This window comes from Narcine bancroftii, chromosome 8, assembly GCF_036971445.1.
Source record: "Narcine bancroftii isolate sNarBan1 chromosome 8, sNarBan1.hap1, whole genome shotgun sequence".
Taxonomy (NCBI): domain Eukaryota; kingdom Metazoa; phylum Chordata; class Chondrichthyes; order Torpediniformes; family Narcinidae; genus Narcine; species Narcine bancroftii.
In genome coordinates this window covers 162,550,489-162,838,846 of record NC_091476.1, presented here as the reverse complement: position 1 = coordinate 162,838,846, position 288,358 = coordinate 162,550,489, and the positions used below count along the sequence as shown (strand labels likewise).

General features: G+C 40.2%; 3 protein-coding genes and 1 long non-coding RNA gene across 9 annotated transcripts; 1 reads left to right on the top strand and 3 right to left on the bottom strand.

Annotated features, from left to right (window-relative positions):
• Positions 1-159,158: 159,158 nt before the first annotated feature.
• rragca (Ras-related GTP binding Ca) lies at positions 159,159-198,555 on the bottom strand. Its single transcript, XM_069895759.1, has 6 exons — positions 198,072-198,555; positions 176,309-176,508; positions 171,865-171,979; positions 165,622-165,764; positions 162,858-163,006; positions 159,159-161,726 (listed from the first exon to the last, which is right to left on the bottom strand). The coding sequence occupies exons 1-6, from the start codon at positions 198,459-198,461 to the stop codon at positions 161,575-161,577; spliced, it is 1,149 nt and encodes a 382-aa protein (XP_069751860.1). The 5' UTR covers positions 198,462-198,555; the 3' UTR covers positions 159,159-161,574.
• Positions 198,556-198,687: 132 nt separating this feature from the next.
• Positions 198,688-243,470, top strand: LOC138741532 (uncharacterized). 4 transcript variants are annotated; one of them, XR_011343558.1, is made up of 6 exons: positions 198,688-198,842; positions 202,788-202,915; positions 205,516-205,641; positions 218,951-219,084; positions 236,922-238,497; positions 242,868-243,470. It is a non-coding gene; the product is annotated as an uncharacterized lncRNA (long non-coding RNA). The 4 variants fall into 4 exon arrangements; XR_011343560.1 differs by having other exon boundaries at positions 198,691-198,842; positions 236,922-237,093; positions 238,410-243,470; XR_011343557.1 differs by having other exon boundaries at positions 198,695-198,842; positions 236,922-243,470.
• On the bottom strand, positions 222,461-224,193 carry gja9a (gap junction protein alpha 9a). The gene has a single exon (XM_069895753.1). The coding sequence runs from the start codon at positions 224,191-224,193 to the stop codon at positions 222,646-222,648; it is 1,548 nt and encodes a 515-aa protein (XP_069751854.1). The 3' UTR covers positions 222,461-222,645.
• Positions 243,471-244,215: 745 nt separating the features above from the next.
• rhbdl2 (rhomboid, veinlet-like 2 (Drosophila)) lies at positions 244,216-287,788 on the bottom strand. Of its 3 annotated transcripts, none has more exons than XM_069895756.1 (8): positions 284,285-287,788; positions 265,988-266,204; positions 264,387-264,535; positions 263,654-263,766; positions 259,211-259,311; positions 253,363-253,423; positions 250,196-250,257; positions 244,216-247,575 (listed from the first exon to the last, which is right to left on the bottom strand). In XM_069895756.1, the coding sequence occupies exons 2-8, from the start codon at positions 266,192-266,194 to the stop codon at positions 247,396-247,398; spliced, it is 873 nt and encodes a 290-aa protein (XP_069751857.1). In that variant the 5' UTR covers positions 266,195-266,204; positions 284,285-287,788; the 3' UTR covers positions 244,216-247,395. The 3 variants fall into 3 exon arrangements, with proteins under 3 accessions (XP_069751857.1, XP_069751856.1, XP_069751858.1); XM_069895755.1 differs by lacking the exon at positions 284,285-287,788 and adding an exon at positions 278,271-278,570; XM_069895757.1 differs by lacking the exons at positions 253,363-253,423; positions 259,211-259,311; positions 284,285-287,788 and adding an exon at positions 278,271-278,570.
• Between the last annotated feature and the right edge of the window lie 570 nt (positions 287,789-288,358).

The window sequence follows — 288,358 nt, the reverse complement described above, 5'->3', positions numbered from 1 at the left end:
AACTAGGATATGATGCAGAGGGTGTGGGCAGCAACCAGGAATCAAACCAGGATAAACTTAGAACAAAGGAATGTTTGACCTGACCCTAACTCTGGCAAGTATTTTAGAAGATCTATGAACACTTGTTACTTTCCCATTTGATTTGATTCAAAGAAGATCGCAAAAGATGTAAAATTTATTCTGAACACCTCTAAATTAACAGCTGTGTTGAATCTTACACCATTTAAATTGATGGGAGTGATTACTCCGATCCTGTTTTAGGCGTAATGATCTAATCCTTCCATCCAAAACCCAGTAAGAAAAGTGAGGCTTGTGTTGTGGCAAACTCAGCACTCTCTCCCATTTGCCCCCCTCATTACTCCATCACACCACCATCACCTCAAACTTAATCTATTTAAAATTCAGTATTAGAACCATTGAAATGTTACGCTGATTTTCCTTTCTCGAGAAGATCATTTTCAGTGATCGAATCACTACTAACAATTGCATCAAGGTTTGGGTGGGGAGGGGGAATGATGGTGGTAAGAATGCTACTGCTTTAATACTCCAAAGAGTCAGGAGAATGCTAATCTTGTTATTTGAAATTGGTGGTGATAAATCGATTCAACACCACACATCTTTCAACCTCCTATCTAACCGCTCCAAACATTACACTATATTCTTAAACACTTATTTTATTCCGACACGGCAGTATCTGACAGAAACAAACGCAAGTCAGTCTGTGAAGAAGGAAAGAGCTTTTGTTCACCATCAGAACATTTGAAAGGTGAAGGGATAGGGTAAATGCCTTTATGAAGGGTAAATTGCATTTGACATGATATGCTTTGAACTCTGGCACACCATAAAATGTTGCATTAATACAATGATTAGTTAAAACCTCAGCAGAATCAACATCATTTTATTTGCATGACTTAGCTAAGTTCAATAATGAAAGGAACTGAGCACTTGTATATGTAATACATAATTTAATATTCAAATTTAGCATTTATCTTGATTTGTAGAGTTTAGTTCAGTGGATACTTCAAATAGACGTAGTTCTTAAAAAAAAAATTAGCCCTCATTGTTACTAGTTAAAGACAGAGCAAACGTACGTTTGGAGAAGTCTTTCTGCATACTGTCTTTTTCAGAATGAAAGGTCTTTCCTGTAACCATTTAATAAATTCAATAGAACAATTAGTCCATTTTTCGGAGCAATTAATGCAGCGTTAAATCATCAAAAAACTAATATTTCAACATATGAAAAGACATGGAAAAAGAATGCATCCATGCTATCGTGGAGCCCAGTGCAGGTAGATGGTTCTATTTCCTAAAAGCTACAGCATCCTAAAGTGGATGAAAAACGGGTGAGATCTGAAACAAATAGCCGCACTGGGAGTAATCTGGCATTGGCTTAAACAGAGCCATAAATCATTGACCTGACACAGTGTGTGAATGCACTTGCAGTGGCTGCCAGGGCTAGCACAGCTCCAGGCAAACTCTGGGCAGGCCATTTATCTTTAATGAAACAACTCAGGACCCAGCCCACACAATGTACAGTGGTGTACAATTTTCTGCACAGAGGCTCTCACCTACAATGACATTACAATGCAGTGCATTTCAAATAAAAAAATGCTAATATGTTATGTATATAATAGATGTGGTTCTATCTCTAGTTGATGGACTGTTGAGATATTATCAGAATTTATGTCTTATAAAAATTCTGGCTGAGAAACAAATGCAAAAGACAAAAGCCAATAAAAACATTTACATTCATATAGCACCTGGTGTGACTTGTGGTTTTCACAAAAGAGCTTCTCAGGCAATAAACTAGTTTCAACTGAGATCACTGAAGTATATACGGGAAACCCTGCAAGAAATTTGCATGCAGTAACCTTCCACATACCCTAATACAATAATAACCAGATGATGGTTTTTGGGTGATGGTGTTCAAAGGAAGATTGCAGCCAGAGCATTCAAATAATTCCTCCTTTTCAAGATAATGCCATTGAATATTTTACATCTGCCTGTGAGAGCATAAAAACATAAGAAATAGGAGCAGGAGAGGGCCACCCGGCCCGTCGAGTCTGTTCCACCATTCATTGAGATCATGGTTGATCCGATGATAGGCTCATCTCCACCTACTTGTCTTTTCCCCCACTATCCATTAATTCCCCAACTGATAAAACACATAATAAGTGCAGATGGGGATTTGAAAGTATCTAACAGTGCAACATTTCCTCAAAACTACCCAAGAGTCTACTCTCCAATTCAGGGTTTCTTCCGGTACAGAAGTGTAAGTCTATCACCCCATTCATTCACATGTTGAGATGTTTTAGGTATATGATTTTCATTTCTACATGAGAAATATTCACAATTCCTTAGAATTTTTTTTTGAAATGAACTAACTGCTGTAAATTTGGATAGTATTCTTCCTTGGCTATTTTGTGATTAATCATCTATTATGATGAAGGATTCCCCCATCCCCACCCCAACTTTTTCAGGCTGGACAAGACTCTGAAGATGGAGAAAAATAACTCATTAGAGGGATTTAAAATCAAGGTGGTGAGTTTAAAAATAAACCATGTTTAATGGTTGATCATTCCAAAGCAGTGAAAACAGGCATGGTGATTGATGGGGACTTGATGAACAATAAGATAATGCTGTAGAGTTGTGCATGACCGAACAGGAAAGTAGGATTGTTGGCAGAGAGTACATTGAAGTAGTCAGATGCAGAGGTAAACAAGCCCTGGTTGAAGGTTTCATCATTAGTGTTAGATCAACTTGGTGAAAGACACCGTTTGTTCTGCTCGAAACCTGTTGATCTTTCAGTATACAGAGATGTCAGACCAGGAATGATGCCAACTGGCACCTTGTAGGCTGCAGGGTGCGTACTGAGGGGCGCTCTGAAGCTTGGGAACTGTAGGAAAGGACCACAGTCTAGAGTCCTCCCATTACTCGGCATTCAGGGGCTAAGGCAGAGGAGAAGTCCCTCAACCAACAGAAGGGGGAGAAACAACAAAGGGCCACCGTGATAGTAATGGTTTACTTAAAGAATAAATGTAACAGTGTACATTGATGGAAATGTATAGACATGACTGACATTAGGGTGTGAAAAGACTCTGAATTGTTTTCCTTTTTGTAAATAATTTATTGCGAATAAAGTCTATTTTTGGTTTAAAAAATGTTCGATGAAGCACAATACCATTGGGCCAATATACATAAAACGGTGAATCTAGGCAGCAAACAAAAAAAATCTGCAGATGCTTGCGTGTCGTGCAGCACACAAAAATACTGAAGAAACTCAACAGGTCACGTAGCATCCATTGGAAGTAAAAGGCAATTGACGTTTTGGCCTGAGTCCTTCCTCAGAAGTGCCAAAAATCAAGCAGAGGCCTGAAATAAAAAGGTGGGAGTTGGGAGGGGGAAGGGGAAGCAGGAGGGGCACAAGCTAACGGGGAAGAGGTAATAAGTAAGAAGTAGCATTGGTGACACTACGAGACTGAAGGGTTGAATACAGCAGCAATGAAGCAGTCTCCTTTGGTTTCATATAGATTCCAGGAGAAAGATGGAGTAAGTCGTTAGGGTCAGGATGGAGAAACCTCTTTAATCATGAAACATTTATGTTAATCTAGCACTGGATTCTGGTCAAGTGGCCTGGCATTTCAGAGATATTGAGAGGCCGATAGAAGTGATGGTGAAATAGAGCAAGGTGGTGGAAGATCACTGGTGCTTCCGTGATGATGTGAGGGCTAATTTACAGAGAGCAATACATAAGAGGGCTGGAGAAACTCAGGTGGTCACACAGCATCCACAGGAAGCAAAGGGTTACCAGGCGTGCGCCCTTTGTCAGGCATAAGAAAAAGCAGGCAGATGTCTGAATAAAAAGGTGAGGGGTTGGGGGGAAGACAAGAGAGAGAGAGGAAGGAGTTGGGGGGTGGGGGTGTGAAGCACAGGCTAACAGGTAGGAGATCATAGGTGGATACAAGTGGGAGGGTAGAAAATTAAAAATCAGAAGGGATTAAGGGAGGGAGTAGATCCCTGAATCGAGAGGAAAAGGAAAGGGGTGGGGAGCTGGAGGAAAGGAGACAAAGGGATAGGGAAAGAGAGAGACATGGGATTGTGGGGGGGGGGTAACAGAAATTGGAGAAGATGATGGCTGGAGAGTTCCCAGATTGAATATTCTTACAATTTGCGATTAGACTTGGTTTGGCCGTGCATGGGGCCATGGACAGATGTGTCATTGGAGGAATTTTGTGTGTGTGTGTGTGTGTGTGTGTGTGTGTGTGTGTGTGTGTGTGTGTGTGTGTGTGTGTGTGAGATTGAAATAGTTGGCCACTGGGAAATCCTTGCTGTTGCAAATAGGAAATAGTTTTTACCAACCCCATTTCAAATCCACTGCTCTTTACACGGAGTTTCTACATTCTCTCCATGTCTGTGTAGGTTTTCTCTGGATGCTCCATTTCCTCCCACCCTCCAAAACATATCTGGGCAGTTCAGGCTTGTTCTCCAGAAGGGCCTGTTGCCACACTGTAGTTCTAACATCAACAAAAAAAAAATTAAAATATCAGACCTAACAGCACAACTGCAGGAAAGAAGCCAATGCTGTTCATTTCTGGTCAGGATTGCCTAAGTAAGAATGGAACCAGGTAAATGCACCCAGCTTGAACTGTCACTGGGGAGGACAGAGTGATCAGCTGACTATGAACAAGGTCAAGCTTCCATTTGTTCAGATCTATTTTGATCAGCCAAAGGTTGTGGCTATTATTGCACATTTCCCAGCCAGAGTGTGACAAATGATAAATGGACAGAATTCAGTTTCAAATGTTTCAAGGCCGCTTGCAAGTGTTTGCTGGGCCAACACTGAATCCTGCAATTTTCTAATCTTTTCAAATTATTTTAAAAATTACCTTTTTTACTCCTATATCTTTTTCAACTTGCTTTCTTTCTTTTTCTATAGGTTCTAATTTTACTGATGAGGCCAAGGTGTATAATCCCGCCCCAATGAACAGGAGAGTCAGTAGATTAAGAGATTAAGAGATGGTTCGAACTTGCTGACGTTTGCGTTGGGTGCTTTTGTGACTGAACTTGGGGCTCTAATACCATGCTTAACCCTCTTTTCTGCATTGAGCAATCATGGACAGGTTATTCACAGGAGTTGGCAGGGATGAGATGTTTTATCAAGGTGACTTTCAACACACCCATGGATCTTTGTTCACACGATAGAATAAAGTGTCCGTTTTGGGAAGGCACACAAATAATGAAACCTGCCCAATGGAATCAATTTTTTAATTTAGCATACTCAACATAACTGGATCTTCCATCTCACAAGCCTGTGCCACCCAATTACACCCCATGTACATTTTGAATGGTGGGGCAAAACTGGAGCACCCAGCTGAAACTCATGCAGACACGGGGAGAACGTACAAACTCCTTACAGACAGCACCGGATTCGAATCCAGGTTGCTGTTGTACTAATCAGGCCTCATTGTTGGGGATTTTGACCTGGGAGAGGGCATTTCCAGTGGATTTCAAGAATTTTGTGGAGGCGATGCTGTTATCTCCAGTACCTAACAGACCATGAGATTTTGTGGTTAGTTTGATGACTTGATCTTCAAACAGACTTTTCGTCAATCAGCCCTCTAGTCTGTGCCGACCATCATCTCTCTAGTCCCACTGACCTGCTCCCATTCATAACCCTTCAGACGTCTCCCCTCCATGTATCTATCCAATTTATTCTTAAAACACAGTCGAGCCCCCATTCACCACACTCACACTACTCTCTGAGATCCCCCTAATGTTCCCCCAAACCTTTCCCCTTTCAGCTTAAAACTACGACCCCTCGTATTTATCTCCTCCAATCTAAATGGAAGAAGCCTACTCACATCCATCCTCTATCAAATCTCCCCTCATTCTTCTTCATTCCAAGGAATAAATTCTTGACCTGTTTAACTCAATAACTCAACTCCTGAAGACCCAGCAACATCCTGGTAAATCTTCCCTGTACTCTTTCAATCTTATTGATATCCTCCTATAGTTATGCACCCAGAACTGCACACAATATTCCAAATGCTCTTTCTCGGGTATGATAAAGGATCCCTCATCTGAAAGTTTCTTTTCACAGATACTTTTTCAGCATTTTCTATTTGATGATTTCCTATCAATGTTGACTCGGTTTTTCTTAACCTATTCATATTAGTCTAATCTGTCAACCAGGTCTCCTTGCCTTTCTTTAGAAATGTGCCTTGCAAATTGTCTGCATGTGAAATACCATCCAGCAAATTTACTGTGGCACATCTTCCAAGCAATATATTTGCTGTAAACTCTTACATATGCAGATAAAGATCTCCAACCTGCTCTGAGCAAGGGCTCTTGTTTGTGGCATCAGACCCATTTAATCCGTGCTGAACGCAAACAGTATAACTGGGAACACTCACTGTGGATACAATGTTAATGCTGCTAATATTCAAATCTGCATTTAAGCTGCGATTGATTCCTTATTTCTTATTCTTGTTCAGCATTGACATATTCTGTTAATGCTTACTTATGTCACAGTAATCTTTCCTTTATTCCATTGCAATTAATCCAATAAGCTGCAAATAATATTCATGCACACGTGTATGTGTATTACAGCATTCATCTGTTCTTAAAGATTCAGAGAATGCACATGATACTATAAATCCATGTGAATTTTACACAGTGCAAAACGTGTTTGACACAGACAAAATACTATGTCTTCTCACACTCTGAGAATTGCACTGATATAATTTTGATTATTATGATATTAACAGAATGATGAGCATTTACAAAACAATGCAAGAAAGAGGCATCGGATGTCCAGTTCTGCCATTCATTAAGATCGTGGTTCATTGTTATCCTTGGCACCGTTTTCCTGCATTTCATCATCATCTGATTTCTTCAACACCTTAACATGATGTTGGAAAATGGATTAATTACCCTAAAGATTCACTTCTTCCATCACCAAAACATCATAAAATGAACTGCAGCTTCACTTCAAAGCTCTTTCAAAATCACCTTCTCAATCGCCTTTTACACAGACAAATGAAGCTAGGGATTATCCGCCTTTTGAGCACTTCATCTAGCCGTGTGAACTCATCAAAGGGAGATTGGGGGTGGGGGGGGGTGGGGAGGTCAGAACTTACCTGGCTTTAATCCACCAAGGTAGGTGGAATGGGCCTGGACTATATGTCCTGCCTCTTTTGCTTCGGGAAGCCAGCTTGCTGTGTAAAAGGGCTCACTGACCTGGCTTTTCTTCTGTCTGTGTGAACAAGCAAGCCGACTTCCAGAGATAGGTCGTGTATACGGCAATAATGCAACTTTTCAGTGTAAAAAGGGCTAAAGCTTCTATCAGCGAGGTGACAGAGAAACAAGTGTTCAGGAACACCGCTGCAAGCTCTATGCAAACTGGAATAATAATCAAAGCATAAAATATGAGTGAAGGGTCTTTGTCCTGAAACCTTAACTCTGTTTATCTTCCCATAGATGCAACTTGACCTGTTGAGAATTTTAAGCAAATTCAGTGTTTTTATTTTGTCTCTGCACATTGACCAGAATTGGTTATGTATCACAGTGTGTTCATTGCCACTACATCAAAATCCTAGGACTTGGCTAGAGCAGCACAGGCAAAGTCAGTCACCCAAAGAGCTGCAGCAGTTCAAGAAGATGTGTCCATTACATGCCTGCCTGGGTTGAAGTGGGTATTTAGTCACAGCAGAAGCTGCCAGCTGCAGGAAAATAATGAACTGATGTTTATGAAGGAACACAGCAATTGGTTGCCGTGCAGTACATGTAGAGCATTATTGGATTATTTTGTAATAGATACATGCCTCTCAAATATTTACAACCACTGGATGCTTTTGAATAAATATTAGACCTTATGGACTGGACTGCCAAGCAAGGGTTAGTGCAAAGCCTTTACAGTGCCAGCGATCAGGACCGGACTGGGGTTTGAATCCTGCGCTGTCTGTAAGGAACTTGTACATTCTCCCTGTGTCTAATTCCAATCCCCGTGTCTGCGTGGGTTTTCTCCAGGAGCTCCAGTTTCCTCCCACTGAATTTGGCGGCATGAACTCATGCTTTGAAATGGCTTGTTACTGTGTTGCATGTCTACATTTTTTTTAAATGCATAGGAGGCATCTATTCCTTCAGACTATAGGGTTTCAGAGGTGTACACCATAGAAAAAAGCCCTTTGGCCTAATATGGCTTTACCAATCATCATGCCCATCTCCACTAAGCTCCCTTGCATTACTTCCATATCCTACCACACCTTGCTCATTTAAGTAGTCTAGATCCCTCTTAAATGCTATTAATATTTCTGGCATCTCATTCCAGATACCAACTACCCTTGTATTAAAAAATTGCCCATCAGCTCCTCCTTAAACCACTTTTGGACATTCCTACCTTGTGATGCACATTCTGCATGTCTACTCGATCCATCATTTTATATACCCCTATCGTGTCACCTCTAAGCCTACTTTCCTCAGGAGAAACAGACCCAACCTATCCAATCTCTCCTTATAACTCAAATCCCCCAATTCATGAAACATCCTTGTGAAGCTTTGCTCTACCTTCGACAGTTTAATCTCATCTTTCCTTTTGTGCAGCCTCCAGAACTGCGCACAATTCTCTAAGTGCAGCCTAACCAGGGTCTTCCACAACTATAACATGATGTCCCAACTTTTGTACTTAGAGCCTTGGCTGATGAAGGCAAAAATGTCACGTGTTTTCTTCACCACCCTGTGGTGCCACTTTCAGGAAACATTTGTGGTTCATAATTGTAAAATGCTTCATTCAGTAAAGCCTTCACAAATCTATAAAAAAGTACTGAAAATGTCCCTGAATCGCTAAAACTGTCTGACTAAATTTAAAGACCTGACCTGTTTTGTCCCTAAAGCTGATTAATAAAAGTATTTGGTAATAGTATTCACGTTGGCAATCTTCAAATTGCATTGACTAGGCTAGCGATTGTTTATCAAAAACCATCATAGTTATAAATACATAATGATAATCAGGAAGGTTAAATGATTATAACTGTATCCTTTTCCTCAATCTAGGCCAGAGGGCATTTGCTATGTTGAAGTGAGGCGAGCATCATAAACAGACCAGGCAGAACGCGGACCCCGATCAACCTTCCTGAAGAACTGCAGGGAAGCAGTTTGGTTGAGCTAGTGGAGTCGTTCTAGTGAACCGGTGCGGACTCGAAAGGTCGACATGGCCTGTTTCCGCTCCGTAAATGGTTATATGGTTAATAACCATAATTGACATTCTTAAGATTGGCATTCACCTTAATTAAGCAAAAAAAAAATGGATTTGCCATAAAATAACCGTTTTAAGATGTTCCCAGTCCTTCACCTGTGAATAACCTGACTTATGATATCACCTACAACCCTGAGATTCTTTTTCCCTGTGGGCGAGGCAGAATCACCACTTGTTGGTAGTGCAAAAAAAACTGCGCACAACGTACATGTGTAAACAAATAATGAACAGAAAAGTAAGATTTCTTTACTCAAACTTAGAGAATGTTTCAATATTTATTAGTATATCCCAGTCTACATCCAAGTATATCATAAAATATTAAGTGTTCATTAGAAAATGAAAGCAGTGTATCAATGCAATCTCGAAAACCAGTTGAACTTGTTTCTTTCTTTCACGGTTCTGTTAAAAGGTCTTTGATCTGAAACATTAGTTGTTTCCATGTGCTCAGATATTGTCTAACCTGCGGAGTGTTATCAGCATTTTCTATCTTTATTTTAGTTTTTTTGCATCAACTGCAGCTTTTTGGATTTTCAGTGCAACCGCTGACAAGTTTGGAAGCCAGATTGGAGAGAGTCATGGAGTTTTACAGCACAGAAATAAGTCCTTTGGCCCAACAAATCCATGCCAATGCAAGCAAGTCTCATTTGCCTGCATTCAGTCATATCCCTCTGAGCCTTTTTTATTCGTGTAGTGGTCTAACTACCTTTTAAATATTACAATTGTACCCGCCTCTAGCATTGTTTCTGATCATTTAGCCGCCATGTCTTTGGGGCAGATAATTCCAAAGATTCACAATCCTATGAGAGAAGAAATTATCTCCATCGTCATTTTAAATGGCCATCCCCTTCTTCTGACAGAATGGGCCCTTGTTCTCGATTTTCCCATTTAGAACATACCAGCAGAGATGATGGAACTGACTGCCATGGAATCTTTTCCTATGCAAGGATCTCACCCATTATATGGAAAGGTCTGGGTTAATGGCAGGTGGCTGCAAATGGGTCAATAGTGTAAAGGCAGCATAAAGGAGCAGCATGTGGTCCTGCAGCTTATCAGCTCCAGGGACACGTTCATTCCTGATCTTGGGGACTGTATGCACTTTCTCTCCATGACCATGTCGTTGCCACCCAGTTGCTTCATTTACATCCCATGTCTCAAAGGAAAGTTGCAAAGTTAACTGGCTACTGTAAATTGCCCCTTATTAAGGTTCAGGTTCAATTTCAACTTTATTATTATCATCCCATTGTATAAATAGAACTGGGAAAAACAACATTCTTCAGTCCTCGGTGTAAAAACATGTAAACACATATTTACAAACGATTTATATGCAGTACATATATAAAAAGAAATGAATATTATTAAATAAATAGTAGAGTCCCAGAGGGATTGTATGAGCAGTTCATTAGTTATTCAGGAGTCTCATTGCCTGTGGGAAGTAGCTGTTTCTCAGCCTGGTGGTTTTGGCTCTGATACTTCTGCATCTCTTTCTTGACAGGAGTAGCTGGAAGATGCTCTGTGTGAGTTAGTAGGGCTCCTTAATGATACAATCCCAGTACATCACTTCGATGTGGGGGAGGTGGTTAGGGAGACCTCAGAGGTCCTCTCTGCCACTCTTATAGTCTTGTGGATTGACCTCCAATCCAATGCTCTATGCACCAACTGTACCACGCAGTGATGCAACCAACCAGGACACTCTTGATAGAGCTCCTGTAGAAAGTTGAGAGGATGGTAGCCAGTAGCCTTGCCCGCTTTAGTCTTCTCAGGAAATGCAGTCATTGTTGCACCTTCCTGACAAGTGAAGGTTAATGTCGAGAATCTATTGGATTCATGATTAAGAATAAATTGTAAGAATACATGGAAACAATGAGAGAAGGAAATGGGATTGCTATCCTAAGACCTGGCCCAGACCCAATGAGGCAAGTGGCATCATGTGTCATTATCATGTGAACCTACCTTTAACATTATGATCATTAAAAACTAAGAATGCTGCAGGTAAAACAAGTCAAGTAGAATCTGCAGAGAGACCAACAGAATCAATCTGGAAAGGATTTGTGGCACAACATGTCTAAAAATTCCCAAGATTTTACTGTTGATCTTCTTCAGATTTGTGGCACTGTCACAAGCCCAAAGGACCCCAAGACCCAGCAGCAATAGATATTCACCACGACAACTGGTTACTTAAACAAAAGCTGTTTTTAATTATCTTTAAACATGAAAACAGAATCAAACTTTAACTTATCTCTATTAACTTAATTAACCCCCTTCTAATTCTAAGTGCATGTGTATGATGCGTGTGTAAATTTAAGAAAAGTTATTTGGTTCACAGATCAATCTCACTTCTCATTCTTCCAAGTTCACTGGTTCCAAGCAATTCTTATACTGTGCACAGAATTTAGCATTGATGCTCGAAAGGTAAATGGTTACCGCGCAGGAGGTTCTCGAAGGGTTTGCAGATAGTGATTTGTTGTTCCAAGTTTTCTACAACTGAGGTACCACCATTAGTCACCTCAATGTCTTGCTGATGAAACTTGCCCCGTCAGGGTTCTCCAGATGATAACCTCTTTCTTTCAGGCTATCACAGAGTTCTTTTCTGTCTGACTTATTCCAAGAGAAACATCAGACAGATTGCACTTCCAGCCATCTGCCACTCTAGAGCTTTCTATTTCAGTTCCAACAAGCATTTCCTGCTTTCTTCAGCTGTGTCTACTCAGTTTCTCTCCCTCTTCATCTTCCAACTGCTAGAAAGCCCATGTGATTTTCTCACTTGCAAACCCCCACCACCACCACCTTCTCCAGCAAACAATAGGAGTTAGTCTTTTGCTCCAATCTGTTGTCTTGGGTAAACAAACTTCTCAGGAGTGACTTTTCTGTGGACTTTGCAGAAAGGTCAGAAGCCTTGTAAAAATGTTCAACACAGATGACCTGTCTCCAGTCGATTCATTTGATGACATCATTTCAATTAGCAGCTACTTGTGAAATGTGCATTACATTCTCCATAGTTTCTGTAAAGTTCACTGAATATAAATTCTTCAGTATTTCAAATAAGATCTGTTTTAAAATGTGTGTATGTATGTAACTTACTCTAATTTTACCAAATTATCCCAATATTTATCTACATAACAGCTCAAACACAGGGATAGTGTTTTCCACAAATTAGAAATAGGTATCCTGTGTTTTTCACAAATTAGAAATTTCTCTCAACACAGGTTTCCCTTTATGGGAAAAGTCCATCCCTAATATCTTTGTATCTTCAGCTTTTCAGTTAGTAGACAGTGGAGTTCATTTCTTCCCATCCCATGCCATGAAATGGGTTACAAATCATTCCTCCATTCTATGCTCAACATGTTCAAGTCGTCAGAATAAAATTCAGAAACAGAATCTAACCCTCATTTGATACTTCAGCCTGCTTTGTCTATATAATATGAAACAACTTTCTAAGACATTTGTTTATTTTATGTCCAATTAGCTAAAGCAAACAGTGAGGGAGATAGTGGACATCCCTGCCAAGTTGACCTTGGTTCGCTTATATATCCATTTACTGTCACCTTCACCAATGGTCCCTTATATAATGCTTTAATCCAATTAATATATTTCTCTTGTAGGTTGAACCGCTGTAGTACTTTAAATAAATAATTCCATTCTACCCTGTGAACGGCTTTCTCTGCGTCAAAAGCAACCGCCACCATTGGAGTCTTCTTTCCTTGTACTGCATGGATTAAGTTAATGAACTTAGAGATATTGTCCATTGTTTGTCTCTTCTTAATAAATCCAGTTTCGTCAAGTTTTACTATTTTTGGTACACAGACAGCCAATCTGTTTGCCTATAATTTTGCTATTATCTGATTTCACCTGCATTGAATTCGCCCATCGTTATTGAATGAAGATCTACCGGGACCAATGCCTGAAGAGGGCGCACAAAATCAGTGAACCGGTGCGGACTCGAAAGGCCAACATGGCCTGTTTCTGCTCCGAAAATGGTTATATGGTTATGGTTACACGGAATCAGACAAATTCTGAATCATATTTTAGTCCAGGTCTCCACAGCATTGGAAGGGATCAGTAAGTCATATATTTAAAGTGATATATTTAAGGTTTTCATGCAGTTCTACAGAGTGGGAGTGGGATGGAGAAATAAATTCCACTCTGACCTATCAGCCTGTGACCTCCAGTAATGCAGCATTGATTTGCAGTGCAAGTTTGAGGATCAGCACCTCCACTTTTGTATGGGCACGTTGCAGCTTTCAGGGTGCAAAATTGAAATTTACAGCTGTGGTGATATGTAATTACACCACTAGGTCACCAGGGGTCATCCCTGTGATCTTGTCTATTAAGCAGTCCAGAGCTACAGACTAGCCTTCCAGGTTCTTCTTGCAGAAAGACAAGACCTCTTAGTGTACATATTAGTTTATTAAAACTGTCTTATACACACACTGCTGGTGTGGTTATTGTCAGTACAATTTAATAAACTAATATCATAGTTACTATGATGGAAGCTGCTTCTGCTCCAACGCGCGTTCCTGACTACCTGGAGACTCTTCCTGAGGAATGGAATCCAGGGACGACCAGCACACACGTGCATCCAAGGACAGAGATGGAGAGGGACTGCTGTATTGGAATCGTGGTGGAATGCGGGGAAGACCACAGAAGTATGATAGGGCAGGTAAGAAACATCCAAGACCCCTGCCTGCCCGTGGGTTCGCCGGTACAGGTGCCGCCGACCCTAAACCCAGGTCTGATCAGAAAGGGGCCACTACAAACGCGGGTGGAAGAATCTCTACAAGTCGTGCTCCCGATCGCCATGTATGTGCAGAATTCCCAACTACTCCAGAGCCAGGGAAAGTAGACACCTCTACCGTCACTCCCCCAGCAGCAGTTCCCCAGTACCACGGAGACCTGACGCTACCACTGGGATCCCCCCTAAGCCCACTACAAATGTCCCAAAGCCAGAGACTCAGCCAATAGCTACAAGCACCCAGGTTACTCCTCCAGCAAACACAAGCCCCACAGAGGCTCTACCAGCAGCTCCTAGTACCCCATGATCCGCTCTTGCTACACCTAAGGGACCAGAGACTGCGGATTAGCCATGTGCTGCGACCAGACAGGCTGGAGCTCGATCCCAGAAATCCCGGAGCCGGCACGCACTCTGGCCGCTGGCAGAGATGCTTTCTGAATTACGTGGAGGGTGCTGAGGCATCAGATAAAGAGCTATTAATGCTGCTGTTAGCCCAGCTGGGAGACCATCCTTACTCCATTATACAGGATGCCAGGTCCCTACCAAAAGGCAATGAGCATTTTACAGAGGCATTACAGTGAGGGGCATAATGAACTCCACACCCAGTACAGGCTCAAGACCAGGTCACAACAAGTAGGGAGTCCGCCAGACTTTATATCCTCTGAAAGACCTGGTGAGAGGCTGCAACTTATTTTTTTAAACTTTATTTAAAATTTTATGACATGAATAAAATAAAAATTACATTTAAAGAAATAATAAAAAATAAGATAATAAAAATTAGAATACTACATCATTAAACTACACAAATTAACCCACCCAATAATTATAACACAACATTAATCATCTAATTTAAAATTAGTCCAACCCTCCCCCCAAAATAAAGAGTGAAGAATTAATTAACAATATTGTAAATAAAATAGAAAAAACCCCACTTACAAAAAAAGGATAAAACTTAACAACAAAAAAATTACTAACAACAAAAAAATATCAATACTAAAATAATACCCTTAAACATATATTTAAATCAAACATAATACTTTTCTTCAGCGCTTGACGTCCTGCTTTGCGGAAACTGCCAAAATGTTTGGCCTGGAAGTCAGCCTGAAGAAAACTGAGGTCCTCCATCAGCCAGCTCCCCACCATGACTACCAGCACCCCCACATCTCCATCGGGCACACAAAACTCAAAACGGTCAACCAGTTTACCTATCTCGGCTGCACCATTTCATCAGATGCAAGGATCGACAATGAGATAGACAACAGACTCGCCAAGGCAAATAGCGCCTTTGGAAGACTACACAAAAGAGTCTGGAAAAACAACCAACTGAAAAACCTCACAAAGATAAGCGTATACAGAGCCGTTGTCATACCCACACTCCTGTTGGCTCCGAATCATGGGTCCTCTACCGGCACCACCTACGGCTCCTAGAACGCTTCCACCAGCGTTGTCTCCGCTCCATCCTCAACATCCATTGGAGCGCTTTCATCCCTAACATCGAAGTACTCGAGATGGCAGAGGTCGACAGCATCGAGTCCACGCTGCTGAAGATCCAGCTGCGCTGGATGGGTCACGTCTCCAGAATGGAGGACCATCGCCTTCCCAAGATCGTGTCATATGGCGAGCTCTCCACTGGCCACCGTGACAGAGGTGCACCAAAGAAAAGGTACAAGGACTGCCTAAAGAAATCTCTTGGTGCCTGCCACATTGACCACCGCCAGTGGGCTGATAACGCCTCAAACCGTGCATCTTGGCGCCTCACAGTTTGGCGGGCAGCAACCTCCTTTGAAGAAGACCGCAGAGCCCACCTCACTGACAAAAGGCAAAGGAGGAAAAACCCAACACCCAACCCCAACCAACCAATTTTCCCCTGCAACCGCTGCAACCGTGTCTGCCTGTCCCGCATCGGACTTGTCAGCCACAAACGAGCCTGCAGCTGACGTGGACTTTTTACCCCCTCCATAAATCTTCGTCCGCGAAGCCAAGCCAAAGAAAAAGAAGAATACATGTATTTAACAAATGAAATCCACTTTAAAACTAAGTTCAAATATTAAAATCATATATCAACCACATATCTGTTTTTCAAAAAATCATAATTAATTATACATAAATACAGAATTTCCATTAATACCAAGTTTCCTTTATAATTCATCGAGAGAACAAAAACATCCCTTAGAAAAACAATCAGATAAACTTTTTATTCCTTCCCCTCCCCTTTTATAAAAAAAGAAAAAAAAAGAAAAAAAAGAAAAAAGTTCAAACTCTTATAAAATTCTCCATATTCTTCATTTATAACATCCTCAAAATTCTCTATCGAAATTAACTTCATTTTATTAAACTCTTCTCCCTCAATGTATTTGTACTTAATTTTCTTCTTTTTCTTCTTATCACCTTTCCCCTCATCTTCCTCTTCATCTAATTCAACATCCTCAATTTTTGACTTATTATCTTCTGTGACATCATCCTCTTAAAAAAGAAAAAAGAGAAAAACCCCCCCCAAAAAAAAAGAAAAAAAAGGAGAGAAAAAAAACCTCCTAATTTCCTCTCAATTACAATCAGAAAACAGAAAGAGTTTAAAAAATTATTTATTTTAAAAAAAAATAATAAAAAAACCTTCACTTCTTAACCCAAAAATTAAAAAGAAAAAAACAGGTCGGAGGTCACAACTACCTCCTCCTGTTTAAACCGCCCAAAGCAGTAACTCCCCCAAAATATTGGGTGTGAGATAACTCACAGGTAGCTGATGACTTCTGGAAACTAGTGCCCACCCAGTTCCGTCTCCCAACTCCCATTTCATTAAACTATCATCATTATTTAAACTATTTAAACTCTTCTCAAAAAAAAGATAAAAGATTTATTTTTTTAAATCAACATTACCACTTCGGTCACCATTGCTTCCATTTCTTTTAAAAATCTGGATCCCACCTTACATCTCTACTCTCTTTGGAGACCTTGAAGGACTACATCGTTCCTGAAACTGCATGATTGGTAGAGACTGAGCAAAGTCCATAACCTCTTTAGGATTGTCAAAGAACTTTGGCTAATTTCCATCCTAAAAAATCTTCACTACTGCAGAATACCTGAATGTTCCCTTATGTCTTTTTTTCCACAACCGTTCTTTCACAGAATTAAATTCGCGTCGTTGAAACATAATTTCTTGACTCAAATCTTGATAGAAGAAAACAGGATTATTCTGAACCATCAAAGGAGATCTATTTTGCTGGGCATTTCTAATAGCCGTACGTAAAATTGTCTCTCTGTCACAATAGTTTAAACAACGGATCAAAACAGATCTTGGATTCTGTCCTGAAAAAGATTTTCTTCTTAAAACTCTATAAGCACGTTCCAGTATTAAACCTTCAGGGAATTTATCCTGTCCTAACACTCGTGGAATCCATTCAGTAAAAAATTTTCTTGGATCTGGTCCTTCTATGCCTTCTGGCAAACCAACAATTTTCACGTTGTTCCGTCTAGATTGATTCTCCAAATAATCAACCTTTTTTGCTAAATTTTTATTTTGGATCTGCAATGTTTCAATTATTCTATTTTCATCTTGCAGTTGATCCTGTGCATCGACTAAACCTTGATCACACATTTCAAATCTTTCAATGGTTTCAAGCTTAAAAGCTCCATTAATGACTTCCACCATCGCATTAATCTTGGAAATAAACAGGTTCACAAAATTAGCTAAGTGACTCGATACAGAATATATCTTATCTTCAAGATCCTTAACAGACATTTCAACAGAAGTAGATTCAGGCATAATGGGGTCTTGCTGTTCCTTAGAGACCACGGGATCTTCTATCCCTTCCCTTAATTTAGTATCTTTTCTAGCAGTTTGACTTCGTATAAAAATCCCTCTCAAAGTCCCCCCAGCAATGCCAGGAGACTGAAGATCAGGGTTATCTTTAAGCCAAATCTCTTTAATCATCTTCACTGAATCGATGACTGGAAAAACCGTTGTAATTGAAGATGCATTTTGCAGCGCCACCACTGTAGCAGTCGAATGACAGCTCTTTAACTCTCCAGCTGGTGGCGCCCTAGCTGATTCAACTGTCAAAGCCTCAGCAACAGCACCCACAGTGGCCACCGTGCGAAACCATTTCCATTGGTCCGAAAGCTGTTGAGTGCGACCTTCAGAGAGCCTCACCGACTTAAAACGGAGCTTCAATGCCGAACTCTGCACGTCCTCCTCTGGATCCATTCTACGCTGAGTCCTGGCTTCTTGTAAACAAGTAGGCTCAGACAATTTCGGAAAATGTAGTTTTTTAACAGTCTGTTGATATTTTCTTTTACCTTTTTTTTTACATATAAACCATTAGGCACTAATCCAACACCTCCTATTATTTATAAACTTTTAAAAGAACTTTAACGGGCACTTAAAGACAAAACAATAAATCAGAGTCAGGAGAGGTCTGGAAGGCACGTCTGTTCCCTACGCCATCTTGCCACGCTCCCCCGAGGCTGCAACTTTAAAGCAGTATCCGCTCAGGAGAATGCGGAGGACCTTATTAGGGACAGAATTGTTGCGGGCATACGGTCCACTGAGACGAGACATCGATTGCTGGAGAAAGGAATGGTGGGTCTAGCTGAGGCAGAGATTATTGCAGAAGCTTTAGAAAGCACCAGGAAAGAATTGGAGGAGTACTCACAGGACCCTGGGGCTGGGACAAACGTCACACTGCTGGACTCTCTAGCCCCACGAAAATAAAAGAATGCTGCTTCACAGGAATTCACAGCAGCAGCACACCTTGAGGGTCCCAAGTGCTTTTTCGGTGGACAAAGAAAGCACCCCAGAGCCCTCTGCCCTGCCAGAGAAAATGTCTGTTCCAACTGTGGAAAACGTGGACATTATGCAAAAGTCTGCAGAAGCCCCAAGGCCACAGCCAAGGCCCATTCTCATGCTAATGAGAGGCGGGAAAGCTCTTCTTTCTCCACAGACAACGAGAAGAAGAAGAATGCCATGTGCAGCCGGCCTTCTTGGACAAATGCTACAGAGCAGAGGACACAGTCTTCAGGAGATGAATATGACGTAGAGTACTATCGGATGGAAGGACATGAAGGACACGCCAGACTTGCTTCCCTACGCATGAATCAGGCGAGTCCACACAATTTATCTGATGCCACTGTGTGCATCAAAATTAATGATGTGAGGGTAAATTGCTTAATAGATAGTGGAAGCACTGAAAGTTTTATTGACCAGGGGTTAGTCAACCGCCTTGGCCTCCCTACATGACCAAGTGAGAACCGGATCCTGTTAGCAGCCAGCAGCCTTGCGGCTGAGGTAAAACAGTTTTGCAGGGTTACTCTAGAAATCCAGGGCACAAAATACGAAGGGTTCAAATTACTAGTACTCCCTCACCTCTGTGCCCTGGTACTATTGGGGTTAGATTTTCAGTGCCATTTAGAAAGCATTACAATAGTGTACAACGGGCCTCACCCCCCCACTACGCCTTACGAAGAAACAACACTGCAGCCTGTCTGTCCTGAACATAGAACCCCCTCCGCTGTTCACACACCTGACCCCAGAATGCACACCAATAGCCACAAAGAGCAGGAGGTACAGCCCGAGGGACAGAGCCTTCATTAGGACAGAGGTCCGCAGGCTACTACAGGAGGGCATCATAGAGCAGAGCACCAGCCCCTGGAGAGCCCAGGTGGCTGTAGTAAAGTCAGAAGAAAAAATGCGCATGGTAGTGGATTACAGCCAGACAATCAACAAATTTGCACAACTAGATGCCTACCCCCTGCCACGCATAGCAGACATGGTCAACAACATTGTTCTCCACCACAGACCTGAAGGCAACATACCACCAACTGCCCATTAGAAACAGCGATCGCATTTACACAGTATTTAAGGCAGAAAGCAGGCTGTATCAATTTCTGCAACTCCCCTTCAGTGTCACCATTGGAGTGTCCCTGTTTCAGAGAGAAATGGACCGAATAGTAGATGAGTTCCAACTGAAAGTGGTGTTCCCCTACTTAGACAACGTGACAATCTGTGGCAACACTAAGGAGGATCATGACACAAATTTAAAATGCTTCTTCCAGGCAGCCGAGGAAAGGAACCTAACATACAACAGGGACAAATGCTTCTTTAGGACCAGGAAGTTGACAACCCTGGGCTACATAGTGCGGAATGGGGAAATCAGCCCAGACCCAGCCTGTATGCATCCTCTCCTAGACCTCCCAGTGCCACACATGCTGAAAGCACTAAAAAGATGTTTTGGACTGTTCGCTTACTACACCCAATGGGTCCCCAACTATGCCGACATGGCCCGCCCACTTATAAAAGCCTCAGTTTTCCCACTGTGCCCAGCAGCCACCAGAGTATTCAGGGACATTAGGGACCATATCGCTAAAGCTACCATGTGGTCCATAGATGAGTCGATCCCATTTCAAGTAGAAACGGATGCATCCGATGTGGCTCTGGCAGCCACCCTAAACCAAGACAGACGACCGGTGGCCTTTTCCTCGCGAACCCTACAGGAGTCAGAGGTAAGACACTCAGCAGTGTAGAAGGAGGCCCTAGCCATTGTGGAAGCAGTAAGGCACTAGCGACATTATCTGATGTGCAAACACTTCACCCTCGTCACGTACCAATGGTCTGTGGCTTTTATGTTCGATAACCAGAACAGGGGGAGAATTAAGAATGACAAAATCCTGCGCTGGCGGATAGAATTGTCTACATTTAACTACATTCTATACCGCCCCGGAAACTCAATGATCCCCCGGACGCGCTGTCCAGAGGCACTTGTGCCATCCTTAACCACACGTCCCATTTGAAGAGCTTACACAATGAGCTGGGCCACCCGGGGGTCGCTAGACTGTTTCACTTCATTAAAACCCAAAACCTCCCATTTTCTATAGAGGAAATGAGGTCAGTGAACAAGAGCTGCCCCATATGTGCGGAATGCAAACCACAATTTTAACGGCCAGACAAAGCCACCCTGATAAAAGCTACCAAACCTTTTTGAATGCCTCAGCCTCGATTTTAAAGGCCCGCTCCCGTCCAATAATAGAAATATCTATTTCCTAAAAGTAATAGATGAATATTCCCGTTTCCCCTTCACAATCCCGTGTTCTTATGTATCAACAGCCACTGTTATAAAATGCCTTCAACCCATCTTCAGCATATTTGGGTACCAGAACTACATACATACAGACGGGGGGGCTGCATTCATGAGCACAGAAGTACAGCAGTACCTGCATGAAAGAGGGACTTCTACCAGCGGCACTACAAGTTACAATCCCAGGGGGATTGGACAAGTCGAAAGGGAAAATGCCACTATCTGGAAAATGGTCCTCTTGACCTTAAAAATAAAAGACTTGCCTGTTACTAGATGGCAAGAAGTGTTGCCAGAGGCCCTACACTCTATATGTTCTTTGTTGTGTTCTGCCACTAACATGACCCCACTGTGGAGCTCGTCGAAAGAATCAAAGACTTGTTGATCCAAACCAAGGCTTTTATTAGCAAAAGACAGGAGCTCTTCACAGGTGGCCGACCAGTCCGGAATGATCAGACCTGGCTAGGGACACAACCCTTTAAGGCCCAGACAATAGGCGTGGCTTAGCTCTCAGCCAATCGCTGTAAGCACAGTCTAGATAAAGTAACTTTATACACTATATACATTGGTGATAGATCTGTACTATCACACCCACACGACCGTATCTTTAAAAGCAAAAGACCTGCCTGTTACTAGATGGCAAGGAGTATTGCCAGAAGCCCTACACTCTATATGTTCTTTGTTGTGTACTGCCAGTAACATGACCCCATATGACCGTATCTTTTCTTTCACAAGGAAAGCCACGACGGGCACAGTGCTGTCTAAATGGATGATGACACCAGGACCTGTTCTCCTCCGGAAACACTGCAGATCCCACAAAGCGGACCTGCTGGTGGATCAAGTGGAGTTGAGGCATGCAAACCCTCAGTACACCTTCGTCACATTCCCAGATGGAAGAAAAGACTCGGTGGCCACCAGGGATCTCACGCCAGCCGGATGTGTGAACAACGCAGAGGAAACACAGATGTCTACGGATCAACAAGGACCGCAGCAGCAGTCACTAGAACAGTCGTCCATCGAGTCACCCCAGAGGACTAGACCACCCACCCTGGAAATCAGGACCCTAGGTATACCCGCCCCACAAAATATCACCACCCTAGACTTGATGGCAGGACCTAATCCCATACAAGAGGATCCCCAGCCCACATGGCCATCTAGTACTTCCCACTCCCACACCTCCACCAAGAAAGGCCAAAAGGCAGATTGCACTCCCCCACCTCTATACTGAGGAGGTCCAGAAGGTAATGGAAGCCACGAAAAATTTTGGACTTATGAACTTACAAACAAAGGAAGGAGGGCGGGGGGGGTGGGGGGATAACAATTTTTTAAGGGGGCGGTGAATGTGGTGATATGTAATTACACCACTAGGTCACCAGGGGTCATTCCGGTGACCTTGTATATAAAGCAGTCCAGAGCTACACTCTAGCCTTCCAGGTTCATTTTGCAGAGAGGCAAGACCTCTTAGCTTATTAAAGCTGTCTTATACTCACACTGCTGGTGTGGTTATTGTCAGTACAACAGCTTTAAGCAATTTAACTTCTCAGTCTGAATTAGTTTTCCATCTCTAGAAAGGAAGGGCATTCCCAATCTGACCTACCAGGCATGACTTCTGCACTGGATTTTACAGCTCATACATTTTTCTTTGTTTTCACTCTCTATCCACTCTCATCCACACACTGACCAAATAACTTTGATTATAGCTTATCCCCATGGTCAGCCTAGTTTTACCCAATCAGAGACATCTCCCCCACCCACCCTGCATCTTTTTGACCTGCCTTACTCTCTTTCTTAGATCTGATGAAGACTCTTCAACCTTAAATATTAAGTACTTTTCTCTTCCCACTGATACAGTCTGACATGGTGAGCAATTTTAGCATTTTCTATGTCTCGTTCTTCTCTGTCTCAAATTTTACGTCAAAGTTCTGCTGGGACTACTCACAAGTGAACTTATCTTCATGCTAAACAGGGGGATATTTCTTTGATTCATTCAATTCCAATAGTGACTATTTACAAATGATAAAATATGCACTTAGGCATTTCAAGATGAAAAGGAGTTTCAAGCAGGCAGTGCCACCCACAGGCCAATTCATTTCAAGAACAAAATACAAAGAGAATATTAAAGCCTATATATTCATTTTTATTTGAATCCAACTGGATATCTAAGGGTTAAGAGCAAGTGTTTTGGGGGTTGATCTGACTTTATTTTATTCCTGTACACTTTCATTTTTATAGCTGAAGTGCATGCTGGAATGTATATGCCCCATTGCTCACAAAATATCTAAACATGAAGATGGTTTTTTCTGTTCAATTTGACATAAAAGTGATACCAGGAAAATTTTAGAAAATATACGGAAGCAGGAGAATATAGCTAACAAAATACAAAGATGTTACTAACACCCAGTGAATGCAATAACAATAATTAACCTACGTTAAAACAATTATGTTTAAGAGTAGAAGAGGCAATTACAAAGTCGAAATTGGTTTTGAAAGAAGTTTGGTCTGTTTCCACATGCAACCAAATGAATGTGGATCGGGTTTGGCAAACCGAAGCATCTGAATGTTTTTGGTACGGGGCGAGTGATCAACTAAAAGCCACAAAAAGCTACAGTGGTTCGCATTATTCTATTTTGGTATGACAAGGAAGGTGAAAATTGTTCACTGTTGGCAGCTATCTCGTTTCAAGACAGGCAGATCAATCTTTGATGAGATTTTCTCAACTTAAATAGAGGTCTACTCCGGATGGATTCGTTAACTTGTCCCTGATGAACCAAAGGCTAATTACTTTATCCTGGAATGTTTAACGGAATCCAACCTCTGGTAATCTAATGCCAATATATCTATAATATATTAAAAGTCATGAGTCTGTATTCCCTATCTTTTTGGCCAGATGCTTATGTCTGTTATTCCATTGTTAATTCCTTCAATCTGTACTTGGAAGAGGAAAGATGTCATTCGAAAATGTACTGTTTCTTACCAATGTGGCACTTCAGTTTGTATTTCTTAACTTGTTCTCCTGAAGTGCCCAAAAAGTCCTCTTCAATCACGTGCGCCACCCAGATAACTACAACATGATATCTTTTCTTTGGCTTGGCTTCGCGGACGAAGATTTATGGAGGGGGTAAAAAAGTCCACGTCAGCTGCAGGCTCGTTTGTGGCTGACCAGTCCGATGCGGGACAGGCAGACACGATTGCAGCGGTTGCAAGGGAAAATTGGTTGGTTGGGGTTGGGTGTTGGGTTTTTCCTCCTTTGCCTTTTGTCAGTGAGGTGGGCTCTGCGGTCTTCTTCAAAGGAGGCTGCTGCCCGCCAAACTGTGAGGCGCCAAGATGCACGGTTTGAGGCGTTATCAGCCCACTGGCGGTGGTCAATGTGGCATGCACCAAGAGATTTCTTTAGGCAGTCCTTGTACCTTTTCTAATGATAAATTGCATTCCTATGGCATGTTTGATACCTTCAGCTCCTTCACAGCCAAATAAATACTTCTGACATGGAGTCACTTTAGTAATGAAAGAAACATGGCAGCAAGAGCGCTGAGGCTAAAATAAACATTTAGCAATGAAATAATAATCACATCAATTGATTTAGTTACATTGGTTTGAGGGAAAATATTAAACCATTTACGAGGAAGAAACTGTTTTGTTTTAAACTCTCCCAAGAAATTTTTCCCATCCACCAGAAAAGGGAAGCAAGGCTCTTCTGATTGAAGGTGTTCCTGAAATCCAATGCACTTGACACGATGGATTATTCTGTTGTTTGACAGCATTTTAAAATGTTATAATTATGTTTTCAAGGTTTAGCTTGGCATATTAAGGTAACTATATTCATTGTAATGAATACAGCTGAGAAAGCTTTAATAACATTAAAGGTTTAATCACAAAATATAGCAACATTTTAATCACGGTGTAAATTAATGATTTTCTAAGATGTACAGAAACATTGCTCTTGCCATTTATATTTGAATCAGTCACTGATCATGTTAACAAATATGATTATTCAAAAGCTTTTAAAGAATTATAATTAGTTCCTGCAACTAAACTACCCAGGCATTTTTGTGGGGTGGGTGGTGGGGGTGGTTCGTCAACAAGGGGCTGCATGGGAGCAGAGTTAGTAGAAACCTACCATGGTGACTAATTTATTCTGCAGTCCGTTGGCAGGACCAGCTGGTTGCGTAATAGTTTTTAACGTAGCCTAAAAGTATCTTTGAAACCTAGGATAGTTGCCTTCAAGGTAGTTGTCTCGGTGAGGAGCCTTCTGACTGATTGCATCACTCTGTGATTTGGAGGCGCCAATGCACAGGTCAAGAAAAAAACTCAGAGAATTGTGACCTCAGCCAGCGCCATCAATCTCCTTTCCATCGAGGACAGGTACAAGAGCCGGCGTCTTAAGAAGCCAGCTTCTAGCCTCAAGGACCTAATCTCCAAGGCCAAACCCTCTTCTTCACTCTGCTTCCATCGGGAAGGACAATCAACCACAGACACTTCCTCACTTTCTCTTATTTTCTTGCACTAATTTATTAATTTTTAACGGTAATTTTATAACAGTATTTGCTGCCACAAAACAACAAATTTCATGACAATAAATTCTGATTCTGATTTCTGTGCTAGCTTCTTTGCCAATAAAATTACATCCCAGTAACTGTTATAAAACAGTTGCTGAAAATATTGCTGAGTGTTTATTTCCCACAATAGTTTGGAGAATGAGAAAATGTACTTTCCTGCCCTCATTTGTCTTTCTTCTTTGCTCTGGTGGCAGCTTTGGGGCCAATCGCCTGCAGCCTATCAGTGCTTATTGTTCTCCCTTTGATGTTACTCCATTGCTTGACACCATGTACCTTAAACACTTCTATGTGTATGGTCATCTTGCCAATCCTTTACAAAAATAGTTGCCCTCCTCTCCAGGGTCCTCCCATACAAACACAAACTGTCCAAAAAGCTTTAAAAACAAGTTCTGACAGAATCTTTAACACACAAATTCAATGAACATAATAAATTAATTTCATAACCAGAATATTTAATCTAATATAGTCAAGCAACCAGCCTAAAAAAATTGAGGAAAATAAATTGTAAAAATTAAAATAAATAAGAATAAAATAATAGGAAAAAATACAGAAGTTTAAAACTGTAAATGTTCTCTGAAGCAACACATAAACCTTTGGTGAAGATGGGAGCAAACATTCAGCCAGCAGAGAGCCTTGGTCATGCTTTGCTCACAGCAGCTGTGTTGAAAAATGTTGTGTGAAACAGCAGTGGCGTCGTCTCGGTTGATGTGGCGTCTCTCTTAAAGTGTTTCCTTATCCCTGCTTAGTAAGAGTAGCCCCATTCAGAGGCTTTATCTGTAAACATGGGGGGGGGGGTCAATTATCTATAATGTTATTGTCCTGGCGGCTGAATGGAGGGGAGGAACCTTCAGATGCAGCAATATACATGCATACGCCCACACACACACACACACACACACACACACACACACACACACACGACTTTATGTTGTACTGGTCTATAAATTCACACATAGCAAAGTTACTTTATTAATGAATCATCAATTCTAGATATGAAGGGGTAATATATTCCCTTGCAATTCACAGCAGGAAATAAATTCATCTCGACACCAAACTTGATCCTGAGGTGCTCTACAATTCAGTTTAAGCTTTCAGCCATTTTCACTATTTCAGAATTTGTATCTTTCCATTGCTGTTAATCAAACATTTCTGCAGTACCTTTAGTGGCAGAAATAGATGCAGATAGAGGCTTAAACATATATCTCACCAAACTGGGGCTTTAATCAGCATAGAATATATGGTAGCAGTCGAACACTACTTGTTGAGGAGGACTTATTATGAACATTAATATTTCATTTGGCACAGGAAATAAGCAGTGAAAAAAGACCAAAACAAATTGCACTGTCGATTCTGGGGGAAAATAAGGCAGGAAATTAGTTGAAAATGAAAAGTGGAGCATTTTGGATAAGGGAATGCAAGAACAAAAAAAATGAAGTTATAAAGAAAAAGGGGAGTTAGTTGAAAGCTAACGAATGGTTCTGCTATTCAACTAATCACCACCAGAGAGCTGAAATTAAAAGACAATTGTTTCAGTATGGCAGGTCAGTGATTCACCAGCCAACATATTCAGTACCAGGAGTGTGTGCTTCTCTGCATTGGAACATGATTTGGAGGGGGGGGGGGGGGTGGGGTGAGGGGAATGTAAATAGATCGATGAAATGTACTGATTCCTGAGCTACTGGAAATTACAATCAAAATCTCAATGTGTGTGTATTCTATCAATGACATTGAAATATAAAAGTGCATCATGGCCAAGACCTCAAAACCCCAGAATAGTTCAGGTAGTTTGTAAGTGTTTTGGGCACAAATTAAGCCATTTTCATATTATAACAATGACTATATTTCTAAATCACCATGAAACATCTTTAGTAAAAACACAATTCTGGAGAAACTCAGCAGGTTAATAAATAGTGGACTTTGTAGAGCAAAGGTAACGACACATAAGCAACATTTCAGGCTTGAGCCTTCATCAAGGCATGACAAAAATGTCGGTAGACACCTGCCTACACTTTATCATGTCTTGATGAAAGGCTCAAGCCTGAAACATTGGTTAGGTCTCATTATCATTGCTCTACAAAGTTCACAGCTTAACCTGCTGAGTTTCTCCAGAATTGTGTTTTTACTTCAACCCCGGTGTCTGTAGACTTTTGTGTTTGATTCATGAAACTTCTTGGGTTTAGGAACACGAACAGAAAAATTTCAATCCTTCAAAGCAGAGCAATCCAACTTTTGGAAAGCAGTACAATAGCCTTGAGCAATTCTCTTGAGAAATAAATTATAAGACCTTCTTTCTTTGGCTTGGCTTCGCGGACGAAGATTTATGGAGGGGGTAAAAAGTCCACGTCAGCTGCAGACTCGTTTGTGGCTGACAAGTCCGATGCGGGACAGGCAGACACGATTGCAGCGGTTGCAGGGGAAAATTGGTTGGTTGGGGATGGGTGTTGGGTTTTTCCTCCTTTGCCTTTTGTCAGTGAGGTAGGCTCTGCGGTCTTCTTCAAGGGAGGTTGCTGCCCGCCAAACTGTGAGGCGCCAAGATGCACGGTTTGAGGCGATATCAGCCCACTGGCGGTGGTCAATGTGGCAGGCACCAAGAGATTTCTTTAGGCAGTCCTTGTACCTTTTCTTTGGTGCACCTCTGTCACGGTGGCCAGTGGAGAGCTCGCCATATAACACGATCTTGGGAAGGCGATGGTCCTCCATTCTGGAGACGTGACCCATCCAGCGCAGGCGGTGGTCAATGTGGCAGGCACCAAGAGATTTCTTTAGGCAGTCCTTGTACCTTTTCTTTGGTGCACCTCTGTCACGGTGGCCAGTGGAGAGCTCGCCATATAACACGATCTTGGGAAGGCGATGGTCCTCCATTCTGGAGACGTGACCCATCCAGCGCAGCTGGATCTTCAGCAGCGTGGACTCGATGCTGTCGACCTCTGCCATCTCGAGTACTTCGACGTTAGGGATGTAAGCGCTCCAATGGATGTTGAGGATGGAGCGGAGACAACGCTGGTGGAAGCGTTCTAGGAGCCGTAGGTGGTGCCGGTAGAGGACCCATGATTCGGAGCCGAACAGGAGTGTGGGTATGACAATGGCTCTGTATACGCTTATCTTTGTGAGGTTTTTCAGTTGGTTGTTTTTCCAGACTCTTTTGTGTAGTCTTCCAAAGGCGCTATTTGCCTTGGCGAGTCTGTTGTCTATCTCATTGTCGATCCTTGCATCTGATGAAATGGTGCAGCCGAGATAGGTAAACTGGTTGACCGTTTTGAGTTTTGTGTGCCCGATGGAGATGTGGGGGGGCTGGTAATCATGGTGGGGAGCTGGCTGATGGAGTTTTCTTCAGGCTGACTTCCAGGCCAAACATTTTGGCAGTTTCCGCAAAGCAGGACGTCAAGCGCTGAAGAGCTGGCTCTGAATGGGCAACTAAAGCGGCATCGTCTGCAAAGAGTAGTTCACGGACAAGTTTCTCTTGTGTCTTGGTGTGAGCTTGCAGGCGCCTCAGATTGAAGAGACTGCCATCCGTGCGGTACCGGATGTAAACAGCGTCTTCATTGTTGGGGTCTTTCATGGCTTGGTTCAGCATCATGCTGAAGAAGATTGAAAAGAGGGTTGGTGCCAGAACACAGCCTTGCTTCACGCCATTGTTAATGGAGAAGGGTTCAGAGAGCTCATTGCTGTATCTGACCCGACCTTGTTGGTTTTCGTGCAGTTGGATAATCATGTTGAGGAACTTTGGGGGACATCCGATGCGCTCTAGTATTTGCCAAAGCCCTTTCCTGCTCACGGTGTCGAAGGCTTTGGTGAGGTCAACAAAGGTGATGTAGAGTCCTTTGTTTTGTTCTCTGCATTTTTCTTGGAGCTGTCTGAGGGCAAAGACCATGTCAGTAGTTCCTCTGTTTGCGCGAAAGCCGCACTGTGATTCTGGGAGAATATTCTCGGCGACACTTGGTATTATTCTATTTAGTAGAATCCTAGCGAAGATTTTGCCTGCAATGGAGAGCAACGTGATTCCCCTGTAGTTTGAGCAGTCTGATTTCTCGCCTTTGTTTTTGTACAGGTACCTACAAAATAACTATTGCCAGTTAAAATTCAAAAGGTGCCATTTTGTGACAATGGTATACTTAAATGATGAGCTGCCCATGCTCAACTCTGAACCGTCACAAAGTCCATTCTTTTCTGGTGTGGCTATTCCAATGAAAACTTCCAGGTGAAGAAGGCGCCATCTTGAGCTGCAGACTTATACCTTCCCTTCTATACACAGATCTCACTCTGAGCTGAGAGAGCAGAATTAGCACCAATTCTAAAAAAAATTTGGATAGCTCACAGCTTAGCCAGCTATCAAACCTGTCAAAACACTAAATGTTCCTGACATTCCAAAACATTCAAAAACCACTGTTAAATTAAAACTTTAATTTTTTTTTAATCAGAAATTTTGAGAGCTGAAATGCATGACTTAGCCATCAAAATTTTTTAATTGCTTTTTTTTAGGTCATGCTAGTTTTATTCTCCCAGCAATAAAACACAGAAATCTGCACCCACCATAACTAAAGTGAAACCACAATGCTGGAGAAATTCAGCATGGCAAACTGCACTTTATAGGCAAAGATAAAGATACATAACCAACATTTCAGGCTTGAACCCTGGTATGGATCTTTATCTTTGCCCTGTAAAGTGCACTCTTTAATCTGCTGAGTTTCTCCAGAATTGTGGTTTCACTTTTATTCTCCCAGCTCATGGTGAGATTTATGTTGGAATGTTAAAAATTCAAAAAGAACACTTAAAATACACAAATATATTTTAGTATTAATATGTCAAACCATTCAAAATTCTTAAGACTCTGCCATTTATCTCTCACCAATGCCTCACCTTTAAAATCAATGGGCAGTGAAATGTGAGCGGGAGAGAGAGATTACTACGCTGAGGAAGTGAGAGACAGCTCTTCTCCAAATCTGACTGAATGAAGATTCCACAAACAGATTCTACTGTTTTACTCCAACTAGCTCCTTTTGGGTTTTCTTTGCTAATTTAAAGATTGAAAATAATAATGAGCTTATTGTCATATTTATTTTACAATGTATATATGCACCAAAACTTTTACTTGCTGCAGTTGAATGTATACTTTGTTTTTAAAAAATGACCACAAAAACAATGAAAAAAACTTCAATAGTATACTTAATTGAATTAAAAAGAAGCAATAAATACAAAAACTAAATAGATAATAAATACACACAGTTATCCTAGTGCAAGGGAAGCAGTAAGTGCAGTCAATCCTTTGTGACGAGGGGTGATTCAAGAAACTGTTCTTGAACCTAGAGGTGCTGATTTTATGAGGCTTGCATTACTCTGCCCAAAAGCAACAGTGAGAAGAGGTTGTGACCATGGTGATGAAGGTCCATTAGAAGATGGCTGCCTTCTTGAAGCAATGCTTCACATGGATGCATTCATTGTTTGGGAGGTTGGGGCCTATGAGGAACCTGGCTACGCTTGTTACACTTCTAGTGCCTTCTGCATACAAATTTCCAAACAGTATACTTTCCACAGGGCACTTGCAGAAGTTTGATAGACATGTCAGATCTCCTCAATCTCCTTAGAAAGTTGAGGAATGGGTGTACCTTCTTCACAGTTGCTTCAGTGTGTTGAGGTCTTCTGATGGCCAGGAACATGAAGGTTCTGAGCCTCTCCACCTCCTTCCCATCAATGAGATTTAAAATTTTTGATTTCTAAGCCAAAAGCAAATCAAGTAAATGAATTTCTTATTAGCATACTCTATGCTTGGCCCCACAAGAAATCAATAAAAGTCTATAAAATTGCCACTTAACAGTTATCAAGAACTCTGAAATCATGTATGTATGGAACTTTCAAATCGCATGCTGCTTGTCTAGTTGTGTGTAAACCTGTCAGTAGTTCCCTAAAGAATGTTACCTCATCTAAATGGTTGCTGGATGCATTTGGCTATCAAGGAAATCTTCATAACCTGGCTGCAGCTTGTAATTCATTTGAGTTTTGAAACTCTCAAGAAAGAGCAGCTTTCCAAGGTAACGTATTCTCTACCATAATTGATTATTTTTTAAAAATTTACTTACAAAGTAATAAAAAACTATGGATATCATCTCCTGTTTCAATCATGTGACAATTCACCTTTCTTTGGGCCACAACAGGTGATAACTTGCACATAAGTGAGGTTAAAACAGTAAAAACCCCAGTATCCAGCACTTATGGGGATTGGTAGATGCCGGATAAGTGTATTTGCTGGTTGCTTGAGAATGTGTGTTGCATGATTAGCGACAACCACTAGGGGCACCCATTTTAAATGTTTGTCTTTTTACCTATTTATTTTCCACGATTTTTTTGCCGATTGCTTGAAATCTAGATAACAGGGATTCTACTATACACAAGGTTCCGAACCTATCAAAATAGCAATACATCTCCTGAAAACCAAAACTGCTGGAAGAACTCTATGGGCTAAGCAGCGTCTATGGAAGAGGAAGAAGGTGTTAGTGCTTTGGAAAAAGACTGATAATGGAGAGGGAAGTTTGCAGTACAAAGTGAGGAGGGGTGAAGCTGGGAGATGGAGGCAGGTGAGCAATAAGTGTATGGAGTCAAAAAGCAAAACAGAAAGCAGATGAGCCGGGTTTGGGGAGGGGAAGGCGGAGATGGAAACACCTGCTGGATGGTGAATCTCGTTTTCCACTGATTGCAGCAGTACCACCAAAAGTATGGAAAATTCAACAAGAAAACCCACAACACTGTGAAATGTGTACAAGAGTCAACAGCTTAATTCTCTGTTCATCCTTCCTGATTTTATATCCACAAACCAACACTGAGCAGATAGAAAATAAAACAAAGAAAATCATTTATTGTGAAGGTTGCAAATGGTTGAATTCTGAGTCAATAGTAAATCAAGTAAATAAATTTCTTACCAGCATATACTCTACCACGTGAAGGAACAATGCTCTGAGGCTGTTTCGTTATTTAGTATTCAGATTGCAAAGTCCATCATCCATAAGGAGAGCTATAATAAGAAAATTATTCATAAAATCAACTGAAAGGTTAAGAAAGGTTAAAGAATTGTTTAGTAAGGTTAGGGAATTGTGATAGAAACCAGTTCCTTTCTAATTAGTGTAAAAGCTGGTAATTTATTCATGCAGCTCAGTAAGGGTTTCCGTATGCCTCGAGGTCAGCTTCTGAATGAAGGTGCTGTTAAGTGGTCAAGAAGCCTACATAAAGATCAATGGGCTAGATTTCAGGGCTGTTGTGACAGCAAAAACATCGCTGTCAAAACACTGAAAGTAAGAGAAAGTTTGGGTTTCACCATGTGTGGTTTAATGAAGAAAATCCCATTTATTTTGCAAGCGATCCAGTGCTTCTGTGCTAGCTGCCTTTTCAAATGAAGCGGGGGAGGAACCGACACATGGGTAAAATACCTGAAAACATTACACTTTTTTGATTAAGACCCAAGTGAATTTTTAATAGTGCACCAAGCCATGATTATTGTCCATCCAATTCTCTGCCGGATAAAATCTGAGCTTATTTTTGTGGATTGTAATTTTGCTAAATTTGTATTGGGAGCACACAGAAAGCCTTGGGCAAGCAGCGAAAGGAGTGGTCATCCTCCCAAATGCCCAAACCTCCAGATCCATCTTGTATCCCATCTGTGGACAAAACAATAGTTTTGGTTTATTTTCAAGGCGGAAAACTTAAACCATTGATAAGTTGGGACCAGAAGTTCCTGCATATTGTTAGAAAGTTGCCACATCACATAATTCTCCTGTCCAATAAGATCATCACATACACCTAATAGCATGTCCATGTTTGAAAATACCGTTCTGTTATCGATGAATGACACCTGTTTGGTCGTCAGCAAAAATATATCTGTGTTTGATGAAAAGAGGAGTAACTTTGTCAAAGTCATAGCCACCCAGTGCAATTTTAGTGGAACAACTTAATATCTATTTGAGATTTAAATACTGTCACGTTATTTTCTACAGTGAAAACAAGCTGTAACACCCAGCACAGAAGCAACTATGTGACAATCATGTCCACCTGGCTCTTTTCTAAAGGAAATGTTAAGCATGAGCAGAGAATAAAACTGAATAGAATAAAAGCTAGGAATGACTTGGAAACAAACAAGTGCCAGCGAGGGTGTTGAATGAGATTGCCAAGAAACTGAATACCGGGGGGGGGGGGGGAAACAATTAACTACCATCACCCCCTCATGCCAACAAAATGGGTGACTTCTGCCAATATGGTTTTAGGATAGCAACGTTCAATATTAACTGGTCAATAATCAGGCCGTAGGCTGCAATTAATTAGCCATAAAATGTTATGCTGTTTAAATTAAAATTCTACGACAGTATTGAGCTCTTTTGAGAAGCCATTCATTTTAGAAATTGTGGTCTTGATCTTAAAATGAGATGTGTAGCTCGCTGCTCTTTCGGCTGTTCCTGATCTTGTGTTTTTGGTGACCTATCAGGCCCACCATGCAGGGATCTTAGGATTGTGGGAAAAGATCAGACAAACCTCAAAAATCAGCCAAATGCTTAATTTAATTAAAATATAGTTTTTGACTATTTATGGTCAATTTCAAGCCATATCAGTGCAATGAAATTAAAATAATGAGCGCTGAGTAATTCACATCCATTTTGCAAACATCAAATGGTTGACCAAGCCTTCAAAATGGTAGGCTTTAAGGGATATATGTTACCCCTCTCTCCACATCTGATCACAATCCATTCTTCACCACCATTCCGCCAGCCCCCACCCCCAGAAGGTCTTGTATTAGATATGTTAAGGCCACCCGCAGCCTTCCATTGCTGGAATTTTAATGGCAGAGAATGGTTAATAAATACTTCAGTCAACAGTGTGGTGATTCCTTTTTTTATGGTCTTGTGGTCTGACCAGGCAGTACAAACAAACTTAACTTCTTTATGCCAATCAACCAAAAAAATTGTCTGGAAGTTGTACTCATCCCCAACACTGATAACAACCAAGATTTTATAGGGCTCCACGCAACTTTTAAAGGTGAAGAATGAATCAACAACAGATGTGGATTATACATGAGTTTGATAGTCTCTTGGTTCCACCCTGTTCTCTCAACAAGAATCAAACAATTCAAACTCTTAGTCTCCCCTAGCTTCATTCTATATTCCCAGTGCTGCAAGGGCAACAGACCTACTAATCATAAAGTGGCACGGCCATTCTTTATGTCATTCATTCTGCTGAAGCCCTGGATAATGCTTCCAGACACAGAACCATTCTCCAGTGTTATTCTCGAGTAATGCCAGGGGTGGCCACAGCATCTGCTATCTGATATCATACCGGTTAAAATGTACCGTAATTAACTCCATCCTCCTTAATTCACACCTATTCAATACCCAAAAACATGTCATGCAAATCTAGTTTCCAGATAATCACATACGTATAAATAGCTCATATTATTTTAGGATCAATATTTTTTGGCAAGCAAATATTTTTTCTTCTATTTGGTTATGCTATCTTATGGTTAACGACCTCTCAAAGGTGCATCAAAGGATTGAGTCACTCCCAGCTTTCTGTTTTTGTCTGATAGCTTACACCTTGGATACCAGTCTGTTATTTAACAAGTGTAAGGTGCAATTCCATCAAACTCACACTTTAATTGTCACACTGGGTTAATTATTCAGTCGTTGAATGAGAAGACTATTTAAATGATCTTTCCCCTCTTCAGTTATTTTGAAGGTTAGTCACACTCACATTTGGTTTATTTAGTCTTTGCTTTTTTATCAGCATCACTGAGCTGCAACTTACAGTCTGCAAGCAGAAGATCTTTTATTCATCAGACCACAATATAAAACAGTGGCTTCTGCGTCAAGTTGCTTTCTTATTGGAATCCTTTATTGAGTAACACAGGCCTTGGCTTCCAACTGCTGAGGCAAAATGAACATTATCTCATTGTAATAATGCAATTCTGTCACCTTCTTATTATCAGCATGACAAAAGATGAAATATTCACAGATGCTGCCCTTCTAACCTGATCTCAGCTTGATATTGCAGGCTGAAAATGAGTTTTATAAGCTTTAATATACTCCTCTACTGAGTGACCTCTGAAATTAAACATTATTACAGAGCGGATATTTAAAAAGCAGGGCTCAAATTACATCAAAATGAAAATATTAAGGAATATTAAGAATATATTGAGTGGCGCTCATTGCTTTTGGAAGAGTATGTGGTATATTTCTAACAGTGGCATAGACATCGCAAGTAAACAGCAAATAATCAACATGGAAATTCCTATATAATTATTACCCCTTTAACCTGTTGGGATGAATATTTTTTTGCCTATTAAAAGAAATCAAGTAATCATATCCTGATCAAAAGCAAAGGGTTGTTTGGTTTTTAAAAAAAATATACCATTGTAAGCTGAGCAAAATTTTATATATGCATGAGCTGGGAATAGCAGAATATGTATTTTAACAGTCAGGACGTTAGGTTGAGTTCACAATTGCAGGGAATGGTATAGCTGATTTTGTACCTATGTTTTTTTATGTAATTTGGATCATGGAAGTTGATTTTCATTATTTAAAATCCAAATAATAGAATTTTACACCTTTTGAAAAATAATAACCTATAAAGTATTCTCAAATCATGTGTTCATCACAAAATAATCTTCTACAGTCTTTCTGTTGGCATCAAATCATTCAGAGTAAATGGGAAATACTAATTAGAGCTGAGTGGTCTGAGCTTTACTAATTTATATATTTAGCTGTTTATTAAATTTTATAAAATGAAAAGTCATGTCTCAAAAGTATCACTGATTGAACAGCTTAAGTAGATTGGAAGGTACAGAGGGTTAATTGTATATGACTAACACATGGGACAAATTCCATTTTATAATTGGTGCTTATTTTGGACATCTTCAATAAATTTTAATACATACTAATGCAGAAAAGCATCAGCCTCCCAAACACGTCAAAACTCTGCCCACCAGCTTTTGTTTAAATAATTCAGTAGCAATCTTTCATTTTGTTAAGAATTTGCCATATGAAGTTTGTGTAGAATCATTCTTTTAACTATTCCATAAAATAATTAATGGAGCATTCTTAATGTATTGCATTTATATACAGCATTGGAGAATAAAAATCTGGATCTTCAATTATACAGATAATAAAATGTTACTATTTCCATTATACAAACACCTCAATTAATTTAAATATTTATTCTCTAATCATTTCAATAAAATGGTAAAAATATTTTCTGCTTGATCCTTTCATTCCAACAGTGAATAACAGTTGATCTCATCATTTACCCACTTTTGCTTCTTGTCACTTGAAACATTTATCCAAGAAAAATCTATCAATCTCAGCCTCAAAACAATCAATTGACCCTACTCCCTTTGGACATCTGAATTCCAAGATTCTATTTATCTGTATATGATAAAGTACTTCTTGATTTTGCTCCTAAGGTGCCTTGATCTGATTTTAAAATTATGATCCTTTTATTCTGAATTGCCACACCCAAACAATCAGATTTTCTGCACACCACCCCTGGAATTTATTCACCTCTGTTGATTGCTGTCATATTCAAGTGCTGTATTGACCCAAGACTGGACTGTTATATGCATCTACAGTACAGCTCTGCTCTCATTGTTGCAGGTTTTTCCCAGTGATAATGTTCCCTTTAGGAAATTATCTTTTAGGTATTAAAATAATTAATTAATATTTTCCAACTATTTTTGCAAAGCAAAACAACATTTTGAAATCCCTTTAAATGTGACAGGTAAAGAAAGGTTAACAGAGAATTACCTACGCAGAATGTGAAGCGTTTGTGCGCAATTTTACAACTGACTATTGAGCCATTTCAAGCCTTTGTCATTGATTTGTTTGTTCTCTATTTGACAGGTTTCATTATTACCTCTTCATTAGCGTGATCTGGAGAATGACACCTGGGGGCAAACTATTCCAGTCTGCCTCTTAAAGTGTTGTATGCATTGATTCCCGAAAAGAGAAATAAATATTTTATTTCTTCAAATATTTCAGCTACTGCTCATTGCAGAGGAATCCCTTGAATTCCACATCAGTCTGCTTTGGAACAGAGTTAGGCAAAAGTTTTAATAGTCCGATACCGAAGTCAATTTTTATCTTGCTGCAAATGCTCAGCAAGTCAGAGCAGCATCTATAGAGGATGTTAAATTTCAGGTCAGTAAGTGTGACCCTTGTTCTCTCTCCACAGCAGTTGCCTGATAAGCTGAGTACTTCCCGCATTTTCAGTTTTTATATCAAATTTTCAGTGTCCAATTTCTTTCAAGTTCTCAACACGATTCTTGAACATTTGTAATTATTTTTAATTGGAAATTAAAAATTTGCAGCACAATTCAATGCAACACAGCACCAGCAACTTGGGTTGGAATACATCCATGTCGGTAAGGAGTTTGTATGTTGTCCCCAAGTCTGCATGGGTTTCCTCCAGATGTTCCAGTTTCCTCCCATCCTTCAAAGATGTGAAGGGTTTGTATGTTAATTGGTGTATTTGGGTGGCATGGGCTGGTGGGTCATTACTGTATCACTAATTTTTTTAAATTAAATTTTTATTGCATCATTCCTGCATTCTAAGGTATTGCACAGGGGAGAACATTAAGGGGCGGCAGGAATGGAAAATTTTAACAAGAATTCCAAAAATCACAAATAATTTCCTCAGTAGTTAAATAAATCAACTGAAAAAAGCCTCAAACAGCAATTCTTACTGATCCACTCTCATCCAAAATACATCAGTGATATCATTGTTCAGTGTAAACCTTGGAATCTGTCAAGATGTTAACAAACTCTAGTGAAATTTGTAATGAGAGGTGGCAAAGAGGCCATGCAAAATCATTGAGGACCCCTTCTACCCTGCACACAGCATCTTTCAGCTGTTCCCGTTGGGAAAGAGTATCAGAACAAGCCCCACCAGGCTGAGAAACTGCTTTTCCCCCTTGGGCAGTGAGAATGCTGAACAAACAAAGGAACTGCTCACGTTAACCATCTGAGATTCTCATATTCATGAAACAATATTTTTAATTGTATTTGTAAATATGAATACTTGACCAGCATGTGCATTGTTTATATGTATGTGTGTTTCTGTCTGGTCGTGTGATTGTGTATTTTGCACTGAGGACCGGAGAGCGCTGTTTAGTTGGGTGCAATCAGATAACAATAAACTTTACTTGACTTGACAAAGCTCAATCTAGCAACATAGAAGGTCTTTGCTGCCTTAGATGCTTGGTGCTCAATTTTTCTCCCAGTATTTAGGAAAAAAAGACAACAGGTGCACTACAAAACTGATCCCCACTGAGATGATCACTCATCCTGACGTGCATCATTCCAGATAAAGATCGATGACACTGTGAAAAGAAACTTGGATGCACGGGAATATTGGGGACAGCAGTTAATTGACTTTATATTGACTGATTGAATTGAGCCATTTTTAATGAAAGCATTGAATTGTTTATTGTCCACATACTACGATACAGTAAAATGCATTGTTTTACATGCTATCCAGGCAAATCAACTCATACAGAAGGTAATGTAAGTGTAACAAATAAATAAATAAGCACAGGGAGTCATTTTACAATGACACAGTATGGAGGAAAGTACAAAAGGTCCTGCAGATCTAGACCCGGGATGGGCAACCTACGACCCACTGGCAAGATCTGGCCTACGATCCAAATTTATCTAGCCTGCAATCCAATGCAAAAGTACCGTTTGCACCCAGCCCATTGACACAAACAGTACAAAAAAAAAGTCAAATTCACTTTGCATTGATCCAAATTTGAGTCGCATCAAATTCGCGTCTCAGTCGCATCATATTTGCATTGCATCAAGTCAGAGCTGCGTCCGAGTCACGTCGAGTCAATGTCACATTGCATCAAAATTATGTCGAGTTGGCGTTTTTTTCCATTTTAAAATTTGGTTGTTTTTAATCGAGGCCTGGAGTGGCAGCCGCCTTTGGTGAATTTTTTTTAAAAAAAGAATTATGTCGAGTTACATAAAATTCACATCCTGTCAAATTCGGGTCCTGTCAAGTCAGAGCCTGTTTGGCAGTACATACATGTGTGAGCAACTGTTCTCAAAAATGAAGTACACCAAGAAGCACTCGAGAACAAATATGACCAAAGGCTATTTAGATGATGTCTTGCTATTGGCATCAACAACTATGTCACCCAATATCAAATGCTTTCCAACAACAAACAAAATCAAGTTACCCACTGATTGTGATTAGTTATTTTGTTTTCATTGCGACTGATTTTTCTTCTTTTTATGGGTTTTTGATTGTGTTATTTTAATGATTTTTGATGCATTTCCAGATTTGAAGATGTCTTCCCTGATCTGAAATGCATCACCATAGTTTTTTGGAAGGAATACAGTTGATCTCATTGCTTGAACTTTTTCTGCGGAATGTTTATTGATAAATTATCATCAATTATGTTCATACATTGTACATTAGATACTTCTCGAAGTAACAATCGTAAACTTAAATCACATAATGTCTGTGCTTCAGTATTTAATTCATTTATGGTCGCATCAGAGTGGACCACTGATCAACAACTGACACACATCCGGCTCACACATTGTAAAAGGTACCCGGCCCTGGTCTAGATAATGGTATAGTTATAAAATCATTGCAATTGCATATTTTGCAAGTGAGGGATCTATTTAAATTTTAAAGTCAAACATACAGCAAGCACAGTATCAGCCTATGTGTCCATGTTGCCCAATTTACACCCTGTTGACCTACACCCCCAGAACAGTGGGAGGAAACCGGAGCACCCTGGGAAAACCCCCGGAGACACGGGGAAAATGGACAAACTCCTTAGAGACAGCACAGGATTCAAAGGCCGGTCCTGGTCATTGGCACTGTAAAGGCATTGCGCTAACTGCGACGCCAACGGTGCCATCTCAAGATTTAAGAGTCTGATAATGGTAGGAAAAAAACTGTTCTTGAATCAGGAAGTTCATATTTTCATTTAATCTTCTGTCTGATAGACGGAGGGAGAAGAGAGTTTGAATGGGGTGGGATGAGTCTAGACGGAGTTGAGCAAGGGGTGATGGGTTTGCGTAATGGCTTGTGCTGCGTTTACAGCTCTCTGCAGCTTATTTTGCGATTTCTGCGCATCAAGCAGAATGTAAAATGCCTCCTTATTATTGCACAGTTCTTCCCATCTCCCCAGCCTAAGTCTAACATAGAACTTCGAAATCTACGGCGGGTACAAGCCCTTTGGCCTACAGTGTGGGGCTGACATGCTGCTATTTTTAGCATGACATCTTACTAAAAGTTGAAAATGACAGAATTTCTCAATAAGTTACACAAGAGTCATGAGGAAAATAGTCTGTCATGAGCTAAAGATTTACAGACCAAGAGGCATTCTGATCACAACTATCTCTGCCCAGCCATATTACAAGATATTTCTCTTTCTCTCTCTCTTCAAAATGACTGCCAAAGGCCTTTTCAAGTAATTTCTTATTAGCTTGTCTCTTTGGCTTGGCTTCGCGGACGAAGATTTATGGAGGGGGTAAAAAGTCCACGTCAGCTGCAGGCTCGTTTGTGGCTGACAAGTCCGATGCGGGACAGGCAGACACGGTTGCAGCGGTTGCAGGGGAAAATTGGTTGGTTGGGGTTGGGTGTTGGGTTTTTCCTCCTTTGCCTTTTGTCAGTGAGGTGGGCTCTGCAGTCTTCTTCAAAGGAGGTTGCTGCTCGCCAAACTGTGAGGCGCCAAGATGCACGGTTTGAGGCGTTATCAGCCCACTGGCGGTGGTCAATGTGGCAGGCACCAAGAGATTTCTTTAGGCAGTCCTTGTACCTTTTCTTTGGTGCACCTCTGTCACGGTGGCCAGTGGAGAGCTCGCCATATAACACGATCTTGGGAAGGCGATGGTCTGCCATATAACACGATCTTGGGAAGGCGATGGTCCTCCATTCTGGAGACGTGACCCATCCAGCGCAGCTGGATCTTCAGCAGCGTGGACTCAATGCTGTCGACCTCTGCCATCTCGAGTACTTCGACGTTAGGGATAAAAGCGCTCCAATGGATGTTGAGGATGGAGCGGAGACAACGCTGGTGGAAGCGTTCTAGGAGCCGTAGGTGGTGCCGGTAGAGGACCCATGATTCGGAGCCGAACAGGAGTGTGGGTATGACAACGGCTCTGTATACGCTAGAAAATGGCATTGATGTACTAAAGAAGGAGGGGTTGTAAATTTATAGCTCACTGAGTGGAAACACAAGCTGTGACAGAGTACATAGATGTTTTTGGGAGATAAATTGGGAAAGATTTGTTAGAGTAGGTCACATACAAACACTTTAAAACAGATCTTATTTGAAATACTGGCGCTCTGCCCCATGCTAGACATATTGGGGCCTCAGAGCTTTGGCAAGAGCTTTGAAGAGTGCTCAAGAGATTTCTCCATGGGTTTTCCCTGGGGGCTTCAGTTTCCTCCCACTGTTCTGGGGTTGTAGGCCAACAGGGTGTAAATTGGGCAACGTGGACACATGGGCTTAAATAGCCTGATACTGTGCTGTATGTTTGACTTTAAATTTTAAATAGATCCCTCACTTGCAAAATATGCCATTGCAATGATTTTATAATTATACCATTATCTAGACCAGGGGCAGGTACCTTTTACAAGGTGTGAGGCGGATGTGTGTCAGTTGTTGATCAGTGGTCCACTCTGATGCGACCATAAATGAATTAAATACTGAAGCACAGGCATTATGTTGTTTACAAAAGGCAAAGATATTGCTGGAGCTGCAGATTGTCTGGAAAAGAACTTGTTGTTCCTGGAGGGTCATGTGGTTTTGCAAGCAGAGAGAGTCAAACAGGCTTTTCTCTGTGTGTGTGTGTGTGTGTGTGTGTGTGTGTGTGTGTGTGTGTGTGTGTGTGTGAGAGAGTGAGAGTGTGCGCGCGCGAGAGAGAGAGAGAGAGAGAGAGGGAAAGCGAGACTGAAATCATTTGTACAGTTTTACAGCCAGCAGAAGTAGCTGGGCCTGAAACAGGGCATGCTGGCAAACTTGTGGAAAGCCATTTGGAAGATGGCATGCTTAAAACCCTTGTGGTTCATGCAAGAGGAGAGGACTGGCTGTCTAACATTTCACTTGGAATAAGAGAAACAAAAAGGAATTCTCTGGAGACCTGAAAGAAAGAGGTTATCATCTGGAGATCCCTGAAGGGGCAAGTTTTGTCAGCAAGACACTGGAGTGACTAATGGAAGTACATCAGTTGTGGATGTCCTGGAATATCAAATCTCTCTCTGAAAATTGACAAGAACCTTCCTGAAAGGTAACCATTTATCTTTCAAGCACCAAAGCCTAGTGAATTTTATACATGTTAAATTCTGTGCATAGTATAAGAATTGCCTGTAACCGGTGAACTTTAAGGAATGAGAAGTGAAATTGGACTGTGAATCAAAGAACTTTTCTGAACTTGCACACACATTACATACAGGTCTGCTTAGAATTAGAAGGGGGTTAGTTTAATGATAAGTTAAAGTTTGATTCTATTTTCATGTTTAAAGATAATTAAAAGCAACTTTTGTTTATGTAATCATTTGTCTTGGTGAATATCTGTTGCAGCTCGGTTTTGGGGTCCTCTGGGCTTGTAACAAAGCACAAATGGTGTTATAGTGATCCTCCTGACCACTAGAGGGAGGCAGAGACTAGTTTTTGGCAGCTTCAGTTGGATTCAAGATGGATGCCTCCACATGGTCCTGAGTGAGTTCTTTAGCTAATAAAGTATAGTAGTTTTAAAAGAACCCACATTTCTTTATTATAATAAAATAAATATCACATGGTACCAAGAGTGTGCAGGGTATCAGGAGTGGAAGAAACACTAGGAGTGTGCAGAGTGAGAATCAGTCATTATCAGCAGAATAATGGAGAGTGTAAAGACTCTTGATGCTGTAAATTGGGCTGGAAATGTCGACCACGAATGGAGGTTGTTCAAAGATTCATGCTGTACCTGCAAGCCATTGGACTCAAAAGCAAACCTGATGCACAGAGGATTGCACTGTTATGCACTGTGGTGGGACCTCAAGAACTAGAGATTTGCAATATATTTGTCTTTGTCGAGGCAGAAGACCAGGGAAAGTTCGACAAGGTTATCAAGATGTTTGTTGAACACTGTTCATCATAGAAAAATGAAAGATTCAAGTGGTACGTGTTTTGTTCGCCCACGGAGCTGCTGGGAGAGAGCTTTGATACTTACTTAACAAACTTGGAATTAAAAGCAAAGACATGCAATTTTGGATCACTGCAAGGTTCAATGATCCGTGATCAAATTATGTTCAGGATTATTGATAAGAAAGTGAGAGAGAGGTTGCTGCTAGAGCTGTGAAGGTATGCCACGCCAGTGAAATAGCTCTGCAGCATATGAAAAAGTTCAGTAAGGGAGCAATAGCCAGTGAAAATGAAGGCATAGTCATAGCCTCAATGTGTTTCCACACACATAAGGAAATATAAGGCACAGGAAACAACAAAAGGGAGAGACATTCATTTGTAAACAATGTGGCACTCAACATGCACCAAAACAAAGCCCCACCTATGAAAAAGTCTGTAATAAATGCAAAGGGCCAAATTACTACGCAAATCAAATGACATGAAAGGGAAACAAAACAGAAGTGAAAGTGTGCACACTATAAAACACACTATCAAAGAAACTGCTCTCAGTGATGCACTTTTCATGGGCATGGTGGTGCAGGAAGATTCTAAACAAACACTGAACAGCCAAGCGTGAACAGAGTCAAGCAGGACAAGTAGATTGTGTCATTACATACAAATGGAACTAATAATGCCTTTCAAGCTGGACACAGGAGCAAAGGTCAATTGGATCTGCAAGTTCTGGTTGCTAACTATAGGAAGGGTGTGGAGGGTGCAGAAAAGGTTCACCAGGACTGGAGTGTATTAGCATAAGAGATTGGACTGTTTTCTCTGAAGTGTCTGAGGTTCAGGAAAGACTGGATGGAAAGTGTATAACGTTAGGAGAGTCATAGATAGGGTTGTTTTCCCAGCATAGAAGTGTCAAATTCCAGAAGTCATAGGTTTAAGGTGAGAGGTGGAAAGTTTGAAGGAGATTTGAAAGGCAAGTATTTTCTCCCCCCCCCCCCCCCCCCCCCCACATAGAGGTGTCTGGAATGCAATGCCAGTGGCCAATGCTAGAAGCAGTTACAATAGTAATATCTAAAAGGCAATTAGATACATGAATAAACAGGGAAGTGAGGGATAAAGACCATATGGAAGCAGAAGAAATTAGCTTAATCTGGCATCATGATCAGCACAGGCCTCAATATCTATGATGCAGTGGTTCTGACATTCACTATCATGAAGAGCTTTGAGAGGTTGGTCATGGTCACATTAACTCATGTCTACCAGCTACTCTCAACCCACTCTGTGCACCTACTGCTGCCACAGGTCCATGTTAGTTGACGTCTTTCTGGCCCTAACTCAGCCTTGGAACACTTGGATAGCAAGGACACCTACAACAGACTACTTATTCATTAACGATAGCTCAGCCTTCAACATAATAGTACCAAATAAACTCGCCCCCAAACTCCATGACCCATCCACCAACCCCCATCCTTCGACCGGTAATTGGATGAACAACTTCCAGTTCTCAAGCAGCATTCAATGAGGATTGGTGACAGCACCTCCTCCATGATCATCCTCAATAGTCAGCCCCCTGCTATTCTCCCTGGACACAAAGTTGGTCAAACACCACTCCATCCCCATCTATAAATTCGTGGATGGCACCAAAGTCATAGACAGGATCTCAAAGTGTGAGAGTAGGGAGATAGAGGGGCAAGCAGTTTTTGACTAGGACAACAACCTCTCCCTGAGCGATAACAGCTGGCTGAAGACCCATCACATCCCTAAAATCATGTTGGAGGCATTTCAACTTAATCAATGAACCAAAGACACTGCCTTACTTTTCATGCACTTTTTTTGTTAATGTTGTTGTTGTAAGGTGGTTTATATTGAATGTTTGCTCCATGACGCTGCCGCAAAACAACAAATTTCCTGACGTTCATGACAATAAATTCTGATTCTAAACTGTCTGCCCAGTTCTTCACCCTAGCTTATGTTGCTATGTGGTAATGCAGTATCTTGAAAATTATTATCATCATGTTGGATAATAATTTTCTTTCTCTCTCTCTGGCACTGGAATGTCATTCAAGCATTTATCCAATAAAATCATTGCTAGATTTATTTTTCTTGAGATTTATATTCTGTACATTTACCGAACAAGCTCTTCACTTTTATTATCTCTTTAGTTTATATCCTGGGATTGAGTTCCATCAAGGGAACTTTATTTGTGACAGAGTGAAGAAAATGATAAAATTTATAGATTTTCATTTTTGCCTAATTTTGTTTAGGTAAGGGATTGATTCTCGGCCAATATCCCCTCTTTATCTGGCCTATAATTTGATCAGACATCATACAGTACAAAACAAGGAAGGTATTTGATGCATATTGCAACTGGGCTCCTAAATGAATTCATTATCCAAGATCTGAGCTGACTTTTTATGCACCAGCCCCACTGCTCCGCCTCACCACTTCTGGTATCTTGATGTGGGTGCTGTACTCCATCCGAGTCTTAGTCATGCTTTAATTAAATAATCTTTCTCTCTCTCTCACACACACACACACTCTCTCTCTGTTAATTATCAGAGTGATCCAAAGCCATTCTCGTCACAGTTGTTCTCAGTGTAATGTATTTGTCTTCATTTACAATGATTAAAAATTCTTCTGGCCTGTACTTTATTAGTGCACTTAAGGTAACATAGAATGCATGTGGATTGCCCTGGATTTTTTATAGCTAATCATAAATAGTCAAATTAAAGTTGGCAGTATGAAGAGAAATGGTTGATGCATGCTAATAACATTGCTCTCTGCTGTTTTAACAGACACAGTAAAGCATTTAAAATAAATGGCCACAACCTGGTTTACGTTAGTTTGCATTGAGTTGAGGTAAAAAAGCTATTTTCTCTTGAGCTGATCACTTGATTCTTCATTATCCACCCTGACAGAATTTATTCTTTCTTAGGCCAATCTTTAGTTGCCATAGTTACTAAAAGATAAAGGTGGAAAAGTCAAAACACTTTACAATAGGCCATAACCAATAATTGTCTCAGGAAACTGCTCTAAGAGAAGGTTTGTTAAAAGGTTTAACCCTCTGTGTACTGAGCTATTGTGTTGGATTCCAATTTACTAAGCAGCCTTTAAACTTTTACAACCTCTAGTTAGCCATGTTTAAACAAAAAAAAGAATTCCAAGCTGTAACTCTGGGCCGATGTGTATTGGTCGGCACTTTAGCAAATTAATAGCAATCATGGATTGAAAAATATGAAAGAGAAACTTTCTGCAAAGCCATTATTTCACTCTTCCCAATCTACCTCATTTATCCTGTGAAGGAGAATTCTTTTCCTGTGGCATTTCCCTGTTCTCTTTGTTGTGGGATCCCCGGGAGTCCTTGCTAAGCCCCTTCCATCAGATTCCAAACTGCAACGAATTCTCCCCCATCCCCATTTCCTCTCCCTCATGTGGATCAGTCAGTAATCTGGCTTCCGGGTCGGTGATCCCTATCTTGTGAATTTCACTGTGCTCCCAAAGCAGCAAGCCATTTTCAGGGCATTTGGACAGGGCTAGGGCAGAAGTTCCTGAGTCCCTGGCTTCTGATGGGAGAGGGTTTTGATGAAGGGTTCCGACCCAAAGCGTCGCCCGTCCTTGCTCTCCCATTAATGCTGCTTGTCGTTCTGTGTGCTTCCAGTAGATAGTTTTTGTTACCAGGGCAGTAACACACACACACACACACACACACACACACACACACACACACACACACACACACACACACACACACACACACACACGCATGCAAAGGCTTGGTGGGGGTGGGGGGGAGGAAGGAGGGGAGGATGACTGACAACATTGCCTCTCCCTCCTACTTTACATTTTGCCTTCACAGCTCTTGATTCCCGCCCTAAGATAAAATCAGAGGGCTGACCTCATTACTTGACAGGATACAATAGTTTTATCAATAACTAACTGCCCCAATTAGCAAAGGAATATGGGGATTTTATATTCAATGTTTTTGTTGTTGTCTTGGGCTTGAATGTTCATGAACAGCATATCAAGCAGTATACTCAAGCAGCAACATTTTCATATTCACAACAACATCCAAGCTTTCCATGTATAGATGGGTGGTTATCATTCATTCAGACCTTCCATTTCTGCTTGATAAATGACACCCTGGGGGCTCAGGCCTGCATCAAGTGCTGCATATTACTTCTCAGTTAAGAGGGAAGTGATTGGGCTTAAATAGGTTGTTCCAAAGGGCTCAGACATGATGCTGCAGCCACGATGTTATTCAGGCTGCAAATAACCAGGGATTAATTGAATGTCACCTACTAGAGACATTTGTCAAGGGTACCATAATTAGTGGGTAAATCAACTAATAGCCTGATAGCGTGCTAATATCATTAAAATGCACTGTTTCTGTTTCGGTCCAGCCATTTCAACACCATTTTTATTCAAGAACTTTGTGCCTAATTTAAAGTATTAAAAGACAAATATGTCTGGACAATATCTTTACTTGTCAATGAAACCCCATCTGATCAAAAATTCACCCTTCCAATGTCACTAATGTGATCTGGCGCTCTTACAGACGAAGCGATAGTTGAAGAGTGAAGGATCGCGATCTTACTGTTAACCCCACAGGCTCAAGCTCAGCACCATGTCAGCTCTGTTCATTATAGACAAGTACGAGCAGCAACGTTCACATTGCTCAGAGAATGGTTACAAGTCCAAACGCGCGTTGAAGTAAGTATCTTAACTGTAAACTTCTATTGGTGTGTTTAATCGATATGCGTCACTTATCTATTTTGGGCCTTATTCATCTAACTGTTTTATATTTTGTGTAATAGAAGGATTTCTCAAGATGGCAGCTACCTGCTAGGAATTATATCTGAAAAGTGATGGCAGGATATTTGTAAGCCCTGATAGGAAGGCTTGCTTCGGACCTTTTGACTGGACTGTTGGGAATTTCACAATTCAAAGAATGCATTTTATATGGATGCTGATTCTGTTTGTCCTGGTGTCAGGGTTTTCAATAAATCTGCATCAGGTGCAAAGAACTTTTCAAAGCTCATGCCAAGATTCTTGCAAGTTCTGTCCCTTACAGGTTTCTAGTTTGATATAATAATATTGTTAGATTTATTTTATCAGATTATAGGCAAGCTTTTTTTTAAATGGAGGAATAATCATCTTGATCTTGTTGGTAAATTGGGAAATGAGAGTTGTGTTTTTAAATTAAAAAATTTAGATATACAGCACAGTAACAGGCCATTTCAGCCCATGAGCCCTTGCCGCCCAACTACATCCAATTGATCTACAACCCCCAGTAGGTTTTGAACGACGGGAGGAAACCCACACAGACACGAGGAGAATGTACGAACTCCCTACAGACAGCGCCGGATTCGAAGCTCGATAGCTGGTGCTGTAATAGCATTGCGCTAACCATGGAGTTAACCAAACATTGAAATGAAGGAAAAGACTATTTAGAAGTCAAAAATCTGAGATATTAGTATACTGATCAACGCATCACAATTTACAGATCAATGTTTTAAGAAATATCAATGGACATTCAAACGCGAAGTTGCATTGATGGAGTCACAAAGAAACAGTTTGTATGACTTGGAGTAAAGCTGACTAGAAATTATCTTGAGCATACAAAGAATTGCTGGAGGAACTCAACAAATCAGACAGTGTCCATGGGTGGAAATAGTCCGTCAACTTTTCAAGTCAAACCCCTTTAAAAGCTGCATCATTCAACCAAAACCCTTTAATAACAGTACCAATCAACCTCACCAACAGAGATGATCATTTTAATTCACTTAGGCCTTAGCACACTCCCTATTCAAAGTAAAATTGGTAAATATTTGAAATAGAATACAAGGCATTTATTTTGCAAACTGTCTTTGTACAAAGGAATGATGTACCATCTGAGTATCAGTGTTATTCATCAATTGCACAATGTGTCCTGCGGTTTAGCAGACATTTAATGATAGATAATTGCATTTTAACTGAAAGGAACTGGATTGTTTTCCTCAACAATTACTTCTATTTGATCTCAAAGAGTTATAAAGTACTGATCATTAGTGGCAGTATCAAGCTTTAGGCAATTTGTTAAGCTCAGGGAATACCATTAGCATATAAATAGCCTGAAGTGACTGCAAGGAGCCAGTATATTTTGATTGTTTTTTTTTGTTTCACACCATAGTCAGAATCCAATTAGCATTTTTGAATTTGTTTTTATATAGCAGAATAGTGTCTTATTTTTCTTTATAATGTGTAACGTGCAGTGGAATATGAGGATTATGCTGGTATCTGTTCGAGTTTGATTGCAACTCATGTCTGAGAGGGGAACATTTCACAGTTTTACAGGAATACTTACTGGGCTGCCATACAACTGGCTTTATGAAGGTGTTTCGACTGACACATCTTTAACTTCTCGGCTCGCAATTCTGCTGTCAGGGTAGGAGAGCCAGTTTTAGCTAATTAATGACAGAGCACAGGCACAAGGTTTGCTGTTGCCTTTGCACTCCAAACTAAACAGGAATGAATGTAAAAGCAACATTACAAATCAAGCAAAATGTGGCTCAAGCGTCAACCTCGAAGGCCAATGTTGCACTAAATGGACTTTATTAGATTTTTCATGCCACCATTGTAATGACCTTACATACTAGATAAATACGATTAGTTCATTTACACGTCCAACCGGGAATTGAAAGTTTAAAAATAAAAGGCAGTTGTTCACATCTTCTGTTCGGGAACATTTTCTGCTTCATTGTTCCCAATGTCTGCCGGGGCATATATCAGCAATTTGCACATCCATGGTCTATGATTTTCAGACCATTAATTTTATTAGTCATAAAATCATGAGCTGGGTGTGAGAAGAATACGCTCCTGGCATGTGCCATGAGCACTAAAATGGAAAATCTATCTGTTTTGTCCATGAGGTGTCCAAGATTTTTAATAATCTTTTTTAGAACCAGTAAAACCATACTGTCACTCAAACCACAATCCCTTACCCTGTTTTTCCTGGCCCATCTTGAAATAGCTCTCTGATTTACAATTTTGGGGAACACAATCGATCTCAGCTCTCTAGACACTGGCAGCTTTAAAAGGTACCAAATACATTGGGTCTGGTTGCCAATTGTCCAGGCGTGAGCTGGAATTAAAAGATGAATCTCTAAACTACTTGGGCAAAAAAGACAGAAGTAAATTATTAAAGACCTTTTGAAAATGCATGTTTATTCTCATTTATTGGCAGTTTTATTCTATTAGACTAGTGAGTGTTGTGTAAACCTTCAAGAACACTGTGTACCACGTGCAATTACTTTTGACAATTGTGTCAGCCATTGTGTTGGTTATTTGCTTTCAGTAATGCGTTCTCCAGTCATGGTTCCATCCTGCTTGTCACTTTACTAAATAATAAGAAAGAACGTATGGATGGCATAAGGAGAACAAATGGAACTGAGTAAAATGATGAATTGCATGGCGGATGGTAGAGCTAAGAAAGTAAATGCTGCACTTTTTAACTAATTTATCCACGTCTTTCAGAACACTGCCAAATCTAAAGTAAAAATAAGCTTATTAGTTGTTTCTGAAAAAAAAGGACAACATATTATTTTCTTAGAAACTCAATTAAATTAATGTGATCGAATAGAGGTTGGTTATTACTAAACAATGAGCTGATGGAGGAACTCAGTGGGCCAGACAGCATCCATGGGTAGTAATGGTCAATGTTTCAGGAAAGGTCCCTTTATTGAGACCAAAGTGGGAAAGGGAGATATTATCTATATTAAGGGGTGGAAGAAGCTGGAGAGGGGCAAAGAGGTGATTGGACAAAGCAGGGAAATTGGAGGGAAAAGAACAGGTGGAAACATAAGAAATCAAAGATTCCCTCTTTAACAACGGAGCATCTGCAGAGCTAATAGAGAACTGCATAGATTTTGTTGTGGATAACCCTTTATCAATAAAATGGGGAGAAAAGGCTTGCCAAGATTGGAACACGGCCCAAAAACTGTGCAGATACACATTTAAACTTTCTCTTACTGACCCTGTAGCACTTTAATTTCTTTCCCAGGCTGAGTAATTTTTCGCAGTCTTATCAGTATTTTATGGAATTACATTTTAGCCATATCTTTACAATATCAACATGTCATTACTTTCAGACTTTGGGCCAGTGACCCAACATTAAATGTGTTCAAGGACTCTGCAGGCACAATCCTCAGCAGCCTTCTAAATAAAGAAATTTCTCAGTCCAAAGTGGCATACCCTTGAACTTGAGGTCAGGTCCGCTTGTTCTTTACTGTCTCTCAGCACCAACTCTGTCAACCCTTATCAGGTCATCACCTATCCTTTAAACTCAGTGAACAAAGGCCTGAAATTCTCCTTGTAAGACAACCCTCTTATACTATATCAATCATTCATGCAAATTTGCGATACATTGATACAGAAACCCAACTTGCAACCAGGAATAATTTCACAAGGACAGATTCACCAAACCCTCTATACAATTACAGCAGGGTTTCGAGCCCAGAAATTGAGTCCCAGCAATACAGATTAACGCATTATTTATCTTCTAATTTGATTACACTCATTGCATGTTAATTCTCCATGTTTCATATTCTGGGTGCACACAGATTTTACAATTTACCAACATCTACTGGATTCTCACTTTAAAATATTGTTTTTTTTTTACTATTGCTACCACTAAACACCTTGCATTTTTGAACTGTCAATCTCTCAATCACTTATTTACCTCATATATCCTTTCACAACTTCTGGGCAAAAATATGTGGATGCTGGAAATTGAAATTAAAAACAGAAAGGGTCAATGGTTCAGCTCAATGACTTATATTGGTGATGGGTCCTTGACTCCAATAACCAATTCTGCTTCTCTCCCCACCAATGCTGCCTGATCTGCCATTTTTCATTAATTTTTTTCCATACGTAATCATAGCCGAATGTGAAATACAATAATCAAAATTAATATCGAGTCCATTATACATGATTGTTTTAAACCCCTCCCCCTTAACAAAACCCCCAAGAAGAAAAAGCATAGAAAAAGAGAGAAGGAAAAGTAAGAAAAACAAGGATAGAAACCTGGTTGCCAGAGGACACCCCTCACCACTCAGCTCTCACCACTTTTATCTTTTAATACTTCCAAGGAGGTTAATGAGGCTTCAAAGTTTAGGAAAAACATCTATAAACTAATTCCCGCAATTTTTAAATACAGGTGCCAAATTTTCAAAAATACATCATAGTTATTTTTCAGATTAGAAGTAATCTTCTCAAGAAGAACACAGCTATGCATTTCTGTGTTCCATCGCTCCAAGCTTAAATGGGTGTCCGATTTCCATGTTACTGCTATACATTTTCTTGCTATTGCCAACTCAATCTTCACAAATTCCTTTTGATATATAATTTCAATTTTGGTCTTATCCCTTCAATGTTACCTAATAAAAGTAACATTGGGTTTTGTGGGAATTTGATTCCTGTAATCTATTTTTAAAAAAGATGCCAAATTTATCCAACAGGATCTCACTTTAGCGCAGGACCAAGAAGAATATAAAAAAGTACTTATTGGGGCGTGGCAAGATGGTGTAGAACCAAGACATGGGTTCTGTCTCTCCTTGGAAGGACTAATTAATACCAGAGTTATATAAACTGTTTAAAAGTTTCAAAGTTCATTAGATGCATTATTACGTGCTGGGGCTGCAAGAAATGAAGGAAAAGGTCAGAAGCAGAAGAAATTAGTTATTAAAGTTGTTGGAAAAAGTGAAAAATCTGGGCCTACCGAGCAGAAGAAGCACCAGGATCAATTAAGCATGGAACCCAAGCCATAGAGGATGTCTCTGGATCAACTTGAAAGAAGATCGACATCTCCGGGGATCCAACCGATCAAAGATGGTGCCGACATCAGCCAGGATGCCTGTGGAAGCAGCACCGTCAGCATGGCCGGGTGGAGGGGTGAGGTGTGCAAGGTCGCGCAAGGGAGCGGGTGGGATAGCGCTGTAGCCAGTGCTTCATTCCATGCCGACGTGCCTGCGAGCGCCCGCTACTGTGCAATGGGCCCAATGAGCATGCGCCCGACATCACGTTTCCATGAGGTCCTCGATCGATTTCGGACTGCGGGGGGACTTGCTCCACATCGAGCTGATGATGTCGGCCCAACGTTGGATAGGGTTCAAATGCGCAGCAAAGTGACTAGAGAGGATATTCTTGTACCTGAAGATGATGAAGAAGAACAAATTGAATATTTGGACGAAGAAGATTAAGGGTTATTGTTAATGACAGCTGAAGCAATGGAAGGTAGGCCCAGAACTACAAAAATGCCTTCTCCTTTTAAATCTGTTATTTCACCTACTTCTAATCCTTTACCTGGACCTGATGTGGTTACAATGTTTGAGAAGTTAACAAAACAGAATGAAAATATTATGACTTATATAACTACTGGCTTTCATAATGTTGATGAACAATTTGTGGGTGTGAAAAGTAAAATATCAGATGTGCATGGAGAAATTGCAGCTATGAAAGAAGAGCTTAATAAATGTTTGATTGCAATGGATGAAGTACAGGAAAGATGCAAGAATGTGGAAGATGGAATGGATCAAGTGGAAGAATCAGTATCAGGATGGGATATGCAAAATAATTTGTTTATGCAAAAATTGATTCTTTGGAAAATCAAAGTCGAGGGAATAATGTAAAGATAGTTGGACTTCTGGAGGACTTTGAAGGTCAAGAACCTACAATTTTTTTTGTAAATGGGTTCCAGAAATATTAGGGGTGGAAGTGTTTCCTGATGGATTGGAATTGGACAGGGCTCATCGAGCGTTAAAAAGAAAACCTTTTCCAGGACAACCTCCAGGAGCAGTTTTAATTAGTTGTTTAAGATATCAAGATCGGGACACGATTTTGCATCTTGCGGTGCAGAAAGCTCGAATTGATGAGAATCCAATAATGGTTCAAGGTAGTAGAGTTTTCTTTTACATGTATTTAAGTCAAAAGGTTATACAGTGGCATAAGGAGTTTAATCAAGCTAAGACGGTGTTGTAGAAGAAGGGTTACAGGTCAACATTTAGATATCCAGCTGTTCTGAAAGTGTTCTATGGGCCATTTCAATTTCAATTTTTTGAGAAAGCTCAAGATGTTTTAACCTTTGCTAATTCTTTACCAGATAACTAGTTGAGTTTTGATCTTTCCAAGAAGCCAGCAGTTAATGTTTCTAAAGCCAAGAATGGAAATGGGAGTGAATTGCAGAAGGTGGAGATGTTGCAGCTGATTGAGCTGGCGGAAGATATTATAAAAGAGTCTGGACAATAAGTTTATGATTTTTTTTTTCTGTTTTCTTTTAGAAGTCCTGCCGGGGAGAGGTAATCTGCCACTAGTGGTATCGACCACACCCGGTCAACAAGGGGGTACTGCTTAGCAGTTTGGGGGGGGGGAGGAGGGGAATTTTGGTGTTTGTATTTTTGGTTGTTGGGTGAATAAGTGGGGGGGGAGTTTTTGTTGGTTTTTTTTCCCTTTCTTTTTGGGATTTTTATTAGTTTAGAGGGGGAGCTGGTTTAATTGTAAGAGTAAATTTTGTTAAGTGCCGCTCTATAGGTGATAATGAACAATTTGAATTTTGTGACGTTTAATGTTAAGGGGTTAAATCACCCGATAAAATGGCAACATGTATTGGATTATATCAAAAAGTTGAAGGTGGATATAGTATTTTAGCAAGAAACTCATTTAACTGAGAAGGAACATTTGAAATTAAAAAGAAATTGGGTAGGACATGTGACTGCTTCATCTTTTAATTCTAAGGCCAGAGGAGAAGCTATTTTGGTAAATAAGAAAGTACCATTTATTTTGGATTTTTTTTTGTTAAAGCTGGTAGGATTTTGGTGGTGAATTGCAAAATTTTTTCAGAACCTTGGACCTTGATGAATGTTCATGCGCCAAATGAGGATGAAGTATTTTTTACAGATACTTTTTTAAATTTGAACCAATCAAATGGAAATATTAGTGGGAGGGGACTTTAATTGTTGTTTAGATCCTTTGTTGGATAAATCTTCAAAGACTTTAAAGAGAACTAAAATATCAGAGAATTATTGAGGTAATGAAGGATTTAAATTTGGTAGAAATATGGAGAAAATTGAAAGCAATTGAAAAAGATTACTCCTTTTATTCGGCACGGCATAATTAATTTTCTAGAATTGATTTATTTTTAGTTTCAGCTCAATTGCAAGGTAGATTTATATAGAGTATAAAAGTAGAATTTTGTCTGATAACTCATTGTTATTGGCTTCTCGTTTAGCTACTGAGAAGGTAGCAAATACTTATCATTGGAAATTTAATGAGAGGTTATTAAAAGACCTGAGTTTATTAAATAGATTAGGAAACAAATTATTTTTTATTTACAAATGAATCAGGATTCAGTACAAAGTAAATTTGTTTTATGGGATGCTTTAAAAGCATATTTGAGAGGTCAGATCATTAGTTATACAGCTAGAATTAAAAAACAATATTTGATTGAGAGTCAGAATTTGGAAAAAGAAATTGAAAGATTAGAAAAAGAATTTCAGAAGAATTCTACTGAAGATAGTAAGATACATTTATCTAAGTTAAAATTATGATATAATATTTTGCAATCATATAAATATGAAAAAATGATTCAAAGATCGAAACAGCGTGTTTATGAGTTAGGTGAAAGAGCACAAGGTTTTGGTTTGGCAATTAAAAATGGAACAAGCATCAAGAACAATTAATGCAATTAGGAAAGATTCAGAGATTACTTATAAACCTCAGGAAATTAATGAGGAATTTTTTAGATTTTATAATGAACTTTACACATCCAAAATTAGACAAAATACTGAGCAAATTGATTTGTTTTTGGCTAATTTAAATTTGCCATAATTGATTGAAAAGAATATTAATGAGTTAGATAGTCCTTTTATGGAATTGGAATTAAAGGAAACACTGCAATCAATACTGGGAGGAAAGTCCCTGGGTGAAGATGGGTTTACAGCAGAATTTTATAAGAATTTAATTACTTGTTGTTTCTGGTTTATATGGAAGTTTAGAAACAGACAACTGAGATAGGTTCATTTCCAGAATCGTTTTCAAGGGTGTTGATTACTGTTACTCCAAAGAAAGATAGAGATCCATTAAAAGTGTTTTCTTACTGACCCATATCGTTATTAAATATAGATTATAAAATTGTTGCAAAAGTATTAGCTAATAGATTGGCTAATTATTTGCCAAAATTAGTATATGTTGACCAAGCTGGATTTATAAAAGGTTGATATTCAGTTGATAATGTCACTAAATTGATTTCTATAATTAATGTTGCTAGACAACAAGCTAATCAACCAATGATAGTGATGTTGGATGTGGAAAAGGCTTTTGATAGGGTTGAGTGGAAATTTTTATTTAAGGTTTTTGAAACATTTCAATTTGGACCACTCTTTATTACCTGGGTTAAAGCTTTATATACTAATCCTACACCACAAATAATGATGAATTGTCTGATTTCATTGGCTTTTACATTATCTCAACTAGACAAGGTTGTCCTCTTTCACCAGCATTGTTTGCTTTGGTAATAGAACCTTTAGCTCAAGCTATTAGGAAACATTTGGATATTAAAGGTATCATAGTAGGCAAACAAGAGTATAAGATTAATTTGTCTGCTGATAATGTTTTAATATATTTAACATATCCTAAAGAATCTTTGAGGGAGCTGCAAAATTTATTAAATCAGTATGGTATATTGTCAGGTTATAAGGTTAACTGGGAAAAGAGTGAAATATTGCCAATAACAGGTGAGGATTATTTAGATTGTAGACAGATTACTAAATTTAAATGGTCCAATAAGATTAAATATTTAGGAGTTATAGCTAATAAAGGATATCAGGACTTATATATTTTGAATTATATATCTTTGTTGAATAAGATTAAAATTGATATACATAAATGTAAATATTTGTCATTAACTTTAATTGGGAGAGTAAATTGTATAAAAATGAATATTTATCCTAGTATACAATATCTTTTTCAATCTATTCCATGTAGAATTCCGAAGAAATTTTTTAAAGAATCAAATAAAGCAATTCAAATATTTTGATGGAAGGGTTTAATTTATTTTAAATGTGTAATTTTTTGTAAGGCTCCGAGGGGTGGGGAGAGAGTTAAGATAGTGTAGCCAGTAGAGGGAGGGAGGGGTGTGGGGGGGATATTACCATTATTTTTCATATTTTGTATTTTTTCTTTTCTTTTTTTATATATCTGTATGTTTGTATCTTTGTATTTTCTTTCTTTGTAATATTTTATTAAATTCATAAATAAAAATTTAAAAAAAACTTATCTCCTGGCCACATCTAAAACACTGGTCTGATAAATCTGATTTCAATCTATTTAACTTCTGTGGCATGAGATATAATTAATGTAAAAATGTAAAAAATGTTAAAAAAAATATTAAACAACTCTGTAGCTAACATTTATAGTGTTTGTCATACTACAGCATAACTCTGACCAATTTTGTTCATCAATGTTAATATTTAAATCCATCTCCCATCGCTGTCTTGGCTTACGTATCCCCTTTTTAGGGAGTCCCTTTCTGCAATAAAATATACATAGCTGAGATTAATGTCTTTATATGTATATGGAGAATCAACATTTCCACATCACCACATTTCAGCAATAACATTGTTAGAACTAGTTAATCTCTCAAATAAGCCCTTAATTGATAATAACAAAAAAGTGTATATTTTTACATCCCATTTATTTTTTAAATGTTCAAATGACATTAAATTTCTTCCTTCATAACAATCTTCTATATATCTAATTTCTTTCTGAGACCAAATATTTAAAAATTGATTATCCATTTAGAATGGATGAAGTCAATTTTGTGTCACAGGCATTTTAGGCAGGACAGCCTCACCTTGTTCAAATTTCATAATTTACATTATTCCAGATATTAAATGTTTCAACAAAGGTGCTCCCCTCTTCCCAGATATTAATTTTGATTCCCATTTATATATAAAATCTTTCAATATTCTCTCTCCTATTTTATCAATTTCTACTTTAATCCATGCAGGCCTTTCACCCTCATTGAAAAATAAAAGAAGAAACCTCATTTGAGCTGCCTTATAATAGCTTTTAAAATTTGGTAACCGTAAACCTCCTAACTCAAACTTCCATATCAGTTTATCTAAAGAAATTCTTGGCATCGTACCCTTAGCAATGAAAGCTTCTTATATATTTATTTAACTTTTGAAAAAAACTTTTGTCATAACATTATTGGCAATGTTTGAAATGGGTATTGTACTCTAGGGAATATATTCATTTTAACAAAATTTACCCGACCCAATAATGTTATTGGCAGTATCATCCACTTAGACAAATCTTCTCCAATTTTCTTAAGATAAATAATTCAATTTATATAAATTGTTTAATTTATTATCTTCCATTTAAATTGGGTATCTTGTTGGCACTGTATAATCCCCTATAGTAAAGGGCATAATTTCACTTTTATCCCAATTTACTTTATAATCCAATATTTTTCCATATTCCTCCAATCTTATGTATAATTTACATAATGAACCTATTGTTTCTGTCAAACAAATCAAAACATCATCAACAAATAAATTAATTTTATATTCCTCTTGATTAACTTTAAATCCTTTACAATCAGGATCAGACTGAATCCGTTCTGTAAGCGGTTCTATCACTAAAATAAATAGAGCAGGTGATAGTGGACATACTTGTCTACTAGATCTAGTTAATAAAATGATGCTGTAACACCCATTTGTTACAACTTTAGGTTTAGGTTCACTATATGAGGCTCTATCCCAAATTTCAAATACCTTCAACAAAAAGTCTCATTCTAATCTATCAAACACTTTTTCTGCATCCAAAACCATGGCCACACTTAGATCTTCCCTACTAAGCAAACTAGTTTCATTGTCCACAGATTGTCTCTTTTTTACAAACCCTGTCTGATCCATATTTATCAACTTTGGTAAAAATTTCATCAATCTTTAGCTAAAACTTTTGCAATTAGCTTATAATCTACATTTTACAATGCAATATGTCTATAAGGTGATGGTTTTGAAAGATCTCTGTTGTTTTTTGGAATTACTATTATTATCGCAGTAGAAAAGGATTCCGGGAGAGTGTGTGTTATCGCTGCCTGATCTAATACTTCCATAATAGAAAGAATCAAAAATTTTTAAAATATTCTTATAAAATTCAGGCAGGAAACCATCTTCTCCCAGAGATTTATTAATCTGTAATGAGCTCAATGCTTCCCTCTTCTCCATTGGGATGAAGGGGGCAACCAGCTCCACTTCCTCTTGTAAACTTATCCTTGGTAGGCTTATTTGTGTCAAAAAGTCTTCTATTTTGCTATAGTTTCTCTTTGATTCTGATTTATACAACTTAGAATAGAATTGCTGAAAAGCTTCATTGATTTCTTGAGGTTTATAGGTAGTCGCATTCGACTCCAACTTAATTGCATTAATCATGCTTTCAACTGCCAAGCAAGAACCTTATGGACTTCTCACCTAACCCATAACATCTCTGCTTAATTTTCATTATTGCTTTGTCTGTTCTATATTGTTTGTAATGTATTATACTGAAGTTTCTTATTTATGTCTTCTATATTTTTCCTTGGAAGTCCGTCTTTGCAGGTCTTTTTTGAAACATGTTATCTCTTTCTTGAGTTAGTCTATCTCTTTCATATAATCCTTCTTAATTGAAATATAACTTATAATTTATCCTCTTAAATATGCTTTTATTCCTCCCCATAAAATAAATTTATTATTAACCAAATTAGAATTAGTCTGGAGAAAATTTTGCATTTTCCTTTTGATAAAAATCACAAAAATCTGGCCTTTTTAATAACATTGAAATCCATCTACATTAGATTATCTATCTAAACCTGGGTCTAAACAAAAGTTAAAATCCCCAACTATTAAAATATTCTGATGTGCTCCTGCTAAATTAAGAAATGTTTCTTGTAAAAAAATTTTATCATCCACATTTGGTGCATATATATTCATAAGGGTCCAAAGTTCCCCAGCAGGGTCTTTTTTTTAATCAAGATTGCCACTCCCCTTGCTTTTGAATTAAATGAGGAAGCTGTGAAATATCCCACCCAATCTTTTTTTTAATTTCTGATGTTCTGTTGCAATTAAATGAGACTCTAGTTAAAAAAAAGCTATGCCTACTCTTGTATTTTTAAATAAATTTGAGTATTTCCCCTCCCAGTATTTTCTGTTTATGTTTCCTTTTCATAACCTGCTCATTTGCTTCTGTGTTAGTACCAAACTGGATGCATTATTCCCTCCATATCACAATTAGAGATGATAAATATCTGTGGTTCCAGTATTGATCCCAGAAGCATTCCACAATAAAAGTCTAAGAGCTTGAGAAGTCCAACTCTCTGCCCATTCCCAACTCACTATCCCTACCAATATGCTACCATTTTTATGATACCTAATCGCAACTCCTTTAGTTATATTTATGAAACCCAATGGCTCCCCTTATTCACCATGCCTGTTACGACCTCAACATATACTGACAAACAATACACATGCAAACAAGTATTTCATCTGCATAAATAAATAAAAGCTGTTTAATGAATATGAGAGTCTCTGATGGTGAGGTTAAACCATTCCTTTGTTTTATCTCTCAGCCATTTCCTTATTCCAGAAGATTATTTTTTTCTGCTTCTGCCCCTATTTACTTTGCTGTTTTCTTGCTTGTTGCACAGTTGTAGTAGCTCTTATGTTCTTTTGATTAAGTGCCTTGGTCACCCGCAAATTGGCTTCTCCAATTTCCCTTGTCCCTTCCCTGAGTATCTCATTTATCCTATACCTCTGGATCCTATCATTCAGTTTCCCACCCCTTCCCTTCCTGCATGTCAGAGCTCCCCTCTGCGCAGTCTCCCCATCACCTCTGTTTCTTTCCCCAACTCTACCCCTCCATCCGTACCCACCTCTTGTTCGCCTGTGTTCTATCCCCTGCCCCTTGGTCTCTCCTCGCCTATCCCTCTCCCCACACCCAACCTTTCTATTCAGGCACCTACCTGTTTTTGCTGATATGAAGTGCCTAGGTCCCCAAAAGTTGTTCACCCTATTTCATGTTGATGCTGTGTGACTTGCTGAATTTCTCAAGCACATTTCTGTATTGCTTACAACCTAATGCCTGTATGGCATTCTAAGCTTCTGGTTGGTACCAGCAGGGAGCTGAGCCAAAGACATCAACACACCCTGCTAGCATGGTGGCCTTATTCTGCCCTTGTGGATTCTTCACAACCCTCTGCAGACTTCCCAGCTTGTAGCCCTCTGAAGTGCAATTCTGCAGCTGCATTTAAATGAATGGGAGAAATCAACTTGATACCGAAATGTTGATTAAACTTTTTTCTCAGTTAAATTGGTTTCTCTGCACCTTATTGTTTCTAAATGTTTTGTTGGGTTTAACATTTCTTTTAAAAGTTAATAATTATTATTTAAATGCATTTTTAATTTGGGGCAGATTCCAATTGTTTTTGATTATTCATGAATGTAAAATATTTAATGAGAGTTACAGCTTTAACAGCGAGCCAGCCTGGGGCAAGCCATCATAGGCTGTCAAAGCCCTTATGTGGGTGTCAGAGGTTTCCTTCCTAAAATAGTATCTATTTCACACTCCCATCTTCTAATCTTTGACCAGTCCACTCCCACATACACTTTACCAGTGTAAAGCATCATCTACAGCAGGGGCAGTCAACCTTTTACCATGTGTGGGCTGGAATGGTTTGTCAATAGGCCATTTCAGATAGCCCAAAAGTTGAGATGTAAAGACGGAGAAACTCCGCCAAGACGCACAATCACCTACCTTTCTGAATGTGTGGAGGTGGTCTCCGAGCCACATATTCCAACCCCTCCCCGAGAGGGATAATCTCGGCAGCTCAATTAATTAATCTAAAGGTACAGCCGCGCTAAGCGGCTGGTTAGCGGTGGCTGATGATGCCGTCAGCCCATGACCCATCTCCCCACTCACCCCTCCTTCCAAGTCAGGGGCAGCAGGGAGCCTTCGGGGCCGACGGGCCAGCAGGTGCTGTCAGCAGGGGTAGTCGGGGCAGCAGGGACCATCAGGGATTGGGCCGCTTCAGCCTTCGGGGCCGCTCTCTGAGGCTCAAAACGTGTCAGACCAATGGCTGTCTTCACTACCCATAATCCCCCATGCAGCTGGAACTGTTCTGGGAACCATAGCCGTGTATTGATGATGGGTGGCGCTAAGGCTCCAGTGCCCCACCTCCGTCAGATTGGGAGGGCGCCATGAGGCACCTCTGGATACAAATGGGACACTGGAGCAGCCTTTTAGGGCTGCTGTCTGAAAGGTAAGTTCCCATTTTTCTATTCTCTCTGTAGCCAGTCTCAAGGCAGAGGCCCAAAAAACTGTTACTTTTCACAATTATGAACAGGATTTTAATTTGCTTTAAGGAATTCCTCAACTATGGTATTCTTTCCTTGGTGGTAGTAAAACTTTGCCATATTAATAAAACAACTGATTTATTAACCATTTTCTTACAGTTCATTCTTTGTAAAGATCTCAATCACTGAACTATTATCGCATCAAATAACCTTAAACCAGTGGTTCTCGACCTTTTCGTTTCCTACTCACATACCACCTTATGTATCCCTTACTAGCCTTATAGCACCAATGGCATAGGATGCCATAGGAGCTCTGTGGTTAATAAGGGATTTTTTAAGGTGGTATGTGAGTGGTAAAAAAGGCTGAGAACCACTCCCTTAAAGGATAGGTTTGTGATAAAGGGACATCTTTAAAATCTTCATGCTACAATATAATTACCTGTGCACCAGGTAAAGACTGCTAGTTCATTCAGATTTCCCATTGTTTGCTGCGTGAATTTAAATCAATGTTTCCATTTCCATTTAAATTAAGTTTCCACTGCAATAGAAGAGCTGATATTTGCAAGATGTAGAAATATCGAAATAGATTATTGACACAGAAATATTAACACCGAAATGAACAGTAATCTTTTAAGGATTCTGTGAATTACAATATAATAAGCCAACAGAAATATCACCAACTTGTGATTGATTGTTTTTGTACAAGCTCCACATTGTAGCTTGCAGAATCTATTATTTTACCTTTGGATTATTTTCACAATACTGTGAGGTCTCGTGACACCATGTTTTTAATAGTTCAGTTGATTTTAAAAATGGAAAAAAATACTTCCAGGTTCTTAAAACAACTGTTTTGTAAAATATTCACATTATTTGAAGAACATTTTATGCAAATGTTTTATTATATAAACATTTCAAGGACAGAAGAAATTCTCATGGAAATGTCTGTTCTTAATTATGGACACAAAATAATTCTTAATCAGTGTCTGAAAAGGTTTTGGGTGAAAGATCTATTGTTATTTTGGATCAAATGGCAAAGTGATTCCATTTATAAGTTGTGTATGTATATTTACACACATAGATTAAGCACATTTGAGTGTTTAAACTTTACATGCAGAGATTATGTTTATGGCATGAAAAATTATTTTTTCTAATGCATGTTATTTATTAGCCTGACAATTATTTTAAATTATATCCACTTGATGCTGAAATATTGAGGTCAGTGACCTTCAACTACAGATCAAAAGTCAATTATTATTTGCACTTTTAGCAGTTAATTTAAATATAGAAAATGTTTTATCACATGATAGTTGCAAAACCAAGTGTGCTCTTCAGGTGAAGGAGGAGGAGAGGGCAGGGAATAATTGGACTTGGACAACCTGTCTAATCAGTTTCATTTTGTATGACACTGATTTCCTGTTACAGCTAATCTTAAGTAATAGAGGCAGCAGAGACTTAGAGCATCATTTAAAACATTTGCAGGATATCAAAACAAGCAATATTGGTTGGGTTAATAAGAATGGAATTTAAATAAGCATTTCACAAGGAACACAATTTAAGTAAAAAAACAGGGGATTGTATAAATGATTTGATGTATCCAGTTTTACTGCGGCTGATGTAAGATTCTTTTTGCACCAATATCTCTGAAGTTCGGATTGCAAAGCTGGGTACGACTGTGTGAGCACTAATGAAAATGTACAAATGCAGCAAAATTTACAGTTTCCATTATACATTTTGGTATGGAAATTTATGAGAAATAAACTTCTAGACAGAATTGGAAATATTTGGAAGTGTCACAAACCCAGAGGACCCCAAAACCCAGCAGCAATAGATATTCACCACAACAAATGGTTACTTAAACAAAAGTTGTTTTTAATCATCTTTAAACATGAAAACAGAATCAAACTTTAACTTATCACTATTAACTTAACTAACCCAACTTAACCCCCTTCTAATTCTAAGCGCATATGTAGATGTATGTGTAAATTTAAGAAAAGTTTGCAGTTCAATCTCACTTCTCATTCTTCTAAGTTCACTGGGGCAGGCAATTCTTATACTGTGTACAGAATTTAACATGTATAAAATTCACCAGGCTTTAGTGTTTGAAAGGTAAATGTTTACCGCTCAGGAAGGTTCTTGTAGGTTTGCAGGGAGAGATGTGTTGTTCCAGGATTTCCACCATTAGTCACCTCAATTTCTTCCTGATGAAACTTGCCCCATCAGGGTTCTCCAGATGATAACCTCTTTCTTTCAGGCTACCACAGAGTTCCTTTCTATTCCTTTTATTTAAGAGAAACATCAGACAGATAGCACTTCCAGCCATCTGCCACTCTGGAGCTTCTGTTACAGTTCCAACAAGCTTCTCCTGGCTTGTTACAGCTATCTCTCTCTCTCCATCTAAGATTTAAACTGCCAGCAGCATGTCCTCTCTCTCACTTGAAAAACCCCTTCCTTTTCCAGCAAACAATAGGAGTTAGTCTTCTGCTCCCCTCTGTTGCTTTAGGCAAACAAACCTCTCAATGACCTCTGAGTGAGTACTGTGCAGAGAGGTCAAACGCCTTGCAAAAAGGTCCAAAACAGACAACCTGACTCTTCCAAGTCAATAGCCTATTCATTTCATTACATCATTTCAATTAGCACCTACTTGTGAAATGTGCATAGCATTCTCCGTAGTTTCTGTAAAGTCACTGGATATGAATTCTTCAGTATTGCAAATAAGATCTGTTTTCAAATGTGTGTTATGTATGTAACTTACTCTAATTTTACCAAAAACATTCTCAAATATTCCATCACAGAAGTCACATCACCTGTCAGTCAAGGTTGGACTCTGGGTACTAATTAGTGCACACCTCGCCATTGGCTAATTTACATCATCTAGGGTCAGAGAACATTCACTCTCTCTGCCTCGTGGTCCAAGCCCTGGACACCAATCCATGCCAGGTCATTACTGTGGATGTCGCTGGAAAGGTCACAGGTAAGGTGTGCACTACACTGAAACTGAGCTGTAGTATTGTGATAGATCAATACTTGCAGCAGAATTGCACCCCTGTTGATTGGTGAACCGGGAGTGTATGTAAGACTCCCTGTTTATAATGCGTGAGCGGGGTCAAATATAAGTTTACTGTTGTCAGAGTCTGATGTCTGAGGTGAATGACTGTATCATCACTTGGGTGAATTAGTAATTGTGTACTGTTTAACATTCTCCTGTTTCTTTCCTGTGTGTTATTAAAAGTTATATGTGATTGTAACACTTGTGCCCAGACTCATCTCTCTGTGAACCCTGCCGTGCACGAGCTGCATTGTACACACCTTCTGAATTTCAGTAGCATCTTTTGTTGGTTGACCTTATTTTAATTTTCAAACAGATGCATCAAGATATGGGAGCCTTACATTAAATACATTAGCGAAAACCTACCGGGGACAAACATTACCTAAGTTGATGGAAGGAGAAGGAAAGAAAAGAATGGACTCTGTAGAATTTCTGGTGTATTTTTGTTGAATGACAACATTGTCTGACTGAATTATTGCAACCTAGATTGTATACCTAAAATGGATGAGAGGGGGGGGGGGGGTGGCTTGGGAGGAGGGAGGGGGGGAGGGAGAAAAAGTCACTGTAAATGTGTGAAAAAGAAAAAGTGTATTTCATGGCTATTGTGATTTATGGTGTGAAAAATAAAAAAATTTTAAAAAAAAGATTGGAAAACAGCACCTTTGTTCCTGTAACTAGCACCTTGGCAATCCAAGCAGGTGCTGCTCCAAATGGACTCAAATTCAAGCTTCTGCTCCAAATGGACTCAAATTCAAGCTTCTGCTCCAAATGGACTCAAATTCTTCTACGTTTGTGCAGTAGTGATGCTCATCTCTTCCACATCCTTCAGAACAATCTACCAAAGTGGGGAACTGCAAACTCCTTGTCAAAATTTGCACAACCCAGTGACCAGCTAGTCTCTCGGAGCAAGTTTTTGGTTCATCGGCAACCAGTTCAGCATCCAGGCAAAGCCTGCAGCCAACATGCAGCACTGTCAACCATCGGCTTCCAGGACAAGGATGTGTAAACATTGGGAGAATGCAGCCAACCTCAGATTTGCCTGTCGTGCAACTTTGTCACCAAAAGAAATCAATGAACATCAACTGTCCGTCCAACTAAAAATCTGAGAGGGAAACCATCCAGAGGGCAAAAGCTCTGTAGAAAGCCTCTTCATTAACAACACGTGATTGGTAGAGGATTTTTGTACTCCCAGACTTACCAAAGCTGATGTTTAAATAGGATCATCACAAATAGTTAGATAATAAAGATAATAGAGCTTATTATAAGAAGCTTTAATAAGAGATTGCAGAAAAAAATTACTGGAAATAAATACCAGCAGTGATTGTAACCAGAGTTCCTGATGAATGTAAACTCGCACTCAGAACATTGAGGTTTTCTTCTTCTCATAATATGTCTTCAGCGTACTTTTCAAAGCTAGTTATAAACAAGGCTTTGACAATTTTGACGAAAATCCAATTTCACCTTAAGTACAAACTGTTTTTCTTCACAGCAATATTGAACCTCAAAGACTTTAAAGTTTAGTTGATGATACTAAATTCCAAAGCTTTATTAAATGAATCCGTTAAGTCTTATTACTTGAACCCCTCTGAGTATTTCTGCTGTTGACTTCCAAATTATAACAAGATTAGTCCTTTTCATCTCACTCATAAAATCCTAATACATTATTATAAAAACGTTCCTACTACAGGATTTTTTATTATTTTTTTCATTACTTCTAACCATAATTTCCCATAATATTATTTTCAGAATGAGAAGCCAATACCAAATTGACCTAATGTTTTACGAGGAAGTTTCTTTTTGTATATATTATGCAGAAAAATATAGAAATATCCAGTGTTTCTGTGGCCCGAGGCTGATGCACTTGACACAGATACTGTAGTCTTTGCTTTATCTGCAGTCCACAAAGATGTCCTGTAAGCATCTTGCCTAAACAAGGAATGAGAGCTGACCCTCAACTTGCCTGACTTCAGCCTCCCGCAATAAACCTTTCAGCCTTCCCTGCAGATGTCCGTGGTACTTAGGGATAATGGTCCTCTTATCTGACCAAACACCAAGAATAAACTATTGCATCCAGAGCTACCGTTGTGGCCTTCTCTACAATGGAGAGACTGGACACGGACTGGGAGATCACTTCATTGAGCACCTTCAGGATCAATGACAGGGATCCCCAGTGGCCAACCATTTCAACACTGTCATGTCTGCCCATGGTCTTGTGCACTGCCAAACCAAGGCCACTCGTAAATCGGAGGAGAAACACCTAATATTCCATTTGGCCACTCTCCAACTGGGTGGCACTAACAACGACTTCTCCGGTTTTGCTAGCCTTCTCCCCATTCTCCATCTCTTTCACATCTCTCTGTCTTATTCCCTCCAGCTCCCCACCTCCTTCCCACTCCTTTCAAGACCCAACCCCCTACATCTGTTTGCTGGAGTGCCCTTCCTCCTTATCCATTTATTCCCTCCTGCCTGTGGGCCTGTGCTCCTCCCCCTCCCCACCATATGCCTGCATTGACTTCATACCTTGATGAAGGGTTCAAGCCTGAAACATTGATTGTGATCTTTATTTTTGCCATATAAAGTACACTATTTGACCCGCTGAGTTTTCCAGCATTGTGTTTTTTTTTAAACCAAGAAGAAACACTCACATTCAGAGCTTAAAATCTGACAGCAGCTATTTAGGGGGAGGTAGGGCAGCACTTTGTATAGGAAGATATCTTCTCCAAATAAATGTTGGACAAATGGAGCATTCTCAAGTGAAAAGAATGGGTTTTTGTTAGTTATGGGTATCAACAGATTGGACATTGTTAGAACCATAGAACATTACAGCTTAGAAATAGTCCTCTTCAGCCCTTCTAGTCTGTGCCGAACCTTTTTTTTTGCCTAGTCCCACTGACCTGCACACAGTCTGTTGCCCTCCATACCTCTCCCATCCATGTACCTGCCCACATTCTTCTGAAATGTTAAAATTGAGCCCGTATTCACCTCTTCAGCTGGCAGCTTGTTCCACACTCCCACCTCTCTCTGTGTGAAGAAATACCCCCTCAAGTTCCCCTAAACTTTTCCCCTTTCACTTTTAACCCATGTTCTCTGGTTTTATTCTCACCTACCCTCAGTGGAAAAAGCCTATCTACATTTACTCTGTCCATTCCTCTCATCATTTTAAATACCTTTGTCAAATCTCCCCTCATTCTTCTACAATCCAGGGAATAAAGTCCTAACTTGTTTAACCTTTCCTCATAACTCCATTCCTGAAATCCAGGCAACATCCTAGTAAATCTTCTCTGCACTCTTTCTCTTTCCTGTTGTTAGGTGACCAAAACTACACACAATACTCCCAATTTGGCCTCACCGATATCTTATACAACTTTACCTTAACTCAGTACTTTGATTTATGAAGGCCAATATGCCAAAAGATCTCATTACAACCCTATACAACTGTGATGTCACTTACATGGAATTATGTACAATATCTGTATTCCTAGGTCTCTCTGTTCTACTGCAATCCTCAGTGCCCTACCATTCATCGCGCATGTCCTTTTTTGGTTTGTCTTTCCAAAATGCAACACCTCACACTTGTCTTCCTTAAATTCCATCTGCCATTTTTCATCCCATTTTTTTCAGCTGGTCCAGATCCCTCTGCAAGCTTTGAAAGCCTTCTTCGCTGTCCACAACATCTTCAATCTTGGTGTCATCTGCAAACTTGCTGATCCAATTTACCACATTATCATGCAGATTGTTGATATAAATGACAAACAAATGGTCCCACCACTAGTCACAGGCCTCCAGTCTGAGAAGCAGTCATCCATCACTAAACTTTGGTTTCTCTCTTCCCAGCCATTTTCAAATCCAGTTCACCACTTCACCATGAATACCTAGCGTCTAAACCTTCCTGACTAACCTCCCATGTGGAACCTTGTCAAAGGCCTTACTAAAGTCCATATAGACCAGTGGTTCTCAACCTTTTTCTTTCCATTCCCATACCACTAAGTATTCCCTATGCCATAAGTGCTCTGTGATTAGTAAGGGATTACTTAAGGTGGTATGTTGGTGGAAAAACATTTTGAAAACAACCATTTTAATTGCACCTAATTGACTTGTTATGTGCACAGTTTCATAACTCCAAAGGAAATGGGCCAATGACAATTTTTTTTCAAGCAAAATATTTCAATAACAATTAGGTCTAGAGCAGTGTTTCTCAACCTTCCCTTCCCACTCACATACCACCTTAAGCAATCCCTTACTAATCACAGAGCACCTATGGCATAGGGATTACTTAAGGTGTTATGTGAGTGGAAAGAAAAAGGTTGAGAACCACTGATGTAGACAGCATCCACAGCCTTTTATTCATTGTTTTCTGGGAACCTCCTCAAAAAACTCTATAAAATTGGTTAAACATGACTTACCATGCACAAATCTATGTTGACTATCCCTAACCAGTCCCTGGCTATCCAAATACTTGTATATCCAATCTCTTAGAACACCTTCCAATAATTTACCTACAACTGACGTCAGGCTCACTGGCCTACAATTTCCAGGGTTACTTTTGGAGCCGTTTTTAAACAGCGGAACAACATGACCCCCCTTCCAATCCTCCGGCACCACACCCACGGCTAAGGACATTTTAAATATTTCTGTCAGAGTCCCTGCAGTTTCTACACTAGTCTCCCTCAAGGTCCAAGGGAATATCTTGACAGGGCCGGGGGATTTATCCACCTTTATTTGCTCTAAGGCAGCAAGCACTTCCTCTTCTTTGATTTGTATAGGTTCCATGACCCCACTGCTTGTTTTTCTTTTAAGTTTCTCACAACTCTGTGCCAGTTTCCAGAATGAATACTGATGGGAAAAAAAATCATTGAAGATCTGCACCATCTCTTTTAGCTCCATACAAAGCCGACCACTCTGATCTTCAAGGGGATCAATTTTGTCCCTTTCTATCCTTCTGCTCTCAATTAACCTGTAGAATCCCTTAGGATATTTCCTCACATTCTCTGCCAAAGCAACCTCATGTCTTTGTTTAGCCTCCTGATTTTTTTCTTGAGTTGTTTCTTGCATTTTTTATACTTTAGTGAGGTGCAGGGCAGCAATACTCTAACTGAATGGTGGGGCAGCTTGAATAGCTTCTCTCACTATGATCTTGCGATACTTTTCTGTTGGATCTTCTGCCACTACACATCATTTGGGCTTGGGATCACATGGTATGAATGGAAAAAGATAGTCAAAATATTAAGACAGGATAGTGCCTGGCACATTGAACCAGGAGAGGTTTATGCACAATTACCCAGAAATTGGATTTATTAACATCTGTGTTTTAGGTCCAACATTACCTCCACATCTAATTTTGCGTCTATTTGCACAATAGACTCTTCTGTTCTTGGCGACATTAAGTGAAGCTTTTGGTTGCAACGCACAGCTGTCATTGAACAGTCACAGTACAATAGGAAGCATTATTTAAAAAGACTTTCCTCTGTCATCTAGTTCATTGCAGACTGCTTAAACATATTGCAAAGTCCATAGGTAATCCTACAACTAACATTGAGTATCATCCAGTATTTAGCTACTGACTTGATGGATGCCTCAGTAATAGCATTACTGAAGGTGCCATAATGACACAGACCGGCCACGTTAAGTGGGTTGGGAACCTTGGAGCAGGAACAAGAGCATACCCCGTTAGTGAACAGCCTACTGCCATATCCCACCTGAACCTTTCTGAATAGCAATGATTTTCCATGCCATCATCCCCTAGATATGGAGCGATCTGTCCATTCTGTCTCTCTTGGTCTTCTTTCATTACAGGCATTCCCTTTGTTCTCTTCAGCTTCATTACAGACATTCCCTTTGTTCTCTTCAGCTTCATTACAGACATTCCCTTTGTTCTCTTCAGCTTCTTCCCTTGCTCTGGGTGTTTGATTTCCTACTTTTCACACGCAAGAAAGATCTATTTCTCCTTAAATGCTGACCTTACTGAACTGCTGACACTAACCATCTGAGACTTTGATATTTATGGAACAACATTTATTTATTTATTTGTATCTATAAATAGTTGTCCTGCATATACATATATGGTTTGTCTGTACGTGTTTTATGTCTGGCTACGTGTCTGCATGTTTTGCACCAAGGACCGGAGAACACTGTTTCGTCGAGTTGTACTTGCTCAATATTTCAGAGATTTTCTGTTTTAATCTCAGTTTTAACCATTTCTAAGCCTTCTGGTCTTCAGAACTATTCACAATAAAGTATGCTGAGTGTACATTGCCGCCACAGATAACTTCAATGCATCATTCACATCCTGTCTTGCAACTGTCGCTTCATCATACGGTCTTTGTAATTGCGAATACATTGCCTCTCACCTAATTGTTCACCTGCGACCAGAATAATAATCTGAAAGTGCTGTTCCATTAGATTTTGCATTTTAATTCTTTGCATTACAAATCTAATCTCGACCTTGAGTTGGATCCAGAGACAGCTCTGTAATTGACACCATCTACCCGAGCATACTTCTGGTTGATCCACACCACAGTGAAACAGACCAGTGGGTACCCCTAACAGCAAACACCTGAATGATGGAATCACAGACATCTGAAGAATACCTCCAGTATTCTCTTCATGTCTTGGAAGTAACATCCTCTCACTCACACTCATTGTGAACCCACTCTTGAGGATGGGATATCACATTCCTATTCACCAATCATGGAGCCTTGACAGTAATCTTTCTTCATTCTCGTTTGCATGCTAATTCTCCTTGCTTCAACTAACTGTGGCCTCATCTCCTCCGGGAAGGTCTCACACTTAACTGTTTACCTCTCCTTGTAGTCCAAGCTTCAAATTAACCCCATTGTCGCATTCCATCTTCAATTGCTCTGTTACATTGCTGCCCACCCTTGTGCACCTGGAGAGACCTTCACACATTCACTGCATTCTCATCCAGGGCTTCTCCCATTGTGCGAGGAGGAGATTTGGTAACCATCGAACTATAATTTCCCACCAATCTTTTATGGGAGTTGAAGCCCGTAATCCCAACCAGTAATTTGTTTGTGCAGTGTCCTTGCGCCTAAAACCTTGATTGGCTTCACTATCCAAATCTATAATCCTTTCCAAATTAAATCCAATCTGTGCCATCATTATTGCTCACCCATGCCCTTTAACTGCCATTCCACCCAGGTACCCAACATGTTCTTGTTCACCTCAATGGAAAGTGGTCGAGATACTTCCAATAGATGTCAAACAGGAAAGTCTGTAAACACTGTGGTTGAACAACACCTCCTCCCTCACCACTATTCAGGGCCCTCAACAGACCTACCAAGTCAAGCAACACTTCACTTGTGTAACCACGGGAGTCTTCAACTAAATCCGGTGTTCCCGGTGTGGCCTTCTCTACATCAGAGGGACTGGACACAGATTGGGAGATCGCTCTTCGCTGAGCACCTTCGCTCTGTCCACATCAGTGACAGAGATATCCCAGTGGCCAACCATTTCAATTCTGTGCCCCTCTCCCTTGCCGTGGCACCATATACTCTCAAACCAAGTCTACCCGTAAGTTTAAAGAGCAACATCTAATTTTCATCCTGGCACTCTCCAGCTGAATGGTATTAATGTCAATCTCTCTGGTTTCTGCTAGCCCACTCCTTGTTCTTCCTCTCTCTTCTCAATGCCCCCGTCTTCTTTCCTCCAGCTCTCCAACTCTTCCCTCTCTATTCACAACATCATTCCCCCTCTCTTTGTTTCTGGTGTGCCTTCCTGCCCTTATCCACCTATTACCTCTGCCATGAGGGACAGTGCTCCTCCCACCCCCACCATTTTGTCCATACATTGATGAAGGGCTTAAGCTTGAAACGTTGGTTATATATCTTTATCTTTGCTCTATAAAGGACACTGTTTGAGCTGCTGCATTTCTTCAGCGTCGTGTTTTTACTTCCAATAGATGTTCCGATCTAAAGCAGGTTGACTTGCTACAATATAAATGAATCTATGAGGATGCTTCCTCTATCATTGTTCCTTTGTTCATATTTATTTTAAACCACCCTCTTTAACATATCAACAGAAATAAACCAAATAACTTTACCTACATTTTATTCCCATGGCAATCAAATATTTCTTTCTGTCCTGTGCATTTCCATCCTGCACACACCTTCACTGCAACGTAAAACTAACGAGCATAATTGTGGAAGAACCCAAGTGGATCAATCAGTATCTGTGGAGGCAAAAGGTCTAGCTCAGAGTTTCAGGTTCAGACTCTATTTTGCCTTGCACCTTTTGCTGCCACGATGCTGTTGAGTTCATCTAGATTTCTGTTTTTCTTCTAGATACAAGCATCTGCAGTTTCTGTTGTCTTAAAACTCATTAGTTTGTTTCTTTTCTTTCCCAGTTATGTTCCCATTCGTGACAAGCAGCAAGTTTGGGTAGAACAAAACAAAATAAAAATTCGTACCACATGATACATTCAGTTCTTAAAAATACAGTTTTATAAACAACAGCATGTCCATGTGAGTGATGAATTAGGGACCTAGACAGGTATTGTAACAGTGAATAGGATTTGGGGCTCGTACACAGTAGTCATTGACAAGTACGGTATCTCAGAAGTAAAGGAAGAGACTCAGGTGGCTTGTCAGCATGGACATGCTTGACATAACCAGTCTTACCCTGGAGATATCACAGCAGAAACTGCTACCCACATATGGCACAAGAGTCTCAGGTTACCAAGAAGGCTAATGCTAAAGTGTTGTTCGAGCCATGAACACCGGGAGAGATAATCAATCACCAGATAGTGCCTAGTGTCTAAAGATTCCAGCATTTTCATGGAAGCAACAGGGATTCACAAAAATCAGAAAATGGTCTTGTTTTTGAAACCTAATGCTTTATCTTTTATACACTGAAGAAAATGATTGCCTACAAATACATTTGTTTTCAGTGTGTTTATGCTTGCTGCTGTTAACACTTTCTCCATGTGATCTGTGTTATTATTTCTGAACCCTTCCTCAGATAGGAAGCAGCACTGATAAATAATAGGCAGCCAGAAAGCTACATAAAATATAAACCATTAGCTACTAGCGTCTCATCCTGGATCCATCCTTGTCGGTGTTATGGCCTCCTCTGTTAGGGATTCATTTATTTCAGAGCCACTACCTCCAATTCTTGCAGGACAATTGATGAGGGTAAAGCTACTCCATCTGTGCTGCTTGGTACCCTATGCTCCTGGAGGCCATTACTCAGGGTATCCGATGATCGGTGGATACATAATATAACGTGGCATAGAGGCTTCAGAATTCTTCGCCAATTGCTGGAGCCAGTTAGCAGTTATTCATGCACTGCTGTCTGCTTCTGCATGTTGCCCAAGGACGTGTGGAACTTCTGCATGCACAAAACCGGAGAAATTCTACTGCATCAGCCATCTCACTAACTCCCTGTTGCAGTCACAGGATAACAATGGTGGAACTCAATGGGTCAGGCAGCATCCATGGAGAGAAATGGACAATTATTGTTTGGGTTGGGATTTTTTTTGGCATCTAAGCTGGAAAGGGAAGACAGCAAGCACAACAAAAAAGATGGGAGTGGGAAGGGCCAGAGGCAATATGAAAATGGACATATGAAGGTGGAAGAGGAGGAGGTGTGAGACTACAGAAGGGGTGAAGTTGAATGAAAAGCAGTCTTGGAATAGGCTGGGAGAATGGCAACAGGGGAAGGACAGACGGAAACACAGAACCAGATCGGGTGGGGATTTACTGAAATTTAAAATTCAATGTTCACACAGAGGGATTGGAGACTACCCTGGCAGGGTAAATTGTAGTAAATTATGCACTTTTACACTGGGCAATGAAGCTATTGATCTGTCTCTATGTTTATTGCATGTCATTCCAAGTAGAAACATGAGCAAAATAGGCTATTCCTGGAATCAACTGGTCATTAATCATCAAGTAAATATTCTATACATTGACTGCTCCCTGGTTGCTGTCCATAAAGTGCCATAGTCTAAATTAGAAACAGTGTGAGATAATTGAATTTATTTTAGATAAATAGTTTTTAAATTTCAAAATAGCATCACACCCCAGACCCAAATCGTCACTCCCTAATCAATCAACTTTATTACATAGAGGATTCTCCATCTAAGTTGCAGCAAACATGAGCCTCAGTTGTTCCTTTTAAAGTACAAGCAAGACAATGCAATTGGACCTGCAGCAATACCCTCATTCACTTTATCATTCTGGCATAAATAATTGACATAATTCTTGTTCATTTAGCATCCATTCCATCCTTGATATTTCTTCATGTGGCTCCATTGTCTTTCAGTGTCCTTAACAAATGGTATTTGCCTTCAAGTCCACCAAGGTCTTTGTCCTGCTGTACAAAACCAGTCAATTGTCTGTGACAAATTATCCAGTTGGTCATCTCATTGATCTATCAGTGGTGATTTCCTATATTCAAAATTCAGATAATATTTCATTACTTTAGTTACCAACACAGAATGGGAATGGTAGTTATAGTCAACATCTATGCTGATAGAAGTATCTTGTGACTGTGCAATTATGCTATGTCATTACCCTCATTGTTTTATGCTAATTAGTACTGTTATGAGCCCAGAGGACCCCAAAACCCAGCAACAGAAATTCACCAAGACAAATGGTCACTAAACAAAAGTTGCTTTTAATTATCTTTAAACATGAAAATGGGATCAAACTCTAACTTATTACTATTAAGTTACTTAACCTAACTTAACCCTTTTCTAATTCTGAGCACACGTGCACGTAATGTGTGTGTAAGTTTAGAAAGGTTCTTTGATTCACAGTCCAATCTTACTTCTCATTCCTCCAAGTTCACTCGATGCAGGAAATTCTTATACTATGCAAAGAACTTAACATTTGTGAAGTTCACCAGCCTTTGGTTCTTGTCGGTTTTCAGAGAGAGATTGGTTGTTCACTGAACAGAAACTGATTCTTTCTAATCAGCCACGTCAGTGTCTTGTCAAAGAAACTTGCCCCATCAGGGTTTCCAGATGATAACCTCTTTCTTTTAGGTCACCACAGAGTTCCTTTTTTTGTGTCTTTTATTTCAAGTGAATCATTATGCAGCCAATCCTCTCCTCTTGTATTGTCCACAAGGGTTTTGACCAGGCTGAACTAAGAACTCACAACCCATCTTCAAAATGGGGTTTTTCCACAAGCTTGCCAGCTTGTCCTGTTCCAGTCCCAGCTGCTACTGCTGAACTGAATTCATTCTTTCTCTCCCTCTCGAAGAAAAGCCCTGTTTGATCTCTCTGCTTCCAAAACCACATGACCTTAAAACAGCAAACTGTATTCAGACAGCCTGAGGCTCTGAACCTACTTCTCTGAGTTCTTTCATCTGTTGCTTTTCAAAACAACAATCCATTAGTGATGTCTTTATAGGCCCTCCCCAAAGCTTTTGCAAAGGCACTCACACCCGACCTGTCTGGCTTGAGCAGAGCTATTTTAAATGAGATCTATTTTGAAGTGTTTGTATGTGACCTACACTAAAAACCTGCCACAATTTATCTCCTTTAAAACATATCTATATATAATACAAAATACAACATAATCTGTCACAGTACCCAAGGAATGTCCACTATAACCATGTATGATAAAATGTAAGCTCTGTAAAGCTGATTGAATCACCTTGGAATGTGACCTGACCATCACTTGGTCCATGTGAATAAACCACGAGTTTTAGATCTCAGTCTATCAAGTCATGTGTGCCTTGCCCCTGTTGTTTTGACTATGTACATTAACTACTGGAACTTCAAACTATACTCAGTTTCCCCAGTGCACAAAATTGGCATCAAGGACAATTTTCAGTAAATTGACAGTTTTCGGTAATGTTGGTGTTTTTGAGGAGACTGGAGTCTTTTTGAGGACTATGCTGACCGCACAAATAACTTTTTCAATGCCAATACCATTGCTGAGGGCAAGAAAACAAGTTGATTTCTTGCAAGTGTGGGACCGCACTGAAAAATCTGTGCAGTCCAGTTTAGCCCAGCAGAACGGAATATGCAGACTGGAAGAAGCTGCTTACTGAACATTTTAAGCCGACACCTATCGTCATTGAAGAGAGGCATAAATTTTGGATGGCGCAAGAGGGAGATAGAGAGTCCATGGCAGACTTTGCCATCTGACTGAAATAGTTGGCTACAACTTGTTCCTTTGGCTCCTTTTTGAAGGAGGCACTCCAAAACAGACTTGTTTCAGGACTACATCCCAAAATGTCCTGTACTCAGTGACATCTTTTGGTTCGTGATTTGACATTCGATGACTCAAGGGCTAAAGGTATTGCTGATGAGCTGGCGGGGGCAGCAAATCAGGACTATGTGGGGGAAAGTGGTCAGCAACGGAGAAGCACATTCGCTAGGCCATGGAAGAAAGAAGCAGATGTCAACATTTCTTTCTAACTCATTCAACAAGGGGCTGCAGTGCAAGTGCTGTGGAGGAAAACATTAGCTGACACCTGCAGATTCAAAAACACTGCGTGTCACAGATGCAAGAAGCGAGGACATATTGGCTTGGTGTGTTTCTCCTCAAAGCGTGGCCATGAGAAGACAAAATTTGTTGAAACTGATTCTGACAGATATGGCATTTGGTTTATTTCATCCTGAGGGTGAGTGCTACCATACATTTTTACCATAAAAGGTTAATGTAGATGTAGGAAATGCATAAATTGAAATGGAGCTTCCCGGATGACCCTGTCGGACTCAGTGTACTATGAAAAATTGTCAGAACTTTCATTACAGGAAACAAATATCATCCTTAGGAGCTACTGTGGGGAGATGGTACCACTCCTTGGTAAGATAATTGTCCCAATATGGAATGGAAATTGTGAAACATTCATGCTGGAATTATTGATTATGGAAGGAAACCATCCAGCTCTCTTTGGGAAAGACTGGCTGACCAAAATCAGATCGAATTGGGAGAACATTTTGGTGGTTAGGGATCGGGGTAATGAGACCAAATCTCAGCCCAAGCCAACCTCTAAGTCACACCGTAAATGGGTTGCCACATTTTCTGCCCAGTCAGTGTTCAGTTCTAAGAAGGCATGAGAAATTGTTCAGGATTGAAGGATCGGGCATAAAAGGGTTTACCACTTCAATTAAATGCAAGCCAGGTGCAAAACTGATGTTTCAGAAAGCACAACCCATGCCCTATGCTCTGGTGGAAACTATAAGTAAAGAGTATGAGTAGCTTGTAAATGATGACATACTGACCCCTGTCGCACACAGTGAGTGGGCCTCGCGCACAGCTCACATTCCCAAGTCATATTCACATGTTCGCCGACTACAGGTGTGTGAATGATGTCATCGAGGATGATGGCTACAAGCTGCCCAATGTGTAAGATTTGTTGGCGAAACTCACACAAGATGGTACTACACTGAAAGTGTATTTGATTATTGACCTAGTTGGTGCAATTAGCCAGCTCTTTCTCAATGAGGAGTCAGCTGAACTCCTCGTGCTCAACATTCACAAAGGCTTGCTTGCATCCATATGCTTGTGCTTTGAAGTGAAAACCACACTAGCTTTGTTCCAAGTGACTATGGACAAGATCTTGTCAGGCATGGAGCATGTTTTTTGCTACATCGATGACTTTTTGATTGTGACCAATACCTACGACCAGCACATGAAGGTGCTAACAGAGCTGTTTGCCCGTCAGGACAAACACAATGTGTGACTCAATTGTGAGAAATGCCAATTTCTGATGCCAACTATCAGTTACCTTGGACACATTCTCACTGCTGATGGCATTAAGCCACTGCAGGACAAAGTAGATGCGATCAAAAATGTGCGAAGAGCAGAGAATGTCTCTGAACTGAAATCTTTCCTCGAGATGATAAATTACTATGGGAAATTCGTTCTGAATCAGAGCTCAAAAGTACACCCACTCTGTGCTCTGGCAACGCTCTGCAAAGTGGAAATGGTGCACAAAATGTGAAGAAGCCTTTGTTTATGCAAAAAGCGCGCGAGCTAGTGACCACGTTCTAGTCTATTATGATCCATTGCAACCATTAGTTTTGAATGTGGATGCAAATCTCCATGGACTAAGGGTGGTCCTAAGTCACAAACTGGATGAGAACTCTCCGGAAAAAACTACGCGCAAGTAGACAAGGAAAGCTTGGCGATTGTTTAGCCTATGGAAGTTTCTCCTCTGCCTTTATGTAGAAATTTCACTCTCATTACAGACCATCAGCCTCTTACAAGCATATTTGGTCTGAAGTCAGGGATCCCCCCTCTGGCTGTTGCCTTTGCGTGTAGAGACGTGCTTTGCTCCTCTCTTGTTATTGATATCAGATTGAACATCGATCTTCATTTATCAATGCAAATGCAGGTCTCTTGAGTAGGTTACCCCTGCCTATTGCTACTCCTCATCCAGATAAGGTGTGCACATACCAAAATACTGTAGATCATGTACAATGTTCAACTGTGCAACAAAGTGCAGATCGAATGAGAAAAGATCAGGTGCTTTCCAAGGTGTACAAACACACCTTGTCAGGATGAGCAAATCATAGCAAGAATGCATCAGGGCAACTATATTTCAGGCATCAACACAAGATTGTCCTAGGAAGATGGATGCATTCTATGGGGTAGACGAATTGTCATCCCAGGGGTGCAACGCCAACACATTTTCAATGAGTTACGTGAATTTCATTCTGGCATGAGTTGAATGAAGGCTCCCACAGGATTATTCATTTGGTGGCCTGGTATCAACCAGGATATCGAAGACACAGTGCGCACTCGTTCTACCTATGTTGAAGCTCAAAACACAGTTAAACAAGTTCCATTGCTACTCTGGCCTTGGGCCATGGATCCATGGCAGGGAGGTCACATGGACTTTTCCAAAGTCGAAGGTCGGCAATTTCTATTTGTGGCTGGAAGGATTTCTGATGAATAGCACCACATCAGCTGCTACCATCACTCCTCTGCGATCCCTATTGACCCGTATTGGATTGCCCATAAGCGATAATGGTCCACTGTTTACATCTAAGGTGTTTGCATCATTCCTCAAGAGTGATGGCATCAAGCAGACCCTTTGCCCACTGCCCCACCCAGCCAGCAATGGTTTAGCCAAAAGGCATGTTCAGACTTTCAAGTGGCTACTTGAAAAATCTGACAAGAAGCTACCCATCGAACATAAGTTGCAAATGTGTTGTTTCATTACAGAAATACACCGCACACAACCACTGGAAAAACTCCAGCGGAGTTATTCCTTAAGCACGCTCTGCAAACTCAACTTTCTTTAGTGAACTCAGTCTCAAACAGAAAGTAGAGGAGAAACAAATCACAACAAAGGTCAAAAAGATGGGGCGCATCCCAAAATGTGATCATTTGATCCTTATCAATCAGTTAGAGTCAGAAACATGAGGAGAGGGAAGGAAAGATGGCTACTGGTGACTATTGTATCGATAAAGGGGCCGCTCACATGTTTGCTGTTTTTTTGTCCAGTGTCTTGAGTCATATGGCTGTTTGAACAATACTGATTCAGTTTCATTTCTCAAAAGCCTGAGTTATCTAGCAAATGGTTTTTTGTTTTCCTGAGTAAACATTCCAATGTTTCAGTATTTCAATTGAAGAATAAACAACTGGTTACAGCTCTGAACGTAGGTGCCATGGCATCCGCTAATCAAATTGTTATCTATGGGTCTTTCCCTGATCCAACCTACCACAGTAACTTTATTAAAATATAATATGTTTACTGGAGCAAGAGTCAGATCACCCTTCACCTGCCTGCACTTCACATCTGCCCAAATATTGTCATTACACTGTCTTTTGTATCTGTGAAGTTCTTAACAGTCAAATGGATGGAGAGAGTTACAAGTGCCTGTAGAAGCTATTGGACCATCCTGATGGCTTTCTAACAACATCAAGTAGATTTAAGTATGTAAAGGTTTCACATTAGCAAAAACAAGGAAATTAAAAATGATTAAAGAGATGAAAACATTTAAAAAATCTTATAAACACAATCTTACCTAAATTAATAAATGATACCATTTACATTGAAGGAAAACATTTATTTTTATGTTAAAACACAATGAAAATGCTGGAGGAACTCAGCCGGTCTTTTAATGTCCATAGAAAACAAAGATATATTGCCGACATTTCAGGCCTGAGCCCTTCTTCAAGGCTAAAAGTGCAGAAGGGAGCAGTAAGGGAGAGCTTCACAGAACTCCCATGGGAGGGAGGAGGAAACCTGTCTCTTCCAAGTTGTCACACCTCAAGAATTCACCGTGTAGTAGAATACCAGAGAAACAGAAAATGCTTGATTCTTTAGCAAACAATGAGCAGCTGGGCAGAATCAATAGGTCAGGCAGCATCCGGTCAATGGTTTGGGTCGGGACCTTTTGTTGAGGCAATGGTTAGTGTAACGATGAGGAGCAGGCTCCTCAGCTCAGTACGATTTGGAAATCATCCCTAGATTTGCTTGATTTTAAGGTTGGAGCAGGAGATAGGTGCTACCTTACCTATCTGGAGCACCTTCAGAGCATGTGTACTGCAAAACAAAGGGTCAGAAGTCTGCCACACTGACTGGTGCAGCGTAGCCAACTGGCTTTTCTGAATGGAACCACCAGTTTCCTGCCAGTGCAATTCCACCTACAAGTTCTCTCAATTTTTTTTTTGAAGAATGTTTATCCTGTGACAGAAAACTCCATTTCACACAAGACACAACTTTAACAAAAGTCTAGCCAGGAGGTTATTTACAGAGATTGGATTCATCACTTCTGTATAGCCAGCATGTAGTATGGGTTGTCGGGAGAGTTTCCGGCATCTCCAACATTTACTTTCTATATTATTTTACCGAATTAGTCATCTGGAAGCTTCAACTCTTTGTCAGTTGTCTTATTCGTGAGGCGAATGAATAGTTGGATGGAAAGGAAATTTGAAACAAGATCTGTGTAGTTTTGTTGTAGATAAGTGTTTGATGACTGGTACAGACATGATGGGCTGAAGGACCAGTATCCTTACTGATGACCTCCAGGCCAAACACGAAAAGAGCTTACGTGTCATGCCCAGGCTTGGCTGTCTAAAAGTCAACTCATTGTGTGCACGTGAAAAGAAAAAATGTGGGCAACCTGCTTCAGATCAGTCTCCTGTCACAGAGCTGCCGCCAATACACAAAAGTGCCTGTAGAAACTCAGCAGGTCCCACAGAGTCCATATGAGGGAAATATATATAACTAAGAGTTCTGGTCTGAGCCCCTCTTCACAGTACCTTGACCTGGACCTGCTGTTTCTTCTGCATTTTTGTGCATTTACTACAATCACTGCAACGGCAGACTTTGCTTTACCATAGAGATTGTAGCCCACTTGATTAGAACATTACATTTTGCCAACTGCCCTCAACATATTCGCAGCCCCTGGCAGCATGGCCATTGGCTCTTTCCCATCTGCCCAAAGGACATTGGCTACCTCCAAAGTATATCATATAATCATATATAATCATATAACAATTACAGTACAGAAACAGACCATCTCGACCCCTCTAGTCCGCACCGATTTAAGTGATCTCCTCTAGTCCCACCTACCTGCTCCCTGCCCATAACCCTCCAACCCCCTCACATCCATGCACTTATCCAACCTTCTCTTAAATGACAAAAATGACCCTACTGCAACCAGTAGGGTCATTCCACTCAGCCACCACTGACAATAAAATCTCAACATCATTCTCATCACCAGAGTTAAACAGTTCATATTTTCCCATTGAACTCAACTGTTAATGTGACAGAGCTGGAAAAATTACAGTCAACATGGGGTTGCATAAATGTGGCTGATGGCTATGACACCAACCAGCAGCTTCTGGGATGCCGTGTTCAGTGAGTTCAAAGAGAATCAAGGATGGACATGTGTTATCAACAAAGAGAAGTCTTTATTTACACCTAGGGAAATTCACAAAAGGGCACAGACTAACTCAGAATAAGACACAAATAACTACTCTTTGGGTGCAAATAAATCTCGACTAAACATTCTGAACTCCCGATTGGAAGTGCAAGGGTTAACCGCACAATGTCCACCCACCCACAGGTACAGCACACCACGTCAATGAACAGTAAATGAATTACAACTAACAAGTATGTCCAATGAACCTGGTTTGCAGCATCGATCATGTGACAGGCCCATTCTTGGCCTTCATCCTGGGTTTCAGTGCTGGTCTCAAGGCAGCAGCAAAAAAAAAGGGGGCAATAGGCTCCAAGCATGGCTTTTCAATGGCGAGCCCCCTCACATGACCTGCTCAGACCAATCACACGTCAGCCTCACCTGTGGGCAGATCTAACAATTGATTGATACCAGAGGACCAATCGCACATCAGCTGCAAGAACCAATCACACATCAATCTCACAGGTGGGCAGATCTAACCCTTGAATAGCAGGTGAGGTCACTTCCCATTTCAGGCCCACTGGAGAGGTCAAGTGACCCTCCACATGAGAACAGGTAAAGTTCTGTGAATGTCCAAGCCACCATGAGGAAAGGCTCATATAAATCTGTGCAAAGTATAGAGACAGCTGTTAGCATTCATTCCTTCTGCAATAACACAAGACAACAATTTTTTTCAAAAGGCTTACTTCTTGAAAAATATTGGAGTTATGATATACAACTTCAGGCTGAACACAAAGATAATTTTAGATTTGGCATTTTATGTAGGATGTTGTGAAATCATTACATTAGCTTTTATTGTATTTAGCATTAAGTGTATAATCGCCACAGATGTAACAGAATGTATCACAGCTGTGTGACCGTCATGAAACATTTCTGCTGTATAGAATCTTCCTGAAAACAATAAATGAGTTGTTAAGTACACTCATTATGCTATTACCTGAAGAACATGTGAATCAACATGTGTCCAATCTACATCAATTTAATGCACGGTATTTGCATATGTGAACTGCTTTTATAGCCTGCCTGTATCTATCCTGACAAAGTATGCCCAGGCCTAAGACAATAGTTGCATAGCACCTGCACTCAGATGAGAAGGGCTCTCCGTGACCTGCTTTCTCCCCTCGCGTAAAATATTTCACAGGGCCTACCTAGCTGCATTAATACTTCTCATTATATCCTCCATCATTCTATTAATCAAAAAATTGGTGAACATTACATCAATAGCCACCTTCCAACCTGTGAACTTGACCTGATGCAAAAAGTGCTGCAAAACTGCACTGCAGTCTGAGTTAGCACATTGCTATTCAGGAGATAAATTTCATTCCAACAACAACATTGTCTTCCGATCAGTTCTTTTCCAAGGATCAACCTTTCGGGCTTTCATTTTAAGAGTTTCCTCAGTAAAAGGTGGACCCTTTCACCTCCACATAAGAAGGCTGCAGATATCGGCATAGTAGGGCACTTGACCTAATAAACATCCGCCTGTAGTCTGATGCATTTCAGCTTCACCTGGGATGTTTCTTCCATTGAGTCTTATTCATTTAAGCAGAGTGCCTCACCCCCAGCTTCACTATCTATCCCACACAGAACAAGTCCTTGGGAGGGAGGAAGAACATGATGCTACAACATCTTCAGAAGGACCATTCCCCCTTTCTGGCCTGTTCTTCAGCTACAGCTTGAAGTTAAGAATGATTGTGAGGAGAGAGAAAAAATGGACACGAATTACAATGGCACTGACCATGGCCATGGCTGCCTACATAATATATATAGGTATTTGATAAGTACTTGAAACAACACTCAGCTGTGACAATCTACTAAGTCACAATGTGAGGCTAGACGAGATTTCTATGTTCCTGGGCTTTGGATTTTATTTGGAGGTGATTCAAAAACTGGGTAGCTCTCTCCTGAACATGTCCTCTCCATAATTTCATGCTGTGCTGTTCTGTAGAAAGTATAATGTGGATGAGTAGGGAATGTGAATACAATGGACAAGCTCAAAGAAAGGAAAACAGAAGGAAGGTGTCCAATGTAAGTTGAGATGGAAAGTAACGCTGGGATGAAGTGCTGGTGTTGACAATATGCCATCGTGTGAAGAGGAAAATAGAAAGAAGTAATTGTGTATGAAAAGAGGAGATGTTCCACTTCTATTTTAAGCCTAACCCTTGGAAGGTGTGATGGAGAGGACAGAATTGGTAAGGCTGCTGCAGGTCAAAGGACTGTGAATAAAAGGAATTCACCATTGATGTCCCAGTAGGGTCTTGGAATCCTTTGGTCTTGCAGTTCTTCTGATGGCACTGAATCTGTCAACTGTCTCTGTTCTACTCCATATACTATTGCTCTCCATGCCTTAACCTCTTTCAGGTGGGTCTTGAGAAGAACTTCACAACAGTTGTTTGATGATTCATAACCCCCACCACAATTGTTTTCACAGTGCCTTATCAAAATAAGAACAGGAAATATTTTCAGAGGTCTTGGGAGGGCATGTATTTTAAATAAGTACGGTTTTCTTTATCAATGCACATCCCATCGATCTCACTGGAATAAAACCCAGTAATTTCAAATTCACTGCATCTGACACTCACCCAGGTTACAAATACAACACCATTACAATTCAGTTCAGATTTAATGGTCCAATAGTACTTTCTTTATCCTTTGATTGTTGGATAAGTAGCATTTTCCAAATAGGATCCATGTTATACATAGGGATACGTTTCCTGATCAGTGGAACCCTTGCGAAATATTTTGCACAAAAGAACTGGTATCAGTCATTAACAACACTAACAGTAAAATCAACTTGGATGAGTTCTTCTGGTGCTTGGCAAGATTGTGAAGACTACATATCTTCATGGTAACAAAATTTAGGATTTCTTTTAGTGGTTATTCAGGGAAAGTTGTTAGTGAAGCAGAAAGAGCAATTTCACTTCAGGGACCCAAGTTTGAATCTTGACAGAACAAGAGCTTTCTCTGCCTGCTGGCTCCAGTGATCATAGATGAAATAAATTTGTTTAGTCTCAGTCCATTTCCTACAGGACACTTGGTTCACAGCCTAGAACTACATTAGTGCCAGTTGTCAGTCTCATTCAAAGAGACTATAGATGACTACGGTGGGAAATTAATGCAGGTGCACCAGAGCCAGCTCTTCTGAGAGTGGAGGCCACTAATGTGTGTTACATAAAGCTACAAAGTATGACAAACTATTTCCAGCAGACAAAGGAGCCAACAGGCCCGTGCTGGAGTTCATCTTCCACGCAAGCTTCTTCTCATCCTGTCAATTGTTGTTGCACTCTATTCCCCCCTCCCCATGGGCTTATCTCATGTACAAGAGCTGATACCCAATGTGGAAGACCTTAAATTCCTCATTCTCAGGATCCCTCAAATTCCTCGTTCTCAGGATCCCTCAAATTCCTCATTCTCAGGATCCCTCAAATTCCTCATTCTCAGGATCCCTCAAATTCCTCATTCTCAGGATCCCTCAAATTCCTCGTTCTCAGGATCCCTCAAATTCCTCATTCTCAGGATCCCTCAAATTCCTCATTCTCAGGATCCCTCAAATTCCTCGTTCTCAGGATCCCTCATCTCAATGGGTACTAAAAATTCACCAATACGGCAGTCAGTTATTCAGTGGCGGCAACCAAGTTATTTGTTGAACAGAATTGTTGACCACTACATTTCTTATAATTCCAAGAAGGGTCCTGCACCTTCTGCTACACCCAGACAGGAGGAGAAAACAAAACTAAATATCTCTTTCTACATACACGATGTTATCAGCAGAAAAGTTTGTAGGTTAAATATTTTTCTACCTTCCAGCTTAATCTGTCTTTCACTGAGATAACAGAATTTATTCCTATTTATACTCCTGATTAGTAAACCATCTTCTGCAGCAAACATCATGTGACTGAGGTCAGTAGTTCAGTAGTCACGGGTAAGAACTATCAGCCCTACATTGGTGTCACAGTGGAGGCTGCAGATTCTGGAATCTGAAGTCGAATGCATTCAGGTGGAGGATGTTCGCATCGAAACATTGGCCGTTCTTTTTCTCCCCCCGAAAGCCTATAATCTGGAGAAGATCCATTTGGAGGTTTCAAAGCAACGTGGACAGAGATGGGTACATATCTGGCTGCCTTTTCCATGAGAAACCTGGCTGCAAACAAGGAGATTCAAAGAGGAGAGCATTAAAAGAAGCATTGCAATATTTGGACGAAATAAGTACCTGCTAAATTCTAGAAATACTATAATGTCAGTGCCTATCTGGCTACTCAGAAGTCTTTTCAAACTATACTTCTAAAAGCATGAAGCCAATCAGAATGGTTAAAACACTGTTGGTTCATTTAAGTTCCATCAGCTCTCCTCCTTTTTTTTTTATCACCTTACTATTAAATGTCACTGATCCTCAATTGCCCAGATCACCCTTCCTGAACTTGTTAAATTCACTATCCTCAGCATGGCTGTCAAAAGAATATGTAAATATTATGTCACAAGATCTGTGAGCGTGTGAGGTAATGTAATGACCTGACCAGAAGATAAATGACACAGAAATGTGATGAATGTCAAGCGATCTAATTCCAGGAAAGTTATTAAAATTATGAAAGAAATGCCCCAGGCCTTCTTTGGAAATCATATTGCCAGTAAGATATTGTTTTGGGGGCAAAATGCTCTTGTAATGTAAAGCTGTCCACTCTGTAGAGTGCAGTCATGGTTTGTAAGTGGATTAGGTAGAGAGGAAGTGTTGAAGCTGAAAACAGAGTTTAGAAAAAATATTTTGTCATAGATGTCCTGGTATCTGTTTAATCTAAGTTTAAAATGGTGCAACCTCTGTTTTAAAACAGATGAATAAATATTTTGATTTTATCTGGATGAAAAATATTTATCTTAAGAAATATTTATTATAATGTCACCTTATTTTCCTGTCATATTTATTTAGGAAATTTTAGTTTGCCATATTATGCTCATTAAAACTTTCCAATTTTACAGCCAAGCTCAGAAGGATATCTCACATCAACATGGTTGGCATGGTGGTTAGCGCAATGCCTTTACAGCGCCAGCAAATGGGACTGGACCTGGGTTCAAATCCCGCACTGTCTGTAAGGGTTTTCTCTGGGGACTCTGGATTCCTCTCACTGTTTAAGAAATATCGGGGGTGTAGGTTAATGGGATGTAAATTCACCACCACGGACTCATGGGTCAAAATGGCCTGTTACCGTGCTGTATGTCTAAATTTAAATTTATCAGCTTACAAATAATGATCATCACATTGTTAACAGTTAAGGTAAATTATAAAAATACTTAATGTTTTTCTAAGCCATTAATGCTCTGTTAAGTTGGATTTCAATATTCTTAATCTTGAGTTTAAATTCCAATTGAAAAAAAACTGCTATTAAGCTCCCACACATAAGCACCTTCATTAAATTATAATTGACCAGGAGATACTTCCTTTTGAGTTAAACCAAAACTGCAGCTGTTAGACTCGAGTTAACAGACGTGTTTTCAATTCAAAACCAATGATCTCAATATGATTCCCATAGGGTGAGTCAATAGTTAATTGATGTTCGCACGCACTCTTTAGAAAAGATCTGAGAAGAGGCATTGAAGTCCTCTAAATTATTAGGGCACCAACATAAAAAAGATGGAAAATGTTCATTAGAATTTCAAAGAAATAAATAAATGTAGATTTGATACTTTTGAATTTGGTAAATAGCAGTGATATTGCTTTATGAAGCAGAGATTCCTAGTATCTAATTCAAGACCCTTCGTCCTCCAAATAACTTAGCATTATATTCCCCTGGGGGCTACAAAATGAAGAAAGTATGTCAGCTCATTAAGTTCCTGGTTAAATAAATATTTTGACCTGAGCAGCAAATTGGGAGAAAATGAAAAGACATCCCCAAAAAACAATTACAAATGAAAGCCACACAAAAGGTAGTGGGAAAATCCTTCAACTAGTTCCAGTGCTGAATGTGGGCATTAGGAAGCTTTCAATTTCTCCTATTATGTGACGGTCTGCATGGAAATGTAAAATAAAAAAACACGAAATGCTGGAGAAGCTCAGCAGGTCAGTGTCCATTATGCAGGAAAGGTGGAAACACACAACCAATGTTTAGGGCTTGAGCCCTTCATCAAGGCATGAGAGAATGCTGGCAGATGTCTGAACAAAAGTTGTGGGGGGGGGGGGAGGAGGTGGAGTGACAAAGGCAGGAGATGATAGGTGGATGAGGGGAGGGAAGGGACAGCAGCAATGAGGAGGGATGACTGGCTGGGTGAAGGGGAAGGCTATGGAGAACTGGAAGGACAGGAAGGGGGGAGGGGGGAAGAAAAGGCAAGCAAGTTTAGCAGAAACCAGAGAAAGCAGTGTTAATGTCATCTGGATGAAAGAGTGCCCAGATGGAAGATATAGGTGCTGTTCCTCTAATCAGGTGGGGTCAGGTGGTCAGGATGTGACAATCTGGGAGTGGGACTCAGAATTGAAATGGTGGGCTACTGGGAGATCGCTGTGGATGCAGACAGAGAGGGGGTGCTCAGTGAAGCTATTCCCCCAACCTGTGATTCAGCGAAGCAATTCCCCAATCTGCATTTGAGCACTCTGTCCTGCGTCTGGCGCCATCTCGAGCCGGATATTACTTTGACCTCCATTTGGGGGGTTTGGGCTCTTCACCCATAAAGGAGGACAAATTAAGGGGCAGAATCTGCAGAAGGGGCAAGCGAGGTGGGCAAGGATGCACTACTTGTGTCCCAATGTGCGTCCCAGAGTCCATAGTCCGTGCAAGGCCATGTTTATCCTTACGCCAATGAACGGTGGGTTATTTTTACTGGGGCCAATTGGTCTGTGCGTGTGTGGGGAGAGGGATTGGGCTGGTTTTGGGCTAGCTTTCGCACCCAGTTGGGCTTTAAATTTTTTGGGCATCTGGCAATATTGCTCAGGCCCAAAACGTTGATTATGTATTTCTACCTTTGCTACATTAAGAAAACTGTTTGACTTGCTGAACTTCTCCAGCATTTTGTATTGCCTGCTACTATTAAACAAAATTTGGTACAGAGCCACATAAAGGATACAAGGCAGCTGCCTTGCAGCTTGGTAAGAAAAGTAAGGTTTAGTGAATATTTTTAAAATGGGAAAGGAATTAAAGAATTGAAGAAAATTTTCAAGCACTTAGGATCCAGACAGTTGAAGCCAGTCACAGATAGCGAGACAACAAAGCAAGGGTTGGAGCGAACCAGGACAAAGGCAACAGCCTTAAGGATACCTTAAGGAAGACTGACCTGGACCAGAATGGAATAGTTAAAAATAAAGGCAATGTAGAGATTGTTAATGAATCAGCAGGCAGATAAACAGAGGCAGGGCCAGAGTAAGGCAGTGTTACAGAAGTGAAAATAACAGTTTGAGCAACGGCACAGCTATGTCATCACAATCTCACCTTCTGCTCAAACAGTTTGCCACAGTCTGAGTCATTTTGAGGGGTTTGCAGGAGAGATGGGGGGTGGGGGGGAGGTGGGGGGTCAATGGCCAGGATGTAGAGTTTGTGCAAGGCTTGTCAGTAGAAATTTCTGCTCATCCCATTCCGGAGTTCAGACAAAAGCAGTCTGACAACTCAGGGAAGATAAAGTGGCAACCCTGGACGTCACCAGAATTCATGTAGAATTATTCTGATTACATTACTGTAGAGTAGGACATAAATGAGAATTTAAGGATGAAAAACCAATTTTTATTTATAGTCATTATGCCTTTACTCCAAATGGTAATCCCTGGCAGGGATAAAATCCAGAGGCTCACAACCACCGTGATTCATTATGAATCACCATTCTTCATGTAAAAGCCCAGACAGGGAAACATCAGCAGGCTATGGGCAACACAGATTGTTGTCACTCAACTCCATTTCTTTGATCCAAGATCTGCCAATGAGCAGAGTTAACTCCTCATGCAAATCTACCTCTTCTGTTCTGCTACAGGATAGATCAGCTTATAATTTTAGCACAATGTCCTAAAAACTCATTTATCTTATTACAAATGCAACCAATCACTTTAAAATAGAATACAACTGTGTAGATGTTCCTTATATTAAACATATTAATCTTCATACTTAAGAGCATAAAATGTCAAGACAACTGAAAGCAGATTTAAATCATAAAATGTGAGTACTTGTGAGTAACCTTTAATTTAAACATGATTGACTAATATAATAGGTACTGAACATTCCAGGTTTTAATTGCATAATTTCACTTCATTCTTCCTTAATCGTACATTTGTTAATTTTAAATATTGTAAAACATTCCCAAACAAAAGCAAGAGCATCACTCAGTCAAAAGTAGATGCTATCAGCCAATACTCTGTCATTAATTCTATATCCAGTTTTGTGGGTGGGGTCAGCTCAGGTAACCTTCCTTTAAAATTACCCACTCATTTGCACTAACCTCGGTCAACTTCAACCAAATTATACTGATAAAACTAATGCATCGAACAAAAAATCAAAAGAGGGTCAGGCGAGACTGCCGAGTGTGGAATCTTGAGCAAAAAAAAAATCAATCTGCCAGAGGAACTTAGCAGGTTGAAAACTATCAATGGGAGAAAAGGAATGGTCAACGTTTCAGACAAAACCCCTTTATCAACACTGACAGATAAAGTCTTGATGAAGAGTTTTTTTTTAGCCCCAAATCTTTCAAATATTTTATTTATATTTTCACACAAGTTTGTACAGCCCATATACAATGTCATGCCCAATGATGGCTGTTCACATTAAAATATACATTTATTAATTTTCTTTATGACTATATATACAAGCTTGTGTCTCTATCAATCCCCCTCCCTACACACACATAAAACAAGATGACTCACTCAAACTTCAACCAACAACAACAAAACTTTAACACCAGGAAAAAATAAATAATAAGGGAGAGGGATTGTCCGCAGCTCAGTGGGCGGCCTCAGGGCCGATGTCCATTCCTGACTTTCCTTAGCCCAAAATGTTGACTAGCCCCTTTCACACTTGCCAGTGATCCTAGGAAACGAACATCAATTGGCCTTTAAAGTGGCAAATGTGAAAGCAAAATCTGCTCAGATGAAGTCATCTCACATCAGGGATTGCTGGCCTCGACCCCTAGTAAAATCCCCGGCATCTGCAGACACCGCCGTTGAGATCAGGCAAGTGTGAAATGGGCAATTGCATTGCAGTCACTTCCTATTAAAAGTAGAACAGACCAAGTGCAGGGGATACACCCTTGCAAGTGTGAAAGCGTTCAGGAGTGGTCTCGTGTGAAAGGCCAAACCCCCATTCCTATCCCGGGACACTGAACGGCCGATTTACTGGGATGCAATAGTGTTAAAGGGGCTTTTGTCTCCCACTGATGCTGCTCAACCCAACCAATTCCTCCAGCGGATTGTTTTTCAAATCAAAGAAACAGGATTTTTTTGAGCCCCTTTCATCCTCTTAATTAGGATGACCACAAACCAAATGATTGCAGGTGAATTATTCCTTGCTCAGCTCTGCCTAATTAGCAAAGAACAAAATGCAGACTTTTGAAATAAAGCTGAGAAAAAAGCACCAGTGTTAACATCTATCGGCCGTCCCTACTTCAAAGGGACACGGGGCTGCTTTGTGCAATTACGAAGTGCAAAAAAGTGACACAGGTACTCCGGTCACAGCACGCTGCTCATCAAGGGCGGAGAAGACAAACAATGTACCTTTGCGCCCATTAATGAGACCGTTTTCCTGTTAGGAAAGGCCAACAACCTTTGATGTGCTCCATTTGATGCTTTGTTCGCTTAAAGGGTTGCTGCTGTGGAGGGGAGGGGAGCTTTCATCTCCATGTAAACACACGCACACACACACAAAGCTAATATCTCCATCAGATGCAAGAATAGCCCGTTTATTTTTAATAAATTATCTTTTATCAGCTGCCCTCCACCGAGAAAAAAGACTTTTTAAATTTGTTTTTGGTGTATTGTGATCAAACAAAATGTGCTTTTCGGAAAAGAAATCTGGGGCTTGTAAGGGCCAAGATGCAAATAACATTTACCTGTAATTGAAAACTCTTAATTGGCCAGACAAAGGAACAAATGCATCAGCTTCAAACATAAATACATTATGCAAGTTATTAATTAATTATGCATGCAATCGGTAGAGTAACTCATCTTCTCCTCTCTATGGAAAAGGGTTTAACCAAATATAATGAAATGAAAGTTATAATCTTTCTTTAGGTCTTATCCAAAATTAACATTGTGAAAAGGATTCTTTTGGCGGGTTATGGTCTACATCTAATTCTGCTCTTTCTGTAGGATGCCATATATGAACCAATCATGGGATGTGATAGTAAAAGAGGATGCAATAATTAGCATCAATGTCCCTGAACAAGTACCAGAAAACAAATTGTTACATGTTTTAAATTGCTTATGAGCAGGCTGGGTATTGTTCATTTTAACTTTTTGAATTGTTATTGATTTTTAATAACTTCTGAGTTATTTTCAAATATCAGCGAGTACTGCATTAACCTGGGGTTGGGAGTTAGCCACGTTTTTCGAGCTACTTTACAGGCACAGTTTCTTCTCCCTCCCTGAACATATACAGCAGAATCATTTAAGATTGGAAAAGTTTGAGGGACCAGATTCACAAACAAAAGTCCTCTCCATGCAGACACATGAGAAAGGTGGGCAGCTTGCCACTAGTAATGCATTCTGGTCCAGACTCGTGTCATGATGGGTCTGGGTTTGTGTCAGGATTGAATCTAGTTTGTGCCAGAATAGAACTGGGAATGAGGCCAAACTGCATCAGATTAGTGCAAAAATAGAATTGTGATTTTTGCAAGAAAGACTAGGGATTGTGCCAACACAAGGCTGGGATCATTCCAGAATTCATTCCGTACGAAATTCCATTTCAATCTAGTTACTTCAATTTTACTGCAAAAGTTGCCGCAGTAAGACCACCATTATCTCTCAGTAAATGTTCAAATGGATCAGACTCCAGGGATTATTCGCACTTTCAAGATTGTTCTCAATTCTTCAGGATGTTAAAGTATATAAACCTCAAAGATGTCTAAATTTTCCTCTGAAATGTAAGCAAAAATACGTGTTTAATGGTCATATTTAGGCTGTAAGTGTAAATAGTTCCTTTCTCCTACCTCCATGTAATTCTCTCAACGGGGTGAAAGCAACTCAGAAAACAATCCTCTTGATTTCCCAAACTCCAGTTATCCTCCTGAACATTGGCCTTACATTCCGTGAGATGGACACATGCTGCATTTGTAGGGTTTGCGAATTGCTGTCGGATCAATAGCCATGGTTGGCAGCCGGGAATACCTAGTGACATGGACAAAAATGGACTTCCTTGGCTGCTGGCAATGGAAAATGTATAGTTCTTACTACAATTGCTGTCAGCTGTACAAGACATTGTTGGGATGCAGCAGCATCAACTCCAATATGTAAATGCTGGGTTACTTTAAGTGCAGCTCACTGATTTAGGAGAATTGAGATAAAAGAGCCCATGAATAATCACTGGTGTGGCAGCCAGCCTTGCTGACTGTTTTCCTCATTCATTTTAAGTTTTGGCAAGAGCCTGACCTTGATGAATATGCAAACAAGATGCACTGTGAGAACTTGCCAGGGCTCCTTTGACAGCACCATTCAAATCCACATTCCGAACCACCTCAATGTTTTAGGGCAGCAGGTGCGTGGGAACACCGTCACTTTCAAGTTCCCCTCTGATTCACACACCATCTTGACATAGCGATTTAAAAAAAAATCTTGAAATGTAAAGCTTCCTACCTAATGGTGCTATGGGAGAACCTTGTTTACCTGGGATGCCATGCTTTAGGCCTGAGTGTTAATTGTTCACCTCATCCACATCCCATGAATAAGTTAACAAAATTTCATTAATATGAGGTTGAATTGAAAGCACAATTTCCAGTATGAAAAATGACAAAGCAATTCAATGGCACCTCTTCACTCATCAGCTGATGAAGTACTTTCACCTCCTTAAGACGAGCTTCAATCGAAAGAGCAAATTTTGTGCTGCACGTAATTCCATTGTCTTATATTTGTATAACATTTTCTGTCTTTGTTGTGCTCCATTTGTAATTTCTCCTGTAAGATTCTTGTTATTGTAACATTTGAGGGAAATTTCTTCTTTCCCACCATCAGTACATTTTACAAATGTTTACACATTTACCCAAAGAGTTGGCAAAAATCAAGGTATTGTAGATGGTGGGAATCAGAACTAAAACAGGAAAATACTAAAAATTCTCAGCAGTTCAGATAGAATTGAGAAACCATATTCAGGTTTTAGGTCAGATTTTTCCTCATAGCAAACAAACTGAACATTAATTCTCATTTTCTCTCTCTCTCGCTCTCTCTCTCTCTCTCTCTCTCTCTCTCTCTCGCTCGCTCCCTCCCCAAAGGCCTGCAGCCTTTTCCCTTATTTTATTAAATTTGCCAGGTTACACAGTACAATTTCACTGGATTTTCACACCCATCTATTCTAACAGGGCAAAGGGCAAATCACGATTGTTATAAATCTTCCAAATTTGATCTTTTGCCAAATGCATTACCTATTAATCAAATGGAGCTTTCTTGCCCGTGGGTTGCAAGGATATGGATTCATCCCCATTCCACAACAACCTAGGCTGATGCTCCACTAATCTCCTCGGAAAGCTGTTGGAGCTGTCAAAGGGACTCCATCTACTCTGCCAGGTGCATGTCTGTAAAAGATCCAATGACACTGTGTTGAAAAAGACTGAGGACGCTATCTTAAGAAACTTGGTCAATATCTGTTATTTAATTGACGTATTTAAGACAGATTACTGTATTTGATTATGATCACTTTGTTCTTTGCGGGACCTTAGTTACATATGTTGCCCACCTCCTTTCTAACATTACATCTCCTGTTTGTAAATGTACCCAAGCCATTGCTCTGCATTAGTTAATTGGAACACTGCTCACATGTCGGGATAAATGCTGGACAATCATTTCAATAGGTAGGAAAAAGACACAAATGCCCATTCAAAATAGTTAAATGCATTTAAATACCTCAGAAAATAACTGTTCTGCTGTTCTAGGCAGATGATCTTCCATTTCTTTCTCTCTCTCCACGGATGCTATCTGACATCCTCAGTGTTAGCAGAATATTCTGCTTTTATTTCAAATCTCCAGTGTATGTTATTTTTTATAATCCTTGGCAAAATAAAATAATGTGCTTTTCATTAAAAGTCAAATACATGCTTTCTTTTTCAATCTGTTTATATCGAACATATATAAAAGAGGAGAGTTACATTAAATTCATGTATTTACAAGTGTAGAGAAAAAGAACATATTAGTATTTAACAAAATATATATTACTTCAAATTTCTTCTCCTCTTGTAAAACAAACAAAAAGAGAAAAAAAATAATTTATTACAAAATCCCCTCCAACTAATCTAAAAATAAGTCCCTGCTGAGAGTGTGATGTAGGAAAACAAAGGGTTTCCTGGTTAAAACCAAATTTCCCATAAGGAACTAGGAGAAAATCTAGTAGAAAATATTATTGAAATATTGAATAAATGGTCACCAAACTTCTTCAAATTTAAAATATGTATCAAATGTCTGACTCCTAATTTTCTCCAAACTTAAACATGACCTGACAGCAGAGAGCCATTGAAGTCGAGTAGGTGGGCTGAGATCCTTCCATTTAAGTAATATGGCTTTTCTAGCCAATAATATTGAAAAGGCAATTATTTGCTGTGCAGAAACAGGCATATGCTCCGTCTCTACTGATACGATTTCCTGGTTAATAGATTTGGTTGTAATTCTTTGTTAGGGTTTCAAAGACACCTTTCCAGAAATTATCTAGTTTTAAACATGACCAGAACATACAAGTTAAAGTGGCTACTTCAACTTTGTCCCTAGGACAATTAGGGTTTACACTGGGAAAAATGCCAACTTAGACACATGTGCCTAATGTTCAACCTTGAAATGAATCAAGGAATGACGGTCACAAATTGATGAAGTACTTGCTTGTTGAAAAATATGATCCCATTGATTGTTCAGAAGCAAATCTTGGAATTTCAATTCCCAAGCACCTTTTATTTTATCGTTGGATACCGGTTGCAAGTTAAGTAACCGATTATATACTGTAGCTATTATCCTTTTTCAAGTGGATACGCCTGAAAAAGAGTGTCTATCATGTTAGATGGGTAAGCAGAAGGATAGTTTGGAAGTACGCAGAAAGTCCCTGGTTTGCAAATACCTAAAAAAATCTGCCTTGCTCAAATCATATTTATCTGCTACTGATTGAAAGACATTAATCAGTCTCCTGCAAATAGGTCTGAAAAGGTTATTACTCCTTTGGTTTTCCGTATTGAAAATGACTGAATAATCAATGATGCTTTAAAAAAGAAATTAAGATGTGTTTTACTAGATAAAACAAAATTATTAAACCCAAAATATTTACGAAACTGGAGCCAAATCCATATTGTCTGCTTAAGAACTGGGTTAAGATCTCGTTTATTAATTTTGGATAATGCAAAGGGTAGAGATCTCAGCCAACAAGTACCCCTAACTGAATTCCTTTCCAAATCTACCCGTAAAGGACATTTATATATGTCTGAATAATAAATCCAATAGGTAATATATCAGATATTAATAGCCCAATAATAAAATCTAAAATTAGGGAGAGCCCTTCCTCCTTCTTTATTTTGTTTCTGCAATAAAGGTTTACTCAATCTAGGATTTTTATTATTCTAAATGTGAGAAAATAATTTAGAGTCTGTCTTATCAAAAAATATTTTAGGGATGAAGGAAGGTACTGCTTGAAAAGTATATAAAAACTTTGATAAAATTATAATGTTAATTGCATTAATATGACCAACTAAATGATAGTGCCATCGGAGACCACCTGGAAAGCATTTGTTTTGTACATTCTATCAAGGGGAGATAATTATTTTTATACAGATCCTTAACATTTTTAAAATTTTAATACCCAAATAAGTAAATTGGTTCTTAACAACTTTAAAGGGTATTTGATCGTATAAGTACTCCTGATTATTTATAGGAAAAAATTCATTCTTATAAAGATTTAATTTGTATCCTGAAAAAAACAACCGAATTCAGAACGTAAGGACAGCATGAAAGACAAATATATGCTGAGTAAAATTTCAAGCTGCTTTCTACTGCACGTTTATATTGCTGCTTCAGAGTCAATTCAAACAACCCTTCAAGGTTCCTTGTCCTTGTGTGTGCAGATTAAATAACTTGTTCAGAAACAACTACTGTACAGAGCATTCATGAGATCTGGTAGAACTTATGGATATATTATAAACCCTCTGCAGAAATGCGAGAAGCAATTAGAGAAGTCCACTACCTATACCTTGCAAACCCACACTCATGAATTCCAAAATAAAATCAGAAAATACTAGAAGAGCTCAGTGCCTGTGGATAGAGCAGAATGTTTGGGGTCGTTAATGAACTTGAGACATCATTGCTTCTCCCTCCACTGACATGGGTTGAACCGAAATGTGATCTCCTTTCCACAGAATGCAATCGAGCTGAACAGCTAACATTCCATAAACTCATACTCATCTCCAAAGAATGTTTCACTGTCATATGTAATTGGCAGAATTTTTTTTAAAGATTATGTCAAAGGAATGACTTTAAAATGAAAGATGTGTTACAAATGAAGATGTTAGAACATAGAATATTTCATCAAACTATAAGCCCTTCATCCCACAATGTTGTTTCAACCTGGATAAACCTACTCAACAAACTAAACCTTCCCTACCTCACATTCATAACCCTCTATTTTTCTTGCATCCATGTGCTTGTCTAAGAATCTTTTAAATATTAAGGAGGAAATTGCCATGATTGAACTTGTTAAAAATCAGATATAATCAGATTTGTTACAGGAAATTATTTCCTCTTGGTCCTTTTAAGTTGATGTTATATTAGTAATGTACAGATTTTGAGAGCTGGTTGATTATGAACAGCTGTTTCTTCCATTTATGCTACTTAGGGGAGGCACAGTTCGTGCACCGATCTGGACTGTGGTTGGAATCCTGCACTGTTCTCCCCATGTTTGTGTGGGTTTTACCCAGGTGTTCTAGTTTCCTCCCACTGTTCAAAACATATACCAGGGATTTCTAGGTCAATTAGGCATCAATGCACGGCATGTGCTCTTGGGCCGAAAGGGTCTGTTACCATGCTGTTACTGTAATTTTAAAAAAAGTTAAAATTTAATTCCTTCTCCATTAGCCCAAGTGGTAGTCTCATGGATTCTGGTTAAACAGCTTTCAACGGTGAAACCTAATAGGGAGACACAGCAAAATGACTTCCTTGTGGCGGCACACCGCTTGGCAGGTGAACCAGCCCCCCTTATAATCCACGCAGCAGGGTTGCCGGCCAAAATGGCGCCGTCGGGGGTTTCCCCTTCTTCCCAGCACAGGGCTCCAAAGCCTGTGTTGGAGGACCACGTGACACCCGGGTGACGTCAGCACCCTCCAGCGCGGTTCTCAGCCAGGTCAGGCTGGGAGTATAAGTCCAGCCTAGCAGCTAGCAATAAACCAGTTCTGCTCACTGAGCTCAACCCGTCTGGTTGTGTGTTCTTTCAGTAGTAGTGTAGCTGCCACTACAATTGGTGACCCCGACTGGTTCAAACGTCTTTGAACCCATCATGAGCGAGCCTGGGATCAGTGCTATTGCCGTCAAGCTGCCTGACTTCTGGGTTCGGGAGCTGGAGACCTGGTTTAGCCACACGGAGCCTCAGTTTCACCTCCGCCAGATTTCATCTGACAAGACAAAATTCTTCCATGTGGTCGCCGCCCTGGACCAGGCCACTGCCAAACACATGATGCACCTCATTCAGCACCCACCTGCCAAAGACAAATACGAGACCATCAAGTGAGTGCTCACCGGATCCCTCGGACTATCCAGGCGACAGCATGCCACTCAGATGCTGCACCTCGACACCTTGGGGGACAGGTCCCCGATGGAGCTGATGCACTCATGGGTGATCGCACCAACTACCCACTCTTCGAGCGCATTTTCCTGGACCATCTGCCCAAGGACCTCTGGCCCGAGAGAGCTTTACCGAGGAAGGTCGCTCAGAAGGCCCAAGAGCTAAGCCTTGAGTGATTCCCGGAGGGCTCGGTGGTCCAGCAGGTCACGAGGCACAGACATGACCACGCCAAGCCCACCCCTAGTGCTGTGGTAGAGCACCGGCCCCTGCATGGGCCACCAAGAGCATAACCAGGGGCACGGCATCTGCTCCAGGTCTCTGCTTCTACCACCAGTGCTGGGGAGCCAAGGCTCCCCAGGGAAACGGCCAATGACAAAGCCTCCTCTACCTGCGGGACTCAGTCAGCGGCCAGCGGTTCCTCGTCGACACTGGGGCTCAGATCAGCGTCATCCCGGCCACGGCCATCGAGTCCAGAAACCAATCTCAAGGACCTCTCCTCCGTGTGGCCAATACAACAGAGATCCGGACGTAAGGAAACAAGACAGTCCACTCCAGCTCGGCTGATGAAAGTTCTCATGGAGCTTCACCGTCTCGTCCCTTCCGACCACCATCCTGGGTGCCGACTTCCTCCTCACCCACGGGCTTCTGGTGGACATTCAGGGTAGGTGCCTGGTAGACACCCATACTTTCCAGGCCATTCGCCTCGATGCCTCCTGCACAGAGCAGCCGCAGATGGCCACAATCAGCATGCCCAGAGATGAGTTCCAGTGAATCCTGGATGAGTTTCCGACCCTTCTCAAGCCACAGTTCTCCATTGCCTCGCCGCGTAACAGGGTGTTCCACCACATCCCCACCCAGGGCCCACCAGTTCACACCAAGGTACACCACCTCTCACCTGACAAGCTCCAGGTGGTGAAGGAGGAGTTTTCGCATCTGTTGGAGATGGGGATCATTTGGCGGTCCGACAGCCTGTGGGCCTCGCTGCTCCACCTGGTCCCGAAAGCCTCCGGTGGCTGGCGCCCCTGCAGAGACAATCCACGGCTCAATGAGGCAACAATTCCTGACTGTTACCCCATCCGTCACATCCAGGACTTTACGTTCAACCTCCATGGTGCAAGGGTTTTCTCCAAGGTTGACCTGGTGCGCGGGTATCACCAAATCCCAGTGCACCCTGAGGACATAGCCAAGACGGCCATCATCACCCCCTTCAGCTTGTTCGAATTCCTTCGCATGCCATTTGGGCTCAAGAATGCCACTCAGACTTTCCAGCGCCTCATGGACTCAGTGGGCAGGGACCTGGATTTTGTCTTCATTTACTTAGATGACATCTTCGTGGCCAGCAGGGATCAGGCGCAATACAAGGCCCACCTGCACACCCTCTTCTCCTTCGGCCTCACCATCAACCCAGCCAAGTGCCAGTTTGGGAAAGAGTCCATGCAGTTCCTGGGCCATCCCATCAGAGCCGAAGGAGCCATGACCGCTGCTACGAAGGTCACCACTATCAAGGAGTTCCCACGTCCGGACAATCTCAAGGGTCTGCAGAAGTTCGCGGGTATGGTCAACTTCTACAATCGATTAATCCTGGGAGCTGCATGCATCATGCAGCCGCTATTTGCTCTCATCGCAGCCAAGCACAAATGCTCACCTGGACCTCAGAGGCCTGCAGTGCATTCAAGGCCACAAAGGATGCCCTCGCGAAGGCTACCATGCTGGCCCACCTGCACACCGACCTGCATATGGTGCTCTCTGTCGATGCCTCTGCCACAGCCATTGGCACTGTCATGGTGCAGCAGGTGAACGGACAATAGAAGCCACTGGCATTCTTCAGCTGGCTTCTCCGCCCACCAGGGTGCAAGTATAGCACTTTTGACCGTGAGTTACTGGGCATGTACCTGGCGGTGCGGCATTTCCGCTATTTCTTAGAGGGGAGGACTTTTATCATCTTCACTGACCACAAACCCCTCACCCAAGCCCTGGCGATGACAAAGGACTTCTGGTCGGCTCGCCAGCAGCGTCACCTCTCCTTTGTGGTCACCGATGCACTCTCATGACTGGCCATCTGTGCGCTGACACCCAGCCTCGACTTCGACCAGCTCACCCGGGACCAGAAGTCCAATGAGGAGATGTGAGCCTCTGGACTGCCATCATGGGCCTGCGGTTCCGAGACCACCCGACTCCGAGTGGCGGAAGCACCGTCCTGTGCGATGTCTCAATGGGCACCCACGGCCAGTGGTTCCCCAGCAGTGGCACAGGCAAGTCTTCCAACACATCCACGACCTTTTGCACCTGTCCATCTGGTCCACGGTCAGGATGGTGGCTGAACGGTTCATATGGCATGGGCTGCGGAAGCAGATCGCAGGCTGGGCCAGAACATTCATCCATTGCCAGATGTCCAAGGTACACAGGCACACCAGGGCGGCCGTGGAAGTGTTTGAGCACGTCCGAGAACGGTTCAGCCACATTCACGTGGACATAGTCAGGCCCTTACCTGTTTCCTGGGGCAACCATTACCTGCTCACAGTAGTGGACCGCACCACTTGTTGGCCCAAGGCGATCCCGATGCTAGACGCCTCCACAGACTCCTGCTCCCGAGTGCTGTGGCATGGTTGGGTCGCCCAGTTCGGCATTTCAAATCACCTCACCAGTGATCAGGGTGCCCAGTTCACCTCTGCGCTCTGGGCACAACTCGCCAACAGGTTGAGGATCGAACTACACCGCACCATGGCCTATCACCCACAGGCCAATGGGCTGGTTGAGCGTCTGCACTGCCACCTTTAGTCGGCACTTATGGCCCACCTCACTGGTCCCAACTGGGTGAACGAACTGCCTTGGGTGCTCCTGGGCATCCGCTCCACACCCAAGGAGGATATGCTAGCGTCATCAGCTGAGCAGGTCTACAGCGCACCACTGGCACTTACTGGTGAGTTCATCAACGCGCCTCACAACCCCCAGTGGTCGCCGTACGAGCTGCTTCCCCACCTCCGGGCCTGCTTGGACTCCTTCGCACCCCCACCGCCACCCAGACATGGCACACGGCCATCTCACATCCCCAGCGAACTGCTTTCCGCAGAGTACGTTTTTATTCAGCAGGGCCCACCCGCGGCACCTCCGCAGAGACCTCATGAGGGGCCATACAAGCTTATCCAGTGTTCAGGGTCTACGTTCACACTGGACATTGACTGCAAGTGGGAACTGTTTACTGTGGACAGGCTGAAGCCAGCGCACCTCGACCGAACCAGTGATTGTGGCCCAACCCAAGAAGCGAGGCCACCCAGCTAAAAAGGACATTGGGGGGTGCTGTATGGCGGCACACCACGAGGCAGGCGAACTGGCCCGGCTCGTAATCCACGCGGCGGGGCAGCCGGCCAAAATGGCGCCTTCAGGGTTTTCCCTTCTTTCCAGCACAGGGCTCAGAAGCCCGTGTTGGAGGACCACGTGACGCCCGGGTGACATCAGCACCCTCCAGTGCGGTTCTCAGCCAGGTCAGGCTGGGAGTATAAGTCCAGCCCAGCAGCCAGCAATAAACCAGTTCTGCTCACTGAGCTCAACCCGTCTGGTTGTGTGTTCTTTCAGTAGTAGTGTAGCTGCCGCTACATCCTCTTGATGAAAGCTAAACACTTCTTTCATTAAAACACAATCCCGGGGCCCCTGGATTTTGCAAGACAATGGGGCATGGCAGTGGAAATTGGTAGCAGCTGTTCACGATACTTATCGCACAAATTGACTCATTTTATAATATAGTCACTAAGTGAGCTTACAATGTTAATGATACCCTTTAATAATCACAAAGAATGATAAACCTGTGACAATATCTCAAAGCCTTCTACAGGTGTAGCGTGGAGAGCATTCTGACTGGTTGCATCACTGCCTGGTATGGAGGCGCCAACGCTCATGACAGGAAAAACTCCAGAGGGTTGGTAACTCAGCCTGTGACATCACGGGCTCCAGATTTCACTCCATCGAGGACATCTACAAGAGACAGTGTCTTAAGAAAGCAGCCTCTATCCTCAAGGACCCCACCACCCAGGCCAAGCCCTCTTCACTCTACTACCATCAGGAAAATGGCACAGGAGTCTAAAGACGAGCAACTCAACGGCACAAGGACAGGTTCTCTCCCGCTGCCATCAGATTCATGAATAATCAATGAACTAAAGTCACTGCCTTACTTTGACTTTTCATGCATTTTTATTTACTTTTTAAGGTGGTTTATATGAACATTTGCTTTGTGAAGCTGCTGCAAAACAACAAATTTCATGACATTAAATTCTGATTCTGATATCTAAAGAAAATAGCATGGAATACAAAATATACAAAAACACTGCAATGGAAAAATAATCGTTTCAGATAATTGCAACGGAGGGATAAATAGAGTGGGACACACTGATGATGAATGTAAAAAAAAAGACTGCAATTTACATTAAGAAAGGAAACCCGAATTTTACAGAAGTGGAGAGTCTGGCAATTGACCCTTGGAAAGAAATGGGTCTGTGTTATAAATGAAGACAATCAGTATACACCAGCAGTTGCTCTCTCCACACAAGTCATTTTCAAATAAATTTATTTAGTTGAACTGGAAAGATACAAACCCAGATTACAGGAGGGTTGTGCCCCTAGAAAACAACCTACATCCCAATTTAGCAGTGTAAAGTCGCCTCAAATGAAAATGGGTCAAAAAGCAAGTTTAAAATAAAAGGGTCAAGAAAAGCAAGTTAGAAAAAAAAAAGTTACTCCAAGAGACTAAATTTTATTCCATATCTCAGATTTGTTTTGTGAGTTATTTGTGATTTCTGTTATGGAGAATTTCTGTGACTCAAGCAGTCAAAATGTGGAGGTCAACTGTAACTATTTATTCTGTACATTTTTTATAAAATAATATTAAGTTGAGCAAATCGTTATCATTCGTTCACAATAATCTGTGACCTGCGTAAATTGAAGTGACTGCTTCTACGATTTGGTTTTCTCAGGGGATATTTCTGCAAATTAACGAGATGGGTTCTAAATAAGGAGAAGCTCTATAAGTAGCAGTAGTGTTGATGAGCAGGTGATGATCTCTTCGTGTTCCATGCTTTCTAATGAGAAGTATAGGGTACCTGCTCATCTACTGACTATAATTGAGAGTGGCAAAAGTGCAGATGATAAATTGGAAACTAGAACATTTTGATTAAATGAGTGTGGAAACTGATAAAAAAAACTTTTTCAAAATAAAGAGGGGGGAAAAAACAATCTCTTGAACTTCTTGAACCTCTGACAATGGCTCAGCTCTAAGAGCAAAGGGTTCTGGGAGTAGAAGTTCATTAATCTTTGAAAATGATTGTGAACGTTAACAGAGCAGTATATGGGATCTTGAGATTCATGAAGGGAAACAATAGCTGACCAAAGTAGGGACATAACCTACAGAACCTGTAAAAATATACAGATTGAAAACTTGGCAGATTAGCAGACCAACAACAACCTCGCACTCAATATCACCATAACCAAGGAGCTGATTGTTGAATTCAGGAAGGGAAAGCCAGAGGTAGACAATCCAGTGATCATTGGAAGATCAGAGGTGGAGAGGGTGAGCAAATGTATGTTCTTGGGAGTCACTAACTCAGAGGATCTTTCCTGGACCCAATACACTAATGGTATCGTAAAGAAAGAACGTCAGCGCCTCTGCTTCCTCAGGAGTTTGCGGAGGTTTGGTATGACATCAGAAACCCTGGCAAATTCCTATAAATACATGGTGGAAAGTATGCCGACTGACTGCATCTAGTATGGGGACATCAATACCCCCTGAGCAGAAAGCCTTCCAAAAGGTAATGGATATAGCCCAGGACATCATAGGCGAATCACTCCCCACCATTGAGAACATCTGCAGGGAATGTTGCCGTCAGAGAGCAGCAGCAATCATCAAGGATCCACACCACTCAGCACATCTTGCTGCTACCATCAGGAAAGAGGTATAGGTGCCACAAGACTCGCACCACCACATTCAAGAATAGCTGCTACCCCTGTATCATCAGACATCTCAACAAAAAAATTCAAAGATCAATTTAAAGACTCTTATATTTGCATCTTATTAATTTTTTCCCCTCTCTGTATTGCACAGTCAGGCTGTTTACATGTGTACTTATCTTCTTGAGTACAGTTTTTTATGTTCGATCAATAAATGGTAATTCTGCCTCACCGGCAGGGAAAAGTATCTCAGTGTTGTATTTGGGTTAGGGTTAGGGTTAGGGTTAAGAGTTAGGGTTAGGGTTAGAGTTAGGGTTAGGGTTAGTGTTAAGGGTTAGGGTTAGGGTTAGGGGTTAGGGTTAAGGGTTAGGATTAGGGTTAGGGTTAGGGTTAGGGTTAAGGGTTAGGGTTAGGGTTAGGGTTAAGGGTTAGTGTTAGGGTTAGGGTTAGGTTTAGGGTTAGGGTTAGAGGTAGGGTTAAGGGTTAGGCTTAAGGGTTAGGGTTAGGGTTAGGGTTAGGGTTAGGGTTAGTGTTATCATATATGTACTCTGACAATAAATCTGAACTTTGAAAATACTGATGAGGCCATAACTGGAATGTTACAACCCAATTCAAATAGTAACTGAAGATTTTAGCAAAGGAGACAAAGAGGATGTGAAGATAAACTCCTTTTCCAGAGCATAGTTGAGATCTGGAACTCACTGCCTTGTGGAGGTGTGGAAACAGAACCCATGAGGGCATTCAAACGGGAGATGAATATGCATTCTGAAAAAAGTTAACTTGCGAACTAGAGGAAAGGGGAAATAAAATCAGATTGACTGGATTGCAGTACAATGAATCAAGATAAAGTTGATGGGTAGAATGGTCTCTTTTTGAACCATAATGATTGGCCTCACTGACAATAAATTAATGGGCAAATTATTTATATAATGCTAAAGATGAATCAAGAACCAAAGGGATAATTGAACTGAAAACTTCAGAGAATGGAACCAAATAAAAATCAAAATTATGATCTTGAGAGTTTATTGTATATACATAATTCTCACTTGCTGCAGCCAAACAGGAATGCAAGATACACCAACTGCAATAATATTAATTAAATTACCAAGTATGCCAAGTCAGAACAGTACATAAATACAAAAGGATTAACAAATAAATATCACAGTTGCAGTTCGTGAAATGTAACCAATTTAAATTCAAGAGTGCAAATAGATCTTTTGGTGGTCCCAGAGAAGTTTATAGTTAGGGTTAGGGTAGAATGGGCAGGCTTAAGAGCCTGGTAACTGTTGGATTAATTTTTGATAAGTTAGTGATGAGCGTAAATAACTACTGTTCTTCGAGAGAATGATCACAATTACTCCAGCCTCCCAACCACCCTTGACCAATTCCACTTCATGTATTGCCACAGCAGGTTTATGGCAGACACCATTCCCTGGCCTTCAGAATCAGAATCTCTTGTCATGAACATGTCACAAAATTTGTTGTTTTGTTGTGGCTTCATCACAGTCCAAATATTGCTATAAAATTATATTTTAAAATAAATAAATTTGTGGGGAAAAAAAGAGAAAGTGAGGTAGTGTCTGTGGTTCATTGTCCATCCAGAAATCTGATGTCAGAGGGGAAGAAACTGGGTGTTCATTCTCAGATTCCTGTTCCTCCTTCCTGATGGTAGCAGTGTGAAGAGGGCATGTCCTGAGCCGTGAGGGTCCTTGATGATAGAACTGATTTCTTAAAACACCACTTCTTGTAGTTGTCCTTACAGAGTGGAGACTGATGCCTGTGATGGCACTGGCCAAGTTTACAACTCTCTGTGGTTTTTTCTGTTGATATTATATTTACATATTTGGTGGATAGCACCACCAATATAGGCAGGATCACTAAGAGTTGGAATATAGAAGGGCTGGCAGCTTGGTGCCAGGACAACAACCTCTACCTCAACGTCAGCAAGGCCGAGACTTCTGAACGAAAGGCAGAATTCACATCCCTGTCTGCATCAATGGTGTTGAGGTGGAAGTCGTAGACAACTTTATGTTCCTATGAGTGACCTGCCCGGGTCCAAGGAAATACACCAACATCTCTGCTTCCTCAGATAAATTTGGCAATGTTGTCTGCATCCCTTAATAACCTCAAGAGATGCACCACTGAAAGTATCCTGTCAGAGTAGCATTACAGGATGGTACGGGAACTGCACTGCTCAAGACCACAAGAAACTGCAGAGAACTGTGAATTCAGCTCAGACCATCACACAAACCATTCCCTTCCCCTCCATCAACACCATCTACAGTTTTTGCTGCCTAAAGATTCATCCTACCCGGCCATCCTCTTTGCTGTCGGGAAGAAGGTTCACGAATGTGAGATCACGCACCATCAGGTACAAGGTCAGCACTCCTGAATGAACCTCAACCATAGTTTGCTCTGTACTCGCCGATCTCCCCCTGTAATGCCACACTTCTGTGTTTTACTTGCTGTGCAATGAATGGGATGTCCAGCGGGACCTGCTCATTAAACAAACTTTCTCACTGCATCTTGGTACTTGTGACAATGGACAAGAATTTTTGAACTTGAAGTTAAAAATCAGGAAGGCAAATAGAAATTGTTTAAAAATGTAACTATGAAGGAATCTACAAAGAAATGATAAAGTGTTCAATTAAAACAAAAATCACAACGTGAGATTTCAAGTAGAGATAAGGTCGCTAAAGGAAAGCAAGATAAACTCGCAAGTAATGACAGTGAAATGACAGCATTGAACAATTACCTAGACTCAGATTTTACTAAAGAAGATAACAGATACATCAATCCAGGATATTAATATTTAAAATATATTAATAGGATTTTGTGATAGAAAGAGAGAAAATAATTGGCAAAGTTGCAAAGGTAAAAGAGAATGAAACCCCAGATCTGGTTGGTGTTTAATGTTATAGATCTTAGGCAACTGGAGCCGAGATAGCAGGGTCACAAGTTCAATCCCCTCAGAAGGAGAAAAGGCTGGTGTATAGCTTGTATTTCTAAAACCATAAAGGGTATAAAACAAAACATGGGAAATATTGACCACCAATAAAGGCATCTTTATGTTAGCCTGATAAATAAATACAGAAATCCATGGTAAAATTACAGAAAAGGATTTATTGGCATAAATGAAATCCAAAGATTTTTGTTTCTGAAATATTGTTAAATTTAAATTTTTTAAGCTTAACTTAAATGTTTTAAAATTTAGAGGTACAGCACGGTAGCAGGCCCTTTTGGCCCACAAGTCCGTGCTGCCCAATTATACACAATTTACCTACACCTACAGTACATTTGAACCGTGATTGGAAACCGGAGTGCCCAGAGGAAACCCACGCAGACAGGGGGAAGCTCCTTACAGACAGCGTGCTATATTGTAGTTTGTTACAACAAGTTTTTTATCCTACAAAATCTGGCCCAGTAATTCAACCGCTTATTGTTGAAGTCTGCCCAAGGAAAATCAGTGAATTTCTATCTCACATAATTAATATCAGAGCATTTTTTTTGTACCATGCACATGGATTTGCACGGTAGGAGAATCCACTGCGTTGGAATTGTACTGTTGGTACTGATTAATAGTGAATTTAATTTTATCTCTCATAACAATAAGCGTATAAACCAAATTGGTGATGTCCTCGGTGGCACACATCCTCATTTCTCTAAAAGTATTTATAATCCTCCATTGAAATTATTTTTTAAAAATTAGACCATCTGGTGGAAAAGATGTTCTGTTTTTTATTCAAAAGTGAGAAGAAAATATTTATTGATCTTCACAGAGAGTTTTTAAGTGTTTTTTATTGTACAGTAGAACCCCTGGTATCTGGCACTGATGAGAATTGGTAGATGCCGGATAAGTGACATTTTCAGTTGCTTGAGATTACATGCTACGTGATTTAACCTTCCCTATTTTTTGCCTATTTATTTCCCGCCATTTTTTAAAAAGTTGCTTGAGGGAGGCCAATTGCTTGAATTACGGATAACAGGGATTTACTCTATTTAAATTTAATCATATTATAGCCATTTCTTGCAGAAGTGACAGTAACAAACAAATGAAGGACATTTCTTGTCCTTAAATATCATGTGCATTAGGATTTTTCAAATACAGTATTAAAGCATAGAATCTTAAGAAGATTCGTGCTCTCACTCTCTGCTAAAGATATTAGCAGATATAGGTTCAAATGTACTGTAGATATAGGTTCTGACACCATAGGTGCAATGCTTCTCTCATGAGTGAAGTGACTGAGCTAATGAAGCTCGTCATTGGGCTTTTTTATTTGGAGAGAACCAAATTTCTGGTGAGAACACTCCAGCTAGGATCTAAGAACGGCCAGACCAGGAGGTTTTTCAGACCATTTATTGCACTCTCTTTAGGGTGGCACGGTTGCCGTAGCGGTTAGTGCAATGCATTTACAGCGCCAGCAATCAGGACCATGGTTCGAATCCCACGCTGTCTGTAAGGAGTTTGTAAGTTCTCCTATGTCTGCGAGGGTTTTCCCCAGAGGTTCCATTTTCCTCCCACCATTCAAAACAGTATCTGTAGGTCAAAAAGGTGTAAATTGAGCGGTACGGTCTCCTGGGCCAAAAGGGCCTGTTACAGTGCTGTTGTCCATATTTTAAAAAATTTACAATTTAAATTTATGCCCCATCCTTTCATTAGCTCAGGGTCCTGATGCTAATCATAACATTAATTGTATTCCAAACTGAGCTGACTACAACATGAAATCAAATGGCCCCAGTCCAAAAGAATGTCATATACATCAGTACATGTACAGATATACCAAAATTCTGACTTGCTGCAGGTACACATGTAAGGTACACCAAATTGCCACAATGTGCCGCAAGATTTAAAAAAGGATGATAAATATAAAATGATAAGTAAATAATATTTCCATACAGAGCAAAAAAGTTTCAATTATACAAACAGATATAAATAACATTTTGAACAACTTGGACACTTTAGTATAATTGGTTGTGTATCTGAACTTTTATACAGGCATCTTCTTGTACTCAAGAATGGAATTGTTGAATGATGTTTGTCAAACGTCAAGAAGGGCATTTGATCCTGTCAAGGGATGTAAGTAGAGGCTTGGATTTCCAGTATGGTCGTGCGTCCATATTGATGAACAGTAGCTCAGGTACGGTGTAGGATGCAGGTATCCGTGTGTGTATGTTGTGGGAGCATGGATCAAAGATAAATTAGAAAGGTGCACTGCCTTGTATTAAACCTCCTTCCCAAGCCTTCATCTAAATTGACCCAAGCTGATGGATAGAAGCATACGTGCTCGAATGATCGCGTCTGTCTCATCCTGTTATAGTGTGTCACTTTGGACAGCTTAGATGAAATGTTCGGAGGTGAGGTGCAGTCTGACTCCTGATGTCTAGGATATATCATGTACATTGAAGTTATCGCATACTCTTTCTGCAAGGCATGCCGCTGCTTGTACTTGTCAGCTTAGTTTGACAGAAGCACTGTTCAAAGACTGATGAAGCACTCCCAGACTCCCAGTGTGCTTGCAACCAGAAACTTAACAAGACTTTGCTTCCAGTGCTAACAGACATGAGTATATATTTACGTACGGCAATATCAACTGGAATACTTCCAAAAAAAGATCTTCAATGTAATTCAAAGTTATGGAATTTCAAACAAAAATATAAAATTAAGAATCTTTTTATACTATGACCAGTGAACTCGAAATAAATCTAAAATTTATAGAAATCAAAGCAGCAGTTTCTTTAAATCTTTTCTTTTTAAAATATTTTATTGAGTTTAACATACAAGCATAAATACAGAATTGACAATTACATAATTCATTTGTTTACAAGACACACAAACAAGCCAATGGAAAAAGTAGATAAAACTACACCAATAATTGCTCATAATATCTCAAAAGCATTTAATTGCAATGATCTATGCAACCATATTAAATCCATTTGTTGAAATAAGTTGTATAACATAAAGTTTGAAAAAAAACGAAAAACTAAAACTAATATAACCCTTCCCTCAAATCAAGGTTACCTCATAAATTAATAAAATATAAATCTGTAATGTGGAACCACTGGTGACCCCTGGAGAATGGGCAACAAACCACTGGAACATACAATAATTGTCAATTCATCCCATTATAAAACAAATTCTAAGAATGGGCCCCACAATTTCATAAATTTATACTTTCTATCTTTAATATTATATCTAATTTTCTCTAAACTTAAATAGGATATTACATCATGTAACCACTGTGTACGAGTAGGGGATGAATTATCTTTCCATTTCAATAAAATTTGCTCGTCTGGCTATCAATGTGGTAAAAGCTAACGCAGCAAAGTTTTAAAAGATACAGGAATGCACCATTCTTAGCTTCCTGGGTTATATTAGCTTGAATTGATTTTATTTTTCTTCCTTCAACTGTAATAAAACACACCAATCGTGAAAGCAGGTTTTGAGTGAATTAAATGTTATACACAAATTTCCATGATTTCCAATGGGGAGTTTGAGGGTGGAATTTAAATACTAAAGTCATAAGGATGGTGTGGGTGCTGTTATTGTATCTTTGGACAGGTGCATGATATCATATGTTGATAGCCTGTTTCATGCTATAATACAGTGTGCTCACTTGTTATAGTACTCTTCCTTCTCAAGTCCAAGCACTCACAGGAACATACCCGCAGGTACTTTTTACAAAAAAGGCATTGACTCAGAAATGTTAGAACCTTAGTTGCTGCGTACTTCTGAGAATCCTGGCCACTCACTGAGAGGTCCTAGCTCATTCAACACTAGCCTTCAGGGCATCCCTGAGTGGCCAGGATTCTCAGGCCTCTCAGTGTTGAGATGCGAGTCTCAGGACAGCATGCTGGCTGAAGTGTAAGTGTGGGTCATTGCTGAGAACTAGCAGTACCTGCTTCATGAGATATGATGAAAGCTGTCATCTCACTCTATATAACCATATAACAATTACAGCACAGAAACAGGCCAGTAAAGCCCTTCTAGTCCATGCCGAACACCTTCTCCCATTGTCCTGCACCTAGCCCATAACCCTCCACACCTCTCTCGTCCATATACCTATCCAACTTTTCCTTAAATATTAAAATCGAACTCACATCTACCACTTTGGCTGGAAGCTCATTCCACACTCCCACCACCCTCTGACAAGCAACACGACCCCTCCACCTTTTATCCCCCCCCCCTGCTCTATCCCGCCTAAAACAATAGAATCCTGGAATATTTAGCTGCCAATCATGCCCCTCCTGCAACCAAGTTTCACTGATGGCTACAATATCATATATCCATGCTCTAAGCTCATCCACCTTTCTTACAATGCTCCTTGCATTGAAATATATGCAATTGAGAGAATGTCCCCCCCATACACTCCTTTGATTACCATCTACATTTACCACCACCACTCCTTCATTAACTTCAACATTCTGGGTCCTCTCTCCCTTCAAATCTAGGAGTTCTTCTACCTTAATCTCCACACTTTCATTCTGATTTCCACCCACCCCCCCCACCACCACCTAACCGGTTTAAACCCTCCCCGACAACTCCAGCAAACCTGCCCACCAGGATATTGGCCGCCCTCCAGCTCAAGTGCAGCCCGTTCCTTTGTACAGGTCAGACCTTCCCCAGAAAAGATCCCAATGATCCACAAATGTGAACCCCTCCCCTCAGCACCAACTCTTTAGCCACACATTCATCCACCTCATCTTCCTATTCCTCCCCTCTCTAGCGCATGGCATAGGCAGCAATATTGAGATTACCACCCTTGAGGTCCTGCTTTTTAACTTCTTTCCTAACTCCATATATTCTTTCTTCAGGACCTCATTCCCACTTCTGTCTATGTCACTGGTCCCCACATGGACCACGACATCTGGCTGCTTGCCCTCCCCCTCCAGAATGCTGTGGTCTTGATCAGAGACATCCCCGACCCTGGCACGTTGGAGGCAACATACCAACCGGGAGCCCCGATCTTGTCCAGCAAACCTTCTATCTGCTTCCTTAACCAGCGAATTCCCATTTACAAGAGCTCCCCTTTTTCCCACCTTCCCTTCTGAGCTGAGGGGCTAGCCTTGTGCCAGAGACCTGACCACCACCACTTGTCCCTGGTAATTCATCCCCCCCCCCCAACAGTATCCTTATTATTGAGGGGAATGGACGCAAGTGTACTTTGCACTGTCTGTCTCCCCCCCATTCCCTTTCCTCACAGTCATCCAGTTAGCTGACTCCTGTCTGTTTGGGATGACTATCTCCCTATAACTTATATCTATTGTTGCTTCTACCTCCCTTGTGATCTGAAGCTCATCCAGCTGCAGCACCAGTTCCCTAACATGTCTCCCAGGAGTTGCATCTGGATGCATCTTTTGCAGGTGTAGTCATCAGGAACATTTGTACTGTCCCTACAATTGGAGCCTAATGGACCCAACTGCCTCCATTAACTACTCAATTTAAATTCGATTAATTAAAATAAACTTACCAACTTTACTTCACTGGGAGCACTTCCTCAGCCTCTGCTCACCGAACCTTCCCAAGCCAAAGCCTCGAAGTCCCACTCACTCACTGGGCCACTTCCCAGTGGCCACTCCATTTACCTAATTGACCCTTGCCAAGTAACTCAATTGCCCAATTACTGAATTGGAAAGGCCAAAGTCCTGACCCCGGACCCTCTTTAAACTCCCCTTAAATCTACTTACCAACACAACACACTCGACCCACCTCTGACTTCGTCTCTCCTCCGACTGGAGGAGCACAGCTATCCCCAGTACAGATTTCCCAATGGAAACAAACTCCACAGAGGATGCCAGCCATTAAGCTTTTTACCTGGAGCAAGGGAAGGACAGTTTCACAGCAGATTCCCTAACTCGTCTCCTATACAATCTTATAATATCCCAGAATCTGTCAGTGGTCTTGTTCCTGGAAATGCTTCCTGAGAACTCTGTGAGATACTTGGGTAATATTCGATTTTCATAACAGGTTTTTTGACTCTAAAACTCTCGAATCAGTTATTCAATGTTTGACTTATCAAGAATCTAGAAATTGAGCATACAAGAAAGTGAATGAATGGCGATCAGTCCAATTCTCTACAGAGCACCTCCCATCCTCATTTACATATGAACAGGCCTGCAGCCTGTTCTGCTTTAATGAAGCCATGGATGATCAGTGGCATAACTCCAAGTATTTGCTTTGACCCTCCATTCATTCATATCTTCTCCAAACTTTAAAATTATAACTTTTAACTCAAATTTTAAAGTAGCAATGATCATTATGGAAGGGAGCACCACATTTCTATCACCCTCTACTTGTGGAGGCAATTCCTAGTTCCGAGACCCTCTCTCATAATTTAACCCATTGATGCGCCATCAATAACTTCAAAGACTAGATGTTGTAGAGAAACTGATAGGCTTTAATTCACAACAGAATGGAGGTACGTCCATGCTGAATGATCTGTCCTGGACTGAGGAGGGGGCCGTGGCACAGTTAATAAGGGGGCATCCAAACATATATACAGTGGTTTACCACACCCAAGCAGATTAGGAGTATTCAGCTAATTCTATGCAGCATATTCTACAAATTCAGTGAAAAACAGGACAGGGTCGTACAGAAAGCCGTGGATTCAAACGTTCTCCCAGTGACTGTGTGGATTTCTCCCAGGGCCTCTCATTTCCCACTCAAGACTGGGCTAACTAAAATGTTGCCTGGATTGCAGTATCTAGAATACGGAGAAAGATTGAGTAGATTTGGTCTTTATTCATTAGAGCGTAGAAGGTTGAGGGGGGATTTGATAGAGGTATATAAAATTACAAGGGGAATAGATAGAGTAGATGTGAATAGGCTCTTCCCATTGAGGGTAGGAGATATTGGAATGAGGGAGTCATAAGTTAAGGGTTAGTGGGCAAAACCTTAGAAGTATCATGAGAGGAAGCTTCTTCACTCAGAGAGTGGTGGCTGAGTGGAATGACCTTCCAGAAGAGGTGGTTGCAGCAGGTTCAATTTTGTCATTTAAGAGGAGGTTGGAAGAATACATGAATGTGAGGGGGTTGGAGGGTTATGGACAGGGAGCAGGTAGATGAAACTAGTGGAGTTTCACTAAAATCAATACGGACTTGAAGGGCCGATTATGGTCTGTTTCCGTACTGTAATTGTTATATGTTTATATAAGGTGATATTCATTAAAGAGGTGCATGGTTTTGTTAATTGGAGGCAGAAAGTGAAAGTTTCACATATATAACAAAAAGCTTTGGTAATGCAAATTTCCCATGGTTTAGACTAATGAGGAGAGCTCTGGATCTCTTTGCACACTGGTCCAGGATCCCTCCTGCTTGGGGATGGAGCATTCATCAGGATCATTTGGGACACTGCAACAGGGAGATGACCTATAGTCGCTATAAAATATTAACAAGGCAGCTGAATTTTAATTTTGGTTAAATTCTTTTAACTTCAGGTTGTTAACTTCTATCAACTTGACTGGGCCAACATTTCAGCTTGGTTGCACAAGAGCAGAAGCAAGTGGAGAAAAATATTTCCAGTTCTCAACAGCAGTATTGATAGATGGTGAGTGTGGTTATTGCCTTACGGATAGCCCGAACGTTGATGGTAATTCATTCTGTTGGATGAGTAGTCAACTCTGCATATTGTCTGTAGACACACACACGCACACGCACGCACGCACGCACGCACGCACACACACATATCAACACAGACTGACCCCACATATTCAGAAACACACACAACATATCAACACAGACTGACCCCACATATACAGAAACACACACACACAAACATATCAGCACAGACTGACCCCACATAGACAGAAACACACATGCACACACGCACAAACACACACAAACATATCAACACAGACTGACCCCATATATACAGAAACACACATATACACACACTTTCACACACAAGCATACAGACACAAACAGCAATACACACTGAGACCTGCACCTTCACCCTATACCAATGGTTCTCACTCTTTTACTTTCCACTCCCATCCCACTTTGAATAATCCCTATGCCATTGGTGCTCTGTGATTAGTAAGGGGCTGGTTCAGGTGGTTTGTGAGTGGGAAGGGAAGGTTGAGAACCACTGCTCTAGACCTTAATTTCAAGTACAAGTAAATGTCATCCCCACATTTACCCTTCAGCTGTCCTGCTGCCATTGCTTAAATCAGAATCTGAACAAATGGATTAAAATGAAAACAAGACAAGGGAGGAGTGGATGAATATCTGTGAAATGAAGGTACTGGGAACATATACCCTCCATATAACTGTGGCAGTGGGCTAATATGTTTATCAGTGTGGTTAAATTAGATAGAGAGAGTTTTGCAATCTGGCTCGGTATCAGAAATATCTAATATTTTCATGTAATAGATTAGTCGGGTACTGTGGGGTAATCAGGGCATTATAAACTCAACATCCAGCATTTCAGTTCAACAGGAAAGAGTGGAATATCTTCACTATACATTCACCATATGCCCAAATCTGGTTTATAGAACAGAAGAGTGGAATATATTCACAATGTCTTGCAGTCTGGTTCCATGAGTGAAAGCAGAGGAATATACATGCAACCCACCAGGTTAACAACTAGGGTATTAACAGAATTGAAATGGCCTCTTCCCCTGTCCCACATTGCCAAGTACAGCACTCACTGTCCTCTCTCTTCACAGTCAGAACCTTGGGGTGGAGGATAACTTGCCCGAACCATAGGGAAGAATGGAAGAATACGTGTGAATTCTTTTGCAGCGTGGCTGTTGCACACCAGCAATAACACAGACTTGACAGAGTGGCATCTCGATCAGTGACAGATTTATCACACACACTATGTGGGCACACACTGACAGACCACATGTACACCACACTTTACAACCAATGAACAGCATCACATGCATTTACCCACAGCCTCTCCTTCATCTCCCTGTCCACTCCTTGTTTCCCCTCCTAATCACTACTTCTCCCTCCCTTCTCTTGATCAACGTCCTGCACTCCACGTCTGACTCTTCTTCAGTCACATTCCAACAGGTCTCCTTCTTGCATCATCCCTTCTCTACTTCACCTCCAATGCTCCAGCCGCCATCCAGGTCAGGGTTCCTTTTGTACTCAATCACTACCGCATGCACGCTTCAAGGTGCCCCACAACCCGATGCAGCCTTCCTGCCAAAGCAGTGCAGAAGGCTGGAGGGATCTCAGCATCAGCTTTGCCAGTAACTGCAGGTGAATTGATCCAGTGATGGGACCAATTCCTCACTCTGCTGCCACCTCCTGCTCAGACCAGTCCAGTCCCTCTAGATTATTTTCAAATCTCATAACACCTGATGCCAGTTCATCCATCCGAAGGTACGAGAAGTACTGGTGACTTATTAGCATCCTGATGCAGGTCTCGACCCAAAACATCAACAACTCCTATCCCTCCACAGATGCTGTTTGACCCGCTGAGTTCCTCCAGAATTTTCTCTCTTTGGCCAGTGCTTGCAACAACAGTTGTTCAAGGCCAGCTCCTGATCAGCCTTCATTCTGTAGCATCACGTTCTCTGCCACTGAAGGGAATGTGTAAGCGAGTGGCAATTTTTAAGCACATATTTTTCCCTCTTTCAGACTTTGCATTAAAGCCTCAGGCACAGCAACAGGAAACAATGGAGTTCAATCGTCTTTAGACCCATTTACTATAGAAATGAATGATTTATATCAAAACACCCTCCAGCTGCTCTCCTCTGCCCCTTTAAGAGGTACTGCCAGACTTTAATTGGTAAGTGCTCCCACTCATATGTGCAGCCAAGGAACACTGGGGTCAGCACCAGAAACATTGGAGACATTATGATCATACCCAGCAATCACCCTGACTGTTTTGAAGGACTGTCAGCTTTATCAAACAATCGCTAGGTCCAGCATAGTACAATGGGCTGAAAGGCCATTTTTTTTGTCACCAGAAAAGAAATGTAGCTGAAAGATGCTAAACAGTGTTTGCAGTTAAGGAGCACCATAGCTATCGTAGCGGTTAGCGCAACGCCATTACAGTGCCAACGACCGGGGTTCAAATCCAGCGCTGTCTGTAAGGAGTTTGTACATTCTCCCCATGTCTGCCTGAGTTTCCTCCAGGCACTCTGGCTTCCTCCCACTGTACCGGGCTGTCAGTTAATTGGGAGGCATGGGCTCATGGACTGAAAGGGCCTGCCACCGTGTAAATGTCTACATTTTTTTAATTAAAATTTTTAAACCACATTCCATACCCCACCATTCACATCACTCATATTGATAAATAACATAAATAAATAAAGTTACCACATATTATTGTAGTGCATTAGAAATATTTTGTGAAAATAATGGAGAATACAAACTGGAGTCCTCCTGTTGTCACAAAAGTTCTGGAAGCAACACTAGAAGGCAGGCAGAGCTCTGTGATCTGCTGCCAAAGCTAATTTATCGATCCTGACATGACATTATTCAGCGAGTCAAGAGTGCGTACCATCACTGCCAAATTGCCAAGACCACTGAGAGTGTTCTGAAATTCTTATAATGGAAGTCAAATTCCTGGGAGCTGACATCTATCAGTACCCATAATCTAGCACAAGGTTTTCATAGTATTCAAGGTGAAAGGAAAGGGAGTATGTTGATAATAAAATTGCATTCAGTCTCTCTCTCAAAGCTTATAGCCTGAGGATGAATGATGCTGTATGTGTCTGTCATAGTCCAGGAGTTCCAATAAGTGGTAATGTTATTTCCTATCAGCACCAGGCTATTTTAATGTACTATGTATTCTAATCATTAACAAAATTAACAAGATAACCTTGCTTCACAGTGATAATAAGTCTCCCCAAAACATGGACATCTTTTTTTAAGAATTATTCAACTTGTGATTAACCAAGTTTAATTTGTCAATGGTGGAGCAGAGTTTATGCTGTTTTGTTTTTGATATTCGAATGATCAAAACTAAATAAATGAAAAATATCACGGACACTGAAATCCAAATGAGTTGAAACTATATTTCAGAACATTAAGAAAATATCATTATTTCTGGAAATTTGTTTTAAATACAAATTCCATGAATGAAGGATCCATACATCATGTATATGGCCCATGAATTTTCAATCACAAATATATTGACATTTCTTCCAGTACTTTCTCTTTTTGTACCTTAAGTAAAAATCAGCTTCTGTATTCCGGTTCAGATTTCTACTTAAGTAAACCTTTCTCATAAGGATAAAATGAAAGGATGATCTCTCTGCAAAGAAAATAATGAACTCTTCGACAATTATCATAAGTATGGGAATAAATATTCTATTAATCTCTTCAAGAAATAATTCTGTGTGATATGCTTAAAGATTTACACAAAATCACTTGCTATTATTACTGTGAGAAAATATAAAGTACCAAAATCTAACTAAAATTTGAAATTATTTTCCAATAATTAAATAACATTTTTAATGAGCTTTGTTAATCAATTCATATTTTGTTCTAATGGAATTCCAATTTACCGCAGTAACTTGTGCATCTGGTTGAGCTTATCATCTTAAATGTAGTGTATTGAGTCCATATATACCTCTAAGAATCATCTGTATGATTTTTGATAGATTGCTGGTACAATTAGTTGAGTATTGTTCGCCATCAATAGAGAGCATAGAGATGATGTTGGGTATTTGTTGTGTGGTAATGGGGGTCATGTGACCTCTCCGTCTGGAACCTGGTGGGAATGTGCATTGCGGAGGGTCACCTGACCTCTCTGTCTGGAACCTAGTCGAATGTTGCATCACCTGCCAGTCAAGGTTGGAGTCTGCCCACCCATTGGTGCACACCTGACAATTGGCCCGAATAAGCACCTAGTGATTACTTGGGCCGGACCCTCTAGCTACTGTACTATAAAGGCCACCAGGTAGAGTAGATTTTTTCTTTTGCTCTTCAGACCTGAGACAAATCATGCTTCACTCCAAGTCGTGAACTGTGGACATTGCTAGAGTCGTTGGTATGGTGTGCACTACACAGGAATCGGGGCTGTTGTACATTAGTGTTGTAGACAGCATTGGAGCCATGCCCACATTAGACAAGAAATGGCAAGTAGCGAATTGTAATCCTTGGTTGTTATAAGTATGCATACTGTTGCTAGTATCGGTAGTGTTAAATCCAAGGTGATTGAATTGTACTGTGCTTGTATGAGTGTAAGCGGTTGCTTGTATCAGTAGTGTTAAATCTGATGTGACAGGTTATATTGTGTTGTGTGATTGAGAGTACTAGTATGCGTTACCCCTGTTGCAAATCCCCTTGCATGTGTTTTAAAAAAGATTCTTCTTGTATTCAGCCTGTGTCCAGATTCGTTGCTCTTTGAACCCACCGAATGTATTTCCTTTCCCACTCAACAGCAACATATTGGCAGCTTCCTTGTGAACCAAATGATCAGTTAACAGTAAAGGGTAATGTGTCCTTGAATTATTTGAAGGTTCAAAGTTCCTTTTATTGTCACGTAATTATACATTAAGAACTTTACATTTTACCTGCCGTAAGGCAAAGAGTCACCTTTTTTTATTGCCTGGCCCCCATTACGGTACAAAAGAGAAGCAAACGAGAGTCCCTTCAAAGTGTCTGTGGCTTCGCCTCCAGCTCTTTTTGTTGAGGCAGAACACACTGATGTTAGCCACCTGCCCAGCTTATGAGAGAGATAAATTGTTGGGTTGCCAATGGACATTGATGGATCCAATTATGTGATGACGATGGATCAGAGTGGTGTACCCTCAATAATGTCCTTCAGTTGGATCGAGACACTGAAGTTGAGGGACTGTGTTTAAGTAATAGAGCATTGAGTGGTGACAAGATCCTGCACTCACTGACCCCACTCCACTCCCCCCAAGAAATTCAATCATCAGATGGAATCACAAGGCTATCACAAAATCCAGAATCAGTTTTCTAGAAGCACCAGCTGCAACTCTCAGAGGATAACCATAGGGAGTTGGAAAACAATAATCACTGTTCTATTATCCAGGAATGTGAGAGAGCTGCCCTGGGGAGAAGGAATGGTGAATGATGGAAGAGAAGAGATAGTGGAGCAGTTAACAATCATCATAGAAGCCTTTCAGCATCTGAGCCCCTTTCAGACCCCTTCTTGCCTTCACCACAGTCTCGAATCCCAGCTCCAATACCCGAATCCCATAAGCCTGCATCCATTCAGGTCCCTCAACCACAAGTCACCAACAGCCCTCAGCCTTTATGGGTCTCTCAGCCGCTGAGACCCTTGCTGATACCATATTCACCTTCCCTTTATGGTCCTCCTCTTCTGCCTCTCCTTCTCAACAGAAGGTGTCCTTCCCGGTTCTGGTGCCCTGTGTTGGTCTGCTGCTCTCCGGAGTCCGCCACCCCTTGTGGCTGCTACCGAGCAAGGGTGCCACTATGTTGGGCACAGATTCCACATTGGCACCATTTTAGTTACAAACACCATCAGCTCCTTGAGCAGGCAATGTCAAGACAGTGTGGAACTGCCAGCATTAGGACTGGGCAGGTGGAAACCTTAGGAGCAGTGCTGAGACTTCACTCCCTGCTCCCCTGGGCCTGCACCCGAGGCAGCACTGCTGTGGCAGCTGCTTTGGCAGCACCGTCATTTATTTTTCCCAGCATGATGAACAACTCTGAAGAGAAGTTTAAGTTGAGGGGTTAATGGAGACAGAGGTGTGACTTTTAGTGAATGAATGAAATATCCACAATCCTCAGGAGTGAAGCCTTTGAATAAGATTGCTACTTGTTCACATGACACAAGGCAACAATTTCACTTGAGTATTAGGATAATGATGTGGTGAATCATTTTCAATTATTTTACATTTCATTTAAGGATTTAAATGATGCAACGATTTAACATATGCTCTTACATATTTATGGGTTTGTTGCTTTCGCTAAAAGGGAAACAATTCTGTATGGGCACATATACCACTAATAACTAGGCGTTAGTGCCATGTGGTGTGACTTTTGAACTCCAATACGCAAACCCAATGCACATGTGCCAACTGAAGACTCGCGCATGCACACAGGAATCAAGATGGCCACGCCCAGCCTATGGACCCCAGGATGCCCACTAATAAGCTAAGTACGCACACTTTGGCTTTTACACGTCCAGAATCCCTGTCATAGTTTGTCAAATGCAACATAAACTGCGTAAATTTTATATTTTAAAAAATATATAGTCGTACGTGCGGATGGACGCAATTCGTGGTGTGCCTGTACTGTTCTATCAGCGATGCATTGGTTGTTTGTCATCAATAAAGAATAGAGAAATAAAAACACTTCAGATGCTGGAATCTTAAGGCACTCAGTAGGCCAGACAGCATCCATGGGTAGTCAATGCTTTGAGACAGAACCTTTTATCAAGACTAAGATAAAAAGGTAAAAATACATTTATAAAAGGAGAGAGGAGAGAGTAATTGAGAACATAAGATGGTAAATAAGAGATGGAAACAGTGGCAGGGGGGTTCATGCAATTAGATTTAAGGCATTTTTAGGAATATGATGTGTTCCTCATTTAAATTTAGCTTCACCTTGGCAATGGATGAAACTGAGGGCAGACATTGTAGGAATGGTTGGGGGAGATGGAATGGTAGCTGAAGAATAATAGCTTTTGCTTTGCTAGTTTGAAATAAGGAAAATGCTTCTGCATCCAAGACTTGAAGCCATCCAAGTCATCAAAGAGTAAATTGGGGGAGAAAGTGGGAGCAGGAAGGGAGCAAAACAGAATATTGTGAGATTGAGCATACCCATTCCAAGTGGATCAACCAAAAAATAAAACGTCCAATCGAGGCAGATCACCCAGGCAGCAACCAGAGGACTGCCTTGGTGATGAAAATGTTAGGAGATTCATAGTGTTGATCACAGATGGCTCGACTGAAGGCTGAGAATTCCAGATACTAAGTTTTACAATGCATTATTCCATACTTTCCCCACTTGGTAATCTGGATCCAAACTACAGAAACTTTTGTATGTTCTTCAAGGGGATTCATTAGGGGCTGCAGTGCAAGCTACTCAGATTATCCGGTATCATTCTCTATTTGCATGCCATTGTTGTGACATCGTAATGCAATGGCATACAAGGAAACAGCTGGATTTCTTAGGATTTCCATTGCTATGACACCATAGTGCACTGGGATAGAGGCAAACATCTCGATGGAGTGGGAACACTGACTTAGCTGGGCCAAGCAGGGGGTGCAATGGAAAGATTCCTAGCCATCACAGCTCAAATGACCTGGTATCACAACTCATAGTTGATTTATCAGGTTCCTTATTGCAGGACACTTATTTCCAGGTAATACCAAAACATGCACAATGTTATCAACAATGAATCATGATGGGATTTACATTGAGTTCTAAATGTTGGAGGCTGAGTACAATGCGCTGTCCCCATTGTGCACCATGTTCAGCATGCCTGACAAGCGAAAAGGTAGCCATCGGCACCAGGCTGAGTTACCAGCTGCGGAGTAGAAGAGTGCTTTCTAAAGTGAGTTGTGGATACCTTTACTCTTCCTTTGCAAAGAATTGAATAACACAGTGAACAAGAGGATGTCAAGAAGAACTTGTCGAAAATAATTTCTGACAAAATGTTAAGAAGTATTTTTAACTTATGCCCTTCAAAACCTCAAGTGTAAGAAACTGTCTTTTCAGTGTAGAGAAAATTATTCGAATTGCTCTGGTATTTTTAACTATGGAATTAGAAAACATATATATATATATATATATATATATAATCCCAAGAGGTTAATTATATAGTTCCACTTAGTAATATTATTCTTTTACCAGCTCTGCAGTGATTTGTTGTATTTGGGTAATAAAGTATCAGCCAAGAGTCATCAGACTGCAAGTTAATTTAACAAGCTCAATTTCTCCTGAAAGTCCATCTTATTTCCAGCAATATATGGACTTTTACAAAAAAGCTTTACCTAGAATTATGAAGATGGAGAATATTTGACATGCTGAGGAAATTAAATACATTTCTTCTATTATTTCAAGCTAATGCTTGTTGAATTCTATAAATGATCCATCAGTGTTTAGGGAATACTGCTTGGATCTACAGATGATTTTTTTATTAATCTTTCTTTACATATTTAGTGTTCATTCTTTTGTATTCCACAGTGGGTGCTTGTTAAATGCTTTAGTTGAAGGACTGGGTGATGAGAGAGTTATGGAGCATGGGGATGAATGCTCTCACTGATTTGGTGGCATGTTTTGTTTCCAGAATGACACACGATGTGACATCTCCATCTCAGTTCTTTGTCTAATTTCCCTGTGCAGGAATGTAGCACCCTATTTGATCCAATTAATTAACCTCTTCAGAATTAATGATTTTGTAAAGATACAGAATCATATGAAATTGTGAACAAAAGTTCAGATGGAAGTACGAAATGTCATACTTGTCCTTAAAGATTTGAAACAATTAATGTCTCTAAAAGCTAAAATAACTGAAAAGGGGTTTACCAAAGAAGTTACATTAGCCACACCATCAAGGTGAATGATATCAAGGTGTCACAATTGCTAAAGAACTCTCTGAGTTTGTGGACAACAGCTATTTCAGTAAATGTGCCAGAGGACATCGTATCTGATATGCCATCACCTCCCCTTTAATATATACAGGGTACATTTGCAAAGCAGTGCTTAAAAAATACAGTATCTCCAAAAATGTAGAAAAATCAAGGAGTTTTATATCTATCCAAATAATTAAAACTTTCATGTTGTACTATAACTGCGCATCACTGTTTTTGGAAAATGTTACCTCATGTTCTACTTAGGAGCAAAAAAGTAATTATAATCACCCAGTGAGATCGGGGTGCTGACCTCCTGGAGTGCAGTGTGTGGCACACAGTAAAACGATCACGTATCCATTTCTGTGGCAGCTTATAACATCAAATCGCCAAGGATCAGGGGAAAATACATTGCGATCTGGTAAGTGGCAGAAGTTAATCATTAGTGAAAATGATTGACAGATATGTTCCATCTGCTGCACTGCAGCCGGAGAGCACACATCCCGCAACTGTCTTGAGGCAAAATTAATTCCTCTGGGAAAGGGGGAGACTATGATTGACAGCTACCTTGGAGACAGATCGAGCCACAATGTCGTTGCCAGTAATGACTTTTGCCTGTAAACATCTGAGCAGGAGAATGCATGTTCAGATTAGTAGGTTAGCCACCAATTAATATTTTAAAAAAATAGTTTTTCTCCTAAAGTCCTTAATTTGCCATTCGCAAAGTTTTAATTTGCTTTTAAACTTTTGTTTCTGAAGCCTTCTCCATTTCATTATGAAGCAGAATATTTCAAAATCTGAATAACGAGAAAATCTGTAAAAATAGCCCGATGGTTTGCATCGAATTCACTTTTACTGTACCACTGACTTGAGAATCCAACCTCCACAAAATGAACCCATTTGCAGATTGATTTAAAGCAGCTAAATTGTTGGTCAATGTGCACAACAAATTCTCACATACAACTGCTATTAAAGTTAAAAGGATGAAGTACACTGCAAAATGCATTTCAGTTGTTCGGTCCATTATAAAATAAAAACACAGAAATGCTGGAAGAACTCCCATTCCTCTGCTGGCATGTCTGTCCATGGCCTCATGCACTGCCAGACTGAGACCACTGCAAAATGGAGGAATAATACCTCATTTTCCATCTGGCCACTCTCCAACGAATGGCATTAACATTGACCTCCAGTTTCCATTGAAAATCACCCTCCTTCTTCCCTGTCTCCTTCCCTCCCATTCTCTCTCTCCCCTATTCCCTCAATCTCCTTTAACAGAGCCAAAATCAATTCTGTCTTTCATCTTATCATATCCAATTGATACCTTTATCCTGGACTCATTCCCCTTCCCATTCTTTCCCCCTTTCTCCCCACTCTTTAATTCAAATGCCTGTCCAGCATTTCTGTGTTTTTACTACATTCACAGTGTCGGCGGACTTTCATGTTTCATTTCAATATGAAGATCATGTTGCCGGCAATAATAGCCAAATACACATCACAGTTGGATGGAAGCATTTGACAAGCAAAAATATGCTCCTTGGTGTTGATATGACTGCCTGGTGCATCTATCTCAATTGATTTAGGTCATGATTTAGTAACTGCAGACTTACTTTTCCAGTACATTTCCTTCATGAACCAAGAGAGGTGCCTATATGAATTATCCCATTTCAACAGATCTCAAAGAGTCAATTCCTCTCATATTGTCTCAAGGGTAAAATGTTTAGATCACACCTACTGTTAGAAATTCCAGGCTTGGAAACATTGGAAGGATATTTTGACCTTGAAGTATATAGTACATTCACCTAGGCAAGAGCTAAGAGGGAAGTAATGAAAGATTAAACGTATATCCAAACTAGGATTGTGTGTATCTTTTACAAATGAATAGATTAATCTCATCATCAGAAAAGGGTAGAGATAAACACGCTCACCAAATGCTTGTATCTCAATATTCAACATTTTCATTTCACTTGCATCACCTGATGGCTGATAAACAAATACACACAAGGATACCTATCCTTTGGGCCGAGATCCTTCCTGTTAATGGAAAGAAATGATGTGCCTCACCACTAAGAAATCTTCCCATTTCAAGCATTCACAAAATTTCACTGTAAGCTTCTTTTGTTCTTCTCTATTCATTTTCATTGATTTGTATTTAACCTTCTTGGCTAATAATACAGGTTGGTGAAAGGATTTGAGTTTCTGCCTGACCAATTTACCAAAGCTTATCAAGGTAAGGGAGCTGAAGCTAAATGTTGAAAAGTATCTTTAGCTTAAATTTTTAAAATGCAAATGGAAGTTTGACTGCAGGCCATCAGGTTTCATAACTCCAGCATGCCACTCCTCTCCCACATTATCACAATATTATCTCTAAGTAAGAGATACAGACCCAATGTTCAAGTAGATCACCATTTTTTAAGACATTTTTCATCATAAATTTCTCATGGAACTTATCGAACTGTGCATCCAGGCAGAGTGCCACAAAAGGATCGTAGTTGTGCAGTGGACCTTGGTCATTTCAGGCATAACTTTCTAATGGAGAGAATGTGTTGAGATGGGTCCAACCTCTGACATTGGAAACATTCTATTTGGTCCATAGGCACCATGGGGAAAGATAATGGTTATGGGGCCTGAAGCTTCCAACCAATCAATTGCAAATTCAGAGCACTCATGTCATATGAAGCACACGCTAGATTGCCCTTGAGAATTTTGGAACAATACCATCCAAATTATATAAAGTAAATGTTACTTATTTATTTATTAACAAAACTAAAATCTTGTAATTCAGCTCGAGTCATTTTTAATAGTCCCATCCTTGGTAAGATCCTCAAAACCATGTTGCAGCAAATAAATCTGCTTTGTGCAAGCATGTGTCACCTCAGCACATTGGTTGCAGTGATGACACAAACGATAGGATTTTGAAGGGAGACTTCATTTCATTCAACATATTGAGCATGGTGACTGAGTGTGCCAGAAGCTGAGTCATGCCCCATCCATTATAAGGGGGAAGATGATGAGGCAGAGTCAAGACCCATTGATAGCAGATGCAGCTCTCTTTTTCCAAATCTCCCACCCCGTGCTTCCCAGTGAAATTTCATGATGTTTTATGCTTCTGAATTCAAGTGCTGTCATAGTGGGGAGTGGCTTCTGGAGCTGCTTCTGACACAAGCAACCACAGAGCTCTGCTGAAGCTGAATCAAACGATAACCTTTGAAAATACCACTCCCTTGCAAAGATGGCTGCACAGTGATCTATGCCATTGTGCTTATTAGCATAAATTTTCCATAAAAGACACATGTGCCTTAAAGTCCGCTTTGGTTTCAACCACTTCCAAAACACGGTGGGTTCTCAACTCGGAGTGGGCTCATCCATGCTCCTCAGCATTTTAAATTAATCGTCTTTGGCTAGAAATAAATCATCCCACTAGCACTCCCAAACCCCCAAGACAAAATAATTTCAAAATCACTGTCTAATGCATTTACAGAGAGAAGCTATACCTGATCCTTTAGTTCTGCTGTGAAACTTTAATTCACAAAAGCAGCTTTGTAAAGCACCAGTGTGTTTCCTGATTCATTCTTTGAACATAATGTTCCAATATAATGGTTTTACATTTCAAAAGATAAGTGCTGGTTATTTATTATCAGTCTGAATACTTCGATTATTTGAATCTTCAAAATAAGTGTCCATTTCTTTCATTCATCTTCAACAATGGATCAATTTCTAAAGCTGATTATTATCAGGAGTTGGAGACAGCAGTGAATTAAACAATTCAAAGTGCTCTTGGCATGAAATAAAACTTTTTGTTTGATTTCAATGCAAAAGTGCTCTTCCAGTCCTCAAGGGTTAGGGGGAATGCACCATGTGAATTGAAGATCATTTTAATCCAGCACTATTAAGTAAATATTCATCTTATTTATTCAAATATTTGAGTTGAATAGTTCCTAAATTACAGTTCATTATCCATATACATTGTTGTATTTGCCTGATAGGAAATATTAGATTAAGAGCACATTCTGTTTATGACATGATATTGCTCACTAACCTCATTTAGCAATATACACAAAATAAAATGCTTTTTTAACAAAATTAATTAATGATTCTTTTTTTTCCAGAGTACATTTAAGGCCTCAGTAGTGTGGTCTTTACCTTCATTATCTTCCAGTGTGATTTGGATAAATTGAGGGACTGGGCAGATACATGGCAAATGCACTACAATGTGGATAAATGTGAGGTTATCCACTTTGGTAATACAAACCGGAGGGCAGATTACTATTTGAATGGCAATAGATTAAGAGATGGGGAAGTGCAGAGAGACCTAGGGGTACTTGTACACCAGTCTCTGAAGGCAAGCATGCAGGTACAGCAGGCGGTTAAAAAGGCAAATGGTATGTTGGCCTTCATATCAAGAGTGTTTGAGTCTAGGAACAAGGATACCTTACTGCAGCTGTACAGGGCCTTGGTGAGACCCCACCTGGAGTATTGTGTACAGTTTTGGTCACCTTATCTAAGGAAGGATGTTCTTGCAATGGAGGGAGTGCAGAGGCGATTCACCAGGCTGATAGCTGGAATGGCAGGAATGACTTATGAGGAAAGATTGCGCAAATTGGGATTCTACTCGCTGGAGTTTAGAAGATTGAGAGGGGATCTCATAGAGACAGATAAAATTCTGGCAGGACTGGACAGAATGGATGCAGATGGGATGTTCCCAATGATGGGAAAATCCAGAACCCGGGGCCATGGTTTGAGGATAATAGGCAAACCATTTAGGACCGAGATGAGGAGGAATTTCTTTACCCAGAGGGTGGTGAATCTGTGGAATTCATTGCCACAGAGAGCAGTAGAGGCAGGTTCATTAAATATATTTAAGAGGGAATTAGATCTATTTCTTCAGTATAAGGGTATTAAAGGTTACGGAGAGAAGGCGGGGACGGGGTACTGAACTTTAAGATCAGCCATGATCTCGTTGAATGGCGGAGCAGGCTCGAAGGGTCGAATGACCTACTCCTGCTCCTATCTTCTATGTTTCTATGTTTCTATGAGCCTGTCTAGAAGTCCCCATAGCTCATTATCTGGACAATCCTGCCTCTGCCCAATCCTAATGGTAGTTCTCTCCAGAATCACAACAGGATGCGCAAAATGGCCCACACATTTTCAATCTCATCATGACCTTTTACATATCTGCATAATCCTGCAAAGAGTTTGCATCTTTGTAATATGGACTTCAATTTTCACAGGAGTTCTGTCCATTATTAATCCCCTAATTAATACCACTAAATTAGATTATCTAGTCAAAATTACACCACTCTTTCTGGGAACTTGCCTTGTGCTAATTGGCTGTCATGTTTATCCAACAAAATGCAGTATATTCACTTCAAAAAAGGATTTGATTAGCTGTGAAACACTTTGGCACAGCCCGGGATCATGAAAGCACCATGTGTATCAATTCAGACCTTTTCTTGGATTCTGTGCAGAATGTCATCAAGGCCACCAAGAACCTAAAACAAAATAGAAACCTTGAAAATGGATGGATTAGAAGACACCTTTCATGCACAAATTGCATTAAAAAAATCTATTTAACCCAGCATAGATCACATTTGCAATAATTTCTGGGTGAAACATTGGACTATGAGCAGAAACTGCTGGAAGTATGCACCAGATCAGACAACATCTATAGAAAGATGTCTTATAGACGGTAAGTTTTTATTTGAGTATTTTCTGCTGTTGGTTAGAAACATAGCAGCCAATTTGCACACAATAGGCTCCATGTTTCGGGTCTGCATCCTTTCATCAGGGTTCCAGCATCTGCAGCTGTTGTTTTATTGAATTTTATTTTCCGTAGTGGCACCAGCTATTTTCCCAACAATAGGCATCAAGTACATTGTGATTCACACATTTCCCATTTTTACCCTTGCTGACATAAACTAGAGCAATGGCTCAAGCTGCAATCACTCTAAACTAGTCACGTAGGCATTACATGCACATTATGCCACGTTATCATTTTTCTCATTATTTAAATATAGTCCTCTGCTGGCATGAGGAGACATGATTGCTGGTTGCTCAAACCTTTCCAAGATCCACAGCTAACAGGGCGCACTTTCTCCAGCATTAAAATTGTATCATACATAGTCAATGGGATCCACTGGTGACACTGCCAGCAGGATTCCGTCAGTAACCTTTACAGGTGAAATGTAGAGGAACTTGTGCCAGTGCCAACACTTCCCACATGAGCATCACTTATACCTGCACACTGAAGTATGCTACGTTCACTAAACGAGGATATAATTCAACAGACTAACACAAAAAAAATCCAAAAATGCCAATATCATTTTAGATTTGTACTTTCATGACCAAATACTTTTCTCAGTTTACAACTTTATGTGGATTTCAATCTCCTGCAGAATTAGCAAATTCTGGAGGAGATTGACCTTGACCTTCATAGATTAGGCACCAACTGCTGCTTGGGATCAAACTGAAGGAGCAAATCAGAGGGGGTTGGTTTGCTTGAGCATTGTGGTGAATCATGGCCTTCTGAGGCCCGGGTGGGTGGCTGGGAGCATCTTCCCTTACCCCTCCCTTCCGCGCTCCATTTCTCCCACTCTCCCTCCCTTTCGTTATCTCTCCTCTCTCCTTTATTCTCACTCTCCCTCTCTTTCACCTCTCTCACTCTTACCTTCACTCACCCTCCCTCTTGCACCTTGTCACCTACCCTACTCTTTCTCAGCAACCAGAGCATTTGTTCTGTGTGTGACAGCCATGAAGAGTGTGTTATTCCTATACAAGTGCAACAAGGTGACAGCAACCTTTCATTGAAGTTGAGCCTGGACCTTTTGGGAACTGTACAGATCCTGTTCTAGCAAGTGTGAAAACTGGGCATAAAACACCCAATCACTGTGTCAAATGGCCCATTTGGTCAATTTCAGGAATTCTTCCATGCGATCCAAAATTGGCGCTGAGGAAAGAAGTATTGTGCTTGGAATCCAGGCAGCTGAAATGGAAAGGCTGCAATTTTGGAATATTACAATTAACCTTCGAGAAGGTAAAGTTGGAAGCATGAGAATATAATGAAGGGCTGTGGGTCTGGTGAAGGCTGTGGAAGGTGATGGTAGAGGCCACAGAGAGAATTATATTTAAAGATGATAATTTTAACAACGTGATGGCAGAGATGTACAATAATGTAAATATCTTCAAAGAATATACCATATATACTCATGTAATAGCTACGTTTTGGAGACCAATTTTTGGGTCAAATTTGGGGGGGGCGGGGTGGTCAACTTTTACATGGGCCATACTTTTGACTGCAATAAGTATTTGCGTTGTACAAGGCATCGGGATATCAGATGGCTGAGACCAGGTGGTAAGTCCAGGGTTGGGGCTTCAGGAGCTCAGATGGGCAGGCGGCTGAGGCGAGAGCTCAAGGTCGGGGCGTCGGGAGCTCAGATGGGCGGGCAGCTGAGGTCAGGATCCACGATCAGGCCATCAGGAGCTCCAGTGGGCGGGTGGCTGGGGCGAGGATCTGCGGTGGGGTGTTGGGAGCTCAGATGGATGTGAGGTCAGGGCCAAAAATAGGAAGGGAGGGGGCGACTTTTACATGGGATCGACTATTTCACAAGTATATGATACAAGTACATGTTCATTAAACTACCCTGTGACCCATATATTTCTCATCCTTTCTGAGCATGTATCCTGCAAACTATCTGCACCTTTCATTAACACAATGTAAATATTTCTCACCATTTCCACAAATGTTGGGTCTCATTCTCTAATTATCTCCTGCTCACACATCACATAACAACAGCAACACTCGCAGAATGGAGACAGTAACCTGGTGGGAGGAAATCAATAGGTTTCAAAGGAAATGGTGTCTTATATTTAATTTCTGATTGGAATTTTGTCAACTATTAATTAAGATTAACCCAATGAAACCAGTTTATGAAGTTTTTAATTTGTTAACATTATTGAAGCAGCTCTGAATAAGTGTCTCCCTGTCAAATTGTTCAGGGACTTCCCCAACCAGAAGTCCTAGATAAACAATGAAATGTAGAGCTTGCTGAGAGCCAGACAGATCACAGACATTTCTTTCCAGAGATCCAGAACACTACACAAGGAGTAGGTATGACATATGGAAGGTCAAGCGAAGTCAAAACTCTTGACAAGAATGGAAACAAAAGAACATCAGACACTTATGTTGGGGCTAAACGATATAGTCTACTACAAACCAAATTTGGAGTAATAGGAGAGAGCAAAGCTTCATTCCCAGATGAGCTCAATGCCTTCTATGCCCAATTTGACCACCAGAACAAGGAAGAACTTCTGGGCACCCCAACATCGCCTGATGATCCTCTACTGTCAGGATCCAAAGATAACCTGTGGGTTGCCTTCAGGAGAGAGAATCCAAAGAAACATCCAGTCCGTATGGAGTACCCCGCCAAGTACTGAAAATCTGGCTGACCAACTGACTAGTGTATGCACAGACATCTTCAACATCTCACACGTGGCATGGCACCCACCTGTTTAAACAGGCTTCAATTGTACTAGTGCTCAAAAAGAATGTGGTAACCTGCCAAAATGTCCAGTGACACACATCCACAATGATAAAGTGTTTTGAGGGGCAGGTGTTGAAGCATATCAGCTCCTTTCTGAGCGGTGACATGGATCAGTTTCAATTTTCCTACTGCACCAACAGTGCTATGGCAGATGCCACCTTATCAAGCTACTCTTTACTGACTACAGTTTGGCATTCAACACCACCATCCCCTTAAAATTAAGCAACAAACTCTAAAACCTGGGTCTCAATTCCCCACTGTGTAATTTGATCCTAGATTTCCTCACCTCCAGGGCCCAATCAGTCCAGCTGGAATGAACATCTCCTCCACAATCTCCATCAGTACTGGAGCACCACAGGGCTGTGTTCTTAGCCCCCTGCTCTACTTGCTTTACACCTTTGACTCTGTGGCTTGGTATGACAATACCACAGTAGTGGGTTGTATAAAGAAAAGTGATGAGTCAGTCTACAGGAGGGAGATTGAAAACTTGGCTAAATGGTGCATTAACAACAATCTCTCATTCATTGTCACCAAGATAAATGACTGATTGTAGTCTTTAGGAAAGGAAATCCAGAGGTGTATAATCCGGTGATAATTGGAGGATCAGAGGTGGAGGCGGTAAACAAATATAAATTCCTGAGAGTCTACATCTCATGGACCTTCAGCATCTCACTCATTTCCCATACCTGATGCCAAGGTGCAAGCCCATTTGCACTTCCCTCTATGAATGCAGAGGACCATACGATCTGCTCCTTTGCAACCAAGAGATGTATCACAAAGTGAGTGGGCCCCAAGGCCTAGGTAGGCCATGACAGCTGTTAATTGCTTTTGAACCATTTTTGAACCTCTGGACTCAACTGTGTGTCCAGCTTTTGATTGGAAGGTCAGGCTGCTTCGGACTTCCCCTTGGAACTAATTCAGACCATTGCATGTCTGCTTATATATGAACGTGTCGAACAAATATTACTCCAGGTTCAAAGATGATACTGTAGCCATCTGCTACGAAAAAACACACAGAGTGTGGGAGGTTAAGTTCTGACTTTATTGAGGCTGTAAATGCTCCTTTTATACAGTTGGAGTTCCCGCCGTTTGGTTGATTGGCTGACATCAGTCACATGAATAACAAAAATGGGATTCCCTCCCGCGGGAAGATTCTTGCATATGAATACCTTTCTTCCCCAGCCTGGTGTTGCTCTGTTAGCTGGGCAGCCTGACCAGGGCCATTTTAGGGCTGCTGGTCTTGAACTGCCCCAGCTTCCAACCGCGCCAGTTCGCTATGCTAGGCATCACGTTAGTGAGTTATGCTGCAGTTTATTACCGCGCGTTGTGTCAGGCCGATCTCCACAGTTGTGGGCTGCCACAATACCCAGTTAAAAGTAGAAGTTTCAGATTTCGGTTTTCAGATTTATTGTCAAAGTAAATACATGACATCACATACAACCCTGAGATTCCTTTTTCCTGTAGGAGAGGCAGAATTACCACTAATTGGTAGTGCAAAAAATAAACTGTACACAGTGTAAACATGTAAACATACAAAGAACTGCAAACAGATTATGAATGTAAACAAAATGACTGTGCAATACAGAGAGAATAGAAGGAAAATCAATAAAGTCCACAAGTAAGAGCCCTTAAATGAATTTTTGACTGAATTTGTCATTGGTGGAAGGGTAGCAGCTATTCCTGAACCTGGTGGTGCAAGTCTTGAGGCACTAATACCTCTTTCCTGATGGCAGCTGCGAGAGCAGAATATGTGCTGGGTGGTGAGGGTCTTTGATAGTTGCTGCTGCTCTCTGACGGCAGTATTCCCTGTAGATATACTCGATTGTGGGGAGAGTTTTGTCTGTTTTGGAGGGCTTTATGCTCAGGAGTATTGGTGTGCCCATACCAGACCACGATGCAGCCAGTCAGCACATTTTCCACCACACATCTGCAGAAATTTGCCAGGGTTTCTAGTGTTATACCAAACCGCAAACTCCTGAGGAAGTAGAGGCGCTGATGTGCTTTCTTCAAAGTTTATAATATTAAACTAGCAGATTTTAAGTGAATACTGCATTATTCATAACACTGGGCAGGTATATATTTAAATTAGAGATAAAGCATGGTAAGAGACCCTTTCAGACACACGAGCTCGTGCCACCTAAATAAATCCATGTGACCAATTAACCTACCAACCCTGTACCTCGTTGGAATGTGGGAGGAAACCAGAGCACCTGGAGGAAGCCCACGCAGACATGGAGAGAACATACAAACTCCTCAGACAGTACTGGATTCAAACCTGGGTTGCTGGAGTTTTATTAGCATTACACTAACCACAACCCTAAACTGTACTGGCCCCACAGTATACATGTTTATATCCAAGTGAAATTATGTTAAACACTAATGGAAAATCTTCCTCAGACAAGCATTGGATCCACCACATCAGTCGACCAATAATAGTATAAAATGACACTATGCCATTTTTTAAGAAGCTGTGAAAAGGATTAATGTACAATTCTTTACAAGAAATTAGTGACCTAATGAAGTGGCTAAGAATACTGTCATGGACTTTTTTTATTAGATCTAAATTATGTAGCACAGGAGTTAAGTGCCTAACACATAATGACATAATGAATAATGACTGGGGTTAGGCTGCTAATTTGTCCCAAATCGAGTCAAGGCTGAGGGTTAACTTGCCAGAAAATGTTATATTTTCACACCATTTAAAGCCTTCTGATACAAGTACAGCAAACCTCTGTCACTATACCTTTGTGCAAAACTTGAATGTCCTGTCATCTCCACAGTTGGATTTCTCTTCAATCTAGTCAAACTTAACAGTTCAGTAACTGCAATCATTCATCTTCTGCAATTGCAACTCTAGATTTTTTTTAAATTTAGACATACAGCACAGTAATGGGCCCTTCTGGCCCACAAGCCCTTGCCACCCAATCACCCTACATTTTTTTTTGAAAGATGGGAGGAAACTGGAGCACCTGGAGGAAACAGATACAGGGAGAATGTACAAACTCCTTACAGACAGTGCCGGATTCGACCCGGGGTCATTGGTGCCATAACAGCATTGCTTTAATTATGCTGCACTAGAGGTGAATAGAAAATCTGATTTTACACCATGTACATGATATGGCATTGGAAGAATCACAAAGGAGGAAGATGAACACACGGAATCAATTTACTTTGTACATCTTGGATCAGCAAATTTGCACTAATGTATTATTTCCAGTTCCAATGCCGAAGTAATTGAAAAATTCAATAAAATCTTATATTTCAGAATCATGCATTTCACTCACTTTGATTTTCCTGTTTCAATACCTACAAGCCCCACCACTGAGTTAAGTGCATAGAGTTGGAGTACACGAGACCCACTGGATGAGAAATAGTCGTGGCTAGTTAGCCACCAGTTTAAAAGTCTTTCAATTTCACTTTCCATTCAGTTCAATGGAAGCTGGTGCAAGCCCAGTAATGTGATCTCTGGTGTGCCCTTGGATGCTACTTGTTTTTTGTCAGAACTGTGTGAATACAATAAGATTAAAAATCAAGGGACTCCCTTCCATCAACCAAGGCACACAGTTACATAGCAACAAAGCATAGTTCAGAATTGACTGACTCAGTCAAAATTGAAATATGCTCCTCTGACATCTGCGTGTTCTGACAAGACTAGGATAGCTTATGGATCACCAAAAATGCACATGATATCAGGCAGCACATACTCCTCTCAGTGGAACTGATGGTGCAGCGGCAAATGTTCAGCGGGTAGAGCAGAGGGGGTGAGGAGAGGGGCCAGGGGGGGGGGTGGGATTGGAGGGGAAGGTGACTAGGATGGCCCCACAAAAGCTATGCTTTCCCATATCATCAGGTAAAATCCAGGCAAGGAAAGATCCTCCCAATTACCACCTATTATGTCAGCTAATAAATCAGCTTTAAATTTAAATGTAGGCAAATCACGGTAACAGGCTTTTCCGGCCCACGAGCCCAAATTGCCCAAATACCCCAATGAACCTACAATCCCGTAAATGTTTGAAAGGTGGGAGGAAACAGGAGCCCCGCCTAGACACAGGGAGAATGTACAAACTCCATTCAGACAGCGCCAGATTCGAATAGGGGTCAATGCCGTAGTAAGCGTTCCGCTAACCATTTATTCTCCACTTTATTAGCAGCATTTGGAAGAAGCATTGAGGATTGCAGGACACAAAGTGTTACGGTTTAAGGACTGAGAATGATCAGAAATGCTGCTTCTGAGCCGATCAGTCAGAATCCTGGATAGACCTGCCTTGATGAAATTGTATCAACTTAGGGTAATAAAAACTTTACCTCTTCCTCCACAATTTATCTTTTTCACACACTGAGCATTCAAATGCAAATTAAAGATCTACAGAACTAACTTTCAGACAAGAATAATGATGGACAATCAGATGTTCCTGAAACCTCTCCATCCTGACTAATGGCAGAACACAATAGACAAGTACAAATCACAATGATCAGCTACTTCCAACCACCTTCCGCCAGATGTCTCTCACAAAACATCCAGCTGGCATATGTACTACATCTTGGTGTATTTGCTTTAAAAAGACAAATCAATGGCATATGTTAAATTACATAATCTCAAGCAATTATTCACAATCCACACAAAAACAGCATGGAAACAGACCCTTTGGCCCAAATCATTGATCTAGTGGTCTTCCTGAGCTAGTCCTGTTTGTTGGTGCTAGGGTCATCTCCATCCAAATCTTTCCAATGGACAGGTACTCCCAGACTTCAGACTGATGCAACTTATGTCCATTCGCACATATGAACAAATTTTTAAATAAAATATATTAAAAAAATGTATGTAGTTTATGTTGTATTTGACAAACTATAACAGGGATACAGAAAATATAAGAGCCAAAATGTGCGTTCTTACTTTGTTAGTCGGCGACCTGGGGTCCATGGGGATGGTGTCGCCATCTTGATTCCTGTGCACATGCACGAGTCTTTGGTTGATGCATGTACGGTTGGTTCATGTATTGGAGTTCGGTTGGCACATGCACGAGAGATAAGGGTATGAACTCAATATCATCAGGTCACACGGGAATCAAGATGGTCGCACTAAGCCTATTGGCCGTTCGACTCTGACTAACAAAGTAAGTGCACACACTTACATGCCCTTTACCCCTGTTATCGTTGTCAAATGCAACACTTGATTAAAAAGTTTGGTTTGAGACTTCGGTACTCCACACACATGGGAAAAATTCTGACTTGCGTCCATTTTGAGATACAACCAGTCCTTCGGTCCCAATTATAGTCGTAAGCTGGAGAGTACCTGTATTTCAAAATTTGCAATTGTACCTGCCTCAACAGTTTCCTCTGGCAGCTTGATCCATATATCCATCAACCTCGGTATGAAAGGGTTGTCTCTCAACTCTCTTTTAAATATTTCTCAATACATGTACTCTCCAGTTTTAGACTCTTGTATCCTGGGAAAAAGGCTGTCATTGTTCACCTTGTCTATGCCCTTCAAGATTTTATAGATCTCTCTCACCCCTCATGCTCCTATTCAGTGAAAAAAATCTCAGCTTATCTCTTTACAACTCAAGCCCTCCAGCCCCAGTAACAATATCACAAATCTTTTCTCCTTTTTCCAGTGTAATGACATCCCTTCTATAAATGAATGACCAGAATTGTGCACAATACTCCAAGTGCCATCTCACTAGAGTTGTAATGTGACATTCCAACTTCTGTACTCAGTGGCCTGATCAATGAAGGTGTGTCAAACACCTTCATCACTACCCTGTCTGCCTGTGTCACTACATTCAAGCAACTACTTATCTGTAGCATAGGTCTCTCTGCCCTACAACATTTTCCAGGCCCCTGCCATTTACAATTTACTAAAATTCATGACTTTTCTCTTGTTCTAATTTAAATTCTATTTGCCATTCACTGGCCCACTTTCCCACTAGATCGAGATCCAAATGAGATCATAGCTACAATGTAGACTGCCTTTGGGATACACTCCAACACATCCATCCAGGACCAACCTGGGGGGCCACATCTCATTTAAATAAAAGCATTCTTTTTCTTTTCTCATGGAGCTAAATACATATTTAAATATACGTATAAAAAATAAGTACAGCCTAAATGCAGTAACCTGCTAGAAAACCTAATCCAGTGAGTAGCAGATGGTAAAGCTTCACTCCCAAAGGAACTCAATTACTTCTATGCCCAATTAGACGACAGTAACCCCTCCTCCCTCCCTTGTCTCCTGAAGATCCTATGTTGTATGTACTCTGTTCTCACTGAAATCAGGAAGGAGGTATATAGGTTCTACAAGACTCAGACCACCAGCTGCTACCCCTCCACCATCAGACTCCTCAACGACAAACTCAATCAGAGGCTCATTTAAAGGACTCTGTGCACTTTATTGATATTTTTTCTTGTTGTCTCTGTATTGCAGTCAGTTTTACATTTGTAATCTGTTTACAGTTCTTTATTTGTTTTTATATATATATATGCTGAGTACAGTTTTTTTGCACTAACATTAAGTGGTAATTGAGCCTCACTCGCAGGAAAAAGAATCTCAGGGTTGTACGTGATGTCTTGTATGTACTCTGACAATAAATCTGAAATCTGTTGAAAATAACTTGCTTTAGTTGCACTTGTGAGATAAAGCAGCAGATGGCAGGCTTACTCAACGAAGATAGCACATCATACCTCAGCTTCCTCAGGAGTTTGCGAAGGTTTGGCATGACAGCAAAAAGCCTGGCAAATTTCTACAGATATTCGACAAACTCAGAGATTCATTTGAAGTCTCTTACTTGTGCACTTTATTGATTGCTTTTCTTATTCTCCCTGTATTGCAGTTTGTTTACATTAATTACCTGTTCACAATTCTTACCGTGTATACAGGTTTGTTTTGCACTATCAGTAAGTGCCTCACCTGCAGAAATAAAATCTCAGGGTTATGTGATGTCATCTATGTGACAAAAAATCTAAACAATTTTTTCCATGTCTTCCATGTAGTCAGTAGGAAAGTACAGAAGAAAACTAGAGTTCTTCAGAGAGAAGGGAGCCCAGAACCTTCAAGCAGTCCTATGGGGGCCATAGTCCAAAGAAGGTTTAGAATGGTTGCTGTAACCAAGTAACTCCAAGTGGCCTGTAAATAGTTCCCTGGGACCAGTTTTAATGCTTGATCCATGAAACATACTACAGTACCTGAAGACAAAGGCATATTTTAGAAGATTATCTTGTTATAGACAATGCAGATTGTTCAGTTTTTTTCTTGTTGATAATTTCAATTGTATTGCTGAATGGACAATTGAATCTGGTATCTCCTATCTGTGCCACAACTAAATGTGTTAATTGTTGAAAAACTAAAGAACACACTTAGCAGAGATGCAAACGCTTTATTACAGGGCTGTGTAAGATTGCCTCAGGTGAAGTTACTAGCTCTTTGACAAATTATTTAATGTCTTTTACAAAACTGCTTTTGCAAATATTTTACAAGTACAATAATTAAAATGAACAGAAATAGGGTTTGTGTCCCTTAAGTGTCTCAGATGTTTCTAATTTGTTTTTGGCTATTTTCTAACCGTGCTCTGCTTTCCTTAAAGATTTAAATACGTTTTTCAGGCAATCATTATTCCCTCAGTCCTTTACTATTTCTCACTATTGATCCGAAGCAATGATTATCAACCACTGTACTCCAACATAGACTAATCAGAGCAGAGACTGACTGGCCAATGGTGGGACATTCATGTGTATGCTATTGTCAAAACCTGCGGGTCATTACCCATCTGTGAATTCCCTCAAGGACACAGCAGCAAAATGTTGCTGTCCTTACCATGAATGCATTTCTACAATAATGTTCGGCAGGGAATTCCCTGATATTAACCCAGCAATGAATCAGGTGATATACCTTTAGAAATCAGCACAAGCAGATTCTATGCTGTGTCCAAACCGCTACTACCTTTGTTTAAGTGGTAGAAGACACAGCTTTCCCCAACCAACCAATTTTCCCCTGCAACCGCTGCAACCGGGTCTGCCTGTCCCGCATCGGACTTGTCAGCCACAAACGAGCCTGCAGCTGACGTGGACTTTTACCCCCTCCATAAATCTTCGTCCGCGAAGCCAAGCCAAAGAAGAAGAAAGAAAGAGACATACAGACAGACAGGCAGCATGATAACAGGCCCTTCAGGCCCATGAGCCTGTGCTGCCCAATGGCACTCAATTAACCTACAATCCCTGTACATTTTGAAGGGTGGAAACACAAACATAGAGAGAAGCTACGAACTCCTTACAGCAGTACTGGATTAGAACCCAGGCCCCTGACACTGTAACAGCTACATTAACTAGGTGAGGTGTTCAAATGCACATTAATGATGGTACATACTCTAGTCTCATTGTTCTCCATGGTGAAACATGGAAAGAGTCAAGCTAGTAAATGAGGCAACAATTGAGTATTTGTTTTATCTTATGTTGCCAAGTTTCCCACATGGACATTATTCTTTCTTGTGTATTGTGAGTAGTACAAAGTTGAGAGTAAGGAATGAGTCATTCAACCCACACCTCATTATGTGTGTGCTAATTCAGCTAAATTCCTGAATATGTTCACACTTCCCAACTGTAAAATGTTGAAATGTAATCTGGGGCAGGTTTCTCCTCTTCTCCATCAAAAGGTACTGAAAGCAAAATGACCTATAGGAAGGCATCAGTTGGCATCTTGTTAACTTGGTGCACGAAACGCTATCCGACAGCTAAGTTATTCACTGACACAGGAAGCTCCGAATATGAGAATCAACATGGCAATTGAGGAAACGGTCTTCTGCATTTTGTTCACAAATAAAGAAACCTTCCTGAGATGAAAGAGGAATGTGGGATTAGGGAAGTACTTGAGATCTTTCTGACTTTCTCATATAGGTTGAAATTATAAACTTAGTTGACAAATTTTTCTATTATAAATCTCCCCAATATTCCTGCATTAACCACTCATCCACGCCACATCCAGTGCCGCAGTTGTGGTCTCTTCTACATCCATGCCACATCCAGTGCCGCAGTTGTGGTCTCTTCTACATCCAAGGGTTTGAGCACAAACTGGGAGATCGCTTTGTTGAGCGCCTCGGATCTGTGTGCCACAATAGCGTGAATCTCCCGGTGGCCGCCCATTTCAGTTCCCCATCCCATTCCCTTGCTGACATATCTGTCCGTGGTCTTATGCACTGCTAGATTAAGACCACCACATATTGGAAGAACAACACCTTACCATCTGGGTACCCTCCAACCAGATGGCACTGACAGCAAATTATCTGGCTTCTGTTAAACACCCCCCCCCCTTCTTCTTACCCCTGTCTCCTTCCAGAGCCAAAATGGATTCTCACGTCTCCTTTTATATCTAATTAACACCTTTTCTTGGTATGGACTCCTCCTGCAGCCAGTTTTCAGTCTTTGCTTTTTGCTTTTCCTTGAAGGCTCAGTCCCGAAGCATTGGTAATATCTTTAAATACTAATTTTAATACCTTTTTTTGATTGAGAATGAAGTTTTTAATCTGCTGTTTACCCTCTATATTTTTCACTTGCCCCAGTGCCAGGGGTGTAGCTGGGGGGAGAGGCAAAGGAGTGGGGGAGGGGTGAAGGTATGGGGGAGGGGGAAGAAGAGAGCAAGGAAAGCAGTTGCTTCCCCTGTCTTTTCAGCTCAACAGTGTCCTTGACCCCAAAGCATATTTGTGAACTGTGCTGTTTTTCTTTGGCTTGGCTTCGCGGACGAAGATTTATGGAGGGGGTAAAAGTCCACGTCAGCTGCAGGCTCGTTGGTGGCTGACAAGTCCGATGCGGGACAGGCAGACGCGGTTGCAGTGGCTGCAGGGGAAAAATGGTGGGTTGGGGTTGGGTGTTGGGTTTTTCCTCCTTTGCCTTTTGTCAGTGAGGTATTTTTAATCTGCTGTTTACCCTCTATATTTTTCACTTGCCCCAGTGCCAGGGGTGTAGCTGGGGGGAGAGGCAAAGGAGTGGGGGAGGGGTGAAGGTATGGGGGAGGTATTTAAGGCCATGGCATCTGCCACAGATACCGTGGTCTCACAGTTCAAATCAGGCATTACTGAATCCCTTGGCCTACACCAGAGCTCCCACAGTATGTGTGTATGGAGCTCTGGTGCAGGCCGAGGGGAGGGTTCGAACTCTGAGTCAGGCGTTGGGAGCTCCAGTCAGATTTAATGTCAAGGGGAGTGAGAGCTAAGATGCATGACATTTCCTAAGAGGTTATAATACCTTTTTGCATTTTTTTTTAATGATGAAAAATGCAAACCTACCATTTTGTTTTGAATTAAGGTAACATTGTTGTTTGTTCTATCAATGTGCCCAGACCTTCAGGAGTATAAACAGGAGGCAGCGAATTTGCAAAAAGGAATATAATGAAATGCACAAAGGGATTTCCTTGCAAAGCCTGTTTCATTTTATTATTTCAACTTCAGTTTAAGAAGCTGACCGAGCCGAGTCATGTTATCAGGTTGGTTATTTCCATCCCCTCACTTTCCTAGCCAATTTTGACTTGTAGGAGATTCTCCATCTGCAGTTAGTTGTGTTCCTGCAATCTACTCTTCTATCTGTTATTGGTGCGTTTTCAGTGGGAAATTCCTGTTTTTGTTTTAAAAATCAAATAAAATGAAGGAGCATTTAAAAGAAATCTTCATTCCTAACTCTGTTTTGTGAACTTAGTTTTAATATTGTATTTGGAGTTGGGGTTCTCTGTCTGAGGAAGTATTCCCTGACTTCACTCCAGAAAACCCTGTCTTGAAATGCTGGATATTGTCTGCTAATCTCTACACTTGGACCAGGGACTTGTTGATTTTTTTTTTAACCTTTAGTATCTAGAAATCTTTCTATTTTAAGTTGTCGCATTCCTAAACTGGACCAATTAGTGCTGAAGCAAGAAAATTTGTGTAGAACTGTTTTCGAGTTGGCTGCAGTAAAACTGCAATGCTATTTAGTGTTATCTTCTGAAGATTTGGATGCAGCTTTTCTCCTTGTTAAGTGCCTAATCATGGAGCCAGCTTGTAAATAGAATAAACACTATGGATGATCTTGTGTTATTTGGATTCTCATTGGGAGTATGTGTGAGAGCGAAAGCATGTGCACTGATTGCAAAACGTGTGCGCATACGCAGCCATGGTCATGGCGCTTTTTAAAAAATGTGCTCTCACTCCCCTTGACATTAAAACCTGGCTACATCCCTGCCCACTAGTGCCTCACTTTTCTGATCCTATTAGTATGCTTCTATCACCTATTCTGCTTTTAAGAATTCAAATCCATATCATAATTCAACTGCTCTCCACAACACACACCGACTGACTTGTTGTGGGCTTCCACCCATTTCAAACATTCTCAGACCATCTTGTAAATGTTAAGCTTGTATCGATTTGGAAAGTATTTATAGGCCTAGGGACTGCATTCCTTGAGAAATCTGAAGTGTCATTTCTCACACTGGCTTTTCATATGCCAACTGCTCAAGATGACACTTTTACTCTGTCAAGAAATGCTGCTGCTGGGTATTTAAATGCCAAACAAAAGAAATAAAATGTTTAATGGATCAGCAAATGAACTTGACCTTTTCAGAATTGCTTTGCGTGATGGCCCTCAGACTGCCCACATCATATCAAAGCAATTAGAACAAATTAGCATCAACGATGGAAAAACAGCTCCTACAAACCAAGGTGTACCCAGTCCAAAGTAGCTTCCTGCAGATCAGCTACAAAAGAGCTGCTTGAACATCACTTATGGATGCTGCCTTCTCATGTCATGTCACCGGTTTAATGAGACCGGAGGGACTGACTAATATTTTTTTGGCATAAATTGTTTTTTTTTTAAATCTTTATGAAGTATTGCAGTAATAGGCTGAGTAGAATGTCGACGTCTGTCAGAATGTGGTTAGATTTCAGTAGAAAAATGATGCCTTGTGCAAATTATGAAAAATTATTGAGTTAATCAACATTCTTTGCTTTGCTTTCTTGCTAATTAGATTGTTTATGATTCAAGGGCCATTAATTTATTTTCATAGAGAAAGACTCAGATTCTGTAAAACGCTCAAGATTTTTAGTGTTGTTTTAATGTGCTATTTTACTTCCTTATTGGACAATTATAATGAATGGTTAGTCTTATTACTGAGAATATTAAAATCCACATAGTTAACATAAAGAATATTTCAAATTAATATTTAGTTTTGAATTTTTAGCCAATAAATTCATTTTGCACTAAATTGCAACAATTATACAAAATTTCTGCAAGAACATTGGAATATTTGTTGAGACGTAGAATAAAAGAGTTAACTTGAGCATAATAAATATTAATTTACCTCCAGTTATTAGCCGGCATGTTTGAGAATACATTGAGTAAGCCTGCCACCTGCTGCCTTATCCCACAAGTGCAACTAAAGCAAGTTATAAAAAAGATTTCAGATTCATCACATACAACCCTGAGATTCTTTTTTCCTGTGGGTGAGCCAGAATTACCTCTTATTGTTAGTGCAAAAAATGATACAGCATAAACATGTAAAGTAAACTAAACAGATTAGAAATGTAAACAAACTGACTGCAATACAGAGAGAACAACAGAAAATCAATAAAGTGCACAAGTAAGAGTCCTTAAACAAGTCCCTGATTGAGTTTGTTATTGAGGAGTCAGATGGTGGTGGGGTAGCAGCTGTTCCTGAACCTAGTGGTGTAAGTCTTGTGGAACCTATATACCTCCTTCCTGATTTCAATGAGAAGAAAGCACGTGCTGGGTGGTGCAGATCCTTGATGATTGCTGCTGCTCTTCACCAACAGCAGAGTTCCCCAAAGATTTTTGAACAAAAGCAAACACACAAAACAAAGTCTGTTCAACAGGGTTTATTTGACAAACTTCCAGAGTTGGCTGTGAAGTATGCTGTTGCAAGCTTGGAGACTGTCTTCAAAGGGCCGGCTCTGGCTTATATGCCGGCGGGTGATTGACAGCCAACCAGGTGGGGCTTGGTCCATTCAGGTCAGCTTATTGACAGCCAGCCAGATGTTGTCTTGTCCCCATGCTCTTCTGCAGGTACAGAGGTCACCCCCTGCAGTAGGCTGGTGGTGTACCACCATAGGGGGAGGGTTTTGCCTGTGATATCCTGGGCTGTGTCCACTACTTTTGGAAGGATTTACGCTAAGGGATGTTGGTGCCCCCATACCAGAGCATGATGCAAATGATCAGCACACTTTCCACTGCACATCTATAGAAATTCTCCAGGGTTTTTGCCGTCATACTAAACCTCCACAAACTCCTGAGGAAGTAGAGGCTCTGATATGCTTTCTTCACAATGCCAATAGTGAGTTGGGTTCAGGAAAGATCCTCCAAGATAGTGACTCCCAAGAACTTACCCTCTCCATCTCTGATCCCCCAATGATCGCTGGATTGTATACTTCTGGCTTTCCCTTCCTGAAGTCAACAATCAACTCCTTAATTTTGGTGATATTGAGTGCAAGGTTGTTGTTGTTGGTGGACCATTCAACCAAGTTTTCAGTCTCCCTCCTGTACACTGACTCATCCCCTTCCTTTATACAACCCACTACTGTGGTATCGTCAGCAAATTTGTACATGGTGTTTTGTCATACCAAGTCACATGGTCATAGGTGTAAAGTGAGTAGAGCAGGGGGCTAAGGACGCACCCCTGTTGTACTTGGGGGCTGACGGAGATTGTGGAGGAGATGATCTTACCAATCCTCACTGATTATGGTCTGGAGGTGAGGAAATCCATGATTCAATTACACATTAGGGTGTTGAGTCCCAGGTCTTTGAATGTGCTGGATCAGTTTTGATGGCATGACAGTCTTAAATGCCAAACTGTAGTTGAAAAAGAGCTTCCTGATGAATCCATCTTTAAGCTCCTTAAACTACCAAGTACACGTGGGTTAAACTGGCCAAATCATCAGGTAATTAAGCAGTGTTAAAGGCTCCAACCAGGCTCTGACTCTTGCTGGGGGCAAGTGTCAGAGCCTAGCCAAGTTAACTTGTTTATCACTGTGGCAGTGCGAATGGTCTACTCAAATTACCGGGTACTGTTAGTGTTCGCGCACTTCCATCAGTCTGTCAGAGCATTGCTGGCGGCGCAGTGAAAGGCAACTCTGCAGTTGGCGGGGCTGTCAGAGTGCGACCACCAGGGCTTTAATACGTTCCTGTGCTTTAAATCGTCACAAGGTCACTTTAAATACCTAATACAATGTAATACTATGCAAATTATTGTTATATTGTTTAGGGAAATAATGACAAGATGGTCTGTGGGTTTGTCATAATTTTGAACAGTCTTAAGTCCACTGCGGTAGATTTTCCCCACAGTCTTTTATACATTAAGTGCATTTTATTAAACCAGGCACATTTCTTTCCCCCCCCCCCCGCCCCCCGGTCTTTTAAAGATGAGCACATAGGTGCTTTATTCCTGCTACTATTTCACGGCCATGAGAGTACATATACGTCGCTCGTGACATCACCACTGGAGGCAGGACCACCCCCCTTAAAATTCCAGGTTCCTGACGAACCCAGTAAATCATGGTGCAGTATGCCCAGCAAGTCCTCATTGATTATTAACACAGGGACTCCCCAAGGATGTGTCTTTAGCCCACTGCTCTACTCATTATACTCTCACAATTGTGTGGCCAGCCACAATTCCAATGCCATCTACAAGTTTGCTGATGACATTACAGTTGTCGGCAGAATAACTAAACGGCAAAAACGTACAGGAGGGAGATAGATCAGTGCATTGAATGATGCAACGACAACAACCTTGCACTCAACAAGATGATTGTGGACTTCAGGAGGAAGTCAGGGGAACACAACCTAGTTCTCATTGAGGGCTCAGTAGTGGAGAGGATCAAGAACTTCAAATTGCTGGGGGGGGGAGGGGGCTTAACATCTCCGAGGATCTGACCTGGAGCCTCCACGTTGATGCAATGACAAAAGTGGATCTCTAGCAGCTTCTTGGTGAGATGTCTGAGGAGATTCGGTTCGTCACCAAAGACTCTCGTAAATTTCTGCAGGCGTACCCTGGAGAGTATTCTGGCTAGTTGCATCGCTGCCTGATATGGAGACTCCAACTCTCAGGACAAGAATAAGCTCCAGAGGGTTGTTAGCTCAGTCTGCAACATCACAGGCACCAGACTTCACTCCATTGAGAACATCTACATGAGGTGGTGTCTTTAAAAAAAAAGCAGTCTATCCTCAAAGACCCCACCACCCAGGCCATGTCCTCTTCATTCTGCTGCCATTTGGGAAAAGATACAGGAGCCCAAAGGCGAGCCCTCAATGGCACAAGGACAGCTTCTTCCCCGCTGCCATCAGATTCCTGAATAATCAATGAACCAAAGACACTGTCCTACTTTTCGTGCACAATTATTTTTAATAGTCATGTCATAAGATGGTTATAATATGAAGGTTTCCTCTAGGACACTGCTGAAAAACAACATTTCATGACTTGCTCATGACAATGAATTCTGATTCCTAGGAGTATTGGTGGTGAAAGGGGCTTTGGTGTCATGAAAATGAAAAGACTGCAAGTTCAACTCAACTCCTGAGACAGTTTAGGTAACAAGCTTGGCCCTCATTACAGGTATCACTGATTGTACCCATTGTTATTTCACTAACCTTCATTCTCCTTCAAACCACAACTTTTTGGATTCAAATCAAAATGTACATGTTAAATACACAATTCCACAATGGCAGGGGAAATCTACTGGTGTTTAAAATTAAATTTAAATACTGCAGATCCTGAAATTTTGAAATAAAAATAACAAATTCTGACAGCGTTCATGTAGAGCACACATGTCAAACTCTGGCCCATATAATTATATTTGGCCCGCAAGATCATATCAAAAATGTATTAGAGGTGGCCCGCTGGCCGCCGCGCCAGTATAGCGCATGCACAGTAACCGCTGTGTCCCAGGGTGAGAGAGAGAGAGAAAAATTCTGGTCCTTGAAAAGTAGTGGTGGGTGGTTTTATAAACACGCTGTCGTGTCCCCCCCCGCCCACCCCCCACCGCAGCGCGGCCTGGCCGGTGTCAGGGGAAGCCAAGGCCGCTTCCCAGCACCCGGAATCCCAGTGGCACAGCGTTTCTTGGAGCTGCAGATGGAGTCGGGATGCCGGAGGGAAGATTGGGGCTCCCCGCTGGGCGATGGGGGCGCCGGCCGCCCTGCGCCTTCCCACCGGCAGGTGCTCGGAGTACACATGGAGAGCGAGGCTGGTCGGGCAGGTAGGGTGGAACCCCCCGCCAATCTCGGGAGTGGCGTGGGCTGGATCGGGATTAGCCGCGCTCACCTGCTCCTCCACCACTAACTGGGATCCCTGAGCGCAGAGACTGCCCTGGAAAGGTCCTGGGACATCGGCATGGAAAGAAAAGGGGGTCCGGGAGAAACTCAGCAGGTCAAGGGGGGGTCCGGGAGAAACTCAGCAGGTCAAGGGAGGTCCGGGAGAAACTCAGCAGGTCAAGGGAGGTCCGGGAGAAACTCAGCAGGTCAAGGGAGGTCCGGGAGAAACTCAGCAGGTCAAGGGAGGTCCGGGAGAAACTCAGCAGGTCAAGGGAGGTCCGGGAGAAACTCAGCAGGTCAAGGGAGGTCCGGGAGAAACTCAGCAGGTCAAGGGAGGTCCGGGAGAAACTCAGCAGGTCAAGGGAGGTCCGGGAGAAACTCAGCAGGTCAAGGGGGGTCCGGGAGAAACTCAGCAGGTCAAGGGGGGTCCGGGAGAAACTCAGGGGGGGCCTGACCTCGCCAGGACCGTTGCCCACTCCCCCTCCCTGCTGCAGGTCGACCCGCAACTCACGGTGACGGGGCCGCTGATCCACCGAGATGCCGCCCTGCAGCGAGAGCCGATGCCCCCGCACTGTCGTTGTCCAACCCGATTGCCCGCAAACCCCAACTTCCCGCACACAGGCCTGAGTAAGTATTATGAACTTTAATCTCAGGATAAAACGATCTTCCAATAGTTTCATGTCACAGTGATAAATATATTCCTGGTTAAAAATGGTCCTGCACCTGGATACAAGCTCATTAGGCATAAAACTTGAAAAGTGTGTAAATCAAAGGATATCTGTACCAATGGAAAAAGGGCATGGCAAATAACCCTGCTAGAGTTCACGCCCACAATCAGTCACCCATTTGATTGTTTCAGGAATCATGTTATTCTCCCACATTCTCAATAGCCCTCAGATTTTACTATTCGACAGCACACTAGCAACATTTGACAAATCCTCTATAGAGAAATATTATTTATTGAATATTTTATTTCTCATTTGTTAATGCTTCTGGAAAGAGTTTATCCAAAACTATTATTAAACATTTATTTTAATAAGAAAAAGTTTAACATTATATATGTTGAAAGAAGAGAAAACATGCAGATGTTGTTGAAAATTTTCAATAAATATTTAGTTCGGCCCTCGACTTAGTCCAAGTTTTTAATTTTGGCCCTCCGTGAATTTGAGTTTGACACCCCTGATGTAGAGAGAAAAATTAAATGTTTCAGATCAGCTACCTTTCTGAGATGAATAATTCAAATCTGACTAATTAACTTGGTTATTAGCCATTTCTGTGGAAATAAATCCAAATTCCTAAATTTCTCTGTTCATGTACAGAAATCAGAAACATTTCAATCTGCAAAGTGCCTCTGACGGGCTTAGATGATGTTGTGCATAATAATCTTTAAAGACAAAAAGCAAAAATTGAGAGCTTAGAACAAAAGTCCAAAAGAACAGTTTTTTTTGGTTCGCCTTAGTTCAAGCCTCAAGTCTCATCATTAAGACTTTGTCTTTTGTTAGTAGGAATTAGTAACAGCAGTAGAATTAGAAAGAACCTGGGAGGATGCAAATACTTGAAGCATGATGTGCTGGAAAGGAAATTTCCCACACTGAAATGGAGCATTTCAAAGCTCATCTTAATTCAGTTATTCTTCACATCGTATCTTTCAAAGCCCAAAATAATTACAACTCTATTGCTCAAATTCATTTATTAATCCAAAATCATTAAAGATCAGTGTTTTAGATAGGATAAAGGAGGTAAATGAAGGGTGAAGCATACCATTGCTAATCAGGGAAGAATCACAGCTAAACTCAAGTGAGGACATAATGGAAGCCTCAACTGCTGAGGCAATGTGGGCAGAGATTAGAAATTAAAAAAGATACAATCACTCTGATGGGGCTTTACCATGGGCCTCCCAATAGCCAGCAGGAGGTGGAGGAATAGATAGATAGATAAACAGATTGTGAAATGTTGCAAGAGCAACAGGGCTGTCATAGTGGGAGATTTTAATTTCCCCAATATTGACTGGGATGTCCTTAATGCCAAAGACATGGATGGGGCAGAATTTGTTAAATGCATCCAGGTGTTTCTTGACCTTCCAGGTGTAACATCTCATTCTATTCTGCATTAAACTCCATCTGCCATTTCTCTGACCATATCTGTAACTGACCTATATTCTATCATATTTTTGATAACCCTTTCCACTCTCTACATTGTCACCAATCTTTGCATCATCTACCACATTGCTAACTTGCCCAACATTTTTTTTCATCTATCTTGAGCCATTTATTATAATCATGAACAGGAATCCCACAAAGATCACTGTGATGTAAATCACCCAATCAGGAAGAGAGCCAGACCAGACCTTAAAAAGGCAAATGAGCCAGGCCAGGTGATTGGAGCTTTAGTGGGGGTACATTTTGAGAGTAATGCCAATTTTTCCTTACCTTTCAAGAGCGTGAAGGATAAAGTCAAACCCTTGAGGAAGGGCCAATTAGGACATAATTAAACAGGAGCTGGGGGGAAATAAACTGGGAGCAGCTGTTATCAGGCAAGCCAACAACTGACATGTGAGAGTTGTTTGTGGACCAACATTGAAATCCAGGACCAATATGTTCCAGTTTAAAATGATGGCAAGGTAAAAGAACCTTGAATGATGAGAGAGGAATGTGCAAGCTCTGAAGGAATACAAAGGTTGCAGGAAGGCAATGGGAAGTCCTTGACGAGCAGAATTAAAGAAAATTCCAAAACATATGCTATTATTAAAACACTAGGGAGAGGATAGGACAACAGGGACAAAGGAGGGAATTTATGCCTGGAGTCAGAAGAAGTGGGCAAAGTTCAAAATTAGTACTTTGCACGAGTGTTTACCTCAAAGGGCATGGACAGTTTGAGATTAATAAAGAAGTGAGGTTGGGTTTTTTCAGGAACATTTAGGTGGACTGATAGGATACAACTCAAGTTATTGAAAAAGGCAAGTCTAATGATTGCTGGTGCCTGGACCATGATCTTTGCATCCTCCACAGCAACAGGAGAGGTTAAAGAAAACTGGAGAGTGGTTGATACACCTTTGTTCAAGAGAAAAAAAAGCACAATTCAGGAAATTAGGGGATGGTAAGCCTCACATTCGTGGTAGGAAAGTATTGACAAGGATTTATGGGCAGAATTTATGCACATCATGGTCAGGTGAGGGATAATGCACATCACTATCTGTGAAGCAGGTTAAATCTTGCCAATGAGGTGCTTTTTTTAAAGAGATGACAACCAGTAGATAAGGGTAGGGCTGTGTATGTCATATATGAAAACACTAGGGAGAGGATAGGACAACAGGGACAAAGGAGGGAATTTATGCCTGAAGTTCATGTATACAGTATAACAATGGTTGGTTGATTAAGATGGTGCAGATGCATTGGATCCATGTCGAGTTGATGACTTCGATGCAAAATTGCCTGGTCCATAAATGACAGAGGATAGTGGTGGGTATTATTCAGCCTGGAGGCCTGTGACAAGTGATATTCCACAGTGATCTTTGTGGGATTCCTGTTCATGATTATAATAAATGGCTCAAGATAGATGAAAAAAAAGTTGGGCAAGTTAGCAATGTGGTAGATGATGCAAAGATTGGTGACAATGTAGAGAGTGGAAAGGGTTATCAAAAATATGATAGAATATAGGTCAGTTACAGATATGGTCAGAGAAATGGCAGATGGAGTTTAATGCAGAATAGAACGAGATGTTACACCTGGAAGGTCAAACATATACAATTAATGGCAGGGCTGAAAAGGTTTTGATCTGCAGAGGGAATTGGGGGGGGGGGGGGGGTGGGTGGTTGGTGGTTTGCAGTGCCAGGTCCACAGCCCATTGAAAGTGGCCACATAAGTGGTTAAGTTGGTAAGAGTGCATGTTATACTTGCTGTCATTAGGCAGGGCATCAAATAGCAAAGTATCACATTGCAGCTATATAAAACTTTGGTTAGGCCACATTTGGAATACGACATGCAGTTCTGGTTGCTCCCATTCAGGAAGGCTGTGGAGGTTTTGGAAATGATGCAAATGAAATTTACCCAGGGTGCTGCCTGGTTTAGAGGCTACGAGTTATGGGGGAAAAACTGGACAAACTTGAAGGTAGGAGGCAAAGGAGTGATCCAAGAGAGGTCATAGAATGAGACGCAGTGATAGGGTGGACAGTTAGAATGATTTTCCACAGGGCATTCTCGACAGACATTTGAGAACATGCATTTAAGACAAGGGGAAGAAGTTTAAGGGAGATGTGCAAGGCAATTTTTTAAATTATATAAACATACATTGGTGGATACCTGGAACAGGCTCCCAGGTGGAGCAGCAGAAGCAGATAAAATTGTAGCATTTTAAAAAGGCTTCTAGATAGACACATGTGCATTGGAGGGATATCTATCATGTGCAAAAACCAAAGTTTTAGTTCGAATTGCACATTGTTTCACTGCAGACACGCAAACAGAAGGGCATGTTCCTGTGCTGTTCTGTATTCTAATAAAGGAGCAAGTCCCACAATGCTTCACAGCAAAGTTAACATTTGGCACACAACGCCAAAGAAACTAAAGTCAGTTTTTTTTTAAATATAAAAAGCATCATTAAGAAGAGGCAGAAGGGTTAGTGAACGGAATTCCACACCTTTCGGCTTTGGGCATGTTTGCTAATGGTTAAAAAGATATAAATTCAGAATGAACAAGATATATATCAAAAGGTTGAAGTCAAATGGAAATGAGGATTGCAAAGGCTACAAAAAGATAAAATTCAACTTTAATGCCACATATACCAGGGTTTGTTTTGCGAGCAGACCAACTCGTCAACCCATACGTAGATTTCAGAAACAAGGATCAGAATTTTAAAATGGAGGCATTGTTTACACTGAGTGGAACTCAATACACAAACACCCAAGAGCCAAATATTTAATGATCTCAATTTTATAGAGACAAGGTAAAAGGGGTCAAATTTTCACTGTAATAGTGAATAATTTAGGTTTTGTAAGCATGAGATTTACAGCAGTAGTGGACTGATGCAGAGTTAGATGCTGGTACAGACATGGAAGCAGACAATGTTAGCCACAACAATTTCCTCATGAGGAAATCAAATGCAAATTAATATTACCAAGTCCGATTCCGTTTCATACCATTGTCAGGGAACATTTTGAGATTGGTGGCTAGAGAATAATGTTTAAAAAGAACGAGAGAGAATTCTCTTATTTTCTCAGAAAAATAAACTGCAGGTCTTGAAGAAATTAAACTTTTTATACAAGAGACTAGGTCACAATTTTCCCAAATCTACAAGACATACAACGTTGCAGATCATTTCTGCATTCACCTCCATTGGTGGCAAGAGGAGAGTGGGCAGCGAAAACAATGATAAAGATTCTCTGATCTCTCTCTCTCTCTCTCTCTCTGTATACATTTATTGAACATACATTTTCACATACAGAGTAAAAAGGGAATAATTAAACAATCTAGTACCTAGTATTATACAACCCTTCTAGTCTGTGTCGAACTATTATTCTGGTTAACCTGCACCCAGTCCATAACCCTCATACCCCTCCAAGCCATGTACCTGTCTAAATTCTTCTTAAATGTTAAAATTGAGCCTGCATTGACCACTTCACCTGGCAGCTCATTCCATACTCCCTCCACTGTGTAAAGAACTTCCCCCTAAACTTTTCCCCTTTCACCCTTAACCTATGGTTTGTATCTCACCTACCCTCAGTGGAAAAAAAACCAACCAACATTTACCATTTATACCCCTCATAACAGCAAAACATCCTAACCTGTAACCTTCTGTGATCTAACAAAAATTTATTCCCTCCATTACAAAAAGCAGAATGGACCATTCAGGGGAGGGGCAGAGCAGATATGAGAAACTAAAGAAATTAATCTGCTAGAATATTATAGAATGCACATGTCCCTAATACATGTATAAAAAGCCATGAGGAACAACAAATTTCACAAAAGATGCTGTGGACCCATTTATATTAAAGATTGAAAATGGTTTTCCTAACAATCAGAACACAAAAATGGCCTCAGTTGGTGGGTATTTGCTGGGGATTTTGATTGCTTAAAGATCCAAATTAAAATAAAGTGAAAGATGTGATCTTTCAAAGAACTAATGAAAAATGAATCTCATCATATTGCTTTAGCCAACCATTCTCAACTTTGGGCTACGACTCTTCTCCCCACCCCTTAGGATTCTGGTCAAAGTTTATGGGGCCCCCTTCCCCAAGGAGCAGTCAAATTTAGTTGGGTTTCTTCCATATTTTTTCCCAATCCCCTGTACATCTTGCACCCCCCCCTTAAGGACTTTGGTCTCCCTCTTCTTCTCCCCCCCCCCCACTTAAATATACTGCATCCCCCAGAGAGTCCCCATTAGGAATGGATGCTTTGAACTGTTTAGCAAATCAAGCTACTTGGCTACTAGGTCTGTTTTGGAGTCTTCAGTTGGGGTGAAACTAAAGGTGAAAGATTAATTTTGTATTCAAAACCTTATGTAATTAGATTATATCAAAATCATCTTTTAATTGTTATGAATGATACGAACAATTTTTTTTAACCTTTAAGATGCCCAAAAGCAAAACACTACAAAAATGGATGACAAGGCAGATTAAGATTTTGGCTCAGTAGGTTTTTGAAAGATGTCCTCACCAGATGCAAGACAGGTACTTTTTGCTCAATACCAATAATGAAGACAAAACATGAAACTCTATCCCAGAACTAACCTCTTCTCTGATTAAAGCCATCCATTGCTTCATGTTCTCAATAAAACCTCACTCATTTATATTTGTGTATATCCTGCCATCTGCCTGATGCAGGTTCAAAACAAAGAGAGATTACTGCACCCTTATTTATATCCCAGATCATTTATAACATTTTACAAGTCCAGTTCAAAAGATAATTTAATAATTATATTTTGTAAAACAAGAAAGTGAAATTGCATATCCATAAATCACCTAAATTACAAATATCCTAAAAATAATATTGCAGTTTGTCGACAGGTCTATCATCATTTCGAGCAAATGCCTACCTTCATCGGCTCTACACCATACAAAATATGCAGCATTAACTTCAGAGTTACAAACTCAGAACAAATTTCTTGCTGAGGTTGATAGACAAATTGCAAATTAAATAAAAGGGGGGTCTGGATCAATGGAGGAACAGCACGTTTCAGTTCTACATTTCAAGCTCCATGTTCGTGCTGTAAACGGTTATATGGTTACTGTGTACCTTGCAAGAGAGCACCAAGACCCACATAATTTTAGCATATTCTTCATATGTATTTAAAAAAGGGACCAAAATGCTCTACATGCAGCAATAGCCAAATCCAGGAGAAGTGAGCATGGGCCAAAATGTACACTTGGTAAAAATTCTGGGGTTGGAGAAAATATTTTTAGCTTTTTTTGGAACTCTGCAGCAATCTTTTCAAAGATTGCTGAACTGGAAAACCTAGTCTGAGCTTGCACGGCATATTGTTTATTCTGCACTTTGGAGGCCTATTGTGGAAACAGGGTTGGGGCAGACTGGTTCTTATATTTATAATGCATGCCTAAAAATTGTAAATGACAGCACAAAAATACAGAACTTTCATCCAGAAGCTTGTACAACATACACAAAATTTCTTTTGGTTGTGGTAAACAAAACAAATTCTCTGATATTGCAAAGTTTACCAAGGTTTGTGGATTTAATCAGGCCAATTCCATCCGCACAAGGCTAATCATACATAAAACTCTAAACTGGAAGAGAACTCTACTTTTAATCAACATTCCCCATCAAAATACAACACATTTTAAGACTAATCAAAGACTTGTAACCATAAAATATTTTAAGGTGGCAACCAGTAAATGAGTTTCATTCAGAGCTTAATTACAGTAGCTACCAGTACTGATGAAGGTTAACAGGATCTGAAAGCCTTGATAGGATTGTCTTCTAATTTCAATGACAGGCATCAGATGTATGCTTTCCCTAAAACTTTTAATAATTTAAACATGTTACTATAAAAAAAATTTAAAAATTTAAGATTAGGGACAACAGACTGCTTCAGAGGGGAAGGGGAAAGAAAACAATGAAACACTGCAGATGAAAAAAATTACAGATTTATTCTGGTTCACATTCTGACATCAGAATGTGCAATTCCTTTTTGTAGACAATACAAGGATTCAATAGGCCAGGTGTACATAGAGCTTCATTACACAATAATGAACCTGGGGGGCTGGGGGGGAATTACAATGGCCATAACAGCAGCTTTGCAATAAACAATCAGCTTGGTGAAGGATTAGAACAGGGCATTTCAAAGAAGCTGACAGTGGGCAAGCAGGCTCAATTTTGGTATTGGATGCCAATGGAAAAAAAGCTCCATCTCTGGAGTCCTTTTTTTAAAAAAAAGTCATTCACTTTAGAACAGGGGCAGCAGGTGATCAAGGGCAATTCCAAAGCATCTGAACATTGGCTGTACGCTGCTAGTTAAGGTTGGCCATGTCTTCCAATATTATTTACTCTAAGTAAAATACCTGCAAGTCCTCAATCTAACCATTACTAGATCAAATTACAATGAAATTAAACTACTTTAGATTATCTTGGTCTAATTTCTTGATACAATGGATGGGCTTTAGCCCACACCAGACAAGGCGTTGGAATTTAACATTTTATCAAAGTGAAACTTCTGGGCAGTTTTAATTACAATCAAGAAATGCGGAGTAATAAATCTATACTTTTGTTCCCTGGTGCTTCACTTGCTACTATCCAAAATATCTTAATACAAATCTGCTTATCCAACAGATTTTATTTAGCATAAAGGGCCAAGGATATTTGATACAACTCAGTTTTAGATGTGGAATATTCAAATACACAAACTTTTACAAAAGCTTGTAATCAACCACTGAAATGCGCTGTCTTTCTAATGAAAAATTAGAAGTACTTCCAAACTTGATCCCTGTGAAGTAAAACAAAAACTGAGTTGTACAGATTCTTATATCTCATTTACTCAAAATATTAGGATGGTATCATCAAGATCCAGAATTTCACGAAGAGTAAAAACATCCAACGCCAGTTACAGATTTATTGACAATCCAAATTTAAAACAGTTTCGTGAAAGAATGCTATAAATATAAAGGCATCAAATTATCATATGAAGAATATGGAGAGTTTAAGTGAAGCAAGTCAACATCACAGTACACTCAAAAATCACCTGCAGTATGTTGGTATCAGATCTATTCACACAATGAATGCACACAATCATACAGTGGTATTATTAGGGAATGTAAACACTAGTACGAACAAGGGGATGTGCATTAGGATATGCAATAGAGTTGTACATCTGCCATAGATCATCTTTTAAACATGCTGGTTATTGATTGCACTATTTGCCCCTTTCACAATTATTTGACTGTCCATATTTTCATGTGACCTCTTATTTTCTTTTTCTGAAAGCAAAATCTAAATTCATTTTGTAACCCAATCATGACCATTAATGAAGGAGGTACTTATTGGTGCCATTTTAAATGAAACATTATTCAATAAAGCAAGGATAGGTTTCACACTCAATTCACCTCCTTACAGGTAGGTATGTGAATGTTCTGCATCACTTGTAAACAGAATTGGATCAAAATTAAATAAGTTTGTGACAAGTTTCCTACACAAAATCCAGGTAGCTGCAATACAATTTGCAGAATGTGGACAATTACTACACAAAAACCACACAGCAGGTTCAGCTTTTCCATTTTATTACACTCAAGCCCACCAACCTTTTTAATGAAATCTAAATTTCTTTAGACTTCAATGGTGCACTTTTGGCATTTGCAGTGAAAGTGGAATTAAACTGAAATAGTGGGGGGTGGGGGAACTGCAATCTGCATTATACTGAAGGAATGATGGAAGTGCCAGCACATACATTTGGAATCATTCTAAGCAGTTAGCAATGCAGACAGTATCCTCTTTTGTGACCCTGTATAAATCCCTCACAAAACTATAACTGGTCTTTTCACAAAGGTCAGGTGACTGTACTTTAACATTGCAAGTAGCAGCACATATACTACTACAGTTCATTCAACTGAGGTCCACAAATCAAAGCCTTCAAAGTGGGGGCAGTGGGAGAAAATACAAAAATTGTGGTGGGGTGGAGAAGTGCAGGGAGTATTTGTAACAGGAATTCAAGAGTCATAAGTATTTTGGCCATGAGAAGGACGTTATCTTATTCTATTTGTACAATAGTACAAATCAGATCAAAATGCTAAACCAATGAAATATTATTCTGGCATGATTGTGGGTTTTGTACTTTGCAAAGCCACCACTGTACTGACACAGCTAGACCTCCCAGCTTACAGAATCGCTTAGCGTTAATCCACAAAAGATCAGTACACAATGTTCATCTCATTGAGAGAGGGCACCATCCTGGTCCCTATTGCAAGTCCTGATGTGCTCGGCTTCATTTTTCTGTCCACTGCTGCATCAGGAGATATGGTTAACAGGAAGATTGGCACAGTTATACTTTGGTTGGGCTACACAGCACCTCGAGGTGTGCCATTGTGAGTTACAGTCTTCATGTTCTGCATATTCACTTGGTGGCTGCTTGGTCTATGAGCGCTCACTCCAACCTCAAATACCTCATGGATGGCTTTACGGAAACAATGGAAATTGTAGTCTATCAAACCTGTAAAAGAAAGCACCAAATAAGAAACAATTCTCCCTTTTATCCATCTTTGCCAAGATCAGGGACAACAGAAAAAGGATGTTATCCTGCTTGGTGTTGTAAATGACATTCAGCTTCAGGCAGGCAAGAATGAAGATACAACAATATCCTTCAAATACTCCAAATAGAAAATTAAATCATTTGCAGCATTATTTAACAATGAAATTCTCACAATTTTAAGGCTGCATATTTCATAATGTTACAGAAGTTAATTGAATCCTGCAATATTTTGTAGTGAGACTGGTAAATCCTCATTTTCATGGCAAGGGACATGCAGTTTACTGCAATCATTTCCTGAAACAACTCATGGCATGTTCACATTTACATTCCTGCCATTGCTAGGAATAAATGGCCCTTCAACGTCACCTCATTAGATCCCCCCCCCTCAGAAAATACATAATAGAATCATTAACTTCACATTAATCTATTATGTAGGTTGAAATAAGTGAATGGAGCAGTGTTCAAAAGCAACATTGAAGGCAAAATCTCCAGGCAAGGAGTCTGCAATACTAAATCCAAAATGCTTTGAACTTCATGCAAACTTCATTGTGAAGTTTGGTATAGCAATTAATATTCATGGTATAATACTGGCAAAAAAGTTGTACTTTTCATCTACATTTCCCTTAGTCCATCTCAGCAACAAAAATTGCCCAGGTACAATAAAGACACCCACCCCTTCCCAACCAATAGCTCTCACAAACCCTACAATCTCTTCATGGCATGGTTTCAGGACTGGATGAGCAGCAAAATCTATATGAAATTTTGGGAAAACAGTTGCCTCTACCAGACTCTACTTCCCTGCTCCTCCTATCTAGCCCCTCTATCCCAAGAGAGCACTTAATCTTGGGATCAGAGTTTAAACATAAATTTACTTTAAAAAAAACCAAACTGATTCAAATTAGCAAAGAATTAACTTGACAAAAGCTAAAGGCCATTAAAATTAATTATGAAATACAAATATAGGCCTGAAACTAGAACTCAGTCTAAATAAGTATGCTCCCCAAAATCAAGTGGAACAAAGTGACCTACACAAATCCAAATGAGAAAATTTAGTGCATTTACGATGCCAGTCCATTTCTTTTTTAACATTACCTTTTCTTTCAAAGCTTTCTTCTCTCAGAATGCATACAAGAGCAAGAAACCTTGTTACTTCTTTAAGGTAGAGAACTGTTGTGTTGTTCAGTTTAATAATTGCCATAGACTCTTTATCATATGCACTTCCTGTACCATCTTCTTTAAGTCTGCAACCAAGATAATATGTCAAATTTTACTTTCGTGGGATACCGATCACAAAATCCCAGCACTAAAGACAGAAATTCGGCAGCATGAATCTCACTTTAAAAAGCTCAATTTACAAGAAACATTACATCATTGGAATATTACTGAAACGAGGAGACTGGAAGTCGTCATGTAATTTCTTTTAAATGTGATAGCCATTGCACATCTACATCTTTACAAACTTCAAATCCAGTGGAAAGGGGGTCCAAGATGGCAATGGTCCAGGCTCTGCTGAGAAACCTCAGAGTGCCAGCATAGTATTTGGCTATCTCAAGTGTTTGAAGTGCCAAATTGCAAAACTAGAACAAAACTCATGGCCTACCAGACAGATTCCAGGACATCGACTATCTATAGCAGGCCTTTCAAAGCACTAGAGAGGTACTATCAATATTATCAGCACAAAATCCCCAACAGGAAAAGTGAACCAATGTCAACATCCTCCTCCAGGCTAACATCCCTGGTTTTGAGATCTTAATTATATGTTCCAATGGGGAGGCTATATCACTCACATGCCCAAACCCAAACTTCCAAAAAGACACAAGTTAGAAGAAAGGAGTCTAGGATGTCAAAGGCCTCCAAAAAAAAGTATCATATCCTAATTAACATGTTGGACTCCCTGGTTCAAAATGGAACAGCAATATTTTGGAGATCATTAAGATACACAAATCTTTGCAGTACAAGGAAACTAGACACCAACACTGGCAGTTGCCTTAGATGCAGAGAAAGCCTTTGACAGAGTAGAATGGAATTATTTATTCAAAGTACTACAGAGGTTCAACCTACCAGAGAAATATATTAATTGGATTAAAGCATTATATAAGGGACCATTGGCGAAGGTGACAGTATATGGATATACATCAAGCCAATTTAAATTAAGCAGATCAACTAGGCAGGGATGTCCACTATCTCCCTCATTGTTCATGTTAGCTATAAAACCACTGGCAGAACTGATAAGAACAGAAAATAAAATAAGAGGGATAAAAATAAAAGAGAAGGAATATAAAATCAGTCTATTTGCAGATTACATCATAGTATACTTAACAGAACCAGAAATATCAATAAAAGAATTACATAAGAAATTGAAGATACACAAATCCATTTTGTGGGAGCACAATGGTACAATCTACAAAACTGTCCCCATCAAACACCTCCTGTAACTGGAGTTCCTACTTTGGCCTCCCTAGGTACCCATTTGGCCAGAAAACTTGACCACAAAGCACCTTAAAGTCCAAAAAAATTCCAAAGATGATGATACAGTTGTGTTCAGTTTCAGTCACCAGGTGGCAGAATATGCACCGCTTCCCACAAACCCAAAATTTTACTTTTTAAAGATAATGGCAAATGTATACACCACATTACTAATTAGAAAACAGACCACATTCTTGTATACAAAAAAATTATAGCGGTGTGCCATTTTTAATTGGAAAAAGTGGGGGAAAAAGGATAAAAATCAAGGATCAACAGACAAAATTAAAGTTGAAAAGGTTACTTCTCAAAAAATAGTATTCCTAACATTATCAGATTAAGGAATACCAAAAGATAAATCAAATAATTTTTATTTATTGCTGGGAATGTCCTCAAAATGGTGGTTCTTGAATCACTTAAGGCTTCATTACAGAGGTCTGATATAATCAAATATTCCACTAGCTCATTTCAGTCATCCACAATACAGTATCAATCCAACCACACTACCAATCTCAACCCGTCCTTTTCCAATAGCATACAAGTTACCCTTTTAATGATAACCCACTTCCCTTTGAATAATAACTCACTTCCCTTTTAAACATGTGCTCACTTTCCTCTTTTTTTTTTGCACTGAAATATAGATCACAAGTTTGCAGCTTTAAAAATAAAAACTTTTTACCTCTCCTATGGTTCACTTACTGGAGCAAAAGATTTCCATTCCTGTGACTAATTCTGTAGTTTTATGGTCATCTTTATAGATGAAGTTTGTACCTTTTAGATGAACTAATTAACAATTTAATTTAACAGGTTGCCATGGCAGGCTATGCTGGAAATCTCATTATTCCTTATTTTTGTTCACTTCCTGCAATTATAATTAGCAGAAAGGTTATAGAAATGCATACCAAAATGTTAGCATGAATGCTCAACCTTGGTTACATAGAAAGACTAGAGAAACTGGAGTTGGTTGCTTTAGAGTGGATACAAATAGAAAAATAAAGGCATTTCTAATTTTGAACATTTCAGTTACTGAATGTGTTTTTTTTAATGCGGTAGAGCAAGTAACCACAGCAAAGGAGAAAAGTTTAAAAAAATAGGAAATGGTTATAATCATCTCCAATGCACTGCAATGAAGCAAACATTAAAAACATTTTCAAAAGTGGATGATCATTAAAAGGGAAATGTACAGTGGGCTATTGGAAGAGGACAGGGAATCAAGTTTGAAGTTCTGTGGGAGTCAGAACAGACAAAATGCATTATGATGTGATGGTGATGACAGCAGACATTTTCAAATTACATACAAATTCCAAATCACCTGCAATCAGTTTGCCTGGATTCATCCTACAAATATTGATCAAGATCTGTAAATGGTCATGAATGCTCGCTTCTTGCTTACCCATATATGCAGGAGACATCAATCACCACATCTATCATATCACAGCACAACTCGTATGACTGCATATCTACAGGTGAACTGTCTGTGGCAATATAGATTTTACTGACTACATCAAAAAGAAAGGCCTTTTCAATTCCTGAATTCTGCAAAAGAAAAAAAAATCATACTTTCATAAACATTGCTATTAAATGATAATCATCAACATAAAACTTTAATGTTTTATATATATATATATATATATTTTTAAATGCTTTTGAATTGTCACAGCAGTCAATGCACAAAAAGATTCTAAAGCTGCTTAAACAATGGTGCAAACAGAAGAGACACCAAGGACAGCAACAGCTCATCTCTTGGATTCCATGTTTCCCATTAATAAATACATGAATGTGGCTGCTACAATATAATAATTCTTTCAACACCACGCTCCTACTTTGTTGAGATATTGACAATGCTTAACTATTCTAAATTATTGAGGCAGGCAGACAGTCAGGCAAGTATTATTGAGCTATAAAAATAATTTAAATAACTTTGATAAGTATCATTTGCCAATCTAAAGAAAACTTGGGCTGGAAGGTCAAAGCAAAGACTATAAATTTGCAAACACCAATTAATTTTGGAATATTATATACGGATGCCCAACTTTATATTTTGTTGAAAATGTGTGGGAAGAGACAAGGACACCAACTATAACACACTCACAGAAATGTTTTTTTTAAAAAACCAAAAGTTAGCCAAAAGCAGTTTGCATTCTTCCAAAATCATGTGAAAGTGGAACTATTTCTCAGGTAAGGAGCAAGACTTTTCTGGCACTACAATGTTGTGATAGGTAGGCTTTCTAATCCAGGCAACTCAACTCAATTACTGAGCCAGTCCCTGTCTGATAAGATCTTAAATAGTATTAGAAGACCTTGTAATGCTAAAAAGTAAACACTGAAAAATCACAAGTCAACCAGTTGTCTCCTGGGACCGTCATTGATTTACAACTCAGAACTGTAGTTTCAGAAGCATTTCTCCCATAATCTTGTTGCTAAGTGAACACCAACTTAAAAACCTGATAATGAGACACAGCAGATGAACTGACTCTGTTTCCAAAAATATTTTAACTGCTATGTGTAATCTAGTTCCTCCATCATGAAAACTTGGTGGCTAATCTTGGCTCCTTTTTTAAAAAAAAAACTCACCCTCATTTATAAATCTGTCCCAGGTGTAGACTCTATAATCTTCCACTAGGCCTGTAACATTGTAAAATATCTGCACTTTAGTTCAGCCTTCATCTTCAAATCTGATCATTCTTCCAGCTGCTGAAGCCCCCACGTTCTGGAATTTTCCCATTAAACCTATCCTTTAAGGCATTTCTTTACACTGGTTGATGTAACCAAGATTTTCACCATCTGTACTATCCTCTCAAAGTTCAGATTTATTGTCAGAGTACATACGTGACATTGCATACAACCCTGAGATTCTTTCTCCTGCAGGCCAGACAGAATTTCTACGAGTAGTGCAAAATAAAACTGAACTCAAGATGTGCATACAAGAGAGAAATGTAAGCAAAGTGCAAACAAGCTGCATAAATTAGAAAACAAATTTTCAACGACTCGAAAGGCCAACATGGCCTGTTTCCACTCCGTAAATGGTTATATGGTTATGGCTATATAACAAATAATGTGCAAAGTAAAACAAAACATGAAATGAGTGTTTGATTGAGCTTTTTGTTCACAGGAGTCTGATGGTGGAGGGTTGATGGTCCTGAACCTGGTGGGAACAAGTCCTGTGACGCCTATATGGGAACACAGCCTGTGCTGGGTGATGTGGATCATTGCCACTCTCCATCAACATGTTCCATGGTGGGGAGAGTTTTGCCCTTGATCTACTGGATTTTGCAGGGCTTTCTGTTCAGAGGCGTTGGTGCTCCCATACCAGTACACAATGTAGCCATTCAGCACACTTTCCACGACACATCTGTAGAACCTCAGCAAACTACAGCACAGAAATCAGCCCCTTCTGCCTTCTCGTCTGTGCCAAACCATTTTTTGCCTAGTCCCTCTGGCCTAAACCCAGACCATAGCCCTCCATACCTCTCACATCCATGTACCTGTCCAAATTTTTCTTAAATGTTAAATTATTCATGTTACCGTACCAGAGTATATTTTTGACTCATGTTTTTATTTTTTTTCTTAAACTCTCCCCCCACTGGGGCTTTTTCTTTTCAAAATTATCTTTAGATAAATTATGAAGATGTGTTAACTGTTAATCCAATCCAAGATTTAATGTTATGGATACAATTAAGAATTATGGCTATGTTTTTCATTTACAATTTATGTACATTATGCACGATATAGTTTGTCATTTACTAGATTATTATGTGTATAGGTATTTTAATTAAAGTCAAAAATATTTTTAAAAGAAAATGTTAAAATTGAGCCCACATTCACCACCTCAGCTGGCAGTTCATTCCACATTCCCATCACTGTGTGAAGAAGTTTCACCTCATATTCCCCCAAATTTTTCCCCATTCATTCTTAACCCATGTCCTCTGGTTTGTATCTCACCTGCCCTCAGTGGAAAAAAGCCTATCTACATTTACTCTGCCTATCTTCCTCAATTTTTAAATACTTCTATCAAATTTCCCCTCATTCTTCCACACTCCAGGGAATAAAATCCTAACTCAGTGGTTCTCAACCTTTTTCTTTCCACTCACATACCACTTCAAGTATTCCCTATGTCGTAGGTGCTTTGTCTGTGCCAAAGGGATTGCTTAAGGTAGGATGTGGGTGGGAAGAAAAAGGTTGAGAATCACTGTTTTAATTGTACCTAATTGTCTCATTATGTGAACAGTTTCATAACTTCAAAGGAAATGGGCCAACGACAATTTTTCTCAAGCAAAATATTTCAGTAACAAATGGGTCAAGAGCAGTGATTCTTAACCTTCCCTTCCCACTCACATATTGCCTTAAGCAATCCCTTACTAACCACAGAGCACCGATGATATAGGGATTACTTAAAGTAGGATGGGAGTGGAAAGGAAAAGGTTGAGAACCACTGTCCTAACCTGTTTAATCTATCCCTGTAACTCAGTTCCTGAAGTCCAGGCAACATCCTAGTAAATCTTCTCTGCATTCTTTCCATCTTATTGATACCTTTCCTATAGTTAGGTGACCAAAACTTCACATAATACTCCAAATTTGGCTTCACTAATGTCTTCTACAACTTTACCATAACATCCCAGCCCATATACTCAATTCTTTGATTTAGGATGGCCAATATGTCAAAAATTCTCTTTACAACACTATCCATCTGTGACAACACTTTCAGGGAATTATGTACAGTATCTATTCCAGAGCCCTTTGCTCCATCGCACTCCTCAGTGCCCTACTATTTACCTTTCTTGGCTTGTCCTTCAAAAATGCAACACCCTCACACTTGTCTCCTTAAATGCCATCTGCCATTTTTCAGCTGGTCCAGATCCCTCTGAAAGCTTTGAAAACTTTTTTTTTTAAAATATATGTATATATAGATAGTGATGGCAAACAACAATGGTCCCAGCTCCAATCCCTGTGGGACATCACTAGACACAGGCCTCCAGTCTGAGAAGCAATCATCCACCACTACTCTTTGGCTTCTGCCATCCACCCATTGTCAAATCCAGTTCACTACTTCACCATGAATACTGTGACAGAGTATAGAGATATGTTTCTGGGAGATAAATTGGGAAAGGTTTGTTAGAGAGGTCACATGCAAACACTTTAAAAACAGATCTTTAAAATACTGGAGACAGTGGCTTCTCACACCTTTTTGCAAAAGCTTTGAAGAGTGCTCAAGAGACATCACTAATGCACTATTGTTTATCAAAGGCGACAAATGAAAGAGCAGGCTGGAGCCACTACTGTCTAAAAAGAGAATTTGCTGTTGTAAGAGGGTCACATGGTTTTGTAAGCAGAGAGAGTCAAACAGGCTCTCAGTCACAGTCTGAGAGTGTGTGTGTGGACAAGCTGGCAAGCTTTTGGAAGACAGGCTGGTCGAAGCCCTTGTGGTTCATGCAAGAGGAGAGGACCAGTTGTCTAATGTTTCACTTGGAATAAAAGAAACTCTGTGGTGACCTGAAATAAAGAGGTCATCATCTGGGAAAACCCTGATGGGGGCAAGTTTTGTCAGCAAGACACTGAGGTGACTGATGGAAGTACATCAGTTGTGGATGTCCTGGAACAACACATCTCTCTGAAAATCAACAAGAACTTTCCTTAGCGGTAACCATTTACCCTTTGAGCACCAAAGCCTGGTGAACTTTATACATGTTAAATTCTGTGCACAGTACAAGAAATGCCTGCAAACAGTGAACTTGGTGGAATGAGAAGTGAGATTGGACTGTGAACCAAAGAATTTTTCTGAACTTGCACACACATTACTTACACATGCACTTAGAATTAGAAGGGGCTAAAGTTAGGTTAAGCTAAGTTAATAATAGATAAGTTAAAGTTTGATTCTATTTTCATGTTCAAAGATCATTAAAAGCAACTTTTGTTTCGGTAACCATTTGTCTTGGTGAATATCTACTGCTGTTAGGTTTATGGGTCCTCTGGGCACCTAACAATACCTAGCAACTGAACCTCCCAGACTAACCTCCCATGTGGGGCCTTGTCAAAGGGCCTTCCTAAAGTCCACATAGACAACATCCACAGCCTTTCCTTTGTCAACGTTCCTGGTAACCGCCTTGAAAATTCTAAAAGATTGTTAAACATGACCTACCACACATAAAGCCATGTTGTTTATCAGTGGTCAGTTTCTGGCTATCCAAAGAATTGTACATCTGGTCTCTTAGAACACCTTCCAATAATTTTCCTACTATTGGCATCAGGCTCACCAGTCTATAATTTTCAGGGTTATTTTTGGAGTTTTTATTTAAATCAATGAAACAATGCGAGCTACCCTCCAATCCTTTGGCACCATACCCGTGGCGAAGGACATTTTAAATATTTCTGCAATTTCTACACTAGCCTCCCTCAAGGACTGTGGGAATATCCTGTCATGCCCTGGGGATTTATCCACCCTTATTTGCTTTAAGACAGCAAGAACTTCCTCCTCTAATCTGAATAGTTTCCATGACCTTATTGCTTCCCACGACTGTTCCCATTTCTTGAGAGAATACTGATTAACAAAAAAAAACATTTAAGATCTCCCCCATCTTTTGGCTCTATACAAAGCCGACCACTCTGATCTTCAAGGGGACCAATTTTGTCCCTTGCTATCTTTTTGCTCTTAATATACCTGTAGAAACCCTTAGAATTTTCCTTCCTAATTTCTTTGAGGTTTTTCTCTCACACACACACACACACACACACACACACACACACACACACACACACACACACACACACACACACACACACACACACACACACACACACTCTCAGACTGTGACTGAGAGCCTGTTTGACTCTCTGCTTACAAAACCACGTGTCCCTCTTACAACAGCAAATTCTTCTTTTAGACACTATACCTGCTATACACCTCTTCTCTTCTGAACCAGATTCCAATATCCCTCGAAAACCAAAGTTCCGTATGCCTGTTAACCTTGCCTTTAATCTCAACAGGAACAAACTCAAATTTTACCTTTGAAGATCCTCCATTTACCTCAAAGTTTTCAATATCATACTAAAGCTCCACCAAATCCTGAGGAAGTAGATGCTGATGAGCTTTCTTCACAATGACATTTGCATGTTGGATCCAGGAAAGGTCTTCTGAGAGAGCAACTCCCAGGAATTTTCCTCTCCCCCAATGATCACTGGATCATGCACCTCTGGTTTTCCTTCCCTCAACTCTACAATCAACACCATGGTCTTGGTGACATTGAATGCAAGGTTGTTAGTGCACTCTTAGTCAAGTTTTTAATCTCCTTCCTGTAAGTTGACATATTGGCCTCTTTTATACAACCCATTAGCATGGTACTATGAACAAACTTGTAGATGGAGTTATTGTCATACCAAGCCACCTGGTCATAGATGTAGTACTTGTGTAGGTTAAAAAAAACTTGTCTGAAAACTTAGGAAATATCCTGTTATGTCAAGATGCAACATTAATGGAAACACGCTGTATTCTGTATTGTTGAGACAGATCAAAACCACAGAAGCATGGTAAAACTATCTGTTTTATGATGAATGGCTTTAAACTGTACAGGTGCATTTTTCATTTTTTTTTATATTAAAATCTTCAATTCTGCAATGAAATGGTCAAAACCTGGATACTTACCGATATAAAGATGTTAAGTAAATTTTCCAGTGTTGGTAGCTGTGGGATAAGTTTCTGTACTACTTTACTAAAAGCTTCAAATATTGAGTGATCATAGATGCTGGTTAAGTAAAAGCTGATAAAGGAAAGGAATATCGTCAACAACAATGAACAAGTCCTAAATCCATCAAGTCAAAAACACTGGTCTTAACCAAAGGAATTGAAATATTCTTGAAAAAAAATAGTGTGGTCTCTCAGCTAAGCCACCTGCTACCAACCATAAAATAACTGGTGAAACAGCTTACTTGCCATACAAGTCGTACAACTTAGAAAATTGACAATATTAAGCCAAGGTTTTAATTCTATAGCCAATAGCATATTCTTGCTTGATTTTCAAAGCATTCGATAAAGCCTCTACCTTTATCAGACAAATCAAGCAGAGTAGCCTGTATATGTGATTACATTTTCCTGAAATGGCACTAACGTCATAAGATAACATCGTAACCACACAGAATGGGATAGCTTTTATTGCCAATTAATCATGCAGTATTTTCATAGTTGGTTATTTTCACCAACACTTGCAGTTACAATTGTTTGGATCTTTTATGGCCACAAAAAGATCTGAACAACAAACTGCTTCACCAGATGTAATTTGATCAGGCAGCAGCTCATCTATTTAAGAAACAACACCATCCACTTTGATAGTTTCTCAAAACTTTTGATTTCCAATGCTTCTATTTATATCATGTAAAGTTTATATCAATGATGGTCAAAGATGATGAATGTACTGAAAGCTGTAATGTAATAATTGTGCCCAGGTTATGAGCACTGAAGCTCATGGTTAGTAGATTTTTATGTAGAGCTCTTCATATGACGACCTTATCTTGTGCACTCATGGAGAGATTGAGAAAAAACAATGAGAAACATAGAGTCATCTAATTACTCAGGTAAAAGTTCAAAAGAAATCTAATGCTGTTGCAATACAGAACATTTTAAAGTCTCTTTCTAATTTTACAAACATTGTTGTATACAAGATTTTCTTGAGTCCAAACAAGAAAACATTGGAAGAATACATGCTGTAATAAGTAGGAACAGGTAGTTTTAAAGTTAAACTGAAAATTTATTTTTGAAGCCAGAGGTTCTTCCAAAAAACCACAAGTTGAGTGATAGTTTTCCAAACATTGCAGTTATTGCAGTTCAGCCTGCAAGGGTGCCCTAAGCTTCAGCCACTTCAATTCTCAGTCTAAATCTGAGCTACATTGTTCTAACAAAACTTGAGAAACAGCACTTAATCTTGCATCTGGCATTTTGCAATTTTCAGGAATGATTGCCGAATGCAGGTCACCAAACCTTATTCTCTCCATAGATGTGGTTGTATCTGTGTTTTAATTCACTTTTTTCTCATCTCTTCCAGTTTTTAAAACCATAATTTCTGCCTTGATAATGATGATCTGTACCCCATTAAATTTTCCAGGTTCCAGGTTCCACCCCTATTTAAATGTTTTCTCACTTTTCCAATTCTGGTGAATTAGCAAGCAGGTTACGTTTCCAACACCGTTGATGGTCCTTTGCACCTCAGACCCCCATACATACAAGATCTATTCAAAACATACAGGGGTTGTAGGTCAATTGGGGCAGCACAGGCTCATGGACAAGTAGGGCCTGTTTCTATGCTGTATGTCTAAATTTAAAAAGTTTACATCATGTTGAAAACGAGTGCCATACAACTGAAAGCAGTGCATCTCAGTATGAACATGGATCTTCTATGCAAGGACTGCAATGGGAATAGATGCTGAAGACCCAATCTGCAGCTATCTCTTTCAAGACCTGGTCAGCTGTGCAGTTACCAAAGAACTGATGTTCCCCAACAAATGCAAAATGCATTTCAATATGGAAATGTACCATTTCATCAACTGACGGATGATAGTAGCTAATAATCAGGAGATTTCCTTGTGTACTTTTGATTACAGACCCCAAAAAGCTCAATTTTGAGGACTTCTATTCCCATTTCCTTCTGCCTGGATATCACCGTACCTACCCTTCTGAGAAAGTAAAGCCTGATGGCACCGTATCTATATTGTATGATGGTTCTATGAGCATCACTGACAAATCCAAGGAACAGCTTGTGCATTTTAGACATCAGATCCCAGATGCTTGGAATTCGGAATTTCCAAGGATGAATTATCCTGGAGCTGTAGTTTGGACAATATAGGAAAAGCCACACTTGTCCAAAAGTTAAAGAATCAGTACTTGTAAACAATTTCAAGGTAATCTGAAATTCAAATGATGACTGAAGGAGAAAGATGGCAATATTAGAATGCATTCAAAATATTTGAGCATCAATAACACCATAGAGTCAAAAAAACCAACATTGAAAATAAATGTTGATAATCTAAAAGCAAAATTTAAAAAGTATCAAGTAAATAAGCCAGGTAAGAGAGTATTTAAATTAAAGGAGATAGGAAAGTATTCAAAAGTTTTCTTTCTGCTGAATAGGAAGTGAATATTTCTAACTGCTTGAGCAATAGGTCAGAGACATCACCCAATAAGGGGATCAAAATGATCTCACAATGAGACTCAAGGTCATTATTTTTAATCCAAAGAGCTGAAAGGATGACAGTCAAATTAGATACAGCAAGGTTGAACATTTGATTGAGACAAATTAAAAAGGAAATAGATTTAAAAATCATCTTGCCTGAGAAATGAGACTTGATTAATTCCCACTCCTGACTTTATGGAGTCTGCACTAACAACCATCTCCTTGCTTAAAAAGGTCATCAGGTCTGACATTCTCTCCACCCACCTCCCCCCCACCAACCCTCCCCACCATCAGTTAAAGCTTTGTGGAATTTAATTAACAATGAATGTACAAATCCAAAGGTTTTGTAAAGATAATAAGGCAGCTAAGGGTAAAATGTTTGTGCAAAGCAAATGGTGGAATATGATAATTGGCCATCAACCTTTGGAAAATTACTATTTCTCTTGTATCACTTGTAACATTAACATTAGCATTCATCATAGAACATTACAGCAATGGGACCCTTTGGCCCTTCTACTCTGTGCCAAACCATTATGTTTTGTTTAGTCCCACCAAACTTGTACCCAGCCCACAGCTCTCCATACCTCTCCCATCCATGTACCTGTCCAAATTCTTGTTAAATGTTAAAATTGAGTCGACATTCAGCACTTCTGCTGGCAGCTCATTCCATACTCCCATTCTCTGTGTGATGAAGCTTCCCTCCCCTCATATTCCCCCAAAACCTTTCCCCTTTCACCCTATGTCTTTGGGCTTTTTCCACCAAGGATAGAGGAAATACAAACAAATCTGCATTTACTCTGTCTAGACCCCTCAATTTTAAATACCCCTATCAGATCTCCCCACATTCTTCTATACTCTAGGAAATAAAATTCTAACCTGTTTAACCTTTCCCTGTAACTCAATTCCTGAAGACCAGGCAACATCCTGGTAAATCTCTGCACTATCTTATTGATATCTTTCCTGGGTGACCAAAACTGCACACAATACTCAAAATTTGGCCTCACTAATGTCTTATACAACTTTACCCTAACGTCCCAGCTCTTATACTCAATTCTTTGATTTATGAAGGCCAATATGCTAAAAGCTCTCTTTACAACCCTCTTCATCCATGACATTCAGTATCTGTATTCCCAAATTCCTCTGTTCTACCGCACTCCTCAGTGCCCTACTATTTACCGTGCATGTCCTTTCTTGGTTTGTCCTTCAAAAAAAAAAGCACAACACCTCACACTCATCTTCATTAAATGCCATCTGTCATTTTTCAGTCCATTTTTCCAGCTGGTTCAGATCCCTTTGCAAACTTAGAAAACCTTTGCTGTCCATAACACCTCCAATTTTTGTGTTACCTGCAAGCTTGCTGATCTAATTTACCACATTATTATCCAAATGATTGATATAGATGGAAAACAACAATGGTCTCAGCTCCAATCCCTGAGGCACACCACTAGTCACAGGCCTCCAGTCTGAGAAGCAATCACCCACCACTACTCTCTGGCTTCACCCCTCCAGCTATTGTCGAATCCAGTTCACTACTTCACCATGAATACCTAGCGTCTGAAACTTCCTGACAAATCTCCTTGTGGGACCTTGTAAAAGGCCATGTAGTCAACATTCACATCCTTTCCCTCAACTTTCCAGGTAACCTCTAAAAACAAAGATTGGTTAAACACTACCTACCATGCACAAAGACATGTTAATTATCCCGAATTGATTCCTGGTTATCCAAATAATTTATGTCCAATCTCTTAGAACACCTTCCTATTCACGTAGAGGATTATAAAAATGCTTTAGGGTTCAGAACAAACAGTTGAACACAGTAAATAACAAGGCTCGTTACCTCAGATGCCGCATTCAAAAAATAATATGCCATATTTCTTAAAAAAGTTGCATTTTGCAAATGAGATGTCTAATATCAATATTGCTTACCTTAGGTGGAGTTTCTCTAAACCAGCATCAGCGAGGTCATCATTCGCCCGCTGGTGAATGTCTCTTTGGGTTTCTATCTTGTGATCATCTGACAAGCCATCTACTTTGTGGATGAATACTTCAAAATTAATTTCAGGATTGACTTTGTATGCTCTGGATACTGTCAGGTGAAGTCTTGCTAGAGCTTCCATGTAATCATCCTGTTAAGGACAATATTTATCAGTAAACTACAATTTGAATGGAGGCCAACACAAAAAGCATCAACAATATAGTGTACCACACAAATGAACCAAACAGTTTTGTAAGCCAGTGACAACTGTGCTCTTCAATTTATTTTTCTGTCAGCCAACAATCACTATTGGGCTAATTAAATAATGAAAAAGGTTTTTGGATTGTGGGAAAGCTCAAGAAAAAGCATCTTACATTTCAGTTAACTTTAATTACTTAAAACATCTTGTATAACATTGTCCTAGTAGAAACCAAATTCTTCCCCAGAGAGGAATAGTAATTCACATTTAATGTTATTTTGGGGAACAACCGACTTCTGCATCAGTTGCTATACATTTTTTCCCCTCGTTGAAAAGTAAACTCCATACCCTCAACTGAGTTTTAGATTTTATATCACACACACAAAAAAGGCCATACCTTTAACCAAGTTTGAGATTAAAAAGATTTTCATCTCAAAGCAGCAATTTACAGGCACCCACATTTAATGTTATTTTGGGAAACAACTGACTTCTGCATCAGTTGCTATACATTTTATTCCCCTCGTTGAAAAGTAAACTCCATACTCTCAACTGACACACACACACACACACACACACACACACACACACACACACACACACACACACACACACACACACACACACACACACACACACACACACACACACACACACACACACACACACACGGCGATTAGCAAGTTAACTTGCCCCCACCAAGTGTCAGTCTCTGGTTGAATTAACTTCTTCCTACCAGACATTTCACACCGCGTGATTACCAATTAAAGACCTAGTAAATTACTCAATTAAACCCACATGTAATCAGCAATGTGAAATTTCACTTCTACAGTGAAATATCTTTCTACAAGTCATCACTCCTGATAAATAGCCAAAACTGCAGGTGATAGAATTTTGTCAAAACTTGTAAAAGTGGCTGAGAAAATTTAGGGGTGGGGGGAGATGGAATGGAAGGAGAAGGGTGATTAAAAAAAAAATGTAAGAGTGAAACTGCAATGACACCAATGGTGGTAGTACCAGTTGAGAACGGATGGTAAAGCATCACCTGGAGCAGCCACATTGAGCAAATGATTAACATAATCTGAAGTTCCAGAGAAGGGGTGACAAAACTTCTAGTCTATCTTTCAGCTAGCACTACCACCATTTGTGTAATTGGTTTCTAACTTATCACAAACATTCACTTTTCTTATCACCCCACCACATATTCTATGCAATTTAGAACACTTAATTTCTATTTTTTCCCCTTTATTATGATGAAAGACTCATTTTGAAGTGTTAACTCAGCTTGACTCTCTACAGATTCTGTCGGAATTGCTGTGTATTTCCAAAATTTTCTGCTTTTATCACTTCTGAGCTGAGACAAAGTGTGCCTCTGAAGAATTGTACTCCGGAGAAATATTATAAATCCTGAATTTATCTCACGTCCATAACCAAACATGCAAGAAGAGGGCAAGAATCCAGGAGGAGGGGAGTCATCACAAATAGACAGAAGTGAGGGAAGTGTGCAAGGAGGAATGAAGGGGGCAATGTGAAGAATCAGAAGGGTGGGACATCATCCTTTCAGCCACAGTCCATCTTTTAGCAAGGTCACGGCTGTTGTTTAAGCTCAACACTATTTTCTTGCAATAATATCATCCCTCCATCTCTCAATACACTCAGCAACCATACTGCCACAATCTTTGGAAACTTTATTTGTCTTTCCCCTCATTCACCCCTTGGGATTGAGGAGGCCCTTCTTCCATTCCGTGAGTTCTGTATGCAACTTCATTTAACTTGAGTTTGTCTAATCAACACGTCTTTACGCATTAGAATGAAAGAACCATTAATATCACTTTTCATATGTTGATCTCTAGCACAGAAATGATATGACCAAGTGTTATGTTTAAGTAAAACTGGGTGGTTAATTAAACCAAGGCACTGATACTTCAGTCCTTTTAAAGTCAATTCTCATATCTACATTAATAGCTGCTTTCAACCCCACACCTATCAAGATGTTGATGCAGGGACAGGTGAGTGAGCTAGATTGGAAATTTATTATGTGCATCATGGAAACTACCCTTCCAGTCTTCATTTCTGTCCAATGATAGCTGATAAATTTACTCAATTTCAATTACTATGAGAGAACAGGAATTTATAATGGAAAAATGTGACAAAAAGTCAAACCAGGTAGAACACTTAAAATGAATCAGACCTGCTTTATATGGCACCTTGCCACCACACCCAATAAAACCTTAACTGGACAATATTTAATTTTTAATGTTTTTAATTTTTTTTAAATTTAAATGTGCAGCACTGAAACAGGCTAATTTGTGAGAGTCCATGCCACCCAATTTACACCCCATTAGCCTACATCCTAGCAAGTTTTTGAAAGATGGGAGGAAACCGGAGCCCCCGGAGACACTGGGAGAACGTACAAACTCCTTACAGACAGCACAGAATTAAACCCAGGTCCAGTCCTAATCGCTGACATTGTAAAGATATTACACTAGAATAACAATATTCTCAGACATTATAAAATGTAGTTGACACTATCTAGGAGAATCTTTCCTGAACTCATATCTACATTAATAGCACCTACACCAATGGCATGATGAAGAAAGCATGTCAATGTCTCTGGTTCCTCGGGATTGGCAGAGGTTTGGTATGACATCAGAAACCCTGGCAAATTTCTACAGATATGTGATGGAAAGTGTGCTAACCAAATGCATCCCCATCTGGCATGGGGACACCAATACCCGAGAGTAAAGCCCTCCTCCAAAGAGCCCAGAATGTGACAGGCAAAACCCTCACCACTATCAAGAACATCTTCAGGGAACGCTGCCGTCAGAGAGCAGCAGCAATCATCAAGGATCCACACTACCCAGCACATGCTCTGTTCTCACTGCTACCATCAGGAAAGTATAGGTGCCACAAGACTCGCACCACCAGGTTCAGGAACAGCTGTTACCACCTCCACAATCAGACTCCACATCAAACTCAACAAGGGTCTCATTTGAAGAATTACTTTTGCACTTTGTTTTTTTTTAAATTATCTCTGTACTGCACAATTTGTTTACGGATACAATTTTTTTTGCATTACCAATTAGTGATGATTCTGCCTTGCCCGCAAGAAAAAGAATCTCAGGGTTGTATGTGACATCATGCACATACTCTGACAATAAATATAAAACTCAGCACTTGATATGTTCAATTATCAAGTTTATTGTTATCCAATTGCACAAGTACAAGCCAACAAAACAGCATTCTCCAGTTCTCAATGCCAAACGTGCACACATATTTACACAATAAATAAATAGATATTGCTTTATGATTATAAGAATCTCAGATAGTTCAAATGAGCTGTTCCTTTGGCGAGTCAGCATTCTCATTGCCTGTGGAAAGAAGCTGTTCCTCAGCCTGGTGGTACTGGCTCTGATACTCTTGCATCTCTTCCCTGATGGGAGCAGCCGAAAGATGCCGTACGCAGGGTGGAAGGGGTCCTCAATGATTTGGCATACTCTTTTATAAGAACTATCTTGAATTGATCATGAGACATTTTATTCAAATAATCAAATCAAAGCTCATTTCAGGTGGTCCAAGTCCAAAGTAAAGATACAATATTTTAAAGTGATACTTTTCATGCATTGAAAACAGACACTTCACAGGAATGTTATAAAGCATAATCTGACAGTCAAAACAACAGACGAGATGATCAATGGTTGTTCAAAAAGGCAAGTTTTAAATGAACATCTGAAAAAGAGATTGAGAAAGTGAATTAGGCAGAGTTCAACAGAATGATAGGATTCATACGCCAGGCTGCTGTTCATTGACTTCAGCATGGTGTTTAATATAATCACACCCCAGATACCGGTGCAGAAGCTCTCCTCACTGGGACTCACACCCCTCCAACAACTGGATTCTGGACTTCCTAATGGAAAGATCACAGCCAGTTCAGGTTACCAGCAGAATGTCAGGCACCATCATATGGAGCTCCTCAGTGCTGGGTGCTCAGCCAACTCCTGTTCATGCCAGTGAACAAGGACTGCAAAGCCCAGATCCTGCTTCAGAGTCATCAAGTTTGCAGATGACATGACAGTAGTTTGCCTCATCAAAAACAATGATGGGTTACACGACAAGAGAAGTGCAAAATCTCATGAAATGGTGCAAGAATAACAACCCAAGTATCAACGTGGACAAAACAAAGGAGATGACTGTGGACTTCAGGAAGACAAGGGACTACCACCCTCCATAACGTTAATAGCTCAGTTGTGGAGAGAATAGAGAGCACCAAAGTTCCTCTTAGTCTTCTTAAGAAGCGAACAATCATAGATGCATATCTCCTCACTTGTCAGGAAGTCACAACAGCAACTACACATCCTTAGAATGCTGTGGGTGGGGAGGGGGGGGGGTGGTTGCAAGGCCACCATTCTTTCAATTTTCTACAGGAGCTCTCTCCGTAGTCCAACCATTCGCAACCATTTTTGGCTGTGGCCGCCTTACGACTCTGCTCAAAGTTTATGAGCCCCCTTCCCTATAAAGTTTTGGTTTCTTTTGTAGTTTTATTAACTACATAAAAACCAAAAAAACTTGTGTTACACGAAGTGGAAAAAAAAAGCAAGGGTTTTAAGTGCTGTGGCGCCCAGAGGGCCATCAGGTCCCTGTTGGGAATGGCTGCTGTAGAGCATTGAATCAGAGGACAATCCATAGAACCATAAAAGCAGCAGAGAGGACCACTGGAGTCTACCCCCCCCCCCCACCACCACCACCAATCAATGTGATTTTCCAGGAACACTATTTAAAGAGGGCTTGTAAAAATCAGTGAGGATCCTCATCACCCCAACACAGCATCTTCCAGTTGCTCTTGTCAGGAAAGAGGCATAGAAGTATTAGAGCCAGAACAACCAGGCTGAGGAACATCTTCTCATGTGCATTGAGAATGATGAACAGCTGAGTCTCCACTATTTATCAATACAAGTTGAGTACCCCTTATCCAAAATTCATGGGTCCAGAAGTGTTTCAGATTTTGGAATAATGTGCTTAGAGTAACTAAGCAGGACAGAGGCATTAGCAGAATACCTGTCAGCTGATAAACAACAACAAATAATGGCAGGCTTTCAGTCTCCACCTACGATGCTGTGTTAATAACCATATAACCGTTTACAGCACGTAAACATGCCATGTCGGCCCTTCAAGTCCGTACCGGTTCACTTGAACAACTCCACTAGCTCCTCCGCAAACTCCTGAGTGTGTGTTCAAAACTACATTTAAAAAAATGCAATAATGTTCCTGGTCATGTTACACTCAAACATGGCATTTTAGGTGGAAAGGAATTTCAGATTTCACATGTTTTGTATTTGCCACAAAAAAAAGCTTGATCTCTGCTTACAAAAAGATAAACGCAGCACCAAATACTAGAAATTCTGCTGGATGGCAAAAAAGTGAGTTATGCACATAGGTCTGACAACGATGATGGTTGGTACCACTTGCGCCATCATGTCAGTGCTCAAAAAGTTTTGGATTTTGGAACTTCAGACAAGGGGTACTCTACCTGCAATATTTTTTTTTTAAATATACACACACAGAACTTGTCTCTATGTGTGTTTTAAATGTGAAATGTAGAATCCTGTTTCATCAGGTTGCACTGATAAATGAATTTGAGAAATGAGAATATGCAGCATGTCTGAATTTTGTATCTGAGCAAATTTTAGGTTTGGAACAAATTATATAACTGGGAGGTAGCAAAAACAGAGGAATTTGAAAATTGACAATTTAACTCAACAAGAAGCCAATAAAGGTTAGAAAGCACAGGGACGATGACAGGGAACAAAACTTGGAATGAATTTATGGAAAGATGAAAAATGGGAGGTTAACTAGTCTATTACTTAAAGTTTAGAACATTAGAAGTTTCAGATAAACTGCAGAGAGAAATTCTGACAAAATGTATAGCAAAATGCAATTTTTTCTTGTTTTCTTCAGTCTAATAAACTGTATTTCTACAAGCAAAGCATATGCTGGGATGATCTGTATTCTGTTATCTCCTACAAGTGTAAACCTTAAAGATTCTGTTTCCTTTTATTGCCATGTAATAGGGCATTCAAAATGTTACATGCATTATATTCTTCAACTTTTGTCTGCCATAAGGCAAAGAGTTGATCTGCACATTTCCCAGCACCCCAAACAGAAGCAAAGAGAATCTTTCAGTCACCGAGTGCCCATCGATTTGCCTTCAGTGCTCCCACAGCCTCTACAGCCACAAAGATTCCAGTTCAAACCATCAGCAGCTCAAGTTCCAGGTTCAAACCTCCAATATGATCAGGAAGCTTTCAGCACTCTCTCGAATCCAGTTTCCCACAAGACTCTCTCCAGCAGTCCACAGCCTGTCTGCATTCTTCAGGTGCTGAGCCCCACGTTACCATACTGCAGTCGTTACCATACTGCAGTCGTTACCATACTGCAGTCGTTACCATACTGCAGTCGTTACCATACTGCAGTCGTTACCATACTGCAGTCGTTACCATACTGCAGTCGTTACCATACTGCAGTCGTTACCATACTGCAGTCGTTACCATACTGCAGTCGTTACCATACTGCAGTCGTTACCATACTGCAGTCGTTACCATACTGCAGTCGTTACCATACTGCAGTCGTTACCATACTGCAGTCGTTACCATACTGCAGTCGTTACCATACTGCAGTCGTTACCATACTGCAGTCGTTACCATACTGCAGTCGTTACCATACTGCAGTCGTTACCATACTGCAGTCGTTACCATACTGCAGTCGTTACCATACTGCAGTCGTTACCATACTGCAGTCGTTACCATACTGCAGTCGTTACCATACTGCAGTCGTTACCATACTGCAGTCGTTACCATACTGCAGTCGTTACCATACTGCAGTCGTTACCATACTGCAGTCGTTACCATACTGCAGTCGTTACCATACTGCAGTCGTTACCATACTGCAGTCGTTACCATACTGCAGTCGTTACCATACTGCAGTCGTTACCATACTGCAGTCGTTACCATACTGCAGTCGTTACCATACTGCAGTCGTTACCATACTGCAGTCGTTACCATACTGCAGTCGTTACCATACTGCAGTCGTTACCATACTGCAGTCGTTACCATACTGCAGTCGTTACCATACTGCAGTCGTTACCATACTGCAGTCGTTACCATACTGCAGTCGTTACCATACTGCAGTCGTTACCATACTGCAGTCGTTACCATACTGCAGTCGTTACCATACTGCAGTCGTTACCATACTGCAGTCGTTACCATACTGCAGTCGTTACCATACTGCAGTCGTTACCATACTGCAGTCGTTACCATACTGCAGTCGTTACCATACTGCAGTCGTTACCATACTGCAGTCGTTACCATACTGCAGTCGTTACCATACTGCAGTCGTTACCATACTGCAGTCGTTACCATACTGCAGTCGTTACCATACTGCAGTCGTTACCATACTGCAGTCGTTACCATACTGCAGTCGTTACCATACTGCAGTCGTTACCATACTGCAGTCGTTACCATACTGCAGTCGTTACCATACTGCAGTCGTTACCATACTGCAGTCGTTACCATACTGCAGTCGTTACCATACTGCAGTCGTTACCATACTGCAGTCGTTACCATACTGCAGTCGTTACCATACTGCAGTCGTTACCATACTGCAGTCGTTACCATACTGCAGTCGTTACCATACTGCAGTCGTTACCATACTGCAGTCGTTACCATACTGCAGTCGTTACCATACTGCAGTCGTTACCATACTGCAGTCGTTACCATACTGCAGTCGTTACCATACTGCAGTCGTTACCATACTGCAGTCGTTACCATACTGCAGTCGTTACCATACTGCAGTCGTTACCATACTGCAGTCGTTACCATACTGCAGTCGTTACCATACTGCAGTCGTTACCATACTGCAGTCGTTACCATACTGCAGTCGTTACCATACTGCAAGGATGTCTACTCTGCTTTTCATTCACAGGGGGTGCTTTCCCAATTTCTGGTCTGTTGCTCCCCTGGAGCTTGCAATCCCCTCATGGTACATTGCCTAGCACAGGCAGTGCCATCCTGGGCACAGACCAGATGGATGCGCGATTTTAAAAAAAGCTTCAATTCCCAACACTGCAGAACAATACAATGAAATAGAGGCATAGAAAGGGCCACATAACATACAATAGCAAATAATCCAAGAGATTGTGATAATTCGTGACAAATTAAATCTTACATTATTCCAAAGTTGGGAAAGGTCTGGGAGTCTTTGTACTGTAAAATAGATAATGAATGAAATACTCAAAATAAATAGGATATTAGATTGACAAAGTATTCCCTTCAAAATGTTTTGCCAATTGTTTCTTGGACAAGGGGAGGCAAATCTAAAAGTAGACAATATACATTTAAAGTGTGTGGGGGGGGGGGGGGGAACATGCTAGAGGAATTGGTAGAAGTACAAATGTAACAAGATATTTGGACAAGTACATGGATAGAAAAGGTTTAGAGGAATATGGGTCAAAATGGTTCTAGCAGATAGCAGTTCGGTAAAATCGTTGGATAGAAGGGCCCTGTTCCCATGCTGTAAAATTTTATAGCATTTTCCTCGTCATTGCAGCTGTACAAGTTCATGCTTTGTAATCAGTGGGTTCAATAAGCATATTGCACAAAAAACTGACGCATTGACCATCAATTCAATCATTTCCATTTATCTCAAAAATGTTTGCAAATCACATGAAGCCAATAATTTAAAAAACAACCAAAAACTATCAGATGATGATTTATGCAAAAGTGTTTGAAGGGCCAAATTTAAAAATATTAGAAAAAGCTACAACTTGTTTGAGAAGCCTCCTTCACTAGTTCAATGTTTCAAATGCAATGGGTATTATAGAAATTCCAACAATCACAACACTAAATTGTAAAAGATACTAATACAGAATTCTGCAATAACTGCTACAATGCAGTTTGAATGTCACAATCTCAGAATAAAGCAAAATAGTTACAAGGACTCCATTTTTCTCAAGGAAGATGTACAGAATTTTATATGGTAACAATACCCCTGCTTCCTGCTTGTGATATATTAAATGCGACAACTAAACAAAAAAGTTTTTTTCTTCAAATGAAAGTTTAATTCAAAAGATAACTCCTTTCCAGAATGCTTTCACCTTGTCGAGTAAAATAAAGAGTTTAAGGTACTTCCAAACTCCTCAAGTTCACTCCTTGCAACAGTGGATAATAGCAACTGAATGACAAGATTTCAGAATAAAGCAGAGATTTGTTACAGTTTACAATGTAATTCATCCAAAAGATCACAAAATGCAACGTCAACATGTCCAGCTAGCTAAATCTTTCAAATCAGTGATCTTATTTCTACAGTAAGAAATGAAAATCTCACATAAATCTGTTTACGTTCAACAATGAACAGCAATCCATTCCACTTTAAGCACAAAGTATTTCTAGTGACAAAATAGATATTTTCTTGCATCTCAAGGTGACATTTAGAACCCAGATACCACAAAGCAGCCTGGTTATTGATGGCACTACAAGGGACAGATATGCAAGTTAGTTGTCAAGATGCTGTCAATCAATGAATGAGTACTGGTATATACTGCATTTTGGTATTTTTGTGCTAAAATAGATATGAAGTGCCAGTTTGCACCACCCATCAAATCAAATCAGTTCACAGCTGTAGTCATGGTTCTTCAAGCAAGTGGATTTCAGAATTCTCAATGCTGAATAAAATGAATGCCTCATGCAGGAAGCCAGTATCCTACATTTATGTAACTTAATTGAATTGCAATATTCATCTTTCTCAGACTCACATCGGAGAAAGAGTAACAACCCCAGCAAGTTGTCATTGTAACATATGAGTGGTAAACCACACATTTCACACAAAACTACTTTCAATGAAGAGCTGACCACATTTAATCAGGTATGCATGTTTGAGATAAAGCTCCAGCTGTTTGAAAGCCAGCTGGTTAACAGCAAACAATTAGACTTCCCTCCAGGTGCTGTCACCACTCTTTCAGCATTGAAAAATGTACATTTGCAAGTATAAGCAACAACAGGTATGAGCAGGTGCACCATGTTCAATGAAGCACACAAAAAAAGTGATGTATTGCTACCATCATACTCTCTCCCTCCCCCTCCCTCCCTCCTCTCTACCCTGACTCCCCTCCCTGACATTCTCCAACCCTAACCACCCCCTCTGAGAGGCTTTACCTTTGACTCCCTTCCCCCTTTGTTCCACACACCCCATGATGTTGAACTCTTCTTCTGTTGGCTCCATCTCCATGCTTAATACCACAACCACCACCCCGCCCAACTACAGATCCCTTCTACCGCTTCAAAATGTCTTCCTCCTCTTGGACACCTTGTTCCAGTCTTCTACCTGCTCGGACCTTTATATTTCCAACTGCCACTGTGATATCAATAGTATCGACTTCACGACTCGCCTCACTCATTCCAATCTCACCCCCTCGGAACGTCTGGCCTACTACTCTCTCTGCACCAATCCAAACCTCACCAACAAACCTGTAGACAAGGGTGGTGCTGCTGTGGTCTGGCACACTGACCTCTATCTGGCCAAAGCCAGACTACAACTCTCAGATCTCCTCTTACCCTCCAACATGCCCCCCACCAAAACTCACCAAACCACTGTATGTATCATGCACTCTCTCTGAACTAGTCACTTCCAAACATCTCTCTGGCATAGGTTTCCCTACCCTGTGCTACCAGTTTCTACCTCCTACCCAAGATCCACAAATCCAATCGACCCAACATGTCCGTGTGCTCCTGTCCCACTGAACTGGTCTCCACTTACTTAGACTCTGTTTTGTTTCTCCCCCGCCCCCCCCCCCCCACCCTAGTCCCTCCCCACCTACATCCAGGACACTTCACACTCCCACTATCACTTCTACATCATCCAGTTCCCTGAACTCAATGGCCGAATATTTTCCATGGACATCCAATCCCTACATACCTCCATTCCCCATAATGAAGGCCTTAAAGCCCTTCATTTCTTTCTGGACAATGGAACCAACCAGGCCCCCTCCACCACCACTCTCCTCTGGCTGGAAAAGCACATCCTCACCATCAATTTCTCCTTTGACTCATCCCACTTTCTCCAGGTTAAAGTGGCCATGGGTATCCTTATGGGCCCCAGATATACCTGCCTTTTTTTGGCGACATGGAGCAACTCTCACAGGCAAGGTCCCTCAACTCTTCCTCTGCGACATAACCTCTTTGGTGCTACCTCATTAACCCAAGATGAGCTTATAGATTTCATCCACTTTGCTGCCAACTTCCACCCTGACCTCAAATTCACTTCACCCATTTCTAGCAACCCTCTCCCTTTCCTCGATCTCTGTCTCAATCTCAGGAGACAAAACTCCTGACAGAACATCTATAAACACACCAACTCCCACAGCTACCTCGACTACACCTCTTCCCGCCCTGTCCAGTCTCACAATTCCTCGGTCTTTCCCATCTGCACCCAGGATGAGGATTTCCAGAGATGTCCTCCTGCAAACAACATGGGTTTCCCTCTACCACCATCAACTCGGCACTCCCCTGCATATCCTCCATTGCCCACATATCTGCCCTGTCCCTCTCTGGCCCCACACGACAGGATTCCTATTGTCCTCATCTACCACCCCACCAGCCTCCACATCGTCCTTCGCCATTTCCAGCACCTACTTTGTGATCCCACCACTAGACACAGTCCCCTTTGCACCTTTCACAGGAATCGCTCCCTCCATGACACCCTTGTCCACTCCTCCTTCCCCACCAATCGTTCCTTTGGGAACTAGGCCTGTGACTGCAGGAGAAGCTCTACATGTGCACACATTTCCTCCCACTGCACCATTTGGGGCCCCAAACAATCCTTCCAAGTGAAGCAACATTTCACTTGTGATTCTGCAGGGGTCATCTCCTGCATCTGGTCTCCTCTACATAGGAGGGTATGGACGCAGTCTGGGAGATTGCTTTGTTGAGCCCCCAATCTCTGTCCACTGCAGTAGCATGGATCTCCCAGTGGCCACCCATTTCAAATCTCCATCCCATTCCCTTGCCAACATAGCTGTCCATGGTCTCATGTATTGCCAGACTGAGACCACTTGTAAATTGGAGGAACAACATCATCTGACTGGGCACACTTCAACCAGATGGCATTAATGGCAATTTCTCTGTCTTTCATTAAACCCCATCCCATTCTTCCCCATTCTCTCCATTCCTAGTCTCCTTTCACACAGACTTAAATTCTACCTAGTCCCTTATCACATCCAATAAACACCTTTTGTTGGTCTGGATTCCTCCCCCATTGTTTGAATTCTGATTTTTCCTTGAAGGGCTCAGGACCAAAATGTCAGCAATATATCTATCGCTGAAAAGACCATCCGAGTTCCTCCAGCATTCTGGTGTATTTAACATTTTCATATAACCACAACAATTACAGCACAGAAACAGGCCACTTCGGCCCTTCTAGTCCGAACACCTAGTCCCATTCACCTCCACTCAGCCCATAACCCTCCAAACCTCTCATCATTATACTTATTCAACTTTTACTTAATTTAAAATCAAACCCATATCTACCACTACAGCAGGAAGCTCATTCCACACTCCTACCACCCTCTAAGTGAAGAGATTCCCGCCTCATGTTTCCCCTAAACTTTTCCCTCTTCAATTTCAATCCATGTCCTCTTGTTTGAATCTCCCCCACTCTCAATGAGAAAAGCCTGCCCATAATGACTATCTGTCTCCCTCAATTTTAAATACCTGTGTCAAATCACCCCTTAATCTTCTATGGTCCAGGGAATAAAGTCCCAGCCTGCTTAACCTTTCCCCGAAACTCAAACCCTAAAACTCAGGCAACATTCTTGTAAATCTCCTCTGCACTCTCTCTCTATTCTATTTATATCCTTCCTATAATTCAGTGACCAAAACTGCGAACAATATTCCAAATTTGACCTCACCAATGCCTTATACAACTTTAACATGACATTCCAACTCTTGTATTCTATACTCTGATATACGAAGGCCAACATACCAAATGCTTTCTTCAGATTAGTGACAGATTATAGATAGGTTTTTGGGAGATAAATAGGGGCAGGTTTTTTTTTTTTAGTGTAGGTGAGATACAAACACTTTAAAACAGATCTTATTTAAAATAGAGCTCTGCTCATACCAGACAGGCCTGTGCCAAGTGCCTTTGCAAAAGCTTTGGAGAATACCCAAGAGACGTCACTAAAGAATGTTTACAAAAAGACAACAGATGAAAGAACTCTCGGAGCTGCAGGCTGTCTGGAGAACTTGCTGTTCTAAGAGGGTCATGTGGTTTTATAAGCAGAGAATGATATGCAGTTTGACAGACAGCAGCAACAGCTGGGACTGGAACAGAACAAGCTGGCAAGCTTGTCAAAAAACTCCATTTGGAAGACAGGTGTGAGTGCTTAGTTCAGCCTGGTCAAAGTTCATACGAGAGGAGAGGACTGGCTGTCTAATGTTTCATTTGAAATAAAAGAAACAAAAAGGAACTCTGTGGTGACCTGAAAGAAAGAGGTCATCATCTGGAAAACCCTGATGGGGCAAGTTTCTTGGGCAAGATACTGAAGTGGCTGGTTATAAGGCATCAGTTGTGGGTGTCCAGCGAACAATCTCTCTAAAAACTGACAAGAACCTTCCTAAGTGGTAAATATTTACCTTTCAAGCACCAAAGCCTAGTGAACGTTATAAATATTAAATTCTGTGCACAGTATAAGAATTGCCTGCAACCAGTGAACTTGGAGGAATGAGAAGTGAGATTGGACTGTGAATCAAAGAACTTTTCTGAACTTATACACACATTTCACACATGTGCACTTAGAATTAGAAGGGGGTTAAGTTAGGTTAGTTAAGTCAATAGTGATAAGCTAAAGTGTGATTCTGTTTTCATGTTTAAAGATAATTAAAAGCAACTTTGGTTTAAGTAACCTTTGTCTTGGTGAATATCTATTGTTGTTGGGTTTATGGGTTCGTAACAGTAGCGAAATGCGACTCAACTTTCCGAGAATTGTGTACCAGAATTCCTAAATACCTTTGCTCTTCTCAATTGTCACCATTAACATGCCTACCATTAACATTAACCTTTGCTGAATAGTCCTACCAAAATATAGCACCTCATTTATCAGTTTTAAACTCCATCTGCCATCTTTCAACCCACTCTTCTAACTGTCCTATATCCCACTGCAAGCTTTGATAACCTTCTTCACAGTCCACAACACCAATCTTCATATCATCTGCATACATACTAATTTAATTTACCACTCTATCATCTAGATTATTAATATAAAATGACAAACAATCATGGGCCCTGAAGAACTCCACTTGTCACCGGCCTCCAATTTGACAAACAATTTTCCACCACTACTCTCTGGCATCTCCCATCCAACCATTGTTGAATCCATTTCACTACTTCAACATTAACACACAATGCTTGAACCTCCCTAACTAATCTCTTATGTAGAGCCTTGTCAAAGTCCATAGAGACAACATCCACAGCTTTCCCCTCATCAACCTTCTTAGTAACCTCCTCGAGAAGCTAAGAATTGTTAAACATGACCTACCATGTACAAAACAGTGTTGACTACTCCTAATAATCCCGGTCTTTCCAAATAATTGTATATACCATCTCCAAGAACACTTTCCATTAATTTTACCCACATTAGATTCACAGGCCTATAATTACCAGGTTTACTTTTGGAGTTTTTTATAAAAAAAACAGCAGAACAGGAGCTATCCTCCAACACTTCCCCCGTAGCCAGTGACATTGTAAATATTTCTGTCAGAGCCCCCACTATTTGTAGACTAACCTCCCTCAGGATCCAAGGGAATATCTTGTCAGGACCTGAAGATTTATCCACCTTTATTCTCTTTAAAATAGCCAATATTACCTCCTCATACATCTTTATTTTATCCATGACCTCACTATCATATTTCCTTACTTCACTTGGTTCAATTGCTCTCAGGGAAAAGATCATTTTGTTTTGTATGCCAATGTTAGCCAACTAATTGTACGTCAGGCAAAGCAGCAACAAGCTCAATTTTTAAAAAAAGTGACAGAACAATTCAGTAAATAGTTGTAATTAATGCAATAGACTTGCAGGCAAAACTGACATGTTGGTATGAGCAATATTTTAAAAAATAAATTCCATTTGACATAACGTCATTCCTCACTTGCTACTCGCTAATAAACTCTGCCTTTGAAAGTTTGCTTCCTTTCTCCAAGAAATTGATCCACCCCAGCATACAGGCTAAATTTTTTAAAAATTGACTCATAACTTTTTATGCCTTTCAATGACTGATCGACTTTATACCAAGGTTAGCAGGCATTACAGAACAAATATTTTGAGATTCTTGATGTAAAATGAAAAGAATCTTTCTTTTGCCTAAAGTTAAATTAAATGAACAAACTTTGTGCAAAGCAGTTTCTTAGATTGATTTTCAATATCTTTCCAAGGCATGCCTCACATTGTATATATCCACAATGCATATTCAAGATGCATAGTCTATTGTCGTGGAGAAAAATAATGTTTGATCATGAGAAACCTTTTTCCTTATTAAGCACAAATTAAAAGCTTCAAGATGAAACCTAAATTAGCAGTCATAAAAATTCCTTCAATATTTAATCATGTGACATCACAGTACTTCCAGGATGAGAAATAAATTTAGACATAATTCAGTAACAGGCCCTTCGGCGACACAAGCCATGCTGCCCAAATAGCCAAATTAACCTGCAATCCCCATACGCTTAAAGGTGGATGATTCCAGAACATCCAAAGGAAATCCATGAGAATGTACAAATGTACTGACACCATCAGATTTGAACCCATTCTCATTTACATGTAATGTATTATGCTGTGAATGTCAAATACTTAAAAGCTGAAGGCGTAGTATAAAGTTAAATAAATTAAACTTTAGAATTTGTCTTTCTCATTTGTGCTTCATCAACTTTTCTGATTTTTCCTTTTGTGAAAACTGGAACTTTATGTACATAGAAGGATAATTCAATTCACTACATGGGTCACATTATATATATATATATATATATATATAAAAAAAAAATATATATATATATAAAATATATATATATAAAAATAAATATATATGTGTGTAAATATATATGTGTGTAAATATATATATATAAATATATATATATAAATATATATATATATATATAAATATATATATAAATATATATATAAATATATATATAAATATATATATATATATATATATAAATATATATATAAATAAATATAAATATATATATATATAAATATATATATACATATATATACATATATATAAATATATATATATATAAATATATACATATATATAAATATATACATATATATAAATATATACATATATATAAATATATATATATATAAATATATACATATATATTTATATAAATATATATATATAAATATATACATATATATATATTTATATAAATATATATATATATAAATATATACATATATATATAAATATATACATATATATATATATAAAACCATATAACCGTTTAGTTTTCAGTTTAAGCTAAAGTTAGTAGTAAAATGTTCAAAAACAATCCCCATCCAAAACAAACAATCCCTTTTCTTTCCAACTATCAAGTGTCAAACATTAACTGATATTAAGGCATGTGTGAATATTTGACAAGCTGAAATGAAAAGAACATTTCCTTGAATAAGAATGGAGTAAAAAAAAACTCAAGCTATTAAAACTATCCATAATTGATCAACATCCAACAAACCAGTCTCTGTAGGTAGCAGGACACATCTACACTGTACTGAGGAATACCAACTATTTTTTAAATGTTTAGAGAACCGTGACCACAAAGAGAAACCACCATTTAAATGAAAATGTGCAAAGAAAAATTCATCTTTTTTCATATGGGAAATGTTTCTGTAACTGACTTAATGCCAAAGTGCAGCAGCTGCTTGGATATTGAACTACTAGATCCAAATAATTTGTTCAAAAAGTCTATACTTTACTTGGAAACTAATTCAGCACTTTCCAATACATAATATTTATTTTTTAATTAATGAACTGATCTTTCTGCACTTTCAGATATGGAGGAAAAAGTACCAATTAAACTATTGTGGGAAATGGACAAAGAGGGAGTACAACCATTAAATCTGCACACTGGATTCTTGTTGCTAGTTTTCAGGTGAACAGTAACTGTTGGAGACCTGTATAATCTATTAAAATACTGACATGTGCAACACTGAGATGTCATATTTCCACGAGACCCTGCCTGTTCTGTTTGATACCAGTTCTCTAAACACATTTAAGAGGAAATTAGTCATAGGTTGGGGCCAATACACATCCATCTACCCTTCTTGTTATTTATCTATTGATTATGAGAGTTTTCTGAGTGTAAATTAGCTGAGGAGCTTTTGACCCCCGTAACTACTCCGAAAGTACATAATTGGCAGTAAAAGGTCTCTGAATATGCTGAAGGACATGAAAGATTCAACATCAAGTAAACCTTTATAGATGAAATGCAAGTAAACATTTTAAATGTATTTTTCTAAATAATATCCCATGGGAATTTAGTATGGAAAATGTTTTGATTCAAAAATTACCCTGCTCTCAGCTTCAAACCAGAACTGTGCTACTGCAAGATAACATTGCTATTGCCTTTGGGTTAATGTGTCAGAAAATATTCCAAGCTAAAAGGTGTAGACGACAATCCCTTCCATCTGATCTCACATTATAACTCATCCTCTTTGGAAAGCAGCAATCACACCACGAGTGTCATTAGAACAAAAGACAAAAGGAATAAATGTTAAAGATCCATTTCCCTTCAGATTCAGGGGCAATTAGAATTGAGAGACAAAATATTTTCACTCAGAAGTTGGCAAGGGTCAGGAATTCTCTACCTGAATGGATGCTAGAGTTAGAAAACTTTAGCAGACAAATCTTTTTTCTATGCTCCCTCCCTTATCCTCTTATTAGCTCCTGCCTGTGAGCCTGTGCTCCTCCTATGCCCTCTCTCTGCCCCCCCCATTTTATTTTGCTCATACAAAGAAGGGATCAAGCCCAAAACATTGATTGTGTATCTTTATTTTTGCTATATAAATATTGTTTGACCTGCTGAGTTTCTCCAGCAGTGCTTTTACTTCATTTACTGTGCATGCAGATTGTTTCACTCCAGTGATCATGCTGTTATTTAACTGTCTACAGATGCCTACGGTGTTGACAGATTTTTTTTTGAGTTTTACTTCCTTACCTTAACGGTCACCTAGTCGCAGTCAAAAATGAATAGAATAGTGGCACTAGAAAACTCAAAACCAGATAGAAACCCTCAAGAGAAATATTATCTTCTCTAGTAAGAAGCTTCCTTTAAGATCATAGTTACCTAATCACCATCTTGATTCAACTATTATTTTGGTACCATTTATATTGTAAACCCCTTTAATTCAATCTGAGTTTTAAAAGGATAAAAAATAAAATTATAAAAGTACAAGGAATTGAACAACACAGTAAAACCCCTGGAATCCAGCACCTATGGGGATTGGTAGATACCGGAAGTGCATTTTCCAGTTTCTTGAGACTTATTCTTACAATGCCTGCATTAAAAATAAACAAATTAAAAGACAAGTATACTACACTGTACTTACATGGAATAAACTTCACTTGCTTAAAAATGTAAACCTTAAAGCATTTTATTTTATTTTCAGTAATTCTTTGAAAACATTTAACCATCACTGCATCCGCAGGTTCCCGCCTCCTTTACAGAGCCGCTCAAAAGATGAACATTAACATAGGTAATTAACCCACCCTCCTTCAAGTTTACAGATAAAGCCTCTGACCAAGATAACTTTTACTAAGCAGGGATAAGGAGACACTAAGAGATCACCCCACAAATTGCAACCACCAGCTTTTCATCCTGAGCGACACCATTGCTGTTTCACACAGCTCTATTCAAGCAGCTGCTTCACACAATTCTATTCAAGCAGCTGCTACGAGCAAAGCACGACCAAGGCTCTCTGCTGGCTGAATGTTTGCTCCCATCTTCAAAGGTCTACATATTACTTCAGAGAACATTTACTTTTGCAATTTCACACTTACATTTTTTAATCCATTAATCTATTCTTATTAATTTTTAAAATTTTTTATTTTCCTCCATTTCTTTTGCCAGTTACTTGAAACCAAGGGTTTTATTGTACTTCACTTAGCTATAACAGGCATGCTGGAAATCTAGTTAAACACATCAGAATGTCACTGAAACATCCAGCTCAATAGAATCAAGGAATCCTCGATCATCAATAAAATCTGTCAATTCAACCAAGAGTACAACACAAAACAGACAGACCAACAAATACCAAAAGCAAATACTACAAAAGCAGAAAATGTTGGAAATGCTCAGTAGCCCAAACAGCATTAATGATGAGAGAAAGAGTAACATTTCAAATTGAAGACCTCTCATTAGATCAATAGCACTCCAAACAGAAATGGAAATGTTTAATTATCATATCTGCATGTATCAGCATTTTTCCCTAAGTGTAATCAATGACTCCCTCTCCCTTTCCCTTCCCCCACCCCCCCCAAGCTCTCAGTTAACATGACTTCAAACACCAGAGGATCTGAAAGTGACAAGTGAATTCCTCTACCAGCACAGTTGCACGCAGAGCAGTGGACATTCGATGCATCATCCAGCCAGTCATAAACAAAGTTTCAATTGAAGTGCAATAATGATTTGTGGGAGTGGAAACAGAAGGGACTACTAAAGGAGTGTCTGAACCTCAAACTTAACTTATAGGCTCTTTCAGCTGGCCAGAACACCCCGATGTAAAGCCGCATATTCTACCTCTATGCAGCTCTCGGGGTACCCAGCTGAAAGAGCAGGAGGAACCTCTGAGGCACACTTTCTAACCATCCTCCAGTGGGGATAATCGCTGGAAAATTGAAGTCCCCCTAGGCACCTGAATGCAGCTGCCTGAAAGCTTCAGTGTACAGGAGCTGGAGTGTGCTCTGAGGCACCTCCTGTTCAGCTGTCCCTTTCAGGTGGACAGTGCAGCACTTTCAGGGCTGCCACCTGAACGACGATTTCAAAACTCTGCATCCGCTTCTGCAGGCGCATTCTTGGCAGAGAATGCACCTGAAAGCGGCTTATGAGGTGCAGAACGTCATTGGTAAATTTTATCCCCAACAATAACAAGGTGCTAAAAATCTGAGACATCAAAGCAATATGCTATTCAAACTAAGATCACCATTCTCCTTTTTTTGATATTTTAAGCCTCCTATGGGAAGAAAGAATTCTTAGGCTTTGAAGTTCACGCAAAATTTAATCCCAAAGTTCAGCAAAAGTGTACGTGCCTGAACAACAAAGAAATATCCAAACCAATATACAATAGCATAACCCTTTTTGTAAACTTGTCACCCACCATCTTTAACATCCATGCTACAGTCATAAATCCAAATTCATTGATTTGTGCTCAATTTTGATTGTGCAGGATTGAAGAAATGCAAATACCCAATTTGATATCTATTTTGTACACTATACCAAGAATTATGAAAGGGGATATTTAAAAAGTACAAGGAAATTAATAATGATCTGGGGTATCAACTAACATTTTATAGAGAAAAAGATTTACCCTTTTCGTCAGGAAAGCACGAGGCATGTTAAAAATCTAAGAGGATTGATTGCTCATCTTAATTATTGGCACGTTTTCAAAAAAGTGGGAATGTACAATATTACATTTGTACCAAGATGTCAAATTGCAGCAGAGTTCTGTATCTTTACCTGATCTCTGGTCCATTCTTAAACAGTGGTACCCCAAACACCAACTGTGTATTAACATGGTAGTTTATTATTTTAGAGTCAATCCAAAATGTACACTCCTGAAGCTTTCATTGTAAAAGTTGTACTTGTTTCTCATACACAAAAAAATGTCAAGTACCCAGTTCACTGCTTCATCTCTAATAGTGTATTTCAAAATGCATAGGACATTAAAGCCCTCGATGAAGGTGTCATTGTGAGCGACAAAACAAATGCATTACACTTGCAGAAAGAACAAGTGCAGAACAACAAATATACTTGATCTAGCCATTTATCCTCTATTAATTTGGAACAATACCTTGACCCAAAACATTGGTTAGGTATCTTTGCCTCCCATGGAGACTACAGGTCCAGCACTTTTGTGTATTAACCGACTTAATGCTTGCCTTGGCCGAAGCTCCTTAATCACCTTCAGATAATCCCAAGGCACTTCAATATATGGTTGGCAGTTGAATGCAACAATACAAATCAGTGTTTAGGCAAGGGTTTCCTTTCACAGAAACCACACAATTTCAAAACATTGAAGGAATTTTCTGCAAAATTGCCACTCAGAAAGAAAAAGGCGGGGGGGGGGGGGGAAAGAAGAAAGAGATGCAATTGGAGCCATCAGCTCCCTCCCCTGCACCCAAAACCGATTACATCATAGGTGTGAGGTTGTCAGGATCGCAAACCCTTGCGAAGATGCGGCTGGGCTTTACCTGCGCGTCTATCACGAAGATGAGAGCCCCGGTGCCCCTGAAGATCATCTCATAGTCAAAGGTGGGGTCGAAGAAGTCCACCTGCCCGGGGAAATCCCAGATCTGGAAGTTGACGAAGGAGCTATTGGAGATGTCGTCCTTGTAGATCTTGTTGGTGCTCTCCAAGAAGAGAGTCTCGTTGGGGGACATCTTGTGGAAGACCACCTTCTGGATGGACGACTTGCCGCTCCGCCTGAGGCCCATCAGCAGGATGCGGGGCTTGCTGTCCGACTGCGACTCGTTCCCCTCCATGTCAGCCTCTTCCACCCCGTAGCCGAAGTCCTTGGGGAAGGAGTCCACGCCCCCATAACTGCCGGCCAGCGCCTCCTCGTCTCCGTACTGGATGGACATGTCGCGACCCCGCGACGCTGCCACCCCGGCCGGATCACAGCTCCTCGAGCTTCCCCTGCCCGCGCAATCGAACTCGCTTGACCTTGCGCCCGGCTTCCGCTGGCCTCGCTTCTCGCCGCCGATTGGCTGCGTCAAACGGCGAGCTGCGCCTGATTGGCGGCCGTGGACGTCCATCATCGCTCGGCCCCCACGAAGTTTGGTTGCACCTGTCATGTGTTAAAATCACCTGACTCGTCGCTGGTGCCTTCTGACTTCCTGCCGCCCCAGACGGTCGGGGGCGGGGCGGAGGAAGGGAGGAGGGGTGACGGCGCCGTGGAAGCAGAGCCGCGTTGGAAGGCCGCGGGGTGAAAGTAGCGTCGAGGGAAGCGATCTGCCACTAAGGTGGGTGCTGTCCCAGCCAGTGAACGACCATCCCTGCCGCCAGATTCATAAGGGATTGCTTCTAAAGGAAAAGGGTTGAAAAGCCACTGTTGTGCTCGTACCCAATCGACTCGTTATGTGCACGGTTTCACAACTCCAAGGGAAATGGGCCAATGACAATTTTTCTCAAGCAAACTATTTCAGTCACAGTTGGGTCTAGTGCAAAGATTCGCAACCTTCCCTTCCCACTCCTTAGATAATACCTTGCCAATCACAGAGCACTTATGGCATAGGGAATACTTAAGGTGTAATGTGAGTTTCAAAACAAAAGTTTCCCACCCCCCACCCGGTTAAGGACCTGGAAAGGTGCATTAAGGACTCTGTCCGGTCGCATTTTCTTTTCAAGAACAAGGCTGACTATGTTCATTTTTTTCCTCTTGTACTTACTCAAACATTGATAAATGATGTTTGGCGCTTCTAGTTCCTGGAATAAAAGATGTGGTATGTAGGACTTGTGAGCAGGCAAGAAAAGGGGTGAGGTAAAGAATGGTTAAGGTTAAGAATGGTTAATTGGAACTTCTCAGATCAAGTCAGACCTTTAGTACAATGTGTTGCTCAGGGAGGAATTGATTGGGAATTAATTCAGGTATGCACTCAAGAGGACAGGGGTATGTGGGTGGGGGGGTTGTGCATATGCATGTGCAAGATTTGATTTTACTTAATATGTTGGACATCATGGGCTGCAACCAGCTAAGATAGTTCTGCTTCAACTTACACAAAATCATTTCTCAAGATCTTGCAACATCTAGCATCTGCCTGAGCAATGGGCAAACACCAATGAAATTTTGTGGAGATGACATCTGAACATTCATTCGAATCCATTTGCAACATTCTGAAATCTAGGCTTCTCCATTTCACACCATTTCAAAAGTAATTCTGACTGAGAGAAATCCTCCAATGTGTTGTGTATAAACACAAGGCTGTGCAATGGAATTTCTAAGACTGTCAAGATTCCTTTATTGTCATGTAATAAAACAGGTGTTACATTGCACAAAATTTGCTTTAGACTACTGTAAAGGAAACAACAGAAATTGCCTGGGATAATTTCTTCCCCCCCCCCCCCCCCCCACAACCGAATGTCCGTGGATTCACCTCCAGCAGAAGTCTCCAGTCCAAACCATTGGCATTCCGAGTTCCATATCTGACATGCTCAGGAACCTTCTACCACCTTTGGTACCCTCTTACATCACAGCTCCAATCCTGGTACCCCTTCAGCCAATCGCAATCCAGTCTGGCTGCAGCCTGGTGTGAGCCTTTTGACTACAGTTGCCTGCAGCCAGCCTGGGTTCTTCTCCTTGAGTCGCCAATAGCCTGCCTGTGTGTGTTCTTAACACCTCACTGATTCACTGGCATGGTCACTGTCCCATGAGTCACTTCCTCTGCTTCTCTCTTCTGAAACAGGAGGGTGGCTTCCCTGATTTCTGGTGCCCTCTGCTTCCCCAGAGACTGTAACCCCTTGAGGCTGCCAATGGCGCCACCATCTAGGGGCCAGATCTCACAGTCACAGGATTTTAAAATAAACCATCATTTGCTTTTATAACAGAGCATTTAAAGCCTGTATGGAGCTGTCAGTAGTTGGACTGGGAGGTAGAACCCCAAGGAGGAGTGCTTCATCTCCTCCCTGCTCTCCGCAGGTCCACACCAGTGTCAGAGCTGTCATTGCCTTTATTTTCCAATGTCCTGTATATTAGCATCTCCAACACAAAAGGTAGTTCAGAGTCAATAATTAGAAATACATGGAATAGTCAAGCTAGAGCAAGTTATGAAGTGAACTAACAAACTATTAAGGAAGTAAAATTGAGGAATAGTCTTAAAGGTGAGAAGAGAATTCCAAATGTCAGCTACGGCTATCATTGATCATGATTCGGTTTTGATCAATGGATCAGAAAATTGGGGTTAAACTCAATCAATTTGGGAGAATCAACCTTGTTTCTGTATCAAGCTGCTTGTTCTGTTTTTCAGCTATTTCCTTTTTTTATTAAAGAGGATGTGTTCACCTTTACCGACAGGAAACATTAAATTGCATACTTCTCATTGGAGAAATGAGGCTTCATGGGGAAGGAGGCAGCAAATCCTTCTGCAATGCACAGATAGGACAGTTGAACCATTATAAAAACTGTCTAATTTTTCCTCTCAAGAATTAAGGGGATTCAATCCATTGATTTCTGATTATGAAAATTCATTGTTGTAATTTTATACATATAACAACACAGAAGAAGGCCATTTTGACTCATTGGATGAAATCCAATTTGTTCCATTCCCCCCCCCCCCCTTATTTCCCTGTACCCCACAACTTAATTTCTCTCATGTAAGTCCATCAACTCCCCTTTTTTTTCTTTTATTCCTTTAACTTGCACAATATGTGGCATAATATTCAAGTGACTTTCAAGCCCATCTTTGGAGTATCAGAGTAAACTGGAGTACATCGAGTTCATCAAGAGAATATACAAAATCTGCTTTGACTGCATTGAAGGTCAGGATTGAAAATATCCCCATGGAGCTGTGAGACAGTAGCAATAACTGAGCCCCACTGTGCCTCCTATTTATTTAACGGTCTACATTTGTTCACAATATAACAAAAACTTTATTGAAAAAAAATCAGAATAATTATGCACATGAATGCTACTATTGTGTGATGTGATCAAATTATGCTCTTCATGGCAGCTGCCCACTCTTGACAAAACAAACGAGAAAAGCTCGTATCTCATTCTGTATTGTTTTCACATTTTGTTTACATTTTTATTCCAGCAAAACTTTAAGAAGCACAAATTAATAGAAAAGTTATTAACAAGGTTTTAGTGCTGTTCATCCCACTCTGTCTGTAAGGAGTTTGTACGTTCTCCCCGTGTCTGAATGGGTTTCCTCCTAGTGCTCAAATTTCCTCCCACCGTTCAAAAACGTATGGGGGTTGTAGGTTAATTGGGTGGCACGGGCTCATGGACCAAAAGAGCTTGTACCTATAAAAAAATTAACCCAAGTTACCAGTAGAATCCCCTGATCTTTGAATCACATTATGTGATCTTTGAACTGGGAGGCAGGCCCTGAATTTGGTATGAAATCCAAATAGGTCTAACAATACAATAGTGCACAGAAATCTAGGGTTGGGTCATTTTTAGGAATGAGCTTGGTATTGAAGTATCAACGTTGCAACCTTTGAGAATCTGTCAGTGATTGTAGAAAAGATTGAACTTCTCTCTCAACCAGTCTTACTTGAGTCATCCAGGATTGTGAATCTTTGATAGAATAAACCCTGATTTCCTATTCCATCATCATCTTCCCACTCCTGGTTAAAGCGCAGCTAAGTCATACAGCATGAACACATTCATCTTGGGTTCTATTACGTTGCTAGGATCCAAAGCTTTTTCTTATCGTTTACTGGGCAAAGAATCAAAGAACCTATTGACAATAGAATGGAGGCTCCAAAAGAAACACAAAGTAATAATTTACATGGGGATGTGTGGAGCAGCATATACAGTAAAATCCCTGGAATCCAGAATTCATGCAACCAGCAGCCTCAAGCAACTGGCAAAAAAATCAAGGAAAATAAATTTTAAAAATGAAAATAAGTAAGAATAAAACAATAGGTAAAAATACATACATTTAAAATTGTAAAAGTAAATGTTCTCTGAAGTAACACATAAATCTTTGGTGAAGATTGGAGCAAATATTCAGCCAGTGGAGAGCCCTGGTCAGGCTTTGCTCACAGCAGCTGCTAGAATAAAGTTGTGTGAAACAGCAATGGCGTCGCTCAAGATGAAGAGCTGGTTAATGCTGCTCATTGTTGGGGTGACTTTCCTGAAGTGTCTCCTTATCCCTGCTTAGCAAGAGTCGCCCCCGTCAGAGGCTTTATCTATAAACTTGGGGTGGGGGCCTTAATTATCTATAATATTATTGTTCGTCTTTCAGGTGGCCTTGGTTTTATTTCAGGAGGAACTGCAGTTGCAACAACGGTTAAATGTTTTCAAAGAATGTGACTGAAAATAAAGTAAAATGCTTTAAGGTTTAAATATTCAAGCAAGTGAAGTTTGATCAGTGTAAGTACAGTATTTTTGTCTTTTAAACTCTTTATTGTTAATGCAGGTACATTAATTAGAGTAAGTCTCAAACAATCAGAAAATATACTGATTCAATATCTACCAATCCACCATAGGTGCCGGTTTCCAGGGGGTTTGCTGCCCTTGGTTTAACATGATGTTTACCAGAGGTGTAACATTAAACTAAATTGGAGCCAGTAAAAATGTTGGCAATCACATCGCATGGAAATTAAAATATGCAATTTAAAGAAACTTGTAGAACATACAGTATAATCTATGAAAAGCTTTCCTACTTTTGGTGCTCTTTCAATCATTTATTTGTTTTTTTTTCCTCTGTGACTGATATAGATTCCATTTTTATAATGAAAATGTCAATTAACATGCACAAGGTAATGACATATTTCTAGAATAACAGTAAATACTGGAAATACTCAACAGGTTTAGCCTCATCTGTGAGAAGAGTTGTTCCTTTTTAGAAATTGTTTGGTCTTCATTTGCTTAATCACATGATGGAAGACAAAAGTATAAATGTCTCAAATGAGATGACATCATTTCAAAATAAAATTCATCCCTGTCAAATGAATTAAATTTTAAAATATAAATGTAGACACATAGCATGGTAACAGGCCACTTCAGCCCATGAGTTCAATTTCAGCCCAATTTACAGCCAATTAACTTACGAATGGTGGGAGGAAACTGGAGCTCCTGGGGAAAATTCACACAGATATGGGAAGAACATACAAACTGCTTACAAACAGCGCAGTGTTCAAACCCCGATCCTGATCACTGGCTCTGTAAAGGAGATGCACTAATTGCTACGCCAACTGTGTCACCCCAAATTGTTAACACAAGAAATTGAAATTCACTCTTTTATTGCTTTAATATTGTGGAATTACCATTCTTTGAACCTCACAGATATCTGCAATAGATGGGAGGTTAAAGCGAGTGTGTTCCTACTAAGACCATCTGAATGCATCCAAATCAGAATCCATAAATGAACCAAAGGATCTGCAAACAGCTGAAGACCAGATCTGTGATGTTTCAGATTGGAGATTCAGAAACATGCTTTAAGGCTATATGGCACACAGCAAAGTATTAATGAGTACTCCTGCTATTTCAGCTGCTCAGACTTCTTAACCAATACCATTAAAACTGAATAAACAAACCATTCATCTTATTATATGTGGGATCTTGGTTTGTGTACCTTGTTTTAAGAAAAGCTTTATATTTTATAGGTGCAAAATGTTTTGAAGGTAAATAACATAATGAGTTTTGTTTCAAGCTCAAGTTGCATCAGTGTGATAATTTAACTTATCTACCGATGTTACAATGCTTTTCTTCAAGTATGGCTCCTTTATTTATTGATTCTACTTCCTGTTGAGTATTTCAGAGCAATGTATGTTTAAGAACTGATACCCTTCCCTGTTTTTTGAGCAGAAATGTGTGGAAGATGTGGTCTTATTATTATGGACTAAACATTTTTTGCTGTTTCTTATCTACTATTATTGTCAGGATATATAACCTCTGTACAGGTCTGAATCTGGAATACCATTTTGAGCAGTGAGGTGTGCCATTTCAAGATCCATTACCATTGTGACGTATTTCCAAAGTACATTTCTGCAACAAAATGTTTATTGTCTTTTACAAAGTAATTGGTGATACCTTTCTCTTTGAGTACGATAGATATTTCCCCTACTTAACTCACATGTTTAAGATGGCAATGCAAAGAAGCTGCTATTTGTTACTGCTTGAGAATATTACAGATTCTATAAAAATTGAAATGACCCTCACCGAACTGATTAATGGGACCTTTTTTGTTGATCCTTTACAGAGGCAGTCTCATTAAATACCGTAATCCAAACATTCATGAGATTTATTTCACATAACTGCAGCATTCCAAGTTTGAATATTGTTGCTAAACATGAAAATGGTAATGATAATGAGTTTATTGTTATACAGATTGACCAAATGCCTAAAATTTTTACTTGCTGCAGCCAAACTGGTCTTTTATTTATATATATATATATATATATATATACACACAATAGTAAACTAATTGAATTAACTAGAAGAGGCAATAAGTACGTAAGACAGATAATAAATATTCACAGTAATCCTAGCGCAAAAAAAGTGACATCCAATAGTGCTGACGGTCCAAGAAGAGGTTGAAAATTCTGATACCTATTGGAAAGAAACTGCTCTTGAACCTAAAGATATTAGCTTTTAGGCTTCTGTGGCATTAAGAAGAGGTGATGGGGATGCCTTCTTGAGGCAAAGCCTCACAGATATCTGCAATAGATGGGAGGTTAAAGCGAGTGTGTTCCTACTAAGGCCATCTGAATGCATCCAAATCGGAATCCATAAATGAACCAAAGGATCTGCAAACACCTGAAGGCCAGATCTGTGATGTTTCAGATTGGAGATTCAGAAACATGCAGGAAGTTCAACTACAACATCCAGAAAGCCATCCCCAATGCAAAACACAATTCTGGACCAACCTGGAGTCTCAGACAGATACCCAACAGCTGTGGCTTGCGCACTATTAAGTTTGATAAAAGTGAAACAAGGCGGTATCATTAATTGCGATGTTTCTCTTTCAGACGAGCTCAATACCTTCTATGCTCACTTCAAAAGAAAAACTGATCAAGATCCCTTGCGAGCCCCCACAGCCCCCAGTGACTTTGCTCCCCGTTTCTAAGGCTGAGGTAAACAGAACCTTCAGGAAGGTGAGTCCTTGGAAAACGCCTGCCCTTGATGGTGGTGTAGTTGTGGTCAACAGTGGTCCATCCTTCTGCCTTTGCAACAATGGAAAGTAGCAAGTTCATCTCAGCAACTCTCCCTTCCAGAGTTCCAGTAATTTGGGGTAACTTCTTTAAGCTGGTCTGGTTGAAGCCCACAGCAATGACAACATGCTAATGTTTCTGTTATAATAGTGAATGGAATTCAAAAGTCCTTCATTGAAAGGCATTGCAGTTTTTTTTTGTTTAATAGCCTGAGCCCCTTCAATTTCTATTTATATTGCTTTGAACCGTTGGTTTTATGGTCCACAATCAGTTTTGTACCACAAATCAGTCGCTATTGACATCCAATGTGATAACCGTATTCTTCATGAAACTAGTAGTTTTTAATCCCAATACCATTATATGGTAAATATTCCCAAGGATGTGTCCTTGCATCCTTTATTTATTTAAAAAAATAAACTTCAGCTCTCAATCTCATTCATCCATCACTGTGGTGGTAGTTGAGTGCACCTAACTAAACAATACCTTGATTTTTAAATTGCCTTTTGGTTTTCAAATATCTGATTGTTCTCTGCATCTACCAAGTGTAAAAACCTCCCAGTTATCTACATCCCTCTGATTCTGCCTATTGATTGTACTTGAAGTTAATTATGTACTTTTCACAGCTGTTTCTTTAGCCCCCAATATCTAAGTCCTTAAATTCTCTCAATAGAGCCTTCTGCTTTGTCTTTCTTTCACTTTCAGGCCCCCTTATCTCTGTGGCCTCGTGTTGGCAACTGCTGTACTATCTTCTGAAGTGCTTGGTGTCAAATTTTATTAACTCTCCTGTGAGTTGCCTTTGCATATTTTACTACATTTAAAAGAACTGAAATTATAAAACTGAAGGGTATTGCATATAAATCTTCCTTCTGCCTTTGCAACCATGGTAAGTAGCAAGTTCATCTCAGCAACTCTCCCTTCCAGAGTTCCAGATCTCAGAGGTGTCGTCATACACAAGAATAATTGGAAGAAAATTAATTCCAGTGTGCACCACTGCAGCTCCAAACGAGGAGTCCCTGACCATTCAGTCAGGGAGTGGCACACAGAAAAGAGAGAAAAATATTTTTATATGGGAGGAATGGGAAATAATTGGGTAGGTCACGTCTCCAGAATGGAGGACCATTGCCTTCCCAAGATCGTGCTATATGGCGAGCTCTCCACTGGCCACCGTGACAGAGGTGCACCAAAGAAGAGGTTCAAGGACTGCCTAAAGAAATCTCTTGGTGCCTGCCACATTGACCACCGCCAGTGGGCTGATATCGCCTCAAACCGCGCATCTTGGCGCCTCACAGTTCGGCGGGCAGCAACCTCCTTTGAAGAAGACCGCAGAGCCCACCTCACTGACAAAAGACAAAGGAGGAAAAACCCAACACCCAACCCACCAATTTTCCCTTGCAACCGCTGCAACCGTGTCTGCCTGTCCCGCATCGGACTTGTCAGCCACAAACAAGCCTGCAGCTGACGTGGACATTTACCCCTCCATAAATCTTCGTCCGCGAAGCCAAGCCAAAGAAAAGAAGAAGAAACCTCTCAGATTCAATTGCAGAAATTATTTGTTTTCTAAATAAATTGCAATGTTAATGTGCAGCTTTCAGAGAATCTGAATTTTTTAAATAACAATACTCAATGTAAAATGCTCCCCAGGCATAAGGCACTTGTCTTCCTTCCATGCTGGTTTTCTCTCTGCTTTTTCTCTGTCCTTGGCTCCCTCAGTGGTGATAAAGAAGGCAATTCCAAACTTCAGTTGCAATTAATTCCTGAACTTGATTTTGAAATTGCTCCTGGCTTCAAAAGTACCAGTATTCAAAAGGGCAGTTTTCATCCCAACTAATGAGAAATCGCCTGAAATCCTGCTCATTATAATAGCACAGTCAGCAAATTCCTGCCTTATCACTAAATTCTCAGCACTATGAATTCATTGACATAATTAATTCATTGTAGCAGTGGCTAAACAGAGTTGGGAAGAACGAGACCAGTAGCCAGTGGGCTTGTTTGCACTCCGGTTGTTTGTCGAAACTTCCTGCACTGCACCTTATAAGGCCACGGGTAAGTCCCGCCCTCGCGCTGGAAATGATGTCATGACATTACTGCGTGCATGTGGACCTGATCGGGCCAGTGCAAAACATGACCCCGGCGGTGCCATCTTGACGTGGCTGCTCTGCTGCCGTGACTGTAACATGCGGAGCATGTTAGTGATGTGTACATCACCTCCCACCACCTCAGAACCGGCAATAGTGTCCTGTGCCCCCAAGTCCTGTATTGATTTTGCCTTCAGGGGCCTGCCCCTATGCTTAGCTGGCTGTAGGGCAACTGGCTGGCTGAGGTTGAGATGTGCAGGCTTCATGTGGTAGGCTAACAGTTCCTCCCTGCCCCCAATATCTAATGTGAACGTGCTGCCGCTATTGCAGACCACCTTGTAGGGACCTTCACGGGGTTGTGGGGTCAGTGTGCACCTCGGCAAACAAACACAGAGTCAGTTGTCTTTAAGTCTGCAGGTACCGAGGTGGGGTGGTGTCTGTGGTGTGAGGGAGTCTGTGGTGCAAGGGAGCTTAACCTGTCCCTCAGTTTTTGCAGTGTTGCCCCTCCTGTATCTGTGCCCTTGGTGGCGGGAAGCAATTCTCCAGGGAGGGTTAAGGGGGCTCCATATACCAACTTGGCCAAAGAGACCTAGAGGTCCTCCTTGGGTGCTGTCCAGATGCCAAGGATCACCCAGGGGAGCTCGTCCACCCAGTTGACTTTAGGTGGTAGTGGAAACGTTCTGCTAGGCCATTGGACTGTGGATGGTAGGCGGTGATGTGGTGGATTTTCGTGCCGAGGATGGAGGTGAGTTGTGTCCATAAGGCTGAGGTGAATTGTGCCCCCCTCTCCGTAGTGATATGGCCTGGTGTCCCAAACAGGGATATCCAATGTGTGAGCACTGCCCTGGCACAGGAGTCTGCAGATGTATCATTGAGGGGATGGCCTCGGGCCATTTGGTGGTGGGGTCGACCAGTGTAAGGAGATATCAGGCTTCTCGTGAAACGGACAGGGGACCGACAATATCGACGTGGATGTGGTTGAATCATTGTCTGGGTGGTTTGATCTGCTGGATGGGAACTTTAGTATGTCTGTGGACTTTGGAAGCTTGGCAATGTATGCAAGTGCAGGTCCACTCAGTGACCTGTTTGCGTAGGCCTTGCCATACAAACCATACAGCGACCAGTGGTCTTGATGGACAGGTGCAAGAGGTCATGGATGGAATGGAAAACCTGTCATCTCCACTGACCCAGGATGACAGGTCGGGGCTGGCTGATGGACACATAGCAGAGCAGGGTGCGGTCACTGTCTGGCAGGAGGATGTCTTTGAAATGGAGGCCGGTGATGGCTGTGTGAAAAGCCTGGGTCTCCGCATTGTCTTCTTGTGCCCGTGCAAGCTTGGAATAGACTAGGCCTGGTGTCAACGACTGGATGGTAGGCCTTGAGAGGGCTTCAGCGACAAACATTCTCCTTGCTGGAGAGGTGTTGAATGTTGGTGGTGAATTCTGAGACATATGCTGAGTGGTGTTGCTGGCGGGCCAACCAGGGGTCGGAAACCTTTGAAAAGGCTTAGGTGAAGGGTTTGCTGTCGGTAAACACAATGAAAGGCCTGCACTTGAGAAAATAACGGAAGTGCCTGACTGTGAGGTAGAAGGCTAGAAATTCCCGGTCAAAAGCACTATATTTTAACTTGTGGGGCTGCAAATGGGGGCTGAAGAAGGCCAGTGGTCTCTAATGCCTGTACACCCCCTATCACTGTGGCCGATGTGTCGACTGTCAGGGAGGTGGGAACATCCATTCTTGGATGGACCAGCAGCGTGGCGTAGGCTAAAGCCTCCTTGGTCCTTTCAAAACCCATGGCTGCCTCCTCACTCCAGGCCAAGTCCTTCAGTTTGGCGGTCATCATGGCATAAAGGGGGTACGTGGTTCGTGCTGCAACGGGTAAAAATTGACCATGCCAACGAATACCTGAAGGCCCTTGACCATGTTGGGCCTTGCGAACTGCTGAATGGCCTCCACCTTCTCTGGCAATGGTGTCGCTCTGTCCTTGATGATCCCGTGGCCAAGGAAATTGATCACCTTCTGGGCGAACTGGCACTTTGCTGGGTTTACCATGAGGCCAAAGTCAACCTGGCAGGAGTAGCTTTTGCATAGGTAGATAGAGTGTTCCTGGTGGTTCCTGCTAGTGATGAGGATGTCGTCCAGGTAGATGAAAACAAAGTCTAGGTCTCTGCCCACTGTGTTCATGAGCCGCTGGAAGGTCTGTGCTTGTAATGGACAGACAGTGTTCACCACCTGGTGGCACTGCTGTGCTCCTGTTCGAAGGACACACTACCTGCCAATCAAGGTCAAAGACTCACTCCAAGCTATCAAGGTGACTCTTGCAATTGGCCCACCTAAATCACTAGGTGCTGTAGTTCAGGCAGCCTGCCCAGACTCAGCCCTGACCTTCACCCAATTGGCTCAGGTGAATCACCTCAGCTGAGCCCCTGCACTTTGGCTTCGAGCCATTGGCCACAGCAGTTAACGGGGCCCAGCCTGCCCCGAGTGATTGGCCCCCCAAGTACTGCCTGAGGAACTATAAAGGACGATGTGCCCCTTTGTTCTGTCTTTGGACTCCTAGTGACACAGAGGTAGCACCTTTCACACTGGGTTCGGGTGAGTCTCAAGGTCAGATAGCAAGAACTGTGTCCGTACCAGTCAAGGGGTGGGGGTATATAGTATAACCTTGATCCTTCTGTTGAACGTGTATGTTCATGTAATTTCCCCAGTCTTCTGTCGGTTCCTCCCTCGTTATCCGAAGTGTATATTTACCCCTTGCGTATTGTGTGTGTATGTGTGTAGAAGTTTGCCTAGCATATTGACCCTGTGGTCCCGTTTGCATCCCTGAAATAAACATGTGCTTTGTATCTTAACTTTGGTCTGGTTCTTAACCTGTGGGACCCATACGAACCCAAGCAACAGCACTGCGTTTCTAAGTCCGAAAGGCATGCGCAGGAATGCGAACAGTCTGAAAGGCATGATGATGGCCGCCTTCCCGATATCGTCTGGGTGGACAGGGATTTGGTAGTAACCTTGTACTAAATCAATTTTGGAGAAAATGGTTGCGCTGTGTAGGTTGGCTGTGAAATCCTGTATGTGGGAGACTGGTAATCATTGAGGTGCTGGTAGTCCCCGCAAAGTCGTCAGCCCCCTGTGGCTGTGGGCACCATGTGCAGCAGGGATGCCCACGGGCTGTCGGACCTACAAACAATCCCCACTCCTCCATTTGTACTCCTCCTTGGCTAACTGCAGTTTGTCTGGGGGAAGGGATCTGGCCCTCGCATGGAGTTGGGTGGGGGGGGGCCTGACTGCTGCAGCATCCATACTGTTGGGTCCAGAGGCATCTGGACCCGTCGGGGTCACCAATGTAACAGTAGCTAAATGGAGTTGGGAAGAACGAGACCAGTAGCCAGTGGGCTCGTTTGCACTCTGGTTGTTTATTGAAACTTCCTGCGCTGCACCTTATAAGGCCACAGGTAAGTTGTGCGCTCACACTGGAAGTGACATCATGATGTTACCCCACGTGCATGCAGACCTGACCCAGCCGGCGGAAAGGACGACCCGGCAGCGCCATCTTGACACGGCTGCTCCGCTGCCACGACCTTAACATGTGGAGCTGGTTTGCATGGTGTCAGTGTTATGCACCGCCACATCATTTCAAAATTAATAAAAATGAATGTTAGTCGGTAGTGGTGGATATTACATACAGTACAGAAATTATTACCCTTAAAGCATCAGATTAGTGTATTCATCTTTCACATGCAGATTCATATTGGAAAACATAATACCACAACATTAATATTTCATTTTTATTTCTTCCTATTTGACTGACTGTAAAATTTCTACAAAATGCTTTATTGAATTTGCATTAAAAACAACATGCTGAGTAGTGTTATAATCAGTATTAGAAATTCCAAGAGGACAGTCTTGATTAATCCTTTTATACCCCGTGTTAGGATTAGTTCAACACGCATTCCCTTCCCTGGACTTCTCAGGGCTGCGAGAGTGCAATGTTGTCTTTGTATGTTGCCCAGAAGAGCATCCATCCAGTAACAGTGCTTGCATTCACTATCCAAGGGCCTGGACCTACCTTTTATGGTCCTTCAGAATATGAATGTCAATATATGTTGAATTTACAGCAAATCTCTGCATATTGGAATTTGTCCTGTGGAGATAGAGATGTGATCCTTTCAAATGTATTTCATCCAAGCAGCATCAATTTGTCAATTATGAATTCCTAGAGGTTCTAACCTATTGACTGCCATCAAAGCAAATAGGATCTCTGAATATTTCTGAGTGCTGGACATAAATTACCTTCTCATTTTACGTGTATCTGTCTATTTTGATGTTTTATATCCATCCATAGTTTTGTCCATATTACACCCCAAATCTGGAACTTTCTCCTGCAAAAAGTTATGAGTGTTGGAGTAACCAAAGCTTTCAAGACTGAGATCAACAAAAGACTTTGTTTTTAAGGAATTATAGAGCTAAGCAGAAGAGGGAAATTGTGGTGCAAATAACCCGGTGATGTAATTGAATGCCAGAAAAGGCTTGAGGGACAATATGGCTTATTCATGTGACAATATTTGAAATCTAAAAGATAGTAGAATTCCTATTTGGAACCCATAATGAAATATGAATCAGTGTTCACTTTGGCTAGTTAACTTCAAGATTCTTGTTAAAATTAGCAGGCGTACTTACAAGGGATTTTCTGTAAGATTCTCCCCAAAGATGTTCACTCTGACCAAACAGTATTTATTTTTATAATGTATTGTTATTCTCTTATCTGAAAATAATCTGTTACTACATGGTCTTTATATTAAAGTAACTGGTGCAGAAAATTCTAAAATTATTTTGATTATAATTACAATCAAATTGTAGACATGATTGCGATGAATTTTGGAAACAGTTGTTGAAGGCATCCACTTTCACACAGATAGTATCTGATCAATTACAGTAACTACCCATGAAGGTGCCTGACTAAAGTTCAATGTTATCTTTCATAGTTTCTGTAACACTTGGAGCATAATTAATACAAGTGTCATTGCTAACTGCAATTAGGGTAAAAATGAACAGCTACTTCAGCAAAGCATTCCATCTGGTTCTTTAATAGATAATTCTAAAACCTGACACAAAAAAAATCACATTGATTAGGATGGATACATTGTGGATATCCTTAGCTCTTCACAAAATCGTAGACAGCAATGTAGATTAGAAACAACGCGTAAGTAAAGAGAATAAGTTAACTAAAAGGCTTCTGACAATATATTGAAAGAAACAAAATAAGAATTAGCGTGGATGCCCTTTGTTGTGCCTTAATAGTTTATTGCTGCAAATTATAGAAACTTAAGCTTTTACCTTTAAAATTGACCTAGTTAATTGATACCATGAAAGCAGTAGATACTTACATTTTTACTTTCTAAGGTTGTAAGATATTCCAAGCTAGACCTTTCTCTTAGTTAAGTGACACTCGTGTTAAATAAATTTATTCCCCAGATGGAGTTTAATGCAGATAAGTGTGAGATGTTACATTGTGGTAGGGCTAATCAAAATAGAACATATATGGTGAATGGTGGGGAATTGAGGAGTGCAGTAGAACAGAGGGATCTAAGAATAATGGTACATAGTTCCCTGAAGGTGAAGTCACATATGGATAGGGTGGTGAAGAAAGCTTATGGTATGTTGGCTTTTATAAATCAGAGCATTGAGAAAAGGAGCTGGGATGTTATGTTAAAATTGTAAAAGGCATTGGTGAGGTCACACTTGGAGTATTGTATACAGTTTTGATCATCAAAGAATAGGAAAGATATCAACAAATTGGAGAGAGCGCAGAGAAGATTTACTATAATGTTGCCGGGGTTACAGAGTCTAAATGATAGGGAAAAGTTAAATAAGTTGGGTCTTTATTCTTTGGAGCTTAGAAGGTTGAAAGGGGATTTGATTGAGGTATTTAAACTTATTAAGGGTATTAGAGATGATGTGGAGAGGCTTTTTCCTTTAAGAAAGGGGGAGATACAAACAAGAGGACATCAGTTGAGAGTTAGGGGGCAAGGATTCAGAGGAAACATGAGGGGGGGACTTCTTTACTCAGAGAGTGGTGGGTTGGAATGAGCTTCCAGACTAAGTGGCGGAGGGAGGCTCGATATTAGCATTTAAGGAGAAGTTGGAGATGTGTATGGACCAGAAAGGAATGGAAGGTTACAAATTGAGGGTAGGTCAGAGGGGTTAGGTGGGAAAAAGTGTTTGGCATGGACTAGAAGGGCCAAGTTGGCCTGTTTCTATGCTATAATTGTTAAATGGTTATACATAGGTATATGGTGAGATTGCATCTGGAGTACTGCGTGCAATTCTGGTCTCCTTACTTGAGGAAGGATGTACTGATGTTGGAGGCAGTGCAGATAAGTTTCACCAGGTTGATTTCTAGGATGAAGGGGTGCGTCTATGAGGAGAGATTGAGTCATCTGGGATTGTACTTGCTGGAACTTAGAAGAATGAGAGGGGATCTTATATAAACATATAAAATTATGAAAAGCATAGATAAGAAAAAGGTAGGTAAGTTGTTTACATTAGAACCATAGTAGACAACAGGCCATTTTGCTCTTCTAGTCTGGCAAAATATCATTCCACTAGTCCATTTGCACCCAGTCCATAGCCCTCTAGACCTCTTTTCTTTGGCTTGGCTTCGCGGACGAAGATTTATGGAGGGGGTAAAAAGTCCACGTCAGCTGCAGGCTCGTTTGTGGCTGACAAGTCCGATGCGGGACAGGCAGACACGATTGCAGCGGTTGCAAGGGAAAATTGGTTGGTTGGGGTTGGGTGTTGGGTTTTTCCTCCTTTGCCTTTTGTCAGTGAGGTGGGCTCTGCGGTCTTCTTCAAAGGAGGCTGCTGCCCGCCAAACTGTGAGGCGCCAAGATGCACGGTTTGAGGCGTTATCAGCCCACTGGCGGTGGTCAATGTGGCAGGCACCAAGAGATTTCTTTAGGCAGTCTTTGTACCTTTTCTTTGGTGCACCTCTGTCACGGTGGCCAGTGGAGAGCTCGCCATATAATACGATCTTGGGAAGGCGATGGTCCTCCATTCTGGAGATGTGACCCATCCAGCGCAGCTGGATCTTCAGCAGCGTGGACTCGATGCTGTCGACCTCTGCCATCTCGAGTACCTCGACGTTAGGGGTGTGAGCGCTCCAATGGATGTTGAGGATGGAGCGGAGACAACGCTGGTGGAAGCGTTCTAGGAGCCGTAGGTGGTGCCGGTAGAGGACCCATGATTCGGAGCCGAACAGGAGTGTGGGTATGACAACGGCTCTGTATACGCTTATCTTTGTGAGGTTTTTCAGTTGGTTGTTTTTCCAGACTCTTTTGTGTAGTCTTCCAAAGGCGCTATTTGCCTTGGCGAGTCTGTTGTCTATCTCATTGTCGATCCTTGCATCTGATGAAATGGTGCAGCCGAGATAGGTAAACTGGTTGACCGTTTTGAGTTTTGTGTGCCCGATGGAGATGTGGGGGGGCTGGTAGTCATGGTGGAGAGCTGGCTGATGGAGGACTACATCCTGGTGCGAGAAAGTGACAAACAAGATGTGCTCCACACCAGGGTCATGCCTAGCGCGGAATGCCACACTGACCACCGGCTGGTTCGCTGCAAGCTCAACCTTCACTTCAAGCCAAAGCCCAGGAACAATAAAGCCCCCAGAAAGAGGTTCAATGTTGGAAAACTGCAGTCAGACGAAGCGAGAGGAAACTTCCAGGCAAACCTCAAAGCAAAGCTCGACGTTGCAACCCGCCTCACGGACCCGTCCCCTGAAACCCTCTGGGATCAGTTGAAGACTACCATACTGCAATCCACTGAAGAGGTACTGGGCTTCTCCTCCAGGAAAAACAAGGACTGGTTTGACGAAAACAGCCAGGAAATCCAGGAGCTGCTGGCAAAGAAGCGAGCTGCCCACCAGGCTCACCTTACAAAGCCGTCCTGTCCAGAGAAGAAACAAGCCTTCCGTCGCGCATGCAGCCATCTTCAGCGCAAACTCCGGGAGATCCAAAATGAGTGGTGGACTAGCCTCGCCAAACGAACACAGCTCAGCGCGGACATTGGCGACTTCAGGGGTTTCTACGAGGCTCTAAAGGCTGTGTACGGCCCCTCACCCCAAGTCTAGACCTCTACCACCCATGTATCTATCCAGTTTATTCTTGAGTGATCCTGCATTTACCATGTCAGATGGCAGCTCATTCCACACTCTCACCACTCTCTGAGTGAAGAAGTTCTTCCTAAACCTTTCTCTTTCCCTTTTCACCCTCTTGTATTTATCTCTCCTAATCGAAGTGTTAATAGCCTACTCGCATTGACTCTGTCAATACTTCTCATAATTTTGTAAACCTCTATCAAATCTCCCCTTATTCATCTACACTCCAAGGAATAAAGTCTTAACCTTTTAAATCTTTCCCTGTAACTCAACTCCTGAAGACCTGGCAATATCCGAGTAAATCTTCTCTTTCAATCTTACTGATATCCTTCCTGAAGTTTGGCGACCAGAATTACACACAGTACTTCAAATTTGACCTCACCAATGTCCTTTACAACCTCACCACAACATCCCAATTCCTGTACTCAATATTTTGATTTATGAAGGCCAAGATGCCAAAAGCTATCTTTATAACCCTGTCTACCTGTGACGCCACTTTTCAGGGAATAATGTATCCGTATTCCCAGAACCTTTTGTTCCTCCGTACTCCTCAGTGCCCTACCATTTTACTGTGTATGTCCTACCTTGGTTTGTCCTTCCAAAATGCAACACCTCACATTTGTCTGCATTAAATTCCATAGCTATTTTCTGACCCATTTTTCCAGTTGGTCCAGATCCCTCTGCATGCTTTGAAAGCCTTTCTCGCTGTCCACAATGCTTCCATTTGGTAGGGGAGACCAGAACTAGGGGACTAGCCTCAAGATTCAGGGTACTGGATTTTGGACAGAGAAGAGGAGGACTGCTTTTCCCAGAGGGAGGTGAATCAGTAGAATCACTGCTCATTGAAGCAGTAGAAGCAACCTCAGTAAATACATTTAAGACAAGGTGGGATATATTTTTACATAATTACATAATTGGGGAATTAAGGGACATGGGGTAAAAGGCAGGTTGGTGGCGATGAGCCCATCAGATCAGCCATGATCACATTGATTCTTGTGTTCTTACTCTACAAATTACATCAAGATACTTTTCATTGCCCTCTGACATTCCATGGGAAGGAAATATGATATTATTGTTATTTTCTGCATTTGAGAAATCAGGTCAAAAATCAGAAGAGGAACGCAGTTTACTATTGGGAGGGAACCTTACATGGAGTTTAAAGATGAGATGGGCATGCATTGGAATTTCACATCTCTCACAAGATTTTTTTGGGGGGGGGGGAATGAATGATAAGTTAGGGGCAAAATTATAGTTTTCAGGGTTAGAAAGATGAAAGGTATTTCATTTCTGAGAAGATTGCAGGGCCTGGTAAACAGAGGTTTAAAAGGGAATAAGGCCTTTCAAATAGCAGTTAACGTAAGAACTGGCAGGGGAGGTTGGTTGGGTGGGTGGAAATATAGTTGGAAAAGCACCCAATAATCAGGAGATTGCTATCCTGGAAAAAAAGATGATATTGAAAAGGTATGAGAGGGAAAGTAAGCAAAGCCTGAGAAAGGTGTGCGGTGATTTACACGCAGGTATTCTTTTCAACTTCTTTACTTGATAATCACCAATATTACTTCTTATTGCTAAGGCATTAAGAAATTGTCATCAATGAAATATTGCATAATTTTTAATCTTTTTAATAAAATTTAAATTCTCCCTGAATATTCTACTATGTGTTTTCATTTTTCCAACATGTTATATTATTAGCCAACTTTCACCCAGGCCTCCACTTATAGCTGTCCTTAAGTGACTTCAAGGGTGTGTAGCAGTGTGGTAGTTCATTAATTTTAACATTCTCTGATTCTCCCTGTGGGAGAAGAATAGAACCTACATGTGAGGTGAACCCGGAAATCCACCACGTGGCATTTTGTTGAATGAAACTTACTTTCCACTGCATTCAGCACTGTTGTTCACTGCATCAGCCTCTGAGCCACTGTTGTCTTATAAGACATAATAGACCAATTCTATACCTAGACTATAGCATAAGTATCAAAACTTTCCAAAATCCCTGCACAAAAGGAGCAGAGTTAACAGTAGCTGTTTTGAAATTACTGGTGAACCTCAAATGCAGTTGCTGCAGCACTTTCCTTACAAGTGTTCAGACACAGGATAGCTATCTGTACTCCGCTTATTAAGCACTCTGCATTCCAAGAGAAGAACATACAATAATTATTTCCAGTTCAAAGGCAAAACTTCAGCAGCTCCTAAAGCCATTGTTCACTGACTTTGTTTTTTCATAATGGTTAAGAGCTGAAGGACTGTGATCTGAAAGGGAAGAAAAAGGGAAATAAATGATCGCATCAGAGGAATTGGGAAACGGGACCAAGATTCGAATCCTGCACCGTTTGTAAGGAGTTTGTATGTTCTCCCCGCGTCTGCGTGGGTTTTCTCCAGGGGCTCTGGTTTCCTCCCACCATTCAAAAACATGCCAGGGGTGTAGATTAATTGGGTATAAATTGGGCGGCATGGACTCATGGGCTGAAATGGCCTGTTATCATGCAAAATGTTTACATTTTTTAAAAATCAATTTAAATTTTTTAAAATTTAAATTAACATCTTACAGTTGAACAATGAGGAGGAATAAATTTCCCAATTTTCCCAACATGTTTCAGCTGTAGATGACAAATTAAGTCAATTTTCTCAAATAACACCATGTTAATTACAGACAGACTTATGGATTTAAATTAGTTATTACATCATTTAATTGCATACTTCTATTTTCATACTTGGTGCCTGAGACATTTTACTGTCTGAGTGCAATTGCTCTTCGGCAGACAGAAATATTTGTTTCCATTCTTTTTATCTATCAAAAGGAGTAGAAATATTTACAGATGAATCTAAAGATTGCATCAAACCTCTTCTGAAATATTCAATTATTTATCCATTATGTTGAAAAGTCTTGTCTTTTTGTTATGTTCATATTAATTACACTGGAGACTCTGAGCTCTGAAAATAACTCCATTATGATGTTGTTCGAGGAGAGGTTCAATTATGAAATGTTCATTTCTTTCTCTTGGTCTTTTAAATATCCCTCAGCCCACTACAAGGACATCTGTTCATTTTACATTTATTGGACAATGAGTGAACACTTCTTTCCCAGAGGAAGACATCCACTTATTTATATGCAAGCTAAAAGAATGAGGACTCAAGGGACATGCCAAAGTTCAGAGGTCATTTGATTCATTTTCACTTTTGTTTGTACAAATGCATATTGATGAAGATGAACAATAATGATGTATTCATGAGAGATAAAAAGAAATGACAAGATCAGAGTCTGAAACATGGAATATTGTGAATCTTAATAATTGATCTTATCCTTGGATTCCAAAGCCCTAAATTAGCAAACCACTGAAGGTTTCCTCACTTCTACAGTATGAATCAGTCTCTTCTCCCCATCCCTTCATCCCACCTCACACACACCTCATTAAATCTGGAACAAGAATCGATATCGTGAAGATATTAAAGAGCTTTGTTAAATCACTGTAATTATTAAGATTCTTGTAATCCTCTATTGTTTAAGTATTACCAGATGTACAGTTGAAGATCAAACAGATTATCCAAGATGATTAAAAGGTGTAAAGAAGTATGGGACAAAGGCTGCCTGTGAACGTGGCTTAAATTCTCCTTCTTTGTTATATATCTTCATAATGTTTACATGGAAGTGAATTTGAGAGTAAATAATTAGAGAAAGATAGATTTGAGCAAATGAAGAGGCATCATCCATGTCGAGAAATGGACCGTCAAAAATGTTTGAGTTTGGGGCTCTTTAAAAATCCTCCAGCTGCTCCTTGTTTGCACGATGTTCCAGTATCTGCAGATAATGTTTCTCCCCAAAGCATACTTTGAGAAGAATTCAGTAAGTGTATAATTGGCAATAGGTGGAAGTTCAGTGGGGATAACCCAATACCGGAACATCCTTTTTCCATTGATTTGAAATAGAATGAAGTCTTTGGCAGGGAACGGAGAGGGTGGTGCGTCATAAGCAAGCAGCAGATTTTTAGATTTATTTGGATATCATTTCAGCAGAGAGATGGGCTGAATGGCCTGTTCCTGTGCTGTACTGTTCTGTCTTCCTTAATTTCTTACTATCGTTGTCCCCAAGTCAGTTTATTTGACATTAAACCCACTCCCATTCTATATTTAATGCAAACTCCATCATCTTTTTTTCTTTTATTGTAAAATTAATGTAAATATTTATTCTGGAATGTTCACATTATGGCATAAGGTCAATGTGTCTCTATAAATACAATGGAAGATTACTTGAGTAGTATTAAAATATTGTAACCTAAAGGATGTTTAATTACATTAACATGGAAAAATGTGATCAGAAGGATCTGGAGAACATTTTCAAATCCTCTTATCCCAGGCATACCCTGTTTATTAAAGCCCCTCTGGTCATGCTGGGAAACTGATTGCACTGGAGCAGACGGCTTGAATGCTGAAGTTTATTCCTTTATCATTGCCTTTGCAGTGACATGCAAGTACCACTTAAATTGATATTATTGTTGATTCAACCAAACAGATGCACTGTACATACAAAATGTAAACTTCTCATTCATAATACAATCTCTCACAAAACTGCATGTTCTTGTCGTATCATATTTGATCTATGTAGTGATCAAACAGTAGATATGAATTATTCACCTGAAGGCAAAAATCTTTATAATCATTATAAATTGTTTGCAAATTCAACACATGGATAAAAATAATTTCTGTAATAAGCAGAAGTTGTTTGCCTTTCATTGCGTGCCATCTAAGTAGCCATTATAAACCAGAAGCCTGGAATTAGACTAATTCCAATTTGTACTATTTAACAAATTTGGTGTTTTGGCAGCCTCTCCACTAACTAATGGCTTGCAGTCTCACTTTATTCCTATAGGTGGTGCACTTTATAAGCATTTCCTTCCGTCAGAGCATTACATGCCCTTATATTTCCTCAATAACATGAAGTACATCGAGCCCATTGTTAACTTGGCCTTTATGAGCTTCCAACTTTAATGACAGTTATAAATAGAGTTGGTAACAATTCACCGTTTGCTCAGTCAAGAACATTCAATGAAAAAGAAGAGGGTTTTATCTCACATTCTTTCTTAAAATGATATCCACAAAATATATTCAGCCATAATATTATTTACTCCTATAATAGTTTAAAAATTATTAAGAATCTCCTCTGACTGATTTTAATTGTGGTGAATTATGAAGCTGGTGCATAGTTTTTGAGTTATTGCTGGAACTTCTTCCCTAAATATCTCTGGCCTTCCACACAAATTCAGTTGATTGAAATAGCTTTCCCCAACATTTAAAAACAATTTTCTCAATATTATTTGAATAATCATTTTATTACTTAGGTGTTACTTAGAGTATCTCTTGATAATATTCAAACAGTTGCTTGTATAACCATATAACAGTTTATGGCATGGAAACAGCCATCTTGGCCCTTCAAGTCCTCACCGGTTCACTCAAACAACTCTGCTAGCTCCCCCCACCTATTCTCCACCCATAATCCTCTAACCTCCTCTTATCCATGAATATATCCAGCCTCCTCTTAAATGAAAGAATTGACTCTGCCTCAACTATTTCCTCCAGAAGATTATTCCATTCAGCCACCACTCTCTGAGTGAAGAACCATCCTCTAATGTTTCTCCTAAAATTTTGCCCCCTTACCCTCAACTTGTGTCCTCTTGTTTCAACCTCCCCTGCTCTCAGGGGGAAGAGTCTACTTGCATCTAGTCTATCTATTCTCTTCATAATTTTAAACACCTGTATCAAATCCCCTCTCAACCATCTACGTTCCAATGAATAAAGTCCTAACCTCTTCAATATTTCTCTGTACCTCAGGTATTTTAAGTCAGGCAACCTCCTTGTAAATCATCTCTGCACCCTCTCCACCTTATCTATATCCTTCCTCTAATTTGGAGACCAGAACTGAACACAATATTCCAAACCTGGCCTCACCAATGCCTTAAACAGTCGCAGCATCTTTCACAGACCCAATTGTACACAATATCTGTTCCAAGTATTTGGGAAGATTGTAGAGGAATACATATCTTGATAAAGTCAATAATCAAAACTGACTTCCAGTGATCATGTTGACAAACCTCCACTAAGGCTGATGCCAGTCTAGTTTCACATGTCATTTGTTGGTCTATTAAAATGGCAGGATTAAGAATGGCACTGGCCCACGACACTTCTACTTTAATTGTATTTTTCAGGCTCTCAGAACTGAGGATTGCCTTCGTTCCCTCAGTCCATCCTTTTTTTCTTATTCCCCAACCACTATCTCGTAAATAATTCCAATAAAGGGTCTTGGGTTTGAAATGTCACCTGCCTCCCTTTCCACAGATAAGATGCGAAGTTTTTTTGAATATTTACCATTTTATTTCAGATTTCCATCCTATGCAGTTTTTTTAATATTAATTTCTGAAATTGCCTCCTTCAGTTTTGACTATGTCTGACATGTAGGGTTTCAATCGTTTCACTTCTTTCTCAAATAGCTTTTAATGTGTAGTACATAGAGTCAAATAAAGAGAATTCTGTTTTCTCGGCAGTAAAAAGACTTTATTCACTGTATGTCTCTTGGTCATATTTGCATAAGGCATGTTGTTCTGGTATCACTTTACCCTAATCTAAAGGCAACCTAAGAATGTGAGACAAAGCAACCTTTGCTTGCATAAAGAAGAACAAATTATATATTGTATTTAATAGAGATACGGTATTAATTAAACTAACACTCATATCTGGAGATCGGTGGGAGCACGCCTTCCGCTGGCGTTACTTGCCAGTGACATTCTCCGTGAGGGAGAGAGGGCCTGGGGACTGTCGCCATTTCCACTAGGCTTCGACTCTGAGCTGGATTCACAGATTGAATCAGGGGTGTCAGGTCTGCTGAGCCGTTTGAGGTCTGTTTTCGAAGCTGCCCTGGGCCTGGTGGCACCGAAGCCACATCTTCCCTTGTTACTTGCTTCAGATTCTGTGGCAGAGCCATTGCGCTCAACCACTGTGGAGCAGTTAAAAGAGGCGCTGACTCGACGTGGCTTGCGACTGGAGCTAGCTGAAATTGCAGTGAATGATGGCATACCTGTGTGAAGAGACGGGTATAACACCCCAGTTGTTGATAGCTCAATCTGACTGGCTGACTTGGAACTTGACATAGAACTACCAACAGGAAGGGAACCAGTGTTTGAATGTTCCAACTCTTCACTACGTTGGCTGGGTATCTCTGACCCATTTGACTTTTGTTGACCTTCAATGGCACAGGAGGTTGCATTACAGATTGTGGTAAATTGGTTAGCCATTGGCACCTGTTGCTCAATTTTCTGGAACTGTTTCTGGTCATCTTGAAGGGATTTGAAGCTAGACGGGGGTGTAAATATCGGATACATTGTGGACTCCACTTGTTTCTCCAGCAATAGATTATAACGGCTAGGCGCAGTGGGGATTGTCGATTCCGAGCGCCTGCATATGGGGATGCAGATTTGCTGAGCACTTGAACTTTTCTGTGATTTGTTGATGTAAAGATCTCCCACGTCCTCTTTCATTTTAGGGTAATATCCAAAAAGTCCCAGCTCAACCTTCTTACAGCCCAAATGAATTATTTCGAGGATGTTTAAGAACAGGGAAACTGCAGCAATGCTCAGCATAAATAACATGAAAACTGTCTTCTCGGTTGGTCTTGAGATGAAGCAATCAACAATGTTGGGGCAAGGGAACCGTTCACATTTATACAAAGGATCAAGTCCGAGTCCATAGAGCAAAAACTGGCCCATCATAAATCCTACTTCGACCACAGACCTAGTGAGAATGTGTAAGACATAGGTGCGTAGGAGAGACCCTCTTAATGGAGCTTTGTTCAACTTTCTGCGCTCTAACTGTCTTAACTCGCGTTCCAATCTTCGCCTATCTTCCACCATGGTCTCAGTCTCTTCCAGTTCACCCTTCAGCTCAACTTTCTTCTTCTGCCTTTCTTTTTCCAGTGCCCTGAGTCTGTATAGGGCATGGCCCATATACACCAGGGACGGTGAGGACACAAAAATCACCTGCAAGACCCAATAGCGTATGAGAGAGATTGGGAAAGCTTTGTCATAGCACACGTTCCGGCAGCCGGGCTGCTCCGTGTTGCAGATGAATTCCGATTGCTCATCATTCCACACATCTTCAGCTGCCACACCCAGGACAAGCATGCGGAATATGAAAAGGATGGTCAGCCATATTTTCCCAACAGTTGTGGAGTGGACGTGTACTTCCTCCAAAATCCCACCAAGGAAATTCCAGTCTCCCATCTTCAGTGCTTTATTTCAGTATGGAATCCTGATGACAGAAATTATCATAATGTTAAAAATGCAGTTTGCTCAACTAATCAACCTTAAGACAGCCCAAGTGGATCATTTCGAGGATGTTTAAGAACCGGAAACGGCAGCATTGCTCACCAACTAGCTGGAGTTCACAAACATTTTCAATCTCTCACTGCTGCAGTTGGAGGTTCCCACCTGCTTCAAAATGGCATCAATTATTCTGGTGCCCAAGAAGAGCAGAGCGAGCTGTCACAGAGACTATCAGCCAATAGCACTCAAATCTACTGTGATGCAATGCTCTGCAAGGTTGATCATGGCCAGAATTAAGTAAAGATCTGGAAACACTGCAATTCACCTCCCATCACAATCGTTACACAGCAGATGCAACATCACTGGCTCTCCACCCAGCACTGGATCACCTAGACAGCAGTAACACAGTACCACTCAGTTTTCATCAATATTATATCCTGGTCAACAAGCTCCAATACCTGGGCCTCTGCATCGCCCCTCAGCGATTCTTGGCATCCTCTTCAGAAGACTACGTCAGTACGAATCGAAAACAGTCTCCTCCTCAGTGAGAATCAACACAGGAGCACTTCATGGATGTGTGATTAGCCCTGGGATAAGGTTCCAGTGGAAAAGGGGCTACAGACAGCAAAGAGAAAGTGTACAGGAGGGAAAAGGATCAGCTAGTTGAGTGGATTCACAACAACAATCTTTCACTCGATGTTAGCAGAACTGATTCTGGAGTTCAGGAGGGGGAAATCAGGAGAACACAAATAGCTCTTTAAGTTCTCTTGAAGAGTAGTGGAAAGATTTAAGAATTTCATATTACTGGGTGTCAACATCTCTGAAGATTTGTCCTGGGCCTTCATGTCGATGCAGTCTCAAAGAAGGCTTGCCAGTGGCTATACTTTGTGAAGAGTTTGAAAAGATTTGATATGTCACCAAGGACTTCTGCAAATTTCTGCAGATGTTCTGTGGAGACCATACTGACTGGTTGCATCGCTGACTGGTATGGAGGTGCCAATGCACAGGACAGGAGATAAACTACAGAGAATTGTGAACCCGGCCATGGACAATCAGCCACAGACACGATCTCATTTTCTCTTATTTTACACTAATTTATTTATTTTTCAATGAACTTTATGTGCACATCGATGCTGCTGCAAAACAGTGAATTTCGTGAGCGTTCATGACAATAGATTCTGATTCTTATAATAATAATGTGATACTTTGTTAACAGGTTTGTGAGGTAAGGTATTTATGGGTACAGAGCCCAGAGTAATTGGAGTTAAAATACAGATCATTTATGGCCTAATTGCCATAAATTATGGAATAAGTTCTATTCCAGGGGTGGTCAAACCATGGCTTACGAGCCACATGCGGCTCTTTGACATGAAATATACTATCTGGAGGAGATACCAGTGCTCCTGAAGCCACCCACTGGCACTCCAAATCCCTGCAGCCTGAATGGTCACAGCCCGACTGCACGACAAGGAGGAGGAAGTGGGAACTGGAGGAATGGCTCCTGCAGAGAAGCGGAGCGAGCTGCGCACGCCGGAGTCGAGTTCTCTTCGCTCAGACCGAGCCACACCACAGGAGAGCATCGCTAAAATGGGGTGTATGATAGGAGGGATGGGCTCCCACTCTACTGCTGCTCCCTGCTGAGGGTCCTCCGCAGGGACCGGCCGCAGAGGTCAGGAAGCCGGGGCTAGACCAGAGGAGCTCCATTGAGACATGACCTGCCCCAGAGATGGGGTGTCTGTCCAAGGCAGGCGCTCTGGCAGTGGGGGGGGGAAGCAAGATTACGGAGACAGGGAGGAGAGACTGGAGGGGGGGGTCTCCAATGAGGATGTCATCCAGGCACCAAGGAAGGACAGAGCTGGAGCTGGCAGCAGAAACTGACAGGAACTTCGTGGCCAAGACCAAGCCTTTGCCCCATTGGATGGAGAGTCAGCACCAGGCAGTACAGAGGTTCAACTACTCCATACCCCAGCCTCTGCTCCCAGCAGCTGCTACCCCAATCCTGCCAGCAAATGAAAAGCAGGGAGTGGAGGGTGGAATAGGGAGGATCAGAACTGTGGGGCCCCCTGGCCTTACTCTGCTGTAGGAGGCAGCTTTGCATCTGATCGCTTCCCGCTCAGCTGTGGATGCTGCAGTGGTGCAGTGTTCCCGAAGAGAATGCATCAGAAACAGGAGCAAGTCGCTAATCTGGCCCGTCGAGCCTGCTCCCACATTGCGAGATAACAACTAATCTGGCCATGGACCTAGCTCCACTCTTCCTCCATATCCCTTCATTCCCCTATGATGCTTAAATATAAATCTTAAATATATTTCATGAGGCAGTCTCTACTGCTTCCTTGGGCAGAGATTTCCACATATTTTGAAAATATTTGGTATGTGTATGTGTACATTTTGATTATTGAAACTAATACAAATTAGCAGTTTAAAAACCACATGCATGAATAAATATTATTATGTATGTGTATTTCTTCATATTTACTCAAAGATTTTGTAACAAAGTATACATGTGTTGTGAGAATTAAAATCTTGGTGGCTGCTTTCCAAGCTTTACTCAATTGTACAGTTACAGGTAGAATTTTTAGAAAAGGCGTGAGGCAGCAGTTAGAAGCTGATTGGAGGAAGAAGAACAATTAAGAATAACTTTGTAATATTACATTCTTCCCTCCTAAAAAAAACGCTAGCAATATCAAGCATCACTTTACGGGACAACTCCCATCCCTATTGATTGGGAGGTTTTGGTACACAACCAGATCTCCTCAGTTCTTGTGGAGGTACTGTTTCCTCATCCTCCACACTATGGCAGGTCATACCTTCCTCCTCCTCCAATATTGGTACCTCCAGATTTCTTTTATTTTGTTCCACAATCAGAGATGCGGGGATTGCCTGGGCTTCTGGAGAAGGTGCCAAGTCACGAACAGACATAGTGGACTCCCATCCATCTGGGTATCTGATGTTAGCATATGTTGGATGACTGTCAAAGAGTTCAACTTGATCTACAAGTGTAACAAGTGTTACTCCTCACAAACCTTAGTAGGGATCCAGGGGTCATTATCCAGGAGGGTAGTGAATTTCCATGGGATGAGCAGCAATGGAATGCAAAAATAAATGTTCATTAGGTGTAGTATTGGTTGCTGTACACAACAGTGACCTTTGGGAGTGTAGTATGACAGGAAGAACCAGTTCTCAATGCTTCTCTTTTTTTTTATTTTTTTATTTTTCACACCATAAACCACATTGACCAAGATACATACATTTTCCTTTTCAAATATATACAGTGTCCTTTTCTCCCTCCTCCCATCCCACCCCCCCTTCCTCTCCCCCCCATTCATTTAAAGTACAAAATCTAAGATACATTAAACCAGTCAAACAATGTTGTCATTCAATAAAAATAAACAAGAAATTCCACTGAGTCAATTCTTTTCATTTCCTTCTCCTTTCGTTAATTTAGGTGGTAGATGTCCCCGGTAGGTTTTCTCTATTGTGTTTCATGTATGGCTCCCATATTTGTTCAAATATTTCAACTATTTCCTAAACTATATGTTATTTTTTCTAATGGAATACATTTATTCATTTCTATATACCATTGTTGTATTCTCAAATTAGCTTCCAATTTCCAGGTTGACATAATACATTTTTTTGCTACGGCTAGAGCTATCTTAACAAATCTTTTTTGTGCATCCTCCAAATCAAGTCCAAATTCTTTGTTTTTTATGTTACTTAGGAGGAAGATCTCTGGGTTTTTTGGTATATTGTTTTCTGTTATTTTATTTAATATCTGGTTGAGATCTTCCCAAAATTTTTCTACTTTCTCGCATGTCCAGATTGCATGAATTGTTGTTCCCATTTCTTTTTTACAACGAAAACATCTGTCAGATACTGTTGGGTCCCATTTATTTAACTTTTGAGGTGTAATGTATAGCCTGTGTATCCAGTTATATTGTATCATACGTAACCTCGTATTTATTGTATTTCTCATCGTTCCAGAGCATAACTTCTCCCATGTTTCCTTTTTTATCTTTATATTTAAATCTTGTTCCCATTTTTGTTTAGTTTTACCATTTTTTTCCTCATTCTCCTTTTCTTCCAGTTTAATATACATATTTGTTATAAATCTTTTGATTATCATTGTATCTGTAATCACATATTCAAAGTTACTTCCCTCTGGTAACCTCAGACTGCTTCCTAATTTGTCCTTCAGGTAGGATCTCAATTGGTAATATGCCAACACTGTATCTTGAGTTATATTTATCTTTCATTTGTTCAAAGGATAATAATCTATTTCCTGAAAAACAATTTTCTATTCTTTTGATCCCTTTTTTCTCCCATTCTCTAAAGGAAAGGTTATCTATTGTAAAAGGGAGTAACTGATTTTGCGTCATTATTAGTTTTGGTAATTGGTAATTTGTTTTATTCCTTTCTACATGAATCTTCTTCCAAATATTGAGCAGATGATGTAATACTGGAGAACTCCTACGTTGTAGGTATCTTAATTGTGCGGCTCTATAATAATTTTTAAAGTTTGGCAGTTGTAAGCCTCCTTGTTTATACCATTCTGTTAATTTATCTAGTGCTATCCTCGGTTTCCCCCCTTTCCATAAAAATTTCCTTATTATTTTCTTTAACTCCTTGAAGAATTTCTCTGTCAAGTGTATTGGCAATGCCTGAAATAGGTATAATATCCTTGGGAAAATGTTCATTTTAATACAGTTTATCCTTCCTATTAGTGTTAATGGTAAATCTTTCCAATGCTCTAAATCGCCCTGTAATTTTTTCATTAGTGGATAATAATTGAGTTTATATAGATGGCCGAGATTTTTATTTATTTGTATACCTAGGTATCTTATTGCTTGCATTTGCCATCTGAATGGTGATTCCTTCTTAAATTTTGAGAAATCCGCATTATTCATTGGCATTGCTTCACTTTACGTTAATCTTGTAACCCGACACTTCTCCATATTCCTTCAATTTCTTATATAATTCTTTTATTGATAGTTCTGGTTCTGTTAAGTATACTATAACATCATCCGCAAATAAACTGATTTTATATTACTTGTCTTTTATTTTTATCCCTTTTATATTATTTTCTGTTCTTATCAATTCTGCTAGTGGTTCTATAGCTAATGCGAACAATAAGGGTGATAGTGGGCATCCCTGCCTTGTAGATCTGCTTAAGTTAAATTGCTTTGATATATATCCATTTACTGTCACTTTCGCCAATGGCCCCTTATATAATGCTTTAATCCAATTAATATACTTCTCTGGTAAACTGAATTTTTGCAATACTTTGAATAAATAATTCCATTCTACTCTGTCAAAGGCCTTCTCTGCGTCTAAAGCAACTGCTACTGTTGGCGCTTTACTCCCTTCTACTGCATGAATTAAGTTAATAAATTTACAAATATTGTCTGTTGTGCATCTTTTTTTAATAAATCCAGTTTGGTCTAGATTTACCATTTTAGGTACATAATCTGCTAATCTGTTTGCTAATAGTTTAGCTATTATCTTATAATCTGTGTTAAGTAATGATATTGGTCTATATGACGCTGGTGCAAGTGGATCTTTCCCTTGCTTTGGTATTACTGTAATTATTGCTGTTTTACATGAATCTGGTAGGCTTTGTGTTTTGTCAGTTTGGTTGATTACTTCCAGGAGGGGAGGAATTAATAAATCTTTAAATGTTTTATAGAATTCTATTGGGAATCCATCCTCTCCTGGTGTTTTATTATTTGGTAGTTTTTTTTATTATCTCTTGTATTTCTACTATTTCAAATGGTTCTGTTAATTTATTTTGTTCCTCTATTTGTAATTTTGGTAGTTCAATTTTAGTTAAAAATTCATCTTTTTTGCCTTCTTTCCCTTCGTTTTCAGTTTGGTATACTTGTTCATAGAATTCTCTAAAGTTTTCATTGATCTCCGTTGGATTATATGTGATTTGTTTGTCTTTTTTCCTTGATGCCAATACCATTCTCTTAGCTTGTTCTGTCTTAAGCTGCCATGCTAGAATTTTGTGCGTTTTTTCCCCTAGTTCATAATATTTCTGTTTTGTCTTCATTATGTTCTTCTCCACCTTGTATGTTTGTAGTGTTTCATATTTTATTTTTTTATCTGCCAATTCTCTTCTTTTAGTTGTATCTTTCTTCATTGCTAATTTTTTTTCTATATTTACTATTTCCCTTTCCAACTGCTCTGCTTCCTGATTATAGTCCTTCTTCATCTTGGTTAACATAACTTATTATTTGCCCTCTAATGAACGCTTTCATTGCATCCCATAGTATAAACTTATCTTTCACTGATTCCGTATTTATTTCAAAGTACATTTTAATTTGTCTTTCAATTAATTCTCTAAAATCCTGCCTTTTAAGTAGCATGGAGTTTAATCTCCATCTATACATTCTTGGAGGGATGTCCTCTAACTCTATTGTCAATATCAAGGGTGAATGGTCCGATAATATTCTAGCTTTATATTACGTTTTTCTTACTCTATCTTGCATACGAGCTGATAACAGGAATAGGTCTATTCTTGAGTATGTTTTATGTCTAGTCGAGTAGTATGAGTATTCCTTTTCCTTTGGGTGTTGTTTCCTCCATATATCCAAAAGTTGCATTTCTTGCATCGATTTAATTATAAATTTGGTTACTTTGTTCTTTCTGTTAATTTTTTTCCCAGTTTTATCCATATTTGAATCCAAATTAAGGTTGAAATCCCCTCCTATTAATATGTTCCCTTGCGTATCTGCTAACTTCAAAAAAATATCTTGCATAAACTTTTGATCTTCTTCGTTAGGTGAATATACATTGAGTAGATTCCAAAACTCCGAATAGATCTGACATTTTATCATTACATATCTCCCTGCTGGATCTATTATTTCCTCTTCTATTTTAATTGGTACATTTTTACTGATTAATATAGCTACTCCTCTTGCTTTTGAATTAAACGACGCTGCTGTTACATGTCCTACCCAATCTCTCTTTAATTTCTTGTGCTCCAATTCAGTTAAATGTGTTTCTTGCACAAATGCTATATCAATTTTTTCTTTTTTCAGTAAATTTAGCAGTTTCTTCCTTTTGATTTGGTTACGTATTCCGTTAATATTTAAAGTCATATAGTTCAACGTAGCCATTTCATACTTTGTTTATCTTCCCTTTCCGTTTCTCCATCATCACCTTTCCTTCTTATCCATTTCTGCTTTCTTGATTTGAACACTTTATAAGACAACATTTCTAAAACATCAAACATTTTCCTTATTCTCCTATTTAAAACTTCTTTAACCCCATTCTCCCCTCCCCCTCCTGAGATGCCCTTTATCCCTTGTCGGGCAACCACATCTCCCCTCTCCATTTGGATTTGCGAATTCACTCGCAAACGTCAACTGATTTTGCAGTGACCATAACTCCTCCCCACCCAGCACCCCCCGGAAAAGATTTCAATTTTCATATATAACAAAGGTCACTCTTTTAATTCCCTCCTTATTTCCTCTATTCCCTTTCATTCCCTTATTAATTCTTATCTATACTCTATATATTTTCCTCTAAATACGGATACATTCATGTATATACATATATACATACACATCTATATATATATACCCATATACACACATACATATAGTTCGTGGTCATTTTTACTCTCATTACATGTCTTTATCTCTCTGCTTGTTTTGTAGTTGTTCTGCAAATTTTTGTGCTTCCCCTGGATCCGAGAATAGTCTGTTTTGTTGCCCTGGAATAACTATTTTAAGTACCGCTGGGTACTTTAACATAAATTTATATCCTTTTTTCCATAAGATCGTTTTTGCTGTATTGAACTCCTTCCTCTTCTTCAGGAGTTCATAACTTATGTCTGGATAGAAAAAAAATTTTTGACCTTTGTATTCCAGTGGCTTTTTGTCTTCTCTTATTTTCTTCATTGCTTTCTCCAGTATATTTTCTCTTGTTGTGTATCTTAAGAATTTTACTAAAATGGATCTTGGTTTTTGCTGCGGTTGTGGTTTCGGGGCTAGTGTTCTATGTCCCCTCTCTATTTCCATTTCTTCCTGTAATTCTGGTCTTCCTAGGACCCTAGGGATCCAATCTTTTATAAATTCTCTCATATTCTTGCCTTCTTCATCTTCCTTAAGGCCCACTATCTTTATATCATTTCTTCTATTATAGTTTTCCATTATATCTATCTAACAGCTCATGTGCCTCTTTAACTTTTTTATTAGATACTTCTAATTTCTCTTTTAAGTCCTCTACTTTCATTTCTACGATTATTTCTCATTCTTCCACATTATCCACTCTTTTTCCTATCTCTGATATGACCATCTCTATTTTATTCATTTTTTCTTCTGCATTCTTAATTCTTCTTTTTCTCATTAAATTCTTGTAATTGCCATTCTTTCACTGATTCCATATATTCTTTAAAAAAAGATATATCCATTGTCTTGCTTTCTCTTCTTCCATTTCTTTCTGTTCTTCTTCTTCTTCCTCTGGATTGACCATCTGTTGTTTCCTTGTTTTCTTTTTACCCTCTTCCTTCTTGTTGTCGTTATTGTCTGTGTTCTGCACCTGTTGCTGTGTTGCAGGTGTCTCTCTCAGCTGTGGAGATCGACTCCGCAGCTGTTCCCCCCTCCCGTCAGTGTGTTTTTTTCATGCGCATCGCGCACTTTTACTCGGCTCCTCGAGACATTTTTGTAGTCCCAAGCTCGGGACTTCCACTGACCTGAGGGAGCGGGCTTCTCTCTCCGTGGCGGGCCTCCTCGGACAGGTAAGGCCTTCACCTTCTTCCGACGTTCTTTCTTCTTCTCTTCTTCCCGTTGTTTTCGACTTTTCTCTCTTCGCTGCCATTTTCTTCTCACCTTTATTTTTACTTTGTTTTAATTTTTACTCTTGTACCTTTGTGTTTTGTGCTTTTTTTTAACTTTTCCGGAGAGCTCTGGAATTCCCTGACCGGCCACTACTCCATCACGTGACTCCTCCTCTCAATGCTTCTCAGGCAGGTTACATGATCTAAGGACCAAACAGACTGCCTTCCATATGATGCCATTGAACTTCTCTACCTCTTCCCGTTTGGGTGTTATGGTGTAGTATGACTTGTGGCAACCCCTTTCTGGGAGAGAGAATCTTTCAGATCCTTAGACACAAAAGTGGTGCCTCAATCAGCGTGAATGTAATTTGGCATTCCACATAGACTAAATAACAGATCCAGGCATCTGATCACTGTTGTAGATTGCATATTGGGATGTGGAAAGGCAAATGGGAAACGCAAGTATTCATCAACTACTGTAAGTAGATATGTGTTACGTGAAGGCAATGGTCCCTTGAAGCCGTTCCATAGGTTTTGTTGCTTTGATAAGAGTCGCTCCTGGTGAGTGGTAGAACTGAGGCTTTAGTTCAGCGCAGAACCTGCAAGAAGCACAAAGTCTTCTTGACGTCTTCTGTAGAAAAGGGGAGATTCATTGCTCTGACAAAATGCAGCAATGAATTACTCCTGGATGACAAAGTCTGTTGTGAATGTCAGCAAGTGTGGAGGTAGTAAAGGCTGAACAAGTGTTCACCCGACTAAATGCGTCAGGGACCGCATTCTCTTTCCCAGGATGATACATTATTGTGTAACTAAATGCTGCAAGTGCCAACCTCGATTCCTGAATCTTTGCGTTCTTTATCTTTGTATGCTTTTTAACTATCAAACGTAAAGGCCACTGACCTATGATCAGTAACAAGTTAATGTGGCGCCATGCCAGGAAGTGGCTCCATTTATACACTACCTCAATGATGGCAGTTACTTCTTTCTCTACAATGTGGTAGTGCAATTCACTTCCTTGTAGTGGTTTTGACGTGAATGCAACAGGTCTTCCTCCTTGGTTAAGGAGAGCAGAAATAGCCACGTCAGATGCATCATACTCTACCTCAAAGGGTAAGTTTCCGCCAACCCAGTGCAGGGTGGCTTCCTCCAACTCTCTCTTTAGTAAGTTAAATGCGTTCAGGGCATTTTACTCCATTGGAAACTTCTCTGTATTTACCATCAGTTAAATCTTGTTAGAAAACCCATGAATCCATTTGACATAATAAGCAAACATCCCGAGTGCCCTTTTTAAGGATTGCAAAATTTCTGGTGGAGAAAGCTCTTGTAGTGAGCAAAGTCTCTCAGAATCTGGCCTAATGAAACCATTCCCCACACAGTATCCAAGAACATTAACGGGATTCACAGACTCCACAGTCTTTGGTTTTAGGTACCTCTGATTGATGGTCTTTAGGAATTTCTGTACATTTTGGTCTGGGCCCTCTTGAGTATGTCCAGCAGTAGTGATATTATCAAGGTAAGGGAAGGCACCTTGCAGTTTCTTTTCTCTAACTGACTTGTCCATAGCTCTCCGGAAAGCGGCTACCCCATTTTTGATTCAAAATGGAATCCTACAAAATTGATATAATTTTGATATAAGAAGCTGGACTGGGCTTCCAAAGCCATATATTTCTTATCTGACTCCTTCAGTGACACTTGATGGTAGGCACTTTTCAGGTCAAAGGAAGAGAACACATTATATTTTGCAAGTTCACCATTTTGTCAATTCTTGGCAAGGGGAAGCATCCAATTCCTTGCATTGATTGATTGTGAATAATCCACACACGTTGACTTCTTGTGTCAGTGGGTACGATCCTTCACCACTACCACTTGGGCTCACCATGGTGATATGCACGTCTCAATCATCCCTTCTGAAAGTAATTGGCAAGTTTCCTCTGTATTGAAATCCTGATCATCTTTGCTAAACCTACATGATTTAGCAGCAATTGGCTCTTCTATTTTTGCAGCTGTCAGTGCACATTAATGATCAGCACCAGCCAAAGTCGGCTCAGACAAGGCTCCTCCATATTCAAATTTCACACTCAGATGCTGACGGTGGAAGTCCTGGCCAAGTATTAAGTCAAAGCATAGGTCCTTCAATACACCAAGTCGTGCGGCGTTGTATGACTGGCTAATAAGGCTAAGAGTTAGGTCAACAACAACATATCCTTGGGAACTAGTGTTGAAAGTTTTCTGAGCCACAGTTAATGTCTTTCCTGGATGGGTGGACCTTTAGTTTTAGTTCCCTCGTGACTTTCTCGCTAATGTAACCATCGGTGCTGCATGGATCCAATAGAGCACTTAACCTTTTACCATTCGCAGTCACAAAGGTTGCGGCTTGAGCGAGTCCTTGTGGCACATTAGTAACTGTAGCCAGTACATGAGAGTTGACCACTGAGTTTGGTGAGGCTTTGGATTTGCACACCCAGGCCATAATGTCTCTTCTTGGCACATTTATAACAAGTAGCCTCGTGTACTGGACTGTTATCCTGTGAATGGTAAGAGAAACCATTTTTGTTTTTTATTATAAGTGGCAGCCACAGCTGTCTTCTCAAGAGCAACTGGAAGGTTGTCGGGCAGCCCTGCTAAAGAATCCTTCTCACATACCTGCGGTACCTGTTATGGTTCCGGGTTCACTACTGCAGCTGTATAGGCCACTGGGGAAGCGTATGCATCAGTATTGTGCTGAGCTACGTCTAACGCAGTAGCTTGGTTATAAGCAGTCTGGGTCCAGTGTTTTGTTTTCTAAGAAACACTGGTGTAATGCAGGTGAGGCAATGCCAGCGATGAACGCATCATGCATTGCCTTGTTTCCACACTGCTCTGCACTACAATCTCTAAAACTACAGTTTCTTTTTAACTTTTCCAACTCCCTGAATAAATCATCGAATGATTCTCCTGGCTTCTGCCACCCAGTAGCCAGTAACTGTCTGGCAAAAACCTCATTGGGAGTCTTCACATATAAAGTGTCCAATTTAGAGATAGCTGAGTCAAAATTTTCATATCCTTCTATGTATTCGAAAACATTGCCACTCACATAGCCTAGTAGTGTTCTGCACTTGTTCAGTATCTTATTCCCATAGTTGTCGACGTAGTTCATGAAAATTGGACGCCAGCGTCGTCACTCCTTGGCAGCTGTCAGTGAGCTGGAGTCGATGTCTAAGTACTTGGGCCTCCACACTTGTTGAGAATTAAGTTGAGTAAATTGTTATGAGAATGAAAAACTTGGTGGCTGCTTTCCAAGCTTTTCTCCACTTCATTGTACAGTTACAGTTGGAATTTAAAAGAAAGGCGCAAGGCAGCAACTAGAAGCTGATTGGAGGAAGAAGAACAATTAAGGATAACTTTGTAATATTACCGCAAGAGTAAAAGCATGTATGTAATTTTTTTTATGTCTTGCGCTCTCAAACATCTGAAGTTTATCATATATGGCTCTTTCATTAAGCAAGTTTGGCCACTCCTGTTGTATGGGATTATTTGTCCATTCTCATTGACACATTCATGTACTGTAAGGGCCGCTAAAGTGATGGGCATGACCAATTGACCTATTCAAAGTAGATGTAGCCAAAAAAATGTATGAAGAATACTTGTTAACTATTTACCAGTAATTGACTTTCACAAGCAATGTTCAGAATCTATCACATAGAATCTACTGAAGCATGGACTAGCAAATCAATGACTACTTTCATATTTATTTTAGTGATGAGGGACAATTGTGAATATTTTACATCATGTAATAATATTTTTTTCAAAAAACAGTATTATTGATACAGTATAGTCCATCTAAAAATTTGGAATCCACTTTGCTCATCTTCACAAACCCCATCATACACACTGAATAAAAATTCTCTGAACTGTTTTCATAAAGGTTAACTCATCATGGGATTAAACACCTTTACGAACAGAAATCTGGACCCTTGTGTGCGAGAAGGGTCTGATGAGGATACATTACGTGGGCCTTGCTGATGCCATGGACAGGCTCACAAGATTGAAGCAATGAGGGAAAGCTTTCCTCCAAAGAACTGTGTACAGAGTTCCCTGTATCCTTTATTAAGAGAGAGTTATGATTTGCACTGTGAAGGTGGAGGTGGATTAATGATTAATTATGCCTGATTTGAATCCTAGAGAAGCCAGTCACATGTCCAATGCAACAAGATTCCACAATTTTTTTAAATACCATCACAGGGAACACTATATGTCATTCTAGTGTGACAACGTCAAAAGATTAGTGGAACAGCAAACACTCTGAATCTTAACATTACAGTGTTCCTGTTCCCAATCGTTTCATTTCAATTGGATGAAGGTCAGGGATACCACACTGGGAAAAAGCAGGGATACGAATCAGTAGTTAACACCAGGAGGAAGATTGGGAAGATCTCCTGTGGAGTCATTACATTAGAGGCTGCGGCAAGAATCAGTAAAGGGACACACTCAATCCTGCAATTGCCTCCACATTATCAAATGCTGAGTTTTGGAAGTGCCCCATCAACTGCCATTTGTACGTAATTCTGGAAGATTCATTCAAAAATTACATAACGAATTTAACAACATTTTGTGACTCTTTCAACAATTTAATTATTTATGCTTGCTGAAAGATTTGAAAATCTCTGAACTCTGTAAACCTTTTTTGAAAGTCATGTACACAAAAATGTTAGTTTCAAAATATCCCACAATGACCCAGAGACACTGTCAAATTCAACAGTAACATATAAATGTTATTCAAAGTACAAACACTTTCAAGAGCTATACATTATGTTTTATTGCCATATTTGGTGATTGAACACCTAAAAGAATTTGTGATTTAAATAAAATTACAAATTTTTCAGATTTACATTCATGTACAATTTTCAGATTATAACAGGAACTGACCTCTTAAATCCATCGAACTTCCTGGCTGTCGAATCTAAGCACTTGCAGGTTTTACACCTGCACTTCAGGTTCAACAATTCACTGTCAAAATGGGAACAAAGTGAAAGGTCCTTTTGATGCTCATGTCCAGCGTGTCCCTGATCTCAGTTATTGTTGTTCCTGCTGCATTTATAGCAAGAGATAAATCAATTTGTAATGGATTGAATTTTGGCTGCAAGAAGGATAACCTAAATTAGCATCCAGAGTGAGAGTGAGGTGATGCCTGGAGAATATTGTGTCCTGCTTACAATTAAACTAAAATATATTAATGAGAAAGAAAAAAATTGTATCAATGTAAAATCAAAGAAAAATTGGACATGTTTGGATTATATTATAATTTGTAGAGAAAGTGGGTTTTATAAGAACCCTGTCATTGATCAATAACATTGTATTTTACAGTCAGGATCAAATCAATAGGTCATGTCCAATTTCACCCTTAACTGAACAGTCTCCTATTTCAAAAATGTATGTTCATATCTCAGCATAAGGTGATGCGACAAGCTTCAATGTGATTAGAACAAAGCATGATGCAAGGAGTAAGTTTTGTGGACGAATGATTACTTCATACTTGATTCCTGACGTTCACCTGGGTTTCTGAATGTTGCACGTTGGAAGTGGCAAGAGGCAGAGATGTCCTTTGTGCAGGAGGTCCTTGAAACACATCCTGAGAAAGTAGTGAGCACAGATTGCCTGGTGATCAATGGTAGGGGCCATGATTAGTGCATCTAAATGAAGTACCAAAAGAAGTCTGATGACCTGATGAAAAAAGTAAAAGTTTCCAGAAACAGTGGTTGAAGTAAAAACGTAAAAGCTGGAGAAACTCAGCAGGTCAAACAGTATATTTATATAGCAAAGATGGTTCTATACATAACAGGCTCAAGCCTGAAATGTCAGTTATGTATCTTTATCTCTGCTATATAAAGTACACTGATGACCTTACGAGACTGGTCAAGGTCAGTAAACACATCCCAGAATGGCATATTGAACCAACTTAATTTCTAACCTCAGGCATTGCTCAATTCACTCTACCCCTATCTCTCCTTTACGAATAACTTATATCAATCACAACTCATACCTATTTGCATCACAGACATCCGTCTTAGGCCATTACACCACCAATCAACCTACACATCCACTTTTGTGGGAACACCAAGCATGGTTTAAGTGATAAGTGCAAGTGCTTTGCACTGCTCTCAAATTAAAGGTCAGAGTCAGGGTTACCCTCAATCTCAACAACTTGCTCTGGATCTTTGCAACCTGCCTCTGCTGCGATTTAATTCTTAACTCTTAACAAGTAGGGAATTTATGTGGGGGGGAGGGGTCATATGTTTTTTATGTTGTCAGAAGTATGGCAGAAACCAATTAAACTTGACCGCTTCACAGGGAAGGGGGCTCTTAAACTTTGATCAGAGTCCCAATGAGGCCACAGCCAAAAGGAAGTTGAGAATTGGTGTTCCTTGATTTCTAAGGGGCATTTGGCTGCAGTGCAGAGGTCCCAAAAGTAAGGGCACTCATAGATGACACTCATATCCTTGCAGACGCTCTCCTGGAAACTTCATGCATAATTATTATGGATAAATTATTCTTCAGAGGCCTATACAGGCCCCTTTGCAATCCACATCCTGGACCTTCAAGATGTGTCTATTTCCACCATCGATCTTTTTAACATTGTAAAACCTTTTGGTTCTTTGTCAACACCTTCCAGCAGTTGAAGAGAGCAGGTTGTAATGTAGATTGAAAAAGTAACTCTTTCAGTGCTGCTACCTGCAGTGAAAGTTTTGAGAAAAGACACTTCAAGCAGGAAAAATTGTAGTCTATAGCAGCCATTCTTTTTGGGCTATGGTCACCTTAGGACTCTACTCAAAGTTTACGATCCCCCTTCCCTGTGAAGCATTCAAGTGTAGTTGGCTTCTTCACTACTTCTCTCCTACTGACTACATAAAAAATAGTTAGGGTTTCAGTCAGTGGCCCCCTTAAATGTGCTGTGGCCTCCAGGTCTGGCCTCCATTGAGAATGACAGGTCTGATTCTGAAAGGGAATTGTGTTATAAATGAGTGCCCGCTGATGTGAATTGAACCAGCATGAATGAATTTCATCTTTTTTAAGAATCAAGCAACACTAAGGCTAAAAATGATATTAGCAATCTTCCTAAAGTGTGATAAATTTCTAGACTAAAATGTAGGGAGTGCAAATGGAAGATGAGGCATTTTTCCTCAAGTTTGTGTTTGTCCTTGTTGGAACAGCAGGCAGTGAAATGAGGAATTAAAGTGGTTTTGTTTTTCTTTTTACAGCAGAGGGCTCTTTGTACCAAAGACCAATAAAGTTATTGATCTATCAGTCAAATAGTAAAAAGAAATATAAGGTGAAAGCAAAAAGTGCAATGATATCGCCTCCCAAGCCTGTCCCTTAGCTGCTCTTCTGCCCAAACTCCTTTCTTTATATTCCTTGACTTAGTGTCAAGAAATTATTTCTACATGATCATTTTCAGAAAGTAATCAACAAATAGACAGGAATTTGTCTGTGGATACCATTAATATGGATTTCCAAGAGGCATTCAATGTAGCTGCTAGGGGCTAAATTATACAACTGAAGGCACATTGTAGATCCATTTCAGAAATTTACTAAACTGAAAAAAAATTAAAAAGGATTCTAGGAGTAAGCAAATGGAGAGTTGTTTCCTCAAAGAGCTTGCTGAGACCACAATGGCCAAGATAGCCTAATACTTCACTATCTCCAATGCTACAAGGTTCATTCCACAAGCTCGCAATGAAAAGAATTACATGGTTCATTCCCTCACACTTAACAGTGGGAGTACTGCAAGTTTCATGCCCTATACACACAATATCTCTATTAAATTGCTCAATGAACAGACATCCTCAAGGTGCCATATCTGAGCTCCAGATGTAGCCAAAAGACTACTGTGGCTCAGACCTCATGTTGTGCAATGATTTTCTCTACATCCTAGCGGGAGACATCCAAAGGCAGATTATCATGTAACATATCCCCACTCCGCTCCTGAGGGATGTTTTTGATGCATCCTCTATTATTAACAGTTCCTTAGCCACTGGAACAGTTCCAATTTGCTTCAAGCATGCTGTAGTCCAGCCCCTCCTGATAAAAAAAACAAATTTAGATCCTGCCACTCCCAAAAATTACAGACCTGTTTCTAAACTGCCATTCTTGTCAACGGTCACCAAAAAAGTTGTTCTTAGCCAATTGTTACCCTACCTACATCAAAACAACATATCTAAAAAATTCCATCAAGTTATAAGGCTCACCACATCACAGAGTCCGCCATATTAAGATTATACAATGACCTGCTCCTCACCACTGACTCAGGAAGCTCTACTATTCGAATTCTCTTTGACCTTAGTGCAGCGTTCGATATGGTGGATCACGCTGTTTTAATAGATCACCTCTGGCAGAGGGTCAGTGTCGATGGCACGGTCCTGAATTGGTTTAAAGCCTACCTCAGTGATAGGACTTCCTCAGTCATGTTTTCATCCTTGTCTGCTACCCTTTCCAGTCCCACAAGAGTCTATTCTGGGCCCCATTCTCTTCTCCTTATACATGGCCGTATCATTGAAAAACACAGTATCTCCTTCCTCTGCTATGCTGATGTCACCCAGCTCTGTCTCCCCCTGAAGCCCAACGATCAAGCAAAGATAACCAGCCTCAACATCTGTCTGGAGGACATAAAGTGCTGGATGCCTCCAAACTTCCTGCAGCTAAATGAAGGCAAATCTGAGATCATCCTATTTGGCCCCCCCAAACTCCACCAAAATTATCACCAATGCCCTTGGCAACTTAGCCACTTTCATTAAACCACATGTAAAATCCCTCGGCGAGATATTTGATTCAACCTTCAAGTTTGACAAACAAGTCAATGTAGTAGTAAAAGCTGGCATTTTCCAGCTCCACACTATTGCCAAAATCAAATCATTCCTGTCACTGAGGGACCTCCAGAAAGTTATCCACACCTCATTTTCTCCCATTTAAAATACTCTAACTCTCTTTTCACGGGAATTAGTCGTCATTATCCCATCTGCAACTGGTTCAGAACGCAGCAGCAAGGCCCCTGACAGGAGCAAAGAAAAGGGTCCATATCACCCCTATTCTCGCCTCCCTTCACCAGTTGCCAGTATGGCTCAGAATAGATTTTAAAGTTCTCCAGTTTGTTTTCAAAGCCATTAATGAACTAGCTCCTTCTTACATCCTAGTCCATTTCAAGACCCCTCAGATCAGCCAATTTAGGGTGCTTGGTTGTTCTGCACTCAAATCGTAAACTCAGGGGAGATCGTGCCTTCGCGATACCAGCCCCCAAACTATGGAACAATATTCCTCTATCCATCAAATCAGCCCCTTCTTTTAACTCTTTTAAATCCAGGCTGAAGTTGTATTTTCACTCGCAAGAGTTTTGAAGTGATTGTTACCATGTTATATATACAATTCTAAACCTCAGAGACCCATTTTACACTGTGTTTTAAATAACTGTTTAAGTTAAGATGTAATTTATGATCTGTACAGCATTTTGGTCAATGTGAGTTGTTTTAAATGTGCTATATAAATAAACTAAACATATCTATATTAGACAGAGGCTTAAAATAAGAAAGACAAATATAGTTTCTTTCAATAAAAAGTACATCCACCATTGCAATTAAACCATCTGCTGACATGTTCATATTATGTCATAATTGTAATTCACCAACTAACTTCACCAGTACTTAAAGGTTCAATAGACATGGATCTCTGCCTTCTTCCCACAAAATCTTTTCAGTAAACTACAGTATTTTATTGCCATTTTGTTTATTTATGATTGTTTTTCCTTTTATATTAAAATATGTTAAATATGCTGTTTGTATCAACTCCATCTTAATTAACAAAATCATCATAATTTTATTTTCAGGCATTTCGGGTCAGATTTTGATGTCCAGCAGTTGCCAGCAATGTACTGGTCGTATCAATTATTTCCTCTTAATTGTCAATTAACTAATTTAAAGTCTACAAGGCATCCAGGGCTCAAAATAGATAATGATTTTCTATATCCCATTCTTATGTTTACAGTCCTTAGAATCACTATGGGTCATATCGAATTGCCAATTCATTCAGATCGTTGTAAGCAATTTTCACTCAGCTGCCAAATGCACAACAATACTGTATATTTCATGGATGAGTGGCAACTGTATGTAGTAGGGTTATTGTGGAATACTGAGAGAAGAATTATGGACAATGTCAGTTGTGTAAATTTCACATTAGAAAATATATATTAAAGACAAAAGAAATCAATATTTGGCTCAAATGGAATGGAACAAACATCTGGAAATGATTCTAGAAACTCAAAATCAAATAAATATTTTAACTTGTGAATTAAGGTAGTTAACAAAGCATTGTCAAGCACCATGCATCAATTTTTATTTGAAGTTGTGATTCTAAATGAGCAAAATCTTACACGACTTACGTGTGTTAAATGTCCTCAAAGTACTGGAAAATTCTAAGTGCAAAAATCACTCATGCTATTTTTAATGTTATGTCACTAATGTTGTGATCACTGACTAAATGAGGTCAATTATTAGAATTTTTGCTTTTAAATGAGAACTTAGCTTTCCAAATCATTATTCCACATTCAAGAATAGTTTGGTACTTTCCGTGGAAGCTGAGAAATATAATATTTTACACTCTAAAAATTACATTATTCCATACATGCATGATAATAACCTTCATAGATTCTTAACTAGATAAAATATTGCTGATCTACACAATACCCCTTTTGGATCATTTGTTCCGAATTCTGCAGTTTAATGTAAAGGGATGGTGCATTGGGGAGACTGGACAGATGAGAGTAGATTGGAGTGGGGCATCCTTTACATAAAGAAAGGGAAACATTTCCCAAAATAATCTGTAGTTAGCAACTTGGTGAACCACGTCTATTAGATCAGTTAAAGATCTTGTGTTCATAGTCAATGCATTGAATGGCTTAACCTGCCAAAATGCTCTGGCATTGATAATGGTCCATGTGCATTAACATGTCAATGAACCCAAAATGATTTTTTGCTCTAAATTTTTCAGCTACATTTGTGATCTGAAACCTCATCCAATTCTAAACTACTAGTTTTCATTTGATTGGAATTATGGACATGCTGGTCATTTTTTAACAATGCAAAGGTAATAAAACTATGAAAACATATTGATACAATTCTAAATGGTCCCAGAACAAGATGAGAGCAACACATTCCTCATACATCATTTAAGGGGCACATTTTCACTTTAATTCATTTTATTTTTCATAGTCAAAAGATGAACAGGCAAATGAATTATTTAATGATTCTTTCATTTGTTTACAGACAAAATTGGCATCAGGAATCATTATAAACTACTTCAGTTTCCCTACTTACAAATACTTAATTTACAATTTCTTCCATCAGAACTTCTTGAGATTTTCTTGGCTATCTGGAAATATTATACATAATAACAGATAGTGTCGGTAAGAACACCACTAAAATCCCCGCCTTTTTATTTACAAGGTATTGCTTCATAAAATATTTGCCAGGAATGTATTCCTTTCATAAGTCAAAGAACAGCTGTGAATCAGATTTAACCAGGTTTCTCAAAGAGGATCATGACTGGAGGGGAGCAGATTGATCAGTCGGAAACTAAAAAATTGGTTGAGTTCATTCTCACATTTAAATCAAAACCCCATATAACAAATGGAACGAGATGGTGTCATAGGTTTGGCCTCAAGAATAGCTGAGAGTACAGCTAACTTTGGAGAAACTGGACTGTATGAAACAATATGTCATTTATGGCTAAAGTATGTCCTACCTGGCTGACAGGAGTTATTTTCAATATGAGCATATTTTAAAAACATTTCATTATCAAAGTCTTAAAACTGTAAATAGACTTCCCAGATATAAAAATGACAGATTTTAACCATACAAATTTATGAACTATTTGAAGTATATTAAATATTATTTTTAAACTGTACAACATTCACTGAATTGATAAAAAGCAGTAGATTGTAAAAACCTATTTATAAATTAGCCTTTGTGGATGCTTGTCTGGGAGCACACGTCATCTGTTTCTGTACATCAATTTTCAAAAGTAATTTCTCTTTATCCCCCCCAACACACAAGTGCATTGCACCAACTTTCCGCCGAAGCCAGAATGTTGGATTATCACTGTACTGACTCCAAATGGTGGTATAGTAAACCTATTGTTAATGACTGTGGAAATAGACAATACCCACTAATGATTTTTTTTTGCCATTTATACACAAAAGCTACAAGGAATTTCTAATCTACTGTAATTCTGGTAATACAACTGCAACAGAAAAATCTCCTCCTCATGTTGTAAATACACACTTAGTGCTAGGCTTCAAGATTAGTAATAGTAATTATACCTTGCATTTATCTTCTCACCATGCCATACAAATCAGATTTTTAAGATAATATTTTTATAAAACATAGAACATAGAAATCTACAGCACAGTACTGGCCCTTCAGCCACAGTGTTATGCCGATCTAATAACCTTCTCTAACAGCTGCTCAGAATTTCCCTCCTGCATAACCCCCTATTCATGTGGATGACACAATCGAGCAGAGCCCATTCATGGAAAACAAGTTCCAGAAAGTTCCAGAGGACATTGATGTCTTGTTCAAGAGATAAGGGTCCGCCATGCAGCTTCCCATCTTTAGCGTGCCCGTGATGATCGGCAGCCAGAACACCCACAGAGCAGACTCGATGGGCCGATTGGCCTACTTCTGCTCCTATATTTTGTGATTCATTGTGTTTTAGAGGCAGATATTGCAACTTTTAAATTTCTGATTAGTTCGTTAATTGTCATTTGAAGATTATCAAAACATTTTTATCTTAAATTATGATTTCTATGCAGCTTTACACAAAAGACCAATGCTCAAAAGAGTCATTGAACCATATAAATTGGAAGGAAAAAGAACAAAGCCTCTTTAGGCTACAAGGCCAATTTTTGAACTTGGGGAAATTAAAGGTTCTGTGGATCAGGGAGGAAAACCGACAAAGTCAGGATCAGATCAGGCATCGCCTTATTAAATGGCAGAGCAGATACAAGGGGCAATATGGCCAACTCCTGCTTCCATTCTGCATGTTCTTTGGCTTCTCAGTGACCAACATGCACACTGTCTATGTACCAACGTGGTCCAAAATCAAGTCATAAAGATATACAGAAATTAAAAGCAGGCCCCTCATCCCACAGCACATCATCATGGCTGAATTAATTTCATATTCCTCCAGGCCTTGCTCATTTTAGCACCCATCCAAAATGAATCACAAAAAATGTCCACTAATTTAGATATTTCAATTCACATCGTCTTAACATCAGGAATAGTTTTCTTTATTTTAAATAGGTTATTGGAAATGTTAATGATATGATCACCTGGTATTATCAACATGATTAATTGCTCTCGCATTGTTGTTAGTTCCAAAAATATTTATATTTAATGTGGCACTTTGTTATCAAGCAATATAAATAACCATATAACCACTTACAGCACAGAACAGGCCAGTTCGGCCCTACTAGTCCATGCCGTAGCAAATCCCCACCCTCCTAGTCCCACTGACCAGCACCCGGTCCATACCCCTAATGCCTCTCCCAACCACATAACTTAGTAGATACAAAGACACATGTTTTCATGTAGATTGAGATCAAAATAAAATGTCTTCTTGAGGTGATCAATCCATTATCAATTACATTCACCTGTATCACCGCTCATATCACGAGGACAGAGGCATGGAAACGGACACAAAGGGTTCTAAGTAAGAATGTCACAGAAGAGATAGTTGTCAACTAAGTCGCTGCAGTATGTGAAGATGTTCACCAATTAGAATAAAATAACAGAAAGCAAAACGTAGATATCTAAAGGAGCAGGAATGTCCAGAGATGATCAAGAACAACTTGCAGAGAAACAAGGAAAGTGGCCAGAATTCATTGATGGTTTGGGGAATTTTTCAATAAAAGTTTATGGATCATTTGTTCTGTAAATGAGACTCAAGTTTCTAAATCCGAATGTTGCCAAATTCTAGATATTTATACAAATAATTCCAATCAAACCGCAGTGGGTGCAGAGTTCAAATTATTGCTTTTCTTTTCAAAATTGTGACTACTTTTAGTGCACAAGAGTTTACATTTTCAGAATGGAGGAAGAAGACTGTAATAGGAGATGTGCACAGAAGTAGGGAAAGTTAAGCATCATACAGCTGAACAAAAGGTTTTGCAGTCATTCTCTTTTTCATGACATGAGGTGATCAATAAAAATGAAGAAAAAATACACTTGGCAAGGATTAAGTCGCTGGTGCTGTGTCATGACAAATGATTTCTCTGTGTTCATGTTGTTAATAAACAATGTTACAGTACATTTTAAAAGGACCATAAAACCAATTTAATACTCCTTCCCCTTTCCCATTTAAGGAGCAGGAGACAGGAAGATGTTGAAAATGATGGCAAACACTAGACAGGCAATATAGGCCAAAATTGAAGCCCAAAACCTGGGATCCTTCAAGAGTTTCCGGTCATAGCAACTGAAAACCACATAGCCAATTGTCATTCCAGCTAAGCCACCTGCAATGTGAGCCACAAAGGACACCTGCAGGAAGAAAGAGCCCTCATATTAGAACAAAGAATCAAATCACTTCTCTGCAATCTCATTGTGATGAGAAAATTGATAATCATGGGCAAACCGTTTTTAGCCTCAGGTTAGTTCTGCCTAAGTCGATCACTGGAGTTCAAGCACCTATTTTCCAGCTCACAGATTGAGTATTATATTCATTCAGCAAAGGATCTAATTTTCTGATGTACTTTTAGATGCAGTTGGCTGGAGTTTGCCTCCAAAATCTTTGCAATAATTACTGATGTATTTCTCATCCCCAATGCATTCTTGGAGTGCTAGAAACCCGAAAAGCACTCAGAATCCTGAATTGCTCCCATCACGATTAAAAATATTCCAGTGCCTCAATGAATTAGAACGAGGTCATCATCAGTTTATTTCTAAATTTAAACGGTTGTTTTGTAATTCCTTATTTCCCTTTTTACGAGGCGATAAACTCCAGTAAGAGTCTTCCACATTTTATACTTAGAACTAATATGCATATCACATATGTGCCAGGTACATGCAGTGGTATTTTTTAACCTGTTATGTGCAATTATTATTAAATCAAGTTGCAGTTCTAGTTAAGAACATCACTGAGACAACGCACTAAATCCCGATTGGCAATTTATATTTGGATAAGTTAGTTCTTACCTTCTTCAGGTACCTGCAGTTCAATTTGTCAAAGCAAGGGTTAAAGCAGCTCCCAGCAGCATAAAGCCAAAGCAACAAGGAAGGAAAGCCAGAAAGATATTAAATGATCTCAACAAAAAATAAGAAAAGGCTGAAAAAGTGGGCGGGGGAGTGGGAGAGGTGGGGAGGAATGAAAGTGGTTAGATCCATTAGTGCCCTCTGTGCAAGTAAAACCAATGATCAAATCACTAATATACATCAGTTCTTAATATTCTGGATCATGCATCTTGCAAGAAAACAAGCATCGTAGTTATGGCATTGTAATACTGAGCACTTTATAAATCAAAACAGATAACATCATCGCCCATTAAACATTTTATAATAAGCAAAAAATCGTCCAAATGTCAAAATGGCCCGAAAGATCCTTCTTCACATGCAACAACAATCCAGCTCAAAATAATGGGATGAAGGTTGCTTCTATCAGAATATATGGGGAAATTTGTTTACAATGTCTCTGTTATTCAGGTAGCAGACAGCAGGAGCACACAAGCTGATGCTAAGGATTTACATGATTTAGTATACAATTGAGAATTTATGTAATTTTTTAAAAGAGGTTAGTGGCAGCTCCAAATGGTCACACAGGACCTGATATTTAAATACTGCTCTGGTAAGATAAAGAAGTATGACCCCCCCCCCCCACCTTATGGGTATTTAACCACCCATCACTATGCTGGAAATGTCTCCCTTACATCAACCATGCATCAGTCTATCACAATCTCCCCTTACATTATTCATTCAAGCATCCGCTGTTGTTACAATTATGACTCTGGTGAGATGTCATTACACCACTAGGCCACCACGGGTCATCCCAGTGACCTTGTCTAGAAAGCAGTCCAAAGCTACAGTCTAGCCTTCCAGGTTTGTCTTGCAGAGACCTGTTAGTGTAATGACTTTGCTGCCACACCAAATGGATCCATACTTTAGGCTGCATGAGCTATAACTCTACAAAACAAAAACAAGATCATCAGGAAATGATTTCTCTTGTGGGTGCAATCAGGACGAGGTACCTTAAAACATATCAGCAAGTTTTGGAGAAACATCTTTACCTAGAGAATGGTAGGAATGCAGAACCTGCTACCACCAGGAGTGGACGAGGTGAAAAATACAGATGCATTCAGGGGGAAGCTGGAGAAGCACATGAGGAAGAAATGAATCAAAGCTGTTTGGACTTAAATGGCAGTTGGGGGAGGGGGGATGTGGTGGAACAGAGGGCACCCACACTGGCATGGGTCTTTAGAAACAAATAGCTCAGTTCTATGCTGAAAGTACTTTGACGCCTCGGCTTAATTTATTAAATATGAATAGGAGCCGCATTATAGTATTTTTTTTTAAAGAGAAAAGAAGGCATGCCTTTGATAGATGTTTTCTTCCAGATATTTTGCATGGCTAAATAGAAAACAAATATTGATGGGTGATATGAAGCACATGCAGGAATGGACTGGAATATCCTACATGTGATAGTCATGAATTTTCCAATCACTGGAAAGTTGTCGAATGACGATAGGCTTTGCCATTGGCCAATTTATGCTCAGCACCCCAAAGAGCAAATCGATGAGATGTTCTAATAACAATGATGGAGAAATTTATATTGTCCTAAACAATGGAGCAACATTTCGGATTATTAATATGTCTTTGTTAGATGGAAGGAGCTATGCTCAAAATGTTTCATTTCAAGGATGATGTCCTTTTAGTGCTGAACATCCTAGCCCTGACCCTCCTGGGGTAACAGCAAAGAAGTCGAGGTTGCATCTCAATTTTCAACACCAGCACTTAAACCAGCACGATCTGTTATTAATTCATAATCATTATATGTTACCAAGAACTAGTTAGTTTGGTGTTAGATAAATTTGGGATTTGGTTTAATCCTTGGGGAAAGTCATTAAATGATATCATTATTGAGATTTTAATAAACGCTAATGATACTTACACGGAAGCCACTTCCTGCAACAAGGAATCTTCTGTAAAGGGCAAAGCCCACATCAGTGCCCACTGAAAAAAAACCATTTCTATTATCTTCATTTTATCCTGCATTATACTAAATAAGCAAGAAATGATGAACAATAAATGACATGAAGTATTTCAAAACTAGTGCCTTGAAATCTGGACATAGAATGTAGATATTTTATTTCTGTTAGCAGGAGGTTTCATTGTCAAAGGGACCTTCTTCCATTGAACCGGAAGTCATTCTTGAGAGAAATGTTAAAATTACTCAACCTTGCTGAGCACGGAATTGTACATTAGGAATAGAACAAATAGATGGAATGTGAGGAGAAGTGCATTCCATGTCTCAAACGGTGCATAATAGCAGGGGTGAGTGGGGAGAGATGCCAGTTTTCTGCAAAACAGCCAGGCAGTCCAATTCTATTGCACAAGGCTTTTCCACCAAGAAAGTAGAGCTAGTTGGTCTCAGTTTACAGGAGTGGTTGAGCAGCTTTTGCAAGGAGAGAGAACACATGGAGCTGGATCAGACCTTGGGTGAAGGTGGAGAGGGTTAGAATCATTGGATATCAGAGGATGGAACAACATTATAAAATGAGTATATTGGAAGAGCAGGTACTGGCTAAGGGTGCAGTGGAAGTGGGCACCTCAGATTTTGTGCTCATGGAACAAGAAAGCATGGTTCCTCTTTACTTGTGCCATTATTGGCCTCAATTCTCCCATTTAGTGAGAGTATCCCCATCACCCTGGCAATGTGACACAGTTAGCCCAATGCTGTTATAGAGCCAGCAATTGGGACCGGGGTTTGAATCCCACACTGTCTGTGAGAAGATTGTACTCCTTGTCTTACTCCTTGCCCCGTGTCTGTGTGGATTTCCTCCAGGCACTCTGGTTTCCTCCCACAATTCAAAACCTACTGGGGTCATAGGTAAAATTGGGTGTAATTGGGTGGCACAGCCTCATGGGCCAAAAGGACTTGTTACTGTGCAATATGTTTACATTTTAAAATGCTGTCTTCTACCTGCTACCTTCAGACAGAATATACAGAAGCTCAAAGTCCAGCCCTTCTTGGTTCAAGAACAGTTCTTTTTTCAATTGTTATGCCCTAACCATAAACTATTCCAAGTCTACTAAAGACTTCTTAGAAAGGATAGGCATTGTTGTACCTCATTCACAGTTGTCGCGATGTGCTGGCTCCAGGAGAGATCTTCTGATCATATGGACTCTCAGGAGCTTGAAGGTATTAATCCTCTCCACCTCCATCCCATCAATCCAGACAGGTGCATGGCCCCTCACCTTCCCCTTCCTAAAGTCATGATGGAATGGTGAAGCGGACTCGATGGGCTGAATAGCCTACTTTTGCTCCTATGTCTTGTGGTCTCATAGTTTTAGTGATGTTGAAAGTTTTGAGACCAAGACATCCCATAGATGTGAGGCACTGTCCAAGAAGGCAAGCCAACACCATGAAGGACCCTCATCACTATGGTCACAACCTTTTCTCACTCGTACCTTCAGATAGCAGGTACAGATATCTGAAGACCAGCACCTCTAGGTTCAAGAACAGTTTCTTTCCAATAGCTATCAGATTCTCACACCTTCCATTGTTATACTGTTCAGGGTCTGCTCCGGCACCACAAAAAGGACCTCTGCACTATTGTACACCATTTGTAACTATGAATATTTATCATCTACCTTTTATACTCATTACCTCTTTTTAGTTTGATACCATTGTAGTTGTTTACTATTGTTTTATGAAATACCTGTTCGGCTGCATCAAGAATTTTAGTGCATATGCACATCGTACAGTTTATATGACAATAAATTCACGATCAAAGATCTGTCTGCAGCACTGACATATTTTGCAGTCAGCCAAATGTAAAGGTTTTTTTTTTCTCTTCCTTCTACATTAATTTTTTTCCCCCTCTTATTTTGTGTTAATTACACTGAAATTGTTAGTGTGTTTCACATGCCTGGGAAGCTGCAGCAAGTGAGACTTTCATTGCATCTGTGCATTATACTTGTGTGTATGACAATAAACTCTTCCATCATTTAACTCTTCCATTCACAACATGGCAGAAGTATTTCCAGCCATTCTCAATGGGGCCCCGAAGTGGTTATATGGTTAGAAGTGCACTGTGACCCCTCCATTCTCAACAGTCCCGCCCTGGGGCCCACGGCACAATTAAGTAAAAGCCTTGTTTTCTTTTCACCTCACGTAATGTGATTTTTTAAAAATGTAGAGTACAGGAGAGAAGTATGGAAGAAACCGAAACATGAGGGGGTCCATAAACTTGGATCAGAGACCTGGGGGTGGGGGTGGTGGGGGGGGGTTGCATAGCCGAAAAAAGGTTGACAGTGGTTGTTCTAGACATGATGTCAAGATATGCTGGTCATGTGATGTGATGCACATGGCTGGCAATGTTTTGTTTATGGAATATTGTACGTTTGGAAGTGCTCAACCCACGGAGATTCGGGCCTCAGATTATCAGTCATGTAGAACAACCAGAAAGACTTTCTTGACCTAATGTCCATCATTCTTTTCTTTTAGAAGCAGGACATGGGGCATTGCTCATAAAGTGAGTCTTTTTCTGAACTGCTGCATCTGTGGCAAAGAACAGAGACTAATTGCAGGATTGAAAAACGGTGTCAAGGAAGTTTTTGCAAGGTTTAGCTGGGCTGTTATCATCAGTGCATTTCGTGGACGGTAAACATCCTAGCTACCAATTTCACAGGAATGACAGCTCAAAATGAAGACTGAGGTGTTGAGCTTCTTGAGAGTTGTTGGAGCTGCATTTATCCAGAAAGTGAAGAGTATTCCATCATGCTCCTGACTTGTGCCTTGGTGATGGAGGAAAGGAAGTCGATGCCAAAGTGAATCACTCACAGCGGGATATCCTGCCTTGTAATGCCTTAGCATTTATGGCAAAGGTCACTTAATCCGTATTTGATAGGATGTCAAAGACAGAACTCTCGAACAGCACTGTAGCACTACATAAAGCCACAAAGGATCTTTAACTGACATTCTTTAACTATCTGGCAGCTGATAACTACACCAGCCTTATGATGGTGATGCTGGGTGGGTTTCAGGGAGAGTAGTATTGAGTGAGTGGACCTCAACAACACAATACAATAATTTTAAAAAAAAGGAATACTTACCTATAATCAAAATAAAGGCCAATCTGAAAATACCAAATAGTGGCACCATTTGTTTAAAATTCTGAAATCACACAAATGAACTTATCAAAACTCTTAATTATTTTTAAGCATGAGACAGATTTTCTTTCTGAAAATAATATGCTGATTCTATTCATGTAACAAAGTAATTACCAATAATTACCTATATTTGATAGATCATTTCAGATGGTTCTAAAATATCTTTTTACAATATGATGATGTTTCAAGAGTTTTCCAACCAGAGGAGAGTAAAGAGTGTGGGGTTATGCAACTGATGTTGGTCGACTTGCTGCTTTCGCATCAAAATCTCCTACTACTCTGGTAAGCAGCATATTCTGCCACATCACATTACACCCTTGACAAAGGTCGACAGCTTCATTATCTAACTGCTGAAGCCATTTTCCATTAACAAGTCCTGAAACGCTTGTTTAGTAACAGATTCTCAGAACTTGCCTTGATTAAAAGTCACTGCACCTTGCTGTAAAATTCAAGTACTTAAAGATTAATCAGCTCAGCAGCAATTTTGCCATAGAACATTAGTCTTTTGCAAGCACAGTTGGTTAATTGGAGAGCTTGGTAAATTACAGATTCTCTACACATTTATTAAATGCCATGGTTATACTCTCACAGGGCATTGGACATATTATGTATGACTGGTATCAAATTGTGGTTTGAGGATGAAATGGTTCCCATGCAGCATTTCCTGTCAAAACTCTTTCATCCTCAGTGAAAAGGAAGTGCTCTTTAAATGTTTTTCCTTTACTGTTTCTATTGAATTTTTGGCCAACTTGCATGTTTCTTTAACAGATTTCAGCTGCAGCTTTGATTGAGAGTGCTGTTATAACAGAATTTTATTAATACATTCCAATCTCTTTCATATCTTCAATGATATTCGACATATCTGACATGGACAGTGTAGATTCATACTGAGAAATACCAGAGAGTTCGGCTTAATTAACTTTCAAAGCAAGCCCCAAGGCTGGTTAATAGCACCTGATTCCAATAAAATGTACTTTCATTTATCCGTTCTAATTAAGAGGAGTATACCCTGAACATTAACTTGATGGAAGCTGTCTGATTGGCCGAGACCTTCTGGCATTTTCTATTTTTCCTTTACTGTATGATGGTCTGCATTGGATAATAACTTATTAAACATTCAGTACTTTGCTTTGTTTAGATCAGCTTTGCTTTCTTCACAGCTGGATTATTGCAGTCAATCAGTGGCTGCATGGTAGGCAAGATGATCCTCAGAGGGCTTGACATTGCTTTCATAATATCCGTAAAGTATTGAAACTTAGTTTCTTAATTTTCAGTCAATGATGTGTGCCAGAATTGACATGGTTGGATAGAGAGTTTTCCATAGATATGTACAGGAATCGAATTTCACCTTACGTATGTGTGATTTGATAAATAAAAAGATACATGTACAGCCTTAAAACATAATATTGGTACAAAATTAAATCATTATTAACATGTGTCATACCGTAATAATAACATATGTCAGTACAACATACAAGCAATATCAATGAGCTACTGATTGCATCCATTGTTAGTTGATGTTTTGGGTCAGGAGCCTTCATCGAGACTGAGTATGTCGGTTCATACCTTTCCCACTTATAGTAATGCCCAGTGAGAGTCTGCAGCAGTGGTTCTCAATCTTTTTCTTTCCACTCACATACCACTTTAAGTATTCCCTATGCCATTCATCAGTGCTCTGATTAGTAAGGGATTGCTTAAGGTGGGATGTGGGCGAAAAGAAAAAGTTTGAAAACCACTGTTTTAATCATACCTAATTGACTCATTATATGTACGGTTTCATCACTCCAAAGGAAATGACCAATGACAATTGTTCTCAAGCAAAACATTTCAGTAGCAATTAGGTCGAGAGCAGTGATTCTCAACCTTCCTTTCCCACTCCCGTCCCACCTTAAGCAATCCCTTACTAGTCACAGAGCACTGATGGTTTAGGGAATACTTAAAGTGGGATGGGAGTGGAAAGGAAAAGGTTGAGAACCACTGATCTACAGGTTAAGAGTAGAAAAAAAGTAAAAGGTGGAAAGGAAGTTACTCAGGAAGGTTTAACGTGTTTCCATTCTCTACAGCCTCAGAATTATCATATTTGACAGCATATAGGACCACTGTTTTTTTCCAAAAATATCACCCCAAAAACCACCCCGGGTCCTATACGTGAAGGTGAAATTTTGGTGCTGCCATTTTGGACTGCTCCCCAGCTTCAAGAAGCCCTTCCTTCGGGTGGCCCATGCTTTCCAGAGTCGCGCCGCCGTTCACTTCCCCGGTAAAAAGGCTCTCTCTCTCCCTCCTTTCCGCCCACCCATATGCGTGCATTCGCTCTATCCCTCCCTCCCTCCTGCTCGCTCACTCTCTCCCACAGTGCTCCGAAGGGAGCGCTGGGCTTCGATGATTAGGCTTTGTTCAATGAGCATGGACACCCCTGAGCAAATTGAATGAGGCGTGGGGGCAGGTGGCAGTGAACAAGCCTGCCAAGCTCAGCTCAACAGGCCACTCGCTCACTGTCACCCGCCTCAGGTCTCATTCAATCTTTTCGGGGGGGGAGGGGGTGCTCGTTGAACAAAGGCTCAGTACTCTCCTCAAAGCAAGTGCTCCCCGCGATGGTGGGCCTGGGCCCTGCCCATTGCCCTGGCTTCTCTCCCTCCCTCCCACCCTCACATGCCCACAGGTCCCAGCATGCCTGTCAATCAGTCAGCGTTTGTTCGATGGGTGGGAAGCAGCCTGAGCCTCGGCCTGCGATTGGCAGGAGGACCTGTGATTGCTGTTGCTCATGTGCAAAAAGGCTTCAGCATCTCCGCCATGCAAGGCTGGAGGGTTTCCATCGAGGTGAGTGAAGGTAAATATACCAAAACAAATTTTTCCTGAAATCTCATGCTAAAAATGGGAGGTGGGGGGGTCCCTATATGCCAGTGGGTCCTATATGCCGTCAAATACGGTAAACTTTCACATATATCATTGATAAATATTCCATTTACAGAATGTAACTGTTTCACGTACATCAGTGATAAATTTGCCAGTTATTAAGAGCTTTATGACATTGAATGCAGTTGCTGACATTCAGCTCAGAATTATCCAGCAGCGTTTTGCCATTGTTTAATTTTGTGTTAGAAATATCCTCAATACCCAAGTTTCTGGGTTAACCTGATATGCCCAATGAGGCCGGGAAGGGTCTGAGTCTGATACCAATTTTACATCTCGGCATTCAACTAATATTCTAGTCAAGTAGGTTATGGTAAAGTCAGGGACTTGAAGAAACAGAAAGAGCTGTTGTTACAAAATGATAATTTTCTTGCACAGTTAGAAATGCAACACCCATTTTTGGAAGGGTCATGAGTTCTCAGACCCCCACCTATGAGTACTGTGGATTTCTCAGAATGATAATATTGTAACAACAGCAAGAGCTACTATTCTCTTTTACAGAGTTCCCATCCAATCTTCTTTGTATATGAAAAATGGACATTCTTTAGAGTCATTGGTTTTGTAAGATACACCATAGTCTCCATCTTACGACCATAATTGGGTCCAAGGGATCGGTCATATCTCAAAATGGATGCAAGTCGAAAGTTTGTCCACACACATGGAGTACTATCTTAAAGCAAACTTTTTAATCAAATCTTTTTTTCATCGTAGATTTTTGTTTCATGTGACAAACTATAACAGGGAAAAAAGGCAAGTGAGAGCCAAAATATGTGTTCTTACCTTGTGGTCAGCGTCCCGGGGTCCAAAGGCTGGGCACGGCCATCTTGATTCCTGTGCGCATGCGTGAGTCTTCAGTTGGCGGTTGTGTGGTGGGTTCGCATATTGGAGTTCGGTTAGCGCATGCATGAGAGTTAAGGACGCAAATTCAATATCATCAGGGCACTTCACTCTTGCGCATGCGCCAGCTGATCTCCAATACGTGAACTAACCATGCATGTGCCAACTGAACACTCATGCATGCGCACAGGAATCAAGATGGCTATGCCCAGCTTATGGCCCCTGGGACGCCAACTCACAAGGTAAGTACACACATTTTGGCTTTTAAATGCCACGTAATCCTGTTATAGTTTATCAAATATAACATAAAGCATGTAAATTTTATATTTTTTCTTATTTTTTTTTTAAGTTCGATTGTATGTGCGGATGGATGTATGTTGAGTAGTTCACAAGTCGGGGAGTACCTGTATAACAAAAAAAACCTCAAAGTAGAGCTCGAATTAAAGTTAAAAGAACATAGACACTTTGGCATAAAATTAGGGATTTTCTCCAAAATTTGTTTAAAATTCAATTTTTATTAGATCCTAAAAAATTTTTGTTGGGTTATATTGTTCATTTATGGTCTTGGGGTTAGATAAGTTTCAGACAGCATTTTTACGTTTAGCATTGGCAGTAACGCGTTGTGTCATGACTTCCTGGAAAGAAGATGAGATAAATATAAATCTTTGGCGTAATGAGTTGAGGTCCTGTATTTATATTATAACCATATAACCATTTACGGAGCAGAAACAGGCCATGTTGGCCTTTCGAGTCCGCACCGGTTCACTGATTTTGTGCACCCTCTTCAGGCGTTGGTCCCGGTAGATCTTCATTCAATAATGATGGGCGAATTCAATGCAGGTGGAATCAGCCAACAGTTTAATTGAGAAAATAACATATAATTTGCATGATAATTATGATTTTTTTTTGTTAAGATGTGGTCGCCTTATTTGAAATGTATGAATTTAGTAATATCTTAAACTGCTGTATGTATTTTTTTCTATTTTTTAATGCTTCCCTTGTGGGGTCTGTTGAGGATGGGAGGAGGGGGTGGGATAGTTGTAGTTGTCATTTTTATATTATGGATTTTGTAAAAGTTTTTATTTTGAAAATATTAAATAAAGTTTTTTTTAAAAAAGAGAACATCGACACCTCAGTTCGTGCATCCCATGATGTAAACATATGTATCTGTTTCAAGTTCTAATTCTTTTTATACAAAATTTCAGCCAGGAAGGAAGAATGTGAAATATTAGATACGAGAGAGTGAAATAAATAATGAGAGATCCAAGAGCATTAAAATGGAATTAATTACCAGATTAGTTAAAATGTACTAGAGAATTGAAGGAAAATTAGTGAAAGCTCTAACCATGATTTCCTAATTCTCTGGCTGAAGGTAGGGTGTCATAGAATTTTGGAACAAAAGAGGCTAAGTGGGCATTTAATCAAGGTGTTTTCTGAGTGTGGACAGAAAGAAATCATTAGATAGAAAATCTAAATTCAAGATAATTGGGAAAGTTAAGGCCAGTTCTGGCTTTATACCAGACTGTACAATAAAAGACTGACACCCCACCCCCACCCCCCCTCCCCCACCCCACCAGGATATCCATATGTGGTTTATCTTCGTGAGAGATGGAGGAAATTCATAAACAGTATGATGTAAAATGAAAAGATGTAATGGAAGCATTATATCATGAGATATAATGAAACATACTTCACAAATATAAATAGATTGAAAATATCATGCAAAAGAATATATTGTAATTATTTTTACAGTCATCATGCCTCAATTACAAGCAAGAGATGTACTTTAAAAGTATTGCAGGCTTACTGTTATTTAAATAATACTTCTCCTTCAACCACAAAATAATTCTGACATGGAGTGGGCAGATAATTGAAAGAAAAAAGTTAATAGTGAAAAAAAACTTTAGACAGAACGTACCAGTGTCAATTTAAGATATATTTTTTTAAAAAAGATTCAGTCAAAGCATTTTCTCTACCAAGCTCAACACACACCAAGCCCACAATACATTTCACAGCATTTTTTGGGATAAATGTAACAACTTACCACTATTACATTCATAAAGTAGCCTCCCATTAGGGCATAGCCTCCTCCTGATGCTCCAACCAGACTAAGCAAGGGATCAAATATTGAGCTAGCCAATGACCCTACAAAAAAAAACAAGGGATAACTTCCCCTGCCCAACTTTAAGATGCCCAGCAGGTGGTCCAGTACATTTTAATTCCAAAAACGGTCTTATTTTTGTTCAAAGAGACAACCAAATTATTAATATTAAATCCCACAGTTGCAATACCTGAAAAGAAAATATGTCTCATTTAATCTTTAGACTTGAATAATTACTAGTCATTTAAAATGTATTCGTGGATTTTTTAACTTTTGTTTTCTTTGAAGTTTTGGACAGATCATAGACAAGCTAATTTCTTGACAAAGTTCTAGTTCTTCATACCAGCCTTACCCTGATCATATATGCAGGTATTCGGAAGTACTTTCCATGAAGAGTGAGAGAATCTCCTTAGATTCTCTACTTGGTCAGATGAGAGTTAAATACGGGTATAAGGGTTAAAATGACTTGCAAATATATTTTGAAAGAAGCCTGTGAATATTGTTTACGAATTCCATGAGGGTTTCCTGGTAACAGCCAACTTCAAGGTTGTGGCTGGCTTTTGCATGTTTAAGATAAACATTCAGTTTTGAGCTTTCCTTTGTTTTGTGAGAAAGATGGATACCCTCTGAATAATTCTTTTGCCTGTTTTATTGACTGTTATAATCATTGTTTTAAGTATCATTTTCATTGTTTTATCAGAGTTTTAATTGTATAAGTTTTAATAAATTGTGAAAAACTCAATGCAACTTTAGTATGACTTTTTATTGAACGAGTCAGAAACAATGGCACTCTAATTTTTCCAAGCAAGGAAAATAATCACAATAACAGGTGCTCCTCAACTTACGATGGGGTTGCATTGTAGCAAACCCATCATAAGTCAAAGAAAATTAAATTCTGAATACCTTTATTCCACACTGATAAAAAAAATTAATGTACACAGCTGAAAGCACACTGGGCATGAAGAATGAAGCATTGCAAGCATGGTTGAGTCAGCAACGCGAGAAAGAATGCTATACGATAGTCTCGAGAGAGAGAGAGTAGTGCGTATCGCAAGCGCAGGAACAGATCGGAATTCAAAATTGAAAGTACGGATACAAAACATCGTAACTTTGAAAAATCATAAGTCAGACCATTATAAGTGGCACCTGCAGAAAAAGGTATTCTAATCGGACTAAAGGGAGGGGTGGGGGGGTATCTGGAAATTTATCTGTAGTGGATTGCAGTGGCACATAATGGAATTTTGAAGTTAATGTTAGTGCCATTGAGAATATACTGAATTGATGATATAATGAATGTAGAAAGATATAGAACCATAGAACATTACAGCACAGAAACAGGCCTCTTCAGCCCTTTGAGACTGCACTGAACTATTTTTTTTGTTTGCCTAGATTCATTTATGTAAAATGTTTATGTACTACATATGTTATGGATAAAATATATTTTTTAGATTATTTTTAATGTGAGACCCAAGCCTCTGGATGGTTTTATTGAGTTTAAAGACCCTGCACTACATTGATCAAAGCTAGAGCAATCAAATGCTCTATGCATCCAAATAATTGTTAATACGTTCAAACACTTTACATTATGATTGAATAATCCCAGAGTTAAAATGATGTGCTTTATATAATCACACCCATTCCTATTATGTAATCCTGTCAACTATAGGAAATGAACCATCTGGCTTATATTGTGATCTGCCTACTGGACAGATTTCCAGAGGTAATTGTGATAAATGTGCCAATCAATGTGACACCTGCCACGAATGTGGCACACCATATTGGAAGCACAGTTGGAAATGCAAAAGAGAGGTGATGAGGCTTACTTCAAGCAGTGGTTTTCAAACTACCCCCAAACTCTCATAGCCATAAGTGCTCTGTGATTAGCTAGGGATTGTTTAAGATGGTACGTGAGTGGGAAGAGAAGGTTGAGAATCACCATTCTAGACCAATTGTTGCTGAAATATTTTGCTTGAGAAAAATTGTCATTGGCCCATTTCCTTTGGAGCTATGAAACCCTGCACATAACGAGTCAATCCGGTACAATTAAAACAGTGGTTTTCAAACTTTTTCTTTCCATTCACATACCACCCTAAGCAATTCCTTACTATCCACTTATGGCAGAGGGATGCTTAGGGTGGAATGTGAGTTTAGGGTGGCAATTTGAAAACCATTGCTTTAAAAATAAATGAAAAAGGAGCCCTATGAAATTGCAACATGTGTGGCTTATGGCAGTAGAGTAGGATCAGGACATTACTCTGCAAAACTAGTTCTTCCAGGGTTTGATTTTGTAATCCCAAACAAGTTTGGAACAGTGATGTGTGAAGTGGTGTATGGAAAAAGGAATTATATTACAAACTGAGAGGGGACTTCATCGAGGTATTTAAAAATATGAAAGGAATTGATAGACTTGACATAAACAGACTCTTTCCCCTGAGGCAGGGGAGGTTGGAACAAGAGGCCATGAGTTAAGGGTAAGGGGCCAACACTTTAGGAGAAATATTAGAAGTGGCTTTTTCACTCAGCAAGTGGTGGCGGAATGGAATGATCTTCTGAATGAGATAGTTGTGGCAGGTTCCCTTCTGTCATTTAAGAGAAGGTGGTATGTGTACATGGAGGTGAGGGTTATTGGCGGAGAGCGGGAGGTTTGAGCTTGAGGAGTCATTCTAGTGAACCGGTGCGGACTCGAAAGGCCGACATGGCCTGTTTCCGCTCTGTAAATGGTTATATGGTTAAAAAGATGGTGAAAAGTACTGCTCATGACATGAACCAGCAAGTGACAGCAGATACGTTTACTACTTATAAACCTTCAGCCAGACTTTTCTGGCTACCTGATTTCCCCTTTTCTTTCAAAAGCAGCTCATTCCTCATTTCAAAGCCTATAATGTGCATCAGTCTACAAAGCGTGCCAATCAGTGTGACACCTGCCACAAATGTGCATCCCTGATACAGAGGTAGAACAGTATAGCACAGAAACAGGCCCTTCAGCCCACAATGTCTGTGCCAACCATGATCCCAAGCTAACTAATCTAATCTGCCTGCATACGATTTGTATCCCTCCACCCACTGCCTGTTTATTTTTTTTTTAAATTTAGGCATGCAGCACGGTAACAGGTCATTTCGGCCACCCAATTTACACCCAATTAACCTAAGCCCTTGTTCAGTGGAAGGAAATCGGAGTCCCCGGGGAAAATCCACATAGACACGGGGAGAACATATAAACTCCTTACAGACAGCATGGTATTCGTACCCCAGTTCCAATCACTAGCGCTATAAAGGTGTTGCACTAACCACTACACCAACCGTGTCTATCTAAATGCCTCTTAAAAACTGCATTGCCTTTGGCATCATGTACTGGGCATCTAACGCTCTCTGTGTAAAAAAAAAAGACACTTTGCAAATCGCCTTTAAATTTTTCCCTTGCAGACTGGAGAAAGGACACTAACTATCCTATCTAGTCCTCTCACACTTACCATGTCACCACTCAGCCTCAAAACCTCCAAAGAAAACAATCTAAGTTTGTTCAACCTCTCTTTATTACTCATACTCTCTTATCCAGGCAACAAGTTCTTCTGTATATTCTTCAAAGCATCCACTTCCTTTTTGTTATATGGTGACTAGAACTACACAACGCACCAAATGTGGCCAAAGCAAGTCCCTCGACCATCAGACTCTTGAGCTCCTCATTGAGAGACTCATTTAAGGATTCTTACTTTTTGCTTATCACTGAAGATTTATTTTCTGTTTTTTGCACAGTCATTCTGTTTACATTTCTTGAACTTTTGTATACCTTTCTTTCTTTTGTATATATTTCTTTCTTTTGAGTACAGTTAACAGTTACTGGTAATAAGAAATTCTGCCTGGCCCACAGGAAGAGGGTGTATGTGACAATAAATTATAACTTTATCCAGTGGCAAATTTTATCCAGAGCCCCCTGACTATTAAAGGCAAGTGTGCCACGTGCCTTTTGTATCACCCTATCCACTTCTGTGGCCACTGTCAAAGAGTTATGGCCTTGCACCGCCAAGATCCCTCTGAACATCAGTGTTCCTTAGGGTCCTGCCATTTGCTGTAAATAGTACTGCTGAATGGCTGCAGCAACCCAGGTTCTGTCCTGGCTGCCAGTGCTATAACAGCATGGGATTCTCGGGGTGCTTTACCTTCCTCCCACATCCAAAGGCTCGCTGGCTGGTTAATTGACTCCTGTAAGTGATTCCCCCATTGTAGGTGGGTGGCAAAAGAATTTGGTGGAGTTGGTTGGCATGTGAAAATAGGGCCACAGGAAAATGTAGGGGTGCACAACTAATAACATTGCTCTCCATAGACTCATGGGCCAAGTGGCCACCTTCAATGTCATATGAGGATTCTGATACCAGAGTAGTAACTCACCTCCAATCACACCAGCGATATATACCAGGCCAACCCGATGTCCTTTGTGAACCATCTCCAGTGGGATTCCGAGAATAAGCTGCATCAGAAGGTTCCCTATTAAGTGTTGGACGCTGTCAATAATAATAAAAAAAAGAGTAAACAGATTGGACAAAGCAGTAATCACCCTGAGTCATCCTCCCTTATACTCTCATGTGGCCTGTCAACCATATTCATCCCTGGAAGTCTAAATGATTTAAAAAAAATCTCTTCAATCCTAGTGATGTTTGAAGTTTTTACACTAGCAAAATTTTATAGCTTCAAATCAAATTCTAATCCTAATATAAATAAAATAAGATAAATTTCATGTTTTCAGTACACAATACCCATGCAAAGCAATAATGCAATACAATAGTAAAGTGGAAACTGTGCACAGGATAGGCATGGGGATTGTAGTCAAATTATCAGACATATGATTTGGTAGTCTCTTGTTTGTGGAAATATAATATCAAAGCAAATATCCCCTAATTGGCTAATTATTGTTGGAGTTTCTTCTTTAAATCACAGTCCTTGTGAGCAAGTACACACAGGCAAGGTATATAATTCAGAAATTGTCACCACACCCTATTTATTTCTGTCATACAAAACTTTAAAACATGATTATGACACAGAGATATCTTAAGAAGTCAACATTGACATTTTCTGCACGTTAATATCTTTACAATTAAACAACCTTCATCAGATAAACCCTTACCCAGCATGCACCAGCATGTATGAAATAAATCTCCAGGCCTCCTGTCTCTTGTCAGGCCTGTAAATAAAGGGACTTTCCCGCATTCCTGTATCGAGGGTAATCCACTGCTTCTGAGGCATCCAGACAGCATAGTAAATAAAAATAGCCAGCTGAAAAATAAAAAGAGAATTCCACAATGGAAGGAAACAAAAGTTCTTCCAAGATGGGTATCTTAAGATACCACAGATTAGAATTGCTGTGCTCTCTGGTATTCACAAACTCCCAGAAAATATATGCTTGAGCAGAAATTGGCTTCTTGCAGAATTTGTTTTGAAAGCAAACCCTCTATGATTGCCTCTGGGCCAAACTTAGAATCAATGGATAAGGTCAACCAGCATTTGCAACCTTGAACAATCACCGATCAGAGCTCCAAAAGAGGACAAGCCGAATGTTCATAATGACTTCAATGCCAAAGCGAGAAAGAATATGAACATCTGGAAGAGAGTCTATGGCAGGGAAGGTATGGGGACCTAACTCTAATGGGGTCCTTCTCCTGACAAAATGGTTAGAAATCAGTTTTGTCATAACTAATATCCTGTTTCGTCAGAGAATGAAGTGCAGTGTCTCACAGGCATAGGTACCTACTAGATTATTTTGTCAATGAAGAAAAAAACCACAAGGATATCTGCATCACCCACAACTCAACAGGTGCTGACAACTGCTAAGGGCCCATAACCTAACCTGATCATCTAGAGAATTTGGCCCAACAGTGTGATAGCAACAGAAATGATGTAGCAGGAAAATTAGTGTCAAAGGACTCAGAGATCACATAAAGATCCAGTCATTTAATGCTCCACAGACAACCTGGCAATGCCCAACAAGAGCCGTGTAATGCCCACAGTGTCTGGCCTGTTCATGTCTATGGGCTTCTCCACCTGAAAACACCAGGAATAGTTTGATGAGAAAGGCCGACATGGCCTGTTTCCGCTCTGTAAATGGTTATATGGTTAAAAGAATGACCAGGAGATGCATGTGCTAAGAAATTATAAAGACAAGGCATTCTTGGTCTGGAAACACTGTTTTTTGATATTCGTACACCTCCAAGTACTGTATATTATGTGGTATGACCTTATATTAATTCCATGTTTTTATTACTCTATGAATTTAATTTCATAACTCATTTTTATCATTAGTCTCCCTTATTATGTAAAAATAAATTTTAAAAAGCTGAATGCTGCTATAGAGGATATAGTTCAGATCAAAATTTTTAGCTTATATTCCAAGTGTACGTTCATATCTCAAAACCTTGGTGTTCAGTTGAATGCATTTGATGGAGAGGAGTTTTATGGCATTTGCTTCTTTTACTTTTTCTAATCAGTCATTAATAACAGAACATCTCACTGCCTTTATATTTTATCTTAGAATATATGAACATATAAATATATATAAAGTACTGAAAAAAATGATCTTTCTAGTCATATCCCTGCATGGATTTGTAATATGTATTCTGAGGAAACAACCTCATTTGCTATTGGAAAAACAGATTTTTTTTCAATAGATATGTTCTTCTCAGTTACATTTAGGAGCTTAATATTGTAAAAGGTCATTATTGCAGACTCTACCTCAGCCAAACTTATGGAGATTATGAAAAGTGGTGGAGGGAGGCAATTTGCTCTTGCCAGGTAGCGACTCCTGATGTCTTCAGGAAGCATCCAATTAGACACAGTTGTGTGAAGCTTGTGACACCATGAGCAACATTGAGATGATTCCTTGGTCCCCTCTTCATTCTCATTTTCATTTTCTGCATGCCTGGGTTTCATCTCCATCATTCCAAGTTATCTGCTTAAAAAGGTCACATCAGGCAATTACAATGACATCAATAGCCAACAGTTCCAAATTACATTCCCAAGATCAGGCATATTATGCCCGGTTATAAAGTAGAAACTAGATCAGATAACTACTAGATGTTAAAAGCACCAACCATTGTTGAAAGTTTATCAAAGTTTTAATTGAGTTAACTTTTCTGCATAATTCCAGAATATTTTGTATTCTTTCCTAAATAAATTCAGAAGTCCATTTCCAGCCTGTCTGGGCAATTGTGATTTATGATGAGAAGAGTTATCAGGTCAGATCCAGAGATTAATAATGTCTTTCTTCTAATGTCCTACAGAGTGCAATCTCCCTTATCTATCTCCAGCTATGAGTATCCAAGCACATTCAGTTTTCCCCGTGTTTTCCCAAAGGACCTAAACAGGCCCTCTACTAGTTATTTTCTACATGATGCTCCTTGGTAATATAATTTTGATGCATACCAGGTATACGATCATGGGGTGCCACTCTAACTCATTTATAACGTCTTCCTCAACCCCTCTCTGCCCAGTGTTAAATGAATCCACTCTTTGGTGAGTTTGACAATGAGCAGTGTACTACAGGAGTTGGTCCTGGAGCCTCAACTTTATATGGTATTTATAAATGACAGGTGAAGGCACAAAAAATATGGTCACTAAATTTACAATGATACTGGATGAATGGGAGAGTAAAATAAGAGGAGCACATAAGCAGGCTCTTAAAGTATGCAGGGAGGTAGCATGGATGCATAAAAGATCTGGCAACGTGGAAAAATATGAACAGTCATTTTTTAATAAAGACAGATGATCTAAAATTGCAGGGGATTACAGAGCTCTGAGATGCAGAGGATTTGTGTGTCCGACTAGATAAATTTCTAAAGGCCACATAAACCTGACAAAATGTCAATGAGTGAAATGCAAAAGTCTGAAGATGTTGTGATTGTATTAAAAAAAACACACCAAAATGCTGGAGGGACTCAGCCGGTCTTTCAGCATCCAGAGGAGACGAAGATATATCGCTGACATTATGGGTCTGAGGCCTTCTTCAAGGAATAAGCAAAGAATAAGCAGAATGAACAGAAAACAGGAAATCACAGGATAGAGACTTTGCCGGCTGTGGGAAGGAGTCCAGACCAACAAAAGCTCATCGATTATTGCTGTGGGTGGGGGGAGGGGGGAATGGAATAAAAATCCAAAGATATTAAAGTTCATTTATGAAGATCATTGGTAAGGCCATATCTGGAGCACTCTGTACATTGTACTCTCTTAATTTAAAAAGGATTTTAATACATTGGAAGCAATTCAGATATGGATTGCAGACCAACATATGGAGTGAGAGGGAAGTTCGATAAAGTAGGTTTGTATCTGCCAGAGTTTAGAGGAGTGAAAGGGGACTGAACTGAAAGATGCAAAATCCTGAGAGGTCTTGACAGAGTAGAATCTAGAACGAGGGATTACTGGTTAAAAATTAGGCCCAGGTGAGTCAAAACATTTTCTGTCAGAGTATTGTGTAACTCTGTACCTCAAAGGGTGATGATAGCAGAATCTTTGAATGTTTGTAGGGAAAGGTCGATCAATACTTGATAAGCAGAGACTGAATAAATAATGGAGCAATGACAAATAAAAAGAGGGGTAGCTCAAGCAGAGCAGCCAGGGTGTGAGAGGCTCAGTGTAGGAGTGGGACTTAGATGCTTTGGCGAGCAGAGGCTAAGATCGAGCTTGATTCCAGTGAGGTAAGGCCAGATAGGATACTTGTATTTCAATTAGGAAGAGTTAATGGAGACCGCTGGGGCAGTGGAATGATCCGATTGCAGGATGTGTGATGATATGAAGGTTGGAGGAATTGTGGATGGAGCTGAAGGTTGTTGAAGTTATAAAAGGATATCGACAGGATGAAGAGTGGGCAGAAAAGTGGCAAATGGAATTCAATCAGGATAAGTGTGAGATGATGCATTTTGGATGGACAAAGGCTGAGCATAGGGTTAATGGTCAGTAGCTTAAGAGTGTTAAGAAAGCCTATGAGATGTTGGGCTTCATTAATAGTCAAGAGTCATGTTGCAACTCTATAAATCTCTGGTAAGACCACACTTAGAGTATTGTGTTCAGTTCTGGTCACCTCATTTCAGGAAGGATGTGGAAACTATGGAGAGGATGCAGGGGAGATTTACCAGGATGTTACCTGGATTGGAAAAAAAATGTCTTATGAGGCAAGGTTAGCAGGGTTAGTACTTTTTTCTTTGGAGCATAGAAGGATGAGAGGAGACTTAATAGAGGTCTACAAGATTATGAAAGGCATTGATAGGGTGGACAGCCAACATCTGTTTCCCAGGGCAGGAATAGCAAACACTAGAGGAAATTAGTACAACGTGAAAGGAAGGAAGTTTAGGGGAGACATTAAGGGTAAGTTTTTTATGCAGTTATGGGTGCCTGGAATGCCTTGCCAGGGTTGGTGATGGAGGCTGAAACATTATGGGCATTTTAGAAACTCCTAGACAAAGCACATGGATAGAGAAAAATAGAGGATTACGGGGTAGGGAGGGTTTAGTACATTTTTCAAAGGAATATATGTGTTGGCACAACATCAAGGGCCTATGGGCCTATACTGTTCTATGTTCCTTATTCTATAAATGCCTACAATAGTTAGACTAGGAAGCAAAGTTGACGTTACAATCAAATCAGCCATTATTTTTATCAATGGGAGAGTAAGCACCAAGTGGCCTTTCTGTACCCTTAATTTATTTGATCATATGCTGATAATATTTGCACTCCTGTAAAAATTAAATTTTTAATTTAAAAAATTAATTAAACATATTTAAAATTTAGACATACAACATGGTAACAGGCCACTTCAGCCCACAAGTCCATGCCATTCAATTTACACCCAAATAACCTATACCCCTCCCCCCCGACCCCAGCATGTTACGAACGGTGAGAGGAAACCAGAGACCCCAGGGAAAACCCATGCAGACACAGGGAGAACGTACAAACTCATTGGAGACAGCACAGATTTGAACCCTGGTCCCAATCGCTGGTGCTGTAAAGGCTTTGAACTAATCACTACGCCAACCCGTGCAGCCCATACACCAACTGGGCTGCCCATTGTAAAGGCAAACACCACAAATTGCTTCACTTAGCCACTGATTCCACCTCAACATAAAAATAATTACTTCCACCACTGTAACTTACCCATATCCATTCAGTCTCGTCCCATTCCTACCAAACCCTTTTTCACCTCCAGGTTTAATTGTTCAAATGCTTCATATGCCCTTCTTCTTATTTTAACCCTTCAAAGATGTGAGCTCATCCAAAACTCCCATCCCAATTCACACCAATTTCCTTTCTTTGATCACCTGTGATCATAAGACAGTTTACCATTGTTTCAGCATTAAAATCTTCACCTTTCTTGGGCTCTTGTGCCTTGGCCTTCCCATGTTTTGAAACATCATCAAACTCTTGAGCTCTTTCGCATGCCCGATTCCCATTATCCCACGACCCCCTCCCCCCCTTACACTGCTATCATCAGGAAGGAGATATACAGGAGCCTGAAGATGAGCACGCGGTGGCACAAGGACAGCTTTTTGCCCTCTGCCATCAGATTTCTGAATGGACAAGGAACCACAAACACTACCTCACTCTCTCCTATTTTCTTGCATTGCTTATTTTGAAATGTAATTTATCGCAATATTTGCACTGTAATGTTGCCGCAAAACAACAAATTTCTTCACGTTTATGACAATAAATTCTGATTCTGATTCTAAATTAATCCTCTTGACTTGAAACTTCTGAATTTCTGGCTAAAACACCTCGGATCTCTGACACCAGTAACCCACCTTTTAATCATACCACCTGATAATTCTTTATTTGGTTGGTCATGGTTCTTATCAGATTATGTTCCCATGTTATGCCTCATTATTTTTCTATTTTAAAGGTGCTATGTAAATGCAAGTTTATATAATTGTGGTGCGCTAGGGTAGAAGAGAGCAAGCACAAACTCAGAAAGACTGTACAACAGGCTTTATTCCAGTAAAAGTCTGAACAGCAGTTCATGCCTTGGTGGCTCCCCGTGTGACTGGCTCGGGAGCGGCCGGCTCAGGTCTACATTCAGGTCAGCTGATTGACAGCTGACCAGGTGGAGTCAGCCCTTTAGGTAGTCTTCCTGCAGGTTCAGAGATCGCCCCCTGCAGTAAGCTGGTGGTCACATCACCACAATTATTGATGATGTCACCTGTTCCACAGGGTTTGTGGGATAGATGGAGGAAAATGTTTTTCAACAGCTAGATTGTGAGAAAACTAGGACAGTGGCTGCTAAAAGAGGATACAAGTAAGTGATCAGAAGTTGCTAGATACTGGGGAGGAAACATGAGAAATAACAAGTCTGAGGAACTGCTTAAAGGTTGAAGTCAGTCAATGAAGAGGACAGTGCATCTAGAGTATAAGGTACAAAGGGGAGGATTTGAGGTGAAGGTGAAAATGACATAAGATGTTTGGTATCGAGGATGGCAATGCACAAACAGGCTGGAGAAACTCAGCAGGTCACACAGCATTCATTAGAAGAAAAGGGTCACTAGTGTTTTGAGCCTAGACCCTTTGTCAGGGATCTGATGAATAATGCCTAACAAACGGCCCAGTCGGTTACCCTTTACTTCTTATGGATGACCTGCTGAGTTTCTCCAACACGTCTGTGCTTTGCACTCAACCCCAGCATCTGCAGACATTCTGGTTTAATGGTATAGAGGAAGGAGCAGGTAAAAGGAGAGCACTTGGAAGGATGCTGATAGGAGAGAGCAACAAAAATTAAGAATTTTAAAGTAATCCACAATGGAGGAAAGAACTTGAGTGAGGTGCTCAAAAGAAAACCGTGCCTCAGAAAAATAGGAGACGGAGGATATATTTGAAAATGAGTGAATGCTACAAATATTTGCATGGAACCAATGAAGTGTATGTAAAGGAAAGAGAGTCATTGCACAGGAGCCTTTTTTTTTGTCTTGTTATCCTGTCATTAGAATTATCTACAATAAAATATAATTGGTTTTATTTTTAAGGGTACAACAGCTATAAGGGTTTGGGGGTGGAAATGACTGAACCGTGACAGGGGGAGCTGGATAGTGTTAATCAGATAAAATAACAGGAAGAGAGGAAGTTGACAAGATTAAATGAAGTGATCACTAGGAGCAGAGAAGGTGGTCAGATAAGGGAAAGAGGAGAAGCAAAATTGTGAAGAATCTTGACTATTTTTTTTCCTCCAGGAACCTGTTCTAATAAAAAGGATTCTTGTTTCTGCAGGATCCAACTTTGCATGCGATACGGATCCTTTGGGACCATCTCCCTTCCCCCACCTCAGAGATTTTACCTCTTCTTTTCTGATCATTAATTCTGACAAAAACAGGATAAAATACAGGAAACCTTCGGAGCCTCTTTGGAATCTGCAAAAGCATATCCAATCTAAAAAAATACACAAAGTCAGGGAACTGATTGTTGATTGGGTGGCATATTCCCAAATATTTAATTGTGTGCAAGTCAATGTCTATTTAAACAGGAAGTTATGCTCAAAAATTAAAAAACACGAAGCACTGGTAACATCAACAATAAGTCTACAAGTGACTCGTTCTGAACCTTTCTCACCAGATTTGAGTTTAATTATTGACATGATCTACCCCACATATTTTTAGGATCATAAGTTATTTCACTGGGTCGATGTAATTTCTAATTAAACTACCATGAGATGCATCTGGAAAACATGTTAATCTGCCACAACTTTCCTCAGATGTACAACAAACCCTTATTTTTTTTTTATATTTATCTCTCAGAATTCTGTGAATTTTCCGACAAAACCAACAGATTCAGTACTCCTCTACCGCCACTTGAGGTAGAGGCAGAACGACTAAGGATGTTTAGAGCAGTGATTTTCAAACTACCCCTAAACTCACATTTCACTTTAACTATTCCCTATGCCATACGTGCTCTGTGATTTGTAAGGGATTGCTTAAGGTGATTCATGAGTGGGAAGGAAAGGGTTCGAATCCAGCGCTGTCTGTAAGGAGTTTGTATGCTCTCCCCATGTCTGCATTGATTTCCTCCCACCACCCTTCAAACTTACCAGATTGTAGGTCAATTGGATGTAACTGGGTAACATTGGCTCAAGGGACGAAAGGGCCTGTCACTGTGCTGCATGTTTACATTGAAATTTAAATAAAAGTTATGATGTCATGTTGCAACTTTATTACACCCTTTACAGGGCACTTGGAGTATATTTGCAGTTCTGCTCGCCACGCTATAGGATGTGGCTGTACTGGAGAGAGTGTGAAGGAGATTTGCCAGAATGTTGTCTGGATTTAGGACTTTGATTTTAGGCAGAGATTGGGAAAGCTTGGCTTGTTTTCCCTTGGGTGAAGGATCCTGAGGGGTGGCCTGACAGTGATATATAGAATTATAAGAGATATATAAGATTTTAAGTCTAGGTAATCAGAATATATTTTCTGCAGTATTGGTGGAAAAAAAACAAGAAGGCACAGACAGGTTTAAAGTGAGAAGAGTTTTAGAGAGAGTTTGAGTGGGAGCCTTGTTTTGATGAAGAGGGTGGTCGATGTCTAGAAATTGCTGCTAGGTGGTGTGGAGTCAAATACAGCTAATAGGTTTAATAGACCCTAAAAGAGGCACATAAATAGGCGGTGCTTAAGATATGGACCTAATGGGAGCAAGTGTAGATAGAAAGGTCAGATGTACACAGTGGGCCAAAGAACCTGTTTCTCTTCTGTACAACTCTACAACTAACTCTCAATTACACTTCCTTTGTGCAATCCACAAACAATCTTGAGTGACAAGTGAACTTTCAGAATGTCAAATGTGTTGCCTCTTGTTCATGATAATATTCCCTTCAGACACGCATTCCTGCACTGTCGAATCCTTTCGATGTTAATGTCTCCCATCCTTTTCAGTCCCCCAAGCTCTACTTCGTTACAAACCACAAATACTATCTTGAGTGTGTTAGATGGATATGCATTTAGTCAGTTAACTCCAGCCCTGCCTGAACTATGTCAAATGGTATTGTGCCTCCATCTGCTCTAGAAGCAATCAATCATTTACTGAGATTACACTGACAGGAAAGTTAACCGAATATTGTTTCCTCCACTACCCTCTGTTTACTTAATGTCTCTTTCCTTCTCCCCTCATCATCATACCCATCTTCTGCAAGAGGCTTCATCAATAAAGCTTTGTTTGAACCCAGCCTGTCAGTGAGAATGATGAGCCTTCACACCCCACCTCTCCATGAAAAACAAAGCCAGAGGGGACATAGCATGTAATCCATCCCAATTCTGCCTGACCTTATCATTGGATTCATTTTAATTCAGAGTTTAAGACCGAATGTGCTTCTATGACTGCCTCATCCTTTGCTCAGCTTCTGTAGAGTCAATCAGAGCCCTGATTCCACACATTTCCCAAGTTTCCTTCTACATTTGGATCACCAAAACATTTGCTTCCTCGAGCCACATACCAACACTAGTTTCCAAAGCAATTTCTTAAATTAACAAAAACGGAAAACAATGCTAACACTCAGCAGGTCAGCCAGCATCTGTGGAAAGAGAAACAGTCAATATTTCAGATATGAAACACTTCATGAGGACAGGGAAAGGGAGAAATCAAGCTAGGTCTCCATGGCAGAGAAAGTGGGGAAGGATGGGTAGAACAAAGGCAATAGAGCAGGACCAAATGAGTTAATACAGCTGTGAGAGTAGCAGTTAGAATCACACATTGTTTCTTTTTTATTGAAATTTGAACAAACATTTCCATAAGATGTATCTCAGATATTATACATACATATCATATATTCATGTTTGCCACAGTTTTCCACATAATATTTATCTGAGATATACACTTATAGAGAGAAGAGGAAAAATAGAACAAGAAAAAAAGGAAAACTATATACAAGTAGGGAGAGAATTCTTTTGTAACAACATAATCATTGATTTGTAAGGTCAGGCCTATGAGGTATTATGTAGCTAAACCATTTTTCCCAGTATGAATCAAATTGTTCCAGCCATTGACAGATACTGTTATCTTCTCCAAACCAAATCTGCTGGAGGAACTCAGCGGGTCTTTCCCAGTCTGACAAAGGGTCTCATACCTGATCAGGAACCTGTTCCTCTTTCTACAGATGCTGGTTGACATGCTGGATGAGTTTTTTGTGTTTTCTGTTTTTGTTTTAGATTTCCAGCATTTGCACATTTTTTTCCTAATTTTTAATTTATTCCTTAATTGAACAAAATCTCAGCTTTTCACTGTATCTGCAGTACTCACTCCTTTTGACCCACACATTCTCTTGTATTTCTCAGGTCAATTTTGCATATCACAGACCTTACACATATTTCTTCTTCATTTCCTATTTTTCTATGACTTTTCATTTACCCCCAATTCTCGGTCCAATCTTGCATTGTGGACATGCTGAGATCCCATAGGATCTTGACAGCACGATTAATACAATATTTTAAAAGTTGCCAAAGTAATTACCATGACAACTAATTTGTGTCACAGAAAAAAAATAGTTTGGATCTAGATTTCTGATATACAAAACAATTATCATAGAGATGGGAATCAAATTTCATTTAAGCTAAAGTGTCTGAATGAATAAATTCCAGTCTAAGGCACAATTACAGAGAGGAAAGAAAGTGGCTTAATTGAGATATGGTACCACTAAAGTTTACTTTTTAATTTAAATCCCTGTCTTTAATGAAATCAGAAACATAGCTTTGAAGAAACAATCCACTGTACCCTATTAAGCAGAACAAGAACAATCTTATCCGAAACTGTGATCTCAGTCAGAATATCAAAACAAACAATTAGAGGCCTCACCATGCTGGACAGGAAGTTGTTGCCAAGAATGATTTCACCAAGTAAGTCGACAATAACTTTTAATGTTTTGCAATTTGTGCAGTGCCGTGGACTCCATTTCGCCTCATCAAGGTACTTGCTGACTTTGGAGATGGCCCCCTGCAGAACTACGGAAATTATTCCTAACTTAAACAACCTTTGTTAACCCAGATAAGCAGAACTGGTCCAATAAGGTCAAGGAAATTTTTGTTACTAAAAATAATCCTAATAGCTGATTATGCTACTTCCCCCTTTCCCTGGCCCATTAAGCTACATTTCCTCAACTATTCCTCCTGAATGTGCATTACAATGGTCACAGACCAGACCACCTGAAAGACTTAATTTGTAATAACACCAAATTCACTTCACCCCACCAGACTCCTTCTAAAACAAAGGGTGAATGTGGTAAACCTCTGTATGTATGTCCAGCTGTCTGGACATGCCCCTTGGCTAACTATACCTGTGGCTCCTCCCACAGACTCTTGAATAAACCTCTGTTCCACAGTCCCCTCCCCAGTTCAGAACAGTCGACCACCAAGGACATGCCTCCATTCTATTGCTAATAAAAGCCTATCAATTTTACATAGCTTCTAGTCTTTTGGTATTATTGATGGTGCATCAGTAAGGAACCCACTGTGACTTTCCTCACAGGCTGACAATGGCAGGATTAGCAGCCAAAAGGGATTTAGGCCGGGAAATAATCTTACTTTCCTTGTGGAAGAGCAAAATTGGTCTATTTAATTACTTTTCAATTTTGCTCTTACAAATTTGCTCCCAAAACCCATCCCCTGTAACTTTTTTGTAATTGTTATTACACCATGAAACTAACACTGACGGATTTCTACAAATGCATAACTTAATGAGGAAATCCCAAAGTTTCTGATTGACCCTCCAAACCCTCTTCTGTGTGCAGCCACTCTCAATTGACTTGAATTCGCATGATCCCAAGACACTTACAACTAGTCTTGAGGTGAAATATAACAAACGTCCTAAAATGTAAGAATCTTGATTTCAGCAACTAGTCCTTTGGTACTGGATAGCACCCTTCATGAAACATGCTTCTGTTTGTATTTGGTGTCAAAGAGATCACTAACATTTAAGTCTCTCACACTTCCAGCTGACTATTTCCTATTAAAATCCAGTTCCACCCAGCATATTTTAAGGAATAGTTGGCTTTAAAAATGTATCAAGATATGAAAGAATAAAAAGACAAAATAATAAATTAGCAAATATATAAATTACCTTTGTTCTGAATTTGGTTAAAGCAAAATCTTTTACTTTGGGAGATATTCAAGAATCCAATCCAGTAAACTGAATGCCAACATATGGATTGAGGAAGGTGAAGATGAAACTCGTTTTGTTAATCCAGCTCTCAAACTCCACGCAAGCAAACTCATCTCTGCTCTATTCAGACCTCACTCATTTTATCCCTTTCAAATCTCAACATTTGTATTCCTTTTTCACGATGCTTTTTGCATTCAACACTTATGGGTTATTCATTTTCCAATACAGTTATATAGCAAGCTTTTGCTCCAAATTAGTACCACAAAAAGCACATTATTTTGACAAAGGGTCTTCTGCTTGAAATGTTAAAACTGTTTCTTCCCACAGATCCTGAGTATTTCTAGCATTAAAAAAAAACAGATTTGCAGCATCTACAGGTATTTTTAAAATGTTCAATGATTTTTAACATTGGTAATACTTTTTTTTTTCCAGCTCCCACAATCTTTATGACTTAGATACGTAGAAAAGCAAATCTGAAGTCATAGTAGGTTTTTTTGGCCGTAAATCTTCAACACTCCGAAAATGTAATTTCTTCTGCACTTGAGATTTAATCTTTTTACCATTGATAGCCATAACAGTTCCTTAATACTTTAAACTAAGTTTTTAAAAAGTTTAAACTTAAAAACGGGTTCTTAAAAGTCTGGCCAGAGAGGTCGAGATTACACGTCTAGACTCTACGCCATCTTGCCACGCCCCCCCCCGGTAATACATGTTCACCTCCGATGGATGCTGTGAGAACGATCGAGTTCCTCCAGAATTTCTGTGTTTTACTACAATCACAGCGTCTGTAGATGTTCATCTTTCACTCGATTACTTCTAAATATTTGGTATATTTAGAAAGCATCTTGAGTGAAACCAGATAATATAATCCCTTCTTGATTTTTTATTGAGATCTTTACAATCTTCAAACCAAGAATGTCCCTATTGTTTTATAAGCTGTGATATTCTTTTTATAGTGTAAAGAGTTATTTCAGACCTAGAAGAGTGAGAGCAAAGTCAAGTAATTGTAATAAGTGCTTTCTATCAGCTTCAAGTATCCTTGTTTTCTCATCTGCAGCCAGTCTCATTGTCCCACCTGCAGATTCCTTGGTGAAAATCAAATGGTTGTCTTTCCCTTCTGAATATTCATAGTCTCTCTGTAGATGATAATGCAGAGTAAGTCCTGCTTAACTGTTATCAGGCCCCTTCTGGCCCAGAACATTCTACCCAAAGCAGTTGTTCTTTCTATCTAAAGCCCTTCAGTGCCTACCTCCATCTCCTCAATGCAATCTCCTTCTCTGCACCTCCCCTTCCTGGGCGCATTTCTCCATTGGAGCTGTCGCCTGCTTTGCCAATTCGTGGAAACCTCTTGTTGAATCTTCTAAATCACTGTCCTCGCAATATCACATCTGACTACGGGCACATATCCATGATATGGATCACGGGCGACTGGGTGCTCACACGGAGAGAACATTTTGAGAGGTGAGATGAGAGAAATCGGTGAAAATTTGGGAATGTCGGCGCTTTTCCGGATAACCCCAAATGCTGTAAACTTTCGATGCTGTCAATATTTCATGCGTTCACTTCGATTTGCTTTTTTTAACGAATAATAGTTGAAGACAATATGATCTCTACGTGGGTTTTATGGAGAGAACTACCGTTTTTAATGTGCAAACAAGTTCTTGTGAATCCTAGTATCTCCAGGCGCCTCTCAAGGAGGAAAGCAACTTTTTAGTCCACGATAACCGAATGTCCTCCCTCTCGCTGTACTTCCCGGATGAATACATCCACAGCCAGGGTAATTTAAGGGACAGATCCTCTCATTGTAAGAGCGCACGATATCATCTCGCAACTGCTGGCACCCATCGACAGCGATAAATCCAATGTATCAAATACCTACTGTAAATAAGACAGAAAGGAACGTGTTTACCTGGATCAGACGCGCTTCTCACAAGATCTGTCCACAAAGGATCTCTTTGTGTTGATAATCCGGATGGCTCTGTGCATTCGAAGCCACGAACTCGTCCGTGCGGGGGGGGGTTGTTGCAGATTCTCTGTAATCTCCCCAGACCTCGATTTTGTCGGTAAAAAATTTTTGATCAATTTTCCGGACTCCTGGGGTTTCGCTGATTGGTGCAAAGGCGGCCGGAAGAGCTCGCAGAGGCTGAACAAAGCTGTCAACGATTCCTCCAACCCGACCATTATCCATTGTGCTACTAGGAGGAAGGAGCTTTCATCAAAACACGAAGAGCTGGAAGAACCGCTGTACCTGGTGGTGCTTTGAGAATTTATTGGAGAGAACAAGTCGTTGTTTTGCGGCGAACATTGCTATAAAATTACATTTTAAAATAAATCCATCCGTGCAAAACTCACAGAATGCGAGGACATTCATTGTTCGCTTCGAAATCTGATGGCAGTGGGGAAGAAGTTGCCCTTGTACCCTTTGAGTGTTCGTCCTCTGGCTCCTGAGCCTCCTTCCTGATGGAGGGAGTCTGAAGAGGCCATGTCCTGGGTGAGTTTACTGGCTGCTTTCTTAAGACACCGCCTGCTGTAGGATGTCCTTGGCTGAATTCACCACTCCAGGTTTTTCTTGACCTGTGCATTGGCAGCTCCATAACCAGACGGTGATGCAACCAGTCAGAATGCTCTCCATTGAAAATCTTTGGTGACATACCAAATCTCCTCAAACTCCTCACGAAGGAGCCACTGGTGAGACCTTCGTGATTGCATCGACATGAAGGCCCCAGGACAGATCCTCACAGATGTTGGCACCCAGGAACTTGAACCTCTTCACATTTTCCACTGCTGATCTTCAACGAGGACTGGTTCCTGTTGAGATTTCACCTCTCTGAAGTCCACAATCAACTCCTTGATTTTGCAAATGTTGAGTACAAGATTGTTGTGGCACCACTCAACGATCTGATCTATCTCCCATCTGAAATGCTACCTCATTCCCGACTGTGATTCTACAGACAACCGTGGTGTCATCAGCAAATTTGTATTCTGCCCTGCCACACATTGAACTGTGTACTCAGGCCACTTTCTTATTGGTTGGTTAAATAGAAAATGGTTAAAAAATAGATGGCTGCATGCAAAATGAGTTTTGTAGTTTTTGCATTGAGAGGCAAATAGACATCTAGCTCTCATGGCAATTTAAACTGATAGATATATAAAACCACCAATATTAATTGTTTTAATGCAATTTAAAAAGTTGTATTTTAAAAATGTGATTTGTGATGAAAATCGGAATTATTTTGCCAATTGCAACAGTAAATGCAGTGAAAGTACTTTGTTGGTTTGTAAGGTGTTCTGGGAGGTCAAGAATCATGAATGACTCTCCATGAATCTTGAGAACATTTTGAACCTCAGAATTATTGTCAGAGTACATACATGACATCACATACAACCCTGAGATTCCTTTTTCCTGCGGCTTCAGCTAACAGGTAGTACAAAAAATAAACTGTACGCAGCATAAACATGTAAACCAATAAAAGAACTGTAAACAGATAACGAATGTACAGAGAAAACAAAAGTGCACAAATAAGAGCCCTTAAATGATTGAGTTTGTCATTGAGAAGTCTAATGGTGGAGGGGTAGCAGCTGTTCCTGAACCTGATGGTGTGAGTCTTGTGGCACCTATACCTTTTTGCTGATGGCAGCAGTGAGAACACTGTGTGCTCAGTGGTGTGGGACTTTGATTGCTGCTGCCCTCCGACGGCAGCATTCCCTGCAGATGTGCTCAATAGTGGGGAGGGGTTTGCCTGGATGTTCTGGGCTGTGTCCACTACCTTTTGGAGAGTTTTATGCTCAGGGTTATTGATGTTCCCATACCAGACTGCAATGCAGCCAGTCAGCACTTTCCACACCTCTGTAGAAATTTGCCAGGGTTTCTGATGTCATACCAAACCTCCGCAAACCTTTAGCAAATACACCCTTCACAAAGTAGTTATCAACAAAATTTGACTGAGCCATTTTTGGGCAGATGATCAGAAACTTCATTAAATAACTACAGATAGTCCTTAGATGAAAGCGAGGTGGAGAGATTTGAGGAAATGTAGGGATCATGGCCACAGTCATTAAAGACATAATCGTTTTTGATGTAACATTTCTGGAATAAACAAGAAACTGAAATTGCTGAGATGTAAAAACATCTTACCCAAATTTTCCTCCCACATCCCAAATACCTGCAGGTTGGAATGTTGATTAGCTACTGAAAATTGTCCCCAAGTGTGTATGAGTAGTAGAATTGTTGGAGAGGACACTTGATGGCCAGAATATTTCAGTGAAAATGTTGGCTATCACAGGGCCAAATATTGACCCTTGTACCTGGAGGAAGCTTTCAACAACCTGGGAAATATGGAAAGAGTGAGATGGATGAAAACAAGCTCGTACATGTGTTGTATAAGGATTAGTGAGTTCACATAGTGTTCACAAGTGTTACAATTACAGGCAACTTTATTGAACCCACAGGAGATAAACAGATGATACTTAATTAGTCTACTACTAAACAACTATAAAGAAATTCAATTTGGACACCGATACCAGTGGCCACTCATCTTCTACATATATATTCTAGAGACAGGGACTTTCACATTCCCAGTTCCCTGTACCAACAGGAGAGTGGCTATTTGCAAGCACTGATCTATCGCAGTACTACAGCTCAACTTAAGTGTAGTGCGCACCTTACCTATGACTCTTCCAGCGACGTCCACAGTAGCAACCTGGTGCGACTCAATGTCCAGGGCTTGTATAGAGAAAAAGAAATGTGCTATGCAACCATGTTTTATACAGTTCTGAGCTGGGCATCTAGCTAATGACCCTGAGTAATTTAAATGAGTCAACAGCAAGGTGTGCACTAATGGGTGGCCAGATTCCAAGCTTGACTGGCAGCTGATGTGACTTCCAAATAATAACAGGGTGGACACATGATCATCCGCAATCCACAATATTCTGGACACAGGGAGGTCATGTGTTCCTCCATAATCCACATACAAGACATTGAAAGCTTAGTTGCTAGCACCAGTTGATGGATGAACAGGATTAGGTACCATTAGAACAAGGGCAGCTATTCTTAAATTAGTTACGAGGGTGTTGAAGTTGTCAATTATAAAGTTAAGAATTGGATTATAATCGAGTCTTCAGATGAGCTGAACCAAAGAAACCTAGACAGTGGTACAGAATGGGAACTGAGAGCCTTTAGTGTGGTTCAAAGCTCACCTCTGGGTCAAATATGACAATATCACGGAAAATACCTTGGTTCAATTTCAGACAATTGCCTATGTGAGCTTTCAAGCCAATGCCCATTGGAATGGAGAGGAAACAGAATTTGTGATGATAATGGCTTTGGGCTTCCTGATATGCAAATGGTGAAATTTTCTGCTTATCTAGTAGTCAAACAAGCAATTGGACAATTTAAAAATAGTCAAAGAAACAACGAGTGGTAATGAGGTAGAACTGGCTGCTAATAGACACTAGCCTTTTTTTTTAAAAATGTGCAAATTAGAAGAATGAAAACCAAAAGGCCAGAAAATATCTTTGAAGAACACCCAATGTAACAGCAAGGGAGCAGAAAGAGAATTATCCTTGCAGCCTAACCAGGCAAATGTGATCTCAGCTAGCTGGAAGACAGAGGGGTATGGAAGGGGAATGATAACAGTTAAACTTGTCAAAGTGATACTCGCATGAGATGAGAAGGAACATGACTGCTTTGTCATAATAGCAAAGGACCCCATTAATTAAATGCATTGTTGCTATTGTTTCATATTTCATTAAAAGGCAAGAGTAACAAAGAAATTAAGAATTTTATATTGTTTTTCTCATATCAGCATTTTTCTTGCTCTTTTTCCCTTCTAAGGTTCCATAGCTGCTGGTGCTTCTTTGGCACTTCAGTTTATAAAGTTATGAATCTAAGTTATGCAATACTCAGAAACATACTCTTTACAATGCTGTAATTTTGTCCACAAACATGCACTTCTAACAAAGGTCATTGGAAAGTTTTAACTGGAATTGCTTATTTTATGTTTTGTTTGGCAAGACACATTTAAAAAAAAAGAACGAACTACTTTTTTCTTCAAATGTCCCATTCACCATAGAAAATAATTTCTGAAAAATTAAACTGATATAAAAAGGGATGTCAAACCTGAACATCATTCCATATTTAACATCCAATATATTCAGATATTTATATGGAATGTGGAATAAAATTTTCACATTCTATTCCTTCTCCATTTATGCAGCATTTTTTGTATATGCCAAATGTTGATATTTTAGGTTGAATTAAGGATTTTAATTTTAATAACTTTAATTAGTGCACATTCAAAAAGAAAACGCCACATCTTTACAATTCTTTACAAAACTTTATTGGTCAATGTTTAATAATCTCTTACATTTATGATTTATATTCTAAGCACCAAACTACACAAGTATAACATTTCACAGAATGTTTCTTAAATTTTTTGCAAGTTCTAAGATTGGTGCTGGATTTTTTTAGTTTTTAAACTTTAAAGCTATCAAATACTTGTGCTATATTTAAAGCAGCTACTAAAGGTTAAAATATTATGATTTTTCAAGACTCTCACACATTTAATAAATGAAGAATTTGAAGTAAAGCCAATCATAATATCAGTTGTTAACTCCTGTTTCAACATTTTCCATACTCTCACTTCAATACTTATTTAAGGGGCTCATCTCCAGTTGTCAGTGCAAAACACATGATAACATGAGGTTATTTACTTCTTTATACTCCGTCCCACTGGTCAATACACAGATTGATTCCATTTTCATTATCCATGCAGGTGTTTAACCTTAGGTCATTGACTGGATACAAGTTTCCTACTTATAACACTCCAACTTGGAGGACACTAAAATTCATCTTTAATCAAGTTTTTGGATATTCGTATAATACTTCCCTTTGATTAGTTGTCACTAATGATGTTTCTGTCTGATAATGCATGTTGAAGGTCTGACGTTAGTTGAAGTTATTATTGCAGTCGTACTACAGGAATGGAGGACCATCGCCTTCCCAAGATCGTATTATATGGCGAGCTCTCCACTGGCCACCGTGACAGAGGTGCACCAAAGAAAAGGTACAAGGACTGCCTAAAGAAATCTCTTGGTGCCTGCCACATTGACCACCGCCAGTGGGCTGATAACGCCTCAAACCGTGCATCTTGGCGCCTCACAGTTTGGCGGGCAGCAGCCTCCTTTGAAGAAGACCACAGAGCCCACCTCACTGACAAAAGGCAAAGGAGGAAAAACCCAACACCCAACCCCAACCAACCAATTTTCCCTTGCAACCGCTGCAATCGTGTCTGCCTGTCCCGCATCGGACTGGTCAGCCACAAACGAGCCTGCAGCTGACGTGGACTTTTTACCCCCTCCATAAATCTTCGTCCGCGAAGCCAAGCCAAAGACTACAGGAAATATACTTAGGATGAGCAGAGTTTATTTAAAAAACTTTTTCATTTACCCTTGGCACTGTGTATTATTTTTCACCTGCATTTTTACTTTTTCCCATCAAAGTTTCCTTCCTTTTTTTTCCAAAACTGACTCCTTTCTCACCACTCATTTGTGATACTGTATCCCATTAGTTCGCTGCGTCCAAGGAGGCACTCTGTTCCATTACTTAAATTCCAAAAGGAGCACAGTGCCCAACTAATCCCCATTTTATTCTAATATTGTCCTGCCAACTTTATTTTGTAATTTTCCCTGCCTAAAAATAGCTATGATTGATGCCCTCAGTCCTTCCCCACCTCACTTCATTCTATCACAGGGCAACCATATCCACCTCCTATGTCACACTAACATTGTTTTCAACTACTCTTTATAATTAATACTTTGCAAACTGGTTTAAGATCACACTGGTACATGTAAATATTTTTTTAAAAACTACAGCATGCAAATTAAAAGTGAAAGAGATGTAAAAAATGTAGTTTCATTCATTACCAAATGCCTGTCTTCTTCAGCAGTTCCTTGAGATGAAGGATGTCTTGTTCCCAATACATTCCTGTAAGTTTTGAGATGGCTAAAGATTCCCATGACAGGTGGTGTTTAAGGGGGCAGAAGGATGAAATATAATGGGCACTTCCTCTATTCTGACATGGACTCTGCATTCCCGTGTCATTGAACCAAGTTTATTTATCATCCAATTGCCCAAGCACAATCAAATGAAACAGCGTTCTCTGATCCTCAGAACAAAAAAAATTAAAACAAGGAACTAGACTTAACATGCATACAGATAAGTGATACATTTGCAGAACAAATTTACAAATATAAAAATAAATAAATATTGCTTACTAAATAGTAGTCTCAGAGAGTTAACGTAAGCAGTTAATTTGTCAGTGCTTTGTGCTTTCAGGCATTGCCATTTTAAGCAGTCATGAATGATTTGCCCTGAAATGGGGGAACTATGTATAAAAAGTGTTGTAATTTATACATAGTCAAACCAAAATGTACACAAATAACCTTGAATAAAATCTGGAATGTGCACTTTAATCCCATGTGAATTGTTTGATTATAAATTTAAAACTGTGGAGCACAAGGGGGGGAAAAAAAAGTGTCTTTGTCCCAAATATCATGGAGGGCACTGTATATTATAATTTTTTTTTAAAGAGCCAGAATGTAATGTACCAACGATTATGTGTATGTACCAAATCAATAATCACTCAAATATTTCAACCAGTACTTTTTTTTTGGTAATGTTGAAACAAAAAGAACAAAGCATTGCTTTCTCTTCACCTGGTGATTTATGTAAGAAAAGTATTTGCTTTATTACGTCCACAAACAAGAACTCAGGATATATTAGACCTTAGGAATTTCAGACAACAGCAATAATCTATAATTTATGGAATGTGGTTTACAAAACATTTTGTAAAGATAACAAAAATCCAAGAATGAACAGCAAAAAGAGCAAACTTGATAATATTATGTTCTACTAAAAGGAACAAGCAAAGCCAAATCTCATGCCTTCAAACTGATATTTTATGTTTTCCTATCACCAACATTAGACCTTTAAGTTGTTGGGTTAAGTAATGTAGCACTATTTCAAGTTTACAGACTATGGGATGACTCAAGAATTTAAAAGAGTAGATTAATAAATAACATAAAAGACATCAAAACTCTGTCATAAACCTAAATGGTAAAACTGACTGTGACAGCAGGCATTATGTTAATTAAATTATAAATTACTTTGTATTTTCTTCGGTAGTTATACCAAAAAAAGAACAAAATGGTGGCAATGGAGAAAATGAATAGAATAAAATTAAAAACACTCTAAATAGTCTTATATAAAGACTATGAAAAGGATAAATTATCTGACCTCAAAGGCATTGTCGGTCACTAAGGAGGGAAGACAGACTGAAAATTACACAACCTATGTCTGCAATCACAGAAACAGAAGAGGCAAAGATATACCAATCAGTCCCATGTGCCTATTCTACCCATTCACTGACCCTTTACATCCTAGAAAATCTTCTCTACATTCTTTCTATTTTATTGACATTTTTCCTATAGTTAGGTGACCAAAACTGCACACGATACTTCAAATTTAGCCTCACCAATGACTTATACAATTTTACCCGAACATCCCAACTCCTATACTCAATACTTTGATTTATGAAGGCCAATATGCCAAAAGCTTTCTTTAAAACCCTATTACGCCACCTTCTGGGAATTATGTATTATGGATCTGTTTTCCCAGATCCCTCTGTTCTACTGCACTCCTCAGTCCCTACCATTTATCATGCATGTCCTTTCTTGGTTTCTTTCCAAAATCCAACACCTCATTAAATTCTTTCTGCCATTTTTTAGCCCATTTTTCCAGCTGGTCCAGATCCCTCTGCAAGCTTTGAAAACCTTCCTCACAAACTCTGTACACTTAAAATTTCACCCTTGAAGATCCTCCACTTACTTCGCACATCCTTGCCAGAAAACAACTTATCTCAATCCACACATTCTAGATCCTTTCTCATTTCCTCAAATTTGGCCTTTTTCCATTTTGGAATCTTAACCTGAGGCCCAGACCTATGCTTCTCCATAATTAACTTCAAACTGATGGCATTATGATCACTGGACCCAAAATGCTCCCCTCCACATACTTCTGTCACCTATCCTGTCTCATTCCCTAACAGGAGATCCAGTATTGCAGTCTCCCAGTTGGTACCTCCATATATTGACTTAGAACACTTTCCTGAACATATTTGACAAACTCCAGGCCATCCATCCCTTTTACAGTGTTACGGGCCCAGAGGACCCCCAAAACCCAGCAGCAATAGATATTCACCAAGACAAATGGTTACTTAAACAAAACTTGCTTTTAATTATCTTTAAACATGAAAACAGGATCAAACTTTAACTTCTTACTATTGACTTAACTTAACCCACCTTCTAATTCTAAGCGCACATGGAGGTAATGTGTGCATAAGTTCGGAAAAGTTATTTAATTCACATTCCAATCTCATCTCACTCCTCCAAGTTCACTGGTATCAGCCAATTTTTATATTGTGCACAGAATTTAACATTTATGAATCTTCACCAGGCTTTGGTACTTAAAAGAAAAATGGTTACCGTTCAGGAAGGTTCTTGTCTGTTTTCAGAGAGATTTGTTGCTTGTTGGACACACACAAGATTCCTTCCGGGAATCCCATCAGGGTTTTCCAGATGATAACCTCTTCCTCCAGGTCACCAGAGTTCCTTTCTGCTTCCCTTATTTCAAGCGAGACATTATACAGCCAGCCATCTCCTCTTGTATGGACCACAAGGGCTTTGAACAGGCTGAATTAAGAACTCACAACCCACCTTCAAAATGTTTTTTTTCCCCACAAGCTTGCCAGCATGTCCTGTTCCAGTCCCAGCTGCTCCTACTGAACTGTAGAACTGAATTCTCTCTCAGTGAAAACCACATAACCCTCTTAGAACAGCAAAATGTAATCAGACAGACTGCAGCACCAGACCCAATCTTTTGAGTCCGTTCATCTGTTGCTTTCCAAAACAATAACCCATTATTCCACAGTATGTCCAATCAACACCTACTTGTGAAGTTTCTATGGGCGTTTCTCAAAGTTTTTGCAAAGGCACTCGGAGCCTGGACTGTCTGGCTTGAGCCAAGCTCTTGCATTTTAAATGAGATCTGTTTTGAAGTATTTGTATGTGACCTATACTTTAAAAAAAAAACCCCACAATTTATCTCCTTTAAAACATATCTATATACAAAATATAACATAATCGGTCACAACAGTATGGGAGTCCCAGTCAATAGGTGAAAAGCTAAAATTTCCTACTATCACTACCTTTTGTTTCCTACAGCTGTCTGCTGTTGCTCTGCAGATTTGTTCCTCCAATTCTCTTTGACAACCTGAATGGGGTCATACCTTTCCAGTTCCTCAACTCCGCACATGCATCTTCTTGAGAAATATCCCAAGTTTTCTTAAAAGTCAGTAAACTATAATGTTCTAAAACACCTGTTAGCAATTAGAATGAATTGTAGGCGATATAAATGTTATGTTGGAGATTCTTAATGCCATGATGACCAATGTTATTCTATAACGTCAACCAAGTAAACTACTTAAATATATTTTAATAAAATACACATTAAATAGGACCCACAAACAGCAGAAAATCAAATCGATTACAAAAGTGAAATGAATACTCATTTCAAGTCAAGTTTGTGCTAAATGTGATTTTAAAAAATGCTGTTATTCAAGAATAAATGGGAGCCTGGAGAGTTGATCTGCACTCGGAGTCACTTCTTTCGGAATAATTTGTCAATCTTAATTTAACAGGAGGCTGCTGCCAAAGCTTCCAGCCCCATTTTGGTGCGATGCTGCGTCCCGAGGAGTTTCCAGTTGTTCTTCCTCCCTCAGGAGGGTGGCTCCAGCTCCCTCCTGCCACCCGGAAATGCCCTCTTCCCGTTCCCCCTCCGCTCCTCCTTCCGTCCGGCGCTGCCCCTCCGGCCCGGCTCTTCGCTCCCCTCCTTCATCCCTCGGGCTCCCCGGCTCGGCTCCTCCGTGGCTCACCCCGCCG

Excerpts from the sequence above, each read along its gene's own strand:
- rhbdl2 (XM_069895756.1), bottom strand. The coding sequence starts at position 266,194 with ATGATGGAGATGAAACCCAGGCATGCAGAAAATGAAAATGAGAATGAA. Across the intron at positions 259,312-263,653 it reads TATCGCTGGTGTGATTGGAG|GGTCATTGGCTAGCTCAATA; the intron begins GTGAGTTACTAC and ends TTTTTTTTGTAG. Across the intron at positions 250,258-253,362 it reads GGCCTTTATTTTGATTATAG|TGGGCACTGATGTGGGCTTT; the intron begins GTAAGTATTCCT and ends GTTTTTTTTCAG.
- gja9a (XM_069895753.1), bottom strand. The coding sequence starts at position 224,193 with ATGGGAGACTGGAATTTCCTTGGTGGGATTTTGGAGGAAGTACACGTC.
- rragca (XM_069895759.1), bottom strand. The coding sequence starts at position 198,461 with ATGTCCATCCAGTACGGAGACGAGGAGGCGCTGGCCGGCAGTTATGGG. Across the intron at positions 176,509-198,071 it reads TCTTCGTGATAGACGCGCAG|GATGATTACATGGAAGCTCT; the intron begins GTAAAGCCCAGC and ends TGTCCTTAACAG. Across the intron at positions 165,765-171,864 it reads TACTTAACATCTTTATATCG|AATTCAGGAATTGAAAAGGC; the intron begins GTAAGTATCCAG and ends TTTCTTTTGCAG.